Source organism: Salvelinus alpinus, chromosome 20 (assembly GCF_045679555.1).
Source record: "Salvelinus alpinus chromosome 20, SLU_Salpinus.1, whole genome shotgun sequence".
In the NCBI taxonomy this organism is placed as follows: domain Eukaryota; kingdom Metazoa; phylum Chordata; class Actinopteri; order Salmoniformes; family Salmonidae; genus Salvelinus; species Salvelinus alpinus.
Window position 1 is genome coordinate 28,239,534 of NC_092105.1, and position 251,061 is coordinate 28,490,594.

Here is a 251,061-nt window from a genome sequence, read left to right on the forward strand (position 1 = left end):
CTTTGCCATAGTGGAGTTTGGAGTGTGACTGTTTGAGGTTGTGGACAGGTGTCTTTTATACTGATAACAAGTTCAAACAGGTGCCATTAATACAGGTAACGAGTGGAGGACAGAGGAGCCTCTTAAAGAAGAAGTTACAGGTCTGTGAGAGCCAGAAATCTTGCTTGTTTGTAGGTGACCAAATACTTATTTTCCACCATAAATATGCAAATAAATTCATAAAAAATCCTACAATGTGATTTTCTGGATTGTTTTCTCTCATTTTGTCTGTCATAGCTGAAGTGTACCTATGATGAAAATTACAGGCCTCTCTCATCTTTTTAAGTGGGAGAACTTGCACAATTGGTGGCTGACTAAAAACTTTTTTGCCCCACTGTATATTGTGTTTGTTGTGTTTGTTTGTTTCTTCCTCCAGTTTACAGTACAAATATATATACGGTATCTCTCTCTCTCTCTCTCTCTCTCTCTCTCTCTCTCTCTAAAAGCTATGATCCCTTATTGATGTCACCTGTTAATTCCACTTCAATCAGTGTAGATGAAGGGGAGGAGCTAGATTAAAGAAGGATTTTTTCCCCCCTGAGACAATTGAGACATGGATTGTGTATGTGTGTCATTCAGAGGGTCAATGGGCAAGACAAAAGATTTAAGTGCCTTTGAACGGTGTATTTTATTAGGTTCCAGGCACACAGGTCAAAAACTGCAACGCTGCTGTTTTTTTTAACGCTCAACAGTTTCCTGTGCATATCAGGAATGGTCCACCACCCAAAGGACAACTTAACACAACTGTGGGAAGCATTGTCGTCAACATGGGTCAGCATGTGGAACTCTTTCGACACCTTATAGAGTCCATGCACCAATGAATTGAGCCTGTTCTGAGGGCAAAAGGAGGAGGGTGCATGCAACTCAATATTAGGAAGGTGTTCCTAATGTTTTGTACATACTGTATATCATTATCTTAGGAGAGTCAATGGCATACTTCTCTCTATTGGATCAAGTATCAAAGACACTCAGAAATTGGGCCTGCAGGAAGCTGAGGTCTGTTTGTGTTTCCCTGCTGTATCAGCATTTTCTCTCTGACTCTCTCTCTCTAACCACCTTGCTCAAGAGCAGAATGGCAGATTTTTCCACCTTGCCGGCTCTGAACCAGTGACCGTTCGGTTATTGGCCCAATGTGCTTAACCGCTAGGCTACCTGCTAAAAGGGGTTTCTAGTCAGCCAGCCAGGAGGGTGTGGACTTTTATCTCTCTTAGAAGATACTTAAACACTAGTGCAGCAGACAAGTGTTAAGTGTTCTTGGCTTTTGGCTGTAGAAAAACTTATTCACAGACCCAGAGGAGCAAGATAATAATCTGTCCAACTGTGTTGACTCACAGGGTATTTTCACTTCTTTTGCAAGATACAGTAGATAGGCCAATTGATATGATATTCCATGGATGGACTGGTGCTTTTGTGGGGTTTGTCTGTGTGGAATGGGAGGCAGGAAAAGATAAAGAGGGGCTTGGAGAGAGACAGGCAGGGAGAGGGGGCGGTTGTGAAAATAGACCAGAGTAGAGCGGAGCCAACGAACTAGGGGTGTGTCAAAATGGCTCCCAACACAGCACAGTGTGATATTTCTATTTTTAACACAGTTGCCTGCCGTGTTCTGCCCTGTCAACTTCTCTCTGCTCTGTGTCTCCTGCCTGTTGAGTGTCAGTCAGTCCATTGACGCTAGTGGCTCTGCTGTGGGACTGGAGTGAGTGGAACGGGGCCAGAACACCACTGATGAAACATACACCTTTCAACGGAACTGGATTTTATAACACCTGTTGGACTACTGTGGTTTTTGTTTGGTCACTCTACCTTCAAAGGAAATATTGAGGGACTGTTGCTGTTGAGTTGTGAAGTCCCCAGAGACTGAAGTGAGAGAATAGGAGACAGACAAGGATTTTCAGGATCCAGGAAGCAGAGAGGGGACAGTAGAGGCTGTAAATTTCTTACGTTTGGACAGGGGAGACAATGTCTAACAAAGGTGACACTGGAGGTCAACCTGCTGCCACAACAACAATCAGCACTATTGCCGTGCAAGCTGGCGACTCTCAGATTATTGTCACTGTGCTCAAGGTACCGACCTTCTAAAATATTATTTAGTTGTGTCTTTGGGTTGTCTTTAGCTGTCTTTAATTGCCTTTTTAAGAGTATTTTGGGTCCTTTAAAGCACTATCTAAAACCCATTTATTCTTCTCACGTTTGTAGATATCTCAGGTGAACAGAACTTGTTCTAAGAAATGTTTGGATGTATGCCTCTCAGAACTCTACTTTGGTCAGAAATGGTTGATCAGGCCATCTAAAAAATATGAAAAAAATGATGGATGGAGAAGATCAGTATTTACAAGCAGTTTTAACAGAAAGGTTGTCCAACATTACCATAGTGTTATGAAGATATAACAACAACAACTGGGTATAATTCAGTGTCAGGCTAGATTATTGATCTGTCTGAATCTGACAGACACTGACCTCACAGTGTTCAGCGATCTGCATCCATCGATCTTCTTTCCAAAGTGCTGCTGCTAATAGAGGGTGTGTTCCAAAAGGCACCCTATTCCCTTTATGGTGCCTCGGTCTGGTCTGTTCAAAAGTAGTGCACTAACCTATATAGGGAATAGCGTGCCATTTGGGATGCACCCAGAGAAAGGCATTTAATGTTGTCAGTGATGTCACAAGCTCACATAGTCCTCATTGTTCAGCTGGTGTCCTGAGGTGTCAATAGCTCTCTCTGTTTGTCCATTAAGCTTATAGGAAACATTTCCTAGCCAAACCAGAAGACTTATATCAATGCCTCACATACTAACACCATGTACATCTCAACATGTAGGCAGCCCTGCAGGGCTTTCCCACAGTAGTAATAAAACAATGGACATTAGATCTTAAGCATTTTTTAAAAAGTTTACCTTTCAATGTTTTTATTTTCCCACATACCTGTGTGAAATACATTCTAAATGTGTGGGAAAGATATTAGATATGGTAAAACAGAAACAGAGGAGATGGTTTTCAAATATGACAAATCTTTTTTTTGCCTATATTTTGTTTGAAAAGAGAGAGATGTTTGTTGTCCTCTGTTGTATCCTCTGCCATCAATTTTGTTGACCACTTTTGGTTGTGAAGGGGATGGCGTTCCCCTGCGTTCCGAGGCCCCTTTAAACTGACTGCCACAGCCACAGCTGCAATCTAAGGCATGCAATGTTTAAAGAGCAAAACATGCCTAGTAAGAAATAATCTCTACAGCTAGCACAGACATAGTTACATTGCCCATGCTCACTCTGTGGCTGTAACCACATAACCACCGTGGTTATTGACAAATCAATTATTGTGTAAGTGAAATGATTCCTTACATTTGAGACAACATAAACTACTCTAACGCTTGAGACACCCATACATCTTGTAATTTGGCTTAACAGCTGTTGGTGATCCTCGCAGTGCCCATGCGTACAATGTGGCTGTAACCACCACAGTCGTCATTGACAAATCAATTACTGTAATGTCTATTCAAATGTCCAATGTATGTCACACTGGAGACATTATAGGCATATAGTTTAGCGTAAACTACAGACACGATGTAGTAATACTGTCATATAGGCTGCAGCAACAGCTGTTGGTGCTTTTGACTTTCAGAGTGACACTTTAAAGAAAAGCTTAACTTTGAGATAATTTGGAGTTAATATGTCACCCAGAGAGGTATCAGTATCAGTAATTACAGCAAAGGAATTCCTAAGTCAGTTTAATGGTTTGATATTGTCGTCATCTGTCCTAGATGGCACAATATTCCCTATATAGTGCACTACTTTTGACCAGGGTCCATATCAATCAATCAAATGTATTTATAAAGCCCTTCTTACATCAGCCGATGTCACAAAGTACTGTACAGAAACTCAGCTTAAAACCCCAAACAGCAAGCAATGCAGGTGTAGAAGCATGGTGGCTAGGAAAAACTCCCTAGAAAGGCCAGAACCTAAGGAAGAAACCTAGAGAGGACCCAGGCTATGAGGGGTGGCCAGTCCTCTTCTGGCTGTGTCGGGTGGAGATTATAACAGAACATGGCCAAGATGTTCAAATGTTCATAGATGACCAGCAGGGTCAAATAATAATAATCACAGTGGTTGTCGAGGGTGCAACAGGTCAGCACCTCAGGAGTAAATGGCAGTTTGCTTTTCATAGTCGATCACTCAGAGTATCTCTACCGCTCCTGCTGTCTCTAGAGAGTTGAAAACAGCAGGTCTGGGACAGGTAGCACGTCCGGTGAACAGGTCAGGGCTTCATAGCCGCAGGCAGAACAGTTGAAACTGGAGCAGCAGCACGGCCAGGTGGACTGGGGACAGCAAGGAGTCATCAGGCCAGGTAGTCCTGAGGCATGGTCCTAGGGCTCAGGTCCTCCGAGAGAGAGAAAGAAAGAGAGAAAAAGAGAGAGAGCATACTTAAAAAAAGAGAGAGAGCATACTTAAAATCACACAGGACACTGGATAAGACAGGAGAAATACTCCAGGTATAACAGACTGACCCTAGCCCCCCGACACATAAACTACTGCAGCATAAATACTGGAGGCTGAGACAGGAGGGGTCGGGAGACACTATGGCCCCGTCCGACGATACCCCTGGACATGGCCAAACAGTCGGATATAACCCCACCCACATTTCCAAAGCACAGCCCCTACCACTAGAGGGATATCTTCAACCACCAACTTACCATCCTGAGACAAGGCTAAGTATAGCCCACAAAGATCTCTGCCACGGCACAACCCAAGGGGGGGCGCCAACCCGGACAGGAAGATCACGTCAGTGACTCAACCCACTCAAGTGACGAACCCCTCCTAGGGACGGCATGGAAGAGCACCAGTAAGCCAGTGACTCATCCCCTGTAATAGGGTTAGAGGCAGATAATCCCAGTGGAGAGAGGGGACCCGGCCAGGCAGAGACAGCAAGGGCAGTTCGTTGCTCCAGTGCCTTTCTGTTCACCTTCATACTCCAGGGCCAAACTACACTCAATCATAGGACCTACTGAAGAGATTAGTCTTCAATAAAGACTTTAAGGTTGAGACCAAGTCTGGGTCTCTCACATGGGTAGGCAGACCATTCCATAAAAATGGAGCTCTATAGAAGAAAGCCCTGCCTCCAGCTGGCTGCTTAGAAATTCTAGGGACAATAAGGAGGCCTGCGTCTTGTGACCGTAGCATACGTGTAGGTATGTACGGCAGGATCAAATTGGAAAGATAGGTAGGAGCAAGCCCATGTAATGCTTTGTAGGCTAGCAGTAAAACCTTGAAATCAGCCCTTGCCTAAACAGGAAGCCAGTGTAGACAGGCTAGCACTGGAGAAATATGATCAAATTTTTTGGTTCTAGTTCAAGATTAGATCCAACAGAAGATCTCTTTGTTTCTTGGGACCTGGAACAAGCATCTCTGTTTTGTCTGAGTTTAAAAGTAGAACATTTGCAGCCATCCACTTCCTTATGTCTGAAACACAGGCTTCCAGGGAGTGCAATTTTGGGGCTTCACCATGTTACATCAAAATGTACAGCTGTGTGTCATCCGCATAGTAGTGAAAGTTAACATTATGTTTCCGAATGACATCACCAAGAGGTAAAATATATAGTGAAAACAATAGTGGTCCTAAAACGGAGCCTTGAGGAACACCGAAATGTACAGTTGATTTGTCAGAGGACAAACCATCCACAGAGACAAACTGATATCTTTCCAACAGATAAGATCTAAACCAGGCCAGAACTTGTCCATGTAGACTAATTTGGGTTTCCAATCTCTCCAAAAGAATGTGGTGATCGATGGTATCAAAGGCAGAACTAAGGTCTAGGAGCACGAGGACAGATGCAGAGCCTCGGTCTGGCGCCATTAAAAGGTCATTTACCACCTTCACAAGTGCAGTCTCAGTGCTATGATGGGGTCTAAAACCAGACTGAAGCGTTTCGTATACATTGTTATTCTTCAGGAAGGCAGTGAGTTGCTGCGCAACAGCTTTTTAATTGTTTTTTGAGAGGAATGGGAGATTCCATATAGGCCGATAGTTTTGTATATTTTCTGGGTCAAGGCTTGGCTTTTTCAAGAGAGGCTTTATTACTGCCACTTTTAGTGAGTTTGGTACACATCCGGTGGATAGAGAGCTGTTTATTATGTTCAACATAGGAGGGCCAAGCACAGGAAGCAGCTCTTTCAGTAGTTTAGTTGGAATAGGGTCAAGTATGAAGCTTGAAGGTTTAGAGGCCATGATTATTTTCATCAATGTGTCAAGAGATATAGTACTAAAAAACTTGAGTGTCTCCCTAGGTCCTGGCAGAGTTGTGCAGACTCTGGACAACTGAGCTTTGGAGGAATACGCAGATTTAAAGAGGAGTCCATAATTTGCTTTCCTATGATCATGATCTTTTCCTCAAAGAAGTTCATGAATGTATCACTGCTGAAATGAAAGCCATCCTCTCTTGGGGAATGTTGCTTTTTAGTTAGCTTTGCGACAGTATCAAAAATTAATTTTGGATTGTTCATATTTTCCTCAATTAAGTTGGACAAATAGGATGATCGAGCAGCAGTGAGGGCGCTTCGATACTGCATGGTACAGTCTTTCCAAGCTAGTCAGACTTCCAGTTTGGTGTAGCGCCATTTGCATTCCAATTTTCTGGAAGCTTGCTTCAGAGCTCGGGTATTTTCTGTATAACAGGGAGCTAGTTTCTTATGACAAATGTTTTTTGTTTATAGGGGTGCGACTGCATCTAGGGTATTGCACAAGGTTAAACTGAGTTCCTCAGTTAGGTGGTTAACTGATTTGTGTACTCTGACGTCCTTGGGTAGGTGGAGGGAGTCTGGAAGGGCATCTATGAATCTTTGGGTTGTCCGAGAATTTATAGCATGACTTTTGATGCTCCTTGGTTGGGGTCTGAGCAGATTATTTGTTGCGGTTGCAATCATAATAAAATGGTGGTCCAATATTCCAGGATTATGAGGAAAAACATGAAGATCCACAACATTTATTCCACGGGACAAAACTAGGTCCAGAGTATGATTGTGGCAGTGAGTAGGTCCGGAGACATTTTGGACAAAACCCACTGAGTCTATGATGGCTCCTAAAGCTTTTTGGAGTGGGTCTGTGGACTTTTCCATGTGAATTTTTAGGTCCGATAGGAATTCAGGGAACTCAGTGAGGAACGCTGTATATGGCCCAGGAGGCCTGTAAACAGTAGCTATATAAAGTGATTGAGTAGGCTGCATAGATTAATGACTAGAAGCTCAAAAGACGAAAACATAGTATTTCTTTTTGAGAAATGGAAATTTGCTATCATAAATGTGAGCAACACATCAGCCTTTGCGGGATGCGCGGGGGATATAGTCACTAGTGTAACCAAGAGGTGAAGCCTCATTTAAACACAGTAAATTCATCAGGCTTAAGCCTTGTTTCAGTCAGGCCAATCACATCAAGATTATGATCAGTGATTAGTTCATTGACTATAACTGCCTTGGAAGTGAGGGATCTAACATTAAGTAGCCCTATTTTGAGATGTGAGGTATCACAATCTCTTTCAATAATGGCAGGAATGGAGGAGATCTTTATTCCAATGAGATTGCTAAGGTGAACACCGCCATGTTTAGTTTTGCCCAACCCAGGTCGAGGCACAGACACGGTCTCAATGGAGATAGCTGAGCTGACTACACTGACTGTGCTAGTGGCAGACTCCACTAAGCTGGCTAACAGCCTGCTGCCTGGCCTGCACTCTATTTCATTGTGGAGCTAGAGGAGTTAGAGCCCTGTCTATGTTGGTAGATAAGATGAGAGCACCCCTCCAGCTAGGATGGAGTCCGTCACTCCTCAACAGGCCGGGCTTGGTCCTGTTTGTGGGTGAGTCCCAGAAGAGGGCCACTTATCTACAAATTCTATCTTTTGGGAGGGGCAGAAAACAGTTTTCAACCAGCGATTTTTTTATTTTATTTTATTTAACCGTTATTTAACCAGGAAGTGTCACGGCCGATGCTGGAAGAAGACCAAGGTGCAGCGTGGTAAGCGCACATATTCATTTTTATTTGGATATCGCCAACAAAACAATAAACAATGCAAAAACGACCGTGAAGCTTAAGGGCTATAGTGCCACAAACAAAGACAACTACCCACACTGAAAAGAGGGAAAAAGGGCTACCTAAGTATGGTTGCCAATCAGAGACAACGATAGACAGCTGTCCCTGATTGAGAACCATACCTGGCCAAAACATAGAAATAAAGAAACATAGAAAACAAAACATAGAATGCCCACCCCAAATCACACCCTGACCAAACCAAATAGAGACATAAAAAGGCTCTCTAAGGTCAGGGCGTGACAGGAAGGGCTCATTGAGATTTAAAATCTATTTTTCAAGAGCGTCCTGACCAAGATAGGCAGCACCAAGTGATTACAAAAATTACAGACAAACAACATGAAAAACTACAAGTAATCTAGTAAAAACCATAGAATTCACAAGAGTATTACAAAATCAAAAACAGCAGATTAAAAACATTGACAGGTCAGGGAATCAGTCTCAAGATCATTCATCAGTGATTTAAAAATACCAATCGGGACAAGTTCTTCCAGTTTAAAAGTACGTTCCAAGACGATGGCGCAGAGTACATAAAAGCCCTTTTACCAAATTTAGTTCGGACATTTGGAACAGTTAGCAGGATAAAGTCCAGCGAACGAAGAGAGTACCCACCACATTTCTGAACAATAAAAATGCCCACATAAAAAGGTAGTAAACCCAAAATGGCTTTGTAAATAAAAGTATACCAGTGACTGAGCCTACGAGTGACTAGAGAAGGCCAGCCAACCCTGGTATACAAAGTGCAGTGGTGCGTAAGGGTTTTGCAGTTTAAAATAAATCTCAAAGTGCCATGGTCAAGGGTGTCAATTGATCTCAAACACTGAGCGGAAGCATTCATATATAAAATCCCAATTTCAGCTTCAATTTTTTTGTAAGTTGTTGAATATGCAATTTAAAAGAGAGGCCGTCATCAATTAAAATTCCAAGATATTTATATGAGGTTACAACCTCAATCTCCTTGCCCTGACAGGTAGTAATAGGTGAAAGGTTCAGAGGTCTATTTCTTGCTTTAGAAATCACCATTAGTTTAGTTTTGTCAGTATTGAAGATAAGCTTCAATTAACCCAAGGTATGTTGAACAGTATAAAAAGCAGTTTGCAAGTTCTGGAAAGCTTTTGTAAGAGACGAGGCACAACAGTAAATAACAGTATCATCAGCATAAAAATGAAGTTGCGCATTTTGGACATTTTTGTCTAAATTATTTATATAAATAGTGAATAAGAGAGGACCAAGTACAGAGCCTTGGGGCACACCATTAAAGACAGACAATTTAACAGACATAAGCCCATCAAATTGAGTGCACTGAGTTCTATCAGACAGATAGTTAGCAAACCATGCAACTGCATGCTCTGAAAGACCTACACTCGACAATCTCTGCCTTAGAATAGCATGATCAACTGTATCAAAAGCCTTAGAGAGATCAATAAAAAGTGAGACACAGTGCTGTTTTTTGTCAAGGGCTTCAGTGATATCATTTAAAACCTTCATGGCTGCTGTAATTGTGCTATGCTTCTTCCTGAAGCCCGATTGGTACATTGATAAAATAGAGTTAGTAAATAAAAACTCTTTTAGCTGTTCACTCACAAGGGTTTCAAGTATTTTCACCAGGGGTGACAGCTTTGAGATTGGCCTATAATTATTTAAAAGAGTTGGATCTCTCCCTTTTAAAAGTGGTAGGACAAATGCTGATTTCCTGATTTTCGGAATTTCATTACATTCCAGGGTTAGATTGAACAGATATGTAAGTGGTTCAGCTATGAAATCAGCTGCCAGATTTAAAAAGCAGAGATCCAAAAGATCAGGACCTGCTGGCTTTCTCTGATCTAAGGATTTCAGGGCTTTATGTACCACCTGCACTGAGAATGGCAAAAAGCTAAAAGTTTGACCAGCTCTCACTGGTTCATCCATACAGGGTTGTACAGAGACAGAGATCACTGAATCAAACAGCCTACCAGATGATACAAAGTGCTCATTGAAACAATTCAGTTTTGTCATATACAGCAACAGAGTCCTTCAAAACACATGCCGGTAATTCATTAACATTACTGTTACCAGACATAGACTTAATAGCCTTCCAAAACTTTCTAGGGTCATTCAGGTTATCAGTGGTAACAGACATAAAATATTCAGACTTGGCCTTCCTGAGAAGAAAATTACACTTGTTTCTTAACTGCCTAAAAATAAGCCAATCAGCATCAGAACAAGATTTCCTTGCTTTAGCCCAGGCTAGATTACGGTCGTGAATAATACAAGACAGCTCAGAAGAAAACCATGGATTATCCCGCCCTTTAACCCTGAACCTGCGGAATGGGGCATGTTTGTTTACTATTTGGAAAAAAACATCATGAAAGAATATCCAGGTAGTTTCCACATCAGGGATAAGCTAAATCCTGCTCCAGTTAAAATAAAACAAATCATGAAAGAAAGCCTGCTCATTAAAACACTTCAAATTTCTCTTACGAATAAAACGTGGGTTTGTCTTAGGAACCTTAGTATTTCTAACAGCAACAACAGCACAATGGTCACTTAAATCATTACAAAAAACACCAACCGCAGAATATTTATGTGGAATATTTGTAAATATCAAATCAATCAGGGTAGATTTATTTGGGCATTTAAGATTTGGGCGAGTGGGTGAGTTAATCAACTGGGTAAGATTCATAGAATTACAAAACATTTTTAAATCATCAGACACCGGCTTTAACCAACACCAGTTGAGATGACCAATCAAGATCATTTCACTGTAAAGAAGTTTAGACATAAGGTGCGTCAAAGAAGAAAATGCATCACTGAGAGCAGAGAGGGGTCTAACAGCCAATCACAGTTATAGAGAGACCCTTTGAAACCTCAATATTCAAAGCAAGAAATTCCAACTGTTTACAAATAGTTTCAGACTTTGCCACACTTACAGGGAATTTATTTTTTACATACAGTGGGGAGAACAAGTATTTGATACACTGCCGATTTTGCAGGTTTTCCTACTTACAAAGCATGTAGAGGTCTGTCATTTTTATCATAGGTACACTTCAACTGTGAGAGACGGAATCTAAAACAAAAATCCAGAAAATCACATTGTATGATTTTTAAGTAATTAATTTGCATTTTATTGCATGACATAAGTATTTGATCACCTACCAACCAGTAAGAATTCCGGCTCTCACAGACCTGTTAGTTTTTCTTTAAGAAGCCCTCCTGTTCTCCACTCATTACCTGTATTAACTGCACCTGTTTGAACTCGTTACCTGTATAAAAGACACCTGTCCACACACTCAATCAAACAGACTCCAACCTCTCCACAATGGCCAAGACCAGAGAGCTGTGTAAGGACATCAGGGATAAATTGTAGACCTGTACAAGGCTGGGATGGGCTACAGGACAATAGGCAAGCAGCTTGGTGAGAAGGCAACAACTGTTGGCACAATTATTAGAAAATGGAAGAAGTTCAAGATGACGGTCAATCACCCTCGGTCTGGGGCTCCATGCAAGATCTCACCTCGTGGGGCATCAATGATCATGAGGAATGTGAGGGATCAGCCCAGAACTACACGGCAGGACCTGGTCAATGACCTGAAGAGAGCTGGGACCACAGTCTCAAAGAAAACCATTAGTAACACACTACGCCGTCATGGATTAAAATCCTGCAGCGCAAGCAAGGTCCCCCTGCTCAAGCCAGCGCATGTCCAGGCCCGTCTGAAGTTTGCCAATGACCATCTGGATGATCCAGAGGAGGAATGGGAGAAGGTCATGTGGTCTGATGAGACAAAAATAGAGCTTTTTGGTCTAAACTCCACTCGCCGTGTTTGGAGGAAGAAGAAGGATGAGTACAACCCCAAGAACACCATCCCAACCGTGAAGCATGGAGGTGGAAACATCATTCTTTGGGGATGCTTTTCTGCAAAGGGGACAGGACGACTGCACCGTATTGAGGAGAGGATGGATGGGGCCATGTATCGCGAGATCTTGACCAACAACCTCCTTCCCTCAGTAAGAGCATTGAAGATGGGTCGTGGCTGGGTCTTCCAGCATGACAACGACCCGAAACACACAGCCAGGGCAACTAAGGAGTGGCTCCGTAAGAAGCATCTCAAGGTCCTGGAGTGGCCTAGCCAGTCTCCAGACCTGAACCCAATAGAAAATCTTTGGAGGGAGCCGAAAGTCCGTATTGCCCAGCGACAGCCCCGAAACCTGAAGGATCTGGAGAAGGTCTGTATGGAGGAGTGGGCCAAAATCCCTGCTGCAGTGTGTGCAAACCTGGTCAAGAACTACAGGAAACGTATGATCTCTGCAATTGCAAACTAAGGTTTCTGTACCAAATATTAAGTTCTGCTTTTCTGATGTATCAAATACTTATGTCATGCAATAAAATGCCAATTAATTACTTAAAAATCATACAATGTGATTTTCTGGATTTTTGTTTTAGATTCCTTCTCTCACAGTTGAAGTGTACCTATGATAAAAATTACAGACCTCTACATGCTTTGTAAGTAGGAAAACCTGCAAAATCGTCAGTGTATCAAATACTTGTTCTCCCCACTGTATATAGCCACACCCCCACCTTTCTTAACTCGATCAGTGTGATAAACATTGTAACCACTTATACAAATATCCTTATCAAAAACAGACTTGCTGAGCCAGGTTTCAAAAAACACAATTACATCAGCATCAGTTGATTTAGCCCAAATCCTAACGCCATCAATTTTTGACAACAGGCTGCGTACATTTAAATGAAAAATACCAAAACCAGATGTAGATTTAAAATCAGAAGGGGTTTGGAGACATTGCATATCAGGGCCAGAGTTCGGTTGCACGTTACCTGATATCAACAACAGAAGAATAACTAGGCACCTCTGTTTAATAACCTTGCACGGCTTCTCTTTTTTAAGAGACCTACTGCAAGCGAATTCTACAAGTAAGTTTCCAGACAATACAAAACAGTCATTTAAAACAATTAGACTTTGGTAGTGACACAAATTCGTACTGTTCACATCATGCCACAAATACATCGGCACTTGGACGAGTGGACCGAGTGAAAAAGAGCGAGTTCCTGCAGACAAAATGTCTAATGGAAGGGAGAGCACATTGTCAGATGTACTCACCCTGCGACAATGTTCGTTTTCTCCAGAGTTCAGTAAAGTCAGTGCACAAAGCAATACCACGAAAATTGTCATTTTCTCTGACAAATGTAAAAAATAGAGGCCAACGAAGGTAAGGGGAGAGAGGGACAGCGTATATGTATGAGTCTGAATGTGAGAATTTGCGCGTGTGAGTAGATTGGGTGTTGAGGTCGATTGAGAGAACGGGTTGGGGATTGTTGAGCTGCCACTGACAGCCAGGCGAAGAGCAAAAAGGAGCAGCTTGGACGAGACACTCCGCAGATGAAGAAGGAACTCAGGCCAGCCAGAGATAGGGTTACTTTGGTAAACTTCAAGTAATGAAGTGCTGAGTTGAGGGAGACCCGTAATCTTTACACCAGCAAAAACAAAATAGTTTGCACTACACAACAAGGAAGTAACTCAACCATAAATAAATAGGTTATTAGTAGGTTAAAATGTACTAGTCACAGACTAACGACTTGACATGCTGCCATCTTGGATTTTGAGTTATGAGACTCTGCTGTAGAGCTCATCACTCCCCCTAACTGGGAGGGGGCCAGAGACAATTACTCGATGCCGACACATCTTTCTAGCTGATTTACACGCTGAAGCTATGTTGCGCTTGGTGACCTCTGACTGTTTCATCCTAACATCGTTGGTGCCGACGTGGATAACAATATCCCTATACTCTCTACACTCGCCATAGGGATTTTGGTCAAAAGTAGTACACTATGTAATGAATAGGGTGTCATTTGGGACGCAGACTCTGAAGGTGTTCCCGGGACACGACAGTATAGTGGAAAAGGAGCCCCAGGTTGCGGAAGACAGACCTATTTCCAAGCGGTGTTTACACACTGTGAAATTCACAGGGAGACCATGTGGGTGTTCACAGGTATAATGTTACACCAACCTGCCCTGCTCACAGTCGGAACATAAACAACATGTAACATGTTCTTGGCAGGGCAACACAAACAGACCTCTCCATCCTGCTGGTCTAACTTGGATGAGTCTCTTTGATACATAGTAGTACATTCATTGATCCAATGGACGCAGACAGGCTATTTACTCCTACAATATGGGATGAAATATGTACTGAAAACATAAGGGAGAAAACAAACAACTCCTTCCGTAAAGTTGAGTGTGTGTTTTGTTGTTTGTGTGTCTGTGTTTTGTACTGTAGTGTGGGGAACTGGTGAAGCTGCAGTTGACTGAAGCCAATCCCAACCTGCTGGAGATCGGTAGCAACCAGGACGAAACAAAGAAACTGCTGGATGAACACCAGCAGCTCCTGATCAAACTCAAGGTAATAATCTCATTAGGAATACAGTAGAGCGACATACAACTAATGTGTCAGCTCAGGTGACATAAGTACACTATTCTGTTATTGATACTGTATGTCACTATTTGGACATATTCGAATGAGACCATGCTGGGCCACGAGGATGAGCTGCCCATTGGGCATATTACACTGAACAAAAATGTAAATGCAACATGCAACAATTTCAAAGATTTTACTGAGTTCATATAAGGAAATCAGTCAATTGAAATAAATAAATTATACCTATGGATTTCACATAATTGGGAATACAGATTTGCATCTGTTGGTCACTAAAGGTAGAGGCTTTTATCATAAAACCAATCAGTATCTGGTATGACCACCATTTGCCTCATGCAGCGCAACACATCTCCTTCGCATAGAGTTGATCAGGCTGTTGATTGTGGCCTGCGGAATGTTGTCCCTCTCCTCTTCAATGGCTGTGCGAAGTTGCTGGATATTGGCGGGAACTGGAACACGCTGTCGTACACGTCGATCCACAGCATCCCAAACATGCTCAATGGGTGACAAGTCTGGTGAGTATGCAGGCCATGGAAGAACTGGGACATTTTCAGCTTCCAGGAATTGTGTAGAGGTCTTTACGACATGGGTGATGGCGGCGGCTGAATGGCACGGCAATGGGCCTCTTGATCTCGTCACGGTATCTCTGTGCACTCAAATTGCCATCGATAAAATGCAATTGTGTTCATTGTCTGTAGCTTATGCCTGCCCATACCATAACCCCACTGCCACCAGGGAGCACTCTGTTCACAACGTTGACGACAGCAAACCGCTTGCCCACACAACGCCATACATGCTGTCTGCCATCTGCCCTGTACAGTTGAAACCGGGATTCATCTGTGAACAGCACACATCTCCAGCATGCCAGTGGCCATCAAGGGTGAGCATTTGCCCATTGAAGTCAGGTCAAGAACCTGGTGAGAACAACAAGCACGCAGATGAGGTTTCTGATAGTTTGTGCAAAAATTATTTGGCTGTGCAAACCCACAGTTTCATCAGCTGTCCAGGTGGCAGGTCTCAGACAATCCGGTGGATGTGGAGGTCCTGGGCTGGCGTGGTCACACATGGTCTGCGGTTGTGAGGCCGGTTGGACGTACTGCCAAATTCTCTAAAACTACATTGGAGGTGGCTTATGGTAGAGAAATTAACATTAAATTATCTGGCAACAGCTTTGGGGGACATTCCTGCAGTCACTATGCCAATTGCATGCTCCCTCAAAACTTGAGACATCTGTGGCATTGTGATGTGTGACAAATCGGCACATTTTAGAGTGGCCTTTTATTGTCCCCAGCACAAGGGACACCTGTGTAATGATCATGCTGTATAATCAGCTTCTTGATATGCCACACCTGTCAGGTGGATGCATTATCTTGGCAACAGAGAAATGATCACTAACAGGCATGTAGACAAATTTGAGCACAAGTAGAGAAATAAGCTTTGAGAGAAATAAGCTTTTTGTGCGTATGGAACATTTCTGGGATCTTTTATTTCAGCTCATGAAACATGGGACCAACACTTTACATGTTGCGTTTATATTTTTGTTGAGTGTAGTTACAGTTGAAGTCAGAAGTTTACATACACTTAGGTTGGAGTCATTAAAACTTGTTTTTCAACCACTCCACAAATGTCTTGTTAAACTATACATTTGGCAAGTCAGTTAGGACATCTACTTTGTGCATGACAGAAGTCATTTTTCCAACAATTGTTTACAGACAGATTATTTCACTTATAATTCACTGTATCACAATTCCAGTGGGTCAGATGTTTACATACACTAAGTTGACTGTGCCTTTAAACAGCTTGGAAAATTCCAGAAAATTATGTCATGGCTTTAGAACCTTCTGATAGGCTACTTGACATCATTTGAGTCAATTGGGGGTGTACCTGTGGATGTATTTCAAGGCCTACCTTCAAACTCAGTGCCTCTTTGCTTGACATCATGGGAAAATCAAAATAAATCAGCCAAAACAAATTGTAGACCTCCACAAGTCTGGTTCATCCTTGGGAGCAATTTCCAAGTGCCTGAAGGTAACACGTTCATCTGTACAAACAATAGTATGCAAGTATCAACATCATGGGACCACACAGCCGTCATACCCCTCAGGAAGGAGACGCGTTCTGTCTTCTGGAGATGAACGTACTTTGGTGCGAAAAGTACAAATCAATCCCAGAACAACAGCAAAGGACCTTGTGAAGATGCTGGAGGAAACAGGTACAAAATATCCATATCCACAGTAAAACGAGTCCTATATCGACATAACCTGAAAGGCCGCTCAGCAAGGAAGAAGCCACTGCTCCAAAACCGCCATAAGAAAGCCAGACTACGGTTTGCAACTGCACATGGGGACAAAGATCGTACTTTTTGGAGAAATGTCCTCTGGTCTGATGAAACTGTTTGGCCATAATGACCATCAATATGTTTGGAGGAAAAGGGGGAGCCTTGCAAGCCGAGGAACTCCATCCCAACTGTGAAGCACAGGGTTGGCAGCATCATGTTGTGGGGGTGCTTTGCTGCAGAAGGGACTGGTGCACTTCACAAAATAGATGGCATCATGAGAAGGAAAATGATGTGGATTTATTGAAGCAACATCTCAAGACATCAGTCAGGAAGTTAAAGCTTGGTCGCAAATGGGTCTTCAAAATGAACAATGACCCCAAGCATACTTCCAAAGTTGTGGCAAAATGGCTTAAGGTAGTCAAGGTAAAGTCAAGGTATTGGAGTGGCCATCACAAAGCCCTGACCTCAATCCTATAGAAAATTTGTGGGCAGAACTGAAAAAGTGTGTGCGAACAAGGAGGCCTTCAAACCTGAGTCAGTTACACCAGCTCTGTCAGGAGGATGGGCCAAAATTCACCCAATTTATTTTGGGAAGCTTGTGGAAGGCTACCCGAAACGTATGACCCAAGTTAAACAATTTAAAGGCAATGCTACCAAATACTAATTGAGTGTAACTTCTGACCCACTGGGAATGTCATGAAAGAAATAAAAGCTGAAATAAATCATTCTCTCAACTATTATTCTGACATTTCACATTCTTAAAATAAAGTGGTGATCCTAACTGACCCAAGACAGGGAATTTTTACAAGGATGAAATGTCAGGAATTGTGAAAAACTGAGTTTAAATGCATTTTAAGGTGTATGTGAACTTCCAACTGTATATGTCACTTGTGGTGACATTTAGACTGTGATTATAGCTTCTTCAGTCCCGGCCTTGTTTGACTATAACTCATTGAGACAACATGAATGCTTTTCTTCTCTCAGAGATACTTCAGAGAACTTTTTCAGTCACTTTCATTGCCACAGCCTGGGTGGAAAATGAAATGTTCACAGCAGCCCTCTCAATGTTGATTTATATTATTTCCAGTCAAAGCTTTTTTCCCCTGGCCTTGTTATAGACTCCTGCACAATGATTATTTTGATCCAGGCCATTCATTCCTAGTGCCAAGCACTCATTCACTTTTTCCACCTACTGTCAGGTGTTTGAGTTATGCCTGAGGGCTGAGCATGTTCAATCTTATTTTATACAAGTATGACAATATTGGCATAAGCATGTGAACAATTGATCTTCTGCATTTAAATCTTATGGTCAGATGGTTCCTACATATTTAGCTGTTGCTGCCCTTAGATATGCATTTGCAAATAATAGCTGCTATTCGGTGCCAGCTCTCACAAAAAGAGGGACTAGTTGTTCACATGGGAATACTATTAATTCACAATCAGATGTATGATTTTAGCCCTCATATTGTCCCAATGCCACAGAGAGACTTCGTTCAGTAATAAGAAGGAGATTCAGCTCCTTATTGTGATTATGCACAAGTGAAAATGTTATATTGATCTGAATGTACAGTTGCATGACTCAATGTCATTGATCATAAGGATTCCAAAATAGAAGGTTAGGAATTAGTTTAATTATCACCTATGTGTTCCAGTGTGGAGGCAGAATATCTCCAGTCATCTTCAGTAAGACATCAGAGTTACTACAGATTTAGACCTATGAACAACCCCTCTAATTAAAGAGGTTTTACCACAAAACAATCCAAAACAGATTTACATTTGGGATGGAATATGTTGTTGGTTCATCCACTGCTTTTAATTCAGCAAGGCTTTGAACTTCTACAAATATAATTTTAAATGTGTAGTTTACAGTAGTGCAATTGAACAAAATGTAAATTAATCGCTCCATTAACAATGTTGATTTACATGCAAGTATAAAAATGGTAATTTTATGTTTTTTTTTATTAATGCAGAGAAGATACTTCAATGAACCAGGTATATCTTATTGACTTCTGTCTTTTTTTGTATGATCCTTTCTCTCTTGACAGAAACATGAGGCAGGCGTGAGGGCTCTGCTGGAAGAGGCAGACAGGATGGCAGAGGAGAAGAAGGAGAACGAAGGGGAGGTGTACGAGGCCATGGCTAACTCGCTGAGCGATGCCTGGAGGACCCTGATCTTAATGCTAGAGAAGCGCAGGTCGCTGTTACACCTTGCCTCAGAGTTCTTCGACAGGGCCCTGGAGGTAGGAGGGCTAACAGAAAGGAGATGTTGTAGCTACATAGAGAATACATAGAGCTACATAAACCATACATATACCCAGATCTCACTTCTAGAGAAGTGCTGGTTTCTGCTACACCTGGCCTCAGAGTTCTTTGACAGGGCACTTGAGTTAGGAGCCAGGCAAACAGAAACAGAGCCATTAAAGGTATATTATAGCTACATAGAACACACATAGAGCATACATAGAGCTGACATAGACCATAACCCTAACAGATCAGAGCTGATTTGGAGTTAATGTACATGTATGCCTCAGGTGTTTTCACTGCACTAATAAGCATGTAACAAAGTGACCTTTCAACCAGTTCTGTGGTTCTGAAATGGAAAGTTCATTTTTAATTTTGTTTGTTGGAGGAAATGTAACATTTCATGATATACAGCATCCAGTGTTGTTTTCTTGTTATTACTGCTGTTCTAGAGTTAGTACATCTGTTTCCTCCTTTCCAGTTTGCTTTAAAACAATATTAAAGGAAACAGCACATTGTTTTATCAGTTTTGTTAGCATTACGTTATTGAAAAATATTTTCCTAAATAGCTGTGTAAATGACGAGGGGCTGTAATGTAATCCTGTTTTTACTGCAATATAAATACACAGGTCATAGATACTGTATCACGGAACCCTGTTCACAAATGTACTGTTAATATGGCACAATGGGGCAGTTTCCTTGTTATTAGTCCAATGACAGTGGCTCCAACCAAGAGCATTGAGTTGTGTGATACTGTACAACCACTGTAACTTACCCAGGCACTAAATGAGGGCCACCCTAAATGCTGCCGCACAAAGCACACACATTATTGTGATGATTATGAAACATGATGAGTGGTTGTGTGACAGATACAGGATTCAGGTGGTTCTGTAGATGCTCTGTAGATGTGACTGAAAAGTTAAAAAAAATAGCAGAACTGTTTGTACTGTTTGCCCTTTACATGTTTCATCCCTGACCAAACAGTGCTTCTTGTTTCCTTTGTTTACTTCTCTATCAAATCTACTGTGAGTGAATTAAGCCTTTTGAGATCCCCATGAATACATGTGCAAAGCCATGCGAGTATAAATGACTCTGTTGTTTAACTATACAGATAGATTTACTATATCTTCCTCCACCTCTTGCAGTTTGCTATCAGAATAGATGAGGCAGAAGAGTTCCAGAGCAGAGAACAGGAGCTGGCAGATGCTGAGTGTCTGAAAGAACTGCTCCTGAAACACAGCGTTATGAAGAGAGGTGAGTATATGCTGATACACCTACAGTAATGCCTCCCTTAGAAAAATTATGTGTTTATTCCCTTTGAGTAATGACATCCGGGTCACTGCTCCAGATGTCTGATACTTGATACACAACCTCAATCTGGTCCTGACAGTCATTCAGTCACCTCTGCCCTCCCTTGAGAGAATCATTCTCCTCTTAAAGTTCCTGAAATGTGATGATTTTACCCTGCCGTTCAGTCTCCAAGGCACTGAGAGCTAATGGAGAGATAGATATATGCTAGATGTGAGAATGAGTGGCGTTCATGTCATATCAACAGCACAGGGCTAGGACTGAGACGTGTCAGTAGAGTAAAAGCTAGTTGTCATTCACATGAGCTGGTTGAGGCTGCTGAGGGCCACAGGGGCCATTATGTCATGCCATTGTAACGGTAATATAAACAACAGGCACTCTTTCTCATGATAGTATTTGATGAGAGATTACACTTTAGTGTAAGGTACGTTATTTACTTTACAAATTGATCTATAACAGCTGTATTTACACAACCCAAAGCAGGATCAAACTTTTAATTTGGCTTGATACTCCAGCATTTTGAATTTTAGATCAAATATTTTATATGAGGCGGCAGTACAATGTCACCTTTTATTTGAGGGTATTTTCATATATATCTGTTTTACCGTTGAGAAATGAAAGCACTTTATGTATCTAATCCCCCCATTTGAAGGTGTCAAAAGTATTTGGACAAATTCATTACATTTGGTAAAAGGTTTTGTATTTGGTCCCATATTCCTAGGACACAATGACTACATTATGCTTGTGACTATACAAACTTGTTGGATGCATTTGCAGTTTGTTTTGGTTGTGTTTCGTATTATGAAGTGCCCAATAGAAATGAATGGTAAATAATGTATTGTTTCATTTTGAAGTCACTTTTATTGTAAATAAGAATAGAATATGTTTCTGAAACTTCTACATTAGTGTGGATGCTACCATGATTACAAGTAATCCTGAATGAAACGTGAATAATGATGAGTGAGAAAGATACAGAGGCATAAACATTATGCCCACCAAAAAGTATAACCTCCCCTGTTATTGGTAATGGTGAGATGTTAGCATGTTTTGTGGGCATGATCTTTGTGCATCTGTAAATTTCTCACTCATCAGTATTCAAGATTCATTCAGGTGTTTAGAAACATATTTTATTCTTATTTACAATAATAGTGACTCCAAAATGAAACAATACATTAATTAACATTCATTACTATTGCGCACAACATAATCTGAAACACAACCAAAACAAACTGCAAATGCATCCAACAAGTTTGTAGAGTCACAAGCATGATGTAGTCATTGCGTCCTAGGAATATGGAACCAAATCCAAACCTTTTGACTAAATTGAATGATACTTATACTTATACAAATACTTATGACACTTTCAAATAGGTGGATACATAAAGTGCATTCATTTCTAAACGGTAAAACAGATATGTATAAACATCATCAATCTGAGTGTTACGGCGCTCGTTGGTGGTAGAAAGAGTAGACCAAGGCGCAGCGTGGAAAGTGTTCATGATTTTAATTCAAAAAACACTCAAACAAAATAACAAAATCGAAAACGAAAACACACAGTTCTGTCAGGCAACAGTAACTAAACAGAAAACAAGATCCCACAACCTAATGGTGGGAAAAAGGGCTGCCTAAGTATGATCTCCAATCAGAGACAACGATAGACAGCTGCCTCTGATTGGGAACCACACTCGGCCAAAAACAAAGAAACAGAAAACATAGAATTTCCCACCCGAGTCACACCCTGACCTAACCAAACATAGAGAATAATAAGGATCTCTAAGGCCAGGGCGTGACACTGAGCAGCTAACCGATTGCTGCAGCTGTACATAGCACATCTGTAAATAACCCATCCAATCTAACTACCTCATCCCCAAATTGTTTTTATTTACTTTTCTGCTCTTTTGCACACCAGTATTTCTACTTGCACATCATCATCTGCGCATCTATCACTCCAGTGTTAATTTGCTGAATTGTAATTACTTCGCTACTATGGCCTACTTATTGCCTTACCTCCTCATGCCGTTTGCACACACTGTATATAGACTTTCTTTTTTTCTATTGTGTTATTGACTGTACGCTTGTTTATTCAATGTGTAACTCTGTGTTGTTGTTTGTGTCGCACTGCTTTGCTTTATCTTGGCCAGGTTGCAGTTGTAAATGAGAACTTGTTCTCAACTAGCCTACCTGGTTAAATTAAAAAATTTAAAAAATAAAAATGTATGAAAATACCCTAAAATAAAAGGTGACATTCTGTACTGTCGCCTCATATAAAATATTTGATCTTAAATCCAAAATGCTGGAGTATAGAGACAAATTAATTAATATTTTTAGCTTCACTATCCAAATAAATACGTAGAGGAGTATACATATTGTTACACATGTCCAGCATCTGCTCAAAGATGTTGTATGTGCAAATGAAATCATATTTTCCTATTCTGACCCATATCTGTCCCTCTGGTCTACTGGAGAAGTCAATGCTGGTTATAAACAAGAGTGTCTTTCTAATGAGAAAATTGTAAATGTTACAGTATCAAGTAATTCAGCTCTTTGCAGCTATTGGTACTATGAAATGCTTTCAAGTAATAGTAAATAAACCATTCTTCCCTCTCTCTCTCTCCTCCCCCCCCTCCACCTCAGGTCTCCTGGAGAAGTCCATGCTGGTTCTGAATAAGAGCCATGATCTTCTAGACTTCCTGAGAGAGTTCCAGACAGAGGAGGCTCTACAGAGGAGCGAAGCGTTGCAGGGGGCTCACAGCAGCTGTGGCAGGGTGGAGAGTCTTATGGAGATACTGCAGGACAGGAGGAGACAGGTGGACCAGCACATGAAGCAGCAGCTCCTTGACCTGGAAGTCATCCTCAGCATCTACCAATGGGATCGGCAGGAACAGGAAGTGAGTCACGAAATGTCAATATCCAAGATCAATCCATGTTAGAAATCTACTTTTTACTTAAAACCTTTACCTACCTTATATGCAAGTAGACATAAATGTTCTGTGGCATGACCTTTGGATAATAAGTATGGTATTAGAAAGTGCATATGATATTGAACTGAGAGAATACTTACCTAGGAAAATATGATACCATCAGTCTTGTTGACCCATACGGGGTCGTGTTAAGATGATGAAAGCACAGATGTCTCTGGCTGTGCTTCATAAAGGTTTGCTACTCTATCACGTGTGATTCAGTTGGTAGAGCATTTTATTTGATTTATTTAACCTTTATTTAACTAGGAAAGTCAGTTAAGAACAAATTCTTATTTACAATGATGGCCTACCCCGGCCAAACCCTAACCCGGACAGCGCTGGTTCAACTGTGCTCAGCCCTATGTGACTCCCAATCAAGGCCGGTTGTAATACAGCCTGGATTCAAACCAGGGTCTGTAGTGGTGCCTTTAGCACAGAGATGCTGTGCCTTAGAACACTGCGCCACTTGGGAGCATGCACCGCCAGGGTTGTGGTTTCAAACCCTGTATGCACTCACTATTGGCAGTAGCTCTGGCTAAGAGCGTCTGTAAACATGCATCCACTGCTTAGTGTCAGGGAGAGCAGTCATGAAGCATATAACTCTTCCTTTGAAGTAACATGTTACCTGATCTATTGCACCTTTACCCAAGTATAAGTTCATGAATAACTGATTGTAGTGATAATACATTGTATTCTTTTCAGGTAACCCACTGGTTCAAGAGCAATGCTGACTTGTACTTTGAAAGAGATCATTTGGGCTCAACTCTCACTGAAAATGAAGAGCTCCTTCAGGAATACAAGAAGTTTGAAGAGAAAGCCAAGGTATGATACTTTAAATATGAGTATATTATGGGGAACACATTTGCTAAGGGTTTGACTGTTATTTTCATTTGATTCGTTGTATCACACAATAGACATGGAAAATGTGTAGAATTGCAAGAAATGTCCTTTAAAGCGGCTAAATGTTCCTATCGCTCCATGGCACAATGTGTAGAATTGCAGGAAATGTGCTTTAAAACGGCAATTTATTTGATCTCTGCCAACAAGAGGGGTATGAAGAGTTTGAACAGTTTGGGTTTGCATGGGTTGAGAGGTGAGGGTTTGTTACTATGCCGATAAATGACAATATCCATACGGCCCTTTGCCACCTAGGGAATTTGTGTGACTGGACCTTAGTACTTCTGATATCAGTCATACTGTGCCCTTATAATAATGCATGTTGTGTGTCTGTCTGTGTGTGTGTGTGTGTGCGTGTGCCTGCATCCTGTCCTGCAGGACTGGAGTGAGTTGGTGGAGAAGTTGCTAGCCCAGGCCTCAGAGCTGCTAGCGGGGGAAGCAGAGGGCCGGGCTGAGGCTGAGACTGGACATGTCTCTGAGAGGAGTCTGGCTCTCAGAGCCCTGCACGAGCACTTTTGGAACCTGATGATGGGCCGCCTCGCACACTTACAGGAGAGCAATGCGTTCTTTAGCAGCGCCAACAAGGTACGGTAACCGAGAACCAAAAGGAAAAATTATAACCTCAAATAAAAAGTCCAGCCACTTGCGTGGGTTTGAAAGGTAAAAGCCTTTAAAGGGGCAATTTTTGAACTTATAAATTAATGATATGTACCCATTGATTCTTAAAGAATATAACTTATAAATGCCTCATTAGTTTAATTCAACTGTCGTACCCCATCAGAACTCAACATATACGCTTGTTATACTTCAATGTTTGTAAACAACATAAATGTAAACAAACACTATATATATCACCTACAGGAGAGCAACATCTTCTTTAACAGTGTCAACAAGGTACAGTAACTTCTGTCTTGTGGCGACAAATAAGCAGGGTCAAGATAGTAGTTACTAATTAGTGAACATAGAGATAGAACGGTTCTATATCTATACTAGTGTAACCTTCAGGAAAAACATGCCTTCCGTGCCAACAAGGTAGCTACTGAAACTGTACATATGACCTTCAGGAGAGCAATGCATTCTTTATTAGTGCCAACAAGATAGTGACAGTAACTGTACATATAATGTGCCACATAAACTGTGCCAAAAAGGTACTGTAGCTTTAACAAAAAAATTAAGGCTAAACTTGTAGGATATAGACCATCCAAATATATGAGGACACTCTTGCCAGATAGCTGTTTAAAAGTATTTATTTAGTTGGAATATCTATGTAGTAAGATCCATATCTTTCCTGCAGTTAAATGACCAAATTGCCCTCTAGTGGCCTCATGGGTGGAATGTTATCAATATTTTTCACTATTTCATAATTAGTCAACCTTATTTTAAAAAACCCGCTGAAAATCCAGTGTTTCTATGTCAAATGGTTTTGTTATATTTCAGTCTTCTGTGATGTACATAAAGTGGAGAATTGGGATGCAAACTCAAAATGTAATACATTTCAAAGTACAGGTGTCTTCTTAAGCCCATAACCATGTACAGTACCAGTCAAAAGTTTTTATTCCACACTGGCAAAAAAAAAAATTATTCTGCATTGTAGAAAAATAGTGAAGACATCAAAACTATGAAATAACACATATGGAATCATGTAGTAACACCCTTGGCATTCCCTTGGCATTCTCTCAGCCAGCTTCACCTGGAATGCTTTTCCAACCATCTTGAAGGAGTTCCCACATATGCTGAGCACTTGTTGGCTGCTTTCCCTTCACTCTGCGGTCCAACTCATCCTAAATCATCTCAATTGGGTTGAGGTCGGGTGATTGTGGAGGCCTGGTCATCTGATGCAGCACTCCATCACTCTCCTTGATCAAATAGCCCTTACACATCCTGGAGGTGTGTTTTGGGTCATTGTCCTGTCAAAAAACAAATTATAGTCCCACTAAGCTCAAACCAGAATAGAAGGTGTATCGCTGCAGTATGATGCTGTAGCCATGATGGTTAAGTATGCCTTGAATTCTAAAAAAATCACTGAGTGTCACAAGCAAAAAAAAACACACCATCACACCTCCTCCTCCATGCTTCACGGTGTGAACCACACATGCGGAGATCATCTGTTCACCTACTCTGCATCTCACAAAGACACGGCGGTTGGAACCAGAAATCTCAAATTTAGACTCATCAGACCAAAGGACAGATTTCCACTGGTCTAATGTCCATTGCTCGTGTTTCTTGGCCCAAGCAAGTCTCTTCTTCTTATTGGTGTCCTTTAGTAGTGGTTTCTTTGCAGCAATTCGACCATGAAGGCCTGATTCACACAGTCTCCTCTGAACAGTTGATGTTGAGATGTGTCTGTTATTTGAACTCTGTGAAGCATTTATTTGGGCTGAGAATTTCTGAGGCTGGTAACTCTAATGAACCTATCCTCTGCAGCAGAGGTAACTCTGGGTTTTCCTTTCCTGTGGCGGTCCTCATGAGAGGCAGTTTCAGCATGGCGCTTGATGGTTTTTGCGACTGCACTTGAAGGAACTTTCAAAGTTCTTGAAATGTTCTTCATTGACTGACCTTCATGTTTTAAAGTAACGATCGACTGTTGTTTCTCTTTGCTTATTTGAGCGGTTCTTGCCATAATATGGACTTATGGTCTTTTACCAAATAGGGCTATCTTCTGTATATCACTCCTACCTTGTCACAACACAGCTGAATGGCTCAAATGCATTAAGAAGGAAAGAAATTCCACAAATGAACTTTTAACAAGGCACACCTGTTAATTGAAATGCATTCCAGGTGACTACCTAATGAAGCTGTTTGAGAGAATGCCAAGACCGTGCAAAGCTGTCATCCTGGCAAAGGGTGGCTACTTTGAAGAATATTTAATATAAAGTATATTTGGATTTGTTTAACACTTTTTGCTTACTACATGATTCCATATGTGTTATTTCATAGTTTTGATGTCTTCACTATTATTCTACAATGTAGAAAATACTAAAAACAAAGAAAAACTCTTGAATGAGTAGGTGTGTCCAAACTTTTGCCTTGTACTGTATGTGAGGTGTATACTTTTGTTTCATAGTAGATTTGTTTAAGAACACCAAGAAACACTATTGATTTAACCCACTGCAGTAAAAGGTTAAAACACGGAAAACAGACTAGCTACTGACAATGCGTTACGCTCTCACACAACATGCTATACATATCATGTGCCGCCTTCTATAGCAGTACCAATGAGGTGGCTATGTAACCGTAGATATCACATTCAGGAAAGCAATGCGTTCTTTAGCAGTGCCAACAAGGTATTTACTGTACCAATCATGTGCCCTACAAATATGTGAAGAGTGTAATTATTATTGAAGCACTAAGTCTTTGAGGTCCTTACACAGCATAGTGAACTAGTGACTTGAATTTGATTTGAATATGCTGCCCTCAAGTGGACATTAAGGGCACATTTGTGCCATCTACTGCATCATACATTTTTATTTTTATTATAATGACAAATATTACATTTACTCAGGACTTCCGTTAAACTGTCTATCATGTTTACATGATTTCTTTTATGTACAATGTCCTATCCTCTAATTTCTGTTTATGTCAGGCTTTTGGGGTCCTGGGAACTGTTGAGAGTAAACTAAAGGGGTTGAAGAGCCAGACACTACGGTTGCCTAAGTTGGCCAAAAAGCACGAGGAGCTGCTGCGAAGCATTAAAGAGTCAGCCACCGACCCTCTTCAGAGAGGACAGCTCATACTGCAGAAGGTTGACCCACAGAGGTAAAGTACACGGCATCCATATTAGGACATCCTCAGTCCTCAGACTGAAAACCTTACTGCCACCCTAGTCAAGTTTAAAACCTGCAGTGGTCAAGTATCACCACAGCCTGCTTATTGCTGGTGTAGCAAAACTAAGATTTTAAATATGCTTGTTAAACTGTATGTGATGCAAAATAGGCCTTTATTTTGATAGACGGATGATCGATCAAGAATGCAGATATTATTATTACTACATGGAGCATTTGACAGCATACATGGCTCTTACTGTATTTCTAGTACCCAAGTGGAAGGGGTGAAAAGGATGCTGGGATATGTGAGAGACCGGGTTGATACTCTGAGCCGGGAATGCCACGCCCACCGAGCACTGGCAGCCAAGAGACAGCAGCTGGTGTCCACATGTGAAGACCTCATAGACAAGGTACACACAAGCCTTAGGCTGTGTCCCTAATGGCACAGCCTATTCCCTCTATAGTGCACTACCTTTGACCAGGACCCGTAGGGCTCTGGTCAAATGTAGTGCACAATATAGGGAATAGGGTGCCATTTGGGGCTAAACTTTAGCTATCTTTTTTATTGCACTCCTATTGATGTGTAAGCCCACTGCTAGTCTCATTGGGCCTGATTCAGAGTTGAAATAAGCATGTGCAAGTTAGACGATTGCATATCATTTACCGTCAATAGGAAAGGTACACAAAAATGTTGAGTTAAGAAGATCTAAAGTCAGATTGGTCATTTTCAGCCGTATTGTGAGGCTAGTTGACAGCCTACAGTCAACTGCCAATGCTTTTATATGTGTGTACATTTCCATCTATTTCAGTTGACTGCATTTGACTGAATTGTTTCGAATCCCACCGTACCTTCTCCGCTATGCAATCTGGTTTCCGAGCTGGTCATGGGTGCATCCCAGCAACGCTCAAGGTCCTAAACGACATCATAACCGCCATCGATAAAAGACAATACTGTGCAGCCGTATTCATCGACTTGGCCAAGGCTTTCGACTCTGTCAATCACAGCATTCTTATCGGCAGACACAACAGCCTTGGTTTCTCAAATGACTGCCTCGCCTGGTTCGCCAACTACTTCTCAGACAGAGTTCAGTGTGTCAAATCGAGGGCCTGTTGTCCGGACCTCTGGCAGTCTCTATGGGGGTGCCACAGGGTTCAATTCTCGGGCTGACTCTTTTCTCTGTATACATCAATGATGTCGCTCTTGCTGCTGGTGATTCTCTGATCCACCTCTACGCAGACGACACCATTTTGTATATATATATAGACCTTCTTTGGACACTGTGTAAACTAACCTCCAGACGAGCTTCAATGACATACAACACTCCTTCCGTGGCCTCCAACTGCTCTTAAATGCAAGTAAAACTAAATGCATACTCTTCAACCGATCGCTGCCAGCACCTGCCCGCCCGTCTAGCATCACTACTCTGGACGGTTCTGACTTAGAATATGTGGACAACTACAAATACCTAGGTGTCTGGTTAGACTGTAAACTCTCCTTCCAGACTCACAATAAGCATCTCCAATCCAAAATTAATCTAGAATCGGCTTCCTATTTCGCAACAAAGCATCCTTCACTCATGCTGCCAAACATACCCTCATAAAACTTACTATCCTACTGATCCTTGACTTCGGCGATGTCATTTACAAAATAGCCTCCAACACTCTACTCAGCAAATTGGATGCAGTCTATCACAGTGCCATCCGTTTTGTCACCAAAGCCCCATATACTACCCACCACTGCGACCTGTATGCTCTCGTTGGCTGGCCCTCGCTTCATATTTTATTTGCCAAACCCGCTGGCTCCAGGTCATCTATAAGTCTTTGCTAGGTAAAGCCTCGCCTTATCTCAGCTCAATGGTCACCATAGCAGCACTCACCCGTAGCACGCGATCCAGCAGGTATATTTCACTGGTCACCCCCAAAGCCAGTTCCTACTTTGGTCCGCCTTTCGTTACAGTTCTCTGCTGCCAATGACTGGAACGAACTACAAAAATCACTGAAGCTGGAGACTCATATCTCCCTCACTAACTATAAGCATCAGCTGTCAGAGCAGCTTACAGATCATTGCACCTGTACATAGCCCTTCTGTAAATAGCCCATCTGTAAAACTACCTCATCCCCATATTGTTATTTATTTTTCTGCTCCTTTGCACCCCAGTATCTCTACTTGCACATTCATCTTCTGCACATCTATCACTCCAGTGTTTAATTGCTAAATTGTAATTTATTTCACCACCTCGGCCTATTTATTGCCTTACCACCCTAAACTTACTTAATTTGCACACACTGTATATATACTTCTATTGTGTTACTGACTGTACGTTTGCTTATTCCATGTGTAACTCTGTGTTGTTGTTTGTGTCACACTGCTTTGCTTTATCTTGGCCAGGTCGCAGTTGTAAATGAGAGCTTGTTCTCAACTGGCCTATCTGGTTAAATAAAGGTGGAAAAAAATGTATGAAAATGCAAATTGTGGAACTAATAAAGTTAAGTAAAAGTCATGTTTTTCTGTCCCAGATCTCGGTGTGGCTAAAGAGCAGTAACTGTGTTCTCTCCAGCAACACTGAGCCAGGCTCCCTGCTCTCCCAGTCTGAAGACATGTTCAACAAACACCTGGAACTCTCCTCACAAACACAGGTAGTCAGGCATAGCACCTGTGCATATACTCAACCTAATTCAAATGTATGTCCCCTTTGTTCATTTACATATCTTGTACCAAGGTTGGGGTTAATTCCATTTAAATTCAGGAACTTCAGTTAACTTCCTGAATTGAATGAATTCAAATGGACCTAACTCTGTCTTGTACTGTACTGAAGTACTGTACTGAAGTACAGTACCAGTAAAAAGTTTGGACACACCTACTCATTCAAGGGTTTTTCTTTATTCTTTACTATTTTCTACATTGTAGAATAATAGTGAAGACATCAAAACTGTGAAATAACACATGGAATCATGTAGTAACCAAAAAAGTGTTAAACAAATCCAAATATATTTTATATTAAAGATTCTTCAAAGTAGCCACCCTTTGCCTTGATGACAGCTTTGCACAATCTTGGCATTCTCTCAACCAGCTTCATGAGGTAGTCACCTGGAATGCATTTCCATTAACAGGTGTGCCTTGTTAAAAGTTAATTTGTGGAATTTATTTCCTTCTTAATGAGTTTGAGCCAATCAGCTGTGTTGTGACAAGGTAGGGGTGATATACAGAAGATAGCCCATAAGTCCATATTATGGCAAGAACAGCTCAAATAAGCAAAGAGAAATGACAGTCCATCATTACTTTAAGACATGAAGGTCAGTCAATAAGGAACATTTCAAGAGCTTTGAAAATTTGTTAAGGTGCAGTCGCAAAAACCATCAAGTGCTATGATGAAACTGGATCTCATGAGGACCGCCACAATAAAGGAAGTCCCAGAGTTACCTCTGCTGCAGAGGATAAGTTCATTAGAGTTACCAGCCTCAGATTGCAGCCCAAATAAATGCTTCACAGAGTTCAAGTAACAGACACATCTCAACATCAACTGTTCAGAGGATTCAGGCCTTCATGGTCGAATTGCTGCAAAGAAACCACTACTAAAGGACACCAATAATAAGAAGAGACTTGCTTGGGCCAAGAAACACGAGCAATGGACATTAGATCAGTGGAAATCTGTCCTTTGGTCTGATGAGTTTAAATTTGAGATTTTTTGTTCCAACCGCCGTGTCTTTGTGAGATGCAGAGTAGGTGAACAGATGATCTCTGCATGTGTGGTTCCCACCGTGAAGCATAGAGGAGGAGGTGTGATGGTGTGGAGGTGCTTTGCTGGTGACACTGTCAGTGATTTATTTAGAATTCAAGGCTCACTTAACCATCATGTCTACCACAGCATTCTGCAGCGATACGCCATCCTGTCTGGTTTGCGCTTAGTGGGACTATCATTTGTTTTTCAACAGGACAATGACCCAACACACCTTCAGGCTGTGTAAGGGCTATTTGACCAAGATGGAGAGTGATGAAGTGCTGCATCAGATGATCTGGCCTCCACAATCACCCGACCTCAACCCAATTGAGATGGTTTGGGATGAGTTGGACCGCAGAGTGAAGGAAAAGCAGCCAGCAAGTGCTCAGCATATGTGGGAACTCCTTCAAGATGGTTGGAAAAGTATTCCAGGTGAAGCTGGTTGGGAGAATGCCAAGAGTGTGCGAAGCAGTCATCAAGGAAAAGGGTGGCTACTTTGAAGAATCTCAAATATAAAATATATTTAGATTTGTTTAACACTGTTTTGATAACTACATGATTCCATATGTGTTATTTTATTCTACAATGTTGAAAATAGTACAATTAACTTCTCTGGGATAGCGCGCCAAATTCAAATATATTACTATATAAATCAATCTTTCATGAAATCACACATGAAAGACACCAAATTAAAGCTACACATGTTGTGAATCCAGCCAACATGTCTGATTTCAAAAAGGATTTACGGGGAAAGCACACCAAACAATTATGTTAGCTCAGTACATAGCCACAGAAAAACACAGCCATTTTCCCAGCAAAAGATAGTAGTCACAAAAAGCAGAAATAGAGATAAAATTAATCACTAACCTTTGATGATCTTCATCAGATGACACTCATAGGACATCATGTTACACAATACATTTATGTTTTGTTCGATAATGTGCATATTTATATCCACAAATCTCGGTTTACATTGGCGCCATGTTCAGAAATGCCTCCAAAATATCCGGAGTAATTGCAGAGAGCCACGTCAAATAACAGAAATACTCATCATGAACTTTGATGAAAGATACATGTTTTACACAGAATTAAAGATACACTTGTTCAGATTTTAATTTTTTTTAACGTAAAAAGCACACCATGCAATAATCTGAGACGGCGCTCAGATTTAACCTTTCTCCGCCATGTTGGAGTCAACAGAAATACGAAATGACATCATAAATATTCTCTTACCTTTGATTATGTTCATCAGAATGCACTGCCAGGAATCCTAGTTCCACAATAAATCGTTGTTTTCGTTCGATAATGTCCATTACTTATGTCCAATTAGCTACTTTTGCTAGCATGTGTAGTACACGTGTCCAAACGCTCACGCAGATGCAGGCAAACGTCGGACGAAAACTTCAAAAAGTTATATTACAAGTCGAGTAAACTGGTCAAACTTAGTAGAGAATCAATCTTCAGGATGTTGTTATCATATATATCCAATAACGTTCCAACCGGGGCATTCCTTCATGTCTGTAGAAGTTATGGAACGCAAGGCGTGAGGAAAGCGAGTGACCAAGAACTGGCAATCTGCCAGACCAATGACTGAAACACCTCCCATCCGGCCCCACATCACACTAGAGGCTTCATTCAGCGTTCTACAGACTGTTGACATCTAGTGGAAGGCGTAGGAAGTGCAAACAGATCCATATATTACAGGGAATTGAATAGGCGATGACTTTAACATCGACCAGTCTCAGAATTCTCACTTCCTGTTTGGATTTCTTCTCAGGTTTTTGCCTGCCATATGAGTTCTGTTATACTCACAGACATCATTCAAACAGTTTGAGAAACTTCAGAGTGTTTTCTATCCAATAGTAATAATAATATGCATATATTAGCATCTGGGACAGAGTAGGAGGCAGTTCACTATGGGCATGCAATTCATCCAAAAATGAAAATGCTGCCCCCTATATCAAAGAAGATAAAGAAAAACCATTGAATGAGTAGGTGTGTCCAAACTTTTGACTGGTACTGTATATGTGTCTGATACTATAGAGCTTCTCAATCCTGGTCATTTGGTTGTCAGGAAACAGGCAGTGAGGCAGAGGCCATGGCAGAACAGATAACGGAACTGAAAACACTGGAGTGTCCTGAAGCCACTGAGTTCTCCAACAAAGCATCACTGCTAGAGGAGGAGCTGAAGACAGTCACCAGAAACATCACATCCCGCATCGACAATATCCGACCATACGTGGGCTTCTTGCGAATTGCTGAGGAGGTTATTTTGTCTTACATTATATTTTGTTGAAATGTAATTATGTTTTTTGTTCTGTGTATGTTAGTGTTTTACAGTGGTAGGTGACACAGTGGTCTCTTGACTGACTGAACATCCTTGTTCTGTATGTATTTGAAGTGAAATGTGAATAACAGAATAACAGTGACATTGTACTGAATAGAGTTGTAATTCCTATGCTGTTTCAGGTGGAGGAGCAGATGCAGAGTCTACATGAGAGCTATAACTGGAAGCCAGAGGAGGAGGACAACAAGGAGAGTGGTGTCACGTCGAAGGAGATCGCTGATGCTAAGTGGCAGTCCATGTTGGAACGCTTCCTTGCCATGCAGGACCTGGGAAACAACTACATCAATTCATCTAACATGGTTAGACATTATTACATGGTTAGAGAAATTGTTAGGACTCAGCTTCTTCAAATGCTATTATTCATGCAACAGTTTTGGCAGCCTGACATTTGCCAGTTTTAGAATAATTGATTATACTTATCTAGTAGAAGTTGGAAAACCCATTTATTGTTGCTGTATAATTATCTTTGGAATAAATTGTACTTAACAGGCCACTGTCTGCACGCATATAGAAAAACCTTAGAACCATTTATTACTGTAATTCAAACAAGAGGGAGAATGGTTAAACCAACATCCAGTGGTGCTTCGTATGTGAGGGCTGTAGGATACAGACAAGACCCAGTACCTGATAGCAATCGATTCTTTATGCTGGCATCGTCAGGTGAGTGAGGACCTGAACCTGAATGTGAGGGTAGCCATCAGTGTGGTGGAAAAGACCATGGAGGAGCTGAACAAGAAGAAGATGGACCTGTCGGACCTCTGGACCTCCTGGCAGCTCCACGACAATCAGGTGAAGTCCATCAAGAAACAGTGGAAGAAATACAAAGAACAATTGAAAAAGGTACAGTAAAAAGAAGTAGATAATGTATATCCATTACAAATTCCTGAATCCCAACCAATGTATTCTTAATGTATCATCAAGTGCAATATCATGAATTAGTAAGACCCCCCTGAATACAATGTCAGAAAATATGTTTTTTTTAAATTCCGTTTTTTTTATTATTCCGTTTTTTAAAATGTGTTTTTTACAGACTGTTCATGACCTGAAGAGTGTGGAGGAGGTTCTTGTCCCGACTTCTAAAGTAGATCTGGGAAGTGACCTTCAGACTGTGTCAAAGCTACTGGAGAACTTTAGCCTAGATAAGCCCCAGTTCCTGGTAAGAACTATAGCCCATTGACCTGTCATATAGGTAGAATAAATCACAACATTATTATGTATATATTGTATATATTTTTTACAGAACACCATGGTTTTATGAGTACCAATAGAATTATATAGTCTGTTTAAGTGTAAGTCAGAACACACAGTCAGTATACAGGCTCTAAGTAGCTTGACACCATGCCTGAATCTTTTTACATTTGTGTCATCTCCCTTCTCCCTTTGATCTGGCCCATTATGTGATATCCTATAAGTGAATATGCATAATTTTCCTCTATGTAATGTATGTCCCCTCTAGCAACTGAATGCGGAGGTAGAATACATGGTGAAGACATCAGAACTGTTGGCATTGAAAGGAATTCCTATCAAAGAGAAGAGTGAGAAGGTCACAGAGATGCTTCACCTTCATCAGAGAGTGAAAGATAACATCAAAGAGTACGAGTCTGTCCTCAAGATGGCTGTGAAGTTCCACCAGCTTTATGAAGAGGTAACAACACATAGTCTAAGGGTGCGGGATGCGTCCCAAATGGCACCCTATTCCCTACCGAATAGTGCACTACTTTTAACCAGGGCCCATAGAGTGCACTATATAAAGTAGTGCACAATATAGGGATTAGGGTGAAATTTGGGACGCTCCCATAGTCTACATACTGTAAATATCAGGGAGGATGTTATCTTTGCTGTAGTCTCTTCAGAGCCATTGTGTCTGGGTCTGGCAGGGAAACTATCTTTGCTGTGTGTTTGAGAGAACACATGGGATCAGTGTAGATCAAAGCTCTCTGCCCTTCATAGGCCTTTTCAGCTTTAAATGTCACATAAATACTGTAACTATCAGAGAGTTAGTTACCTATCTAGCTTTGCTGTATAAACCGAAGAACACAGGATATTAATTTAGAGATGCGCTGGAGATACAGTACCTCGCAGACCTTTTCAGCCTAAAATGTACCATAAGAGATTGATACTTTGCATGCTCCATCCACACTACACTACGCCTGTCAGTCAAATACTAACGATAGCTTTATGGTTGATACATTGACTCATATGAACGTGAAGGCGTGTTCTCAAAGCATATGCAGACCAGCTTTCACGTGTCTTCACGGAAATGTTCAATCTCTTCTTGTCCCAGTCTGTAATCCCAACATGTTTCAATTTGACCAGTATCGTCCCTGTTCCTCCCTAAATGACTATCGCCATGTGGCATTCACATCTGTAATTATTCAAAGGCTGTTCATGACACACATCAACACTATCATCCCAGACACCCTGGACCCACTCCAATCTGCACACCACCCAAAAGATCCACAGATGGCCTCTCCCACCTGGACAAGAGGGGAAATAACTATGTGAGAGGGCTGTTCATAGACCACTCCTCAGCATTTAACACCATAGTCCCTTCCATTCTCATTACCAAGCTGGGGACCCTGGGAGTGAACATCTCCCTCTGTAACTGGATCCTGCACTTCCTGACAGAACGGCCCCAGGTGGTGAGGGTAGGAAACAACACCTCCGCCATGCTGACCCTCGACATGGGGGATGCTCAAGGGTGTGTGCTTAGTCCCCTCTTGTACTCCTTGTTCACCCACAACTGTGTCCACCCACGACTCCAAGACCATTATCAGGTTTGCTAACGACACAACGGTGGTAGGCCTGATCACCGATGGCAATGTCACAGCCTACAGGGAGGAGGTCAGAGACTTGGCACTGTGGTGCCATGACAACAACTTCTCCCCCAACATCTGTAAGACCAAAGAGCTGATCGTGGACTACAGGAGAAAGAGGGGTGAGTACGCCCCCATCACATCGACAGGGCTGTAGTGGAGCAGGTCGGCACAACAGCGCCTCTTCCCCCTCAGAAGGCTGAAAAGATTTGGCATGGGCCTTCGGAACCTCAAAAAGTTTTATAGCTGCACCATCGAGAGCATCTTGACTGGCTGTATCACCACTTGGTATGGCAAATGCACCATGCTCGACAGTAAAGTGCTACAGGGGGTGGTGCGGACAGCCCAGTACATCACTGGGGCCGATCCAGGACCTCTATATCAGGTGGTGTCAGAGGAATGCCCAAAAAATTGCCAAAGACTCCAGCCACCTAAAACTATTCACTCAGCTACCTTCCAGCAAACAGTACCGGGGCATCAGCTCTCAGACCAACACGCTCCGAGACAGCTTCTACCCCCAAGCCATAAGTAGTTAATTAATGTTTATCCAGACTATCTGCACTGACTAACTGTCTTGCACTGACTTTATGCACACTCACAAGACTATATACTGTATACACACTATATACATACTCACACACACATTACACTGACACTCTCACACAAAACCCATACGCATTCACATACACTACATTAGCACATTGCACACACATGACAACACAAACACAAATACACACACACGCATACAGACACAACACACTCATATGCTGCTGCTACTCTGTTCTTTATTTTACTCATATTGTTATCTACCGTGATGCCTAGTCACTTTACCTTTCATGCACATATCTACCTCAAATACCTTGTACCTCTGCACATACTGTATCTCCCTGAATATAGCTCCATTCTTGTGTATTTTATTCCTCTTGTGTTACTATTTTTGGGAAGGGCTAATAAGCAAGCCTTCATTTCACGGTTAAGTCTACACCTGTTGTATTCGGCACGTGAAAAATCTATTTGATAGGAGAAATGAAGTTAAATAAACACCTATTTAATGAATAACGGCATCATTACACAAGATGAGTCTAGATATAATCCAAGAGAATAAATCAGCATTCTATGAGCTCAGGGGGTTTCCTAGACAAGATACCCCAGAACACACTAATAGAACACTAATTGAATATAAGGCTGCAATACTTGGTTATTCGAAATCGAATCTTGACCACCTGGTGATATGCAAACATCATCAAACATTCACATAGATACTGATCATAGCAACAAATAAACAGCCACCTAATTGGATAACCGTTCAGTAAACAGCATCCTAATTGGTTAATTGTTGTGTCCCCAGCTGGATAAGCTGTTAACGTCGGAGCCTGTGACAGGGTTCAGCGAGACGAGCCAGGCTAAGATCCAGCTGATCCAACACCAGGACAGACAGAGCCACATCAGACACCTGTACAAGCTGGCTATCTCTCTGGGAGGAGACATCAGCAACACTGTCCAGCAGTCGGTGAGACTGGAAGGCAACACCTCATCATTCACCACTGTTTGTTTGGTCGTCTTGACCCTGAGAGTTCTTTTTCATTGTGTTTGCACTCCCCTTGCTCCAAGTGCTGTATTACTTTACTTATTGTCTTTAAACTTTACAAATATTAGTATGCTTTTGAAGATCTAGTTACATTACATGGTCATTATCTAATGATACAGAACTTCTCTCTCCTTCCGTGCCAGCATGCCTCAGGGTTTACAGTGCAGCGTCTGCAGGAGCGTCTGGAGAGACTGGAGAGAGGTTGTGTGAACTGGAGCGCTGAGTCCAACAGGTGTGAAGAGAGCCTCACCAGCAACCTGCGCTACTGTGTCTTCAAGGAGGAGATCACTGAGGTGAAACCCTCTCTCAAGCACACGCGTACACACACACACACACTGCTTCAAGGAGGAGATCATTGTGGTCGGACGGTGAAACAACCCTTTGGCTTTATCTCAATAAGACTGTTAGTCTTGGTTATTCATCCCAATTTATATAACCCAGGCCCCAGATCAAGAGCCCAACTATTTATTTGTGTTGGGGCTTTAGGCTTTTGTAGTTGCTGGGGCTTTTTATTGTCTGACCTAGCAGCATAGCATAGCACAGCTGTCCCGGGTCTAAATTTAGCTCTGGGTCTGTGATCTTTGTCTCTAGAGGGCCTCTATTCAAAGTTACATTTTCCCCCTCCCTCCCTCCCTCCCTCTCTGCCATTTGTCTCATGTCACTCCAGTCAGGAGGGCAGATTCCTCTCGTATCAGCTGTGGAAGGGTAACCCAAATAAAAGAGTCCTCAATACCAGGGCCCTCAGTCAGTAAAGGGACCAGGAGGTCTCCCTTACTAATTAGAGATTACCTGGACGTAAGAATTATTATCTGAGTGCCATATGCAGGCCTAGAGGTATGGTTGGTACTAGTCTAAAGTTCACACACAAATCTAGATTTATTAGTGTTCTGTTCCAAATCTATTCATGCTACTCAATTTTTACTCAAACACACCCTTTATGCCCGAGACATGATTTGTTTGGCCTCTATGGTAATTTGAAACTTTCATAAAACGTGCTTTTATCAATATATAACTGTATTTAAGATGGTTCGGAAATGAAACTGTTGTTTCTATTTGTGTTTTCTGTAGGGTTTCTATCTTGCACTGCTGGGTTGTACATACCATAAATATCTCTGCTCTTAATACACATACTTGAGATACCAATACTTGAGAAGTGAGGTCTTTGTGGGGAATCCTACCTGATGTCAGCTCCTGAGTGGCGCAGCTGTCTAAGGCACTGCATCTCAGTACAAGAGGTGTCACTATAGTTGCTGGTTCAAATCCAGGCTGTATCACATCCAGCTGTGATTGGGAGGTGCGCAGTTGGCCCAACTTTGTCTGGGTTTGGCCGGTGTAGGCCGTCATTGTCAGTAAGAATTTGTTCTTAACTGACTTGCCTAGTAATAAAGGTTAAAAATATATAATGTTAACTGGGATGCATTTATTAGCCGGATTCCGTTGCAAAATGTTTCCATTTGAAACAGGAATCGTTTACTCTTGCTACCAAATGTAAGCAAACCAAGCAAACAGAACAAAACTTGTTTTCGTTGCAAAACGCTTTCTATTTGGAGTAAACGGAGTAAAACGTTTTGCAACAGACAAAAGGTTTTGCAACAGAATCCGAATAATGAATACACCCCTGATGTAAATTATAAAGTGTAGATTTGTCCCTTTATGATTAGGTTCCATTAAGTTGTGATTATATCTGGCCAGCAGGGCACTGTTGCCTTCTGAGAGATGAGAGCTCCCCTAAATATGTCTTGAATATACAGTATCACCTGGCTTGGACCATTACTTGGATTGCATGTGACAGTATTTCATACACTGCCAATTAGCTGATACAGGTTGACATACTTCTTTTTAGCAAGGGACACCATACAGTTGGCTGAGCATACCTACAGTAGACATATCTAGACATTCACCAAACAGTGATGCACGTGTGCACTCTTATTTCAGGGGTGGTGTCAATTCCATTTCAATTTTGTCAATTCAGGAAGTACAGTAAACTGAAATTCCAATTTCAATTGTCCTTATTAAATAGCATTGGAATTTTCAGTTTACTTAATGAATTGAAATGTAATTATCCCCAATCCTGTTTTATGTAATTTTACAGACCAATATACAATAATGGATATCTGCATGAATAAACAACGAGAAGATACATTCCGAAAAAATATGACTTTCAATTGAATTACATTTTAAGTAGATTATATAATCAATAAAATCTTAATAGTAACGACTAGCTAAGCATTTAATATTAATAATGACTTAAGTAAACATTAAGCCATTATGCGTTAAGTATTAAGTAGTAATATTTGTGATTAGAAATTGAGAGAAGGACTTTTTTCTCTCTTTGCTGTGTCATAGTGTCACCATGAAAAAAGACAGACCATGTGGCTGTTGGTGTCAGTGAACGGCAGCCATGGTTATCTAGCCAACACCCTTTCATAAGTATGTATGAGTAAACATGATGGCATTTTAGCAGCAGGGGCAGTTGCTGCTGCTCATCAGCTGGGATGAGACCATTTAAATCAGACCGTGCTCTCAGATCCTTATTCTACAGTAGCTAGCCCAAGCCTACTGCCATCAAGACCATTCTGCTTCTCTGAACTACAGCAATCTCTTCTATTTTAAAATACTTTAAACAATACTTTGAAAGTAATCACCGCTGCTACTCTCTGTTGTTATCATCTATGCATAATCACTTTAATATCTCTACCTACATGTGCATATTTCCTCAACTAACCGGTGCCCCCGCACATTGGCTCTGTACCGGTACCCCCCTGTATATAGTCTCGCTATTGTTATTTTACTGATGCTCTTTAATTACTTGTTACTTTTATTTCTTATTCTTATCCGTATTTTTTTTTAACTGCATTGTTGGTTAGGGGCTTGTAAGTAAGCATTTCCCTGTAAGGTCTACAGCTGTTGTATTCGGTGCATGTGACTAATAAAATGTGATTTGATTTGAATGACTGACTATTTTGAATGAGAAGAAAACCCAACATAAATGAGACAGTTTTTTTTTAAATGTTTTGAACTCGGATAATTGTAGTAATCTCAAAATAACACAATTGTGTGGTCTTAATGTCTTTAGCAAACCAATACAATTCTTCTTCTGTATCTATTTTTATAGTTCCCTAAAGGTTATTTACTCTGGTTCTTTTAAGTTATCACTGAGTCAGAAGTCAGTCATGTAGTTCTCAGCAGCAGCTGGCTCAGTAGCTATACAGTAACTGCTTTGGCAAGCCCAACTCCAGCTACTTGGGGCTCCCGAGTGGCGCAGCGGTCTAAGGGACTGCATCTCAGAGCTAGAGGCATCACTACAGAGCCTGGTTTGATTCCAGGCTGTATCACAACCGGCCGTGATTGGCCCAGCGTTGTCAGGTTAGGGTTTGGCCAGGGTAGGCCGTCATTGGAAATAAGAATTTGTTCTTAACTGACTTGCCTAGTTAAATAAAGGTTAAATAAAGGTGAGATAGTACAGTCCTGTTGGACAACAAACAGCCTTTCCTTAAGGTTTCCTTGAAACTCATGCTGTGTTTTTGGCCTTTTGTGATTTGCTGTGATTTGACTCCTCAAACCCTCTCTCTCTCTCTCTTTCTCTCTATCTCTTTCTCTCTCTGTCTCTCCCTTCCTCCCCTACCCCCTCTCTCTCTCTGGGCGGTAAAACTCACCATGTACCCAAACCCATTCCAGGTCGGGAAAAAGCCAGTAAGATAGTTAGAGTTATATGAGGCTCCCAAAATGGGTTGTGGAGGGCAGGGGGAGGTTGGTGAGGCTGCAGCTGTCCTGGTCTGACACATGAGCTGCCCATTCTACCATTGCAGAAGCCTGTCGACCAGGACAGAAATGGCCCTGCAGTATAAATCACGTCCCCAGACTTAGTCATTGAGATCACCAAAATAATCCCCCCAGTGACTGAATCTGATTCCAACCCTGCTCTGATGCACTGTTCTGTTTTCCTGGGATAGGATACCCAGCCCCCCTCCTCTCAAACCATCTCTCTGGTGGTGCTGTTAGATGGTACATGTTCAATGTTCTGTAACTGTATCAAGGGGAGTGAATTACAATTGATTTAGCTGCCAACACAGATAAGAAACACGGGATGATGGTATAGGATTTTAGGTCTTAACTGATTGAAATGTTTTGTATTCTGATTGAAAGCCTTTGTTATTAATATATATATTTTTTACATTTCAGCTGAGAGAGTCATTCAAGGATCTTAAGAAGAAATTCAACAACTTGAAGTTCAATTATATGAAGAGAAACGACAAGTCAAGGAACCTGAAAGCAGTTAAAAACCAAATCCAGCAGATAGAGATGTATAATGAAAAGTTACAGGTGAGACACATCCTGTTTGCTATGAGAATCCAGTAAAAAAACAAACACATTTCCCTCTTTCCCTGCTGTTCAATGGTTTGCATGCATATTTATTTTGCCTCTTTCTATGTTCATTCTTTATTAATTTCTTTCTCTCTTCAACCAGGTATTGAAGAAGAGAATGCAGGCTTTCACAGTGAAAGTGACATCCAGCACAGAGAAGCATCTGAAAGGCAGTAGCCCCAGAGAGATAGAGGATGCTGTCAATGAGTTACAGAGACAGCTGGGGGACTTTGACAAGACTGTGGAGGAGTACAGAGGAAACCTGGACATGAGCGTGAAACTGCAGCAAGCTATGGAGGAGGTGCATGGTTGGACAACACTTAAGAAGATACATCATTGACCCTATACTTGTCAATTATGGAAATTAACATCTTGTCAAAAATCCTCACAAATTTTAGGGAATTGGATATAGTATATTTTGTGTTATGATTGTTATGATTTTTCTGAATTAAGTGGATCAACACGCATTTTCTCCCCTTATCTCTGGCGCAAATGTCTCACAATTCTTCTGCTTTTGAATTTCAGTATCAGTTCTGGTGTGATGAAGCAAGTGCTACAATTGTGAGAGTAGGGAAGTACTCTTCCCAGTGTAAGACCAGGGAAGCAGTGTCTATTCTATACAAGCAGTTTGAGAAGTTTGTTTGGCCCACTGTGCCCCAGCAAGAGGAGAGGATCAGCCAAATCACAGAACTGGCTGTCCGTCTGCATGGTAAGGGGCCAGATCACACACAACAAACCACCATCTTGATTTTAGAAATAATTTTTCGGGTCTGGGTCATCTTTTTGGGGGGTAACGAAATGGATGCTTACGTAGCTTACTGTACATATAGCTGAACAAAAATGTTGTTTCAAAATGTAGGGGGGGATATGTCCCCCTGTCCTTGTGGAAGTTACGCCCATGACACTGGCATTGAGGACTGTATGAACTGTCTTTAATGTACAGGTGCTGAGGAGGGAAAGAAGTATATGGAGAAAACTCTCACCAAACACAATGAGATAGTGGAATCAATAAAGGAACTTTGTAATGGATTAATGGATTTGGAGGCTAAACTACAGGTACAATGAATTTGTTGGGGGGGCCTAGTAATTTTCTTCAGTAATTTTAATAGAAAAGGACCTAAAAATATGTGATTTTCCTCTGATTTCAGAATGAGGCTTTGAAGGAGGAGCCTGAAATAAAAAAAATGCATAATGTCATACAAGAGGAAAACAAACAAGAACAAAAATCAAACCAAGAAACAGAGAAAGCTGAGATGTACCCCCAGGAGTCTCTTGATGTGGTAAGTTTATTGAGATGGAAACAGGACACTACTTTGTCAGCTTCTGTGGGTTTGAATCCCACTTCTGACACCATCTGTAAACTGTAAAAAACAAACAAACAATAGTTTCAGTATCACAATTGTTTACTCATAGTATGTTAAATGAAATGTGGGTTCCCTGCATTTATTCAGTCTGAGCTGAAAGAAAGTGGACACACTCCTGAACTAACCATGGGAGGGAACGGGAAAGAGGTACCCATCAAAACATTAGAAAATACAAGAAGCAAGAAACCTCATATCCGCAAAACAAGGAGCCAGGACCTTCCAGACAAACACCACCCAGAACATCACAACAAAGTGTTATCAGAGAGCAGGTACATTCAACTGTGCATCTCCGCCACTATCCACACGTAGTTTAGTTTAGTTTATTTGCACAAATAGAAAGACAGTTTGTAACAGTAAAAAAACAAGAGTATGAGCAGAAAAAAGCCTAAAAGTGCTTGTCGAGTAACTTTGCGATCACACACACATTCCTCTCCCCTTACTCCCCTTTTTCTGTTTTGTTGATATTTTATTATATATATTTTTTTACTATTGTAAAGAGACTTTGATTTGATGAAAAGGGCTATATAAAACCCATGTATTATTATAATTATTATTATAGGTATCACACACAGAAGGCGTACTCAGAGATGAGCAGAGTGGAGACTATCACCAGCAGGTCAACGCAGGAGAGTAAAGAGCAGCTGAGCACCTCTTTCTGCTGCACACACACCTTCAACCTGTCCTGTTCACCGCTGGAGAGGGACAGGAAAGTCCATGTGCTCCAACAGGCAGGGATCAAGTCTCTGGTCACCTCTCCTACTGTTCCTCCTCCCCCAGTCTTCGCTTCGGCTCCCAGCTTCTCTGATATACAGAGAGAGTTCCAGAAGAAGGAGAGGCAGGGCCCTGCTCAGAGGAACTTCCCTGGGTTTCATACTTCTAATACTGATCAGATTGGTCTTCTTACAGTAAGTCCTCAGTAAGACTATTGGCTTTCCAATTATCATAACTTATTATCATACTTTTTTTCTGGCCCAAAATCCCATGAATAAGGGATGTGCATGTGACTATACATCAAATTTCAATCAATCAAATGTATTAAAAAGCCCTTTTTACATCAGCAGATGTCACAAAGTGCTATACAGAAACCCAGCCTAAAACCCCAAACAGCAAGCAATGCAGATGTAGAAGCATGTGGCTAGGATAATCTCCCTAGAAAGGAAGGAACCAAGGAAGTAACCTAGAGAGGAACCAGGCTCTGATGGGTGGCCAGTCCTCTTCTGGCTGTGCCGGATGGAGATTATAACAGAACATGGCCAAGATGTTCAAACGTTCATAGATGACCAGCAGGGTCAAATAATAATAATCACAGTAGTTGTAGAGGGTGTAACAGGTCAGCACCTCAGGAGTAAATGTCAGTTGGCTTTTCATAGCCGATCATTCAGAGTTAAAGACAGCAGGTGCTGTAGCGAGAGAGAGAGTTGAAAACAGCAGGTCCGGGACAAGGTAGCACATCAGGTTTGTGAACAGGTCAGAGTTCCATAGACACAGGCAGAACAGTTGAAACTGGAGCAGCAGCACGACCAGGTGGACTGGGGACAGCAAGGAGTCATCAGGCCAGGTAGTCCTGAGGCATGGTCCTAGGGCTCAGGTCCTCTGAGAGAAGAGAAAGAGAGAGAAAGAGAGAGAATTAGAGAGAATTAGAGGGAGCATACTTAAATTCACACAGGACATTGGATAAGGCAGGATAAATACTCCAGATATAAGAGACTGCCCCGGGGCGCCAACCCGGACAGGAAGATCATGTCAGTGACTCAACCCACTCAAGTGACGCACCCCTCCTAGGGATGGCATGGAAGAGCACCAGTAAGACAGTAACTCAGCCCCCGTAATAGGGTTAGAGGCAGAGAATCCCAGTGGAGAGAGGGGAACTGGCCAGGCAGAGACAGCAAAGGTGGTTCGTCGCTTTATCCGGGTAGCCGGAATGTAGAGCATTGCAGTAGTCTAATCTAGAAGTGATAAAAGCATGGATACATTTTTATGCATCATTTTTGGACAGAAGGTTTCTGATTTTTGCAATGTTATGTAGATGGAAAAAAGCTGTCTTGATAGGTTTGTCAAAAGAGAGATCAGGGTCCAGAGTCACGCCAAGGTCCTTTACAGTTTTATTTGAGACGACTGTACAACCATCAAGCTTAATTGTCAGATCCAACAGAATATCTCTTTGTTTCTTGGGAACTAGCATCTCTGTTTTGCCCGAGTTTGAAAGTAAAGCATTTGCCGCCATCCACTTCCTTATGTTTGAAACACAGGCTTTCAGGGAGGGCAATTTTGGGGCTTCACCATGTTTCATCGAAATGTACAGCTGTGTATCGTCCGCATATCAGTGAAAGCTAACATTATGTTTCCGAATGACATCACCCAGAGGTAAAATATATAGTGAAGACAATACATGCTATTATTGTGTATTTGTTTATTTTTTCCAATCCTTGCAGGGCGAGCCTTTCTCCCAAGATGCATCACCTCTGCTGCTGCCCGCAGGTGGTCTGACAGAGGGGAACCTTCAGCGGCATAACCTCATGACAGAAGAGTCCCTGTCCAATGACGAATATGAGTGCACTTCCCCCGACGACATCTCTCTGCCCCCGCTCTCCGAGACCCCGGAGTCCAACATCGTCCTATCAGAGAATGACCTGGACCTGGATAGTTTCTGTCTCAGCTCCCAGTCCCACACCATTCACATCAACCAGTACAGCCACCAGTCACGCTCCACACGTAATAATGAAAACAACAACAGCCAGAGCCAACAGAGGATCAGAGAGCAGACTGAAAGCTGCAACTCTCCTACAGTCGGCCTCAACACCAAGTTCAGAGAGGAGTCCTCTTCTTTCGTCCACAGCACCCTGACTGTCCCAGCACCGATCCTGGTCTCAAACACACTCTCCAGTATTCTGAAAAGCAAGGGAATCCCCAACCTCCCAAAGCCCAACCTCCCTAATCTCCCACCAGTCGGCCCCCTAGGCCTAAACGAGTGCCACCAGACCATGTATTCCGTGCATGAGAGCTCTGTCACAGAGACGCAGGAGTGTGTGCATGACCCAAGCAGCGTGATGGTCCGAGGAGCTGCCGCGCCCTCTGCGTTCCCTGCTGCTGCCACCACTCGTTCTCTTAACACGCATGCTACACCCTCCCCATTAACCACCACAGCAGTCACACCCACAGACCAGGGCCAAGACCCAGACCTGTGCAATCCAACAGCCATCAGAGAAGAGATCAGACTGCCTGGTACCAGCCGGTCCGTGGGGAGCACCCTAGCAGGCAATGGCCCTCCTCACTTCTCCAAACTACTGTCTAGTCCCACAGTTATGGAGGGGTCGCCTGTGACCCTGGAAGTGGAGGTCACTGGATTTCCAGAGCCTACTTTAACATGGTGGGTAGCTCATAGGCATTAGTTGTAGTATTAGACCAATATTTATCTAATAGTAGCGTAGTGGCTGCGTTTGAAATGGTATCCTATTCACTATAAAGTGCATTACTATAAAGTGCCCTGTTCAAAAGTAGTGGACTATATATGTAATAGGGTGCCATTTTGGAGACAGACAGAGTATTTGGTGCAAGTGATAAACAGTAGAATTTCATAATTTTAATCAAATATTTTTATTATTTTTTATTCTTCATTAGCATGACAAGTTTTTAGCATAAACGGCCACTGCTTATTCTACAAGCAAACTGTACACCAATGTGTTCGGAGTATTCTATAAATCAATTCCAAAAGGATCGTTCAGGTGGAGCGGAGAGGACACATTGAGAAATGATAAGATCGATTTATATACTGCATGAATAGTTACATCTGAAACTCAAGTCATTTTTGGTGGATAACATTTATTCCATTTCATTTAACTCAAATAATCTGTGAGTTTTTTTTACTAATCTTACGTTTTTTTTTTTTTACTTTTTAATAACATAACTTTTATATAACACAAGTTCGATCATTAGTCACTTTAGTAGAACATTGAATAATATAATTGCTTGGATTGATTGTGTTTCAGCTCACCCTCTGATAAATAGGAATGTGATTTGTGTCTTTCTTGAGTTGTGATTGTGTTTTGTGTTATAATTCACTTCTTGCTTCAGGTTCAAGAATGGAGAGAAACTGACCAATGATGAGCACATAGAACTGTCACAAAAAAAAAGCAAACATGCATTGTTCGTACAGAAGGTCATTGAGACCGACGCAGGCCTCTATGCGTGCCGGGCCGTCAACTCAAGCGGCACCCTGTCCTCTAGCGCCGCTCTTCAGGTGAAAGCACGTAACAACAGCTGTCCCGAAGCCGACTACGCTCTTCTCAAGCTGGACTGGCACACTTGTTTTGGTACTCTGTGTTTTCTCCTGTACCTCCTGTACTTATTGCTGTTATGAAGTAATACTAAATATTATATCAAGCTTTTCACTGCCAGACCCTTTTCCACTCTCACTGTAATGGAAAGTAGTGTTGATGTTGCACAGTAGTACACTGGATAACCCTAATTTTAACTGTGAAATCTGTAAGGCTGCCTGAGGTGTCACTTCTGAACGTGATCACAATAACCACTTACATACTACACCCAAACACCAACTGTGTGTATGAATGTGAGCTTAATTTATTTGTAGTTTAGACAATTGTTTAATTTGTGCATAAAACCAAATTATATCTCCACTTCAGTCAAAATATCCATAATATTATACTTATATTTTATCTGCTTTTTATCTAAGTTAGCGCATTTGATTCTGTGCCTCTATGACCAAATGTCCTACAATTAATGAGAGAATAAGGTATATTTAATAATAAATGCTAAAAACAGTAATTTAGCAATTTCTTCAGTTTCAATACTGTATTACAGTGCATTCGGAAACTATTTAAGACCCCTTGACTTTATTTCTCATTTCGTTTTTTTCATCATCAATGTACACACAATACCCCATAATGACAAAGCAAAAACAGGTTTTTAGACATTTTTGCACCCCCAAATTAAAAAAAAACTGAAATATCACATTTACATAAGTATTCAGACCCTTTACTCAGTACTTTGTTGAAGAACCTTTGGCAGCGATCAGAGACTGGAGTCTTCTTGGGTATGATGCTACAAGCTTGGCACATCTGTATTTGGAGAGTTTCTCCAATTCTTCTCTGCAGATCCTCTCAAGCTCTGTCAGGTTGGATGGGGAGCGTTGCTGCACAGCTATTTTCAGGTCTCTCCAGAGATGTTTGATCGGGTTCAAGTCCGGGCTCTGGCTGGGCCACTTAAGGACATTCAGGCACTTGTCCTGAAGCCACTTGTCACGACTTCCGCCAAAGTTGGCTCCCCTGCCTGTTCGGGCGGTGCTCGGCGGTCGTCGTCACCGTCCTACTAGCCGCCACCGATCCCTTTTTCGTTTGTCTGTTTGTTTTGTCTTATTAGTCTCACCTGTGTTTCTGTTGTTTGGTTTAACGAGCTTCCCTATTTTTAGTAGGTGGACCCGCCCTTGTTTTGTGCGGGATTGTCTTTATGTTACGTGTGTGCGTTTTAGGTAGAGGTGGATTTATTTTCTTAAACTTGGCACCCTGTGTTTTTTGGGTTGTCACGTTGTTGTCCGCGCCCTGTATTGTTGGGCTTATCATTTTGTGTGCCGAAGTAAAGAGCACTTTTGCACAGTGGAACTCTCTGCGTCTGATTCCTTCACCCACCTAGTCCCGCGTGACACCACTCTTGCATTGTCTTGTCTGTATGCTTAGGGTCGTTGTCCTGTTGGATGGTGGACCTTCGCCCCAGTCCTTGCAGCTGAAAAACACCCCTACAGAATAATGCTACCACGACCATTCTTCAACATAGGGATGGTGCCAGGTTTCCTCCAGACGTGATGCTTGGCATTCAGGCCAAAGAGTTCAATCTTGGTTTCATCAGACCAGAGAATCTTGTTTCTCATGGTCTGACAGTCCTTTAGGTACCTATTGGCAAACTCCAAGCTGTCATGTGCCTTTTAGTGAGGACTGGCTTCTGTCTGTCTACTCTACCATAAAGGCCTGATTGGTGCAGTGCTGCGCCAAACTTCTTCAATTTAAGAATGATTGAGGCCACTGTGTTCAATGCTGCAGAAATATTTTGGTACCCTTCCCCAAATCTGTGCCTCAAACTAAACTTGTCTCAGAGCTCTAAGGACAATTCCTTCAACCTCATAGCTTGGTTTTTGCTCTGACATTCACTGTCAACTGTGGGACCTTATGCAGTCAGGTGTGAGCCTTTCCAGATTATGTCCAATCAATTTAATTTACCACAGGTGGACTCCAATCAAGTTGGAGAAACATCTCAAGGATGATCAATGGAAACAGGATGCACCAGAGCTCAAATTCGAGTCTCATAGCAAAGGGTCTGAATACTTATGTAAATAAGGTATTTCTGTTTTTGAATGTTGTGTAAATGTGCAAAAATGTCTAAAAACCTGTTTTTGCTTAGTCATAATGGGGTATTGTGTGTAGATTGACGAGGGAAAAAATGTATTTAATCTATTTCAGAATAAGGCTGTAACGTAACAAATGTGGAAAATAGGAAAGGGTCTGAATACTTTCCGAAAGCACTGTATGCCCTTCCTATAAAAGTCTCAAAGTCTTTGAGATATGATGGTAAATTGTGTTAGCCAAGTCCCCTTAAATATCAATGTCTTTCAAATAAAGTAATGCTTCTGATATCTAAAAGTTGTATGTATTGTTTGTGCTTTCTCTGCCACTACATTGTCATAGCTGTTTTATGGTTCTAGCTACAGTTTAATGCACATTTATCAAACATTTCAGATTGAAAGATCTGTAGGAAGAGAACTGAGGTGTTCAGTTCTTGCATTTTACTAGTCTGAATTATTATTGGAAAACTGTCAACCTAACACATGATATCACTTTATATTTTTTTATTTAACTAGGAAAGTCAGTTAAGAACAAATTCTTATTTACAATGACGGCCTACCCCGGCCAAAATGGACAAAGCTGAGTTAATTGTGCGCTGCCCTATGGGACACCCAATCACGGCCGGATGTGATACAGCCTGGATTCAAACCAGGGACTGTAGTGACGCCTCTTGGACTGAGATGCAGTGCCTTAGACCGCTGCGCCACTTGGGAGCCCACACTAAAATCATATAACCACATGAAACTACTCTCACCTATAACACAATTAAATAACCAATGAAAATGATCCCATGGCATTTTGACAGACAAATAGCACCTGGTTTCAAAGATACAGTATATCTGTAGTGTTGAAGGAATACCACGCATGACATTACTTGATTTGTAGCTTTGCTTCATTAGTTCACGATTTGTTTTACAAAACAAAAATAAATTCAATGTTTTGGGTTATTAGATAAGGCAGTTGAAAAAAATATACTAATAACTGGAAATCTCAGACTGTGCCTTTAAGGTTGTCTGTTCTGCTGTTGTACTGTATGTTGTGGGGTAACAAAATCTCTCAGGTCAAGCTGTGGTTCCCTATTCTCAGGTTACACCTCTTCACTCCCATCCACCTCTCTCTCCATCTCCCCACTCCACTAACTACTACTTCACTCCGGAGATGATAAGGCTGGCTCCAATCCTGTGATAGAGGGCTGAGATAATGGCTTGAGATTGGCCTACCTGAACATTTATTTGCAACAGATAGAGGAGACAATGTGGCTATTCTTGATAAAATCACTAGTATTTGACATGCAAACACCCCATTTAATTCCTGCAGTTTGTTACAAGTGAGGTGAATTTATGTCTTTCTCTACTCAGCAGACATTGATGGTAATTAGACAATTTATTCTGAGACTTTATTTTGGTAAGCATTTTTGTCTACTGATTGACTTACCTTCACCTTGAACAAAGCACAAGCTCATCTAATTTGAAGAATATATCCTGCTGAACCTACTTGACCTAATCAAACAATGCATACATACAGTAAATAGTGGAACCTGGTCTCCCCAGCCTAACAATGCCATACATACAGTAAATAGTGGAACCTGGTCTCCCCAGCCTAACAATGCCATACATACAGTAAATAGTGGAACCTGGTCTCCCCAGCCTAACAATGCCATACATACAGTAAATAGTTGAACCTGGTCTCCCCAGCCTAACAATGCCATACATACAGTAAATAGTGGAACCTGGTCTCCCCAGCCTAACAATGCCATACATACAGTAAATAGTGGAACCTGGTCTCCCCAGCCTAACAATGCCATACATACAGTAAATAGTGGAACCTGGTCTCCCCAGCCTAACAATGCCATACATACAGTAAATAGTGGAACCTGGTCTCCCCAGCCTAACAATGCCATACATACAGTAAATAGTGGAACCTGGTCTCCCCAGCGTAACAATGTCATACATACAGTAAATAGTGGAACCTGGTCTCCCCAGCCTAACAATGTCATACATATAGTAAATAGTGGAACCTGGTCTCCCCAGCCTAACAATGTCATACATATAGTAAATAATGTAGCCTGGTCTCCCCAGCCTAACAATGCCATACATACAGTAAATAGTGTAACCTGGTCTCCCCAGCCTAACAATGCCATACATACAGTAAATAGTGGAACCTGGTCTCCCCAGCCTAACAATGCCATACATACAGTAAATAGTGGAACCTGGTCTCCCCAGCCTAACAATGCCATACATATAGTAAATAGTGGAACCTGGTCTCCCCAGCCTAACAATGCCATACATACAGTAAATAGTTGAACCTGGTCTCCCCAGCCTAACAATGCCATACATACAGTAAATAGTGGAACCTGGTCTCCCCAGCCTAACAATGCCATACATACAGTAAATAGTGGAACCTGGTCTCCCCAGCCTAACAATGCCATACATACAGTAAATAGTGGAACCTGGTCTCCCCAGCCTAACAATGCCATACATACAGTAAATAGTGGAACCTGGTCTCCCCAGCCTAACAATGTCATACATACAGTAAATAGTTGAACCTGGTCTCCCCAGCCTAACAATGCCATACATACAGTAAATAGTGGAACCTGGTCTCCCCAGCCTAACAATGCCATACATACAGTAAATAGTGGAACCTGGTCTCCCCAGCCTAACAATGTCATACATACAGTAAATAGTGGAACCTGGTCTCCCCAGCCTAACAATGTCATACATATAGTAAATAGTGGAACCTGGTCTCCCCAGCCTAACAATGTCATACATATAGTAAATAATGTAGCCTGGTCTCCCCAGCCTGACAATGTCATACATACAGTAAATAGTATAGCCTGGTCTCCCCAGCCTAACAATGCCATACATACAGTAAATAGTGTAACCTGGTCTCCCCAGCCTAACAATGTCATACATACAGTAAATAGTTGAACCTGGTCTCCCCAGCCTAACAATGCCATACATACAGTAAATAGTGGAACCTGCTCTCCCCTGTCTAACAATGCCATACATACAGTAAATAGTGCAAGCTGGTCTCCCCGGCCTAACAATGTCATACATACAGTAAATAGTGCAAGCTGGTCTCCCCGGCCTAACAATGTCATACATACAGTAAATAGTACAAGCTGGTCTCCCCAGCCTGACAATGTCATACATACAGTAAATAGTGGAACCTGGTCTCCCCAGCCTAACAATGTCATACATACAGTAAATAGTGGAACCTGGTCTCCCCAGCCTAACAATGTCATACATATAGTAAATAATGTAGCCTGGTCTCCCCAGCCTAACAATGCCATACATACAGTAAATAGTGGAACCTGGTCTCCCCAGCCTAACAATGCCATACATACAGTAAATATTGGAACCTGGTCTCCCCAGCCTAACAATGCCATACATACAGTAAATAGTGGAACCTGGTCTCCCCAGCCTAACAATGCCATACATATAGTAAATAGTGGAACCTGGTCTCCCCAGCCTAACAATGCCATACATACAGTAAATAGTGGAACCTGGTCTCCCCAGCCTAACAATGCCATACATACAGTAAATAGTGGAACCTGGTCTCCCCAGCCTAACAATGCCATACATACAGTAAATAGTGGAACCTGGTCTCCCCAGCCTAACAATGTCATACATATAGTAAATAATGTAGCCTGGTCTCCCCAGCCTAACAATGCCATACATACAGTAAATAGTGTAGCCTGGTCTCCCCAGCCTAACAATGTCATACATACAGTAAATAGTTGAACCTGGTCTCCCCAGCCTAACAATGCCATACATACAGTAAATAGTGGAACCTGCTCTCCTCAGTCTAACAATGCCATACATACAGTAAATAGTGCAAGTTGGTCTCCCCGGCCTAACAATGTCATACATACAGTAAATAGTGCAAGCTGGTCTCCCCAGCCTAACAATGTCATACATACAGTAAATAGTACAAGCTGGTCTCCCCAGCCTGACAATGTCATACATACAGTAAATAGTGGAACCTGGTCTCCCCAGCCTAACAATGTCATACATACAGTAAATAGTGGAACCTGGTCTCCCCAGCCTAACAATGTCATACATATAGTAAATAATGTAGCCTGGTCTCCCCAGCCTAACAATGCCATACATACAGTAAATAGTGGAACCTGGTCTCCCCAGCCTAACAATGCCATACATACAGTAAATAGTGGAACCTGGTCTCCCCAGCCTAACAATGCCATACATACAGTAAATAGTGGAACCTGGTCTCCCCAGCCTAACAATGCCATACATACAGTAAATAGTGGAACCTGGTCTCCCCAGCCTAACAATGCCATACATACAGTAAATAGTGGAACCTGGTCTCCCCAGCCTATCAATGTCATACATATAGTAAATAATGTAGCCTGGTCTCCCCAGCCTAACAATGTCATACATACAGTACATAGTGTAGCCTGGTCTTCCCAGCCTAACAATGCCATACATACAGTAAATAGTGTAGCCTGGTCTCCCCAGCCTAACAATGTCATACATACAGTAAATAGTGTAACCTGGTCTCCCCAGCCTAACAATGCCATACATACAGTAAATAGTGTAACCTGCTCTCCCCAGTCTAACAATGCCATACATACAGTAAATAGTGCAAGCTGGTCTCCCCAGCCTAACAATGTCATACATACAGTAAATAGTGCAAGCTGGTCTCCCCGGCCTAACAATGTCATACATACAGTAAATAGTGCAAGCTGGTCTCCCCAGCCTGACAATGTCATACATACAGTAAATAGTGCAAGCTGGTCTCCCCAGCCTGACAATGTCATACATACAGTAAATAGTGGAACCTGGTCTCCCCAGCCTAACAATGTCATACATACAGTAAATAGTGGAACCTGGTCTCCCCAGCCTGACAATGTCATACATACAGTAAATAGTGTAGCCTAGTCTTCCCAGCCTAACAATGCCATACATACAGTAAATAGTGTAGCCTGGTCTCCCCAGCCTAACAATGCCATACATACAGTAAATAGTGTAGCCTGGTCTCCCCAGCCTAACAATGCCATACATACAGTAAATAGTGTAACCTGGTCTCCCCAGCCTAACAATGCCATACATACAGTAAATAGTGGAACCTGGTCTCCCCAGCCTAACAATGTCATACATACAGTAAATAGTTGAACCTGGTCTCCCCAGCCTAACAATGCCATACATACAGTAAATAGTGGAACCTGCTCTCCCCAGTCTAACAATGCCATACATACAGTAAATAGTGCAAGCTGGTATTCCCAGCTTGTGGATCTACTCATCAGTTCCTATCAAAGCCAGAACATAAGGGTATCCTGGTGGGAAGAGATCTCTACCTGGAGTGTGTCATCTCGGAAAGCCTGCTCCCCGTGTCATGTGGTTAAAAGATAGTGTGGTTGTAGCTTGTGGCGAAGGCGGGCAGGTGAACAATTAAACTTGAAAACATTATACACAAACATACAACATACAGTACATACATCAGACAATGAATTACATTATTGAACTTTACATGACAGTTTTAAAGAATGTTATGTGAATACCAATTAACACAATTTTCCACACAAAAAAAGGTCAGGACATACAGGCACGTTTCAAAACAGAAGTCGACATTACACATAAAAGTCATTGCTCATATTACTGTTGGACCTGATAATATTTGAGTTGTAAAACACATAAGCACACAAGTCCAGGACTACGCTTAGTCTGTGTCTGGGAAACTCTCCCTACATGTTTGGAGGGTGTATTTAGCCTACCTACAGCTAATCCAAAGAGGATTTTCCTTGAACAGATGAAAATAACTTTATTACCCTACAATGTCCGATTTAAAGCCAAAGTAACACTCACGTTCTGCTAAAGAGGAGTGTTGTTGTGCCAGATTATGGGAAGTATGTGTGTGTTGCTAACAATGAAAGGTGAAGTCTGGTGTTCTGCAGTGGTAGTCGCAGGTAAACCGTTACATTTAAAAAAATCCTCTACGTGTTTGAAATAAGAAAAGTTACTTTTTTCTATAACCTGAGTACATAACTGTCCACAAATGTGAATTTACGTGTGATCTTAATGCTTCAAGAAATGTGACTTCTCAACTTCTGTTGTCTGTGTTCCCCTGGCAGGGCCGAGCCAAAGTGTCTCAAAGCCCTGGCAGTCGTCATGATCAACACACTGAAAAACCAGATGGGAAAACACTACATTCATCCTCAACAAGTTAACAAGATAAAAATTCAAGATGGTCAGGAGGGGAAATAGGGAGTCTGGGGACTTAAATAAAGACAATGTATTGATTGGAGTTTGAAAGACTGGCATGAAATACTTTTTTATTAATACTGTTCTAATGCATTGTCCAATACATATCTGAATGTGTTATTGGAGTGCTGTCTATTTCAGTCTTTATGTTTTGAAGAATAATCTGTGAGTGAACGTGTTTTTTGTGTCAGAGAATATATGACAATGAGAAATCATTAGATACAGACTGAGAAATATTTTATAGGTACAGACTATGATGCAGACTTTGTATATGAAGACAGGAAAACTTACACGTACTAACATAGCTGCCACAAGTATTTAGCAGCCATATGTAAACACTTCCCCTGTCCCTCTGATGGCATAATTTGTTCCAGTCAAGCTACTGATGTGTTGGGGGTAGCCCAGGACTTGAGTGACAGGCACAGCCTCACTTTCCATTTGGTCAATAAATTAATTTCAGTAAGTACTTTTACATTTTAGAACAGAAATTGACATAGTGGTAGCATTTGGGGATATGAAAGATTGTTCTTATTCAAAAGGAAAGTCATTCAAAGCAAAATTTTGTGTTAAAAGTAAGTCCGATGAACGCAAACAGTGACAACAGTGACTGGACAATGTAAAGTAAAGTGAGTGACAGGTTTGGGCTTGCATAAAATGGCTTCCAATCTCCCATCATCCCCTCTGGGTGGCAGACCAATGAGGAGAGCAGATGCACTGATGATGGTGATTTGCCCAGGGGTATAAAAAGTAACACAACCATATTGTCACTTCTGAGCAGTTGGAGCATTCCCAGCCTTGCCTCGGGTGTAGGGATTGCATAGGAAAAAGAGCAAAACTACACAGCTACACTGTGTGGTTTTGTTTTTTTGGGTTTCTTTGAGGCTAAACTGTTCTCACATTGGATTTTCTGACATTTCTGGATAAGGAGATTGTTTCTGAAGAAATACAACTTCTGGGCTTCGCCCCATTAAATCTAGGCACTCTTGTGGATACAAGTAAGTAACTTTAGTTAATTAAACTTTGACCTGTTCCAATGTCAATTAATATTGTGTTATTATCTGTATATAACAATTACCAAAGAATAACAGGTAACAACTGGTGATTTCCACCTAATTGGGGACAAGTGTCTCAAAATATATTATGGGAATCATTTCACATTAAGAACATTTCATTTTAAACATTTCAATAATTAAGAACTAATGCTTATCATTTTCAAGGTTATTTATATATGGTGCAATGATTAGAGAAGCTCCCAGAATAGCCCCTGATAGCATTAGAGTGGTGTCCCAGCTGCGGAGCAATGTCTTTTTAAGGGAATCAGCAGCAGGGCTATCAGTTGCACCTCCAGTTATGTGCCACATGGTGACTGTCAGTCAAGCCTGGTACAGATTATTTTTAGAGTCTGACATTTGTGTTACATGTCTCATCTGATGTTAACAGTTTTGGATAGTTTTCATACAATATGAAAACTATCGATGTGATGAAGGCTATAATTGATTGATAAGGCAATGTCTTAGTTAATTGTTGAGCCAATGTATACTTTCTGAACAGTATATACTGTGGCCATTGTTTAATGATTTGTCCTGCCATTGAGATTACTAAAAAGACTATGGAGATTTCTAGAGGTCAAGTTTTTCAAAATTGTACTTTCTGGAGTGATATATATTCAGATGCTTAAGAATAATTGTTTTCTGTTAGCTTCATATATGTTCCATTCAATGTAAGGTGTGATTTTGTGTTTCATTAAGGCCTAAGGAATCTACACTGAGTGTACAAAACATTACGAACACCTGCTCTTTCTATAACAAAAGCTATGAGCCCTTATTGATGTCACCTGTTAAATCCACTTCAATCAGTGTAGATGAAGGAGTTAAAGAAGGATTTTTAAGCCTTGAGACAATTGAGACATGGATTGTGTATGTGTGTCATTCAGAGGGTCAATGGGCAAGACAAAAGATTTAAGTGCCTTTGAACGGGGTATGATAGTAGGTGCCAGGCGCACCGGTTTGAGTGTTTCAAGAACTGCAATGCTGCTGAGTTTTTCACGCTCAACAGTTTCCCATGTGTATCAAGAATGGTCCAATGGCCCATGTGTATCAAGAATGTCCACCACCCAAAGGACATCCAACTTGACACAACTGTGGGAAGCATTGGAGTCTACATGGGCCATTGGAGTCTACATGAAGTCCACATGGACCTTTCGACACCTTGTAGAGTCCATGCCCCTTAGAATTGAGGCTGTTTTGAGGGCAAAAGAGCTGCAACTCAATATTAGGAAGGTGTTCCTAATGTAATTTACAGTCAGTGTATATTCAATGTGCGTATGTATCTAAGGATTTAAGGTAATGTGATACAATAGTGCTTAATGGCTCATATGTTTGGTTGAATAATGTATGTCAGTATAATTCTGGATTCTAGGCCTGTACTGGATTGAAAGTACAGGCCTACTGAGTTTAAGCTGTTCTATCTATAGGCCTAAACAAGTTCTACAAATGTAAAGCTTTAACCTTGCAGTGTTTTGAACAATGGAAATTGTTGGATAAGACACATCACCTTTATAAATGTATGACTGGTTTATTAATACTTGATTACAAAACCTCATGTTGATAGCTTATCCAGCTATTATTTAAAGATGAATGAATGGATTGTGTTGTATCTGTAACTGTAATGGCAACGGTAGACATTTTAGGACTTTAACGTCGGCCCATTCAAGGGATATGTTTTGTTTAGCAGCACTAGTGTAACTGTAGGCCTAATGGCTGACATTTTTAGACTTAAACATCAAGGGACGTCAATGGATATGTCCTGTTCAGTTGGAGTTATAAAGCATCTATTACACATGTATTAGTTACCTTTGGTAACATTTACCTTACCCTAAGTACAGTGTACTTACAGTGTAACATTGAGTAATTACAGTACTTGTTACACTGTACTTACAGGAATACTTATTTTATTTTTTAATTTTTTATTTAACCTTTATTTAACTAGGCAAGCCAGTTAAGAACAAATTCTTATTTACAATGACGGCCTACCCCAGTTGTTACTGTCTTGTCTGTGAGCTGTCACAGGGAGCTGTGGCCCTGGTGTTTGGCTTAACACCCAGACCCCATGGAGCCTCTGATAGCTCAAGTGACAGGACACAGTAAGCCAGGTGCTGGTGTCACGCCCTGACCTTAGAGATCCTTTTATTTCTCTATTTGGTTAGGTCAGGGTGTGACTAGGGTGGGCATTCTAGTTTTTCGTTTCTAGGTTGGCCTAGTATGGTTCCCAATCAGAGGCAGCTGTCTATCGTTGTCTCTGATTGGGGATCATATTTAGGCAGCCTTTTCCACCTATTGTGTGTGGGATCTTGTTTTTGTATTGTAGCCTTTTTGCACTACAAAGCGGCACGTTCGTTTTAGTTGCTCTTTATTGTTTTGTTGCTGGTTCACATTAATAAACATGATGAACGCCTTCCACGCTGCACCTTGGTCCAATCCTTCCAACAACGATCGTTACAGCTGGATATGACACAAGTCATTAGACTCTCACTGGCAAAAAATAGGCTCTGGGTTAATTTGATGTATGTATTTTTTCTGCAGATGTAAAATAAAAAAATCCTCTTCATTGGTTGGGTGATGTGACACAAGTGACAAGACTCTCAGAGGCTAAAAATATAAAAATAGAGTTCAAATGTAGAATATGCTTTGTTTGGAGATTGTGCCATAAAACTACTGTAAAAGATGTAAAAGAAAGGTAGATTTTTCTTAATTGGTTTGGTGATGTGACACAAGCAGTGTGAGTTTCCCAGACAGCAATTAAGCCTGGTCCTAGAATAAAAGGCCCATTCAATGGAGAATCTCCATTGGCAACACTTTTTAGTTCAGGAATAGGCATAGTCAGTGTCTGGGAAACCTGCCCTCGGTGGCTAAAAATAAACTCAGAGTTTAAATGTGTGGGTATGCTACGTTTAGGGATTTTACCATACAACTACTGTAAAAGATCAAATAAGATTTGTGGTGTATGAGTGGTTTGGTGATGTTCTGCTCTGTTGTGTCTCTTAGGGTGCCGTCCACAATGTCTACACAGGCGCCAACATTTACACAGCCGCTGCAAAGCGTTGTGGCACTAGAGGGTAGTGCTGCAACGTTTGAAGCACAAGTTAGTGGTAAGGAGATATTTTATGTTCCTTTTAAACTGTACCTCATAGATATAGCTGACTGTCCAAACATAGATATAAATATGTTGAATCATTGATGTAAAACCCCATACAGATATAAAGCCTTTGCACAGCAACATTTTATGAAGTGATTACACAAGTAATAAGTACCCAATTATGGGTTGGTTTCCCAGACACAGATTAAGCTTAGTCCTGGAGTAAAAAGCTTTTGTAATGGAGAATCTCCATTTGAAATGCTTTTTAGTTCTGGATCTAGGCTTAATCTGTCTGGGAAGCCTGCCCTATGTGATATTGTTGGCCTTTTCTCAACTTTGCTCTGAATTGTAACTGCTTGCTATGAGTTTAAAATCATCACCAAATTCATCACCATCATCAGCTCTGCTGTGCTGACTAGAATGTTGACTTGATCTAAAGGTTCTCCAGTTCCTGAGGTGAGCTGGTTCCGTGATGGCCAGGTTCTTTCCGCTGCCGCTCTGCCCGGCGCACAGATCTCGTTCAGCGATGGCCGCGCTGTTCTGATGATCCCTGCTGTGACAGCCGCACACAGTGGAAGATTTTCTGTCAGAGCCACCAATGGTGCTGGACAAGCCACTAGCACCGCTGAACTTCTTGTTACAGGTGAGAGAACCAGAGTTGATAAAACAGTGGTGTTTGCATTGTTTGAGGTTGTTCTAGCTAGCCAATGCTTTGGCTTGCAGTTTTAGATAGTGTCCTGCATCATACTAAAGAGTCATCATGGCTGCAAACATAGAGGGCAGCCAAAGATAACATAGTATTCATTAATAAAGTTCTAGAAGCAGCCTCTCCCATTGAAGTGACTGACCACAAGTACTCTAGGCCGAATGCCCCTTCATTAATAGCTACTTCTGTCTTTACTGACTTGTTCAATTAACAGCACTTCATTTCAGTGATGAGAGTGATAGCTGCAGTGGTGTTTACATTTTACACATCCAATAATAAGAACCAATATTGAATTAGGAAACTGCTGTTTGTACCTAAAATGGACAGGTTTTGGAGCTATGTTTCTAAATGGAGCTATGCTTGTTTGTGTGTGATTTTTTTCAGTTTACGGATTACATATAAAGTTGGATAAAGTTGTTCTTCAGATTTACCTGCTAGCGAGCGCAATCATGATCAATGTACTGTAACTATTCCTAGTGACTAAACTACGCCCTCAAGTCAACTTCTTGAGTTGTGCAATCAAAGTGGCACCCAATTTAAATAGATTTCTCCTCATCTTGCCCTCTAGAACCAACCTGGACTCAGGGGTAGATGTAACATAGTAAATGTGAATATGAGACACTCAAATTAGTATGATATGTTACATATGGTATGTATTAATTTGTGGATGTCCATCATCCATTTCGTATATGTTCCGAAATTACAATTTGTATGGTATGTTATGAATTTGCAATATGTATGATATGTTACGAATTCCAATTTGTTCTGGCTAACGTTAACTAGGCTAGGGGTTAAGGTTAGGGTTAGGGTTAAGCTTAGGGGTTAAGGGTTAGAGGAAGGGTTACCTAACATGCTAATTGTTGCTAAGTAGCTAAAAATGTGTAAGTATAGTTTAAAAGTTGCTAAAATTCTAAAGTTGTCCTTGATGCGATTTGGACACGCAACCCCTGGGTTGCTTGACGTCCGCGTTATACGCCCATCCGTCCTTTAGTTTTGGGTTTAAACAACTTCTGTCTTTTGAAACTATACCAAATGTAACAAATTGTACTAATATGAGAGTCACAGAACTACTTTTACTATGTTACGTCTAGTCTTTCAGACCAGGCTGCCAGAACTGCCATTCTTAGGATGCTAGAAAATAAAGGAGAGCCGCACACTCTAGGAGCTCAGATGCAAAAATATTTAATTTACCAACGTTTCGACAGGCAAGCTGTCTTCATCAGGGTACAATGAAGACAGCTTGCCTGTCGAAACGTTGGTAAATTAAATATTTTTGAATATAGAATAATGGGCCTAAATAGGTGTGCGTTTCTTTTTCTTCTAGATTATTTTTAGGATGCTAAACATGGATTGCGTTATAAAGAATTAGCCTATTAGCCACATAATATTTGACACAAAGCAAATGTATTTGTAAACACGTTTAAAGTAAAAATGTCTAGTGCTTCAATTGAACCCGGGCATAGGGGCAAATGTAACCATCGGACCATTTGGATTCAAATCTATATAACGATCCAAAGATCTTCTGTAAAAACGTATTCATGGTATATGAATAGATAGATGTAAGTTTAGATAGATTAAGTTTCATATTTAAAAAGGTCTCTGGGTAGACCGAATGAAAAAATACTTACGTTTTTCCCCGGTCTCCCCTAGCCAATGGATCTCGGTGCTGCTCAAGTTGAGTTCACTTCCACCGGTTTTCCTTTGATTTATTTTTTGCCATAAAACGTATTTTTCCATTTATTGTTACAGTGGAGACTGCGCCGCCCAACTTTATTCAGAGACTTCAGAGTTTAACCGTGAGACAAAGAAGCCAAGTGAGACTGGATGTTCGTGTGACAGGAATCCCTACACCTGTGGTAAAGTTCTACAGAGAGGGAGCCGAGATACAGAGCTCCGCTGACTTTCAGATTGTTCAAGAAGGAGACCTTTACAGTTTGTTGATTGCCGAAGCCTTCCCAGAGGATTCTGGAACTTACTCTGTAAATGCCTCAAACAGCAGCGGACGGGCTACCTCCACTGCTGAACTGCTGGTTCAAGGTGAGAAAGTTGATTTGTGATTAGGACTGTCCTTAGAATTGTGTTTTGGGCGTTTGGAATCCCACATTGCAACAGCCTTCTCACAATTAGGCTTTCATAAAAGTGAAGTTACAAGAATTCCTGTTTCAATTATTTATTGAGCATTTCCTTAATGTTTTGTGGACAGAAATGAGCATTTATCTAGCCTAGAGGCTAGACCTAGCCTTCAAGCCTTCAATGACCCAGTCTGTCAATGCATTTAAAACTGAATGGAAACTATTATAGGCCCAATGCATTCTATATTGACATGTTGCCTGAACTGAATTTGAACAACAGTTTTGAATTCACCACTTGTCATCATGTTCAATAATTTGGTGGGAAATGCATCTTTATATTTGTTTCTGTCCAGGTGAAGAAGCTGTGCCTGCCAAGAAGACTAAAACCGTCATTTCATCTTCCTCTCAGAGGTCCTCCTCTCAGAGTCGCCAGACCAGAGTTGAGACAAGGGTAAATATACATTAAATATGATCTAAAATGACTTGTGATAACCTAACCCTATAGGGCCACTAAGTAGCCTCGACTACAACACCTTCTGTTTAATGAGGGGAAGGACCACAACCTTAAAGCCTGGCCTAGAATGTTCCCTGCACAGCTCAACATATCACTAGATAAGGCAGTCTCAGAAAAAGCAAAAAGGCAATTTTATCACAGCATTTAAATAGTTTCACAAGGGTTAGGAAATGTATGACTTTGTTTAATATGCAAGATACTCAATCCTAACTAGCCGACCAGCTGACAGTCTCTGCACTGCATCCCCGGGGAGCTGGAGCCCGCTCCCAACACGTCGTCCCCGCCCCCACCACGGGCACCTGCAGGGAAGATGGGGATGTGGAAAAGAGGAGGAAGCATGCAAATTCTGAAAAAAAACACTACAAACCAAGAGTATTTAAACATTTGAATGCGCACAAAATCATATCACTACAAAAACACCTAGTGAAGAATTGACTCACCGAAATGGAAGCAGTGAACGGAGAGCTGGAACGTCACCCCAGCTTTCCCTCCCAAAACACAGTGCGTGCCGGACACGTTTGCGCAGAGGAGCGAGAGCTCCGATAGACAAAATCTAACAGTACTTTGTTGATGCTTTCGTAGCCAACAATCTGGGCAGCGCCGTTAATTTGAGCATAGAATATATATACAATTCAATCATACATCTAACAATGTTTCTCTATATGAATACTCTAAAGAAAAGGGTGGTTGGTAGGCGTTTTGCAAGTGCTGTACGTGCGCCTGTACTGGTTCCCTTTCCACCGTCCCTCTTATTGGACTTCCGTTACGAGACAAGTTAAGGCCTGGTCCCAGATCTGACGATTCCCTGGCATACCCTTAACTGTAGAGCTCCACACACAACACAGCGTTACCTCTCCAACCAAAGCAGAAATGCATTATCATCTATCTATCTATCTATCTATCTATCTATCTATCTATCTATCTATCTATCTATCTATCTATCTATCTATCTATCTATCTATCTATCTATCTATCTATCTATCTATCTATCTATCTATCTATCTATCTATCTATCTATCTATCTATCTATCTATCTATCTATCTATCTATCTATCTATCTATCTATCTATCTATCTATCTATCTATCTATCTATCTATCTATCTATCTATCTATCTATCTATCTATCTATCTATCTATCTATCTATCTATCTATCTATCTATCTATCTATCTATCTATCTATCTATCTGTAACTGCCAAAATAATGGAATCACTGGACTAAATGAGGGATACAAAGTATATTGAAAGCAAGTGCTTCCACACAGGTGTGGTTCCTGAGTTAATTAAGAAATTAACATCCCATCAGGATCATGTATAAAAATGCTGGGCAGGCCATTATTTTAGCTACCATGGCTATGCCCCCATAGGATGACAATGCCCCCATCCACAGAGTACGAGTGGTCACTGAATGGTTTGATAAGCATGAAAGCTTTGTAAAACATTTGCCATGACCATCTCAGTGACCAGATCTCAACCCAACTGAACACTTATGGGAGATTTTGGAGCTCCACCTGAGACAGCGTTTTCTACCACCATCAACAAAAGACCAAATGATGGAATTTCACATGGAAGAATGGAGTTGCATCCCTCCAATAGAGTTCCAGACACTTCTAGATTCTATGCCAAGGTGCATTGAAGCTGTTCTGGCTCGTCATGGCCCAGCGCCCTATTAAGACACTATGTTGGTGTTTCCTTTACTTTGGCAATTGGCAGTTGTATCTGTCTGTCTATTGAAGCTATCAGTCGGATAAATACACTTTTACTTCAATAAAACACTAACCTTTAATGTTGTTTTATTTTCAGAGTATGGAGGCTCATTTTGAATCCTCATCCATGCAAATGCATGTTGAAGGTGGTGTAGTGAGCCATCTAGCACACAAGACTCCACCACGTGTGCCCCCTAAGCCAACCTCAACCTCCAAGTCCCCAACACCATCATCTCTTGCAGCCAGAGTTGCAGGGGGACGTCATCAGTCACCATCACCTGTGAGACATGTCAAGGCACCCACTCCGGCCCCTGTTAGGTAAAAAACTTTATTTCAATCTTACATTAACATGGAAGTGTAGAGAGTTCAACAACATTCCACACATATAATACAGACAGATAGTTCACCTCAATCTCCATAGGGAATAAGACCATGTTATTTCATAATACAGAAATGACCAGGTATTTAGGCTCCCTAGAAGTGACCTGGTAACAGTAATTACATGATAAACATATTAATTACTTGTCTATTTACACTACAAAACACCATTTGGTACCAGGTAATATACGAATAACGATTTTTTTTGTTTAACGCAGGTCCGTATCCCCTACTTCAAGACTGTCTGTGTCCCCAATCAGACCAGTCAAATCCCCACTGACCACACGCAAACAGGTAGCCCATGGTCCTGATGTCCTCCCACCATGGAAGCAGGGAGACTTTGTTGAAGGGTCCAGCAGCTATTCCAGCAGCATGACTTCTAGTGCCACCCATGCCCAGGCTTCCATGTCTGCCACCCAGGTTCACATGGAGCAGCGCTGGGAGGGCTCTTATGGATTGCAAATGGCTGGGTCCGCTGTATCTGGTGTCGCTGTGAGAGAGGTAAGGAAATTCTTATTTCTTAGTGGCCACTCTCTCAACTCTCTCTGTGGCAGAGCCATCTTGTGGCTGATTACAGAATGTGCATGAGATGGTAAGGGTTTCAAGATTGTGAACTTATTTGATTAGCTGATTCGCTCTCTTTTTGAGGCCTAAATGAGTTTGAATATCCTGTCCAATGAACGTTTGACTACCTGGATGTATTTTGGGATCTAACATGGCTCATTAGGATAGGTTGCCTGAATTTAGAAAGGTATGAAAGCATTTAAGATTGCATCTCTTATCAATAATATGATAATGACGTTTGAAGCTATTATCAATAAAACTTCTGATTGGATTCTAAGTTAACGCTACTAATGTATGCTAGGAGGCGCAGCATGAGGTGGACGATAAAAGCATTGCTGTAGCTACTGTGGTAGCAGCTGTGGACCAGGCTCGCAGCCGCAAGTCTGCTGGTTTTACACCAGAGCCGGTGCCGGTGCCGGTGGTGACACCCAGTACAGAGATACAGAGCACCTCTAGCACCTCTACTACTGTGTTAATGTCCACAACAAGGGAACAGGTAGTTCATTATTTAATGAAGTACAAACCCTGTCGTCCTTCCCTTCACTTCCATTATTTATTTATTTCCCTTTTTTCTGTCATCACACCCCCACTCTAGTAGACCCCGCTCACGCTTAACAATATTATCCCTGATAAACATAGACCATTTTCCATTTTAAATTGTTGTCATTTCAGCGCACCCACATATTCGTCCTCACAACCATCTGTGATTTTGTCACATTCCCTGTGGTTTATTATTCACATTCCCACGGATGTTGTTGAGCTCCCCCATAGTGTCAATATGTGTTATTCATATTCTCATTATTTATTGACCCAATATATTCATCTCCTGCCCATGGCTATGTTTATCATATAGATCATGCCAGAGTCTATAGCTGTTGAACCAGCTATAGCGACACACACTGATGACACTGTGGTACAGAACAGAGAGATTGGAATCTCTACTGTTACATGTATGATGACAACCGAGGAGCAGGTAGCTTAAAGATGGCTTTTAATGTTTTGTTTACTACTCTGAGCACTTTCCCAAATCACTCACCTCACCTATACTGTATGTAAGCGCTATTTAAGTTGAAATCACTACACAGGTCCCATTTTCTATATGATATTATCACTATATTTAGGTGCCGATACGATACGGATTCTCACTATTCTAAATGTATGCGATTCGACACTTTGATTTCATTGCGATTTGATATTCCAAACATATTGCTCTCTATATGTCTGCTGCAGAGAGACGAGAAGCATGAGAAAATGACTTTTGATCAGTAATGGAAGTAAAAGTGCTGATAAACATATTGGCTCACTATTTAAAAAGAACATGGAGAACAAGCTATATGATGAAAACGTTTTGGCACAGGTACAGCCGACTAGCGCTAGCTAATGCTACCTAGCAAAAAATAATAATAATAATAATAAAAATGATATACATATATATATATATTTTTTACAAATCAAAAAATAATAATGTAATATGTAACTGCATTTACTTTTTTCTCCATCACTACGATTTAAGAGGAAAATGAGTTCCCAAGTCGATTGAGCAAAAATTCTTTGGTATTTCAATTAGTCAACTGCATGTACATTTTCACTATTGCACAACCAATTCAACTAAACTAACATGATTCCATGCATTAATGATGACATGTTATTACCAGGTAATGCACACAAACTTGTTTTGTATCCACGGGTATGATGTTTTTCCTGTTTGTCATCGTTATGTGAATCTGTTTGCTGTCATAGTGACTGCTGCCATGGATGCTATGTATGATATCTATGTGCTGTATGTATGACATTGATTGCTTGTTGTCTCAAAGGTTGAGGGTGGGAAAAAAGCGGAGGCAAAGGCTACAGTGGTTGCTGCTGTCGACCTAGCACGTGTTCGGAAGCCTTTGCATGCTGAGGGGGGTCATGCTGAAGAGGAAACCATACAATCTGATTTAAAACAGCAGATGATGATGGCTACCACTGAGCAACAAGTCACAGTGAAAACTGAGGCTGCAACTGTGCCAATGGTGCAAATACCAATAATACCACCACCATCAATTCAAACAACAGCTGATGAGCAGAGTATTCATGTCACCCAGGTTTGCTATCTTTTTAAATATAAAAAGATGCTGCATTTTCTCTGATAGGTTTCTCAGAGGTTCTGCATTGAGTTGACCTTTCCTTACTCTATCACACTTTGTTGGTTACTTTAGATACAAAGAAGTACAGAAACTACTACCGCCCACATGGAAACTGCCCTCGCACCATCCCCAATTCCACATTTCACAGTTTCAAAAGTTTCTGTTCCTAAACCTGACCATAGCTATGAGGTAAGCATAGGACATTTCAGGCAAGCAGCGGTACACATGTTTTAATGCCTCAGTTTAATTGATAAAGTAATAATCAAGTAATACATTGTTGGCCTCTCTGGTCAACTAAGCAATAGTTTCTTAAGCCTGCCTGACATAAAACTCTTTTGATCTCTGTTAGACGGTCATCTCTCAATATACAGTTTAGGTGTTTAACCACATTTTATCTTAACAGACCATCCAATCCTAACATACACAGTCTGCACTGCCGTATTATGTACTGTACACTGAATAAATATCCATTCTAAATAACTTAATTTTACCTCGCTTCTCAGGACATACCATAAAAATTTCACTCTTAGAAATCAACTATTTAGCTTAGCAAGTATTTCCTAAAAACTAATGCTCACTTAATCCGTATACATCGTCATCCATTCCATTATATTTTTGAGTCACAGCCTTAATATTTCTAAACAAAGCAGACAATATCATAATAGGTTGTTCTGATTCGTGATGATAATGCTATTTTCCTTGGGTTGGTCAGGTTTCGATAGCAGGTTCTGCTATTGCCACACTGCAGAAAGAGTTATCCTCTACCTCTGCACATGCTGCTCAAAAGATCATCAAGCCAGTCAAGCCTCCATCTCCTAGTCTCCACCGTAAGGTTGTGGACGTGATGCCAGCGCCAACCCAGTCTCCGTTTAAGGATCTCTCCGAGAGATATAAGACGCATTTCGACACTCAGTTACAGACTCAGATAGGCGCTACGTTTACAGGGGAAACGGAGCAAATGTATAAGGATTTGGAAACAAAGGTTTGTAGTCCAGAGTGTTGTGCCCTGTAAAATAACATTGTGTGGAGTCTCACCTCACTGAGTGGTATTAGTACACCTTCTCTTCACCATAACGCCGAAGCCTCGCCACGTTATCTTTGTTTCAGAATCCATCTGCATCACAAAGAAAGCCCACCTTGCTATCCTCTTCCTCTTTTCTTCTCCCCTTCTTCATATATCTGTTCCCAGCCTGTGTCACAACCCGTCTTTGTCTTTTCAGGATTCACTCTTATCTTGCTTCCATTTTATCCATCTTTCACTACTCCCAAAGTCAAGTTCAGAAACTGTACTGTATGTCACTTTTTGTGACCTATATGCATTTTCCATAGATCGTTGAGACTGCAGCAGTCCCATCCCCTGCAGAAGAGCCAGTTGTGCCACCTACTCTTGTAGCTGTAAGTATTTTTCTTGTGGATGTATGTCAGGTCATATAAGTTATTGTTGTCTATTCAGGCGTCCTTTCCATCCATGTTTTTCTAAATGTCAACATGTCAGTAAAACTATTGTATTTTGTTTTCAGGGCTTGAAGAACCTGACTGTGACTGAGGGTGAGTCTGTGACTCTGGAATGCCAGATCTCTGGTCACCCTGCCCCTGGCATCATATGGTTCAGGGAGGACTACAGAATCGAAAGCTCCATTGACTTCCAGATCACTTATGAGAGTAAATGTGCCCGTCTTGTCATCCGTGAGGCCTTCGCAGAAGACAGCGGTCGCTTCACTTGCACTGCTACTAGCAATGCTGGAACTATCAGCACATCCTGTTACCTGCTTGTCAAAGGTAAACAGGCAGTTTAGTTTTGAACATTTCTGTCTACAAAACTACGTACTGTTGAGGTGTAATACTGTACTGCCAAATGGTTTATTGGTTTATGAATGTGCTAATACTTGTATACATTTCTTCCTTCTAGTAACCGAGGAGATTGAGACCCGGGAAGAGATGACACAACAAGGCACTGTCACTGTATTTGACCTTACTACTCAAGAGAAACTGTGAGTGCTAACTATTTTATACCACTACATTTGGAAACTCTTGACATGTACAGTTATGAGTCGTGCTATTTATTGACAAGGGAAAACGGAATCATTCTATGATACTTATCAAACATTATGAAACCATTTGCCAGCAAGTCATGCTGAATCCTCCCTGATTGAGTTTTGCGGATGTGGATGAAAAAATTGGACTTGTTTGATATTACATTTGCCCTAATTTATGTATATTTCTAATGTCCTTCAAACAGTTTTACTACTGAAGCAAAGGAGGAGACCATGTCGGAGGTGAGCACTGCCATCGCCACCGCAGGTTCACCAGTGGATACTGCAGATGCCATCGCTCCCTTCTTTGTCAAGAAGCCAACTGTACAGAAGTTGGTGGAGGGCGGACGTGTTGTCTTTGAGTGCCAGATCGGAGGCAGCCCCAAACCACACATGTTCTGGAAGAAGAGTGGAGTGCCCCTTACTACAGGATACAGGTAGCCTACTTGTGATACATTTTCAATTCATCTCTATTTTGCATTTGTAAGACTGTGTTGATCATTGATTGTAGTGTTTAAAATGTAACTTATTCACCCATTAGATATAAAGTCCACTACAATAAGGAAAGTGGAGTGTGTAAATTGGAGATCTCCATGACATTTGCTGATGATGCTGGAGAGTACTCCGTCTTTGCCAGGAACCCGCTTGGAGAAGCCTCTGCCTCAGCTGGACTGCTGGAGGAAGGTCAGTTGCTTTAATCAAAATGTTGTTTAATCTCATGGACTACAAACTATGCTCAGTTAGCGTTGCTTTTAAATCCAGTAATAGTATGCATCCTAAATGGCACCTTATTCCCTAAATACAGTAGTGCATTATTTTTGTCCAGAGCCCTATGGCCTTTGGTTGAAAGTAGTGCACTATGTAGGGAATAGGGTGCCATTTGGGACAATCATTGGCTTTATTTGGGTCTGTGAAATCAGACCATAATGTTTTAACTTTTGTTTACACATTGTATATTTTGTTTACAGGGGAATATGAAGAATACATGAAGAAACATGAAATGACATATAAGAGTGAAGTAATTACAACGGTGCAGGTGGATGTACCCCCTGTTGTTGTGAGCGAATATGACGACGACCAGATGTATAGGCAGAGGAGCATGACACAGCAAGCACACGCACAAATGCAAAGCTTTGTTTCAACACAGGTATGTGGATGAAAAGAAACACATTACTTATACAATGCAGAACTTATTTAGCTGATACCTGTTTAATTGAGGAAAGTTTTATTGACTGTGATATGTGGTTGTTTAATTCACTCTGGATAAGAACATCTACTAAATGACTAAAATGTAAATGTAATTATTGTGATGTTATGACATTTGATTTGTTCACAGCCACCTGTTATGAAACAAGACAACAGCATGCTTTATTCCAATGTGTTTGTTACAGGAACTCCAGATTTCTTCCTTTGAGGAGAGGATTATCCACGAGATTGAGATCCGCATCTTGCAAATTACCTACCAACAGATTGTGACTGAGGATCGGGAAGAGATGGTGACTTGTGCAGATCGTGAGGCTTTACAGTCAGCCTTTGCCACTCCAGTTAAAAACTACAGGATCATAGAAGGAATGGGTGTTACTTTCCACTGCAAAATGGCAGGAACTCCACTGCCCAAGGTAGTAAAGAAACCATGCATTTATATTTTACATTGAGTTTAATATAACATGTAGTATATATTCATCAAACGTTTCTTGTCTTTCAAAAGATTGCGTGGTACAAAGATGGAAAGCGTATCCATCATGGTGGCCGTTACCAGATGGAGAGTCTTCATGATGGTAGAGCCAGCCTGCGTCTTCCTGTGGTGCTGCCAGAGGATGAGGGTGTTTACACAGCATTAGCTAGCAACATGAAGGGCAACTCTGTGAGCTCAGGGAAACTGTATGTGGAGCCCACTGCCGTTGCAGGAGCTCAGCGTTACACGCCAGAACCTCAGGCAATGCAGAGAATTAGGTGAGATTTTTATTACCAAATGTAACAGGGTTATTACCAGATTTTAATTTATATTTGTTTAACATAGCCATCAAAAAAACCTCCCAACTATCACTGAATTCGGTATTTATTTGCTCAGGTCCCAGTCCCCAAGATCTCTGAGCCGCTCTCCCGGACGCTCTACCAGTCGCTCTCCTGCACGCTCTCCTGGTCGCAGGCTTGATGACACTGATGAGAGTCAGCTGGAGAGACTGTACAAGCCTGTGTTTGTCTTGAAGCCACAGTCATTCAAGTGCGCTGAAGGGCAGACTGCCAGATTTGACCTGAAAGTAGTTGGTAGACCCATGCCTGACACTTTCTGGTTCCACAATGGTAAGTGATGTGAAAACATGTTCTCTTCTCTCAACTAGTTTTATGAAAATCATACATTTATTCCTCTATTTGTGTTCTTCTTTTCAGGGCAACAAGTTGTCAATGATTACACCCACAAGATAGTGGTGAAGGAAGATGGAACTCAGTCACTGATTGTGGTTCCAGCTATGCCCCATGACTCTGGAGAATGGACGGTAGTTGCTCAAAACAGAGCTGGAAAAAGCTCTGTGTCCATGACACTTACAGTTGATGGTAAGATCTTTGTCTTCTATATCATTCCTCATTTGAAGCTCAAATGAATTGTCACTTTGTATCGATACGTCATATACCATTATTGACTGATAGCATTGTCCTTGTATATGTTTCTCCATTTACAGCCAAAGAAAATTTGATCAGACCCCAGTTTATTGAGAAGCTGAAGAATGTCAGTGTCAAGAAAGGCACTCTGGTTGAGTTGGCGGTCAAAGCCATCGGAAACCCCCTGCCTGACATTGTTTGGCTGAAGAACAGCGACATCATCTCCCCACAGAAGCACCCAAATATAAAGTATGTGTTTTGCCCCACCTTTTATCTCAATGTGCACATGCCTATGATATACATCAAGTGCACGAAATACTCCTCCAGTCGTTAAGATATGTATATTTGTTACTATCTTTATTTTACATGGTTGTACTTAATGCTGATTTACTAACGAAGATGTCTGTTGTAGGATTGAGGGCATCAAGGGAGAAGCCAAATTCCATATCCCACAGTCGGTGAGCTCTGATAGTGCCTGGTACACAGCCACAGCCATTAACAAAGCTGGAAGAGATACCACTCGCTGCAGGGTCAACATTGAGGTAGATGCTGCTGAACCTGCGCCAGAGAGGAGACTCATTATCACCAAAGGAACCTACAAGGCCAAGGACATAGCAGCTCCAGAGTTGGAACCCTTGCATCTCCGTTATGGTCAAGAGCAGTGGGAGGAGGATGACCTATATGACAAGGACAAGCAGCAGAAACCACAGTTCAAGAAGAAGCTGACTTCTGTCAGGTTGAAGCGTTTTGGCCCAGTCCATTTTGAATGCAGACTGACCCCAATTGGTGATCCCACTATGGTGGTTGAGTGGTTGCATGATGGCAAACCCCTGGCAGCTGCTAACAGATTGCGCATGGTTAATGAATTTGGCTACTGTAGTCTTGACTTTGAAGTTGCCTATGCCAGAGATAGTGGTGTCATCACCTGCAGAGCCACTAACAAGTTTGGAGTTGATCAGACCTCAGCTACACTAATTGTAAAGGATGAGAAGAGCCTTGTTGAGGAGACACAGTTACCTGAGGGCAGGAGGGAAATACACAGAATTGATGAGATGGAGCGCATGGCTCACGAGGGAGGTCCTTCTGGAGTCACTGGGGATGAGTATTCAGAGAAGTCAAAGCCTGAAATTGTCCTTCTTCCTGAACCAGCAAGAGTGCTGGAAGGTGACATTGCAAGATTCCGTTGCAGAGTGATTGGCTATCCCACACCTAAGGTTAACTGGTACCTCAATGGACAGCTCATTCGCAAGAGCAAGAGAATGAGGCTTCGCTATGATGGCATTTACTATCTTGAGATTATAGATATCAAGTCATACGATGCAGGAGATGTCAAAGTGGTAGCAGAGAACCCAGAGGGCACAGCTGAGCATCTGGTGAAGCTCGAGATCACACAGAGAGAGGACTTCAGATCCATCCTCCGTCGCGTCCCTGAACCAAAGGCACATGACACTACTGAACATGGGAGAGTTAGCTTTGAAGTTGTGAAGGTTGACAGACCAGCTGATGCCCAGCCAAAGGAAGTTGTCAAACTGAGGAAGACTGAAAGAGTCATCCATGAGAAGTCCACAGAGGAGACAGATGAGTTGAAGAGCAAATTTAAGCGCAGGACAGAGGAAGGTTATTATGAAGCCATCACTGCTGTGGAGCTAAAGTCCAAAAGGAAGGATGAGTCCTATGAGGATATGCTTAGGAAGAGGAAGGAAGAACTGCTTCATCACATGAAAGAGTTGACTGAGGCTGAGAAGAAGAAAGAGATGGAGGAGGGTCAACTCACCATACCCACAATCAAACCAGAGAGAATACAGCTCTCTCCCAGCATGGAAGCTCCAAAGATCTTGGAACGCATTGCTAGCCAGACCGTGTCTCAGACCGAGGAAGTTCGCTTCAGAGTCAGAGTTGTCGGCAAACCAGAACCTGAGTGCCAGTGGTTCAAGAATGGAATTCTGCTGGAGAAGACCGATCGAATTTACTGGTACTGGCCTGAAGACCACGTGTGTGAATTAGTGGTCAGAGATGTCACAGCAGAAGACTCTGCTAGCATCATGGTCAAAGCCATGAACATTGCTGGAGAGACATCAAGCCATGCATTCCTGCTGGTGCAAGGTAAATGATCTATTTATGATCTATTTCAATGCTTGTATTCTACAAATAGTTAAAGGTCTAATGCAGCCGTTTTTATCTCAATATCAAATACTTTTTGGGTGACAATTAAGTACCTTACTGTGCTTTGTTTTCAATTAAAACAAGAACTTTGCTAAGACAGTCTTGGACTGTCTGAGTAGGGAGGGGAAAACTGAAAACAGAGGTTAATTGTTAATTGCAGAGGTTTCGAACTCTTATTGGTCTATTATCTCATTTATCGCCTGGTGATGTCACCAGGTGCCATCCCACCAAAACAGGCTGACATTTCAGGCTGTCTTTTCAAACAGCTCTTAAACTTAAAGGGCATTATCATTTTCACAATTTCACAGTATTATTCCAACCTCATATTGTGGAAATACAGTGCATTCGGGAAAGTATTCAGACACCTTGACCCTTTCCACATTTTGTTATATTACAGCCTTAGTCTAAAATTGATTAAATTGTTTGTTTTCCTCATCAATCTACAAACAATACCCCATAATGACAAAGCAAAAACAGGTTTATAGACATTTTTGCAAATGTATTAAAACAAAAAAACGGAAATATTACATGTACATAACTATTCAGACCCTTTACTCAGTACTTTGTTGAAGCACCTTTGGCAGCGATTACAGCCTCAAGTCTTCTTGGGTATGACGCTACAAGCTTGCCACACCTGTATTTGGGGAGTTTCTCCCATTCTTCTCTGCAGATTCTCTCAAGCTCTGTCAGGTTGGATGGGGAGCATCGCTGCACAGCTATTTTCAGGTCTCTCCAGAGATGTTTGATTGGGTTCAAGTCCGGGCTATGGTTGGGCCACTCAAGGACATTCAAAGACTTGTCCCGAAGCCACTCCTGCGTTGTCTTAGCCGTGTGCTTAGGGTCATTGCCCTGTTAGAAGGTGAACCTTCACCGCAGTCTGAGGTCCTGAGAGCTCTGGAGCAGGTTTTCATCAAGGATCTCTTTGTACTTTGCTCCATTCACCTTTCCCTTGATCATGGCTAGTCTCCCAGTCCCTGTCGCTGAAAAACATCCCCACAGCATGATGCTACCACCACCATGCTTCACCGTAGGGATGGTGCCAGGTTTCCTCCAGACGTGACACTTGGCATTCAGGCCAAAGAGTTCAATCTTGGTTTTATCAGACCCAGGAATCTAGTTTCTTGTGGTCTGAGTCCTTTAGGTGCCTTTTGGAAAACTCCAAGCGGTCTGTCATGTGCCTTTTTACTGCAGAGTGGCTTCCGTCTCTCCACTCTACCATAAAGGCCGGATTGGTGGAGTGCTGCAGAGATGGATGTCCTTCTGGAAGGTTCTACCATCTCCACAGAGGAACTCTGACAGAGCTCCAGAGATCCTCTGTGGAGATGGTAGAATCTTCCAGAAGGACAACAATCTCTGCAGCACTCCACCAATCAGGCCTTTATGGTAGAGTGGACAGACGGAAGCCACTCTACAGTAAAAAGGCACATGACAGACCGCTTGGAGTTTGCCAAAAGGCACCTAAAGGACTCAGAGCACAAGAAACCAGGAAGCCACTCTGCAGAAATCCAAGGCCCCTCTCCCCCGATTGCTCAGTTAGGCCGGGTGGCCAGCTCTAGAAAGAGTCTTGGTGGTTCCACACTTATTCCATTTAGGAATGATGGAGGCCACTGTGTACTTGGGGACCTTCAATGCTGTAAAAAAATTTTGGTAACCTTCCCCAGATCTGTGCCTCGACACAATCCTGTCTTGGAGCTCTACAGACAATTCATTCGACCTCATGGCTTGGTTTTTGCTCTGACATTCATTGTCAACTGTGGGACCTTTTATCGACAGGTGTCATGTCCAAATCATGTCCAATCAATTGAATTTACCACAGGTAAATCAAGTTGTAGAAACATCTCAAGGATGATCAATGGAAACAGGATGCACCTGAGTTCAATTTCGAGTCTCATATCAAAGGGTCTGAATACTTATGTAAATAAGTTATTTCTGTGTTTTATTTTTAATACATTTGCAAACATTTCTAAAAACCTTTTTTCACTTTGTTATTATGGAGTATTGTGTTTAGATTGATGAGGATTTAAAAATACATATATTTTAGAATAAAGCTGTAACGTAACAAAATGTCGAAAAAGTCAAGGGGTCAGAATACCTTCCGAATGCACTGCATATATAAAACAGGTGAAAATCAAGTTTTTGGCAGCACCGGGCCTTGTATGCAATTTTACATCAAGAACTATAGAGAACTGTTGTATGTCCACATTGAAAAAGCATAATAAATATGTGTATTTCCTTTGTTTCACTTTAGCCATTACAGTTAATAGCTTTACTCAACAACTAGAGGATGTGGAAGCTAAAGAGAAGGACACCATGGCGACCTTTGAGTGTGAAACAAATGAGCCGTTCGTTAAAGTCAAATGGCTGAAGAACAATTCAGAGATTTTCTCTGGAGACAAATACAGGATGCACTCAGACAGAAAGGTTCATTTCCTTTCTGTACTGATCATCAACATGAAGGACGATGCAGACTACAGTTGTGTTGTTGTTGAAGATGACCACATCAGGACCACTGCCAGACTCAATGTGGAAGGTTGGCAGTTTTTCTTACTATTTTACTATATCACTGACAATTATTTTCAACTGTGAAAATAGTGAAGTTGGAATAGAAAGAGTAACTCTGAAACAGTTATACTTAGCAATGTCTCATTGTGCAGGTGCTTCACTGTCAATTGTGAAGAGGCTGGAGAACATTGAAGTGCCTGAGACCTACTCTGGGGAGTTTGAGGTTGAATTATCTCGAGAGGATGCTGAAGGTACCTGGTATTTCAATGACAAGGAAATCACTCCCAGCAGCAAATATGTTACCTCCTCCCGTCGTGGACGCCATGCCTTGACTGTCAAAGACGTCAAGAAAGAAGATCAGGGAAAATATACATTCAAAATTGCTGATATGCAGACCAGTGCCTCGCTGAAGATGAAACGTGAGTTGTGACTGTTATTGGTGTTAGCTTGTTCTCTTCCAATCCATTTCAAGACAACTATTACTGTTGAAAAAGTGGGATGAACTGCGCAATAATATCAATGTCTTTTCCTTCAGTGCGCCCTGTGACACTGATGCAACCCCTCACTGACCTGACAATCTGCGAGGGTGACATCGCTCAATTAGAAGTGCGATTCTCTCAGGAAAACGTTGAGGGAACATGGATGAAGAATGGCCAAGCAATCTCCGCCACAGATCGCATCCACATCGTTATCGACAAACAGGTCCACAAGCTGCTTGTTGAAAACGTGAGCAGAGACGATGCTGCAACATACTCCTTCGTTGTCCCAGCTCAGGATATCTCCACCTCTGGGAAGTTGAACATTCAAAGTAAGTCACTTTTATCAGTCTGACTATATTCATATTGGTATAGTTCTATTGTGAATCATCAGGTATTTAAAAACAAAAAATGTCTCTGTGTTTTACAGCGATTGATATTTTGAGCCCACTCACTGATATTACCGCAGTTGAGGGCACCAAGGCTGTTATGGAGGCTAAAATCTCTGCTGCTGATGTTACCTCTGTGAAATGGTACCACAATGACAAACTTGTGATGCCCAGTGAGAGAATCCAGATGCTTGCGAAGGGATCCAAACAGCGCCTGGTATTCCACAGGACCTTTGCCTCTGATGAAGGAACCTACAAGCTATGTGTTGGCAAAGCTGACTCTAGCTGTAAACTGACTATTGAAAGTAAGTTGTTTTCACCGATTGTGTTAGATGTTGGTTCAAACTACATTGATACAGACCCTATTCAACATATTTTGTTATTTTACAGAAATTCACATCACCAAGCATATGGAGGATCAAGTTTGCACAGAGACCCAGAATATAACATTTAAAGTTGAGGTTTCCCACCCTGGCATTGCCGCTGTGTGGACCTTCAAGAAACTACCACTCAAAGCTAGTCCAAAGCATAAGATTGAGGCCAAGGGCAAAAATTACAGCCTGAGTGTCATTAATACCATGAAGGATGAAGAGGGAGAATACGCATTCGCTGCTGGTGAACAGACATCCAGCGCAAAGCTTACTGTGTCAGGTATGTTTAACATCTCCATGATTTCTGACATAAACTCCTTCAGAATTTTTTTTAGATTTCATGAATTGATAAACATTTTCACTACCCTGACTCGAAGGTGTTTGCTGAGTAAAATCGGATTGGTTCCTTATTGGTTCTTTATTGTCCTCATATACCATATTAAAGCTGTGTCTCCACCATCCACTACCCTTTTTACCAGTTATCTAAAGTTAACCATGTCTCCATGTTCCCAGGTGGTGCCATAAACAGACCACTCCAGGACGTGACTGTGGCTGAGTCTCAGACAGCTGAGCTGGAGTGTGAGGTGGCCAACCCAACTGCTGAGGGCAAGTGGCTTAAGGATGGACAACCCGTGAACTTCAGTGACAATGTCAACCATATGAACAATGGAGCTGTCAGACGTCTGGTCATTGCCATAACCAGACCCAATGACATCGGTGAATACACTTACCAGGTCGCAAACTCCAAGACAACAGCCAACCTGAGAGTTGAGGGTGGGTGTTAAATCCTGAGTGGAAATTGTTGTTTATTTTAAACTGGTGTTAGCATTAATAAATGCCTATTATATGATTGTTATATGACTGCTGTTTATGTAATGTTTATGTTTGATTTCATAGCTGTGAAAGTCAAGAAGACACTGAAGAATCAAACTGTTACTGAGACACAGGAGGCAGAGTTCAGTCTGGAGCTCACCCACAAGAATGTGAAGGGCTCACAATGGATTAAGAATGGTGTAGAGATCAACCCAAGTGAGAAATATGAAATCACAACTGATGGCATGGTCCACACCTTGAAGATCAAGAACTGCGACACACGCGATGAATCAGTTTATGGATTCAAACTTGGGAAACTATCTGCTAATGCTAGATTGAACGTTGAGAGTAAGTGCATATTTTAACTGTCACAAATTGATTTATGCAATCAAGTATACAAATGTATGTATACTTGAAATGTTTCTACTTACCCTTTGAGGTTTTTGACTCTCATCAATCTCTTTTTCAGCAATCAAGATTGTGAAGAAGCCTAAAGATGTGACATCACTATTGGATGCCACTGCCTCTTTTGAGCTGAGCCTGTCTCATGATGACATCCCTATCAAATGGATGTTCAATAACAAGGAGCTTAAACCAAGTGAAAATGTCAAAATACTGTCTGAGAGAAAAGCTCACAAGCTGACCATCCAGAATGTGAAGACTGACAACCATGGAGAGTACACAGCTGTAGTTGGAAACCTGCAATGCAGTGCATCTTTATATGTTGAAGGTCGGTATTGAGTTTGATGAATAGACTAGAGTACTGGATACATGATTGCTGAGTACTCAGTTGATACCTTTTACTTAAATTAAGATTTTATGTGATTCTTCCAGCTCTGCGTGTCACAAAACCCATCAAGAACATTGAAGTCCCAGAGACCCATGTGGCCACTTTTGAATGTGAAGTTTCACACTTCAATGTCCCGTCCACTTGGCTAAAAGATGGAGTGGAGATAGAAATGAGTGAAAAGTTCAGGATTGTGGTGCAGGGCAAACTTCACCAGCTCAAGATCATGAACACTAGCAGAGAAGATTCTGCAGAATACACATTTGTCTGTGGAAATGACAGAGTCTCTGCCACTTTGACCGTCAATGGTAAGTTTACTCTTCATTATCAATGAAGTAATCCCTAATCATATTATTATCAGAATGTATCGTAACATTTTCCTTTTTACCTTAGCCATTTTGATCACCAACATGCTGAAAGACCTCAATGCACAGGAGAAAGACACAATCACATTTGAAGTGAATGTCAACTATGAGGGCATCACCTACAAGTGGCTCAAGAATGGTGTTGAGATTCCCTCCACAGACAGATGCCAGAGCCGCACCAAACAGCTAACTCACTCGCTCACCATCCGAAATGTTCATTTTGGTGATAGTGCGGAGTACACATTTGTGGCTGGTTCTGCTGCGTCAGTAGCAAAGCTTTATGTTGATGGTATGTTCTTATTTTTCTTCCATTTTCAAAAAAAAGGTTTTCCTGTATATTTCACAATCTAAGGTCTTATTTCTGTGCATTGTGTTTTAGCTCGCGTTATTGAATTCACCAAGCATATCAAAGATATCAAGATTACAGAGAAGAAGAGGGCCACTTTTGAATGTGAGATCTCTGAGCCTAATGTTCAGGTGATGTGGATGAAAGATGGACAAGAGCTGGACATTTCCGAAAGGTACATCTTATTACCAGTAATATTAGACCTGGTGAAGATACTAATGGGTATCATAATAAACTAATCTTAACTATTCATCTGTATCTAACTGTTATTTCTAAATGCCTTGACAGATACACCGTATCCACCGAGAAATTTCTGCACCGTCTAATGATCCAGTCAGTCCGCATGTCTGATGCCGGAGAATATTCTGTTGTCGCTGGTGCAAGCGTGTCAAAGGCTTATCTCACCGTGGAGGGCAAAGATGTCCGCATTACAGAGCCTGCTGAGAAGAAAATGACGGTGAATATGAATTTGATACATTTTTATTTACAGAAAAAACACTTTTTAGTATCATTTTAAAGATGATTAATATCATGATTCATTTCTAGGTTGTTGAGAAACAAAGAACGACATTTGAGTTTGAAGTCAATGAGGATGACATTGAAGGTCGCTGGCTGAGGAACGGTGTTGAGCTCCAGTTTTCCGTTGAGCAGAGGTTTAGCTATGTTTGCATTAGAAAGCTCCATCGTCTGACAATCACTGAGACCTACAGAAGTGACGCAGGAGAATACACCTTCATCGCTGGCAGGAACAGGACCGTTGTGACACTTCATGTCAACAGTAAGTCAAACTTCATGGTATTGGTTTTATTGGAAAATATATTTAATTGCCCTACAGTATATCTGTGTAATAGTTACAGTAATAACTGCAGTTACATGTCCTTGCCTGTAGAGGGCATTGCAGTGCCCTCCTACTAGAGTAGCAGCGTAGTAGGTATGGACTATGCTGATAAGAGGATACAGTATGTCATTTTTTAACAGGAGGATTCAAAGTGATGACGACAATGGTTGTTCCTCAGTGTTGCATCTTTCTACATCACATTTCTTATTTCATTTTTTTTTCTTCATTTAGTCCCTGAGCCACCTCAGATCATTAACCACATGCAGCCCCTGTCTGTGGAGGCCGGCAAACCTGCTCGCTTCTCTGTGGAAGTGACTGGCGTCCCCCAGCCCCAGGTGTTCTGGTACAAGAACTCCCAGGCTCTCTCCCCAGGCTTCAAGTGCAAGTTTCTGCGTGATGGGAATGAGCACTGTCTGCTACTCATTGAAGTGTTCCCAGAGGATGCAGCGGTCTACAACTGTGAGGCCAAGAATGAAGGTGGTGTTGCCACCAGTTCAGCTGCACTGAATGTCGAAGGTAACCATTACATTTTTGTGTGATAATAATGCCAAGTCAACAGAAATTATGACATAACAGAAGAACAATTGTTGTCAAAAACTAGTTGTAAAAGTACACCATTCTTACAAATGTTATGCATTCCGTATATAATTATTTTATTGGACCAACCTTTTTATAGAGTGTTAAGATGACCATGATGTTTTTGTTTAGTCGCCGAAGATATTACCTCACAAATAAAGAACTGAAATGGTTTATTAATATAAGAAAGTTGCTAATTATTTTTTATTTCAGTTTCAGAAGTTGTTTCTCCTGACACTGGAGCTCCTCTGTCCCCACCTACCATCATCTCACCAATCAGCAACACCTCAACCACTGAGGGAGAGTCTGCCAGATTCCAGTGCAAAGTTACTGGAGAAGGTATTTTGCACATTACATTGTTGGGATGAGTTGGAATAAAAACATGTTTTTGTGGGTGTAATGGGTGTAATTGTGGAAGTATACCTTTTGTTATTTGTTGTCCTATTGCATTTGAAGGTGAGGCATGTGAACCTCTCCATAATAAAAAATGAATTGTATTATAAATCCTTGTTAAAAACATACTGTGATGTTTCAAGCAGCGACCTTCATCAGACAGAGCTAATTTGTCAGACATTTTTAAGAGTATAATTTAACTTTATTTTGTATGTACGTTTGCTGACAATTATTAATAATAAATAAAAAATTAAAATATTCTAAAACAATATATAGTTTTAAATCCAATCCTCCATTTGTAGCTCTGAAGATGTCCTGGTACCATGGTGAGAAGGAAATTAAGCAGTCAGACTTCTTCAGGATTTCTACATTTGATGACACCTGCCAACTGGAGCTCAGCAGAGTGTACTCTGAGGATGAGGGGGAATACACCTGTGTTGCCAGAAACGCAGGAGGAATGGTCACATGCTCTGCACGTTTGAAACTTGATGGTGAGTTTGCATACCTTTCTGTAACCAGATGGTTACCTATACCCGGAAAAGATTCCGACTCTACTCTTGCTTATAGCTACACTGGGGTAGGGCAGGCTTCCTGTTTAGATTAAGACACTGTGGAGCCGGCGTGAGATATGGCTCGGAAAACGTACCTGAATCCAGGGATGAGAAATTAGTTGTACTCCAAATTGTCCCATTATCTCAACTGTTAAACCGAGAAGGTTGAACGACTGCTATTTAAACGGCAGTCGTTCAATCTTCTCAGTGTAACAGTTGAGATAATGGGACAATTCTGAGAAGAACGCATTTCTGGATTGAGGTACGTTTTCCGAGTCATATCTAGAAATATTATAATTTGTAGCCAAAGATAACTAATTTAGCAGATAAATAACTTCAATATATAATATGATTATGCAGTATCCTCTTAAATATGTAATTTTTTCTCTATGCACATGACTTTCACTAGAAATATACACACATGGATATGTGTATCTGTGTCCATCCATAAAAATGCTAATACTCAATTAATTGAACGTACTTCCTTTCAGGGCAAAAACAAACTATGGATATTACATCTGATTCTCAAAGGCATGTCTCATCCAGTCTTTCATCAAGCTTCTCAAGTGTAAAGAAGGAGCAAATTGCCCAAAGGCCCACTTTTATTCACCCAATAGAAAGCTGTGTCGTTCAGCATGGTGAAGTGGCCAGGTTTCATGCTTGTGTGTCCAGCATGCCAAAGCCAGAGATTAGCTGGTATCATAACCACCAGCCAATTAAGCCTATCAAAGATATTGTCTTTCATTTCGATGAGATGACAAACACTGCCACATTAATTATAGTCGATGCTTACGCTGAGCATGCTGGACAATACACTTGCAAAGCAACCAATAACGCCGGAGAGGCGATGTGCACAGCAACCCTTGCAGTAACCAAAGAAGGTAACTCGTTTTTTACCTTGAATTAGCCTTTGATTTTACAACACCGTGTAATTAATCATCTATTAATTTTCACAAAATTCCTTTCTCCAACCGACACCTCTCATTAAACCAACCAAACGACTTTCTTCTTCTTCTTGGGGAAAACCTTTTTGCTTTCCCATGTTCTATATAGTTTACTAACCTCACAATTTAAAATAGAATATTCAAAATATGTTAGTCACTTTTTTAGTTCTAATTCCTAGATGGGTATATGCAGCTTGAGTAGAACACATTCTCTTCTTGTCATTCTTCTCTGTCACTCCTTGCTCTCCTTGCAGCTTGAGTAGGTAGTACATTCTCCTTTTGTCATTCATCTATCACACTCCTTGCTGTCCTTGGTTGTGACATCCCTCTCAGCGATAGCTCTGTGGACTGTGCATGTTGTAGCCTATACCCTCTCCCTATTTGGACTTGTGTCTGACTGTCAAACTTTGCTTTGTTTGTTTATACCCCTGTTTGTACCCCTGTTTTGTTCCCTTGTTTGTACCATCAAAGTGGAAACGTTCAAATTATTGTAATCAGTTAAAGGGTTTGAGTTAGAATTGTTAGCATAACCTCTGAAAAGCATTTTTGTCCAGCAGGATATAACTTCAAGGAAATTACATCTGGGCTAAGCATTAAGTCCAAAATTGTTTCTTGAAATGAGCAATCTCAAAATGATAGATGGATCAATTCAGTATCTCATTTGATTGGCACCCATTTCTCTGTAAGTTTGTAGAGCTCTCACATACAGAGAGGGTGAAATTAAGCCAAAATGGAAAGGAATTGGTACCAATCATCATCAAAGATTATCGTCTTAAATCACACCAACTCTTAATTTCCTTTACAGTAACCCATATGAAGGAAGAGATTGAAGCAACCATTGAGCAAGAAGTCAAAGGTAAGACTCATTTACACTCTTCATTACTGAAATGTACTTCATCAACCCCTTAGTTGTATGACATGCACCTGAGCATATGGATAAGTGATTTATGAATGTTCACACTGCATGCAAGCGGAAAATGTTTTTGATGCTAAATGTTCATCTTATGTATTCTTCAATATCGACATAATGTTATGTCCTTGTATTATGTGATTGGTTTTTGTACAGCAAGCACTGATTAAAACTGCTTGCTTTTAGAAGTTTTAGAAAAATGAGTTTTGGCATCTATCAATCTTATCCTTTACGCATGAAGGTTCTTAGTGGATTGTAATGGATTCCCAAAAAGGTGCAGGATGTGTATCTTTTAAAGTTTCCAGACCTCAGGAAATTATCCTTTAAAAGATATGGGAATAGCCACATCTTTTAATTGCTTCTTAAAGTGTATTGCATTTGGAACTCTCCTCCTGCAAATATTTCTTAGACTGGCTTGCAGATAGTGGTATGTGATTAATTGTTTGCTTTTAAAATAACATGATTATACCTGTAAACTATATTAGTTCGAATAAACGCCTTCTCATACAATTCTAGAGCTGCTTTTACAAGTTTTACTTATTTGTATCATTGGAGAGTCATGTTTCTCATGAAATATTTTTTTATAATTTACCCTCATTCAAAGGATTAGAAAGGGCGTTTATTCATCTTTCTGCAAGTCAGGTAAGGAATATTTAGCTTAAGAATACACTAAGTAAAGCAAAAGCAAGCTTATTTAAAAAAAGCAGAGCAGGTTATTTTGGAAATTATTATGCTTTTTAAGAAATTTATGTTTTGAAGAAATGTCCACAGAAGAAGGAACAAAACATCCAGCAATTTTCGTGTCAGAATCTTAAAAAAAGAATCAAGTCTTGCGTTTATTCGAACAAATATGGTGAGTGAAATTGTTTTTTTATGGCTATGTGACTTGCTGCATGTTCTTAATATTTTCATTAATATTCATTTTAAAAATTTGAATTTTATTATCTTTTTTTTTTACCCAGATGGAATTTTATTGAAAGGATTTTTTCTTTTTTTCAGAGTTGTTTTATAATAAAAGGACTGAATGCTGGGAGAACAGAGGACAGATGCGCAGAGCCGTTTCAGACACGGAGGACTTGGATCAAGCAAACAATTCATTCATTAAATGGAATGGGGCTGATAACATTAAGCCATTTTTTATAAAAAAGCTGAAATTCCAGAATGTTCTTGAGGGAGAACCTGCTGCATTAAGATGCAGATTGGTAGCTTTCCCGATCCCAACCATATTATGGTTTCATAACAATAGACCGATTCAGAAAGAACGTCGTCGTAGAATACGTACAGAGAGCACTATGCACATACACGCTACTAGTTTAATCACTGATAGTATCAAAGACAAAGACTCCGGCAGTTACAAAGTAATGGCTATTAACACAGAGGGGTCTGCAGAGTCCATAGCATCACTTCTGGTGTCAATGAGGGAAGAACAAGATGCCAATTATCTAAGCCATGTTAGACGGTCAACTAGACCTCATGGAAGCTTAGATTCGTTGGTTGATCAAAAAAAAGAGAAAAAGTTCAGGGTTGACCTGAGATGCGTTGGATCTCCATTTGATAAAAAGTCCAAACCGAGGGGCAGATCTAGATCTAAGGATGCTCCGGTTCGCACCTTGTACTTCAGAAGCTTATCACCAACAAGTGGGAATAATAAAGAAAGTAATCTGAATGAAACCGCATCTGAACGAGCCCGCTCTCCACCTTCTATGTTTGGTGGGGAAAGGGTTAGTAGGTCTGAAAGGTTTAACGACAGACACAGTGACATCTACTGTGACAGACACACTGGCAGATTCAGCGACAAATTCAGTGACAGGTGCAGTGATAGATACAGCGATAGATTTAGTGACACAGAAAGCCTACACGGAGAAGTAAAAGTAAAGCTTGGCCTGTTACAAAATGCAGTCAAACAAAAAAAGAGGCTCTCTATGTCCACAATGTCATCATCAGAGTTTGACTTGGAGTCAAACGCAAGTGAATCTAGCTATGCAGATTATGTTGATCGATTAAGGGTCAAGAAGCCTGCCTCCTTACCTGGAGATTTACAGCATGCTCGACCTTTTGAAAGATACAATAGAAATGATAAAGTTTCTGCAGAATTCTATGGTAGATATGACATAATTCCCACACATAGTGCTGCATCGACACAGCCCCATGTGAGGCATTCATTTGAACCTCAGTCTCGGTCTAGGGCCATTCAAATGTTGAAAAGTGAACTACCAGCGGCAGGAAAAGAAAATGACTTTGAAACACATATGGATGAAAAGGCCCTTACTCCAGGGGAACCTCAACATGAGGTCAGATTCGAACAAAAGATAGGTGAGGACTTAGAAAATCAAGGTGCACACTACATAGGAAATCAAGGTGAGGAATATTTAGGAAATCAAACTCAGTTTTCTGAAGACCTAAAGACAAAGATGGATGGGAGATCACCACACATTGCTGCACGGAGATCTCCAAACATTGCTGCATTGGATAACTTTTCCAGATCCAGCCCAATCAAACCACTGAAGGAAATACTTTCCAGTGAGACGATTATTACACAAGAGGATACTGTGAAGAGCACAGAACAATTTGAACATCCACCCAGCTCTGCGGAAAACCGCTATGAGAACATTGAAAGTGAATGTGAAGATAAACTTTTAGCCTTGAGGATTAGAAAATGGCAAAAGGGAATGCAGATGGACCAAGACGAACAGTTTGAAAATGAAACAGACCATTCGAAGGCAAGGGATTCGCCATACATGCGATCTGAAATGCATGTTTATGGTGAGGAGGTAGAGACAAAAACAGCAATAGAAACTGTCAGTGAGGAGAAGCATTGGGAAGAGCATCATATATCCCAGGAAAAGGTCCTCTTATCCCAGGAAAAATGTTATGGATTGAAGAGTGGAACTGAACAGAATCTGTCCCTTTCCCAAACCAAAGAGAAGAATGCCAGTGAGAAAAAACAAGAAGAACACAATGTATCCCGGGAAGATGCCCACTTAACAATGGAAGAGCTCCACGTACCCCAAGAAAATATTAATTCCCCAAAAGAGAGGCATGCCAATATTTATGGTGAGGAGCAAGGGAGAAAAACTGCAACAGAAACTGAGGCATTCGCTTCCCAGCATTTGCCCTGTTCTCCAAAAGAGAGTCATGCAGAGAGTAGTGCGGAAAAAACTTGGGAAGAGCACCATTTATCCCTGGAAAATGTTGTCCCTTTCCAGAATTTGCCCCTTTCCCAAACAAGGAGTGCCAGTGTTAACAAAACCGGAGAAGAGCACCTTTTATCTCAGGATAATATTTATGGATTGAAGAGTGACAGTGAACAGAATTTGTCCAGTTCCCAAACAACAGACAGACGTACCATTGAGAAAACCCGAGAAGAATACCTTTCATCCCGAGAAGAGCGCCACCACTTATCACGGGAAGAGCTCCGCTTATCCCGGGAAAATATTTCTGGATTGAAGAGTGAAAGTGAACAGAATTTGCCCCGTTCCCCAAGAGAGAGACGTGCCAGTGTGAATAAAAAAGGAGAAGAGCACCATTTATCCCAGGAGAATATTTATGGGTTGAAGAGTGACAGTGAACAGAATTTGCCCCGTTCCCCAAGAGAGAGGCGTGCCAGTGAAAAGAAAATACGAGAAGAGCACCATGTATCCCAGGAAGGACTTCACTTATCCTGTGAAGAGCTCCACTTATCCCGGGAAAATATTTATGAATTAAAGAGCGAAAGTGAAAAGTTTGGGAGTGAGGAAGAGGCTCTGGCACATCGAATCATGAAATGGCAGCAAGACGTTTTGACTGAGCAGGAGAAAGCTGTTGACTTGGATTCTGATTGGGTTGGTGCGGATTACTCACCCTATGTTGCTAGAAAAAGGTCTGAATCAAAAATGGCTGCTGAGGGCACTGCTCTTGGATCAACCGCTCACTCTGAGGCAGATTCAGCGAGAAGAAGAAAGCCTTCCCCGGAAAAGACAGACTATGAAAAATTCCTGACTGAGGATGTCCCTCATGATTTCAGAGATGAGAGAAGGTCCACACAAGAAAAGACAGGAAACAAACATGTCCTGACTGAGAAGGATATTGCTCCTGAATATAGATATGACAGCTCCTCACCAGAAAAGACGGCAGGTGAAACGTTCCTGACTGAGGATGCCCCTCATGAGTACAGAGATGTAAGAATAAAGACTTCTGCAGAAAATACAACAAAGGAAATGCTTCTCCGTGATGATACAGCCCATGAAGGCCCAAAAAGGCATTCTCCAGAAAAGATGACAAAGGAAAGGTTCCTGAGTGAACATGCCCCTCATGACTACAGATATGAAGGAAGATCTTCGCCAGAAAGGACAGCAAAGGAAAAGTCCCAGAGTAAGGATATCCATCATTTCAAAGATGAAAGTTTCCAGTGGCCCCCTCCTCCTCAAACTGTTATTGATGAAACAAGGCTGCAGACCGAAAGTGAGTATTTTGTGAGCGAAGAGGAAGCCTTGGCTCAGCGCATCTTAAAATGGCAAGAAGACGTTCTCACCGAACAAGAAGAAGCTGTTGAATTAGAGTCTAACTGGGCTTTGGCTGAACATTCACAACACCCAAATAAAACCGATGCCAGTGGACCCGATGAAGGTTACTCTAATGAACCTGTGAAAGAATGCTCACCTGTGAGAGAACCCTCCCCTATGAGACAACATCACATTGGTCAGCATGAAAGTTCCTCTTTTGAACCAGTCTCTTATCAGAATGAGAAGTCTCATACAATGTCATTTGGGTCCTCACCTGTGAGAGAATGCTTGCCTGTGAAAGAACGCTCTCCAATTAAAGAGCGCTCTCCTGTGAAAGAATCGTCACCTATGAGACAACATCGAATTGGTGAGGTTGTCTCTCAAGAGGATTGGGCTATGGCTGAACTTTCACAACACCATCGTCAGAGAACGTATGCCAGTGGGGATGATGCCAATGACGGTCCTTCTTATGAACCTGTTTCTCATCATATAGAGAAGTTTCATCAAATGTTACTTGGCTTTCACTCACCGGTGAGAGGGTCCTCACCAGTTAGAGGGTCCTCACCAGGGAGAGAAACCTCACCTGGTAGAGAGCCCTCCCCTGGCAGAGAACGCTCACTTGGCAGAGTTCGATCACCTGTGAAAGAAGCCTCACCTGGTAGAGAAGCCTCACCTAGGATAGGCCGTTCACCTTTGAGAGAACATCACATTGGTCAGCATGGCTCTCAAGCCGAAGTTGGTACAGAAGGGCCTTCCAATTGGGAATCCGACTTAAGACCTGATGAAAAAGAAAAAGTGTCTTTGAGGACCACAGAGAGGAAAGAAGAACACAGAGAAATGCTATCAAAAGATGACCTTCAGCAAATGGACATGCATCAGAGGACAAAGGAGTTTGATAATACTTCACCGAAAACATCCCTACCTATCTTTGTGAGAGAAATCTCACCCATGAAAGTAAAGAGGGGAGAGATGACAGACTTTAAATGTCGTTTCCGGGGAGACCCTCAACCAACTGTCACTTGGCTCAAAGATGACCAACCAATCAGTCAAAACCCAGACTTTGATGTTCTCATCAAATTGAATGAAACCACATTAACCATCTACTATCCGACTATATACCACGAGGGGACATTTAGTTGTGTTATAACTAATACATTTGGAAAGTCAACCTCCTCTGCCACACTCGAAGTTACTGAGAGTGAGCAATTAAGAAAATCACCATCACCGGTGGCCTCGCGTAAAGTGAAAGTGACAACAGATTATGAAATTAGTGAAGAAGATCTTGACCAAATGATTGACGAGGAACTTGAATCGTACATAGACGTTGAAACAGATGAGAAATCCTTTCTACAGGTGCCTCAGGCTGTCTTGTACAGACCTCGTGCTTCAGACTCACAATATTCTACTTCTAATGTCGAGATCAGGATCACTGCTCCAACACCAGTCCCATTCGAAATGATTGAAAAAGATGCAGAGATGTCTGAGGACGATGGCAGTTCCCATCCTATGAAACACAAATTCACATTCTCCTATGATCCGAGTGATGCCGCTAAGGTAGTCAGTAAATCTGAGAACATAAGCTCTTCAGAAGGCCAAACCAGTAAGGTTGAAAGCAGTTCTGATGTGTACTTCCAACCAGCTGTTGCTATTGCTGGATCTTCTGAGGTAGAAGCAGCCATGGCTGGTGAATGGGAACAATATATACTATCTGGAAATTCAGAAGATTTGAGGCAGTCCCCTCTGAGTGATACTGGTGATATTACTGACCAGGCATTGATGCTGACTTTGGACAGAACTTTAGGTTCCCACAGCCTTAAAATGACTGTTCCAAAAGTAACTAAACCAAAGCAAAGTGTTTCAAAAGAAGCACCTAGTATTACTGGGTGTGGTCGGCAATCATCTGCTGCAGTAGTCGAAATGTCACATATTAAGCAGGCCTTTGAGACACCTGTGTTGTCAGAGGCACCTGAATTGTCAGATACTACTGTTCATGAAGTGACAAAGTCCACAGAGTCATATTTCCCTGAGGATATCCCAGAAGTATCAATCCATCCTGAACAGGATGATATGTCATTGGTAACTAATGTTGTGGAAGGAACTCCACTGCAGGCCAAACAAGACACTATATTAGTAGAAGGTAGTTATACACAAATTTCGAGAGACAAGTCAATTTCCCCCAAAAGTGGACCAGAGGTTGTCTTACTAGAAGGTAGTAATACACAAATTTCGACCAAAGCGAAGACAGTCTCTCCAAAACGTGCCCCTGAGCATGGCCAGACCATGTCTACTACTCAGGAGGAAGACAAGGAAATCTGTATGATTTCAGGAGAAACTGTTGAGGAAGCTGGCGTAATTGACACCCATGGTGACTTAAAACACTTTGTTCCCCTCTCAAGTGTAGCAGAGGTGCAGGAGTCACCAAAACTTGTCAGACCTGAGGCAGTTAAAGCAGTAAAGACTAGCCATTCTCCAGAAAGTATAGGACCTGGTGTGATAGATGAAAGTATGAAAGAGGACAGTGGAAGTGCATTTGTCAGTACTGGCAGTAGCTTCATTCCTTGTGAGAAAGTCCCAGTGTCGGAGACCCCAGATGATGTTTCAATGTCAGCCGGTAATGAGGTTGTAAAGCCAAAAAGATTCTCTGGCTCATTTGCAGCTCCAGAAGTTCAGAGATTGGACACTGAGTCTTCTGTTCGCGAGGACATGACTCATATGAATGAAAATATGTCTATATTTGAACGCTCAAAGGGTAGCGCATTTGTCAGTGTTAGTGGGGCACGTAGTGAAATTGTTAGTGAAAAAACTGCAGAGGAAAATGAGGAACATGCTGATGCTGAGAGTGGTGAGCCTTCAGTGGTTTCAAAATCAGTGAGTATTAAGTTCAAAGAAGATGGTTTTACAGATGATCTTGATGCACAAGGTTCACAACAGCAAGCAGAGGCTAACTCAGACAGTGCTTATCTAAGTACAGCTGTCAGTCAAGGTGCTACAGGTTTGACCTCACTTGAAGAGGAGGCAGTGACCTTCAGTACTGTTTATGACTACTACAACCCACCAACTGAGTGGGGCAGACCTCTATCACCAGAGTCGGAGATGTCCATCGAGTGTGGTAGCACATTTAGTGAGGAATTGACAGAAATCGAGCGGTTCTATACGCCAGCTTCTTCAACTGAAATTTCGCAGCTCCCGAAATCTCCCGAATCTTTCCACACTCCTGAAACTGAAACTCCAGCAGGTTATATGACCCCTAATGAGTATGCCTTCTCTCCTCTTGAACATAAAAGAACATCTACTGACTTCAATGAGAGGTTATTTTCTCCTGCTAAGTTCTTGAGGTCACCCGATGATGAGGGCATTGAGACAACTCCCCCTGCATTTAGCTTAGAGGAAGGAATCTTCCTCTCAGAGCGTGCCCTTGGCCTTGGAGGACTACAGGAAAAAGTCCAGGGAATCCCCCCGGCTTTCCTCAAACCTCTCACCAAAAGGAGAGTTTTTGAACAAGATTCATTATCGTTTTACGCTGAGGTGTTTGGGTTGCCTTCACCTGAAGTTAAGTGGTTTAGAAACAAAACCCAGCTTGTTGTAGAAGAAAGGATCACAATGGATAGAGATGGCGACAATATCACACTTGTTATTCAAAACATTACGAAAGCTGATCAAGGTGAATATATTTGCGAAGCTGTTAACTATGTAGGAGAGGCAAAAAGCGTTGCACTAGTTGTAGTTATATCCAACGAGGCCAGATACATGCCCCCACCACCAGCAGTCACCCACCAGCATGTGATGGAGTTTGATGTTGAGGAAGATGATGACTCATCGAGGTCTTGCTCCCCTCAGGAGATTCTATTAGAGGTGGAGCTGGATGAAAATGAGGTTAAAGAGTTTGAGAGACAGGTGAAGATAATTACCGTCCCAGAATACACCGCTGACAATAAAAGTATGATAATATCACTCGATGTTCTCCCGAGTATGTACGAGGAGAGTGGAGTTGACTTTGTAACGCAAGAAAGGGATGATTTGAAAATAGCTTTTGAGGTTACAGAAATGCCACCGCGCTTCATCAACCCAATTTGTGATATGGAAACCCCTGAAAATACAACTGTAATGTTTGAGTGTTCTCTGATGGGAATTCCCTCTCCCATAGTATCATGGTTTAAAGGTAACAAAAAGATCCCTCACGATAACAAGAAATACTTGTACTCATCTGATGGAGACAATCATTTCCTAAAGATCAGGAAAGCCAGCACTCATGATAGTGGAATATACACCTGCAGGGCCATCAATGTGGTTGGGGAAACTCTTTGCAGGGCATCTCTTCTTGTGTTGAATCCCAAAAACTTTATAGGGAAAACAAGAGGAAGAGAATTGACAGCTGTGTCTCTTGGTAGTGCTAAAGTTCAGCCTCAAAAGTTTGACTTGGTTGTTGGGAATGAGTTTGATGGTGAGCAGGCATCAGAAATAGAGCTGGAATTTGAATTTGAGCAGGAAGCTGATGAATCACAAAAGGCTGTTAGACTCGTAGCCATAACAGACAATGAGATGAGCGAGCAGGGAGAGAAATATGTCAGTATAAATTTTGATGTTTTCGCAGAGCCCGCCAAAGATGATAAAATAGAATTCAAAGGAAAGTCATCGGAATCGTGTAGTTTCCAGTTTCAAATGACTGAAACTCCACCAAAATGCATTATTCCTTTGACAAACGTCACTGCAGCAGTAGGAACTCCAGTGGTCCTCCAGTGTTTAGTTAATGGTAAACCTCATCCCACTGCTGAATGGTACAAAGATGGCGATCCAGTGAAAGAAACTAGGTACATGATCCAAGAGAAAGCATCTGGACATTTTAATTTGATCATAACAAATGTCACTCAAAATGATGCGGGAGAGTACAAGTGTCTCATCCAAAATAAATCTGGATATACTGAAACAACTGCTTTGTTGAAAGTGTTCTAATCTCTTCATGTAATTTATTTTCATGTGGAAGTTGAACTCAATTAAGCAATTGTATGTTCGAAAAGTAGCTTTTGTTAATTATTCTGAGATACATGTGAAAGGTTTTCTGAAATTAGGTATAGATCTTATTTATTGTGTATAGTGTGTAATCACTTCACACATAAGAGTAATTATAAATGTTATATAATCATGTTTGGTATGTTTGAATGTTGAATGTTTGCTTATCAAAATAGTAAAACAAAAGTTAATGCTTATTGTTTTATTTAACGTGACAACGTGTATGAATACTTACCACCCATGTGTAATCAAAACATTGTTATCAAGACATTCGTGTTAGGCCCAAAATGTCCAATGGTTTAATATTTCAAATTAATCATATAATTGAATATATAGTCATACATAATATAACAAATACAAAAAACTCTGGGGCTTATCTAATTGTTCATTGGGGATTTCTCGGACCCAGATCAAGCGTACTCCTGAACGAAAAAGCATGCTCAATGGAGAACTGGGGATCCAATTCCCAGTGTGTAGTGTTGAAGTTGGAATTTACATTAGGGTAAACAGCATGACTGTCCGCCCCAGCACCTTTGTTATAGTTTTTATTTTGTGGCCGAAATGGAGGTGAGGTGCGTAAAGCAGTGTGGTAAAAATAATACTTACAGTACATATTCTGCTGTTCTATCGCGCGTGCAATGAAGTCGGGAAAAACGGTGGGTGTTGTTTTCAGTAACGTTGTTGTTGTAATATCCCAAACGGATGTGGCAGTTTCACCATTAAGGGTTCCAGCTTTAAGAAGTGCATGTCAAATTATCAATATGTATGCAACCATGATAATTCCATCTTAACATGATGCTGTACAATCAGTGATGTGCAGAATTTAAACATTTTCTTTGTGAATGAGTTTCTGATAATATTTTGTTTCTTTTGGTTAATGATTTAAAATATATATATATTGTACCCAAAAACAATTCAATATCTAACACAATTTGAATCTAATATTGAATGTACTATTGTAGAGTTTATTTTTTCATTAGGACTACAGTGGCAAAGTACATCCATTCAAAATAAAGCCTTGGGGTTGGCTGTAAAATTACATTTTTAAAAAGGATATGTTCATTATATACATTATATGTGCTGTAAATATGTGTTTCACTGTATGTTTGAGGCAATTGTATTCTTAATGAATACTGTATATTTGGGCTTATAAAAGACTTACCAATTTGACTGATCTCAATAAAGTATGACAGAGTATTCATTTGGAAATGGGAGTAATTGAAATTCATGATTTGTTTGTACAGAAATCACTTCACTTTGTCTCTAACAGAGTTTATTTATGTATAAATAAAATAGTTATATACTGATGTATTTATTGTATGTTTTTTTTAATGTAAAGTAATGTTGATGTCAACCTTTAAGTTTTTGCAGCGGACACACAGTTGACCAGCATAACCCTGTCTTTAATGGACATTTTATCTCAATCTTACAAATTATTTTTTACACAGAATATTCTAGGTCGACTGTGACCACAGTGGAAGAAGAACAAGAATCCTACACCACTGGCCTTCAGTTACCTCAAACATCCAAAACACTTGAACTCCAGCCAGAGTCTAAATACTATTCGAGTACTTTAGAGGATAAAAAAGAAAAGCCTATATTTTTGACCCAACTCTCACCAGCAGCTGTCAATGTTGGGGAGTCAGCTATATTTACTATCACAGTATCTGGTCTTCCAAAGCCTACTGTTCAGTGGTTTCATAATGGGAAAGTAATTACTTCTTCATCAATTTACAAATTGGTTCAAGAAAAAGATGAGTATACCTTAATAATATCTGAGGTAAAAACAGAGTATAAAGGCGAGTACACTTGTACAGCTAGCAATAGATTTGGCCAGACAACCTGTACTACTTACCTGGAGGTAAGTAAGAGAGCTTCAACTACAGCTGAGCAATGGGTGGAAAAAATGTTCAAAGCCACTGTCCAACCTCCAAATTTCACTAGCCAAATCAAACCTATAAAATGCCAAGAGGGAGGTGAGGCTTACTTTAAATATAAAGTAACTGGTGATCCAATACCAGATGTACAGTGGTATAAAAGTGCTCGTCAAATTCAGCCTGGTAAGTACTGCATTATAGTGAACAACCCAGATGGCTCTGGCTTCATCAACATGAAGGGCATTCAACAGCAGGACAGTGGTCTCTATACATGTAAGGCTTCCAACCCATCTGGGGAGGCCTCTTGTAGTGCTGACCTAATTGTGTTCAAAGAGCCTATCTCTGTATCTCAGCGTAAGGAACACATGGTTGTTCAAAAAGGTTATAAAGTATCCATGACTGCTGAACAAGCTACAGAGTCCCGCTTGTACGAGGTCAACCTTCCTGGAGAGACCAGAGCCAGAGATCAAGCAGGACATCAGATGGTGTACACCATTGGCACCGAGGACAGCCAGGTTGTTTCCAGTGAGCAAGTACAAACCCTTAGAGAGTTGGATATGTCTGCAGCTACTGTCCAAAAAGAGAGGGTCACCCACCAGGCTGCAGTTCTGCAGTCACATGAGGTACAAGAGAGAGTGTCTGTGGGTGTCACTCTTCCACCTGAAGTTTCAGTAGTTTCTACGAAACAACACCGTACGGCTCCCTTTCATACATCTGCTGTTCAGGATAGCCCACAGCTCACAGAGCAGCACTGTGACCGTATCCAAAGCCCAGTAGTCGTAGAGCTTCAGTCTTCAAAAGAGAAGCGCTCAAAATTAATGTCTGCCACTTCCGAGGAGATGACCACCTTGGCGAGTGTAAGCACAGAGATGTCAGGTGAAAGGAAGACAGATAAAGTAAAGCCAACCTCCGAGCCAAAACATCTTGTCAGTAGTCATCTTGTTGAATCCCAACTGTCAATTTTAAAAGAACGATCGCAAGACATTCCCAAGCCACAGGAGGAAAAAAGTTACAAAGTCAAAGAAGGCATTAAGATATTGTATTCCGCTATGTCAACTGAAAAACAGATGATTCCTGAGGGCCATACCACAGATGTGCCATCTTCTGACTCTGCTCTACAATCTTCAGTGACAAAAGAATCGTTCAAACCAATCCTAGCCTCAGTTTCTGAGACAAAACAAACCTTATCAAAAGAGACAAAATTTACCATGCAGAGGCCAGAGGCAGAAAAGGCTCTCCTTCGTAAAGATTACATTATGAAATCTGCACTGACAGCTGAGGAAAAGCAAATGTTACAAGCTGAACAAACAAAACAAGTGAAGAGTTTAGAAAGTGCTACCTCATTATTTTCTCAGGTAGAAGGTGAACAGGTACTGCATTTGCAGATAATTAGAGATCAGGATATCCTACCATCTGAGGAACCATTTACTTGTGAGAAACCAGCTGTAGAACAAGCAGGTGCCAGGAAAAGCCCTACTCTTTTACATACAGTAACCCACGATGAACGGACATCTGTCACTTGCGAAGATACGACTGAGTTTGAGGCCAAGAGAGACACAATGACCATTCAGCCCCAAAAACAAGCCCCTACCCCATTACATCTTCAGTCATTTCATCCAGGAGGTGCCTTAACCAAAGAGGGAATTATTACCATTGAAAAGCCAGCCCAACAGACAGCAACACAGAAGCAGGAGAAAGCCAGAAAACACGCAGCATCCTCAGAGGAAAAAATGGAGCTTAGCGCAGATTATTCCAAAGATCTTGATGTGTCTGTGACAGGAGTTCAGTCAAAGCTTAGAACAGAACCCAGACCACAGAACATTCTTCAGGTCACATCAAAGCCCATGCAGATATCCAAAGAAACACCATTTACTAGTGATGCCAAACAGCAGCGTGCATTAATCCAAAAAGAAGATCGTTGGAACATCATGCAAGTTACAAGTGTGGCAGATAGTCAAGCGTTAGAGGAGGGACATACTGAGAGTTTGACAGCTGTTGACAAATTTTCATGCAAATCCGAAATAGAGCCTAAAGTACCTGCTGAGCCGATACAAATAGAGGAGAAGGCGATCGCAACTGAGAGTAGTGTACTTCTAGAAGCAACAGAGCAAGATTTTGCCATCCAGATACAGGAAGGACAGTCTGTTAGACAGTCAATAATGATGGATGAAAAGCGTATATTGATTGGGGAAATGTCTCAGCAAATAACCAAATCAGAGTCAACAAAAGTTAGCCTTAAAACTCAGCACAAAATGGCTGTTTTCGTTTCAGAGTCTGGAGAAAGTCGAACTCTTCCAAAGGAGCTCACATTTGTTATTCAGATTCCAAAACCAACAAGTTTGGACATCAGACGTCAGTTGAAAGATGCACTTCAGTCTGCTGTGGCTCTTGATCAGCCACTTATACTAGCAGACGTTGTTGGAAGTTTAGAGGCTACTGAGGTACAGGAAGTGAAGGTACTCAAGGAACCTAGGCGTGCGATGTTCACTTATCTTATCACAACACCAGGTGCCCCTATGGAAATAACACTTGCTTTTGAAGGTCAGTACCCCAAGACTGCAGATCTAAGGACTGAACTCCAGGCAGCTTTCTACTCAATTATCTATCACGAGCAGCATGTTCTTACATCTGAGCAACCTGGCACACTGCAAATCGACAAGCCCCAAAGACTAAAGGTTAGCAGTGCATCCTCCAAAGAAATATTGTCATCTGTAGTTGAGACAGTAAAAGTAGCAGAAAGTGTAGTTGATTTCACAACACCTAAATCTCAGGCTGCTAAACGAAAGACAGAATCTCGGGCTACACATGAAACAGCAACAGCTGAGGAACGTATTGTGGTGCAAGAGTCCAAAGTAACTCAATCCAACTTGGGCGGTCAAGTAATGGAAGTTACTACAGAATCACATGCTGAGTTTGAACAGACAGTACAGGTGGCCAGACAGGAGGTTAGAACTATGACTGTAAAAGGTTATGAGAGAGATGTAGGTATGGTTGATATCACCACCGATATGCCCATGACATCCATTCCAACTGAACAGTCTGTAGATGTACTCATCCAAAAAGAACACAGGGAGGAATTTATTTCAGAAGAGGTCAAAAAATCTAAATCTCAAGGAAACGTAAAAGATTATCCCATTATTGAAACTTTCCTTGAGGACATTACCACAGAGGAGCATTGTAAGGTTACATACACTGTGACAGTAAAGTATGTTACAAAAGCTAATTGGCTTTTCAATGGACAAATAATTCAATCTGGCAAAGAGTTCAAGTGTTCCAAAGAACATGACACATACACACTTACAATCATGAAAATTATCAAGGAGAAGCACGAAGGAGAATATGTCTTTGAGGCTGTGAATGAAGCTGGAAAGACCACAACATCATCAAGACTCACAGTTGTCTCGAAAGGTTGGATAATGGGGATAGTTTTATTGTTACTCGTCACCATACACATAAACTAACTTTATCATTCATTACATTTTTATAACGTAATATAACATTTTAATTTCATATTGGCAGCAAACTCATACTTTATTTCATACATATTTATTTTTAGCAAATTAATTACTAAATAAAAACAAATATTGATAGAATTTTCAGCATGAATTTACTATACTTTCAATCCACTACTAATTCACCTTAGTATTTCTCTATATCATTCCCCACATGCTTATTTCTTCTATATCATTCCCAGGTATTTTTGTCACCCATGAACTATAACATTTCATTCTTGGTCATTCTCCACTGAGCACTGAAATCTTTTTGCATGCTTTCAGGGGCAAATATGTCATGGTTTCATTCTTCATGATGTTACTTTCCTCCTTCCTCTATCATGAAGTCACTTTCCTTCTTCCTCCTCTAACCATTTCACCATTTCTTCACAGTCACTCCTGGAATGCATCCCACCATCCCTGTTCCAGCTCTGTGTACCATTTGTCTATTTGTCATTTTTCGCATCATTATCTACCTGTGTACCAATTTACTTTTCTTTTTGTGCACATTATAGTGCCACCTGTTTTCAGATACAAAATTGTTCCCCTGGAGATCAATGTTGGCAGTGGAGCCAAGTTTGAATGTGAAATTGAAGAGGCACCAAATGTGAACTTCAAATGGTTCAAGTCTGGCACTTCGATCAAAGAGAGTGCAAATTGTCACATTCTCAGTCAGCAACTGACATCTTCATTGGAGCTCCTGAGCCCAACCAAAGCTGACAGTGGTGAATACACCTGCAAGGCTACAAACCAGCATGGCAGTGACACCTGTGCTGCCATACTGACAGTGACTGGTGAGTCCTCTGTTTCCTTTAACATTATTTATACAACTGTATGTATATTGCTGTTTTTTTAAGGTTGAATACAATACAACACATTTTAATGTGCACTTGTTGTCTCAACATTTGTATATTGTACCGGTTTGTAAAGTAAATGAAGTATTCATATCCTATTGCTTTTTTTTTTATCTTTATTTACTTTTTTTATAGAGATGTACCCGCCAGTATTTAGTACAAAGCCTGATCACATGACTTTATACGTGGGCAAACAAGCAACCTTCCAGTGTGTAGTTACTGGCTCTTCACCGGTGACTATTGTCTGGCACAAAGACAACATTGCTATCTCTCCGGGGGGAAGCTATCAAATATCATCTGACAAGACCAAATATTCCCTACAAATCAAAAATCTTCAGCTGAACGATCAGGGCACATACCTTTGCAAAGCATCGAACAGTGTTGGTACTGCTACATGCAGTTCAGAGTTGAGGGTTATCAACAAACCCAGTTTCATAAAGACCTTTGAGGCCTCGGTGTCTTCAGCCGTTGGTAACACACTGCGGCTCGAAGGTCAAGTGGATGAGGACACTGGAGTGACCATCACCTGGATGAAAGATGGCAAAAAGCTTCATCAAACAATGGATTGTAAACAATCCTTTGAAGACAAGGTTGTCGTTCTTGAAATTACAAAGGCAAAACTGAAAGATTCAGGGAAATATGTATGTACAGCTTCAAATGATGCTGGGAGTGCAACTTGTCCTACCACGTTGACGGTACAAGGTAAGGTCTTTAAGTAGATTTCTGTACTAACACAGTGTTTGTGCACTTACAGATCTGCTTACTAGGAACTAATTGTAAAAAACAGCTGTTGAGTCCTCTTTGAAACAGCCACTAACGCAATGCAGCTTCTGTATGTCTTCTTATTTTCTCTTTCTTGAACTCTTCTCTTTTGTATTGATTCTTGTTTGACAACACATTTGCTGTTTTGCAATCCAAAACTTATTTCAGAGCCCCCTACCTTTGTTAAGAAAATGGAACCAAAACTAATGTGGAAGCAGGGCATAGCTGCTCGGATGCAGTGCACAGTCAAAGGATCAGCTGAACTCAAAGCTTCCTGGTTTCTGAATGACAAGGAGCTCAGTGATGGAGATAAATATAAAATCAATTTCAAGGCTGGTCTTGCAACTTTGGAAATAATCGATGTAAACGTGTTAGACAGCGGAAACTACACTTGTGAGGTGTCAAACGAAGCTGGTAGTGAGAGCTGCAGCACTGAGTTATCTGTAAAAGGTTTGTCACCATTCTTTACTTACAATTATTTAAAAAATCTAACAGATAGTTGTATAATTGAATCTGATCTCTACTCTTAGAGCCCCCTTCCCTTCGAAAAGAATTGCAAATGGTTGAGACAGTGAAGGGAACTCCTGCCGTACTCGAATGTGAAATTAAAGGAACAGCTCCATTTGAAATCACCTGGTTGAAGAATAAGAAACCAGTCGTCACCACAGATAAAAAGTACAAGATCGTCTCTCAGGAGTCCATTGCTCGTTTGGAGTTCTGCTCATTTGAAAGTGCAGACATTGGGGATTACCAGTGCTGCATAGCTAATGATGTTGGTAAAATCACCACTAAGGCACTGGCCAAACTAAAAGGTTAGTATTGTTGATAAATTAAAATAACTCAAATTGATTTATCTAAATACGGTATGTTTTCTAAAGAACATGGTTCATTGATTTTATAATATGTTTTGTATAGAACCACCAACATTTGCAAAGAAGATTGAAACCATTACAGCAACATTGGGAGATTCTGTGAAACTGCAGGGCACATTGAAAGGCTCACCCCCCATTTCCGTCAAATGGATAAAGGACACTGAAATGTTGAGAGATGATGATCCAAATATCAAAATGACATTTGAGAACAACATTGCTATTTTGTCAATAACAACTGTTGCCATTAGCCATGGTGGCAAGTACACTTGCCAAGCAGAGAATGAGGCTGGACAAAACAAATGTGAAGCCACTCTAACAGTTCAAGGTTAGAGTTGAACATTTAAATGAAACATTTACATATATTTATGTATTACATAGAAACACATTATACTCTTGTGACACCTCAATCTAATTAATTTTACTTTAATATAGAACCTGCTAGAATCTTAGAGAAAGCAGAATCCATCAATGTGACTTCAGGGGAATCTGCAACCTTGGAATGCAAAATCGCTGGAAGCCCAGAACTTAAAGTGAAATGGTTCCAGGATGGAAAGGAGATGAAAGGGAGTCGAAAATATAAAATAACTCTGAAAGATAATATTGCCATCTTAAAGATTCTTGCGTCTGAAAAAGCAGACTCTTCCGAATACAAGATGGAAGTGTCCAACCGTGTTGGAAAGGACCAGTGCTCATGCTCTATTACTGTGCTGGGTTAGCTTTTCTTCTTTGCTACTTTTAAAAGTTAGTTTTCATTACATTTATTTTAACTTGCAATGTACAGTATGACTTAACTTTTTCTTTCCAAAACAGATCGTATCATACCACCCTCTTTCACAAGGTCTCTGAAAAGACTTGATGGAATTATGGGTAACGATATTTCAATGGATTGCAAAGTATCTGGATCCCAGCCTATGACTCTGTATTGGTTCAAAGACGATAAAGAAATTCAGTTCGGAGATAGATATTTACCTGAAATCAAAGACAACTCAGCTGCACTGAAAATTACTAAATTGGAAAAGGTTGATGCTGGAGTGTACACATGCCGGGCAACAAATTCTGCTGGATCTGAAGAAAGCAGTGGAACCTTATATGTCAAAGGTTTATAAAGTTTAAGTAATTCTTTAGCCCTATGTTTTTACTTCTAATTGAAGTAGGCCTATGGCGTTTTCTTGGGGTAATATGATGTATAATATGAAAATAAATATTTTGTCCTTTTAATTAATTTTAGAACCTCCAGTCTTCACATTGAAACCTGACAACCAAGATGTCATACCAGGTTCTACCATTGTCTTGAAGTGTGCTTTCACTGGAACAGCTCCTCTTATGATCAAGTGGTTCAGAGACGACAAGGAGATATCAAGTGGGGGCACATTTTTTATCAAGAAGGAGACCTCCTTAAGTTTTTTGGAACTTCACTCAGTAAAACCCACTGACTCAGCTAACTACACATGCCAAGTGGCCAATGACGCTGGAAAGATGGCATGCACTGCTGTCTTGTTTGTGAAAGGTGACCTTCTTACATATACCCGGCTCAATATGCATTTGTTGTTCTTCTGTTCTTGCATCAATGTTTGTTTACTTGACTGATAATCAATGTCAAACTCTTTTTTAGAACCTCCAATGTTTGTGGTGAAGCTTGAGTCTACGAAACTAGTAGTGAAAGGAAGTGCTGTAAAGCTGGAGTGTAAAGCAACTGGCACCCCTGAGATCAGTTTTAAGTGGTTAAAGAATGAGATTGAGATAACACAAAAGGAGAAATACAAAATGGCTGTCACCAATTCAGTTGCCTCATTGGAGTTTGTCAACTGCTCTGTTGATGATAGTGGAAATTATGTTTGTGTGGCATCAAGTGAGGCTGGTAGTGACCACAGCAGCAGCACAGTTACAGTTAAAGGTGTGTTGAGTATTCCGCTTACTGATTTTTTTTAGATTAATCCATTTAGATTTTTGTTGATTGTATTCTGACTTGATTGCCATCTTCTTTTAGAACCTCCAATATTTACAAGGACCTTTGAATCCAGAGAAGTTATCAAAGGATCTGATATTATGTTGGAAGGAAAGCTTGCAGGCTCTGCTCCATTCAACGTATCATTTTACAAAAACACAAAGGCGATCAGAAATGATAAAAGACACAAGATAGTCTTAAAGGATGACATAGTTACCCTCCAGATCCTGGCAATTGAAGCCGGAGATGCTGGAAAATATCAGTGTACAGTAGAAAATGAAGTTGGGAAGTCATCTTGTGATTGTGAGATGGCACTGAAAGGTTGGTGTGAAAACCTTCATTTTAAATATATGTATCTGTTAATTTCTGTAGTCTTTCAGTTAAAAGGTTGTATGCTTTTCCACCTTTAGAACCGCCGTCGTTTGTGAAAAAGATAGAGAATGTGAATTCCCTAGTTGGCAGTGAGATTTCTATGCAGTGTACTCTGAAAGGATCACTACCTATGACTGTGTCATGGCTGAAGGATGACCATGAGGTCAAAGATGGTGAGCATGCGCAGATGTCCTTTGAAGACAGGACAGCACTGCTGCGTATTTCAAATATTCAAACCAAACATGCTGGGAAATATACTTGTCAGGCCAAAAATGAAGCTGGCAATCAGAAATGCTCTGCGTTATTGGTAGTCAAAGGTTGGTTGATGTTTATGAGGACATTTTTCAAATTGCTATTGGTGTTTGGATTTTATATTCTGATGTTAAAAACTCATTGTTGAATGTTATGTTTATCACAGAACCAGCAAATATCACTGAACAGGCTAAATCTGTCAGTGTTACAATGGGGGATCCCGCTACACTTCAGTGCAGGTTCTCAGGAACCAAGGTGCTCAAAGTCAAATGGCTGAAGGATGGAAGAGAGCTGACATCAGGTCATAGATACAAAGTACAGAGCACAGATAAGAGCTCTGTACTAAACATTCTCCGTACAGAAAAAAGCGACAGTGGAGATTACAACTTTGAGGTTTCCAATGACGTTGGAAGCAGTACTTGTGAAGCTACAGTTTCTGTTCTAGGTCAGTTCATTTATACATATTTTAATAATCTTTTAAGCTTTTTTTTACAGGTATTCCTGTTTTGACAGCATTCTCATTACTTTATTTTTTATTTATGCTAGATCAAATCATAAAACCATCTTTCACAAGGAAACTGAAGAAAACAGAGAGTATCAAAGGATCATTTGCCCACTTGGAGTGTCTTTTGTCTGGCTCTCTGCCCATATCTGTACTCTGGTACAAAGATGAGAAAGAGATCAAGACTGATGATAAGCACAAATGCACATTCTTTGAAAACACAGCTTTTCTGGAAATAAGTCGTCTTGACAGTGCAGACAGTGGTAGCTATACCTGCATTGCTACTAATAAGGCAGGCAAGGACCAGTGTTCTGGGGCCTTACTTGTAAAAGGTTTGGATAACAAATTTTTTGTCTTCTATATTTCTGTATCTTTGGCTCTCTTTGGCTTCAGAACTTTTTAGACTTTTAACTTGAAACATGCATTCCCCATTTTATCAACAGAACCACCATCGGTTTTAGAAAGGCCAGAATCAATGGATGTTTTACCTGGATCAAAGGTTCAATTTAATGTCCTTTTGTCTGGCACGCCACCCTTGACCATTAAATGGTTTAAAGACAAGAAGGAGATCTTATCCGGCTCTGATTGCTCTGTGACTAAAGACAACACCTATACATCGCTGGAGCTTTTCTTTGCCAAAGCATTAGACTCTGGAGACTATATCTGCGAAATTAATAATGACGTGGGCTCTGATGCTTGCCAAGCAAAGCTCTTTGTCAAAGGTTCTTATTGTCTGTTATTCTTTACCTTCTTGACATTTGTTTTTGAATTCGACCTCTGCTATACTTATTATGTTTACTTTATTTTATATAGAGCCTCCAAAGTTCACACGAAAACCTGATGGTGTGTCAGTGGTGAAACCTGGGCAAAGTAAAACATTTGAATGCCAGGTGACTGGAACTCCAGAGATTGATATATACTGGTTCAGAGATGGGAATGAGATAAGTCCTAGTGACAAATACAAGATGTTCTTTGATAACAACATAGTAACCCTAGATATTTGTGGTGCTGATACTAAGGACAGTGGAATATATTATTGTGAAGCCCGTAATGAAGCTGGCAGTGAAAGCTGCAATATGGAATTGAAAGTGAAAGGTTGGTTTAGTCTTTTTAGGAATCATTTTATATTTTCAAACTTTTATATGATTCAGACTTCATTTAATTAATTGTCTGTTTTCTCTACCTCAGAGCCACCATCCTTTGTTAAACAGTTATCAACTGCGGATATTGTGAAGGGCTCAAATGCGTCTTTAGATTGTCAAGTCATTGGCACAGGTCCGTTTGAGGTCATGTGGCATAAGGATTTAAAGGAAATTAAATCCAGCACAAAGCACAGTTTCTCACAAGTACAGGACATTCTGAATCTTGAAATACAGAAATGTGATGGTGTAGATGTTGGTGAATACCAGTGTACCGTCTCAAATGAGGTTGGAAGTTGTTCTTGTAGAACTACGCTTCGTATAAAAGGTTAGTTACTTAAAACATATACTATTGTTATAGATTATGTAACTTCCATGATGACAACACATTCTTACTTTTAATAACTAATAATTGTTCCTTGGTTTGATGTTAGATCGACCATCATTTGTGAAGAAAATTGAAAATGTAGCCACTGTTTTGGGCAAATCGGCTGAATTTCAGTGTGTTGTCACTGGGTCACCATCTCTGTCTGTGCAATGGCAAAGAGATGAGAACTGGATCTTGGAAGATCCTAAAATTGAACGGACATTTGAGAATAATGTGGCAACTCTAAGGATTCCGGTCTGTGAGGCCCATCACAGCGGGAAATATACCTGCCAGGTGGCAAATGATGCTGGACAGGACAAGTGCTTTGCAACCCTCATGGTGCAAGGTTAGTCTTTTCATTTAGTATGCTAGCTAGATATTTGTTTTCATTTTGGTCAGGTCTGTCTTTGAAATGTATGGATTTTAACAGAAAATTGATATTTCTATGCATTTTAGAACCACCTCAGATTACAGAGAAACCAGAAGTGATGAAAGTAACTATTGGGGATCCAGTCAGTTTAGAGTGCAAAGTGGCAGGCAGTCCTGAGCTCAAAGTGAAGTGGACCAAAGATGGCAAAGAGCTCAAGTCAAGTCCTCAGCACAAACTTAGCTTCGAGAACAACCTTAGTAGCCTTAAAATTCAGACTACACAAAAGGAGGATGCAGGCAACTATCAATTTGAGGTCTCAAACCACATTGATACCTGCAGTTGCAAAGTCAAGTTGATTGTACTAGGTCAGTGCAAAATCTTGTATTGCAACAAATTAGTGTGGTAGTATACTGGTTATTACATGATATGTAATGCATATGGTTTTGACTGTTTTGTTGTTGCTCTTGTGAAAACAGAACAAACTCTTCCCCCAAGCTTCACCAAACCAATGAGTGAAATACAGGAAATATTGGGAACGTTTGTTCAAATTGGCTGCAAAATATCTGGATCCCTTCCCATTACTGTGGAATGGCAGAAAGATGGAAACAACATTTCCGTTGGTGGAAAATATAAACTTGTTCGTCAAGACAATTCTGTGTCTTTGGAAATCGAACAGTTAGAGAGAGTTGATGCTGGCACTTACTCTTGCAAACTGACAAATACAGCAGGAAGCGTTGAATGTAGTGGGGCACTAAGGGTGAAAGGTCAGAATTTATAACATTTATATCATATTCATATTTTTCTCTTATGAAAGGGTCATGCCAGCTGATTAACTTGGTTGCTATTGTTTCTTTTCAAATGCATCTTTAGAGCCGCCAAGCTTTGTGCTGCTGCCTGAGCCCCAGGCAGCCCTTCCTAACTCCAATGTGCGATTTAAGAGCACGTTTAAAGGCACACCTCCTTTCGCAGTGAAATGGTTCAAGGATGACACTGAATTGATCACTGGACCATCATGTTTTACCGGACTGGAAGGATTATCTTGCTTCTTAGATCTTTACTCAGTTGGAGTTTTGCAGAGTGGAGTTTACTCTTGTCAAGTTAGCAATGATGCCGGCACTGAAAGATGTAGTGCCAATTTAACAGTAAAAGGTTGGAACATGCTCTTATTTAAACTCTTGCATTTGTTTCCATCTTTCCTCGATTGGCTTCCATCGTTCCGTCTGTCCTCGAATGCTTTTATCTGTGCTCATTGTTTTGCACTTTCACAGCTCCTCCACCACCTCCTTTTCACAGTTCCTTCAGCAGTTCACAACACCTTCACCAACACCTCCATCACATCAACAACTGTTTGTCCACCATGTATCATGCTTCCCATTTCCCTTTTCAAATTCATCTTGGCTTTAATCCTTAACAGATCCATTAAGTCATCAAATCACCTCTTTTTGCAGTTCATTCCAAGCCTCATATTATTTCACTTTGTCAAGTTTCATGTGCTTCAATAACCTAATTTTGCTATATTTTGGCTTTGCAGAACCTCCTGAATTTGTGCTGAAATTGCCAGTCACAAAGTTTGTGAAGAAGTGCGAGCCACTCCGTCTTGAATGCAAAGTTATGGGTGCGCCCTCTCTGCGAATGCAATGGTACAAAAATGACACTAAGATCACAGAAGGGGACAACTATAGAACTTCATTTGTTGACTCAATGGCAGTCCTTGAGCTGCACACCACAAGATTTGAAGACAATGGAGTCTACACTTGTGAAGCAACCAATGAAGCTGGAAGCATAAGCTGCAGCACAACTCTTACAGTCAAAGGTTAGCCAGTGATCAATGACATTGGGTTTTGATATTTTCCATATTACATGATATATTCCATAATAATCTAGTATTAGTATAGTGTCTGTTGGTGGTATTACGTCAGTATGAATTTGAAGCTTTGCTGCATGTAACAAAGAGAGCTGCTTCTTAACGATTCTCAATGTTTTGTAGACCCACCATCTTTCCTCAAAGTACCTCAGCCAATTGAAGGAATGAAAGGAAAGGATGCTAGCCTACACTGTGAGATAATTGGCACAGAACCCTTTGAGATTACCTGGTCCAAAGACAAAACACCACTAAAAGAAAGTAGGAAATATAAGATGGTGAATGAGGGTACCTCTGCCACTCTTCATATGATTGGATTGGAAGCCTCAGATGTTGGAGAGTATGAGTGCAAGGCATCAAACAGTGTAGGATATGAAACATGCCATACTACAATTAAACTCAGAGGTTAGTAGAATTGCATCGTCTGTGGGTATTTTTTATTTTATTTTGATAATTGACGTTCCAGCTTTTAACCATGAACTACTCCCTCATGATGTTTTTTTTCTCCTCTCCGTGTTTGTCCTCTCTCAGAACCACCAACGTTTGTGAAGAAATTGTCGAATATGACATGCATATTGGGTGAAGAAGTCACCCTGACGGCCACTGTCAAAGGCTCTCAGCCAATGACCGCGTCTTGGGTACAGGATAAGGATCACATTCTCAGAGATGGTGACAACCGGAAAATTACCTTTGACAACAACCAGGTCACTCTTAAAGTCTTTAAAGCAGATTTACTGACAATGGGCAAATACACCTGCCAACTCAGAAATGATGCCGGAGTTGTGGAATGTTTTGCTAACTTGACTGTATTAGGTTTGTACATTTCAATGTTCTCTCTTAATTCAATTTTCTTTCTTAATTCGCTTAGTTTTCCCCCCAGTCATAGCTTTTTTTTATTATTCAGTTTCTGTAAGCACACCTCTTTTCATGTTCTTTATTTTCAGAACCAGCTAAAGTTGTGGAGAGACCAGAGTCTTTCAGTGTGACTGCAGGTGATATTGCAGCTCTAGAAGTCAAAGTGTCGGGGACACCAGAGCTGAAACCAAAATGGTTTAAGGATGGAGTCGAGCTCTCCTCTGGACAGAAGTACAAAATCTCATTCTCAAAGATGATCTCCAGCTTGAAAGTTTTGTCTGCAGAAAAAATTGACACAGGAGAATATACATTTGAGGTCAAAAATGAGGTTGGCAGTGATCTCACCAAATTAAACCTCACTGTACTAGGTTGGTGGCCACTTCCTATACACAGTATAATATGACATTTGCCTAATTGCCTAGTGTTTTTCCTAATGCACTGGTTACTAACCATGTCCTTCTATAACAGATAAAACTATACCTCCAACATTTACAAGGAAATTGAAGGATTATCAACCTATTGTTGGAAAAGCTGGTGAAATGGACTGCAAAGTCTCTGGTTCCGCACCTTTCACCATTACTTGGTACCATGATGGAGAGGAGATCAAAACTGGCCCAAACTATGAGATTACATTCAGTGACAACACCTGCACGCTCAAAGTGCCCACTCTTAAGTTGTCAGACTCTGGAGTGTATATATGCAAAGCTGTAAACAAGGCAGGAACCAATGAGACCAGTGCCTCTTTCATTGTGAAAGGTCAGTAAATCGGAGGTTTGAAACTACAGTACCCATTTGGGCTTCATAATGACTATTGCTTTGTGAAGTAACTGATTTAATGTCAGATGTCGGCAAGCTAAAAGTATGTCTTTTTTGTATTTAGAACCTCCTTCTTTCGTGATGCCACCTCAGCCATTGGAAGCAATGCCTGGCACAAATGTTTTGTTCTCAGCAATTGTCAAAGGAAGTGCCCCACTGAAACTGAAGTGGTTCAGAGGCACCAAGGAAATTTTGTCTGGAAAAGGCTATGAAATTGCTCTGCGGGACAGTACAGCTACTATGGAGCTATTCAAAATTGACAAATCCCACGCTGGAGAGTATACATGCCAGATTATTAATGATGCTGGAAAGGAAAGTTGCCCGGTTAACCTGTCTGTGAAAGGTTGGTCAATAATATAATTTTAAAATGTATTATTACAGATTTTTATTAACAGAATTAAAACAAAATGACAAAATTAATCAGTATGTGGACTAACAAACTTCTGTATGATTTAACTCAGAACCTGCGTGCTTTGTTAAGAAGCTGAAGGACCACTCTGTTGAAAAAGGGAAATCATTGGTACTTGAGTGCACATACTCTGGAACCCCAAAGATATTTGTCACCTGGTATAAGGACGGAAAACAGCTATATTCTTCTTATAAGCACAATGTCACTACCACTGAGACCTCCTGCATCCTGGAGTGTTTAAACACCGATGATAAGGAAGCAAGTGGGGAATACGCTTGTGAGGTTTCTAATGATGCTGGAAAGGATACCTGCAAAGCACAAGTGTCCATCTTAGGTTAGTTTACCTAAATTGATCTGGTAATGTATTGGGATTGTCCTATACTGTATATATCTGATGTGCATGTTTCTGATTTAACGGTTTATATCTGTCACTTTAGAACCACCTCATTTCATTGATCATTTGGAGCCAATGGAAGTGACTGCTGGTGATGCAGTTTGTTTGAAATGCCATGTGGGCGGAACCCCTGAAATAAAGGTGGCTTGGTTTAAGGCTGACGGAAAAGTGAGATCCAGCCCTACTTGCAAAATAGAATATTCCAAAGGAGTTGCTTGCTTGAAACTGAGCAAAGCAGCCAAGGCTGATATTGGTGAATACACATGCAAAGCAGAAAACAACATAGGATCAGCCTCATCCACTTGCCGCCTCTCTGTCCAAGGTGATGCCCGCCATCTTTTATTTAGGAATGTTCTCTTTTTAATCTGGAGATATTCCGTTTTGACTCTGCATCATTGTTTCTGAAATTAACGACTAGTATTATATTGTTTGTTTGAACTATCCTATTTTCAGAGGCAAAAACTCCACCTACCTTCCCCAAGAAAATAACCAGTCTTCAACAGACTGAGGGAATGGAAGTCAAATTTGAGTGCCGCGTGGCAGGCTCCTCGCCCATTGAGGTCTCTTGGCTTAAAGACGGTGAAACTCTGAAATCCACCGACTATACCATGAGTTATGATGATAACACTGCTGCCCTTAAAATAACCAGAGGTGAAATGAGACACTCTGGGGAATACACTTGTGTTGCTACCAACAGCGTTGGGACTGCATCCTGCAGAGCCAAACTCACTCTTCAAGGTCGGTCGGTTTTTCTTCAAAGAAGTCGTTTTTTGCTTGCTGACTGAGAGACAGTGCACGTTCTGTATTAGTACCATGTCATATTGTACAATGTCAATGCTTTCATTTCAAAGTATGCTGTATGTTCCACCTCTTTCCCATCATTTAACTTTCAGAGCCAAGATATCCCCCTGTCTTTGATAAAAAGCTGTCACCCATGGTGGACATTTCAGTGGGTGATAGTGTGGAATTGGAATGCCACACGACTGGATCTTTGCCAATAAAAGTCACTTGGTCAAAGGATCACAAAGATATTCGATCAGGGGGAAATTACAAGATGTCCTGCGTGGATAACACCCCACACCTTACTATATTGAAAGCAGCTAAAGCAGACTCTGGCCGCTACTTTTGCCATGCCACTAATGACATTGGAAAGGACTCTTGTTCCACTGAAATTACTGTCAAAGGTATTTGGCCCACTGGCACCCAATTTTAGTACTTGAGAGACATTTTAGTTTCTTGAGAGACATTTTTGGTATAGTACTTTGTTTGCTTACGTGACACCTAACATGACCACTGCAAACTTGTTTCAGAAACCATTCATGCTTTTGTATTTATTTTCAGAGCGCAAAATCCCACCTACCTTCACCAAAAAGCCCACAGAGACCCTTGAGGATACAGAGGGAAAGATGGTGAAAATTGAGGCACGTTTGTCTGGTTCTCAGCCCATGACCATCAATTGGTACAAAGATGACATTGAGAGGCACAGCTCTGATGACTATGACATGTCCTTCAAGAGCAATGTGGCTGTGTTGTGTATCAAGAGCTCCGAAGTCTCAGACTGTGGCAGGTATACCTGCAAAGCCACCAATGAAGCTGGCACTGCCTCTTGCGAAGTGACAGTTACCATAACTGGTAGGTCCATATTATTATTACTTGTTTATTTTGTTGTGTTTCTCCATAGAAAACGAGATGTACATAACTTGTGTATGCATTTCTACTGTGTGTCTGTTAGGGGAATTTTATAATTCCTTTATGTACTCATTAATTAAAATCAATCTGTCTATTTCTAAGAATTTGTAAGATACTTATTAACATAAAACAGGGTCCAGTCTTATTAAAATTAGATAATAGTATTTATTCTCGTGAGAGCGCTCCCATTTAACCACAAACAACAGTTTATATACAAAATATGACGTCATTGGTTACAGAATAAAGCTCCTCCTCTTGACCAAGATAAAACAGGTTCAAAAGTTCATTCCAACTCACCAGCGCACACACATGACACACAATATCACTAAGATTTCCAGAAGGTTCACTATAATTTATTACCACTTTAGCAGACAGCTCGAGATAATGGAAGACCTAAAAAGTTACTCACTGCCTTATCTAAACATCTCAGGGCTAAGTTGAGTCGGTTCAACCATAGTTTAACGATCCTTTTGGCTTACTTTATAACCCACACCACATACCTCTCCAACTAAGTTGGAATGGTGTTTATTATGTTTTAATTACTCCTTGTTCATGCTACATAATCCCTTCCTTATGAATTAACATTATTAATCAGATATAATAATAATACAGGGTCGAGTTCAATTAGTTATAGTTTTATCTAAATGTAAACATTGTTTAGTCATTATTCATAAAATTCCTAACAGTGTCCCATGTATGTTTTTCCATGACTCTTCCCTATTTTTCCAGAACACAAGAAGCCCCCTACATTTGACCCCGCTCTCAAACCTGTCACGCTGACCGAGGGAGAGAACCTGCATCTTAACTGTCATGTCCATGGATCCCCTCCTATGAAGATTCAGTGGATGAAGGACAGAAAAGACTTGAAAAACACTTCCAGCACTAAAATAATTTTTGCAGATGACGTTGCCTCTTTGGAGGTCATGCGCGTATCAAAGAATGATGCAGGGGACTATCTCTGCAAGGCAACCAATGAAGCTGGTAGTGAATTCTGCAAGGCCAAAGTGACTATCAAAGGTACATCTTCTGGACCATATTTTGATTCAAGTCATATTCAATAACTTGTGGAATCAGCTATCATGAATGAATGATTATGGTTTTTATAACAGACTTCTTGAATTCTGCTTTATTGCAGAGAAATCCAAAGCAGCACCTAAACCCGCTGAAGAGGAATCAACAGCAGCACCAGTAAAGAAACTGGACAACTTGTTCTTCATCGAGGAGCCCAAGCCTTGCCATGTAGCCGAGAGTAAGTGTGATGAAAAGAGATTTAGAAGCATATAATTATTATTCAATTGACAACCCACATTGTTTAATCATTGGATAATCTAAAATGTCCATAGTAAGTGATGTCTTCAATATGTTGCATTCCTTTACAGAGGGCACTGCAGCGTTCATCGCCAAGGTTGGAGGTGATCCCATTCCTAACGTGAAATGGATGAAGGGCAAGTGGAGGCAGATCACTCATGGTGGTCGCATCACTATTGAGCAGAAAGGCCCAGATGCCAAGTTAGAGATCAGAGAAATAACAAAGTCTGACTCCGGACAGTACAGATGTGTCGCAACTAACAAAGCTGGAGAAATAGAATGCAACACCGACATGCATGTTGAGGAAAGGAAAGAGGTGGTCGGAGTTGAGGGAGACTTCAGAGCTAAACTGAAGAAGTAAGTGAATCTCTCTTTGACAATTGTGTCTCTACCTTTCACATTCCACAAGAAACTGTACAAATAATATTTGCCATGCCTTCTATTTTTCTTCCTCCACAGAACTCCATCTAAGCAGAAGAGTCCCCAGGAAGAGAAAGACATTGACATTGTAGAGTTGCTCAGAAATGTGGACCCTAAGGAGTATGAGAAATACGCCCGCATGTATGGAATTACTGACTACCGTGGACTTCTTCAGGCCATTGAGCAGCTGAAGAGGGAGAAAGCAGAAGAAAGTGGAAGACCGGTAAATTAATTTAACATAAAGTTGTATTCATTTGAATTTAATGGCTTAGTCTTTATTTCAGAACACAACAGTTTAATTTACTTAATATTAGTCATACAATACAGAATTTTGTTGCTTTTTTAAAGAAATGATGGCCACACTATAACTAGTTCTGCTTTGTGTTTTGATGTGATTTAGGAACCGGAGAGAGAGAGAGAATCGGACGAGGATTTGGCTGCTCTTGTGGCTGATTTGCAAAAGAGAATGGAACGTACTGAGGTAGGTTCCTCATTAGCTACCACAATGAAATGTCTGCCAATGACAACAGCAGTAATTATCATGTATTATATGCATATTTATTTACATGAATGTCTAAGCACATGTCTTCTTTATTTGTTTGCAGCCTGTCACCGTGAATAAGGACATAACAGATCAATCTACAGTCACCAACAAGGTTGCCACCTTTGAGTGTGACATCAAGATCAACTTTCCAGAGATCACCCTGTCCTGGTACAAGGGAACTCAGAAGCTTGACAACAATGACAAATACGAAATCAACATTGTTGGTGACCGTCACATTCTGAAGATCAAGCAGTGTCAAACCAAAGACCAGGGCAACTACCGTGTTGTATGTGGCCCACATATCTCCAGTGCCAAATTGACTGTTATCGGTGGGTATCTATGGTTCTGCATTTGTTTATTCTGTACTTAGATGAATGTTATTGATTTTAGTCCTTTATACTGTATCTGTAAATACTGATCAACATGCATATTTGTTCTTTGTGTCTTTACAGAGCCTGAGGTTGAGAAACATCTGGAGGAAGTTGCGTGTAAGGAGGGGCAAACATGTACACTGTCTTGCCAGTTTTCTATCCCTAATGTCAAAACACAGTGGTTTAAGAATGGAAAGCTTTTAGAAATGAAGGGCAGATACTCGCATGAGGTGGTCAACAAGATTCAGAGGCTGTCGATTAAAGACCTCCGACCAGAAGACCACGGACGCTATACCTGCAGATATGACAACCTTGAATCAACTGCAGATCTATGGGTTGAAGGTTTGTATAGATTAAACCATATAATAATTGGTTGCTGTTGCATCTCCTATCATGTTGTAGAGTGGAGAAGATCACCCCAAACTAACCTCTTTTTTTCTTCATCACTCATTTTGTCACTAATCTTTATATCTATTTTTTCTCACTCTTTTTTGCACTTTTGATTTGACATACTCTTTTTCTTCCTGGAACTCTCTGATAACTTTTGTTCTACTTTCTTACACTTGTTGGTCTTGGAACTTTGCCACAAACCAACATTTCTCTGTCTTTCTTTCTTGTCTTTTGACTTTTTGTCTCTACTTTCATCCTATTGAATCATCCATCATGAGCTGTTGAACACTTCTAACTGCATATCTATTCTCCATTGTCCAATTTGACTTGAATTTGCACAATGAGTTTGAATTATGAGAATAGCCAGAAATATTCAAATTGAACTAAATTTATCACCACATGTTATCTGTTTTAGCTGAACAAATTCACTTCACCAAACGTATACAGAACATTGTGGTGGGCGAACGCCAAGCAGCCACCTTCGAATGCGAGGTGTCTTTCGACAATGCCATCGTTACATGGTACAAAGACACTTGGGAACTCAGAGAGTGCCCAAAGTATAACTTCAGAAGCGAAGGCAGAAGACATTTTATGATCATCTGCAATGTAACCAATGAAGATGAAGGTGTGTAGAGTTGCGTCAAACAAGCATTTTATGGATTTCTTTATTCTCGTTACCCAGATGAATATATCAGAATGGATTATTAAATCATCTTCATGACTAATCCTTTAGGCGTTTACTCTGTCATTGTGAGGTTGGAGCCCAGAGGGGAAGCTAAAAGCACAGCTGAGCTTTATCTTTCAGACAAAGGTCGGTATAGTTGTTAGCATTTGTTTTTGTTTTCCAGCTGTCTGTATCTCATAGTGGCCTTAATTCAGTTTTTAATATTTCATCTTCCTTTTTCACAGAAATTGAATTAGCAGGGGTACCCCATGGTAAGTATTTCATTTCTAGCCACACAACCTCTCTCAAATGTATCACAATTCCTAGTCAACTTATCTTAAATATATAACTTATTTTATATATACTGTATCTTTGATATTTAAACCAAATTCAACATCCTTTAGATGTCCCTGATTCATCAATACGAATCCCTGATATGCCATCTTCAGTTACTCTAAAAGGTAAGAATGGGACATAAGATTGGCATTAATTATATAAATCTAAACTAACCTAATTAATATGAGAACTCAACATCTATATGTTTTTTTAAAGAATCTTCTGAATACTATTATGAAGAAGAGATGGAGATGAGAGAGGTGGAAATGAGAGGTATATGGCCTTGCATTCTTTTTTATTAAGCGTCTTTCCATCACCATCAAATCCCTTATAATCATCATAAAATCATTCACTAACGTTTGATTATTGTGCAAGATTTACATCATATTAATAGTAACTATCACCATCATCAATTTAACTATCTCCATGTTTTCACGATTATTCACGCTTTTGCATAAACTCAGCAAAAAAATAAACGTCCTCTCACTGCCAACTGCGTTTATTTTCAACAAACTTAACATGTGTAAATATTTGTATGAACATAACAAGATTCAACAACTGAGACATAAACCGAACAAGTTCCACAGACATGTGACTAACAGAAATTGAATAATGTGTCCCTGAACAAAGGGGGCGGGGGGGGGGGGGTCAAAAGTAACAGTCAGTATCTGGTGTGGCCACCAGTACTGCAGTGCATCTCCTCCTCATGGACTGCACCAGAGTTGCCAGTTCTTGCTGTGAGATGTTACCCCACTCTTCCACCAAGGCACCTGCAAGTTCCTGGACATTTCTGGGGGGAATGGCCCTAGCCCTCACCCTCCGATCCAACAGGTACCAGACGTGCACAATGGGATCGAGATCCGGGCTCTTGGCTGGCCATGGCAGAACACTGACATTCCTGTCTTGCAGGAAATCATGCACAGAACTAGCAGTATGGCTGGTGGCATTGTCATGCTGGAGGGTCATGTCAGGATGAGCCTGCAGGAAGGGTACCACATGAGGGAGGAGGATGTCTTCCCTGTAACGCACAGCATTGAGATTGCCTGCAATGACAACAAGCTCAATCCGATGATGCTGTGACACACCGCCCCAGACCATGACGGACCCTCCACCTCCAAATCGATCCCTCTCCAGAGTACAGGCCTTGGTGTAACGCTCATTCCTTCGACGATAAACGCGAATCTGACCATCACCCCTGGTGAGACAAAACTGCAACTCGTCAGTGAAGATAACTTTTTGCCAGAGCACTGATGGAGGGATTGTGCGTTCCTGGTGTAACTCGGGCAGTTGTTGTTGCCATCCTGTACCTGTCCCGCAGGTGTGATGTTCGGCTGTACCGATCCGGTGCAGGTGTTGTTACACGTGGTCTGCCACTGCGAGGACGATCAGCTGTTCGTCCTGTCTCACTGTAGCGCTGTCTTAGGCGTCTCACAGTACAGACATTGCAATTTATTGCCCTGGCCACATCTGCAGTCCTCATGCCTCCTTGCAGCATGCCTAAGGCACGCTCACGCAGATGAGCAGGGACCCTGGGCATCTTTCTTTTAGTGTTTTTCAGAGTCAGTAGAAAGGCCTCTTTAGTGTCCTAAGTTTTCATAACTGTGACCTTAATTGCCTACCGTCTGTAAGCTGTTAGTGTCTTAACGACCGTTCCACAGGTGCATGTTCATTAATTGTTTATGGTTCATTGAACAAGCATGGGAAACAGCGTTTAACCCCTTTACAACGAAGATCTGGATTATTTGGATTTCCACGAATTATCTTTGAAAGACAGGGTCCTGAAAAAGGGACATTTCTTTTTTTGCTGAGTTTATTACCCAGGAAATGTGAAACTTGTAGTGTATTTGAGGTTTAAAAAGGCCTCTGAAATTTGTAATTTCCACTTTGTAATTTCAGACTTGATTTTTCCTTACGAAAATGTATCAACCCCAACAAAATTGTCCATGAATTATAATCCACATAATAATTCACATTTCCTGTTGCTGCACGATTATTTTCTGCCTGTAGCAAACTGGCTCAAATTAAGATCCTACATCTGTACGTGTTTGTACAACTTAGTTACATGACCTAACATTTCAGTCAATAATAACCACGATCAATTTAACCAATTTCATTTGAACATGTTTAGACAAGTTTGTACACCTAAAAAGATTATTCAGTATTGTAACACGACCTAACCAATATTCCAGCATTTCCCACTGCTCATCTAAACAACTTTTTTTTTCATTGTTACTCTTTATTAGAGTATGAAAGCTGGACAGAAGAGACAGTAGTACAGAAAATCTCTACAACCACAGGTATCCCTTAGAATAGATGTTACCATTGCAGTTTATGTCTGCTAGCAGCTAACTCAAGTGACCAAACAGTTCATCTTTAACGTTCCACCTTGAGCCACATTGGTATTAACATGTGTGGTGCATAAAAGCATCCTTGTCTGTCTTTGTATGTTTGAGCCACTCTTTGAAAATATCTTGAAACAGAATGTATGGGCTCCTACTCTTTGTAGTACCGTAGTGTGCTAGCGTGTGTTTGTGTGTGCGGAACACGGTCACAAATCACACGTCTTTCTCTCTCCTTTGTTGTCCCACAGAAGTTATTACATTTCTGTGTCGATATTTGTGTTATAACCGTAAACCTCTATCCTTAACTAATGTGCCTTGTTGAACAATTGTACTAATATATTCTCATTGTCTTATCAGCCCCGAGAGTACCTGTTGAGGAGGAGTCCGTCCAGAGTAAGAAGGTTGGAATGAGGGAGGAAATGCCACAAAAAGGTATTAAAATACCAACTTTTGTCTGTCTTGGCTTACAGCAATGTTATGGCAAAGTTGGAAACATGTTCATAGTCTTGTTCATGTGTCAATTGGTAAACTCTTTAACGGCTTCTTTTTTTATGTGATGTACATAGTCGGCAATGTTTTGGCAAAAGAAGTTCATGATCTTTGTTCATTAGTCATTTATGAAACTCTGTTTAAAGCTTGCTTTTCTTTTAACCGCGTCAAAGGTTTTCCCTGCCATGTCATGCTCAGTTTCTTTCCATGTCTTGCTTAGTTTAACTTGGTTTGTACTTTCAGTATTTATGATATTTGATTCTTTGCTCTTAAGTTGATCACGCATAGTGGCTTATGTGTTTGTCTGTATTGTCTTCCATAATATATGTGCTTCTTTGGCAAGTACCTTACATGCGAATGCATGGATGTCCACAGTAGATAGTGCTTTGCTACATTGGCTAACACAATGAGTGTCTTTAAAGTTTCTGAAGTGCACAAGAAACCCGAGGAGAAGGCTAAACCAGCTGAGGCAGCAGTACCACATAAAGGTATCTAAATATCTGCATTTCTAAATGATCTTTTGTGTTGATCTGGTTGATGTGTGTACATGTGTGTACATACTTACCCAAGTATGTCTCTCTTGTAAAAAAAATTAAAAAAATTGAAAAGAAGGGTATTTACTATATATATTCTACTTTTGCTTGACTGTTTTTCTGTGTAAAGTAACCAATGTCCACTACTGTAAATTACATTATAAGATTAATTATATTTGTCCCTGCACATTAACTCAGTGATAACTAGTACTTACTGTGATGATATTTCCAAGTACCTGAAGCCAAAAAGACAGTGGAGGAGAAGATAACTGCAGAGGTTGTCCCAGAGAAACTTCCCTCTCCAAAAGGTATAGTCTTAAATCAGAAATGATGTGCTTGTCTAACGATCTTGTCATATTTGTCATGTATTCTTAATTTTCTTTTAACTAAATCTGTGAATTTGTTTATTTTAATTGATTGTTTTGGTGGTTGTTGGACGTGAACCTTGTTTTCTTCAACTTAGTGTCCGTAATTATTTTGTGTTTATTTGCATATAGCCAATATTGTGCTCTTTTATTTTGGTGTATGTAATTGCTCACTTTCAATTTCTTAGAAGAACATGAAGAAGCAAAGGCACCTTTCCATAAGCCAGCTGAGAAACCTGAACAGGTTCCATTAAAGAAAGGTATACTGCATTTTCCCATGTGCTTCAGAAATGCTCCTACTGCTGCTGTTGTAGCTCTTATGATGTTGAGTCTCTGTCCTGAATATTTTCAGTTGTCTGTCTCTTAATACCATATCTTCTTGTTATCACGTTTTAAGGTATGACCCAGGTGCAGACAGTGTTGAAGAAAGTTTATTCTTTAAACAGGGGCAGGCAAATGACAGGTCAAGGCAAGCAGGGGTCAATAATCCAGAGAGGATGTAAGGCACCGGAACAACAGGCGGGCTCAGGGTCAGGTCAGGCAGAGGTCGGTAATCCAGAGTAGTGGGGCAAAGGTACAGGACGACAGGCAGGGTCAGGCCAGGCAGAACGTTCTGAACCGGGAAACTAGAAAACAGGAGCAAGGAACAGGCGGGAGCAGGGAAACAAAACGCTGGTAGGTTCTACGAACAAAACGAACTGGCAACAGACAAACTGAGAACACAGGTATAAATAAGATGGGCGACACCTGGAGAGGGGTGGAGACAAGCACAAAGACAGGTGAAACAGATCAGGGCGTGACACTTGTCAGTCTCTTGTCTGTCTATTTCAAAGTTTCTACATCATCTATGTAGCACTTTCTAACACTGCATGTTATTATCCCAAAGGATTCTGTGTGAATAAGCCTGTGTGACCAAGTTTGTTCACTTCTGTCACTTTGTGCATTGAGTTTAGAGGAGTTGTCTCAATCATACTCTTGTCCCATGCTTTTATGGCTTTCACTCTTGTACTCGGTTTTTCTTGATAGCCCATAGTTTCTAATGTTGATGTCTGTATTACCTGAAGATGTCCCTCAAGCTGCACCCCATGTTGCGGAGCCAAAAGCTGAGCCAAAACCAGAGCCTAAAGTTTCACCTGTGGCTAAGGTTGAACCTGAACCGAAGGGTGCACCTATAAAGAAACCAGAGTGTCCACCATCCAAAGGTATTTCCTGTCATGTCTTGTTTTGTGGAGTATTTATCCCCCTCTCTAATGTCACCTCTCCTTTGTGTAATTGTATGTATATTATATATGTATATTATATATTATTATGTTTATATAGCTTCTAACATAGAAGTACATTTTTACTTTGTGTCATATCTGTATGTAGTGTAATTATTACCTTGGTATGTGAATTCTAAATCAAAGTGCATGTTACTTTAAGTTCCTGAGAAAGCTAAGAAACCAGAGGCTTCAAAACCAGAATCAGAAATGCCAGCGGCAGTTAAAAGGCCAGAGACTGCATCTACTCCTTCTCCAAAGGAGCCAGAGCCTACTCCTGCTGCAAAGAAGGTCCCATCACCACAAGGTATCAGTATCTCTCAAAAGAGAGGCAGCTTTCTGAGTCTTTTAACAACTTGTATGCTCTTTATACTCTTCTGTTTGTCAGTCCATCTTTGTCTGTCTGTGTCATTACAAAGTTTAAGACTATGTAATGTCACGTATTTGGAATCCGTATTTGTTGTTTTCTTTGTCAATTTTATGTCTGTTTGTTGTGCTTTCATCACAGCACATTGTATATTACTGATAATGTGCATATTCTTTGAAGTGCCAGAAGCACAAAAAAGACAGGAGGTAACTCCGCAGAGACCAGCTACCATCCCTCAAAAAGTGGACAGAGAGGACATAGAGCCTCATTTGCAACCTGTGCCAGAACAAGGTACACACAATATAGGTTGTCAATGCTTCTCCCGTTAATGTTTAATGGCTTTCTTCTAACCAACCCCAGCTTTGAACATCTATGTCTTGTCTATGTTCACATTTGGTATCGTCTAGCTTCTACGTCACAGAGTTTGTCTTTTGAAATGTTTATGCACAACTGAAAAGTATTTTCACCAGTTGCTTAATTTTGTCTCGTCATAATCATCGTCATACAGTCTTACCACTCAATAGAGTGTGACTTGTGCAATGTCTGTGTTTGAAATGGCTTTCTTGAATATCTTCATTGTATATGCATGTTTTTAACAAACTTAAATGGTCTTTTAAGTTCCTGTGGAAGAAAGAAAACCAGAACCTCTTAAGGTTGCCAGAAAGCCTGAATCAGTTATTGTGACGCCAAAGGAAGATACACCGCAAAAAGGTAGGGATTTATGCACTAACTTATGTACTGTACCGTACATACTGTTTACTGTGATGTCTTAAGAGTCTTCTTGAACTATTCTTTGTCTTAAGTTTACCATATTCCGGCTCTCCTTTTTCCTCAGTTTTCCGTCTGTTTGACAATCTAGACACAAGGGTAGCACTTTAACTATCATCATGAAGCTGACTTAATGATGTTACAATATGACATGATATTAGACTTATAGTTTATCATAAGTTGTTAAGACTGTTTTAGATATGGGTCATGTTATGTTTGTGACTATGTTGACAATATGTTTGAAGTAAAGTGTTGCATGCGTCGCCACGTGACATTCTCTGTTTGTCAGATTTGTTGTGTTATGCAACAACCCTTTTGTCACTCTTCTGTGTTGCCAATGTCTTATGCGTGTCTTGTATGTGCTTCAAGTAATGGAGCCCAAACAAAAGCCTGTACCTGTTGAGAGGGTAGCTGAGAAAAAACCTACTGAAAAGGTACCTGTTGAGAGGGTACCTGAGAAAAAACCTACTGAAAAGGTACCTGTTACTAAACCTAAAAAGGAGATGGAAGAAGAAAAGAAAGTTCCAACTTCAGAAATAGAAGTTATACCACAAAGAAAAGGAACTCCGCCAGACACAGGTATTCTAAATGTGCTCTATGTTAGTGGTGTTCAATTTATTAAAATCTTATTTCACCTCCAAATGTAGATATCAGGTGCATAATGGCATGCCAGTACTACTTTCTTTTATCTGTGTTTTTTTTTAACCCAATGTTTGTCTTTATGTTGTGTTTTGTCGTTAATCTCTTGCGACCTCCATTTGGTGGGAACTCTTAAAAACATCTTTAGAACTTCAAGTGACTTCTAGTCTTCAGATGGCTGAGAAAAAGAGATCTTCGAAAACTCACGAGTTGTGGGAGGTTTCCGACACGATGGAGAGAGCTCCTCCAATAGAAGAAGTATTTCAGTATGAAGAAGTGGGGTATGAATATGAAGAGGTGTCATATGAGAACAAAGGTGATATATTGGACAATAGCACTACATCGACATTCCAACAGAAGATTTCAGTGACAACAAAAGATATCCTTCCAGAAAAAGTATCTGTCCAAAAAGATAAAAAGTCAGATATGAAACATGAACCATCTCTTAGTGAGGTTTCCAAGAGGAAAGATAGAGCTACTAAGGTTTTTACTACACCGAAACCAAAGGAAAGAAGTGCTGTTGAAATTAGGTCTGATCTAGAGGCAGATTTACCAGCCAAACAGGATCGATCTCTTCAGAGGGAGTCTCATGAATCGTCCACAGAAGGAGAAGAAACACTTCTCAGTGTTTACACTGCAAGTTTAGTGTCTAGAGAGGAAGAGGGTACAGGCATCAAAACTAAGGGAACTCCTTTTGTTGATGTAGTTGAGTTAAAGACAGAACAGGCTACAATTGAAGATATACCTATCCATCAAGTAGTTCAATCTACAGAAGAACATTTTGTCCAGAAAGCTGCCAAAGTTACTACAAAAGACAGTGTACCTATAAAGAAGGAGACTGTATCTTTGGAAGTATTAAATTATGAAAAAGTGGACACTGAACTCCAAAAATATGAAGAAGTTTCCATCATGAAGCAAGGAAGTGCTAGTATGAGGGAAGAAATATCTATGAAAAAGTCTCCTAATATGCAGCAGGTAGTTAAGGGTGAAAGCAAGGCTATAGACACAGATAAAAAAGTGGAAGAAAAGAAAACAGACATTGTAAAGAAAAAGGAAATGACCACCAGGGTATCAGACAAGAAGGAAGAGTCAGGCGGAAGACAGGAGATTCATGTTAAAACAGATTATAGTTCTCCAAGAAAATTATCTCCCCAGGAACATGAAGAATATGTTTCAAAACAAGAGGCATCTGTTATGGATGTTTCAGAGAATATAAATGCAGCCACAGATATTATTTCCCCCAAACCAACAGCAAGAAAGGAAACTGACATTCGATCTAACCAAGAAGGTATTGCTCAATCAGTAGAATGCAAAGAACCAGTAGAATCTTCTATCAGAGTAGAATCAGTAATTGAAGAAATATCAAATATACAAGTTAATACAAGAAAGGACAAAATACATTTGTCAGAAGGTATCTCTCCAATAAAATTGCTGTTGCCCAAAGAGAAAGGACAGGGATTAGTTGGTACTGAAGAGATACCTTGTACTGTTGAAAACTTCCAATCAAAGAAACAAGTAGTTGAGATAGGCAAACCTTCCAAAGTAATTAAATCCAAGGAGGAAACCTTTAAAAAGACCCTTACTATGAGCAAGGAACTCAGTGAAGAGATACCCCGTACAAATGAGGATATCCAGTCAAAGAAACAGGTTATAGAAAAGGGCAAACCTTCTAAAGTAATTCAATCCAAGCAGGAAACCTTTAAGAAGACCCTTACTATGAGCAAGGAACTCAGTGAAGAGATACCCCGTACAAATGAGGATATCCAGTCAAAGAAACAGGTTATAGAAAAGGGCAAACCTTCTCAAGTCATTCAATCCAAGCAGGAAACCTTTAAGAAGACTCTTACTACGGGAGAGAAAACCCCTGAAGAGATTAGAGTTGAGGTCATCCAAACTAAGAAACAGGTAGTTGAGAAAGACAAACCTGCCAAAGTAATTGAATCCAAGGAAAGGGCTGACAAGACACTTACTATGAGAGAGGAGCCCATCGAAGAGAGACCTTTTACAGTTGAGGACATCCAAACTAAGAAACGGGCGATTGAAAAAGGCAGACCTGTTAAAGTAATTCATTCTGAAGAGGAAACACTTGACTCACAAGAGGAGGAAAAGATTTCTTCAAAAGCCTCGCCTTCAAGAGGTATACTAAGTAAATCTAACATGTTTCATCCCATCATCTTGTCAGAAAAATCATCCATCAATTCCATTTCATGCTTAGTTTGAAATCAAACTTTTTTTGCCCAGTATTATTCATCAAGTTGCTTCATTCCAGTGTTTGCCATCCCATATCAACACATCCTCTTAGTGGTCAAAATCCACAACTCTTGTGTCATTCTTGCAATTTTCTCTGTTGTTTGTGTGTATGTTTTGTGTCTTTTTTGTATTGTGTTTTCTATTTGATCACATCTTTTTTGGTATTGTATTGGTGCTCCACTGCTTACCCCAATCTGTAGTATCTTGATCTTGACCATAGTATCATTTCATTTCAAGTACCAGCAGAGAAGACGGAATCACCTCCACAACCTGTTGAACCACTTACAAAGAAAGTGTCTCAGCTAGAGAAAACTGTTGTTGCTGAAGGGGTGAAAGAATCTGAGCCATTTGGAAAGAAAATGGCTAAACCAGAGTCTAAGCCAGAAATCAAGCCAAAGTCCAAGCCAGAGAAGATAGCTATTGCTGAAAAGCCTGCTGAGGCACTTGTAAAGAAAGTGTCTACGCCAGAGTCTAAGTCAGAACCTAGGTCAGAACCTAAGCCAGAACCTAAGCCAGAACCTAAGCCAGAGGCTAAGACAGAGGCTAAGACAGAGCCTAAACCTAAACCAGAGGATAAACCAGAGCCTAAGGTCAAACCAGACCCTAAACCAGAGTATAAACCAGAGGTTAAGCTAGAGGCTAAACCAGAGAAGAAGGATGTTACTGAAGTAGGGGTGAAAGAATCACCTCCACAGCCCACTGTGGTGTTGAAGACAGAGCCTAAGCCTAAACTAGAGGCCAAGCCAGAGCCTAAGGCTAAGCCAGAGCCTAAACAAGAGGCTGAGCCAGAGGCTAAAGTAGACACTAAGCCTAAATCAGAGCCTAAACTAGAGGCTAAGCCAGAGCCTAAACCTAAACCAGAGTCTAAACCAGAGGTTAAGCTTGAGGCTAAACCAGAGAAGAAGGATGTTACTGAAGTGGGGGTGAAAGAATCACCTCCACAGCCCGCTGTGGTGTTGAAGACAGAGCCTAAGCCTAAACTAGAGGCCAAGCCAGAGCCTAAGGCTAAGCCAGAGCCTAAGCAAGAGGCTGAGCCAGAGGCTAAAGTAGACACTAAGCATAAATCAGAGCCTAAATTAGAGGATAAAATAGAGTCTAAGCCAGAGCCTAAACCAGAGGTTATGCCAGAGCCTAAGCCTAAACCAGAATCTAAGCCTAAACCAGAGTCTAAGCTTGAATCTAAACCAGAGGCTGAGCCAGAGGCTAAAATAGAGCCTACACCTAAATCAGAGCCTAAGCTAGAGGCTAAAATAGAGGCTAAGCAAAAACCTAAACCAGATGTTAAGCTTAAACCTAAGCCAGAGGCTAAACCAGAGCCTAAATCTAAACCAGAGTCTAAGCTTGAACCAAAACCAGAGGCTGAGCCAGAGGCTAAAATAGAGACTAAGCCTAAATCAGAGCCTAAGCTAGAGGCTAAAATAGAGGCTAAGCCAAAGCCTAGACCAGATATTAAGCTTAAGCCTAAGTCAGAGGCTAAACCAGAGCCTATATCTAAACCAGAGTCTAAGCTTGAACCTAAACCTGAGGCTAAACCAGAGAAGACTGTTGTTACTGTAGGGGTGAAAGACTCACCTCCACAGCCCCCTGAGCCAATTGTAAAGAAAGTGACTACACCAGAGAAGACTGTAGTTGCTGAGGAGGTGGAAGAATCACCTCCAATGCCACTTGTAAGGAAAGTGGCTAAACCAGAGTCGAAGCCAGAGAAGAAGGCTATTACTGAAGATGTGTTTCTTTCAAGTGAAGAAGATGTTGCAACTCGAAAAGGTATAACAAGGGCAATCCTTGAAATACAAATCTTCACTCTTGCGTCACTCTTAAAATCTTGCTTTCTTTTGTTGTTTGTTTGTATGTTGTTTGTGTGTACATTTTGTGTAATTGTGTTTGGGATACTTCCTTATTTGTTTATCCTTATGTGTTTGCTGTTTGATCACATATTGCCTTTGTATTTTCTTGATGGTTCACTTCTGTAGTATGTTGTTCTTGACCATAGTATAACTTTATTTCAAGTACCAGCAAAGGAGAAGGAATCACCCCTACAACCTGTTCGACCACTTACAAAGAAAGTGCCTAAACCAGAGAAAACAGTTGTTGCTGAGGAGGTGAAAGAATCACCCCCAAAACCGGCTGAGCCACTTGTAAAGCGAGTGTCTTTAGCAGAGTCTAAGCCAGAGAAAACTATTGCTGAAGAGGTGAAAGAATCACCTCTTAAGCCGATTGAGCCACTGGCTAAGAAATTATCTAAACCAGAGTCTAAGCCAGAGACCAAGCCAGAGAAGGTGGCAAAGAAAACAGCTTTTGCTGAAGAGGTGAAGGAATCACCTCCAAAGCCCACTGAGCCACTTCCTAAAAAAGTGCCTAAGCCAGAGACTATGGTTATTGCTGAGGTAGAATCTCCACCAAAGCCTACTGAGCCACTTGCAAAGAAAGTCGCTAAGACAGAGACTACGCCAGAGAAGACAGCAAATGCTGAAGAAGATGTTCCCAAAAAAGGTATAACGAGAAAATCTTGAAATGGTATTCTTTAATCTTCCCTCACTCTTAAAATCTTTATATTTTGTGTGTTATGTTTGTGCTTATGTTATGTGTTTTTGATGTTTTTATCTGTCTTTGTGTGTGCTATGTTTACATTTGATATAGTCTTTCTCTGACACTTTCTCAGTGGTCCAATGCATACCGCAATCTGTAATATCTTGATTTGTCAGGTTGTTATTGTGAAGAGAATGTGTTCTCAATGACTTACCTGGTTAAATAAAGGTAAAATTAAATAAATCAAAATGTACTTTGACCATGGTATAATTTTATTTCAAGTTCCAGCAAAGGAATCACCTCCAAAGCCTGCTGAGCCTCTTGCAAAGAAAGTGCCTGCACCAGAGAAAACAGCTATTTCTGAACAGGTGGAGTCACCTCGAAAGCCTGCTGAGCCACTTCTTAAGAAAGTGTCTTTGCCAGAGTCTAAGCCTGAGCCTAAGTCTGAGCCTAAGCCAGAGAAGAAGGCTGTTGCTGAGCCTCCAAAGCCAGTGGAGCCACTTGTAAAGAAAGTCTCTAAACCAGAGAAGAAGGCTGTTGCTGAAGTGGTGTCAAGTGAAGATGTTGCTGCCCAAAAAGGTATAACAAGGACAATCCTTGAAACACAAATCTTAAATCTTAAAAATCTTGCTATCCTGTCTGTTATGTTTGTGTGTGTTATGTATTTTGGATATTACGTATTATCTGTTATGTGTCTATGTGTGTTGATGACATGTTTCTTCTCAGTGGTTTAATGCTTATCCCAACATGCACTGTCTTGATTTTGACCATTGTACAATTTTATTTTAAGTACCATTAAAGGAGAGCAAAACATCTCCAAAGCCCACTGAGCCACTTGCAATGAAAGTCAGTCCTCTTGAAGGTAAATGTCTGTTTAATGTTGCAACATGTATGTTCTTTAAATACATTCGTGAATGAATGTTTCTTGGGCAAATATAAATCTTAAACATTCTTTTGAAGCTCCTCAAGATAAGAAAAAGACTACACAGGAAACAAAGCCTGCCTTCCAAGTGCAAGAACAAGATGATACGGAGACAGGTATTCAACAACAAAAAATCACAAAAGTAAAATGACAAAATGACAAACTAATATCTCAAAAACCACACCATCCAAATACTACTAAGCATTCTATCTTAAGCCTCATTATAGTCCTAGAGGGTTGAGGCTAACATATTTTGCTTGTTTTTTTTTCAAGTCACCAAAACGTGTTTGCATTAATCTCATTCAACAAAGATGGTTGCCTCTTCGATCCACAAAAACATTCCTGTTCTTTGTCCAGTCTCGTTATAATGTTTTATGTGCATGTTATACTATTTAAATGAGGTAGGTGCGACCTCTAACCACCTTCCTAGCAATGCTGTGGTTCTGTATGTAATGTCATATCATGTTAAATGTCTTACTAAGTTCTCATCCTGAAATTCATTAGTGAATGTGAGCATGTCATAGTTTCCCTGTTATATCTTCACTTGATAATATTACTTCACTCGTCTTCATCTTTGATTGGTTACGGGAGGAAATTCCCTTGGAATTCCCGATTGGTTCCACAAGATAATGTCCAATACCATTCAAAGAGAAAAGTGAATCATTCTCCTTAAGTGATTGGGCTGGTTATACAACTCCCCTCAATCACGTCTCAATGTCCTGACCGTACTTGATACATTGAGGCTTGTATCCCATATATCTTCAAATGAATGTGAATCTTTGTACTAAACAGTGTTTACTTTTCCTTAATTTCCCTACTAGGTGAAGGCAAGCAGGCACCTGGACCTGCTAAGAAAGGTATGATGAATACTTTGTTTTTCACTTTAATTTCACTATTCCTTGCATATAAATAAATATCCAGCTCAATATTTTAAATATACAGTCGAATTTCTTACTTTATTGTTGTTTTCTGTGAGTTTTGTTTGTTTGTTGAATTTTGTTTGTTTGTTGGTTGTTCGAGTTGTCTGTGTGTTGTCTTGTTTGCTGTATAGCTAAATCTCAGTGTTTGATGTGATGTTTTCAATGTTGTTATCTTGTTAAGTGAGCTGTTATGTGTAATATGAAACCTTTACTGCAGTTCTCCGACAAAAAGCAAAAATTCATGTTGAGAAAGAAGAAACACTTGTACTGCCAACCTTGAAGAAAACAACCAGGATATCCAAAGATGTGGAGCAAGAACAGGAGATTATATCACTGAAGAAAGTGCCTTCAGTCCCCTTTGAAGATCAGCCAGCGCCACCAAAGAAACCTCCTCAGAAAATTACGAAGCATACAATCCATGACTTTGAAGAGAGAGTGTATGAAGAAGTTGAAGTAACAGTATATGAAAGATATGAGGCAGAGGAAATCGGCAAGACAGATAAAATCAGCCAGATACCTGATGGAGCTAAAGTAAAGACACCTAAAGAGGTTGAAACAAAAGACTCAACTGAGGACAAATGGTCTCGGAAGACCATCCCCAAAGCTGAAAAAGAAGAGGACGAAATGACTTTGAAGAAAACTCCCAAGGGTGTGAAAGAAGAGGCACCAACAGACCCCAGTTTAGCCCTAAAGAAAGTGTCCAGATTACCATCAGATGAAAAAGGAGAAGAAACTGTGAAGTTAAAACCGTTCCAAAAATCTCCTAAAGCAGGAACCGTTGAGCCAGAGAAGGACAAGTACAAAGATAAGGAATCTGGGGCTTTCAAAAGAGGTGAGAGACCATCAAGAGATGAAGACATCAAAGAACCTGTTGATCATAAGAAAGCTGATAGAGTTCCTAGTGCTAAAGAAGAGTCACAGGCAGTCGAATTAAAACCAGTGACCAAAGTTCCTGAAGATGAACAAGTCCAGGATTCGGACAAACCACTGACAAAGGTGAAAAGGATTCCAACACAGGAGCAAGAGAAGGAAGATGTTAAATTGAAGCCATTTTCAAAGTCACCTAAAGCTGACACTGAAGCTGTGAAGCCTGAGAAGGAGCCTGAGAAGAAGAAAGATGCTCAAAAAATCCTTCAACAAAAGCCAAGTCCTCCAAAGACAGCACCCGTAAAGAAAATGGAAAAGAGTCCTAAAGAGGAAGAGCCAGTACAGTTAAAAAAGGTTGAGCAGGTGCCAAAGGAACAAGAGGACAAAGAAAAAGATAAACCCTCAAAGCATGAAGAGACACTTAAGAAAATGGTAGAACTGAAAAAGACTCCTTCACCTAAGGTTGAAAAACCAAAGCCAAAAGAAATAGAAAAAATTACTATGGAGAGGAAGCCCAGTGCAGAAAGGACCAAAAAGCTACCCAAAGAAGTTTCACCAAAAGATTCATTTGAAGGTGTTACCCTCAAAAAAGTTCCAAAGAAATCACCACAAGAGGAAACTGATGGAGCACCACTGAAGAAGGTGCTGGCAATGAAAGAGCTTTCCCCTAAAGCTGTACAGTTACGAAAGATCTCGACTCAACTGGAGGAGGAAGTATTTGAGGAGGAGCCAGATGTTGAGGAGGAATCTGACAGTGAAGGTTGGGGATGGGAACTTGCCCCTCGTGATAGTCCTGGATCCACAGAAGATTTGGGAGAGGAAGGTGATGCACTTGGAATGCCAAGACGAGGTGAGATGAAGGCTGGAGCGAATCACCGTTGAAGAAAAAGTCCTTAACCCCAAATAATCTCCACCCATTTTCATCTGAATGTTTTCATTTTCTACATGTTAATGTTTTTCATAATTTCGTATTGTTTCTTCATGTCGATCATTTTCGTCAGAAAAAGTATTTCATCCTAAATAATCTTCATCCATTTCCGTCTTAATGTTTTTATGTTCTATGTGTTGTTTGTCATCATTTTGTGTTGTTTCTCCATGTGAGTCTCCATGTTTCTATTAATTGTCTGTCAATCCATGTAAAAAGCACATGTTTGGCATGCTGTTATTCCACATGGTGTTTGACATTGTGTATTATATACCCATCTCCCATCATCCATTGTTAATTTGTTCCCATCATCACCCTTCATCTTTATTTATCTCTCCATATTGTATGTACAATTCTGAGTAAAATATTTATAAGGGATTTGAATGTTATCTGTCTTTACGGTATAGTCATTTTAAATATCTTAAACAGATGGAAAGCCAGCAGAAGAAGCAGGCACAGGCAGAGGTAGAGGTAGAGGCCTCAAAGGTAAGACTGGTTACATCCATGTGAAAATATTTTTTGTTTTAGAGTGCAGCGTCAGCACACTCTACTCTCAATGTTCTCACTAACTTATTTTGAATAGTTATATAATAACCAACAATAAGCACTGTTCGAACTTTAAAACGGGCAGGATGATTCAACTTAAATTGCTTGTCAACAGCTTTTTAATATAATTTATACTTTTTAAACTATTAACCTTTTAGTCCTCCCCAAAGCCTCCATCCACTTCAATGGGATGTCTTCAACATTAAAAACTTCCCATAATTCAGCAATGACATCCAACATTCTATCCACTGTCAACACTTGCTTTTGATACAAATCAGCTACTTTGACCACTTTCCTAACAAGTTAGACAAAACTTAGTCTATAACCAGGTTTCCGCCCAACCTTTTTATGCGAGTGAAGTACATGTCGGATAAAAAATGTTACAACAGGCCTGATGAAAAAGCAAATTTGTCGCTACTTTCCAAATGTTGACAAAACAAAATACATTAGGCAATGTGGGATCTTTGGGAAAATTAATTATGTGAGAATTGGCGGTGGAACTATTTTATGCGCAAATATTGATTATAATAACCATCGTATTGTCACACGATGACATGTTGTGTGGTCCTCCAACTATGACTGGGGAAATCATGCAGTCTATTAGGCTACAGATGAAATAAGTTATCATTAACTTCAAAGGGTGGTGAATGTGCAAGATGATGAGCTTAATGCTCCTTTCCAGTAAATATCCAGGGTCTTATTCTGGTGACATGATGATCGATGCTTGGCTGCTGATTGACAAATACAAATTATCTCACTCTTTTTTCCATAATAATCTCATCATGTAATCAAATCAAATCAAATGTATTTGTCACATACACATGGTTAGCAGATGTTAATGCGAGTGTAGCGGAATGCTTGTGCTTCTAGTTCAGACAATGCAGTAATAACCAACAAGTAATCTAACCTAACAATTCCACAACTACTACCTTATACACACAAGTGTAAAGGGATAAAGAATATGTACATAAATATATATGAATGAATGATGGTACAGAACGGCATAGGCAAGATGCAGTAGATGGTATAGTGTACAGTCTATACATATGAGATGAGTAATGTAGGGTATGTAAACATAAAGTGGCATAGTTTAAAGTGGCTAGTGATACATGTATTACATAAAGATGGCAAGATGCAGTGGATGATATACAGTACAGTATATACATATACATATGAGATGAGTAATGTAGGGTATGTAAACATTATATTAAGTGGCATTGTTTAAAGTGGCTAGTGATACATTTTTACATAATTTCCATCAATTCCCATTATTAAATTGGCTGGAGTTGAGTCAGTATGTTGGCAGCGGCCACTAAATGTTAGTGGTGGCTGTTTAACAGTCTGATGGCCTTGAGATAGAAGCTGTTTTTCAGTCTCTCGGTCCCTGCTTTGATGCACCTGTACTGACCTCGCCTTCTGGATGATAGCGGGGTGAACAGGTAGTGGCTCGGGTGGTTGTTGTCCTTGATGATCTTTATGGCCTTCCTGTGACATCGGGTGGTGTAGGTGTCCTGGAGGGCAGGTAGTTTGCCCCCGGTGATGCATTGTGCAGACCTCACTACCCTCTGGAGAGCCTTACGGTTGTGGGCGGAGCAGTTGCCGTACCAGGCGGTGATACAGCCCGACAGGATGCTCTCGATTGTGCATCTGTAGAAGTTTGTGAGTGCTTTTGGTGACAAGCCGAATTTCTTCAGCCTCCTGAGGTTGAAGAGGCGCTGCTGCGCCTTCTTCACAACGCTGTCTGTGTGGGTGGACCAATTCAGTTTGTCAGTGATGTGTACACCGAGGAACTTAAAACTTTCCACCTTCTCCACTACTGTCCCGTCGATGTGGATAGGGGGGTGCTCCCTCTGCTGTTTCCTGAAGTCCACAATCATCTCCTTTGTTTTGTTGACGTTGAGTGTGAGGTTATTTTCCTGACACCACACTCCGAGGGCCCTCACCTCCTCCCTGTAGGCCGTCTCGTCGTTGTTGGTAATCAAGCCTACCACTGTAGTGTCGTCCGCAAACTTGATGATTGAGTTGGAGGCGTGCATGGCCACGCAGTCGTGGGTGACCAGGGAGTACAGGAGAGGGCTCAGAACGCACCCTTGTGGGGCCCCAGTGTTGAGGATCAGCGGGGTGGAGATGTTGTTACCTACCCTCACCACATGGGGGCGGCCCGTCAGGAAGTCCAGGACCCAGTTGCACAGGGCGGGGTCGAGACCCAGGGTCTCGAGCTTGATGACGAGTTCGGAGGGTACTATGGTGTTAAATGCTGAGCTGTAGTCGATGAACAGCATTCTCACATAGGTATTCCTCTTGTCCAGATGGGTTAGGGCAGTGTGCAGTGTGGTTGCGATTGCGTCGTCTGTGGACCTATTGGGTCGGTAAGCAAATTGGAGTGGGTCTAGGGTGTCAGGTAGGGTGGAGGTGATATGGTCCTTGACTAGTCTCTCAAAGCACTTCATGATGACGGAAGTGAGTGCTACGGGGCGGTAGTCGTTTAGCTCAGTTACCTTAGCTTTCTTGGGAACAGGAACAATGGTGGCCCTCTTGAAGCATGTGGGAACAGCAGACTGGGATAAGGATTGATTGAATATGTCCTTAAACACACCAGCCAGCTGGTCTGCGCATGCTCTGAGGACGCGGCTGGGAATGCCGTCTGGGCCTGCAGCCTTGCGAGGGTTAACACGTTTAAATGTTTTACTCACTAGAGGACTGTAATCTTCCTGCCCTGAACCAGGAAGATTCTAACTTCCTGAATAAGGAAATATCTCTTGAAGAAATTCGAGAAACAATTAAATCTCTAAAGAGTGGCAAGACCCCGGGCCCAGATGGATACCCTAGTGAATTCTATAAAACATTCAGCAACATGCTCTCTCCCTACCTGCACAAAATGTTGGTTCAGGCCAAGAAGGATGGAGCTCTCCCATCTACTTTGGATGAAGCATTCATTACAGTTATACATAAGAAGGGTAAAGATCCGGAAGAGGTAGGGTCATACAGACCAATATCCCTCCTTAATACAGACCAAAAGATTTTAGCAAAAACCCTGGCTCACAGGCTTAGCACTTTAATTGGCAAATTGGTCCATTCGGACCAGACCGGCTTTATCCCGAACAGAAACTCATTCTTCAATCTCAGGCGCCTCTTCAACATTATGTATTCTCAGAGGTTACCAAACGTGGACCTTGCCGTTATATCTCTTGACGCCGAGAAGGCTTTTGACCAAGTTGAGTGGTCCTATCTATTCAAAGTCCTACAGAAATGTAATATTGGAGATGGGTTCATAAATTGGATCCAGCTTTTATATAGGAACCCCTGTGCGAGAATACTCACTAACCAATCATTGTCGCCCCGATTTAACCTTTACAGAGGGACAAGGCAGGGTTGTGCGCTGTCGCCTATGCTCTTCGCCCTAATCATTGAACCTCTCGCTCAGGCGATTAGATCTGATGCAGCAATACACGGCTATAATACTAAAGATACTCTAAATAAGATTTCCCTATACGCAGATGACATTCTCCTCTATGTAACAGAACCCCAAGCTAGTATTCCAGCTATTCTTGATGTGATTAATTTGTTTGGTACCTTCTCGGGATACAGAATAAATTGGAACAAGAGTGAATTAATGCCCATACGGTTACAAAACACCTCCTGGCTAGAACATCTTCCAGTTAAGTTATCTTCAGAAAAATGTACCTATCTAGGAATTGTAGTTACCAAACAATACTCCTTACTATTTAAAGAGAATTTCCCCTCTCTGATGCAAAAACTCAAGACAAACATACAATTTTGGAGAACTCTCCCAATTTCTCTGCTCGGAAGAATTAATGCCATTAAAATGGTCTTCCTCCCACAACTGCTCTACCTATACCAGAACATCCCAGTATTCATACCTAAATCCTTTCATAAACAACTGGACTCAATTATCAATCCTTTCATCTGGGATTATAAAACACACAGGATAGGTAAAAAACACCTCTGCAAATCCAAAATGGAAGGAGGATTGTCTCTCCCAAATTTTATATTTTATTACTGGGCTGCTAACCTCCGCGCTGTTACGTTTTTGACGCGCGTCCGTCACCCAGCTGGCTTAGTATGGAGCGGGAGGAGTGTCACCCCTTCTCTATTGGTGCTGTGATTTTGTCGCCTGTCAATCTGGAGAGGTCACTTTATCGTAACAATCCTATTATACATAGCACAGTCCGAATCTGGAAGCAAATTAAAACCCACTTTGAGCTTAGACCAATGTCATTCATGCTCCCTGTTGCCAGGAACCCCTCCTTTGCCCCCTCTAACCTTGATAACACCTTTGAGCAATGGGGAGAATTGGGGATAAGTACCATAGGGGATTTATATATAGAAGGGACCTTTGCTTCCTTTGAGTTGCTGAGGGAAACTTATAAACTTCCCAGAAGTAACTTTTTCAGATACCTACAAATCAGAGACTATGTTAGAAAACACCTCCCAACATTTGGGAACGCTAAGCCTTCCATGTTTGACGGATGCATAAAAACATCCCCCACCTCAGACAAACTGATATCTCGTTTATATGATGCTTTTCAATCTGTTAGCACACCTTCTACAGATGCCATTAAGGCAAAATGGGAGGAAGAACTAGGGACTGACATTTCGGTGGCAGACTGGGAAGATAGCTTGGAGTATATCCACACCTGCTCCATTAACTCCAGACATCGTCTCATACAATTCAAGGTATTACACAGATTACACTATTCCAAAACCAAACTGCATAGGATATTTCCTGATACATCCCCTATGTGTGATAAATGTCAGGCTGCACAGGGTACACTACTCCACTGCTTTGCCCTATGCTCTAGCTTGTATGGTTACTGGTGTGGAATTTTTAGGATCCTCTCTGAAGTTCTGGAGACTTCAATTGACCCAGACCCGCTTCTGATAATCCTGGGAGTGTCTGATTCCCTAAACGGATTAACCAACCCTCAAAAACAACTCATCTCTTACAGTCTCATTTCGGCAAAAAAAACTAATCTTGTTGTTTTGGAAAAAGAGGGAAGCGCCCACTACCAAATTATGGCTCAGCGAATTGGCAAACACTGTACACTTAGAAAGAATTAGATATATTCTGAACAATAAACCATCAACATTTGATCAAATCTGGCAGCCTTTCCTCTCTTACTTGGACCATTCGGCGCTGTGAATTGGTACTTTTTAACGCACTCTCAATTGTAATATTTTAATCCACCTTTGGGCAGCATGTGCTGGCACCGCCACCCGAGCAGTCGGGAGGGGAACAAGGGGAAGGGATAAAGGGGGGGAAGAAGTGGGGGAGGGATAAAGGGGGGGAATAAGTGGGGGGTGACACCTACCCTCTTTCTTTCTACCTGTCCTTGTTCTGTATGTCTTGTTTTGTAATATTTATTTTGTACCCAGAACTCTGGGTCTTTTTGTTTCTGTCTGCTCTTTTATGTTTAGATAAGAATTGTATACCTGTCTTTTATACCTATACACCATTCTTGTGTGTGTTCAATAAAAAATATTTGAAAAAATAAAAAAAATAAAAAAAAATAATGTTTTACTCATCTCGGCTGCAGTGAAGGAGAGCCCGCAGGTTTTGGTAGCGGGCCGTGTCAGTGGCACTGTATTGTCCTCAAAGCGAGCAAAAAAGTTATTTAGTCTGTCTGGGAGCAAGACATCCTGGTCCGCGACGGGGCTGGTTTTCTTTTTGTAATCCGTGATTGACTGTAGACCCTGCCACATACCTCTTGTGTCTGAGCTGTTGAATTGCGAATCTACTTTGTCTCTATACTGGGACTTAGCTTGTTTGATTGCCTTGCGGAGGGAACAGCTACACTGTTTGTATTCGGTCATGTTTCCGGTCACCTTGCCCTGGTTAAAAGCAGTGGTTCGCGCTTTCAGTTTCACGCGAATGGTGCCATCAATCCACGGTTTCTGGTTTGGGAATGTTTTAATCGTTGCTGTGGGTACGACATCGTCAATGCACTTTCTAATGAACTCGCTCACCGAATCAGCGTATTCGTCAATGTTGTTGTTGGACGCAATGCGGAACATATCCCAATCCACGTGATCGAAGCAGTCTTGAAGCGTGGAATCAGATTGGTCGGACCAGCGTTGAACAGACCTGAGCGCGGGAGCTTGCTGTTTTAGTTTCTGTTTGTAGGATGGAAGCAACAAAATGGAGTCGTGGTCAGCTTTTCCTAAAGGAGGGCGGGGGAGGGCCTTATATGCGTCGCGGAAGTTAGTATAACAATGATCCAAGGTTTTACCAGCCCTGGTAGCACAATCAATATGCTGATAGAATTTAGGGAGTTTTGTTTTCAGATTAGCCTTGTTAAAATCCCCAGCTACGATGAATGCAGCCTCAGGGTGTGTGGTTTCCAGTTTACAAAGAGTCAGATAAAGTTCGTTCAGGGCCATCGATGTGTCTGCTTGGGGGGGAATATATACGGCTGTGATTATAATCGAAGAGAATTCCCTTGGTAGATAATGCGGTCGACATTTGATTGTGAGTAATTCTAAATCTGGTGAACAGAATGACTTGAGTTCCTGTATGTTGTTATGATCACACCACGTCTCGTTGATCATAAGGCATACACCCCCGCCCCTCTTCTTACCAGAAAGATGTTTGTTTCTGTCGGCGCGATGCGTGAAGAAACCAGCTGGCTGCACCGACTCCGTTAGCGTCTCTCGAGTGAGCCATGTTTCCATGAAGCAAAGAACGTTACAATCCCTGATGTCTCTCTGGAATGTTACCCGTGCTCGGATTTCATCAACCTTATTGTCAAGAGACTGGACATTGGCGAGTAGTATGCTAGGGAGTGGAGCGCGATGTGCCCGTCTCCGAAGCCTGACCAGGAGACCGCTTCGTTTGCCCCTTTTACGGCGTCGTTGTTTAGGGTCACCGGCTGGGATCAGATCCATTGTATTGGGTGGAAGGCAAAACACAGGATCCGCTTCGGGAGAGTCATATTCCTGGTTGTAACGATGGTGAGTTGACGTTGCTCTTATATTCAGTAGTTCCTCCCGACTGTATGTAATGAAACCTAAGATTACCTGGGGTACCAATGTAAGGAATAACACATAAAAAAAACAAAATACTGCATAGTTTCCTAGGAACGCGAAGCGAGGCGGCCATCTCGGTCGGCGCCGGAAGTAGGTGTAGGCTATACCCGCACTGTATACTGTATCTTCTACCAATCCAGAGATAAAGCTGTTTTACTAACCTTGTCAACTACTTTTTCTCTTAACTTTTAAAATCTGATATTTTGACCTCTTTCCCAACAAGTTAGACAAAAACTAGGAGTGTATGAAATCTTTTGTCTCTTTCTCTGCTTTTCAAATAATATAATGGAAATGTATTCTACCAGTCCAGAAATACATCTATTTAAGTAACTAAACTTTCTTTGGTTGCTACAGTCTTAGAAAAAAAGGTGCAATCTAGAACTTAAAAGGGTTCTTCGGCTGTCCCCATAGGAGAACCTTTTGAAGAACCCTTTTTGGTTCCAGGTAGAACCCTTTTGAGTTCAATGTAGAACCCTTTACACAGATGGTTCTACCTGGAACCCAAAAGGGTTCCACCTGGAACCAAAACGTTTTCTCCTATAGGGACAGCCAAAGAATCCTTCTGGAACCCTTTTTTCTAAGATTTTAGTTATGCAGGCTGGCTAACATTCCCTTGCTAGCTAGCCAACTAATTTCATTATTCATAATGAGGAAGCTGTCTTACTGCAGTTAATACAGTAACTATCTAACATTTGCTGCATGTAGCAGCATGTTGAATTAAGTAATGAGAGACTGCTGGTCGAGTCCATGTCCAAGTCACTAATGGTCGAATCCGAGTCACTGGGGGGCAGTGGATTTTTTTATTATTTGTATTATTATTTATATATAAAATTAATAACCTTTATTTAACTAGGCAAATTATTATTTACAATGACGGCCAAACCCTAACCCGGATGACACCGGGCCAATTGTGCGCTGCACTATGGGACTCCCAAACACACCTGGTTGTGTTACAGCATGGAATCAAACCAGGGTCTGTAATGACACCTCTAGCACTGAGATGCAGTTTCTTAGACCGTTGCGCGACTCGGGAGCCCCCCAAGTGCAGTGATAATTCAAATGGGACTGTTAACAGGCATTTATCATGTATTATCTTGAATAACAAGCACCTATCAACCAAACAGCATTCAGGATACAAACTCCCTGTTTTATAAAGGGTACTATCTCACTACTATTTCTCTGATAGTCACTAGCCTAATTCTACTTCACTAGCATACATTTTTCAACACAAGCCAGTAGCATCTAAAAATGTAAACTTCTAAACTTCTTCCACTACCATAAAAATGCTGTACCTTTGCACTCACATTTTCTATTAGGAAAAGTATTTTTCTAGTTTAACACTGTAAGTGTTAACATTGTAAGTGTTACAAATGTATTAGTTTGAACATTTGAACACTTTTAAAGTTGCACTATGCAGAAATCGCTCCTCCATTTCTTGATTGCTAAAACTCTAATAGTTCGCCTAATGTCAGTTTATGTGACAAAATAAGATAGTATAGTGTAGAGAATCATTGTACCATCTAAACCACCATGAAATGTAGTTTCCATAACCAAAAATATTGTTGTTTCAGCTGTTTGAAGCTGGTGTACAAAACCAAAAGTAAAAGACGCAAAAACAAAACTTAGGAAGGGAAGCATAGAAATAGTGCACATAGAACAGATCTACAGCTTCTTAGACTTGCTTTCAAGTAGAATGATAGATCTATAACTCACATTTCTATGTGAATTTGGTAAGTTTGCCCAAAACATTACATATCGACACTTTAACTAATGTAAACAGGCTAAACATCTAATCTGTGTAATTGTGTCTGAATTGTAGCAGGCAAAACCCCATCCCCTGGTGAAGGCAGGGGTAGAGGACTGAAACCCGGTGGTGGAGGAGACAAACCACCCGATGCTAATCCTTTCGGATTCCAGCTTAAAGCAGTTCCACTGAAGTTCACGAAACCGCTCAAAGACATAGTGTTACAAGAAGGTGACGCTGTTGGTGCTTCTGCTACGTTTGAGTGTGAGGTTTCACCTTCTACTGCTGTAACTACATGGATGAAAGATGACAGCAACCTAAGAGAGAGTCCAAAACACAAATTCACCTCTGATGGCAAAGATCGCAGACTAGCCATTATTGACGTCCAACTTTCTGACACTGGAGAATATACCTGTGTGGCCAAGCTGGGCAACAAGGAAAAGACAACGACTGCTAAACTCATTGTTGAAGGTATTTCAGATTATTATGAATTTATGTATTTATAAGAATCTTATTTTTTTAACAAAATCATGTAAACCACTGAAAAGCTGATCACAATTCATTTACAGGTAATGTAGCTTAAATAAAAATGTTTTACTTAATGTTTTGTTTTATATTGTTTTATAAAAATGTATACCGTATAACTACACAACTTTATGGAAAGTACTCCCTTTTTTGATAAAGTATTCCTTAATCTATGTAGCTTCTATGTCAGATTTAAGTTGCACTGATTATTACATGTATGTATTATTGATATGGGTTGATGCATTTTACCTTTACATTTTGATGCAAATAACTTGTATGTAAATAACGACCTAATACTAACCCAATACTTACGCATTCAGAACTGCCCGTGAAGTGGGTGAAGGAGCTGGATGAGGAGACGTCAGTCCTGAAGGGGCAGCCTATGTACCTGACCTGTGAGTTGAACAAGGAGAGAGAAGTGACCTGGATGAAGAGTGGTAAGGTCCTCAAAGTAATCCCTGGAAAGGTGGCCATCAACGTCATTGGAATGCAACACGCCGTTACGATCCAGAACACGGGCGATGACGACGCTGGAATCTACGCATGCGAGTGTGAACTCATCAGGACCAAAACAACTGTCAAAATCATTGGTTTGTAGATAATTTCCTAAATAAATTGTTGACACCTACCAACAATATAAATATACTCAATCTGTTCATCTACGTACGAAAACTGATTACATCTTAATTTTACAGAAATTATCAGAGACTGGTTGGTGAAACCATTGAGAGATCAGCATGTGAAACCCAAGGCCAATGCCACTTTCAAGTGTGAGCTCTTCAAAGAAACACCCAACTGGAAGTTTTTCAAAGGCAACGATGAGATTACTAATGATCCTACTGACAAGACTGAGGTCAAGAAAGAAGGAAAAGTCTTGACTCTCACAATAAAGAATGCACAGCCCGACGATATCGGAGAATATGCCATGGAAGTTGAAGGTCACAGATACACAGCTAAACTGACTCTTGGAGGTTGGTTGCACAATCACACATATCTTGTATGTTGTTGAATCAAGGAAGGCTACCTACATGAAGTGAATGCTTATTATATACTTTTGATATTTTTACAGAACGTGAAGCTCAGATCTTGAAGCCTCTCTCCAGTTGTGAGGTGGTCGAGAAAGAGGATGTTACATTTGAAACGGAGATATCTGAAGAGGATGTGCCTGGAGAATGGAAACATAGAGGGCAGGTCTTAACAAGATCACCGGTAAGACTTGTATTTGACTGAAATATCTCCCCAGACAGTAACCGTAACCTAAACTTTCAGAAAAACTGTTTTAAATGTTGACCAGTCTTCGATATCTGTTTAACTTTTTTTACATTTATTTTTTAGACATGTGAGATCAAAATGGAGGGCAAGAAACGTTTCCTAACTCTGAAAAGTGTTCCACTGGACGCGTCTGGTGAAGTGTCTTACACAGCTCTGAATGCTGTCACTAGTGCTGTGCTCACAGTCAAGGGTAAGCAGTAGTTCCAAGAACAAATTATGTATGTATGTATCGATGATGTTATGCATGTATTGATAAAGAGATCATTATTTGTATCTCCCAGAACTGGAAATGGACTTCACAGTCCCCTTGAAGGACGTGTCTGTACCTGAAAAGAAACAGGCTATGTTTGAGTGTACTATCACAAAGGATGTGCCTAAAGTCATGTGGTTTAAGGGTTCTGACACCATTGGTACATCAGACAAAAAATATGAAATTATCAATGATGGAAAAAAACACATGTTGGTCATTAACAATTGTGAGTTTGATGATGAGGGAATTTACAGTATTGAAGCCTCGGGCAAAAAGTCAACTGCTACACTCACTGTGGAGGGTAAGTGTGGAACCATTGTTATTAGATTTGATGTCCTTTGAGTGGTTTTCGTTTGCTATCATCAAAAGTTGTTCCCTGTGATTCATTAATTAATTTCCTAGTTGGAATTTCTTGTAACTAAGTCCAATATGCACTCATCTAACATATAGGTATGAGGCTCAAATTTGAATTGCCACTTCAGGACCAAATTGAGAAGGAAGGTAACACTGCTCGGTTTGAGCTTGAGCTCTCTCATGAGAATGTACCTGTGACATGGTACAAAAATGAAACCAAACTCCATGTGAGCCGAACCGTGCTCATCTATAGTCGTGGAAAGAAACATACACTAGAAATCAAGGAGTTGACTCTAGATGATATCTGCCAGATTAAGGCAGAGGCTAAAGGAATTCCCTCAATGGCAAACCTGACGGTGATAGGTAACCCCTGCTTTGTTCCTTTATTTATTGTTTGTTTCTTTGTTGTGATTGAAATCCTTGAACTCATTTACGGATTTGCACCATGCTACATTACATAAATGCAGAATATAAAACACATATCCTCCTGATGACTTTTCCATGTTCCAGAGGGTGATGCATACTTCGTAGTGAAGTTGCAGGATTATACTGCAGTCGAGAAAGACGAAGTAACTCTGGACTGTGAACTCAGCAAAGATGTCCCAGTCATGTGGTACCATAATGAGACTGAAATTAAGGCCTCTAAGATGGTAACCATAAGTGCTGAAGCGAATCGAAGAGTGTTGTCCATTAAGAAAGTGGATGACAGAGATAAGGGACAATACATATGTGATTGTGGAACGGACAAAACCCTGGCAAATATTAACATCGAGGGTAAGCAATTACAAATGTTTGTCATAGAACAAACATTTATTTTGAGAACATTCGTGCGTTTTTTCTTGTAATTGTAATGTTCTCAATCCTGAATTGCAGCTCGAGATATAAAGATAACTCGCCCAATGTATGGCGTTGAGGTCTTTGATGGTGAGACCGCTCGTTTTGAGGTAGAAATCTCTGAAGATGATGTCCATGGCCAGTGGAAACTGAACGGAGAAGTCCTTACTCAATCCCCTGTATGTTAAATAGACCAAATAATTCTCACTGTTGTTTTACCATTCTACAACTCATATCAATTCCGTGATCATTCATTCACATCCATTACGTTATCTTGAAATATTATAATGAAACAGCCTATAGCATTCTCCTCCTCCTTCCTCCCTTTCCTCTTCGTCTTCATCTAATCTGGACAATTTTCCACATTAATTTTACCACTACTTACAGGACATTGAAATCATAGAGGACGGTGCAAAGCACACGCTGATATTGTACAATCTCAAGGCCCCCTTGTCAGGGGAGATTGGATTTACAGCTGCCAATGCTAAATGTGTTGCTAATCTGAAAGTGAAAGGTGAGATTAAAAATAAACATTTGGTTGGTGATCTAATCTGATAATGTAAATGTAAATACTTTCAGTGGTGGTATTCTACGCATTGCCACGATGCCACATTGTCTCTGTTTCCTTCTGAATTACAGAGAGTCCTATTACATTTGTCACACCTTTGAGTGATGTGCAAGTGTATGAAAAGGATGAGGCCAGATTTGAGTGTGAGGTGTCAAGAGAACCCAAGAGCTTCCGTTGGTTCAAGGGATCTCATGAGTTGACAGCTGATGATAAGTTTGATATTACCCATGAGGGAAAAAGACACACTCTGGTGGTCAAATCTGCCGCATATGAGGATGAAGCTAAGTACATATTTGAGGCAGAGGACAAGAGAACCACTGGCAAACTAGTTATCCAAGGTAATCTGAAGATATATTTTGTGCTTCCTGTTTAAATCCTGATTCAATTCATTACAAGTGATTGAAATTGATCTTCTCACGATGACGATGATTTAATTTCTTATGAATTGAATGTCTTATCAGGAATTCGCCTTGAGTTTGTCAAGCCCATTAAGGATGTCACTGTCAAGGAGCGTGAGACGGCAGAGTTCAGTATTGAACTCTCACATGACAACATCCAGGTCACCTGGTACAAGAACGGTGTGCGTTTGCATCCCAGCAAAGTTGTGCACATGTCAGACGATGGCACGATGCACAAATTGACCTTCAAGGAGGTGTCCATTGATGACACATCAATGATCAAAGTAGAAGCCATGGGCAAAAGCTCAGAGGCCATGCTCACAGTCCTCGGTTAGTATACCGTTAAAATCCTTGAAACGTTGTTGGCGAAACAGGTGAGTTACCGTTGTCGAAAGTGAAATATCACACACACAACTCATCATGGTTTCTTTTTCATCAACAGAGGGAAAGCCTTACTTCACGACAAAACTGCACGACTACTCAGTCACTGAGAAGGATGAACTGACAATGGTTTGTGAACTGAGCAAGCCCAATGCAGAGGTGAAATGGTTCAAAGGTGGCCAGCAAATCACTCCCTCCAAGAATGTGGCCATCAAAGCCGATGGAAAGAGGCGTATGCTGATCATTAAGAAGACAGAGAAAGCCGACATTGGAGAATACACCTGTGATTGTGATTCGGATAAAACTACGGCCAAGCTCAACATTGAAGGTATCCTTTAGTGTTTTTAGCTCAGCATTTGAGGGATGCAGTGTCTTTTCTTTCATTCATACAAACACTTGTCTTTGTGTTTGTTCTACAGAGCGTGACATTAAGTTTGTCAGGCCCCTGTACAGCGTGGAAGTCACAGAAACTGAAATTGCCAAGTTTGAGACTGAGATCTCTGAGGAGGAAGTACATGGTCACTGGAAACTCAAGGGAGAGGCCCTTCATCAGTCTGCTGTAAGAAAATATCCATATTATTATTACTGCATTATTGGACGTTCCTTACTACTTTTCATAGTGGCTGAGAAAAAAAATCGCTTGATGATGATCACTTAGTGACTGTTTGTGTATTATCTTTCAAGGACTGTGAGATTAAGGAGGAGGGTACAAGGCATGTGCTGATCCTGTACAACGTTCGCATGGATCAGGCCGGAGAAGTTGACTTCCAGGCTGCCAATGCTAAATCCAATGCTCAGCTTAGAGTTAAAGGTGAGAATGATTTAATACACTCACACATTTATCTGACAATTAGATAAACACTGATTTGTTAAAGCCACACTTTGTAAGATATGCATACCATCAAGTGGGCCACCAACAAAAACATTTAAGTGTCCAATAACGTTTGTTTAAATTGCCCTTAGGAGTACATTTAATCAGTAAAAATGTGTTTATGGTGGGTTTGAATGATACATTGTCCCAACTGTTAGTTGAATAAGGAAACCCCAGAGCTTTCAGATGAGGATGTAGTCAGGCATTTACAGCCCCTTTTAAGTAGGTGTCAAAAGTTTGTTTTACAAGGGAGGACTAAGGGAGAATTCCAACAGGTTGATTGACAGGGACAGATTGCCTAGTCGATGGTTTGGCAGGGCGTGGGCTAATGGCCAATCAGGTGTTGTGGCTATTTTAGAAGCCACATGCCTTATCTAGAGTGGGCGGTTAGTGATTGGCAGAGCTAATGTACAACCTGCCTTACTTCAAAGTTTTCTGCTGACCATATAGATCTCAAGGAAACTGGGTATGCAAATGAGAAAGGCCCCCCCAATGACAAGTCCCTCTGCGTTAGTCCTAGCAGTTTTCCTGGTGGTTTACAGGGCTCCAGAGCAGTGGCCGGCCATCAGGGGATCCGCAAAAATGAGGATTAGCAGTTAAGGATTTACCGGTTTCTCTTGGGATTTTGGAATGACTAACGATGTTTTCTCCTCAATCTAAAGCGCGAGTGATCGGCCTGCTGCGGCCTCTCAAGGATGTAACTGTTACTGCCGGGGAGACCGCCACTTTCGACTGTGAACTGTCATATGAAGGAATTGCTGTGGAATGGTTCCTAGGGGGTGCAAAGTTGGAGCCAAGTGACAGAGTAAGTGTTTATACCATCTTAAACACTGACAACACCTCAAGTAATTGATATGGAAACATGCCAAGACTTTGAACTGTACTTATAAACAACAGTTTTTCTATATGACTGACAAATATATGTTAAACAAAGGAAAAAGCTGCACACTGCTCCGGCGTTTTCCTTTCTGTTTTCCATGAGTTTGCCTACAACTCCAGCACCTGTGGAAAGTACCTGGATGTGCGAATGTTCTTCAGCTTTTGACAAATACATGTTGTCACGGAATTTACTACCTGGATTATCACCTATTCTCATACCCCAAATAATTTAAGTGTTTTAACATGATCTCAACTATCTCCTATGTTTACCTTAATTTTATTCCAAATGTTTGTTTAATTTAAATGGATTGTCCTGTTGCATTATTTACTTTTATACATTATTTACTTTTATACATTTTGTTTTAATTTTCTTGCATGTGCAACCTACATGCTTTCTGCATATATGGACCTGTGAGGAGCAGGATTCCAGTTGGGGATTTGATCTGGGTTTTGAGATAACGCAGGAGGGCTTTTCTGCCCTGTAAGCGTTCTTCTAGTTATTTTTAACCTCTTCAAGTGTGTGCGTCCAATGGCAGGTGGCTTGAAGAGCTATTTCACAGTTATCATTTTAAAATCTGAAATGTGTTGCGTTAGACCTGTACATATCTAATTATTTAATTCATTCCTGTGGATTTGAAGTGTGAAACATTATATGATAGGTTGATTTACGATGTTGTGTAGCCTGGTTTTCTCTTCAGTTACAATTAGTTAGATAAACGCAGCAAAAAATGAAAAGTCCCTTTTTCAGGCCTCTGTCTTTCAAGGTAATTCGTAGAAATCCAAATAACACAGATCTTCATTGTAAAGGGTTTCCTGTGCTTGTTCAATGAACCATAAACGGACAGCTGATCGTACTCGCAGTGGCAGACCACGTGTAACAACACCTGCACAGGATCGGTACACACGGACATTACACCTGCGGGACATGTACAGGATGGCAACAACCAGGAACACACAATCCCTCCATCAGTGCTCAGACTGTCCGCAATAGGCTGAGAGAGGCTGGACTGAGGGCTTGTAGGCCTGTTGTAAGGCAGGTCCTCACCAGACATCACCGGCAACAATGTCGTCTATGGGCACAAACCCACCGTTGCTGGACCAGACATGACTGACAAAAAGTGTTCGTCACTGATGAGTCGCAGTTTTGTCTCATAAGGGGTAATGGTCGGATTTGCATTTATCGTCGAGGGAATGAGCGTTACACCGAGGCCTGTACTCTGGAGTGGGATTGATTTGGAGGTGGAGGGTCCGTCATGGTCTGGGGCGGTGTGTCACAGCATCATCGGACTGAGCTTGTTGTCATTGCAGGCAATCTCAACGCTGTGCGTTATAGGGAAGACATCCTCCTCCCTCATGTGGTACCCTTCCTGCAGGGTTGTTGTTTTAAAGTGGCTGTTTAAAGTTGTTTGAAATCTCTTGTGTGCAAAAGAATATACAGTCTATCTTGCAATAGATACAGCTAAATAACTGCTCGATAATCATTTGCCAAAGGCCTGTGAATGAACTGCTATGATCCTCATGTTTTCACATATGTCATTAGGCATGTCATGACTATTTGTAATAGGGGAAAAACTATAGAACGTATGACTGTGATTGCTGTACCACTGTACCATAAGCGGTAGTTCTATATTGTTTACAGTCAAGAGGAAAGTGATGACTTTATGGAACACCTACTACAAAGGACTGGGAAAGTTTTGTCTTAGTTAACCACCTCACCCAAGCTTTGGGAAAGTGGAGGAGTCAGATGGCAACAGGAGTTAAAATTGAGCCTAGGGCCCCTTCAGTCCCTTGTCACCAGCTGCTGATGTTCATTCAGGGGAAGAAGTAAATAGCTTGACCACCCATAGCTGTCATCGTCCACCTGATTAATCAAACTGCTTGATTTGCACAGGTGGTCACCCGAGCAGAAGGCAAAACTCACACTCTGACTCTCAGAGATGTCAAGATTTCAGAGGATGGGGAAGTTAAACTCACTGCAAAGGATTTCCAGATTGAGGCCAGACTACATGTGAATGGTAGGTTGCGGTTTGTGGTATTTAGTTGTGGTTGTTATAGAGATTCTTGCCCCAACTGCTCTCTTAACCAACATGGAGACCTGTTTTTTTGTGAATTCGATAAGGTTAAACAACAATATAGTCACAATATTTACTCTATAAAGCATACTGGACAGATAAATATGGTGCTATATAGACCAGGTTCATAGTAACGCAATGATTCCACTTTACATTAAATGGCCAGTATTTACCTTGCATTTACATAGGTAGACAGAGTATAAGTACTGTGTGAGTACACATTGTGACATAGATTCAGATTTCTTTAGACAATATTTGTCTCCTTGATGCAAAGCACAGACAAAAATATAATGTAGGTGGGTCAGGTGTGAATGGTGTGGGAGCATGATCTACCCAACCAGTCTGAATTAAATGAGATGCCCATCAGCAAGTAATGATGTGTTAAGTATGAAATGAGAGCCTGTGAGACAGTCATGTATGCTTTTATAACAGAGTGAGGAGAGGTGTACCCACAATGTTAAATTTGAATACAAATGTATTAAAAGAATGAATATGTACAGTAATTGCCAAACAACAAACAGGTTGAAGGAATTACGTAACGGAATGTGTAGCTTACACTGTAACTGTACCTGCCTTTGTAACTACCAAGTCAAAAAAATATATGTTTTAGGCCACTTAATCTAAAGAGGGACCATAACAATAATAATAGTTCGTGGTACTAATAGAATTTGGTCAAATGAGTTTGTTGGTTTCCTAAGCTGTTATGATATGTAAAGTCATCATGTGTAATTCATGTGTGAACTCACAGAGCCACCAATTGAGTTCAGCAAGCCTCTGGAGGACCAGACAGTTGAGGAAGAGGCTACTGCTACTTTGGAGTGTGAAGTCTCCAGAGAAAATGCTGAGGTCACGTGGTTCCAGGACGGACAGGAGATACGCAAAACTAAGAAATATGACATTGTTGCCGATGGCCGCAAGAGAAGACTAATCATTCATGGCTGCACTCTTGATGATTCAAAAACATATACCTGCGACGCCTCAGAATTCAAAACCTCTTGCTTCCTTAACGTTGAACGTAAGTAAAGTATAGATAATTATATTGTTTGTTTGTTAAAGTATAAATTAAAAACCTTTTGATATTGTTTGTTTGTTTGTTGTTAAGACTACACTTTTGTGTATTTGGCATACGGGTGTATTAATACTATGACCGTGTCCTTACAGCTCCACATGTTGAGTTCTCTACGCCACTCCATGATGTTGAGGTCAAAGAAAAGGACTCTGCCAGATTTGAATGTGAAGTATCTCGCGAAAATGTCAAGGTATTGATTCCTGACCCTTCACCCCCTACCTCCCGGACCCTACCACTCTCCCAACCCCCACACAACACATGCACACACCTCTTGTTTTCAAATGCACATTAAATACACCTTCTTATGTGTATAACAATATAATATAGTTGCATGTGGAGTTACAAAACATAATATTAAGACTGAGACTTGGTTGTGTTTCCTGTCTTCCACTGTTTTTCAACCTTTTACGCTGCTGTTACATTTTTCTCCCTTAATTGTCAGTACATCAGTACATCTTAACATTATTGTACCGTCATTGTAATGTCCTTGTTTTATGGCTGTTTCTGGAAACAGGTCCGTTGGTTGAAGGACAGCAGTGAAATCAGAAAGGGAAAGAAATATGAAATAATTGCCGAAGGTCGCCAACACATTCTCATCATCCACAAATCAGTGTTCGATGATGAAGCAGAATATGAATGTGATGCAAAGGTCTCCAAATCCTCCGGCATGCTTACAGTCATTGGTGAGTCTGGCACACTTTCTCTGCTTCAAAGGGTGAATCCCAAATGGCACCCTATTCTCTATATAGTGTACTACTTTTGACCAGGGCCCACATAGGGATCTGGTCAAAAGTATGGCACTATATAAGGATTAGGGTGCCATTTGGGACACAGGCAAATTAATTCATTTTAATGTTATATACTATAATCGACTTATCATAATGTATTGACTTAATGGTTATATTGTATTTCCTTTGCAGAGGAAGAGGCTAGGTTCACCAGGAACCTGTCTAACGTGGAGGGAACAGAAACAGACAGCGTGAAGATGATTTGTGAAGTGTCAAAGGCCGATGCTGATGTCATGTGGTATAAAGGAGACCAGGAACTGCCAGAGGGAGGAAGATACGATCAGATCGTAGATGGCAGGAAGAGGATACTCATCATTCAGGATCTCAAAACAGATGATGCTGGAGAGTACCATTGCAAATTGTCCAGCTCACAGACAACTGGAAACCTGAAAATAAATGGTAATGAAATCAGACATGAGCTCTGTTTAATTTAGTCAGTTAAAGACCTTTGTCCGGTGGAGAAAGTTAAATATCCTGGGTAGTGGCTCCACACTGGCAGTACTATTATGAAAACCAAATCAAGGGATGCAGGTAAAAGTATTTGTGGAAAATGAGAGCATATACACTAATCTGTTTTTGTTCTTCCAGAACTGGCTGCTGAGTTTATCTCCAAGCCTCAGAGTCAGGAGGTGGTTGAGGGAGAAAAGGCTGAGTTTGTCTGCTCAGTCTCTAAAGACACATTCATTGTCAAATGGATGAAGGATGATCAGGAGCTAGAAAAAGGGGACAAGTACGACATTGTCTGTGATGGCAAGAGAAGAATACTTGTTATCAAGAACTCTGAACCCAAGGATGAGGGAGCCTATGTTGCCCTCATTGGTACCACCAGAGCTACAGCTGACCTGTTTGTTCTTGGTATGTCATCAATATGTTTATTTTCTATTCCAACCTCTCCAATCTGTATGTGTACAGTATATGTGTCTTTCGGAGTGGTTGCAATAAAGTACATTTTCCGTTAGACCTGTACAATTGGACAATAAAGTAATATTCTTCTAAGATTTTCTTAGAGGCAGCCTTGGGGAAATAATTAATTAGATCTACTAACTTGTGTTTCTTTCACTTTGATTTCCACAGAAAAACTCAGGATCATTACACCAATCAAAGACACAGAAGCTAAAGAGGGACAAGAGATGGTCTTCAACTGTGAGGTGAACACTGAGGGAGCTAAAGCTAAGTGGCTGAAGAACGATGAGACCATGTTTGAGAGCAGCAAGTTCGTCATGATCCAGAAAGACAACGTGTTCTCTCTGAGGATCAAGGATGCTGAGAAGTCAGATGAAGGGAACTATACTATTACATTGACAAACCACCGTGGTGAACATGCCAAGAGCTCTGGCAAACTTACCGTAAAAGGTGAACACATTTTTGTTATCAATTTGACCAATTGCTAATTTCATGTAGTAGTATGTCTTATTTTTGTTTGAATTGAGCTACATGACTAACTGACTTCTTTGTTTTGTCAACAGAGGAGAGTCTGAAGATCATTGTACCTCTTGAGGACTGCGACACACAGGAAAAGAAGACTGTTAGCTTCTCTTGCAAGGTCAACAGGCTGAAGGTTACTCTGAAATGGATGAAGGCTGGTCAGGAGATCACACTCAGCAAACGCATCCTCTACAGGGTGGACCAATACAAGCACACACTGACCATCAAGGACTGTACTCTTGCTGATGAGGGTGAATACACCGTCATGGCTGGTGATGACAAGTCTACAGCTGAGATGATCATCAGCGAAGCCCCCACTGACTTCTCCGCACAACTCAAAGACCAGACCATCACTGAGTTTGAGGATGCTGAGTTCACCTGCAAACTCACCAAGGAGAAGGCTGAGGTGAAATGGTACAGGAATGGACGTGAGATCAGAGAGGGACCAAGGTAGGAAAACCTTTAGACTGCTATGAGGCACGGTCACTGTCGCTTTATTGACACTGAAACTAAATCTTAAAAGCTCATTTGCCCCTACGGGCCACCCCAGGATTTTCATTAAATACAGAAAAGCGTATTGTAACATTATCCATTTGTTTTTTGCAAGGTACATCTTTGAAAAAGAGGGCAAGACCTGCAGGCTGCGTATCAAGGAGTGCAGACCAGATGATGAGTGTGAATATTCTTGTGGCGTCGATGAAAGGAGATCACATGCCCAACTCTTTGTTGAAGGCAAGCCTCTTGAATTCATTCTATGATTCTGTTTGTGTGAGTCCATTTTTCTAACCGTTCTGTATGAATTCATGTTTCACAAATTCAATTTCTTGTGTAATCTTTATTCCAGAGACCGCAGTTGAGATTGTCAGACCACCTCAGGATGTGTTTGAGCCTCCAGGCTCTGATATTGTGTTTGAGGTGGAGCTCAACAAAGACAGAGTTGAGGTCAAATGGTTGAGGAACAACATGACCATTGTCCAGGGTGACAAGTACCAGATGATGAGCGAGGGCAAGATCCACAGACTCCAGGTGTGTGAGATCAGGCCTCGTGACCAGGGAGAGTACAGAATCATCGCCAAAGACAAGGATGCCAGAGCCAAGCTGGAACTGGCAGGTATGTCATCATAGGCTTCATATCCTCTCCGATTCCACAATAAATCAATCCTTTTATTATTTGATCTTATAATTGTTTATTCCTCTACAGCTAAGCCAAATATCAAGACTATGGATCAGAGCTTAGTAACAGACGCTGGAAAGCCCATCGTCATGTTCGTGCCCTACAGCGCGTATCCTAAAGCTGAGGCTGAGTGGTTCTATGATAACGTCAGCCTGCCCAAGGACAACATCCACACCGTTGGGGACAGCACAGAATACAGGCTGAAGGACCCTAAGAAGTCCGATCAGGGACAATACAAGGTTATCATCAAGAACAAACACGGACAGGGAGAGGCATTCATTACTCTGGATGTCATTGGTAAGTTGCCTTTCAATCCACTCTTGTATTTGAATGGATAACGGGAAAGGATATTTTTCATGGAAGGAACATTTTTCTTGGAAATTATATTTTTCTTGGAAGGGATCTTTTTCTTGGAATTTGTTGTTGTTCATATGGATTCCATTTATTCATGTATTTTTGCCTCCCACAGATGTCCCTGGACCCGTGAAGAGCCTTCACGTGGTTGACACCGCCGATGGTGAGGTCAGCCTGGTCTGGGAAGAGCCAGAGAGCGATGGTGGCAGCAAGATCATTACATACTTGGTGGAGAGGCGTGATGTCAAGCGCAAGACATGGACTCTTGCAACTGACCGCTCCGACGCTCCAGAATACACTGTCACCGGACTCCAGAGGGAATCCATGTACCTATTCCGTGTTTGTGCTCGCAACAGAGTGGGCAGTGGACCAAATGTTGAGACAGAGAAACCTGGTGTTTATGCCAAGAACAAGTTTGGTAAGCAAACTATTTGATATTGTAATAATCACCTCATGCAGTATCATTATTCAAACGTAACTGGTTCCAACAATGAACTGTCGACCAGAAAAGTGAATTACAACCTGGCGTTATATTTCAGATGTTCCTGATGCTCCTCAGGATGTGAGTGTTGGAAACGTGAGTAAGTTTGGTGCCACAGTCTCCTGGGAAAAACCAGTGTCTGACGGAGGGTCTGAGATCACATCCTACATCATTGAGTCCCGTGACAGGACCTCTGTGAAGTGGGCTGTGGCTATGATCACTAAAGCAACAGATCGCAGCGCGATCATCAACGATGTCATTGAGAACAAGGAATACATATTTCGTGTCATGGCTGAAAACAAGGCTGGCATTGGCAAACCAAGTGCTGCTACCAATCCAGTTAAGATCATGGACCCCATTGGTAAGTTATTTCAGTTCTGAAAGTTGCTGAAATGTTTTTACTGAAATACATGCACTGTTTTAACATACAAACATGTTTGTTTTTGTTATTCCAGAGAGGCCAAGCCCACCACAGAACCTGGTACCCTCAGAGCAGAACAAGAACTCAGTCCAGCTGACATGGGAGATCCCATTGAAGAATGGAGGCAGCATGATCACTGGCTACATCATTGAGAGATGTCAGGACGAAACAGACCATTGGCTCAGATGCAACGCCAGGCTCTGCCAGGATCTCACATACAAGGTATTTATCCTATAAGATGAAAAGCTCCTAAATGGTTTCTTGGAGATTTCATATAATATTTGTAGTATAATTATCATACGTTTTGTGTTGTATTCTGACTTGAATGCAAGTCTCCCATTGACATCAATTTACTAAATTGTCTAAATTGCTTAAATTGCTTACACTTATCTCAACTCTGAATACTGCTCTTCCATATTTTCCTCAGATATCTGGCCTGAAATATGGTAAAAAATACAACTACAGGGTGATGGCTGAGAATGCAGCTGGAGTGTCTGACCCATCCAACACACTGGGACCCATGCTGGCTGATGATACACATGGTACATTTGGTTCTCTTTTCACTAACCTTGAAGACGTTCATCATTTTAAATGTTGTGCATTTGTCATAACAATGGTAATTATTTTCTATCTTCAGTTGGCCCCACAATGGACCTGAGTGGATTCAAGGATGGCCTGGAGGTCATTGTTCCTTATCCCCTTACTATCCGTGTCCCTATCTCTGGATATCCCACACCAAACGCAAAGTGGAGCTTCGCTGATAAGGAACTCACTGCTGGTGAACGTGTGTCCATGATTACAAAGAGTACCTACGTAGAACTGACCATCACTCCAAGTGTGCGTCCAGACAGAGGTGTATACACTCTTACTCTGGAGAATGATATTACCAGTTGCTCCGGAGAGATTGAAGTCAACGTTATCGGTAAGTGACTTGATGAGCTTTGTGGTGAAACACAACATACTGTATCTTGATATTGTCAACTGCAATTGTTTCTTTTCCCTTCATATCCATCTTTTTTTTTTTTAGCATCCCCAAGTGCACCCAAAGACTTCAAGGTTGCCGAGGTGACCAGACAACATGTGCACCTGATGTGGGAGGCGCCAGAGCATGATGGAGGAAGCCCTCTGACTGGCTACCAGATTGAGAAACGTGACGTATCCCGCAAGACCTGGGTCAAGGTATGGATGAACATAAATCTTTAAACCACACAGCAATATACATGTGAAATAACTTAGTTACTTTGTCCTCTTTTCCGGTTGGGACATAAGGCTGGAACAATCTTCGGTAGTCTATCTTTGGCCACAGCTTATACCCTGTTATACATGAAATAAGATTATTATAAATGTAATAACACATGTCACTGACTGTCTTTCCCCAGGTGATCACTGGTGTTCAAGACCAGGAGTTCACTGTCACTGATGTCGTTGAGGGTAAAGAGTATCTGTTCAGGGTTACTGCCTGCAACAAGTGTGGCCCAGGAGAGCCTGCCTATATTGACGAGCCAGTCAATGTGTCCTCCCCTGCCAGTAAGTAGTACAGTAACAAGGACAATGCCTATGCTGTGCACTCAAGTGAAGGGAACTTGATCCATTGTTTTGACGTCTCAATAATTGACATACCTGTCATTTCAATTCGAACTTTTCTCAGTTATTGACATACCTGTAATTTGAGTTCTAGCTGTTCACTATCATTGACATGCCTGTCATTTGAATTAGAACTGTTCTGAATCATTGACATGCCTGTCTTTTGAATTAGAACTGTTCTGAATCATTGACATGCCTGTCATTTGAATTAGAACTGTTCTGAATCATTGACATGCCTGTCTTTTGAATTAGAACTGTTCTGAATCATTGACATGCCTGTCATTTGAATTAGAACTGTTCTGAATCATTGACATGCCTGTCATTTGAATTAGAACTGTTGTGAATCATTGACATGCCTGTCATTTGAATTAGAACTGTTCTGAATCATTGACATGCCTGTCATTTGAATTAGAACTGTTCTGAATCATTGACATGCCTGTCTTTTGAATTAGAACTGTTCTGTTCTGAATCATTGACATGCCTGTCTTTTGAATTAGAACTGTTCTGAATCATTGACATGCCTGTCTTTTGAATTAGAACTGTTCTGAATCATTGACATGCCTGTCATTTGAATTAGAACTGTTCTGAATCATTGACATGCCTGTCTTTTGAATTCAAGCCGTGCCAGACCCACCTGAGAACCTGAAATGGAGGGACAAGTCAGCTTCTGGCATCTTCCTGACCTGGGAACCACCCAAGTGGGACGGCGGTACTGGAATCAAGGGCTACAACATAGAAAGGTGCCAGCGTGGCACAGACAAGTGGGAGTCCTGCGGAGATCAGGTCCCTGAGTTGAAGTAAGTAGAACCAGAGAAAAAAGATCTAAGACATTTTTTGTTTTGTTTTGAAAGGCTAACTTACTTTCTCTTAGATTGCAAGTGACTGGTCTCATTGAGGGACAGTGGTACGCCTACCGTGTGAAGGCCTTGAACAGACTGGGTGCCAGCAAACCCTGCAAGGCTACAGATGAGATTTTGGCTGTTGATCCTAAAGGTATGTTTTGCGTAAATGCTCCATGTCTGTATATGTAACATGAATAATCTTGCATAGTGGCTGAAATGTGTTTCTGTATCATCAGTATAACACATTTTCTGTATAATCTCACAGACCCCCCAGAGATTCTTCTGGATGTTAAATGTCTTGCTGGACTCACCGCCAAAGCTGGCTCTAAGATTGAGCTTCCAGCTGATGTTCTTGGAAAGCCCATACCTAAAGTAAAATGGACCAAGGGTGACATGGTTCTGAAGGGTGACGATAGAGTTTCTATTGACGACAAGCCTGGTCACTCCGTTGTTACTATCAGCAAGACAACAAGAGAGGACACAGCTACCTACATCATTGAAGCACACAACAGCTGTGGCCGTGCTACTGCAACCGTTGACGTCAACATTCTAGGTATCATATTTTGTCACCTTTATTTGTGAGGAAACACTTGTTTAAAAGTGTGTTCTTTAATGTTCTGACATTGTTTTCTATTTGTCTTGAACAGATAAGCCTGGTCCTCCAGCTGCGTTTGATATCTCTGAGATCACCAACAAGTCCTGTTTCCTGGCCTGGAACCCTCCCAGAGATGACGGAGGTGCAAAGGTCACTAACTACATAGTGGAGAGGAGAGCCGCAGAAAGCGAGATCTGGCACAAGCTCTCCTCCACTGTCAAAGAGACCAACTTCAAGGCCCTCGACCTGACGGCTTTCAAGGAATACATCTTCAGAGTGTTTGCTGAGAACCAGTTTGGTATTGGTGTGCCAGCGGAACATGTGCCAATCATTGCCAGATATGCCTTTGGTATGTTAAGTTTATGTTTGTATTTAGTCAAAGCAATATAATTGTATTTCCTTTAGAGTATTATTTTCTTTTCTGGGTTGTTGCTAAATTGTCTGTAACTGTTGTTTTCAGATTCTCCTGGTGCGCCAACCAAGCTGGAGCCTTCTGATATTGTTAAAGATGGCCTGACTCTGAATTGGTATGAGCCTGAAGAGGATGGTGGCAGTCCTATCACTGGGTACTGGGTTGAGAGGTTTGAACCAGACCAGAACAGATGGATCAGATGCAACAAGATCCCAATCAGAGACACAACATTCAGGTAAGACGTTAGAATACATTTAGTTAATTAACATCGTAATGCTTACATTTTAGTCATTGAAGGCAGTAATGACAGTGTTGATTTAATTTCTGGTTGTAGCTATTCATTTGATCGTGGTGTTGATTATGTGATTGTTCCTGATTTGCAGAGTCAAAGGACTACCCACAAGGAAGAAGTATAAGTTCAGAGTCTTGGCTGAGAATCTCGCCGGACCTGGAAAACCAAGCAAGGAAACTGACCAGATCTTGGTCAAGGATCCTATTGGTAATACATCCAACAATCACTATATTACCAAAAGTATGTGGACACATCTCATTCCAAAATCATGGGCATTAATATGGAGTTGGCCCCACCTTTGCTGCTTAAACAGCCTCCACTCTTCTGGGAAGGCTAGATGTTGGAACACTGCTGCGGGAACTTGCTTCCATTCAGCCACAAGAGCATTAGTGAGGTCGGGCACCAATATTAGGCGATTAGGCCTGGCTCGCAGTCGGCCTTCCAATTCATCCCAAAGGTGTTTGATGTGGTTGAGGTCAGGGCTCTGTGCACGCCAGTCAAGTTCTTCCACACCGATCTCAACAAACCATTTCTGTATGGACCTTTCTTTGTGCACGGGGTCATTGTCATGCTGAAACAGGAAAGGGCCTTCCCCAAACTGTTTCCAAAAAGTTGACTTCCCTTCACTGGAACTAAGAGGCTTAGCCCGAACCATGAAAAACAGACCATTATTACTCAGCCACCAATGCACTATGCATTGGGGTAGGTAGCGTTCTCCTGGCATCCGCCAAACCCAGATTTGTCCGTCGGACTGCCAAATGGTGAAGCATGATTCATTACTCCAGAGAACGCATTTCCACTGCTCCAGAGTCCAATGGCGGCAAGCTTTACACCACTCCAGCCAACGCAGGGCATTGCGCATGATGATGTTAGGCTTGCGTGTGGCTGCTCGACCATGGAAACCCATTTCACAAAGCTCCCAACGAACAGTTCTTGTGCTAATGTTGCTTCCAGAGGCAGTGTGGACCTCGGAAGTGAGTTTTACAACCAAGGACAGACAATTTTTACGCACTACGCGCTTCAGCACTCGGTGGTCCTGTTCTGTGAGCTTGTCTGACCTACCACTTCGCGGCTGAGCTGCTCCTTGACGCTTCCACTTCACAATAACTGCACTTTAGGGCTCAGGTTTCATAAATTCACAAATAGCGATTAAATATTCACTTACTTTTTGAAAATCTTCCTCTGATTTGTCATCCAAAGGGTCCCAGCTATAACATGTAGTGTCGTTTTGTTAGGTAAAATCCTTCTTTATATCCCAAAAAGTCTGATTAGTTGGTGCCATCGATTTGAGTAATCCACTCGTTCAACATGCAGAGAAAGGAATTCGAAAATCTACCCCTAAACTTTGTTTCAACAAGTCAACATACATTTCTATATACTCCTCAGTTACCCTAAAATGTAATCAAACTATAATATTTTTTACGGAAAGAAGTATGTTCAATAGGAAACCAATTTTAGCAGGTGTGTCCTCTCTTCATAGTATTTCCAAGACTGTGTCCCTGTACTAAAACTGATATTTCTTATTCGTTTTGGAAGTTACAAGCCTGAAACCTTGAACATAGACTGCTGACACCCCGTGGAAGCCATAGGAATTGCATCCTGGGAGCTAATTTCCAGTATGCTCTTATACTTGCCATTGTAAGAGCATGGTCTCTCAAAAAAAAAGAAAATCCGGTTGGCTTTTCTTTGGATTCTCTCCTACCATATCTATTGTGTTATATTCTCCTACATTATGTTAACATTTCTAAAAACGTCAAAGTGTTTTCTTTCCAATGGTACCAATTATATGCATATGCTGGCTTCAGGGCCTGAGCTACAGGCAGTTTACTTTGGGCACATCATTCAGGTGGAAATTGAGAGAAAAAGGCCTAGCCCTAAGAAGTTTTTAACCGGGGCAGCTCTAGCAGGGCAGCAATTTTACGAACTGACTTGTTGGAAAGGTGGCATCCTATGACGGTGCCACATTGAAAGTCACTGAGCTCTTCAGTAAGGCCATTCTACTTCTAATGTTGTCTATGGAGATTGCATGGCTGAAATAGCCAAATCCACTAATTGGAAGGGGTGTCCACATACTTTTATATATATATTGTATTTAATCAACAGACCATTAATCGTTTATGAAATGTGATGTTGTTAACCAAAACAACATGTCTTCTTTTCCTACAGATCCTCCATGGGCTCCTGGTAAGCCAACTGTCAAAGACGTGGCCAAGACCTCTGCCTTCCTACAGTGGACCAAGCCTGAGCATGACGGTGGTGCCAAGATCGAGGGCTACATCATTGAGCTCCTGAAGAGTGGAACTGAGCAGTGGGTCCGGGTTTCAGAAGGAATCAATATCCTGGAGCACTTCCTGAGAGGCCTGATGGACAGACAGGAGTACTCCTTCAGGGTCATTGCAGTCAACATCGCTGGGGAGAGTGATCCCAGCGAGCCTAGCGATCCAGTTCTGTGCAAGGAGAGACTCAGTAAGTAGCTGACTGCGTTCCAAATGGCACCCTATTCCCTTTAACGTTATGGTCACAAGTAGTGTACTATATAGGGAATAGAGTGTCATTTGTGACACACCGACTGAGATCATTTCCATCTGAAGCGGTTCAGTGTGTCATGGTTGGTTGACTGAGTTGATGGTTGATGATGATGCATTCATTTTCCAGATCCTCCTACACCCCCACGCTGGCTGGATGTCATCAACATTTCCAGTAACAGTGCTGAGCTGAAGTGGACAGTACCAGAGAAGGATGGTGGTTCACCCATCACCAACTACATTGTTGAGAAGAGGGACGTCAGGCGTAAGGGCTGGCAGGCAGTGGACACTACTGTGAAGGAGCTGAAGTATACGGTCACTCCACTGAATGAAGGCTCCCTCTATGTGTTCCGTGTGGCTGCTGAGAATGCTGTTGGACCCAGTGAATTCTGTGAACTGGAAGACTCCATTATGGCTAAAGATACTTTCAGTAAGATCATAGTTAATGTTTATAGTGTTACTGTATGTAACTAGTGTTCACTAGTCCATTTCTAAGTACTGTTTCCTATTTTCAGCTACCCCTGGACCACCATATAATCTCTCTGTCCATGGAGTGTCAAAGAGACATGTTGACTTGCAGTGGGACGCCCCCAAGAATGATGGTGGCAAACCAGTTCTGAGGTAAACTTTGGTCAACTCTAGTGTTATAGGAGTGTCATAGAGTGTACTTTTGTCGTATAAGCATGTTTATAACATTTGGCAATATTTTATTCTATTAGATACTCAATTGAAAAGAAGGAGAAACTGGGCACCCGCTGGGTGAAGTGTGGTAAGACCTCAGGAGCTGACTGCAAGTACAGAGTGACAGACGTCATTGAAGGAACCGAGGTTCAGTTCCTGGTTCGTGCTGAGAATGAGGCCGGTGTTGGACACCCTAGTGAACCAACAGAAATCATTGCTATTGAAGATCCAACAGGTGGGTTTTTATCCGTTTTTAAAGTAAAAACACTGTGTTTTATGGCTACATTTGTTTGACTTGCATGAGTAATTTATAATTGATAGTCTATTTACCAACGAAGAAACCCACATCTGCAATATTATAATTCTTGTCTTTGTATTGTTTTTTATAGGTGTACCCTCTCCTCCAATTGAGCTTCACATCACTGAAGCCAGCAGAGACCATTTGTGTATTGCTTGGAGACCACCAGAGAGAACTGGCGGCAGCCCTGTAACTGGCTACCATATCGAGCTCTGTGAGGCTGGTACTGAGAAGTGGATGAGAATCAACTCTCGCCCAATCAAGGAGCTCAAATACAAAACAGAGGAGGGCATCATCCCAGAGAAACAATACGTCCTGAGAGTCCGTGCCATAAACTCTGTTGGAGTTAGTGAGCCATCTGATATCTCTGAGAAGGTCTATGCCAAGGACTCTGACTGTAAGTAAACCTTCCATAATGTATATTTCCGTTTCCAGAGATATATTATATACTGATATCTGATTATACTATATTTTTCCCTCCTGAAGGCATCCCAATCCTTGAGTTCCAGACTAAGGACATTGTGATTGTTGAGGGAGAGAAGTGGTATCTCCCCATCCCATTCAGAGCAGTGCCCAAACCCAAGATCACCTGGCACAAAGACGGAAAGGAGCTGAAGGACGATGAGAGAATGACCTTCAGACAGGAGTACCTCTCCTGCCATCTGGAGATCGAGAGCTGTCTGCATGCAGACGCCGGCCAGTACAAGGTCACACTGGAGAACTCCTTGGGAACTAGCAGCGGAACAATCAATGTTAAAGTTGTTGGTACGTTTGTGTCAAAATAAAATATATTATTACTTCCATATTCCATGGTGTCCCTAATAGTGTAATCATTACATTTGACATAAATACTCTATTTGGTTGAAAATATTAGAAATATGATTTACTAGCACCAGCATACTACAACTATCAAGATCAAATCTTCATATCCATGTTTGTTTTGACAGGCCTGCCCGGTCCCTGCAAAGACATTGTTGCCAGTGAAATCACCAAGAGCTCTTGCAAGATTTCCTGGGATCCTCCCAACTATGATGGTGGCAGCCCTGTTCTCCACTATGTGCTACAGCGCAGAGAGGCAGGCCGGAGGACCTATGTCAACATGATGTCTGGAGAGAACAAAGTCAGCTGGCCCGTCAAGGATCTGATCCCCAATGGAGAGTACTACTTCCGGGTCAAAGCTGTCAACAAGATTGGTGGTGGGGAGTACCTTGAGCTCCGCAACCCCGTGATCGCAGAGGATCAGAAACGTGAGTGAAATATTTATTTTGTGTCCAAGAAACGCCTTAAATGAATAACAGGTGCGAACCTTGCTCACAAGTCAAAGTTGATGATTTTATTTTCCAAGAAAGACTAAATTTCTAAAGAGTTGTATTGGATTTATTAAGTGTTCCTTGTTCAATATTTCAGAGCGCCCTGACCCTCCATTAGATGTTGAGACCCACAACCCTACTTCTAAGACTATCACCCTCACATGGAAACCACCTATGTATGATGGGGGCTGCAAGATTATGGGCTACGTTCTGGAGATGATGATGAAGGGTGATGAGAACTTCACAAGATGCAACGACTTCCTTGTGCCTGTGCTGTCCTACACAGTGAGGAATCTCAGGGAGGGAAAACAATACCAGTTCCGTGTACGAGCTGAGAACGCTGCCGGAGTCAGCGACCCATCACGCAGCACACCAATAGTGAAGGCTTCTGATGCTGTTGGTAAGGAAGGATACATCTTATTCAAACCGTCACAATTCAAAACAATGATACGATTTTTCAGCCAGGTCATTTGTCATTCCTAAATGTGGTTGTTTTCTTTTCTTTTCAGAAACACCCAAGGTGTTCCTCAGTGGAAGCCTGCAGTCCGGTATGAGCATTAAGAGAGGTGCTGAGATCAGACTGGACGCCAACATCTCTGGATCCCCATACCCTCAAATCACATGGTATAGGAACGACGTGGTCATCAGACCTGAAGCCATGAAGAAGAGACCAGAGAAACCCTTTGTTAAGAAGAAGGAGGTGAAGAAGGAGGAAAAGAAGGAAGTGAAGGAAGGAGAAAAGAAGGATGTCAAGGAGGGAGAGGTTGAGACTCCAGCTGCAGAGGCCCCAGCTGCAGAGCCTGCCCATGAAGAGCCTGAGGAGGAACTCCCTGACTACCCAACCCTCCAGGAACGTCTCACCATCCATGACAAGAAGAGGGGAGAATCCTCTTGCATCGTCAGGGACACCATCAGGGGTGACCATGGCGTGTACACTATCAAGGTCGAGAACGACCATGGTATTGCCTCTGCAACTTGTGAAGTCAATGTGCTAGGTGAGATATAATATTTTATTCATATTTTTTTTAAATTAATTTAGTGGTGTTGTTGAAGCTCATAGTTATTTTCCAACCACATTTTGAAAACGTAATATAAAACCTCTTATTTTACTTTTTACAGATGCACCTGGTCCTGCAATCAACTTCAGGTTTGAGGAGATCAGGAAGACCTCTGTCATCTGCAAGTGGGATCCTCCCATGGATGATGGTGGCAGTGAGATACTGAACTACACATTGGAAAGGAAGGACAACTCCAAGGTGGAGATCGGATGGATCACCGTAACCTCAACGCTCAGAGGATGTAGATACCCAGTGACCAAACTGATAGAGAAGAAGGAGTACATCTTCCGTGTCACTGCTGAGAACAAGTTTGGTCCTGGACCACCATGTATCTCTAAGCCAATTATTGCCAAGGATCCATTTGGTAAATAATATATTTTAAAGAGTTTTATCATGTCTATAACATTCAAAATCAGGTTGAAATAATGATGTCAGTTCAACCAGTTTTGCACATCTGGGTTAGTCGTGATTGTACTTTGTTCTTACAACTGTGATGTTCACTTCTTATTCTAGACCCACCAGAGGCTCCAGAGAAGCCTGAGATTGACGGCATCACAGCCAACTCCATGCTGGTTACCTGGGAGGCGCCAAATGACATGGGCAGCCCCATCGTTGGTTACTGGGTGGAGCGTCGTGAGATCAACAGCACCCATTGGACCAGAGTCAACCGGGTAATTTTGGAGGATACAGAAATGAATGTGGAAGGCCTACTGGAGGGTCTGACATATATCTTCAGGGTGGCTGCTGAGAACCAAGCTGGGCCTGGGAAGTTCAGCGTCCCGTCTGATCCCATGACATGCCAGGATCCAATCTGTAAGTCAACAAGATTATGATACGATACCTTTTATTGTCCATTTGCATGGAAATTCATTTTGTGAGTTTAAGCATACAAAATGCACAACATCAATAAAATATAATACAACACAATGATTCATTGTGATTAAGTTTCATTGTTGAACAATGATCAAATACAATATGTTATTGTTGATGTGTTTGTCCCATAGTGCCACCTGGACCACCGTTCCCAAGAATCCTTGACACCACTGAGTCTTCCATTGATGTGGAATGGGATCCTCCTGCCTCCAATGGAGGTGGAGACATCCTGGGATACCATGTTGACAAGACCCTAGCAGGCACCAATGACTGGTCCCGCTCCACAGAGAGACCCTGGAAGACCCGGGCCTTCACTGTGTATGGAGTCAGAGAAGGAGCCAAGTACCTGGTCCGTGTGATCGCAGTCAATGGAGCTGGTGAAGGAACTCCTGGCTTGACTGAATCAGTCTTTGTCAGAGATCCTAAAGGTACAGTAACCAATGATCAAAAAGCTTATTCAAAACAATGACAACAAACGTATGCTTAATACATTAACAACAGTGGCCTCCATTGGTGTCACATTGAATCGGAGGACAGGCTCATTGTAATCGCTGGAACGAAATGAATGGAATAATATCAAATACCACTGTTCCTTCCATTCCATTTCAGCCATTACTATTGTCGTTCTCCCTTCATTAACCTCCATGGATATTCAAGTGACTTTGGGTCTTTGAAAGCACTATATAAGTCCTGTGTATTATTATTATTATTAAAAGATAGCTAACGTCACTGAATATTGATTGTGTCTACAGAGGCTCCAGTGGTAGAGTTGGATCTCACTGTGAGGAATGGCGTAATGATCAGAGCTGGGGAGCCACTGATTCTGCCTGCCCTGGTCACTGGTAAACCTCCTCCAGACATCAAATGGACCAAAGATGACGGTCCACCTGAAAAAGACCATGTCCAGATAGAAAATGTTGGAAAGGAAAGCACTCTCAGTATCAAGGCCGCCACGAGAAAGGATCCTGGCAAATACCAGATCAGTGCAAGAAATAGCAGCGGAATCAAGTCTACATGGACAAGGGTTGATGTCATGGGTAAGTGTTTTGATGAATTCTCTATTAGCTATGATTTCACAGTATGCCATTTTGGGCATATTTCACATTTGGTTGTACTTTGATGATGTAAAGCTAGGATTAGGGTTAATGAATAGTCTGTTTGTTAATAGTTAATAGAACATCTATAAAAACATCTATTGTGGATTATCCAAAGAGTAATAATGTCGCCTTAAATGTTGTTGGCCTGCGATAGACTAGTACCCTTTCCAGGGGATGTACTTCAAGCTGCCTCACGCTACAGATACAGGAGATAGGCTCCTAACCTATTGTCCATTCTGGCTCGGACAAAGCTACCTACTTACTTACTCACATATTGTACTTGGATGTAACACTTTGACCTGTCCTCTGTCAGATGTTCCCGGGCCTGTGCTGGACCTGAAACCTGTGGTGGTAACCAGGAAACTGATGATTCTGAACTGGTCCGATCCTGATGACGACGGTGGCAGTGATCTGACCGGCTTCATCATTGAGAGAAGAGATCCCAAGATGCACACGTGGAGACAGCCCATCGAGACACCCTCATCTAAGTGTGAGATTGTGGGTATTGTTGAAGGACAGGAGTACATCTTCCGGGTTGTGGCGAAGAACAAGTTTGGCTGTGGCCCTCCTGTTGATCTGGGCCCTATTGCTGCAGTGGATCCTAAAGGTAATGTCTACATTTTGTTGATTCATGCAAATGTTTTTCTGTGCAGGTCAGATCATTAATAGAGGTTAATCACTCTATATTTTAATTGAAGCTCCACCAACTTCGCCTGAGAGGTTCCACTACACTGAGAGGACAAAGTCTTCCATCAGCCTTGCATGGAGACCTCCCCGCAACGATGGAGGCAGTCCAATCGTGGGCTACTTTGTTGAGAAGAAGAAGCACGATGCCCCAGCATTTGAGCCTTGTAACACAGAGATGTGCAAGGACCTCTTCATGACCGTCGATAACCTTGAGGAGCTGTTTATGTATGAGTTCCGTGTCAAGGCTGTCAATTTGATTGGACCAAGTGAACCTGGAATTCCACTCACCATTGTCATTCAAGATGATGAAGGTTAGTCCTCCGAGTTCTATGGTCTTGGTATTTGTCCTATATGCTAAAATGGTAAACATGTTGAATTTAATTGGACTTGATTGATTTTAATTGGACTGAATTGAATTGGACTGAATTTAATTGAATAAACTTGTCACTGAGTTGCTCCTTCTATTTCAGTTCCTCCTACTGTGAGGATGTTGAAGACCTTCAAGGGAGATGCCATCACCGTCAAGAAGGGAGAGCCTATTGAAATCCCTGCTGAGGTGACTGGTCTTCCAATGCCCAAGGTTGAATGGTTGAAGGATGAAGTCATTATTGCAGAGCCCACTGAGACTCTGTTGTTGGACACCAAGGAGATCAACAGAATCCAGTCCAACACCAAACTTAGTATCCCTGCAGCAGCCAGATTGGACAAAGGCATCTTTACAGTGACTGCCTCCAACCGTCTTGGGTCAGCTAGTCACACCATCAAGGTTAATGTGTTAGGTAAGTGGTCTGATATTATGTATGTTGTTTGCTTTTCTTCATTTTCTGGACACCGGGAGTATGAATCAGTAAAGTCAAAGCCATTAGCTCACTTTTCTGCAAGAAAATATCCATACAAATTAGCAAAAATAAGATATTTTAGTCTGTCTACTGTAGTCTGACTTTTTTTCATTGAACTGTTGCGTTGTCATTATAAGGGTAACAATATTAATCCTCTCTCTTGTTTACAGACCGTCCTCTGCCACCAAGGAATGTGAATATTGGTAACATCAAGGCTGAGTCCTGCAAGCTGACCTGGGACGCCCCAGAGGACGACGGGGGAAGTGAGCTCACTAACTACATCGTTGAGAAGCTGGACATTCTTCCTGAGGTGGAACCTGAAGAAGAATATGAGGATTCTGAGGATGAGGAGCCTAAGCCTAAATCTGAGCCTAGACCCATTCCTGTATGGACGGTGATCACCAACAGCATCATTGAGAAACGACTCGGGGTCAGTATAAAACAGATTGAATATATTATGTTTGGTAACACTTGAGTTAAAACCCGCCGGTATAATGCTTCATAGCAGGTCATGAGCATGTATGGTAGAGGTCTTCACTGGTCCACCTGTTCCCGAATACCTGAAACCAGCAGTTTCTCTTTCCCTCGCGCATTAACAGCTCTGGTTGATAACGTAGCTAAAACAATTATTTTCTGCTGCTTCCCTCACTTGGATCTGACCGGACCCGACAGGGTCTATACGGGGATGGGTCTGATTGTCTTTGGGTTAGTTCGGACCAGGTCTATATCTTGAAAAAAATATTTATTCAGGTAGGGTACGGGTAGGTATGCCCCTGTCTTTTTTCAACTTTTTGGTGCTTGTGAAGAATTCTAATGTATGGGCCTTAATAATGAGACATATAATATGCTATGTCTCTCTATATATCAAAAGAAACAACAAAGATTGTAATATGTTAAGACAGTTGCATGAATGCTTATAGTGGACTTAATTGAATCGTTTAATCATTTACTCAATGTTCCCAAATGTCTTCTCAAAGGTTTGGAATCTGGAAACCGGTAGCCAGTACCAGTTCAGAGTGAGAGCAGAGAACAAGTATGGACAGAGTGACGCCTGCGAAACAGAGGCCACCGTCATCAAGGATCTGTACGGACTCCCTGGTCCTCCAGAGAAACCAAAGATCGCAGAGCACACCAGGTCCTCCATGCTTGTGACATGGGACCCTCCACGAGACAACGGTGGATCCACTATCTCTGGCTACTGGCTGGAGAAGAGGGAGAAAGGTTCGTCTTATTGGGCCCGGGTAAATAAAGCCCCAGTGACCAAGCGAGGCCCTAAGGGCTGGGAGTTCCTGGTCGTTCGTATGATTGAGGGGTCCGCATATGAGTTCCGTGTCATGGCTGTCAATGTTGCCGGTATTGGACCCCCCAGTGGACCTTCCGATCCTGCAAATGCAGTGGACCCTCTTAGTAAGTATCATTTCCCCTTTTTCTACAGGTTATAATATGTATATTTATAGAAATAAAAATAACATTAGTATTCATTTAGCTGCTTTGGAAATTGTATTAAAAGAATATGTAAGTATGTGCCCTATTGAGAGACTCAGGAATACCTTGTAATGACCAGAGATGGTGACCTTGATGTTTTCCCTCTGTGCCCCACAGTGAAACCCGGCATGCCAGCACCACCAGAGGTCGCAGACAAAACCAAGCACAGTGTCAGCCTCACATGGTCTCCACCTGAAAAAGACGGGGGAAGCCCCATCAAGGGTTACATCGTTGAGATCCAGGATGAAGGCAGCTCTTTCTGGAACAGGATCACAGATCTAGATACTCTGCATGAGACCACAGAGCTCACTGTCCCAAGTCTCAAAGAGCTGAAACACTACAAGTTCAGAGTCACAGCTGTCAATGACATCGGCGAGTCTGACCCAAGTCCCAAGACTGAAGTACTAATTGAGGACATACATGGTAATTAGACCTACTTATTTATCTATTTTAATTTGAAAAGGTATGTTTTTATGCGTGTTAGCAGTCAAGTTTTCAAGATAAAGCACTTTCAGTAGAGCAAAAACCTTCCTTGACGCATCATATGATGCAAAACGCATGCAAACAAAATTGGGAATTGTTAATTGATGGCGAAAATACTAAAATATAGTTTTTGAGTGAAGTATTCCTTTAACCAGTAGTCACAAGTTTATTGTTGTTCTTTGTTTTGATGATGCCTTTTTATGTCACAGTGGGGCCGAAGATCCTTATTGATTGCATTGTGGAAGATTTGCTCTGCGTCAGAGCTGGTCATGCCTTCAGAATCCCTGCCACCATCAAAGGGCGTCCCGTTCCTAAGGTGACCTGGGAATACACTGGTCCAGCAAAGACCCACAAGAAGAATCGCCTTCATGTCCTTCCAGTTGATTCAGAGGTAAGGCATTTATATTTGTATTTATTATGGAGGCAGCAGCTACTCTTCCTGGGGTCCAGCAAAATTAAGGAAGTTATACAATTTTTTAAACATTACAATACATTCACAACAGATTTTACAACACATTAAGTGTGTGCCCTCAGGCCACTACTCTACTACCACATATCTACAACACTAAATCCATGTTATCGTGTGTGTGTATGCACGTGTCTGTTGCTGTGTTTGTGTCTCTTCACAGTCCCCGCTGTTCCAAAAGGTGTATTTTTATCTGTTTTTTAAATCTATTTTTACTGCTTGCATCAGTTACTTGATGTGGAATAAAGTTCCATGTAGTCATGGCTCTATGTAGTACTGTGTGCACCTCCCATAGTCTGTTCTGGACTTGGGGACTGTGAAGAGACCTCTGGTGGCATGTCTTGTCGGGTATGCATGGGTGTCCGAGCTGTGTGCCAGTAGTTCAAACAGACAGTTCGGTGCATTCAACATGTCAATACCTCTCACAAATACAAGTAGTGATGAAGTCAATCTCTCCTCCACTTTGAGCCAGACTAGATTGACATGCATAGTACAGATTTATTTATTTATCTGATGTATTTTTATTTAACCTTTATTTAACTAGGCAAGTGAGTTAAGAACAAATTCTTATTTACAATGATGGCGTACCAAAAGGCAAAGACCTCCAGGGACGGAGGATGGGATGATGATTTAAATTTTTAAAAATAAAAAACATATAAATATAAGACAAAACACACATCACATAAATAGAGACCAAAGACAACAGCATGGTAGCAACACAACATGACAACAGCATGGTAGCAACACAACATGACAACAGCATGGTAGCAAAACAACATGGTAGCAGCACAAAGGACAAGAAGTTAGAGACAACAATACATCACGCAAAGCAGCCAAAACTGTCAATAAGAGTGTCCATGATTGAGTCTTTGAATGAAGAAATTGAGATAAAACTGTCCAGATACAGCTACCATGCATCAATGTGAAAGGACGTAACACATAACCCTTGTTATAAGGCATTGTACAGCTACCATGCATCAAGGTGAAAGGACGTAACACATAACCCTTGTTATAAGGCATTGTACAGCTACCATGCATCAAGGTGAAAGGACGTAACACATAACACTTGTTATGAGGCATTGTACAGCTACCATGCATCAATGTGAAAGGACGTAACACATAACCCTTGTTATAAGGCATTGTACAGCTACCATGCATCAAGGTGAAAGGACGTAACACATAACCCTTGTTATAAGGCATTGTACAGCTACCATACATCAAGGTGAAAGGACGTAACACATAACCCTTGTTATAAGGCATTGTACAGCTACCATGCATCAAGGTGAAAGGACGTAACACATAACCCTTGTTATAAGGCATTGTACAGCTACCATGCATCAAGGTGAAAGGATGTAACACATAACCCTTGTTATAAGGCATTGTACAGCTACCATGCATCAAGGTGAAAGGACGTAACACATAACCCTTGTTATAAGGCATTGTACAGCTACCATGCATCAAGGTGAAAGGATGTAACACATAACCCTTGTTATAATGCATTGTACTGCTACCATGCATCAAGGTGAAAGGATGTAACACATAACCCTTGTTATAAGGCATTGTACAGCTACCATGCATCAAGGTGAAAGGATGTAACACATAACCCTTGTTATAAGGCATTGTACTGCTACCATGCATCAAGGTGAAAGGACATAACACATAACCCTTGTTATAAGTAGTAAAATAATCACATTGTCTGACCAAGATGTATAAATGTCCTGATTTGATCTTTCTCACCAGGACTAATGACTTAATTTCCTTTGTTTAGATTGAATCTACTGATACTACCTCAAACATCACTGTACCTGTGTGCTTGAGGACCCACTCTGGAAGATACACCATCACAGCCAAGAACAAGGCTGGACAGAAACATGTCAACGTCAGAGTCAATGTTCTCGGTAAGTGCAGTATAAAAGCAATTAATGAAGGAAAGGATGGGTACGTGCAAAGCCAGGAAAAATACGAAAGGAGGCTCATATCAAAAAGTATATTGTTGTTTAGGACATGAAACATTTATGAGAAACCCAACACATATTAACGTCTGTTTGACATCTGTTTTCAGACGTGCCTGGTGCTCCTCGAGAGCTCAAAGTGACTGACATCACCAGAGCTACCATGAGGCTGATCTGGAAACTGCCTGCTAACGACGGTGGCGAGAGGATCAAGAGTTACTTCATTGAGAAGAAGAATGTGACAGGAAAGGCCTGGACCATAGTAAACCAGTGCTGTTTCAGCCAGGCCTACGTTGTGGAGGGACTGCTGGAGGGACAGGAGTATGTGTTCCGTGTGCGGGCAGAGAACCGTCTGGGAATGGGACCTTTCACTGAGACCACTGAGCCTGCAAGGGCAAGAGACCCCATCTGTAAGTCACAAATTAATTACTAACAAATAAATATGTACTCATATTTATATGTACGAAATATGTACTTACTCATGTAAGTCACTTTGGAATAAAAGTATTTGCTAAATGGCATATTTTTATTTATTTAACTAGGCAAGTCAGTTGAGAACAAATTCTTATTTACAATGATGGGCTACCGGGGAACAGTGGGTTAACTGCCTTGTTCAGAGGCCGAACGACAGATTTTTACCTTGTCAGCTCGGAGATTCGATCCAGCAACCTTTCGGTTATTGGCCCAACGCTCTAACCACTAGGCTACCTGCCGCAACAAATTTGTCTGCTCCCTGACCGGGAATTGATCCCGGGCAGCGGCGGTGAGAGCGCCAAATCCTAATCACTATATATACAGTAGTAGTGATAATACCCACATGAACAAATACTACAGTTTGCTATAGAATACTACAGTACTTACTATAGAATTATATAGTAAACTGCAGTAAAATGTATAATGTATAACACTGTAGTATCTCTCTATCATGTGTAGTACTTACTATAGAATGTTGTATTATACTGTAGGCTTTAAACAAACAGAGTTAAAACTCAAACGGATGACTAGGAAAAGCTCAAACCAAGTTTATTCCCCCAATGTGTCAAACAGCTGCAAAGACAAAGACATATTTACACAAGCAGATATATTTATACCCTCCTACTAGGAGGAGTCAACTCCTTGCACATCTAGATAGCCAATACATCTCTGTTGCTAGTCAGGAACATAATTGGTCCCTCTCACTGATGTAGTCATGGCCCCACCTCCCGCTAGAACCTTCATGGGCGTGGAAATATATGTGTGTGGGATAGGACTGTTCCTTCTCACTTCAATCGACCAGACATCGGGCCGAATTCCTCGCTCCTCCCGAATCCGCGACTGTCCTACCTTATCAGTAACTGAAACCATACTGTTGCCCATTTCCTCGCTCCTTAGGAGCCATTAGATTTAACAATACCACTTTCTGCACTTCCCCTTCCTCATTCAGCAACTTTCTATACACCTAGTTCTTATCCACCCTCCATTGACCCCAACATATACATTCATTATACATGTAAACTAATCAATAAGCTATAGTATGGTAACATGAATAAGTATATTTCAAGCTAGAATCCAACAATACTATAGTAAATACTACAGATTATCCTCAAAAAAACACTGTAGTAAATACTACAGTAATGTCTGCAATGACATTACAGTCCGCAAAAACACTACACATTTTAAACTATAGTAAATACTACAGTATTTAATCTGCCTTTTCTGTAGGTTTTGCTATTAAAATGCTATTTTAGTATTTTCTTCAGGTTTCCTCAAGGAGAAAGCCTCTACTTCTATGTCGAAGATAATAAAACAAAAACACTATAGTAAATACTACAGAAATGTCTGCAAAAACACTACAATAAATACTATGGTACACTGCAGTCCGCAAAAACACTACAGTAAATACTACGGTATACTACAGTCCGCAAAAACACAACATTAATTACTATAGTATATACTACAGTTTTACTACAGTTTTACTACAGTTTTATTTTACTACAGTATTTATACTATAGTTAACTGTAAATACAGCAGTATACTACAGTTCCAGTTCCATTTTTGCAAAACCCCTACAGTGAATACTACACTAAAGTCTACAAAAACACTACAGTGAATACTATAGTTGTCTACTATAGTATTTTTTATGTGGGTATGTACACATAACATTTTGTGAAATGTAGGTTACAAAGTGTACACCTTACTAATAAGTTCCCATTCTTTATTCCCATTATCAGACATACCTGATCCCCCAACCCATGTCAAGATCAATCTGGTAACCAAGGATACAGTGACCCTGACATGGGTGCCACCTAAGAACAATGGTGGTTCTCCTGTGACGCACTACATCATTGAGCGCCTGAGCTGGGACACCAGCGGCCCGGAGAAAGAGACGTGGAAGCAGTGTAACAAGCGTAATGTTGAGGAAACCATCTTCATCATTGAAGATCTTAAAAATGGAGGAGAGTATGAGTTCCGTGTCAAGGCTGTGAACGAGGCCGGCCCAAGCAGACCATCTGCTACCGCTGGACCAATCATTATCAAGGACCAGACATGTGAGTGAAAAGTACAGTTAAGAAAAAGTATGAAAGTTAAATAAAGAAAGAATAAAATATGCTCAGATTGAATGGGCATAAAACACCAACATTTCGGGGGAAAGTGCGTTCTTCAGGGGGACAGCACATGTATGCTATTGTAAATGCTTCTAAATGAGAGAAGAAAAAACACTTTGATTGACTTGTACTGACTCAATCCTCCATTGTTTAGGTGCTCCAACCATTGAACTGAAGGAACAGATGGAAGGTGAAGAGGGACTAGACGTCCATATTGTGGCTAGGATCCATGGCTGTCCATTCCCCTCCCTCGTATGGCAGAAGGCTCCCATTGCCAAGCCTGAAGACAAAGGTGTAGTGCAATATGATCAGCATGTCAACAAGCTGGTCGTTGATAACAAATGTACGCTGCTGATCCAGCAGTCCAAGAGAGACGACAGCTCCCTGTACACTATCACTGCTAGCAACAGTCTGGGCAAAGCATCTAAGGAAATCAAACTCACTGTTCTAGGTGAGGAATCTCTCTCTGAATTTCTTTATTTCTTTCTGTTTGTTTAGTCTGCTTGATTGTGTTATAATATGACACCATTGGCTCCTTTTCTTCCTCAACTCAGGACGACCTGGCGTACCTGTCGGGCCAATCGAATTCAAAGAGGTGTTTGCCGAGAGGATAACACTTGCATGGAAACCACCTAGAGATGACGGTGGCTCCAAGGTTACAAACTACGTCGTTGAGAAGCGTGAGGAAAACAGAAAGTCATGGGTGCACGTTTCCGACGACCCCAAAGAAGGCCTGTATACAGTTCAGAGGCTGACTGAGGGCCATGAGTATGAGTTCCGTGTCATGGCTCAGAACAAATATGGAGTTGGACCACCGCTGTACAGCGAACCTGAGAAAGCAAGGAATCTGTTCAGTAAGTTGAATGTACAATTGTATTATCAGCATTTCTAAGTCAATGTCACTGTGGATATATTTCTTATAACCAATTTTTTTATTGTTCCTCTCAACAGCTGTCCCTGGCCAAGTTGAGAAGCCGATAGTGGAAGACGTGACTCTTGAGTCAATGGTGATCATCTGGGACGAGCCAAAATACGATGGTGGATCTCCAGTTAGTGGTTACTGGCTGGAGCGTAAAGAGACGACGGCTAAGCGCTGGACCAAAGTGAACCGCGCCCCCATCAGGGTCATGCCCCTGGGTCAGGAGTATGAGATCACTGGTCTGCAGGAGGGAGCAATCTACCAGTTCCGTGTGACCGCAATCAACGCAGCTGGCATGGGACTTCCTAGTGTCCCATCGGATCCTGTTCTTTCAAGAGACCCTATTAGTAAGTTAACATATATACTGTGCGTTCCAAATGGCACCCTATTTCTGGCCTATTTAGTGCACTATAGGGGCCTGGTCAAAAGTAGTGGACTATATAGGGAATATGGTGACATTTGAGATGCATAAATACAGTTTTTCTTACATGGGGAGGGTTCTTTTTCTATTTTCTATTTGTTACATAGCTATGTTGTTTCTATTTGTTTGGCCTTCTGACATTGTAAATGTCATCTTGTTTGTGTGTAGCTCTTCCCGGTCCCCCAACCCCCAAAGTAACAGACTGGACCAAGTCAACAGTGGATCTGGAGTGGATCCCACCTTTGATTGATGGTGGATCTAAGGTCACTGGTTACTTTGTTGAATACATAAACGAGGAAAAAGAAGCAGAAATTGAAAAACAGAAGGCAGCGGAAGCAGACAAAGTAGTAGTAAAAGCGAAAAAGGTTAAGAAAATCATATTCGACGAAGATGGAAATGAAATATCAGAATCAGAAGAAGAAGAAAAGGTAGTAGTGATAAAAGACGGATGGGAAAAGGTAATTACATTTACTCAAATCATTTCTCAAAAGTATTCTTTCTCAAACACTTTTGATCTTAATGAGACAACCTGGTAAATTAATTTAAATAACATCAAATTAAGAGTATCTGAATGTTTGTGATACTTTTGTTTTCCCTACTTCAGGCTAAAGACAAGGAGATTAGAGGCACTAAGTTTGTTGTGTCTGGACTGAAAGAGCTGGGAAGGTACAAGTTCAGAGTGAGGGCAGTGAATGCTGCTGGCGTCGGTGAGCCCGGTCAAGTGGCCGAAGTGATTGAATGCAAGGACAGAACAAGTAAGAGACAAGACAACTATGATATACAGTATGATTTTCAATTTCTCCATTTGTTACGTCCATGATAGAGGCTTCGTCCCAAATGGCACCCTATTCCCTATATAGTGCACTACATAGGGAATAGGGTGCCAATTGGGATGCAGATAGAGTGCTTGCTATCGTAAACTAACACACACGTGTTGTTTTAGTTGCCCCTGAAGTGGACTTGGATGCCACATTGAAGGAAAAGATTGTAGTCCATGCCGGTGGTACCATCCGCCTCCTGGCCTACGTGTCAGGCAAGCCTGCACCAGAGATCACATGGAACAGAGATGACCAGCCTCTACCAGCAGAGGCTAAGGTTGAAATCACGTCAATCAGCTCTGCTCTGGTTATCAAAAACTGCAGACGCCATCACCAGGGTATATACACCCTTATTGCAAAGAATGAAGGAGGGGAAAGGAAGAAGGCTGTCATTGTGGAGGTGTTGGGTAAGAAGAAACTGTACTTATTCTTGTCATTGGTAATGTTGAGTATATCTCAGGTGATATCAGGAGCAGTATCAAGCGTCTCGGAGTAGGAGTGCTGATCTAGGATGAGTTTGGCCTTTTAGGTCATAATGAATAAGAGGGAGGAGGGCCTGATCCTAGATCAGGCACAGGTGTTGAATGGTATTGAAAACTTGCTTCACATGTGGTTCTTAGATGTTCCCGGCCCAGTTGGTCAGCCCTTCTCTGGTGTGAACCTCACCACGGACTCCTGCAAGTTAACCTGGTGCTCCCCCGAAGACGATGGTGGCTCTGCCATCACCAACTACCTAATAGAGAAGAGAGAGTCTGACCGCATGGGCTGGACAGCAGTCTCTTACACGGTCACCAGGCACAATGCTGTGGTCCAGGGTCTCATTGACGGAAAGGGATATTTCTTTAGAATCGCAGCTGAGAATATCATCGGAATGGGTCCGTTTATTGAATCACAACGACCAGTTCTCATCAAAGATCCTATTTGTGAGTTCCTGCCTATATCAATACCAGAACTACAACTTTCTTATTGCTGTTACAAAACATACACATATCCAGCTATTATTTATATTATTCCATTGGGCCTGATGTTTGTGTCTTTTTTCCATGCTAGCTGTTCCTGAGCGTCCTGAGGATCTAGAGGTCACAGCAATCACCAAAGACTCCATCAGTTTGACCTGGAGACCACCTAAGTATGATGGGGGTTCTGAAGTTACAAGTTATGTGCTTGAAACTCGTCTGATCGGAAAGGATACCTTCACTAAGATCGAGACTGATGACACGCTAATGGATAGGAAGTTCACAAAGGGAGGTCTCAAAGAGAATTCCACCTATGAATTCCGTGTCAGTGCTGTCAACGTGATTGGTCAGGGCAAGCACTCTTTCTGCACCAAGCCAATCAAGGTCAAAGAAGAACTTGGTAAGTGTTGAATAAGATAGCCATTCTAAATATCTTGGGGAATGTTGATTTATATATAAAAATATATATATATTTGAAAACATCACTTCTTTGTTCTTCCATCCTCAGAACCCCCAACGATCGACTTGGACTTCCGTGACAGACTGGTTGTGCGTGTGGGAGACGCGTGCACCCTCCAGGGCCGCTTTACTGGAAAGCCAGCACCTACAATAACATGGACAAAGAATGAGGAAGAGCTGAAAGCAGATGAGGAGGTCACAATGACCAACACTAGTAAAACACTGTGCTTGGCTATGCCCAAGGCTAAACGCGAACACAGCGGCAGATACCAGGTGGTTGTGGAGAACATTGTCGGCTTACGTAAAGGAATCTGCAGTCTCACTGTTGTTGGTAAGTTGGTGAGGGTGTTCTTTGTTGTTCTTAGTTGACAGACCTAATGTCACTCTTCATTAACCCTTATAATCAAAATATGTTTGATTATTGACTGATCCATATCTAATAGATTATTAATTATTAAATGCTATTATTTTCCCTCAGATCGCCCCCAGCCTCCAGAGGGCCCAGTGGTCTTCAATGAGGTCTACAGGAACCACATGGTGATTTCCTGGAACCCTCCTCTGGACGATGGTGGATGTGCCATCTCCAACTACACCATTGAAAAGAGAGACACAAACAGAGACCTCTGGATGCCAGTGACAACAGCTTGCACCAGGACAACATGCAAAGTTCCTAAGCTGATTGAGGGCAGAGAGTACATCATCAGAATTTGTGCTGTGAACATCCACGGTGTCAGCAACCCACTGCTGTCTGCCGAGACCAAGGCTAAGGATGTCTTCAGTAAGATACATACTGGGAAAATATAAGTTACATCCATAATGCCACCCTATTCCCTATATGGTGCACCCATAGGGCTCTGGTCAAAAGAAGTGCACTATGTAAGGAATTGGGTGCAATTTAAGATGCAACCATACTATCTTTTGTCATGAATGCATTTTGCTACAACTGATCAGATCAATTCGTTCTCCCATTACAGAGGTGCCAGATGCACCCAAACAGCCCATTGTGAAGGAGATCTATAAGGATCAAGCCCTCCTCACTTGGGAACCACCTGCGGATGGTGGCAAGCCCATCACTGGCTACGTCATTGAGAGGAAGGAGACCATGGCTAACAGATGGACTCGCGCATCCGGAAAAGACCGCATCTTCCCCAAAGTAGAGTACTTTGTTCCAGACCTCCTCAAGGGCTGTGAATATGAGTTCCGTGTCATGGCTGAGAACGTTGTGGGTCTGGGTGACCCCAGCCCTCCATCAAAGCCCATCTTCGCCAAAGATCCAATTGGTAAGTGACTTTGCGCAAAGTTAATTCATTCTTTACAAGATTTCACAGCTTTAAAAATGTGATCTAATTTATTCAACTGTTTCTTCCCTCAGTGCTTCCAAGCCCCCCCGTTCTGCCAGAAGCTGTGGATTGGACAAAGGAGTCTGTCTCACTATCTTGGCAGCCACCAAAAGACTGTGGCAGGGGAAAGATCTTTGGCTATCTCGTTGAGTTCAGTAAAGCTGGAGAGGAGTGGCAAAAAGTGAATCAGACTCCTGATTCCTGCCAAGAAACCAAGTTCAAGGTCATTAACCTGGAAGAGGGAGAATATTACAAATTCAGAGTTACTGCTGTGAACTTCGCTGGTGAATCTGAACCCGCATACACCACAGATCCAGTGAAGGCAGAAGACAGATTTGGTAAAATGATATTACATTTGTTTTCATAATTTGGGTAATTTATTATCATTGAAATAAACAAATGAATTATAACACCTATTGTTTTTCTATCCCCAAAAGAACCTCCTGAGTTGGATGTTGAACTGGGTATGCCTCGTGAGTTGAAAGCCATGGCTGGAACCCATATCAATCTGGTTGCTGGAATCAAGGGAATTCCATTCCCAAAAGTCACATGGAAGAAGAACGATAAAGACGTCCCCACAAGAGCTGAAATTGAGGTCAATCCATTAGGATCTAAATTGGAGATGCGCTACTGTGCCCGTTCTGACTGTGGCGACTACACTCTGAACATAGAAAACTCATCTGGATCAAGGACTGCCACATGCACAGTCCTTGTCCTTGGTAAGGAATTTTTCGTTCATAATTTCTGTCAGAAATTAAGGAAGACAGATGTATAGTGCTTAGCATGCTGGGTTGCTATAATTATGTTATTCTTTACTCTATTAGACAAACCTGGTCCAATCCAGCACCTGAGGGTTTCAGAGGTGAGAAGCGATTCAGCCTATCTCTCCTGGAAAGACCCTGAGGACAATGGAGGAGCACGTATTACCAACTTTGTTGTGGAGAAGAAAGATGTGGCATCCGCACAGTGGGTGCCAGTCTGCTCTTCGTCTAAGAAACGCAGCATGATGGCCAAGCACTTGATGGAAGGAACATCGTATTTGTTCCGCGTTGCTGCTGAGAATCAGTTTGGCAGAAGTGAATACATTGAAACAACCAAAGCTGTCAAAGCCATGAATCCTCTGTGTGAGTATCAATCAACCCAAATACAGTAAGACCTACTGGTGTATTGTAATGTACCTGGTATCTTGATCACTAACTTGACGTATGTAATCTAATCTCATCTAATCTAATGTATGGTCTATTTTCAGTCCCACCTGGTCCACCAAAGGACTTGCACCATGTAGATGTGGACAAGACAGAGGTCTGGCTTGTGTGGAACTGGCCTGACCGCAACGGAGGTAGTGACATCACAGGTTTCCTGGTTGAGTACCAAGAGGAAGGAGAAAGAGAGTGGGATGAATGGAACACAGTCAGCATCCCTGAGAGCCACATCACTGGCCTCGAGGAAGGAAAGACTTACAGATTCCGTGTAAGAGCCGAGAACGCTATCGGACTGAGTAGACCAGACACCACTGTGCCCGTTCTCTGCCAGGAGAAGCTTGGTGAGGTTTACTATATATTTACTTAATGGTTTGGTTTCTCTGTCATAAATTAATCCTGGTCCTAGGCTAAAAAGCAAGTTCAATAAAGATTCTCCATTGAAAGTTATTCTTAGTCCAGGATTAGTCTTCATCTGTGTCCAGGAAACCACCCCTATATGTATTGATTTGTAGACAACATAATTGCCATCATCAAACAAATTATATAAATTAACCTATATTTTCACAGTGGCTCCAATTGTTGAAGTTGATGCCAAGCTGATCGAAGGGATCATCGTGAAATGTGGAAGCACAATCAGACTCCCTGCTATCATGAGAGGCATTCCTGCGCCTACTGCTAAATGGTCCATTGACGGAGCAGAAATTGTTTCCGAAGGCACAGTTAAGATTGAGAGTGACAACTATTCAACAGTTCTCAGCATCAATGATTGTTTGAGAAGTGACAGTGGAACCTATATCCTCACAGTGTCCAACCCTGCAGGAACCAAGACTCTGGCTTTGAATGTGACTGTTCTTGATGTGCCTGCAGCTCCCATTGGACCAGTCAATATCATTGAAGTTACTCCTGAGTACATGCTTATTGACTGGCGTGCTCCAAAGGATGATGGTGGAAGCCCTGTAACAGGTTATGTTGTTGAGAAGAGAGAGGCTAAGAAAGAAACCTGGGGAGGTGTGAGCTCTGGTAGCACAGCCACAAAGCATAAGATCTCTCGTTTGCAGAGCGGCATTGAATATGTTGTGCGTATTCGCGCAGAGAACAAAATGGGTATCGGCGCTCCTCTTGAAAGTGCACCAACCGTTGCCCAACACACGTTTGAAGCCCCTGGCCATCCAGGCAAACCAAACACATCAGACATTGCAGAAGATGCTCTCACTGTTGGGTGGACCATGCCATTATTTGATGGAGGCAGTCAAATCACTGGATATATCGTTGAGCGTAGACATAAGGGCGGAAAATGGATCCGTGTCAACACGACACCCTGTAAGGATCTCAGAATCAGAGTACTTGGTCTCTTTGAGGGAAATGAGTATGAGTTTAGAGTTTTCGCTGAAAACATTGCTGGTTTCAGTGGACCTTCTGCCATATCAGACCCAGCAAAACCCTGTCGTCAAATCACAGCTCCTGGACCTCCAGTTAACCCCAGAATCAAGGACTACAGTAAAGAAAATGCAGACCTAGTCTGGATTAAACCCAACAAAGATGGAGGCAGTCCAATCATGGGCTACATTATTGAAATGCAAAAAGCTGGCGGAGAATGGGTGATCATCAACAAGGATGGTCACATTAAGCAGTGTGCTTACAGAGTTAAAGGCCTTGAAGAACACTCAGAGTACAGGTTCCGCGTTAGTGCTGTAAATATGATTGGAGTTGGAGAGCCTAGAGAATGCCCTAAATCGGTGGTTGCCAAAGACATCATGATACCTCCAGAGATTGAGATGGATGCTACAAGCCGTGAGCGTTTGACTGTCCGTGTTGGACATAACATCAACATCATCGGTTACGTGAAAGCCAGACCTGACCCAGAGATTATCTGGAAAAAGGGTGATGACGTTTTGGAGACTGCCAAGCGCACAACACTAACTCAGAACTTGCCTGTTGTTCAACTGAGAATCAAAGAGGCAACCAGAGCAGACCATGGAAAGTATGTTTTGAAGGCTAACAACTACAGTGGTGAAGCCAAAGCTACGATAACTGTGAATGTGTTGGATAGACCTGGACACTGTCAGAATCTGAAGGCCACCTATGTGACCAGAGACTCCTGTATGGTGTCCTGGGAGAACCCTGTGGACAACGGAGGCTCTGAGATTACAAACTACATTGTTGAGTGCCGTGAACCCAGTGTGAGGCTTTGGTCAATGATCTCATCTGACTGCACTAACCGCATGGTTAAAGCCAAACTCATGGAGGGCCACGAGTATCTCTTCCGTGTTTGTGCTGTGAACAAATGCGGCCCTGGGCCCACAGTTGAGACAAAACAACCAACGCTTGCCATCGATCCCATTAACAAGCCTGGTGAGCCAGAGAACTTCCGGGTAACTGACGTCGGTAAGAACTTCGTCTTCTTGAAATGGAGGAGGCCAGACTATGACGGTGGAAGCCCCAACATTGGCTACGCTTTGGAGAGCAAATTGGGAGCGGAAGAATGGGTGCCATTACATGAGGATCTGATTACGAATACATTCTTCATGGCTGACAAGTGTGTGGAAAAACAAACCTATCAGTTCAGAGTGCAGACATGCAATGAAGGTGGAGAAAGTGACTGGGTGAAGACTGGTGATGTTCTTGTCAGAGAGGAGATCCAGAAACCAGTGCTTGATATAAAGTTAGCTGGAGCCCTTGTGGTTAAAGCTGGAGAGTCTATCAGAATTGAGGCTGGACTCAGAGGAAAGCCTCAACCAGAGGTGAAGTGGGTGAAGGACAAGGCCACAGGAGATAACCCTAGAGTTAGTGTTGAAACGGGCACAGATTATTCTAAATTTCTTATGACCAAATCTAAACGCACAGACACCGGAAAATATGTCATCACCGCCACAAACTCTGCTGGAACCTTCACTGGATACGCAATTGTCAATGTCTTGGATGTCCCAGGGCCTGTGAGAGACGTGAAGGTGTCTGGAATCGGAGTAGACAAATGTAGAGTTGCATGGGATCTCCCAGAAGATGAAGGTGGATGTGAAGTTGATAGCTATATCATTGAGAAATGTGAGACAAGAAGAATGGTCTGGTCCACATACTCTGCTTCACTTGTCACCAACTATTGCAATGTCACCCGACTAGTAGAAGGAAATGAGTACATCTTCCGCATCAGAGCAGAAAACAAGATGGGGACAGGTCCTGCAGTGGAGAGCAAACCCGTCACAGCTAGGACTCAGTTCAACAGACCTGGACCACCAGAATCACCAGAGATCACCAAGATTGGCAAAGAGGAGATGACAGTCGTATGGGCCCCACCAGAGAATGATGGTGGAAAGTCTATCACTGGTTATATCCTGGAAAGGAAAGAAAAGCGCGCTGTCAAATGGGTGCCATGCACAAAGAGTACCATCTCTGAGAGACGCATGAAAGTCAGCAACTTGATTCCCAACCACGAGTATCAGTTCCGTGTCAAGGCTGAAAATGAAGTCGGACTGGGAGAGCCAAGCAAACCATGCAGACCAGTAGCAGCCAAAGATCCAATTGGTACATAATTTATGCATTTTTGTGATATTGTATTATTATTATTATTGGTTATGATTTTTCTCTGTTGGTTGTACTAACATGCAGACATTTTGTTTTCCTTGATTCCAGAGGCTCCTGGTCCTCCAGGCAGTTTCAAGGTGATTGACAGCACCAAGACGTCCATTACTCTTGGGTGGGCCAAGCCTATCTATGATGGAGGTGCTCCTATCATTGGTTACATGGTTGAAATGAGAGACAAACCTGAGCCTAAACCTGAAGTGGTTGAAGCTGAAGCTGTTCCTGAAGCTGTGCCTAAAGCTAAACCTGCAGAGGAAGCTAAGCCTGTAGGTGAAGCCGAGCCTGAAGGTGAAGCTGAAGCTAAGCCTGAAGCAGCAGTAACAGGAGAAGGTGAGAAACAATATGAAGAGGACTCTGAGGATGAAGCTGCTGCAGTTGCAGCTAAAGCTAAAGCTGAAGCTAAACGTAAGAAGAAAGAAGAGGGCTGGAAGAAGTGCAACACCGGTGCTGGTGTGCTGGTGCACACAGAATTCACCATTCCAAACTTGAATGAGAAGCAGATGTATGAATTCAGAGTCTCTGCACAGAACCAGGTCGGCTGGGGCCGTCCCGCTACACTCAAAGAGGCCGTCAACCCCAAGGAGGTCCTCGGTAAGTAAATACTTATTTTAATAAAATGGGTGGTTCGAACCCTGAATGCTGATTGGCTGATAGCCGAGGTATACCAGACCGTTTCCCCCTGGTATGACAAAATGTTTATTTTCACTGCTCTAATTACGTTGGTAACCAGTTTATAATAGCAATAAGGCACCTCGGGGGTTTGTGGTATATGGCCAATATACCACAGCTAAGGGCTTTATCCAGGCATTCCATATTGCACAATGCGTAAGAGCAGCCCTTAGCCGTGTTATATTGGCCATATACCACATCCCCTCGGGCCTTATTGCTTAAATATAGGCCTAGACGAGAACACATCCAGTTGATATAGAACTGTAGCTAATAGCTAATATTTTATAATGATCTCTCAATGTCTGATGTATGTTCTCCCCGTTATCTTACCCACTTACAGAGGCACCAGAGATCGACTTGGATGCAAGTCTCAGGAAGGGCTTCACTGTTAGAGCAGGCTGCCCCATCAGGCTCTTCGCTACTATCAGAGGAAGACCATCCCCCAAAGTCACCTGGAAGAAGCTTGGTGTTGATAATGTAGTCAGGAGAGGGCACGTGGATCAGATTGATACTATGTCCTTCCTTGTGATCCCTGAGAGCACTCGGGAAGACTCCGGCAAATACTCTCTGACACTCTCCAACTCCGCTGGGGAGAAAGCTATATTTGTGCGCGTTAAAGTATTGGGTAAGTCACTGAGGTGTATCTTTTCACTTTTTATGGCAGTCCGCAATATGACAGAGCACTATTCACTGTGAAAGACTTTAAACAAGAAAACATTCTTAACAATGTCAAATTAATGTTGTTACAGTAGCATTGTTTGTACTGTTATATGGACTGTATCTAATATTGATGTTACATTTGTTGAACAGATACTCCTGGACCTGTTGGAGGATTTGAGGTCTGTGATGTGACAAGCATCGGTTGTCAGCTGTCTTGGCTCCCTCCGGATAACGATGGTGGCTGCCAAATCGAGAACTACATCGTTGAGAAACGTGAACTCGACAAGAAGACTTGGTCAAATTGTATCAACGATTTGAAGAAAACAAGCTTCAAAGTCACCGGCCTCACACCTGGCTGTGACTACTACTTTAGAGTTATGGCAGTCAATAAATATGGCATTGGTGTTCCTAAAGACTCTCCAAAAGCTTATCTGACATCTGATCCTATAAGTAAGTGCACTTTTACAGTATACCTAATATTGTAATTAAATAGTGGATAGTTGTTAGGAGAATTTTGACCAATTCATTAACCAACCAAAACAATTCAATTAAAATACTCTGTCTGTTACTAAGAATTTGTAAGGTTCTTAGTAAAACGAAACAGACAAAGGCCAGTCTACTTAGTCAGCAGGTTTATTTACGAGAGCTCTGCTTATCATTTCCTGTACATTGGTCTATATACCTCACATTTCGTCATAAATGTCCCTCCTCTCAGAAACAATGACAATATAGTTCACAAGTCTCCTTCTCATACATTGTCTGCCACCTGTTATTCAATCTACTACAAGCCCAAGGTCTCTCCCCTCCCTGGGTGGGGACAGAATGTCCTGACAGGAACACAGTAGTAAAGCTTGTCTGTCGATAGCTCCTCTTATCTCATACATTGTCTCACACGTGCACCCTGCTTACATACTAAAAAGGAACAAAAAGGCCTTGTCCTAATTCTGACTAAAACTACACACATCAGATTTATAGATGTAGGATTCTAATAAATGTCATACAATCATACAATGACAGGGTAGAATTCTGTTAGTTATAGTTCTATATTAAATGTATACCTCATTTAGTCATTATTCATAAAATTCATAACAATAGTGTTAGTGGATTTTATTGTTTTGTATTTTGATTCACATAAATGTCAAACGTTTCTTAAAACAGGTGAACCTGATCCACCCAAGAAAATGGAAGTCTTGGAAGTGACAAAGAACAGTGCCACTCTGGGATGGCTGAAACCTTTGAGGGATGGTGGAGCTAAGATCAATGGCTACATGGTTGATTACAAAAAAGACGGTGAACCTGAAGACAAATGGACACCATATTCCGTTGTTAAAGACTTAACCATTGTAGTTGTTGGACTTAAAGAGGGCACAAAGTACAAGTTCAGAGTTGCAGCAAGAAACGTGGCTGGAACCAGTCTGGCAAGAGAAGCTGAGGGAGTATTTGAGGTCAAGGAGCAGCTGAGTAAGTCGCAAACCTTAAAAAATTCCCAGAATTACCTTGTCTGGATTGAGTTTTGTGTAAAAGAAAAAGTGTTCATGTTACACACCACTTTTTAAGTCTTCATTTTAAAAAGTGTTTTCTGATCTTTTTTAGTGGCACCGAAGATCATCATGCCTGATATTGTCACAGTAAAAGCAGGAGAGAAAATGAGAGTTGAAGCTATTGTGGCTGGAAAACCTGCACCATTCTGCAAATGGAGGCAAGGAGCCGAGGATCTGTTGACATCTAATCGTCGCATGGTGCAAAAGTCTCCAAATTACATTACGCTCATCATGAAAGACGTCTCAAGAAAGGATAGTGGTTACTACAGTCTTTCCGCTGAGAACAGCACCGGCAAAATCAGCCAGATTCTTAGGGTCGTAGTACAGGGTAAGTTTTATTGAGGAAATGTAAAATAATTGACGAATACACTACGAGAATGCATAGTCTACATGGATGCTGATGGGTACATGTCTTAATCTCACAGATAAACCAGGGCCTCCTGACGCTCCCCTGGAGATCGTTGAGGTTGATATTGATGCCTGCACACTTCAGTGGAACCAACCCAGTGAGGACGGTGGAAGCAACATCACCAACTACGTCATTGAGAAGTGTGATGTGAGCAGAGGAGACTGGGTCATAGCTTCTGGCTCATGCACCACGACCAGCTACAAAGTTGGAAAGCTTACCCCTGGAATGGAGTATGGCTTCCGTGTCCGAGCTGAGAACCGATTTGGTATCTCAGAGCCAATCTATTCAGAGAAAATGATTGCTAGATATCCCTTCGGTGAGTTAAGCATGGCAAAGTATAAGCATGGTAAAAATGTAAAATGGCTATTGTACAATGAATTATGATTGTCTAAGTAATATAGTGTTGTGTACATTATGTACAATAAATTTGTTTTAGAAAATGTATGTTCATCTTGCTAACTCCGTATTGTAATTCCAGATGTCCCAGGCGAGCCCAGAAATCTGTGTATCACAAAAGTCAAGAGTGAAGCAGTGTCTCTGTCCTACGAGACCCCATCAACTGACGGTGGCAGTCCTCTTACCGGATATTGCATTGAGCGCAAAGAGAGGAACAGCCTTCTCTGGGTGAAAGCAAATGAGTCCGTTGTCCGTGGACTTGAATACAACTGCACAGGCTTAATGGAAGGTCTGGAATATGCATTCAGGGTGTCTGCCCTCAACAAGGCTGGCCAGGGTAAACCAAGCAAACAGACTGACTGGGTCACAGCAAGAACACCCATCGGTAAGTCATTGGGCATGTGATGTATGGCTTACCGTGTCCCTCACTGGCTTTGAAATCTGTAATCTGTCAATTGAAACTCATGGATGTTGTCATTTTTTAAATTCTAGATCCACCTGGTAAACCTGAGGTAATGGATGTGACAAAAAGCACTGTTTCACTTGTTTGGACTCGTCCCCAAAATGATGGAGGTAGCAAGCTCATCGGATACTATGTGGAGTACATGAAAATTGGTCAAGAAGTAGAGAAATGGGTTCGCTGCAATGCCAACTGCCAGAACGTCAAGACAGAAGACTATGTTGTAACTGGCCTGGAGGAGGGAGCCCAGTATCGCTTCAGAGTTTTCGCCAAGTCAGCGATCAACATCAGCTTGCCTTCTGAGATCTCAGATGCCATCCCAGTGTTTGCAGAGAATGGTAGGCCACTGTTTCTTCAGAACATTAACAAAACTACGTTTTTTTGTTTAGATTTTAGATTTTAGTGTGTAATGACTAAATGCAATTTTAAAATCACCAATTTATTAAAGATAATTGTGGATTGCATGGCCAACACAAACCTTTTACTTGATGTAATGTATCTCTTGTTTCTCCAGTTCCCCCCAGGGTCGAGCTGGGAGTGGACATGAAGAACATGATCATAGTGAAGGCTGGAGAAAATGTCTCCTTTGATGCTGTAGTGTTTGGAAAACCACTGCCCAAGGTTACATGGAAGAGAGATGGTGTTCCATTGAAACTGGCTGAGGGGATGAAGATGACACAGAAGAGACACACACACATTCTGGAATTGTTCTCTGTCGCAAGGAAGGAGTCTGGAGAGTACACTATTCTAGCTGAAAATCCCAATGGCGCTAAATACGCCAATATTAAGCTCAAGGTTCTAGGTATGCAAAATTACAATTTGTCTTATTATTGTGCACAAATTCAAAACTGATGTTATAGCTTCATGATAATTATTTTATTTTTGTATTTTTAAATACTAAAACTCTTTATAACAGCTTGAGATATGTAAGTGTAATGTATATGAATGTGTTTGTGAGGGTCTGCAAGAGAGTACAGAATACAATATGAATATATTCCAAATCAATTGTCGATGTGTAAAATAATCTATGTGTTCTCTTTAGACAAACCAGGCCCGCCAGCTGGAGTGAAAATCACCAAGGTGTTTGCGGACCGTATTAAGATGAGGTGGGAGCCACCTGTTGCAGACGGAGGCTCTGAAATCACTAACTACATCATTGACAAACGTGAAACCAGCAGAGCGAACTGGGCTCTGGTCACCTCCAATATCCATGGTCAACTGACTGATTGCACAGTAGAGAAACTGATGCAGGACCATGAATACCAGTTCAGGGTCAGTGCTGAGAACCAGTATGGTATTGGGGACCCCATCCTCACCGACCCTGTCATGGTCAAGAATCCATATGGTAATATTTCAAGCTTGTACATAATTTTTTATATATATGTCATATTTTAGCTTGAATATAAATCGCTTACACATGTTCACTTCGCTTGAGTTGGAAACACTGTGGAACTTCTGCTTGTACAATATTTAAGTGATTTCTCCTTCTTTCTCTCTTGATCTCTTTCTCATTTGCAGATGTTCCTGGTCCTAGCGAGCCACCAGTTATTACCAACATTACAGCCAATTCTATGACTGTCAGCTGGAAGGCGCCAGCTGATGATGGTAAAGCTACTATTCTGGGTTACATGGTTGAGAAACGTGAAGCATCAGAGCTCAACTGGGCTAAAGTCAACCGTAAACCAGTGATTGACAGGAGCATCAAAGCTGTCCAGCTCTCAGAGGGATCTGAGTATGAGTTCAGAGTGATTGCCATGAACAAAGCTGGATTTGGCAAACCAAGTGATGCATCCAATGCTGCCCTTGCCGTGGATCCTGTGTGTAAGTATTACAGCCACTTTGCTCACTTAAATCATAAAGGATTACGTGTTCCCACACTTCTCGGTAACATTGTCTTATATTCTTCCTTCAGATCCACCCGCACCTCCTGCCTTCCCTAAAGTTGTTGACTCAACACACAGCACCATTAGCTTGTCTTGGACCAAGCCTGCTTACGATGGTGGTTGTGAGATCTTCGGCTACCTTGTCGAGTGCAAGAGAGCTGATGCAGAACACTGGACGAAGTGCAATGTGCCCAAGAAGCTGCAAGAAACCAAGTTCCTGGTTACTGGTCTCATTGATAAAACAGAATATGTGTTCCGTGTCTTTGCCGTGAACAAGATCGGATACAGCGAGCCAAGTGAAATTCCTGGGAAACACGAGGCCAAAGACATCCTGAGTATGTCAACATTATCAGAATACACTCAAGTCTGTGCAGAACAATTACTAATCTTAGTAATCCACCAATTTGGAAATAAACATGTAATACAGTACTATCTATTCAAGTAAAATACATCCATACCTCTATCTTGTCTGACTCTATAACTTTCTATTTTGATTTGCAGTTGCCGCTGATGCTGAGCTGGATGCAGACCTTCGCAAGGTACTGGTCCTGAGAGCCGGAGTCACAATGAGACTCTATGTGCCACTGATAGGACGTCCCCCACCCAAGGTGGTGTGGACCAAGGTCAATGCCAACCTCAAAGAACGAGCAGGAATCATGATCAAAACGTCTGAATGGGATACCCTTATGTACATTGAGGATATCAACAGATATGATGCTGGCAAATACATTTTGTCGATTGAAAACGACAGTGGAAAGAAGTCTTACACTATCGTCGTGAAGGTCCTAGGTAGGCTATGATTCTTGTCTTAAGAGAATTTTTTTTTTAAATTACAAAATTTTACCTAATGTGGTTTTATCTACTACAGTTATACAAACCATTATGTCATGAAGTAACATAACAAATCATACATTTTTTCTATAGATACTCCTGGTCCACCACTGAATCTGATTGTGAAGGAAACATCTCTGAACCATGCATCCATCGGCTGGGATCCTCCTCTGATTGATGGAGGAAGCCCAGTGAAGAGCTACATTGTTGAGAAGCGTCTTGCAGAGAGAAAGGCATGGTCCTGTGTTATAACCGAATGCCCCAAAACTACTTTCAGGATTCCTAACTTGGAAGCTGGACAGGCCTACTGTTTCAGAGTCTTGGCTGAAAATAACTATGGTATCGGAGAAGGTTGTGAGACTGCCGGAGTTGTAAGAGCTTCAGGTATGTTTTGTTGGCTGTGATCATGTGTTTTTTATACTATTAGATGTTAAATGTAGTTTATAACCTTGTTACCTGATTTCAGAACTACCTGGAGCAGTTATGGATTTCAAGGCACTGTCGATCACTAAAGATTCCATTCATATTGGCTGGAAGAAACCAATCAGTGATGGTGGAAGTCACATCAGTGCCTATCTTCTGGAGCTTCAGGAAGGTGAAGAGAAGTATAAGGAGCTAGTGAAAGGAAAGGTCATGTCGCACATGATGGTTGAACTTGAAGAAGGAAAGGAGTACTCTTACAGAGTGAAAGCAATCAATGAGTCTGGAGAGGGTCCACCTTCTGAGCTCACTGTGATCGCTAAAGATCAAATTGGTAAGTACAATAGTCCAGTGTTAATTAGCTAGGCTATCAAACCACTCAGAATATACTCCGGAGACTAAATGCATGGCCATTTTAGATACGTACATCTATTGGCAATCTTAAAGTTTTCTTCAAATGTTTCTAATTGTCCTAGGATAAATGTGTTCTATTTTAGCGTTACATTTACTGAATTTGTCTGCACTTGTATGAATAATATTATCTGTTTCATAGATTCATAAATATTGTGTTCCTACCTTGTAGTTGCACCTGACTGTGACCTGAGTGGCATCCCAGATCTGTGCTATGTTGCCAAGGAGGGAAGCACAGTCCGTATCAAAGTCCCTATTGTTGGCAAACCAGCTCCTTCAGCCATCTGGAAGAAGGGACATGTTTCTCTGGGAGACAGTGGAAGAATGTCCGTTGAATCTACGCCAACTTTGACAACTTTGCTCATCCGTGATTGCCAGAGAGGTGATGCAGAAAATTACACAATCCTGCTAAGAAACGCAGCAGGAGTCAAAGAAGCAAAGATGCAGATTAGGGTGGTTGGAAAACCAGGAATCCCAACAGGACCATTCAAGTTTGATGAAATTACTGCCGATGGAATCACTCTGGAGTGGGGTCCACCAAAAGATGATGGTGGGACTGAAATATCCAACTACATTCTGGAGAAGCGGCAATCAACAGCCAACAAGTGGGCTACTGTGGCCTCCGCTATCCAGAAGAATACCATGAGAGTTACCAGGCTCCATGATGGTACTGAATACATCTTCAGAGTGTTTGCAGAAAACAAATATGGAGTTGGAGAATGCCTCAAATCTGACCCAGTGGTGGCCCAGCATCCATTCAGTGAGTTCTTGTCATATTGAAAATATAAAATAAAATGTTTGAAATAAATAGTTTTTAGGACAGAAATCTGTATTCTGCCAATAGTTTGATGATTGATTGACAGATGTACTATATGGCAATAATTCCACAAAACTCAAAACATTCTTGTTTCACCAGATGTGCCTGACGCACCTGCACCACCAGAGATCGTGAGCATTCGCCATGAGTCTGCCATTTTGAATTGGACTGATCCTAAAGAAAATGGAGGCTCACCAATCACTGGTAATTAGGAAAACACTATTTTTAGTCATCCATAGACTAAAAGGGAAATGGACATGGAAAATGACCTATTCCTGAGATTACTGCGGAAAGCATTTGCTGAATGGTAAATAATAATGTATTGTTATTATTATTATCTCTGCAGGCTATCATGTTGAATACAAAGAGAGGAACAGCTTGATGTGGAAGAGAGCCACTAAGACCCCTATTAGAGTGAAGGACTGCAGAGTGACTGGACTGATTGAAGGCCTGGAGTATGAATTTAGAGTTATGGCAATGAATGCGGCCGGTTTAGGAAGGCCAAGCAGGGCAACAGAACCAGTCATCGCCCTTGATCCAATTGGTAGGTTTTGTTTCATTCTCTTTCTGTCCTATTGATATCATAAGAATTCTGTCAACATGTACTCTAATCTTGATAACTTACTCGCTTTTTTGTTTCTCCACAGATCCTCCTGGTAAGCCTGATGTCATCAATGTAACCAGAAGCACTGTAACACTTATGTGGACTGCACCCAAGTACGACGGTGGACACAAACTGACTGGTTACCTGGTTGAGAAACTGGAACTGCCAGGAAAGACCTGGATGAAAGCAAATCATATCAATGTCCAAGGCCTTGCATTTACCGTGCCAGACCTTACAGAAGGCAGCAGCATGGAATTCAGAATCAGAGCTAAGAATGCAGCTGGCGCAATCAGTGTTCCTTCAGAGCAAACTGATACCCTTATCTGCAAAGATGAGTATGGTAGGTACAAAAAAAAAGTTTTTACTTCAAGACAAAGTCGATAGAATACATACTAAACTAGGACATGGACAGTAGCCTAATTTCTCTTGCTCATTTGTTCACAGAACCACCAAGCATCACTATCGATCCAGACATGAAGGAAGGTGTCTCTGTCAGAGCTGGAGACACCATTGTAGTATCTGCTTCCAAGATCCTTGGCAAACCTCCACCTACAGCTGTGTGGTCCAAGGCAGGAAGAGAATTCAAGACCTCAGATATTGTCCAGATCACAAGCACTCCAACTACTTCAACGTTGTCTATTAAATATGCAAGCAGGAAGAACACTGGAGAGTACACAATTACAGCCAGTAACCCTTTCGGTATCAGAGAAGAACATGTTAAGGTCAAGGTGCTTGATATCCCTGGACCTCCAGGCCCCATTGAAGCCAGCAGTGTGTCAGCTGAGAAGTGCACATTGACATGGTTGCCACCAGAAGAGGATGGAGGCTGCGCAATCAAATCCTACACACTGGAAAAGAGAGAAACAAGCCGTCTTCTCTGGACCAAACTTGCTGAAAATATATTTGATTGCAGATTTGTTGCAAGCAAGCTGATCAAGGGCAATGAGTACATCTTCCGTGTGTCTGCAGTGAACCAGTATGGCACTGGTGATGGGACCCAATCTGGCCCTGTCAAAATGGTTGACAGCTTTGGTAAGTTGCTTGAATATTCAGAATATTCTATTTGATAGTACTGTAGTATTTTCCACATCATTGTTCATGTATTTTGCTCCTCTTTTTCTCCAGGCCCACCAGGCCCACCTGGAATCCCAGAGATTGACAATGTCAGCAGAAACGCTGTTACCATTTTCTGGAAGAGACCAGTTAAAGATGGTGGAAGTGATATTAGAGGCTATCAGGTTGAGAGGAAAGAGAGAAGAGGAATGAGATGGGTGAGAGCATCGAAGAAAACGGTCTCTGACCTACGTTACAAAGTACAAGGACTGACGGAAGGTGTTCAGTATGAATTCAGAGTAACAGCAGAGAACAAAGCTGGCTTTGGGGAACCCAGTGAACCATCTGCCCATGTGATGACAAAGGATATTGTATGTAAGTAAACACAAAGGGTATTTTTCAAAACAAATCATTTATTCAATGCCATCATTGTAAATAATAAATTGTTCTTAATTGACCATAATAAATACAATTCAAATATATTTATGAAAGTTATTATGAAGTGTAAACCAGTAGATCTAATAATACCAAATCTAAATTTGATTTGATTTGATTTACCAGGTGATAAGTCTTGATATATGTCTTCTCTTCTTTTTAGATCCACCAGGACCTCCCTCCAACCCAAGAATTACTGACACCACCAAGACAACAGCCACATTCAACTGGGGTAGACCCCACTATGATGGCGGCCTGGATGTAGCAGGATACATTGTTGAGCACAAGAAGGAAGGACATGACGATTGGGTCACAGACGTCACAAGATTGAGAATTACAGAATACGTTGTGTCAGACCTGAAGGCTGGTGGGAACTACTATTTCAGAGTCAGAGCCATGAATACAGAGGGAGTTGGTGAACCAGCAGAGGTTGAAGAAATTGTTGAACTTAAGGACCGTGAGACACTTCCCGACTATGAGCTTGATGCTGAGTATAGAAGAACCCTTGTTGTCAGGGTCCGTGGATCCATTCGTATCTTCGTGCCAATTAAAGGACGTCCAGTTCCTGAAGTAACCTGGATGAAAGATGATGCCATTCTTGGTAAAGGTGGCCGTGAACACATTGATACTACGGAGTCGTATACTCTCCTGGTTATCCCTGACTGCACAAGATATGATGCTGGAAAATACATGCTGTCATTAGAGAATGTTGCTGGTAAGAGAGATGGATTTGTTAACGTCAGAGTACTGGATTCACCAGGACCACCTGTGAACCTGATACCACGTGAAATCACCAAAACAAGTATCACTATGCAGTGGGAAATCCCCATTATTGATGGTGGATCAAAGATCATTAACTACGTCATTGAGAAGCGAGAGGCCACAAGAAAGGCTTACACAGTAATCACTACAACCTGGCAGAAATGCTCCTTCAAGTTTGACAACTTGGATGAAGGCTCTGAATATTACTTCAGAGTATCTGCTGAAAATGATCTGGGCGTTGGCGAGCCAGCAGAGACACCTGAGACAATCAGAGCATCCCAAGCACCTACTGCCCCTGAAAATCTGTACGTCACTGACGTGTCAGCGGACACCGCAAGCCTTGCATGGACGAAGCCAAAACATGATGGTGGCAGTAGGATTACTGGATACGTTATTGAAGCACAGAAGAAGGACACAGAGACATGGACCCATGTAACAACTGTAAAAGCTCTTGACTACACAGCCACAGATCTCATTGAAAATATGGAGTATGTGTTCCGCATCATGGCAGTGAACAGCTCTGGCAGAAGTGATCCACGTGAAAGCAGACCTGCTACCATTAGAGAGCAAACAACAGCGCCTGCATTTGACCTACGTGCAGTCTACCAGTCTTTGGTCATTGCTAAGGCTGGTGATAATGTGAAGGTTGAAATTCCGGTTCTGGGTCGCCCCAGACCAGCAGTTTCATGGAAGAGAGGTGAGGACACACTTAAACAGACGCAGAGAATCAATACGGATACCACTGCAACCTCCACTACTCTCCACATCAATGAGATCAAAAGGAGTGATGGTGGTCAATATTCGATGACTGGCAAGAATATACTTGGAACAACGACAGAGACAATTACTGTTGAAGTCCACGATATTCCAGGACCTCCTACTGGACCAATTAAGCTTGAAGAAGTTTCTTGTGACTACATTCTCTTATCATGGGAAGGTCCAGAGAATGATGGCGGTGTACCCATTAACAATTACATTGTTGAGGCTAGAGAAACCACAGGCACATCATGGGTTGAATTAGCAGCAACGGTTATCCGTACAACATTCAAGGCTGCTCGTCTCACAACAGGAATCATGTATCAGTTCCGTGTTAAAGCCCAGAACAGGTACGGCATTGGACCCTGTATAGTCTCAGAACAAGTGGTTGCTGCTTATCCATTTGATGTGCCAGGTCAACCAGGCATTCCTGAAATTGTCCACTTCAACAAGGATTCTATGACTATTAGCTGGGATGAACCAGCTTCCGATGGTGGAAGCCCCATTTTGGGATATCACATTGAAAGGAAAGAGAAGAACAGTATCCTGTGGCAGAAGATCAGCAAAGCACTTGTAGTAGGGAACATGTTCAAATCAACAGGCTTGGTGGATGGAATCGCCTATGAGTACCGCGTTATTGCTGAAAACATGGCTGGTTTGAGCAGGGCAAGCAAGCATTCTGAGACTACCTTTGCTCTGGATCCAGTGGACCCACCTGGCCAACCAATAGCATTGAATGTAACCAGACATGAGGTGACTCTTCAGTGGACAAGACCTGAAGGTGATGGAGGATTCTCAATAACTGGGTACCAAGTAGAAAAGAGAGAACTCCCAGACGGACGCTGGCTCAAGGCCAACTATAGCAACGTCCTTGAGACAACATTCACTGTTAGCGGTCTCACAGAGGATGCTACTTATGAGTTCCATGTTTTGGCAAGAAACTCAGCTGGCGGTCTCAGTAAGCCATCTCTACCATCAGAGGAAATCACTTGCAGAGATGATGTTGAGGCTCCCAAACTTGAAGTTGATACAATCTATAATAGTACTGTGGTTGTGAAAGCGGGAGATGTCTTCAAACTTGCTGCCAGCGTAACAGGCAGACCAATACCAACACTGGTATGGACCAAAGACGGAAAGGAACTTGAAGATACAGCCAAGTTGGAAATCAAACTCTATGACTTTTCTACAACCTTAGTCAACAAAGATTCTCTAAGAAGGTGTGGTGGCACATTCATTTTAACTGCCAGCAATCCTGGTGGTTTTGCAAAGCATACCTTCAATGTTAAGATTCTTGACAGACCTGGACCTCCAGATGGTCCACTTGCTGTTACAGATGTCACTGCTGAGAAATGTATCCTATCATGGCTGCCACCATCACATGATGGAGGTGCAAAGATTCTGCACTACATCATTGAGAAACGTGAAACAAGTAGACTTGCTTGGACAAATGTAGCAACAGACTTACAAGTTAACCGGTTTAAGGTGACCAAGTTGTTGAAGGGTAATGAGTATATCTTCAGAGTTATGGCTGTCAACATGTATGGAACTGGAGAGCCCCTTGAATCCGACCCAATGGTTTCTACAAATCCATATGTGCCAGCTGATGCGCCATCAACACCTGAGGTGACGACCATCACAAAGAACACCATGGTTGTTTGCTGGGAACGCCCTGATCACGACGGTGGAAGCGACATCTTCAACTATGTTGTTGAAAGGAGAGACAAAACCGGTCTTCGCTGGGTTAAATGCAACAAGAGGACTGTAACTGACCTGAGGTTCAAAGTATCGGGGCTCACACCAGGGCATGAATATGAATTCAGAATCATAGCAGAAAACAATGCTGGTTTAGGTACACCAAGTCCTTCCAGTGAATTCTACAAGGCAGTAGACACAATCTTCCAACCTGGACCACCTGGAAATCAAAGAGTCTTGGACACAACCAAGTCATCCATTACAGTTGCCTGGAACAAACCTGTATATGATGGTGGTTCTGATATCATTGGATACGTTGTAGAGACCTGTCTACCTGAGGAAGATGAATGGACAATTCGGACCCCTAAGAAGGGATTAGTTGGGACATCATTTACCATCACTAACCTGGTAGAAAACCAAGATTATAAAATCAACATTTGCGCAATTAACTGTGAAGGGGTTGGAGAGCCAGCACAAGTGCCTGGCACACCATTTGCAGAGGACAGGCTGCTTCCTCCTGAAATTGACCTTGGTGCAGAGCTTCGTAAGGTTGTCTGCATTAGAGCTTGCGGCACATTAAGACTCTTTGTACCTATTAAAGGAAGACCAACTCCTGATGTCAAGTGGTCCAGAGAAAATGGAGAGCCTGTTACGAGAGCAACTATTGACACCACATCATCATTTACTGCTCTTATGGTTGAAAATGTTGACAGATTTGACAGTGGAAAGTACATGTTGACAGTGGAAAATGCCTCAGGAAGCAAAACTGCATATGTGAATGTCAGAGTGCTGGACACACCTGGAGCACCACAAAGCCTCATAATCAGGGAGGTCACCAGAGACTCAGTATCACTCATGTGGGATGCACCCCTTATTGATGGTGGCTCCAGAATTAGAAACTACGTTGTGGAGAAACGTGAATCAACACGAAAAGCTTACTCCACAGTTTGTGCTCAATGCGTTAAATCTAGCTGGAAGATTGGTGGCCTGGAGGAAGGAAACACATATTTCTTCAGAATTCTGGCTGAGAATGAATTTGGCATTGGACTTCCAATAGAGACTCCTGAGGCAGTCAGAGTATCAGAGAAACCACTTCCACCAGGCAAAGTAACCCTTGTTGATGTTACAGGCACCAGTGTCTCTCTGTCTTGGGAAAAACCAGATCACGATGGAGGTAGCAGAATCTCAGGATATATTGTTGAGATGCATGGCAAAGACAGTGAAACTTGGACCCAGTGTGCCGTTGCAAAAATCACACAGGCTGTTGTTCTTGGACTGACACAAGGTGAAGAATATATGTTCCGTGTGTCAGCACATAACGAAAAAGGAACCAGTGATCCTCGTCTACTTAGTGTACCTGTGGTAGCCAAAGATCTTGTTATTGCTCCAGTATTCAAGCTGCTGTTCACCACATTCAGCGTATTGGCAGGAGATGATCTCAAGATGGATTTGCCATATGCTGCTCGCCCCAAAGCAGTTGTGACCTGGCTCAAGGATGGTGTCGCACTAAAAGAAACAACCAGAGTCAATGCTGATGCCACTGATACACATTTGCATCTTGTGGTCAAGGAAGCCAGCAGGGAGGATGTGGGAAAGTACACCATCAAACTTGTAAACACAGCTGGTGAATCAACAGTGGACATTGCAGTTGTTGTTCTTGATAAGCCTGGCCCTCCAACTGGCCCAATCACTGTTGATGAAGTCACTTCTGACAGTGTGGTACTGTCCTGGAACCCACCTACATATGTGGGTGGTTGTGCCATTAACAACTACATAGTAGAAAAGAGGGAAACGTCCACCACAAACTGGCAGATTGTGTCTGCAACAGTTGCAAGAACCACCATTAAAGCAGCTCGGTTGAAGACTGGGTGTGAATATCAGTTCAGGATTGCTGCTGAAAACAGATATGGAAAGAGTCCAGTACTTATATCAGAAAATATTGTTGCTCAATATCCATTTGATCTCCCAAGTGCACCAGGGACCCCAATTGTACAATCATCTACAAAGGACAGCATGGTTATCGTATGGGAGAAGCCTGGTAGTGATGGCGGGAGCAAGATTTTGGGATATCACCTTGAGAGTAAGGAGAGAAATAGCCTCCTCTGGGTTAAACAAAACAAACAACTGATCCCAGACTTGAGGTTCAAGCTCAGTGGTCTTGATGAAGGTATTGAATATGAGTACAGAGTTTATGCTGAAAATATCGTTGGCGTTGGCAAAGCAAGCAAATTGTCAGAAATCCGTGTTGCAAGAGACCCCTGTGACAGTCCAGGCAAGCCTGAAGCTGTCATTGTCACAAGAGGAGCTGTCACTCTCCAATGGACTAAGCCAGAGTTAGATGGAGGTAGCAAAATCACTGGCTACATTGTGGAGAAGAAAGAGCTGCCTGAAGGGCGCTGGATGAAGGCCAGTTTCGCCAATGTCATTGAGACACAATTTATTGTTACTGGCTTAGTTGAAGACCAGTGCTATGAGTTCCGTGTCATTGCAAGAAATGCAGCAGGTGTTTACAGTCTTCCATCTGAGAGCACTGGGTCTATAACAGCAAAGGATGAAGTTGATCCTCCCAAAATAGAGATGGACTCAAAGTACTCTTCAACAATTGTTCTGATGGCAGGTGAATCGTTCAACCTTTGTGCAGATATTTTCGGCAAACCTGTACCCTCAGTCCATTGGATGAAAAACGACATAGAAATAAAGGAGGCTGCACGTCTTGAGATAAAGAACACTGCTTTTAAAGCATCATTGAGTGTTAAGGAGGCAATCCGTGTTGATGGAGGCCAATATATCCTACTTTTGAAAAATGTAGGTGGAGAGAAGTCAGTGCACATCAATGTCAAAGTGTTAGACAGACCTGGTCCACCTGGAGGCCCAATTTCTATCTATGGAGTCACAAGTGAAAAGGCTTGTATTGCCTGGAGACCACCAGCACAAGATGGAGGTAGTGATGTTTCTCATTACATCGTTGAGAAGAGAGAGACTAGCAGATTGGTTTGGACTCTGGTTGAACCTAAAGTGCAGACTCTAAATCTGAAGATCATAAAACTTGTTCCTGGAAATGAGTATGTCTTCCGAGTGATTCCTGTGAACAAATACGGAATTGGTGAACCTCTTGAATCTGAGCCAATGATTTCCAGAAATCAATTTGTGACACCTGATCCACCAACAGATGTGGAAGTCTCTACCATCACAAAAGATTCAATGGTGGTAACCTGGGAAAGACCTGAAAACGATGGTGGAAATGCCATTTCTGGATTTGTAATTGAGAAGCGTGATAAAGAAGGTGTGCGCTGGACCAGATGCAATAAACGTACAGTGAGTGAGCTGCGCTTCAGAGTAGCAGGTCTTCTTGAGAACCGCAGCTATGAGTTCCAAGTTTCATCTGAGAATGCTGCTGGAGTTGGTAAACCAAGTGAACCAACTATTTACTACAAGGCATTGGATGCTATCTTCACATCAGGTCCACCAAATAATCCCAAAGTGACTGACACAACAAGAACATCTGTGTCCTTGTCATGGGGCAAACCTATCTATGATGGTGGCTGTGAGATTCAAGGATACTTAGTGGAGGCCTGTGAAGGAGCATCTGATGAATGGACAATGTGCACTCCACCTGCCGGAATCACACACACTACATTTACAGTTAGAAAACTACTCGAGAAGCATGAGTATAAATTCAGAGTCTGTGCCATAAACAAGGTTGGTGTTGGTGAGCATGCAGATGTCCCTGGATCAGTTCTTCTAGAGGAGAAATTGGAAGCACCAGATCTTGAGCTTGACGCTGACATGAGGAAGATGATTAATGTCAGAGCTGGAAGCGCTCTTAGGTTGTTCATTCCTGTTAGGGGACGGCCGGCTCCTGAACTGAAATGGGGAAAGGCTGATGGAGAACTCAAGGAGACGGCACAGATTGACAATACAAGCAGTTATGCCTCACTCCTGATTGAAAATGTTGACAGATTTGACACTGGCAAGTACACTGTTACTGCAGAGAATTCCAGTGGAGTTAAATCTGTCTTCATCAGTGTCAGAGTACTTGATTCACCTAGTATGCCTGCAAATTTCGCTATCAAGGAGATAACAAAAAATTCAGTCACCCTTACTTGGGAGCCACCTATTTTGGATGGTGGGTCTAAAATTAAGCAATATCATGTTGAGAAACGAGAAAGCACTAGGAAAGTGTATTCCCCTGTCACAACCTGTCATAAGATGTCATGGAAGATTGAACCACTTGTGGAGGGAAGTATCTATTTCTTCAGAGTTCTTGCTGAAAACGAGTGGGGCATTGGCTTACCTGCAGAGACCCCTGAACCCGTAAAGATTTCAGAGGTACCTCAACCTCCCGGTAAAGTTACAGTTCTGGACGTGACACGGAACAGTGTCTCTCTTAAATGGGAGAAACCAGATCATGATGGAGGCAGTAGAATAAGCCATTATGAGATTGAAATGCAAGCCAAAAATAGTGACAAATGGACACTATGTGCTCAATGTAAATACCTTGAAACTACTGTCACTAGCTTAGCCCAAGGAGAGGAGTATCAATTCAGAGTAATTGCTGTTAATAGCAAAGGAAAGAGTGACTCTAGACTTCTGGCCAGTCCAGTAGTTGCAAAGGACCTTGTCATTGAACCTGACATAAGACCTAAATTAACACAGTACAGCGTACAGGTTGGCTATGATCTGAAGATTGAAGTTCCCATTGCTGGACATCCTAAACCAGTCATTACATGGACAAAGGATGGTGCTGCCCTGAAACAAACCACAAGAGTTAATGTTGTCGACAGTGCACGCAATACACATCTAACCATCAAAGAAGCAACAAAAGACGATGGTGGATTGTATAGTATTAATATTACCAATATCCTTGGCTCCAAAGATGCCACCATTGAAGTAATCACACTAGATAAACCTGGCCCACCAACAGGCCCAATCAAGATGGATGACATCAGTGCTGAAAGTATCACACTTACCTGGGAACCACCTGCATACACTGGTGGCTGCCCAATTTCAAATTACGTTGTCCAGAAAAGAGATACAACCACAACTAACTGGGTTGTAGTCTCTGCCACTGTGGCAAGAAATACCCTGAAAGTGACAAATCTAAAAACAGGTGCAGAATACCAATTTAGGATCTTTGCTGAAAACAGATATGGCAAAAGTTATGCTATTGATTCTGAACCTGTCCTTGCCCAGTATCCCTTCAAGGAGCCAGGACCACCAGGAACACCTTATGTATCTTCATATACTAAGGATTACATGGTTGTGGAATGGCACAAACCCATTTCAGATGGAGGCAGTGCCATTTTCGGCTATCACATTGAGAGAAAGGAAAAGAACAGTATCCTTTGGACAAAGGTCAATAAATCCCTCATCCAAGACTGTAGATTTAAATCTACTCCTTTGGAGGAAGGTATTGAATATGAGTTTAGAGTGTCTGCTGAGAATATCGTTGGCATTGGTGCGTGCAGCAAACTCTCTGAGGGATATGTGGCGCGTGACCCATGTGATCCTCCTGGCACCCCAGAGGCTATCATTGTAACCAGGCACTCTGTGAAACTGAAGTGGACAAGACCACAGTATGATGGTGGCAGTCTGATCACAGGCTATGTGGTGGAGAAACGCGATCTCCCAGAGGGAAGATGGATGAAGGCAAGTTTCACAAATGTCATCGAAACTGTATTCACAGTTCTGGGTCTAACTGAGGATTGCAAATATGACTTCAGAGTCATAGCAAGGAATGCCGCTGGATCTATCAGCAAGCCCTCTCAGAGCACCGGATCCATCACAGCAAAGGATGAAGTTGATCTACCAAAATGTGAAGTTGACTCAGTGTACAGCCAGGTTGTTATCATCAATGCTGGGGAAACATTTACACTTGAGGCCGCTGTACAAGGAAAGCCAATTCCAACAGCTCAATGGTTCAAGAGTGATGTATTAGTGGAGAACTCAGCAAGGGCTGAGATTATGAACTCAGATTTCCAAGCAAAGCTTGTTGTCAAAGATGCTATCAGAGTGGATGGAGGACAATATACGTTGCTTCTAACTAATGTTGCTGGAGATAAAACTGTAACGTTCAATGTGAGAGTACTGGACAGACCTGGGCCCTCTCAGGGACCCCTCACGGTTAGTAATGTCACATGTGAGAAATGTTCACTGTCCTGGCTTCCTCCAAGAGCTGATGGTGGAAGCAGTATTTCCCACTACGTCATTCAAAAGAGAGAAACTAGCCGTCTTGCATGGACTGTGGTTGCTAGTGATTGTGGAGCTACAATGTTCAAAGTCACAAAGCTTCTGAAGGGAAATGAGTACATCTTCCGTGTTATGGCTGTCAACAAATTTGGTACTGGTGAACCTCTTGAATCAGCCCCAGTTATAATGAGAAATCAATTTGTTACTCCTGGACCACCTCAAGAATTGGAAATAGCCAATATTGCAAGGGATTCCATGACTGTGTGCTGGACTCGCCCAGAGGTTGATGGTGGAAGTGAGATTGCTGGTTACATTGTTGAGAAGAGAGATAGAGCTGGAATCAGATGGACAAAATGCAACAAACGCAGAGTCACAGACCTTCGCTTTAGAGTGACAGGCCTGACAGAGGATCATGAATATGAATTCAGATTATCTGCTGAGAATGCTGCAGGAGTCGGCCAACCAACTGAACCAACTCCTTACACCAAAGCCTGTGATCCAACCTTTGAACCTGGCACTCCCACTAATGCACATGTGGTTGATACTACCAAGAACTCCATTACACTCGCATGGAGTAGACCCATTTACGACGGTGGTGTCAATATCCAGGGATATGCTGTGGAGATCTGCAAAGCCGATGAGGAGGAATGGACTCTGTGCACTCCACCAACAGGAGTGAATGCCACTACCTTCAAAATCACCAAACTTATCGAGCATCAAGAATATAAGGTGCAGGTATGTGCCATCAATAAATTGGGTGTTGGTGAACCTGCTGAGATTTTAGGAACTGTAAAACCAGTGGATGCAATGTTCGCCCCAGAGATTGAGCTGAATTCAGAGCTAAGGAAAGGAATCGTTGTGCGTGCTGGAGGATCCATGAGGATCAATATTCCATTCAAAGGACGTCCTACTCCAGAAATAAGCTGGTCCAAGGATGAGGGTGATTTCACCAACAAAGTTCAAATTGAGAAAGGCGCCGATTTTACTCAACTGTCAGTAGACATCTGTGACAGAAATGATGCTGGAAAGTACACTCTGACCCTGGAAAACAGCAGTGGTTCCAAGTCTGCATTTGTTTCCGTCAAAGTACTTGATACACCAGGAGCACCCGTAAACTTCACAGTGAAAGATATTAAGAAAAACTCTGTCAATCTTGTTTGGGAGCCCCCACTCATTGACGGAGGTGCGAGGGTCAAGCATTACTTTGTTGAGAAGCGTGAATCCACTAGGAAAGCTTATTCCAACATTTCAAACAAGTGTACAAGGAACAGTTTCCATGTGGGAGATCTCATTGAGGGGGTTATTTATTACTTCAGAGTTATGGCTGAGAATGAATATGGTGTAGGCCTGGCAGCAGAAACTGCAGAGCCCGTGAAGACATCAGAAGTCCCTCTGCCTGTAGGAAAGATCACATTGACTGAAGTGACTAAGACAACCGCCTCAATGGCATGGGAAAAACCAGACCATGACGGTGGAAGTAGAATAATGGGATACTACATAGAAATGCTGCCTGCAGGATCAGAGGAATGGATCCTATCCACAACCACAAAAACATGTGAGGGAACTGTAGAAGGCCTAACCGCAGGTCAAGAATACCAGTTCAGAGTTTCAGCCTTTAACGACAAAGGAAAGAGTGACACAAGGGTATTAGCTGCCCCTGTCACAGCTAAAGATCTAACTATTGAACCTAGTTTCGTAATGGCATTCAACACCTTTAGTGTCCAACATGGTGAAGATCTGAAGATAGAAATACCAGTGAGAGGACGCCCAGCACCAAAAGTGGTATGGGCAAAGGATGGACAGGCAATTAAAGAGACAACCAGGTTGAATGTTTCAAGAACAGCATCATCAACAATCCTTGCTATAAAAGAGGCAACCAGAGCGGATTCTGGCAAGTATAAAATCACAGCTACCAACAGTATAGGAGAAAAAGTTGCAGAAATCGGAGTGATCATCCTTGATAAACCTGGCCCAGTCACAGGGCCTATAAAGATTGAGGAAGTGAGTTCCAATTATGTCAACCTCGCATGGGAACCACCTGCGTACACAGGAGGTTGTCAAATAAACAATTACATTGTGGAAAAGCGTGACACAACAACCGTAGCATGGCAGTGTGTGTCTGCAACCATTGCAAGAACAACTATCAAAGTTACCAAGCTGAAAACCGGTACTGAATACCAGTTTAGGGTGTTTGCAGAAAACAGATATGGAAAGAGTCCGTCATTGGACTCAGCAGCTGTTGTTGTGCAATATCCTTTCAGTGAACCTTTTGCACCTGGTACTCCATTTGTGTCATTAGTGACAAAGGACCACATGGTTGTTGAATGGAAAGTACCAACCAGTAATGGAGGTAGTCCAATCCTTGGTTACCACCTCGAACGCAAAGAGAAGAACAGCATTCTCTGGACGAAGTTGAACAAACTGCTCATTCCTGACTGTCGATTCAAAACAAATGAACTTGAAGAGGGCATTGAGTATGAATTCAAGGTCTTCGCTGAGAACATTGCTGGCTTGAGTCCACCTAGTAAGATTTCTGATGTTTGTGTCGCCAGAGACCCATGTGATCCACCTGGTACCCCTGAGGCTATTGATATTACCAGGAACCACGTTACACTGTCATGGAAAAAGCCCCAGTATGATGGTGGTAGCCTGATCACAGGCTATGTTGTTGAAAGGAAGAAGCTTCCTGAAGGCCGTTGGATGAAGGCTAGCTTCACAAATGTAATTGAGACTCAATTCACAATCTCAGGTCTGACTGAAGAGTGTGAGTATGAGTTTAGAGTAATTGCAAGGAATGCATCTGGTATTTTCAGTGCTCCCTCTGAAAGCACTGGAGCAATTACTGCTAAAGATGAAATTGAAGCACCAACAGCATCAATGGATCCCAAATTCAAGGACTGTATTGTCATCCGTGCTGGTGAAACATTTGTTATTGATGCTGATATTTTGGGAAAACCACTCCCTGAAATCACATGGTTGAAAGATGGAAAAGAAATCGACCAAACTACCCCAAGAATGGAGATTAAAACCACCATTCAACGTACTATTCTAACAGTCAAGGAATGTATCAGAGTAGATGGTGGACACTTTGTCCTGAGTCTTAGCAACGTTGGTGGAACAAAATCTATTCCCGTCAACGTGAAAGTTCTTGATAGACCTGGTCCACCCGAAGGTCCAATGAAGATAACTGGCGTGACTTCAGAGAAAGCCTATCTTCACTGGAGTCATCCATTACATGATGGCGGTGCCAGCTGTTCTCATTATATAATTGAAAAGAGGGAAACCAGCAGATTGTCATGGACTGTAGTCGAACCCAGAATCCAAGCTGTCAGCTACAAAGTGACTAAACTCTTGCCTGGCAATGAGTACATCTTCAGAGTTACAGCAGTAAATAAGTTTGGCATTGGTGAACCTCTTGAATCAGACCCAGTTATTGCACGTAATCCTTTTGTGACACCCAGCGCTCCCTCAACACCTGAAGCAAGTGCTATTACAAGGGACTCAATGGTCCTTACATGGGAACGTCCAGCAGATAATGGTGGCTCAGATATTGATGGCTATGTCCTGGAGAAACGAGATAAAGAGGGCATTAGATGGACAAAATGTAACAAGAAAAGACTTAATGACATCAGGTTCAGATGTACCGGACTCACCGAGGGACATTCCTATGAGTTCAGAGTGTCTGCTGAAAATGCTGCTGGTGTGGGAGTGCCAAGTGCACCAACAGAATACATCAAAGCCTGTGATGCCACATATCCACCTGGTCCTCCTAACAACCCTAAGGTGACAGACCACTCAAGCACAACTGTGTCACTCTCATGGACAAGGCCCATCTATGATGGTGGAGCAGCCATCAAAGGATATGTTGTTGAGATGAGAGAAGAAGGAGATGAAGAATGGATAACATGTACACCGCCAACTGGTGTACAAGCAACACACTTTACTGTGAAAAAACTGAGGGAAAATGCTGAATACTATTTCCGCATCTGTGCAATTAACATTGAAGGAGTTGGTGAGCATGTTGATGTTCCAGGGTCTGTAGTTGCATCTGAAAGACTTGAGGCCCCTGAGATTGAACTTGATTCAGACCTTAGGAAAATGGTCCAAGTACGGGCAAGTGCAACACTGCGTTTGTTTGTGACAATCAAAGGAAAACCTGAACCTGAAGTAAAGTGGTCCAAGATGGATGGCCCTCTTACTGAGCGTGCACAAATTGAGGTCACAAGCTCCTACACAATGCTTGTCATCGACAATGTCAATAGATTTGACACTGGCAAGTATGTGTTGACTCTCGAGAACCTTAGTGGACAAAAATCAGCATTCATTAATGTCAGGGTGTTGGACTCACCAAGTGCCCCTGAGAACTTTGAAGTCAAGGATATTAAGAGAGATTCTGTATCACTATCCTGGGAGCCTCCTATGATTGACGGTGGAGCTAAGGTCACCCATTACATTGTGGAAAAGAGAGATAATACAAGACTGGCATTTACAAGTGTTTCAAATAACTGTGTAAGAAATTCCATGAAGATTGATGAACTTAAAGAGGGCGGAATTTACTATTTCCGCGTCAAAGCTGTCAATGAGCTTGGTGTGGGTTTGCCAGCAGAAACAACAGAACCAATCAAGGTATCCCAAGCCCCCTTGCCTCCTGGCAAAGTTACGGTTGTAGATGTTACTCGCGACAGTGTGAGTCTCGCATGGGAAAAGCCTGATCATGATGGTGGTAGCAAAATCACAAGCTATACAGTAGAAATGAAAACCATGGGCGATGAGAAATGGACTGTATGCACTGAGATTAAAGCATTGGAAGCAACTATTGGTGGACTCACAACTGGAGAGGAATATTCATTTAGGATTACTGCTGTCAATGACAAAGGCAAGAGTGAACCTAAGCCACTGGCAGACCCTGTCGTAGTAAAGGACATTACAATCGAACCTATCATCGATCTGATGTTCAACACATACAGTGTCAAGGCAGGAGATGATCTGAAGATTGATGTTCCGTTCAGAGGCAGACCTGAACCTGAGGTGGCATGGAAAAAAGATGGAGCTGTATTGAAGCAGACAACCAGGGTGAATGTTCTGACAGCAATAAATTCATCGAAAATTACTATCAAAGACGCAACCAGGGAGGACTTTGGGAAGTATGAGATCAATTTAACCAACACCGTTGGCAAGAAATCAGCAACAATAGCTGTTATCATCTTGGATAAACCTGGCCCACCAGGTGCAATCAAGGTAGATGAAGTGAGTGCTGACAATATTTCACTGTCTTGGGATGCCCCACTCTACGATGGAGGATGTCAAATCAACAACTATGTCGTGGAGAAGAGAGATACTACCACTACAACATGGCAGATTGTTTCAGCCACAGTTGCCAGAACATCAATTAAAGTTCCCCGCTTGACACAAGGCACTGAATATCAGTTCCGTATTGCAGCTGAAAATCGCTACGGCAAGAGCCATGCTGTGGACTCCGCTCCAATTGTTGCACAGTACCCCTTCGAGACACCTGGCATTCCCACTTCCCTCCATGTTGCCCATGCTACAAAGTCTGGCATTTTGGTTGCATGGGGTAAACCAGCCAGTGACGGCGGAAGTCCAATCATTGGTTATCACCTGGAAATGAAAGACCATAGCAGTATTCTCTGGACAAAGATCAACAGAGGTATCATTGCTGAAACAGAATACAAAGTGATTGGGATTGAGGAAGGCTTGCTGTATGAGTTCCGTGTTTATGCTCAGAATATTGCTGGAATTGGACCTTGCACCAAAGCCTCTGAACCTGTAGCTGCAAGAGATCCTTGTGATCCACCTGTTAACCTTGAGGTCATTGACATCACAAGAACTTCAGTTTCCATTACTTGGCAGGCGCCAGAGAATGACGGTGGAGCCAAGGTGACTGGCTACATTGTTGAACGCAGGGAGCTTCCAGATGGCCGTTGGCTGAAGTGCAATTTCGCCAGTCTTCTGGACACATACTTTGACATTACAGGCCTTACAGAGGACGTACAATATGACTTCCGTGTTATTGCAAAGAATGCAGCTGGATTACTCAGTGAGCCATCACTGAGCACAGGTGCCATCACAGTCAAGGATGAGGTGGATTCACCTCGCATTGAGTTGGAAGACAGGTTTAGACAATTAGTAGTTGTCAAAGCTGGAGATATTTTGAGAATCGATGCAGATATTTCTGGGCGCCCACGTCCAGTCATTGCATGGACAAAGGATGGTAAAGAAATTGATGCCAAGGCAAGAGTGGAGATTACTTCAACACACAGCACCACCACATTAATAGTCAGAGACACTATCAGGAGAGACACTGGACAGTACATTGTAACTCTACAGAACGTTGCTGGCACAAGGTCCTTGGCTGTAAACTGTAAGGTCCTTGACCGCCCTGGACCATCCTCTGGACCATTGGTGGTCACTGGTCTGACAGCAGAGAAGTGCACTTTGACCTGGGGACCACCTCAAGAAAATGGTGGTGCAGAAATCATGCACTACATTGTTGAGAAACGTGAAACCAGCCGTCTCGCCTGGACTTTAGTATATGGCGATATGAAAGCTACAACATGCAAAGTCACCAAACTGCTTAAAGGAAATGAATACATCTTCAGAGTAAGGGGAGTGAACAAATATGGAGACGGTGAAGCCCTGGAGAGTGAGCCCACCAGAGCCAAGAATGCATACACTGTCCCTGCAGCACCAACAGATGTTCAAATCACGAGTATCACAAGTGATGCAATGACAATCTGCTGGGAAAGACCAGAATCCGATGGAGGAAGCAGCATTTATGGCTATGTTATTGAGAAACGAGAGAAAATTGGATTGCGCTGGGTACGAGTGAACAAAAAGCCTGTGTATGACCTCAGGGTCAAGGCATCCAATCTCCGTGAGGGAGCTGAATATGAGTACAGAGTCTATGCAGAAAACGCTGCAGGCTTGAGCCTCCCAAGTATACCTACCGAACTAACAAAGGCGGAGGATCCCCAATTCCTGCCATCTCCACCATCTAAACCTAAAGTTATTGACTCCTCCAAGACAACTGTTTCTCTTTCATGGAACAAGCCGTTGTTTGATGGTGGTGCTCCTGTGACAGGATACTGTGTTGAATATAGGAGAACAGATGAATACGATGATGACTGGTGTGTCGGTGTTTCAAACACAAAGAACACTGAATTCACCGTCGTTGGATTAACTTCTGGAGCAGAATATATATTTGTTGTCAAATCAATCAACAAGATTGGTCTCAGTGAGCCAAGCCCCCCTACGGATCCACAGGTGGCAAAGGAGAGAGAAGAGGAACCAGTATTTGATATCAGCAATGAGATGCGAAAGACACTCATTGTAAAGGACGGTAGTTCATTCACCCTAACTGTGCCATTCAGGGGAAAGCCCGTTCCTAATGTTATGTGGACCAAGGCTGCTGTTGACCTGAGAGTGAGGGCCAGTATTGATACCACTGATACCTTCACATCTATCACAGTGGAACAAGCAACAAGAGATGACTCTGGAAAATATACTGTGACTCTCCAAAACATAGCTGGAAAAGTTGCATGTACATTAAATGTAAGGGTTCTGGACTCTCCTGGTCCACCATCTCATGTTGGGTTCAAGGATGTTACAAAGAGCTCTGCAACAGTTACATGGGATACCCCAGATAATGAAGGTGGCGCTGCTGTAAAGAACTACCTTGTTGATATTCGTGAGGCAAGCAAAAAGGGATGGACCAGACTCACAGATACCTGCCATCGTCTGACCTACAAAGTAACAGACCTGGTGGAGGGAGGAGTATACTACTTTAGAGTCACGGGTGAAAATGAATATGGAGTTGGTGTATCAGCTGAGACCAAAGATGGAGCAAAGATTACAGGTATACTAGAATTGAAAATAGAAAAAAACATTTAAGTTTAAGATGTTTTTTATTATATGATGTTATAAAAATGTCCATGTTTCTTCTTGATTTCAGAAAAACCCAGCCCACCAGCATCACTTGGAGTCACCGATATCACCAAGGAAAGTGTTTCACTTGCATGGGGCAAGCCCGAGCAAGACGGAGGTAGCAGAATCACCAGTTACCAAATCGATGCTCTTGAGAAGGGTCAGGATAAATGGGTGAAAGTTGGTGTCACCAAGTTCACCCACATTGTGGTCTATGGTCTGACGCAAAATGCTGAATACTTCTTCAGAGTTCGTGCTGAAAACCACGCTGGATTCAGTGATGCTAAAGACATGATTCTGCCTGTAACAGTTAAAGACCAGCATGGTGAGTTTTTCCCCAGTCCTACATTTTATTTTCACAAACTAGTGAGGGTACAAAATTGCTGAGCATAATCCAAGATAGTACTACATTATGTGTGTAAAGCTGGTTAAAAACATATTCTTACATGTAGACTGTTTCATTTTGATTTGATATCTTCAAATAGATAATAATTATTAATTTTCCTTAATAATCCTCCATATTCTTTCAACAGAACCTCCTGAGATCAACATGAAGAAGTTCCCCCACAATACAGTCTATGTCCGAGCAGGATCAAACCTGAAATGTGAGATCCCACTTACTGGCAGACCTATGCCAAAGGTTTCTCTTTCAAAGGACAATGTTGCACTGAAGTCAACTATGAGATTCAACTCTGAAGTAACTCCTGAATACCTCATCATTACTCTTCGTGAGAGCATTGCTATTGATTCAGGAAGGTATGACATCTGTGCCTCCAACACAAGTGGAACCACCAAGTCTTTTGTTAACATTGTGGTCCTAGATAGACCAAGCGCCCCCGTTGGTCCTGTGGAAATGACTGACGTGACAGAGGACAGTGTGAGTCTGAAGTGGTGTCCTCCTCGTTATGATGGTGGAAGCACCATTTCAAATTACATCATCCTCAAACGTGAAACAACCAACGCCAACTGGACTGAGGTCTCGTCGGCCGTCGCAAGATGCACCATGAAAATCATGAAGCTTACAACAGGACTGGAGTACCAGTTCAGAATCAGGGCTGAGAATCGCTACGGTGTCAGTGAGCACATTGACTCTCCAACCGTCAGAGTAGATCTGCCCTACAGTGAGTTTTATACCACTCTATTAATTCATGTGTTCTGTTTGTACTGTATATATACATCTGCATATAAAAAAAATACGGAATATACAAAATATTACTTTCTTTCATTTTAGCCGTCCCTGTAGCTCCATCAGCTCCTATGGTTACATCTGTAACCAGAGAAAGCATCACTGTAGCCTGGAAGGAGCCAGCCTCCAATGGAGGAAGCCATGTCTTTGGATACCACCTTGAAATAAAGGATAGAAACAGCATCTGTTGGCAGAAGGTTAACAAGACTGTTATCCGTGCCACACACTACAAGGTGCCAGACATTGCTGCCGGCCTTATCTATGAGTTCAGGGTTACAGCAGAAAATGCAGCTGGATGCAGTCCGCTCAGCAAAATCTCAGACGCAGTACTTGCAATTGATGCGTGCGGTAAGTCGACTTGGTTACTGTCATTTTCGTGATTGAATACTACTGTGTGTCCTCTAAACTTTACAAATCATCTACGGTATCTGAACCTCCACATCTGTTTTTTGCAGAGCCTCCAACCAATGTCAGGATCACTGACATCACGAAGACTTCCATCAGCATCGCATGGCAGAAGCCCAATTATGATGGCGGTAGCAAGATCACAGGATACCTGATTGAGAAGAAAGAGGGCCAGAAGGACAGATGGACGAAGGCTAACTTGACCAATGTTTCTGACACACATTATACTGTGACAGGACTTACTCAGGATGAGACCTATGAATTCAGAGTCATGGCAAAGAATGCAGTTGGATCAATTAGCAATCCATCCATCATTGCAGGCCCTGCAACTTGCGTTGATACATATGGTGGGTTATGTTCCAAATATGATAAAAGTAGGAATTGAACATTTCATTGAACATTCCATTGAACTATTAGTTAATGTAATGCATCTTATGTGTTATCTCATAGGTGCCCCTGAGATTGAAATTCCTGATGAATATCGCGAGGTTGTGAAACACAAAGCTGGAACCACTGTCGAGCTTAGATTTGGAATCATTGCCAAACCAGCACCGACAATTGAGTGGTACAAGGACAGAAAGGAACTTGAGTCCGGTGCCCAGGCTCAGCTGGTACAGAAGAACGCTGCTGATAGTTCCACTCTTATCATCAGAGATACCACACGTCTCAACTCTGGAACATATGAGATGAGGCTCAAAAACTCTTTGGGCTCAGCATATGCCTACGTCAGAGTACAAATTCTTGGTACGTATTGCTCCTTATAATTTATATTGTGGTACCTATATGTCTACATTGTTGGCACAGTATCAAAAATCATATGGAAAATTACTCAATACAAACGTATCTCTAATTAGCAAATAACCAAAACAATTAATGTGCAAAGTGACATAGTATTCTTCAAATGTTTTGTCATTATTAGATAAACCAGGACCACCACCTGGCGAGATTCAGCTCAAGAAGGTCACTGCTAACAGTATCACCATAATGTGGGATCCTCCTGAGGACGAGGGTGGCGCAATGGTAACCCACTACATTGTGGAGAAACGGGAGGCCAGCAGAATTCAATGGTCCATTATCTCAGAGAATTGGGCGGAATGTATTGTGAATGTCCCAAGACTGATCAAAGGCAATGAGTACATCTTCAGAGTCCGAGGAGTGAACAAATATGGAGTTGGAGACCCACTGGAATCTGAACCCGTAGAAGCAAAGAATGCATTTGGTAAGGATAAAACAAGCAACATCTGTCCAGCTACCTGAACATAGCTGGACAGATGTATTTTGGTCCCAACGTGATCTAACATGCATATATTTTTTTGCAGTTCCTCCAAGTCAACCTTCCAAGCCTCAAGTCACCATGATCACACACTCCTCAATGACGGTGGTATGGGAAAGACCTGGAATTGATGGCGGAAGTGACATTGATGGATATTACCTGGAAAAACGAGAGAAGACAAGCTTGCGTTGGTTCAAGGTTATCAAAAACACCATTCGTGATACAAGACAGAAAGTCAGCAACCTGCTCACAGGAAAGGACTATCAATATCGTGTATGTGCTGTCAATAAGGCTGGAGCTGGTCCATACTCCGAAGAGTCTGACCTCTTCAAAGCTGCTGATGCAGTTGGTATGTTATTCTCCTCATTGCCATCCTGGAACATAACATTTACATTTGGGATATTTGGCAGACACTCTTATCCACAACAACTTACAGTCAGAACATAGCATGTTTCATGTTTCTTCTACTACTTGTTCATTACATTTCTCTTACATTTGACAATGTATTTTTTCTTAATTTTAGACCCACCAGGTGAACCAACCAAACTCAGAGTGGTCGACTCCACCAAAACATCCATCACCCTGGGCTGGGTGGCGCCAGTGTATGATGGTGGCAGCGAGATCACCAGCTACATCGTTGAGCAGATGACCTCTGAAGAAAGGGAATGGGCTGTCATCAGCCACAATGGAGAAGTGAGGACAACAGAGTATGTTGTGAATCACCTGAAACCAGGAACCTATTACTTCTTCCGTGTATCTGCTGTCAACTGTCTGGGACCCAGTCAACCAATCGAGATGTACCAGCCTGTTCAATCCAAGGATATTCTTGGTTCGTATTCAAATATTCACAACATTCTATTAATATGTTAACATTGTACTTATTGCACTAGTATCAAATCTCTTACCTATTTTTCTATCTCTCCTATCTGTCTAACAGAGGAGGCCGATCTTGATTTGGATGTTCCCATGACGACTCAATACACCGCCAAGGCTGGAAGGGATATTGAGGTGTTTATTCCTCTGAAGGGCAGACCTGCACCAAACTGCACATGGAGAAGACATGACAAGAATATGGCCAGCGATGCAAGATACACTATCACCAGCACAGAACGTACAACAGTTCTTGTCATTCCAAAGGTCACCCGCGACGACTGCGGCAAATACTACCTGGAGATTGAGAACGGTGTTGGCGAGTCCAAGTTCATCACTGTGTCTGTCAAGGTTCTTGACACCCCATCCACTTGCCAAAAACTGATCATCAAGAATGTCACCAGAGGCAAGTTGACCCTGAGCTGGGAAGCTCCTCTGATCGATGGTGGTTCCCCAATCACCAACTACATTGTGGAGAAGAAAGACGCTAACAACAGAGCGTATACAGTCGTGTCATCAGAGTGCCCCAACACATCATACAAGATTGACGGTCTGTCAGATGAAATCGCCTACTTCTTCAGAGTGTCTGCTGAGAATGAGCATGGTACTGGTGATACATGTGAGACTGCAGAGCCAGTCAGGGCCACTGAGACCCCCGGACCAGTCAAAGAGCTGGTCATGACAGACGCTACTAAGACATCAGTGACTCTTCACTGGACCAAGCCTGACCATGATGGAGGTAGCCACATTTCAGACTATGTCATTGAGACGAAAACTAAAGAAGAAGAAACCTGGACTGTTGCTACAACATGCAAGCGTTGCACATGTGAAGTTACAAACCAGAAGGAAAATTCTGTTGTGAACTTTAGAGTGTTTTCTAAGAATGAGAAGGGCATCAGTGACTTCTCTCAGATTGGGCCCATAACAGTAAAGGAGTTCATTATTCCACCTGAGGCCAACATGATAGATTATCCAAATGGCGAACTCTTTGTTCGTGTCGGTCAAAACATCCATATTGAGATGCCATTTAAGGGTAAACCAAAGCCATCTGTTGGATGGATGAAGGAAAACATTCCTTTGAAAGAAAGTGAACAGATTCGCTTCCGTGAAACAGACAACAGAGTGTCTATAACAGTCAGAAGCGCAAAGAAAGAGAATGCAGGCCTATACACATTGGTTCTGAACAACAAGCTTATCAAGAACTTCTTTGACATCAATGTGATCACTCTCGGACCCCCCTCTGTGCCAGTTGGACCGGTCCGATTTGATGAGGTCAAAGCACAGGGCATCATTATATCTTGGGATGAACCACAGGACAATGGAGGTGGAGACATCACTTGCTACAGTGTGGAGAAACGAGAGATGGCCCAGGCTAACTGGAAGATGGTTTGCTCCAGTGTGGTGAGGACAACGTTCAAGATACCCAACCTGGTCAAGGGCACAGAGTACCAGTTTAGAGTACGTGCAGAGAACAAATACGGAGTGAGCGATCCTTTAAATTCACCAGACGTGATCGCCCAACACCAGTACATGCCACCAGGTGCACCAGGAAAACCAGTCACATACAACGTTACCAGTGACGGCATGACTATTCAATGGGAAGCACCCAGCTTTGATGGCGGCTCACCAATCACTGGCTACCATGTTGAGAAGAAGGACAGAAACAGCCTGCTGTGGACTAAAGTAAATTCCAGCATCATCTCTGCCCGTGACTACAGAATCATTCAGTTGATTGAAGGACTGGAGTATTCCTTCAGAGTCTATGCAGAGAATAATGCTGGCCTGAGTCCCGTCAGTGAACAGAGCAAACATGCCCTCGCAATCTCCCCAGTTGGTGAGTACAAAATATTTATGACTGTCTATGACAGATGTTATAATGTCTTGTGTAGCTGTTATAACGGCTTTATGAATGCATACATAACGGGGACTACAATAAAGTGTTACCTTGTCGTTTTTTCCTCAATGAACAGTCTGCTATCATGAACATACATACTTTGTGAACATACACTACTTCAGCAACCTGACCTTTCCTTTCCCCCCTAGATCCACCTGGTACGCCTAACGTCATTGATGTCACAAGAGATACTGTCACTCTCAAATGGGATATACCCAAGAAAGATGGAGGATTTAAGATTGTGGCATACAGTGTGGAGAGACGTCAAGGTAGAGGCAAATGGTTGAGATGCAACTTCACCGACATAAATGATTTGCAATTCACCATCACCGGACTTTCTGCTGGTGATCGCTATGAATTCAGAGTGATTGCCAGAAATGCTGTCGGTACAGTCAGTCCACCCTCACAGTCATCGGGCTATGTCATGACCAAAGATGAAAGTGGTAATTATACATTATATTAAATATACATTATACTGTACGTTATACAACCTGTTTATTTTGTCTGGCTATCTAAGTTTGTCTCTATGTGATTACATTTATCATTAATGTCATGTTTTTGTGTCTCTCTCTGTTTAGTTTCTCCCGACATTGAGTTCAGAGCCGACACTGCGCTTGTGTACAAGGCTGGTGAAAACATCAAACTAAACTGTAGTATCACGGGTCGACCAGTGCCTCAGGTCATATGGTACAAGGACGGTAAAGAGATTGACAAGATGATGTTGATTGATATTACCACTAACATCGGCTCCAGCCACCTGTTCATCAGAGATGCTGATCGCGACCATCGCGGAGTGTACATGGTGGAAGCCAAGAACAGCTCTGGAACAAAGACAGAGAGTGTCAACATCAGAGTCTCAGGTTGGTTTATAGATAAATAGAGTTACATCATTTATTTTCTCTCAAATTGTGATGCAGATGATTTAACAACAAGTGGGTGGATTCATGCTTACCATTAACAATGTATGCTTTCTTTAGATACCTCTGGAGCACCTGAGGGACCAGTGCGTTTCACTGGTATCACTGCAGAAAAGGCAACTGTCTGGTGGAACCCCCCAGAGAACGATGGATGTGCTGCAATCCTCTGTTATACAGTGGAAAAGAGAGAAACATCTAGGATCTCCTGGGCAATGATGACAAGCAAGTGTGAAGCTTGTTCATTCAACGCCACCAAGCTGATCAAGGGCAACGAGTACCAGTTCCGTATCTCTGCTGTCAATAAGTTCGGAGTTGGACGTCCTCTCGACTCTGATCCATTCATTGCACAGATGCAATTCAGTAAGTTCCATCAAACAACAAGATCTAAAGAGATGACTGACACATAGAATTATTTGTTATTAACTTCAATTATTATGTTTAACTAAAACAAACAAATGTTTTGTTTCACAGCCGTTCCAGAAGCCCCAGGAACACCAGACGCCACAAATGTGACTGGAGACACCATCACAATAGGCTGGACAAGACCCAGATCAGATGGTGGAAATGAGATCAAACACTACATCCTGGAGAGACGTGAGAAGAAGAGCTTGCAATGGGTGAAGGTTTCATCCAAGAGGCCAATCACTGAGCTCAGACACAGAGTGACACACCTGAACGAAGGTAATGAGTATGAATTCCGTGTCATGGCTGAAAACGGTGCCGGAATCGGACCAGCAAGCAGCACATCAAGACTCTTCAAGTGCAGAGAGCCTACAAGCGCTCCAAGTGCTCCTTCTCTGGTGAAGGTCACCGACTCCACAAAGTCGTCTGTCACCCTGGAATGGATCAAGCCTGTGTTTGACGGTGGTATGGAGATCATTGGCTACGTCATTGAGATGTGCAAGGCAAGCCTTAATGAATGGCACCAAGTCAATAGAGCAACTTGCATCAACACAACATACACCGCTAAAGGTTTAACGGCTGGTGAGGAATATAGGTTCCGTGTGCGTGCAGTGAATGGGTCTGGAAAAGGAGAAGCATGTGTAGTTCCTAATCCAGTGCAAGCTGTTGATAGACTGACATCACCAGAAATCACACTTGATGCAGACTTCAAACAGACACACGTTGTGAAGAACGGGGCCACCGTCACTCTTCATATTGCCTTCTGTGGTAAACCAGCTCCGCTGGCTACATGGACCAAGGCAGGTGGAGAACTTGGTGTTATGGCAGATGTCAACACAACTGACACATACAGTACCTTGACCATTGAGAGCTGTACCAGATTTGACTCTGGAAAATACACCTTGTTGCTTGAGAACAACGGTGGCCGCAAATCTATCACATTGACCGTAAAGGTGCTTGATACACCTGGACCTCCAGGAGCTATCAGCTTCAAGGATGTGACCAGGGGAGCTCTGACAATGCTGTGGGACGCTCCAGCCAACGACGGCGGAGCCCGTATTCAGCACTACATCGTAGAAAAGCGTGAGGCTAGTCGTCTCAGCTGGAAGTCAGTCAGCGAAAAATCCTCACGCCAAATGATCAGAATGACCAACCTAGAAATAGGTGTACCTTACCTGTTCAGAGTCATCGCTGAAAATATGTATGGCAGAGGAGAACCCTGTGAGATGACTGAACCGATTACTGCAACTGAGGTCCCTGCTCCACCCAAGAGTCTTGACGTCATTGACACTACTAATTCTACTGCTATCTTGGCCTGGCTGAAACCTGAACACGACGGTGGCAGCCGCATCACAGGTTACATTGCTGAGGCCAAAGCAAAGGGCTCTGATCGCTGGATTGTTGGCGGTCAAACCAAACACCTAAAGTTAGTCATTGACGGCTTGATTGAGAACACAGAATATGACTTCCGTGTCAAGGCTATCAATGAGGCTGGTATCAGTGTCCCAAGAGATGCCTTAGCATCCGTTGTCATCAAGGAGCCCAAGATTGAGCCCACAGCAGATCTCAGTGGCATAAATAACCAGCTCATCACATGCAAGACTCACAATGCATTCACCATTGATATCCCCATCAGTGGCAGACCAGCTCCAAAGGCCACCTGGAAACTGGAGGAGATGAAGCTAAAAGAGACGGATAGAGTGATCATCAAGACTACTACAGAAAGGACCACCCTGGTGGTAAAAGACAGCAAGAGAGGAGACAGTGGAAAATATTACCTCACTCTGGACAATGCCGCCGGACTGAAGACATTTGCTGTTACTGTCAACGTTGTTGGAAGACCCACTCCACCAGTAGGACCCATTGAAATCTCTGAAGTGTCATCAGAGGGCTGCTCATTGGCTTGGACAGCACCAGAGGATGACGGTGGAACAGATATCGACAACTACATTGTTGAGAAACGTGAATCTGGATCTACATCCTGGCAAGTGGTGAACTCAAGTTGTAAACGCACCACGATCAAAGTAAGCCATCTGACCAAATACATGGAGTACACCTTCCGTGTCTCTGCTGAGAGCAAGTATGGCGTGAGCAAGTCCATTGAGTCTTCAGCTGTTGTCATTGAGCATCCATTTGGTAAGTTCATGTGTAAAATCAATTTACATTTGCTTTAATGGTTTGAAAATGTGAAGACACTAATAATGAATTGTTTTGTCTTATTCTCAATATCAGTTCCACCAAGTCCACCAACTCGCCCAGATGTGGTGTCAGTATCTGCTACGGCTATTGGCATCAAGTGGGATCTGCCATACGCTGATGGCGGCAGTAAGGTGACTGGATACTGGATAGAGAAGAAGGAGAGAAACACCATTCTTTGGGTCAGGGAGAACAAGCTTCCATGCCTGGATACCCAATACAAAGTCTCTAGTCTCATTGAAGGCCTGGAGTACCAGTTCAGAGTTTATGCTATGAATATTTCTGGTCTCAGCAAAGCCAGTGAGGCCTCAAGATCAGTAGTGGCTTTGAACCCAGTCGGTAAGTGCAACATTGAAAAGGACATTTTTCTAAATATTTGGACTCTCTGGAATGTTCCATGTTGACCTTTGTACTGATTGTACATTCTCATTTTGTCTCCATGTAGATCCTCCTGGTAAACCTGAGGTGACTGATGTCACAAGGTCCTCAGTAACTATTGCATGGGGTATACCATTCAATGATGGTGGCAGCAAGATTGTCGGATACATCGTTGAGCGCAAGCCATGGAGTGATGATGAGTGGGATAATGCCCGCTGGTTGAAATGTAACTACACCACCATCACAGAGACTCACTTCACAGTTGGAGGACTGGGTGAAGCAGAAATCTTTGAATTCCGTGTCATTGCCAAAAATGGAGCCGGAGTTCACAGTGCACCATCTGAAACAACAGGACCGATCACCTGCAAGGACGAATACAGTAAGATACTACTGTTAGATACTGTTACATTACTGTCAAGTTTATGCATATGTATATATATATATATACACATATTTATATATTAATATATATATATGTATTATTTTATAATTTATATTTTATTTTTGTCTTATAGCTCCTCCCAAGGCTGAACTTGACAGCTCTCTTGTTGGAGAGCATGTCACTATCCGGGCTGGATCAGACCTGGTCCTTGATGGTGTAATTGGTGGTAAACCCGAACCCATAGTATGGTGGGCCAAAGGTGACAAGGTGCTGGAGCTGGGAGAGAAATACTCCCTGACATACACCAGTTCAAGAGCCATGGCCATCATCAAGTCCTGCAACAGAAACGACACAGGAAGATACGTTCTGACCGTGAAGAACGCCAGTGGAACCAAGACAGCGTCTGTCAATGTTAAAGTACTCGGTAAGAACATAAAGTAGATACAAAGACATATACATTTGCAATGACATGGAAACAAAATAGTTTTCAACTAAATGTATTTTCACACTGACTATTACTATAATACAGTGGTGGTTGGTGCCGTTTAAGATGAGGGAGGACAATGATTTTTTTTAGATGAGCATGGTCTTACTGTATTTCTATTACAGCATGTTGGATGACTCTCATTCATATTCCATTCACCCAGCTCATTTTCCCTATACCCATCATGAGATTGCTACAACGTAGCCTATGAATGGAAGTTTACAACGTAGGTGCACAGGTTGAGAGAAATTTGAGTAATCAAGGTGACAGACAGTGACACATTCAATACTGCCTTGAACACTCTTCCCTGCGTCTAGCTGATCTAGGGTGTAATCATTAGTCCAATAGTTGCAAACGAGAGTTCAGGTATGTTTATCCCCGTTTTGTTCTGTTTGCTTCCATTTAAGAATCGGCTGAATGACTACACCCCTGATCACACGCAAACACAGTTAACTTTCATAGCAGCCACATACATGATCACTTTGATAGTTGTAGCTATAATTCCTTCTTGCATCTACACGCTCTGGCACCGGTTACTTGAGGTAATATGTACATGTAGGTAGAGTTATTAAAGTGACTATGCATAGATAACAACAGAGAGTAGCAGTGGTGTAAAGTGGGGGTGGGGGGAGCAATGCAAATAAACTGGGTAACCATTTGATTAGATACTCAGGAGTCTTTTGGCTTGGGTTAGAAGCTGTTTAGAAGCCTCTTGGACCTAGACTTGGCACTCCGGTACCGCTTGCCGTGCGGTAGCAGAGAGAACAGTCGCATAGCTAAGTAAATGAAAGTGAAAAAATAAATATATATATACATAGCTCTCTCTCTTTTTTTTGTATTCTTTTTTTACCCCTTTTTCTCCACAATTTTGTGGTATCCAATTGGTAGTTACAGTCTTGTCTCATCGCTGCAACCCCCGTACGGACTCGGGAGAGGCGAAGGTCGAGAGCCGTGCGTCCTCCGAAACACAACCCAACCAAGCCGCACTGCTTCTTGACCCAATGCCCACTTAACCCGGAAACCAGCCGCACCAATGTGTCGGAGGAAATACCGTACACCTTGCGACTGTATCAGCGTGCACTGCGCCCGGTCCGCCACAGGTGTCACTAGTACGCGATGGGACAAGGACATCACTGCCGGCCAAACCTTCCCCTAAACAGGACAACTCTGGGCCAATTGTGCGCCGCCCCATGAGTCTCCCGGTCGCGACCGGCTGCGACAGAGCCTGGACTCGAACGCAGAATCTCTAGTGGCACAGCTAGCTCTCTCTCTTTCTCTCTCTCTTGCTTCTCCTTCATTTTTGAAGAAATTGTTGTGTTCAAAACTGTTCAACTATTGTCTTTCTCTCTCTTTGAGTCAACTACTCACCACATGTTATGCATTGCATTGCTAGCTAGCTGTAGCTTATGCTTTCAGTACTAGATTCATTCTCTGATCCTTTGATTGGATGAATCACATGTCAGTTCTTGCTGCAAGAGCTCTGATAGGTTCTCCGGAAGTTGTCATAATTACTGTGTAAGTCTACAGAAGGGGGTGACAACCATGAGCCTCCTAGGTTTTGTATTGAAGTCAATGTACCCAGAGGAAGACGGAAACTAGCTGTCCTACAGAGTGCTGTTGAGGCTACTGTAGACCTTCATTGCAAAACAGTGTGTTTTAATCAATTATTTGGTGACGTGAATATATTTAGTATAGTATAGCTTTCTCTAAAAAGGATAACTTTTTATAATGTTTCACAATTAAATTTTTATGAAATTCACTGTGGAGGATGGTCCTCCCCTTCCTCCTCTGAAGAGCCTCCACTGTTATAATAACACCATTTAATGTTTCACTCTGTAATTCCAGATACACCAGGGCCTCCTGAGGAAAAGGTCACAATCACCAGGGTGACAGATGAGAAGTGCACTGTGTCTTGGAAGATCCCTCTGGAGGATGGTGGAGATCTTGTCACTCATTACATTGTTGATAGACGTGAGACCAGCAGACTCAACTGGGTGATCATGGAGACCGAGTGCAAGACTCTGTCCTGTGTCAGCTCCAAACTGATCAAGAACAACGAGTACGTCTTCCGTGTCAGAGGAGTAAACAAGTTCGGACCTGGTGTGCCCTTGGAGTCCGAGCCTGTCATCGCCAGAAACGCATACAGTAAGCATGCATTCAGTGGCCATGTCATTTTAATAGATGCAATACAATTTTTGTCTTATTCAAAGCCCAAACCTTATTAAACATGTTTTATTTTCCTTTATCATTGCAGCTGTCCCATCACAACCTGGAGCACCAGAAGTCACGGCTGTAGGAAAGGAGCACGTCATCATTGAATGGATGAAACCTGAAAGTGATGGTGGAAGTGAGATCAAGAATTACCTGGTGGACAAACGTGAGAAGAGCAGTTCCAGATGGACCAGGGTCAATAAGACCTTTACCATCTATGACATCCGCCTGAAGATCTCTGGTTTGCTGGAAGGCAGTGACTACCAGTTCCGTGTTACAGCTGTGAATACAGCTGGAAACAGCCAGCCAAGTGAAGCCTCTCAGTATGCCTACTGTAGAGAGCCAACATGTACGTGATCAAAAAGTCATAGTCTAGATTTTAGTAACCATATGAGTTCTATCTTTATAATCTTACCGTTGACTTATGGTTGACTTTTGAAACACTGAAACACTGCTGCTGTTGAATGACTCATACTATATTTTGTGTTTTCCAGACACTCCAGCCCCTCCTTCAATTCCACGTGTGGTAGATTCCACCAAGCATAGCATTAGCTTGCAATGGACCAGACCCATGTATGATGGTGGCGCTGATGTTGTTGGCTACGTGGTGGAGGTGCTTGAGGAAGGGACCGAGCAGTGGTACAGGGCCACTCAGAAGACTTTGAAGACCAATTCGTTTGTTGCCACTGGACTTCAAAGCAACAAGAAGTACAGTTTCCGTGTCGCAGGAGTCAATAGCAATGGCACTGGGGAATTCAGCGAACCTAGTGTGGAAATTGAGCCTGTTGAGAAACTCTGTACGTTTGTTCTTATGCTTTTACTGTCAATAATTCACAATGGCAGCATTTTTGTATGTAAAGGGTTAACCTGGTATAACTGCAGTTTATACCAATGTCTACATTGAATCAAATACCCTCTTTTTAGACTTATAGTTTGTATATGTGCTGTTATTATGTTGTAAACGTGCTGTAATTCTTTGTCACAACAGCAATCCCTGATCTTGAGCTTCCTGATGATCTGAAGAAGATTGTGTGTCTGAGAGCTGGTAACACTCTTAGGCTGTTCGTCAATGTGGCTGGAAGACCGGCTCCTGTACTGACCTGGAGGAAACCTGGCATTGACCTGCAGAGCCGTGGGTTCATTGATACAACTGATAGTTACACTCAACTGATCGTTGAGAAGGTCCATCGTTACGATGCCGGCAAATACACCATTGAGGCTGAAAATCCATCTGGCAAGAAGTCAGCAACCATTCTCGTCAAAGTTTATGGTATGTTAGCGGTTACGTTGACATACTTAAGATGGTTAAATGATTAAGAACTATCTGTGAACCATATAATTACATATAGAATAGTGAATCATCATGTGCTGTGAACAGTCAGTTAATCCTTTCTGTATTTTCCAGATACTCCTGGACCACCTGGTTCAGTTAGAGTCAAAGACTACACAAAGGAGTCTGTCGTCATCACATGGGACGTACCAACTATTGACGGCGGAGCCCCTGTGAACAACTACATTATTGAGAAACGTGAAGCTTCAATGAAATCCTACAAAACAGTTACAACAGAATGCAGGAAGACCTTGTTCAGAATTACTGGCCTGGAGGAATCAGTACACTACTTCTTCAGAGTGTTACCAGAGAACATATACGGTGTAGGAGAACCATGTGAAACCCCTGAATCAGTGTTGGTCTGTGAAGTACCCAGCCTCCCGCAGGATCTGCACATTGTGGATATTGGAAAGTCCTCCGCCTTACTTAACTGGGAGAAACCTCTTCATGATGGTGGAAGCAGACTGACGGGCTACGTCATTGAAGCTAACATCGTTGGATCAGACAGATGGAGTGCAGTGGCCACCGTTAAACAGTCCATGTCCCGGCACACCGTCACTGGTCTGACAGAGAAGGAGACGTATCTCTTCAGAATCAGAGCTACCAACACCAGAGGAGTTAGCGAGCCTAGGGAGATTACAGGACCTGTGGTCATTCAGGAACAACTACGTATGTTATATTCTGATTCTTATGCTACACACATGGCAGTTAATCTATTTAATATATGAAAGGTTTGATACATCTTCAGATGGTCTAATTTTCCCTCAAAATATTTCCTTTTACAGTGGCGCCCTATATTGATCTGGCCGGCATTCCACAGAAGGTTGTCCATGTGCCAGCCGGCAAACCAATCGACCTCAATATTCCTATAAAGGCCAGACCTGCTCCAGTTTGCACCTGGTCCTTCAATGGTGCTAAAATGAAGGATAGTCTTGACCGGGTTAAGATTGAGTCTAATGGAAAATACACCAAACTGACTGTCCGTGAGACAACCATTGATGACACTGGTAGCTACACTCTTCAAGTAAAGAATTCTGTAGGAACTGCGACAGAGATACTTAAAATTATCATTCTTGGTAAGTGTGTGTGTTCTTGGTAAGCGTCCATACTTGTGTTTGTGTGTTCTTATGTTTTTGTATTGGAATATTCTAAATACAACCGTCTGCTTATTTCTGTCTAGATAAACCTGGAATACCTATTGGACCGATCACAGTTGATGCCGTTGATGCCACATCTGTAACGGTCAGCTGGGAGCCACCAGAGAAGGATGGCGGTGCCAACGTTAGTGGCTATGTTGTTGAGCAGCGTGACGCTCACCGCCCCGGATGGCTACCAGTGTCCGAATCTGTCACAAGACCCACATTCAAGTTCACCAGATTGTCTGAGGGAACTGAATACGTGTTCCGTGTGGCTGCAACAAACCGCTTCGGCATTGGGGGATTCTTGCAGTCTGAAGTTGTTGAATGCAAGAGTCTCAAGAGTAAGTCATCATAAATCCTAAAACACAGTACATTTCACCTTTTGACAAAATGTATTATACACTATAATTAAAACACCAAAACAATGTACTTCATTTTGAGGAAGTTAAAGGAAAGGGATGATGGTGGCTATAACCGATCTCATGTGAAATCTCGAATCTCTCCACAGCCGTACCCAGTGCACCAAACCGACCTGATGTACTGGATGTGACTCATGAGGGAATGACCATCACATGGCAGCCACCAGAAGAAGATGGAGGCTCCCAGGTGTCTGGATATATAATTGAGCGTAAGGAGGTCAGATCTGAAAGGTGGATGAGCATCGTTAAGAACCCAGTCACCATGACCAGATACAGATCATCAGGTCTGTGCGAAGGCAATGAGTATGAGTTCCGCGTGATCGCCCTCAACTCCAGAGGCTCGAGCAAACCCAGTATGGCATCTAAACCAGCTATCGCCATGGATCCCATCGGTATGCATATGTAATCCTGTCGTTAGTTGTTGTGTCCCATATTAGAAACATTGAAATAAGCAGTAAATTATGTAATTACTATGTTTAACTTTTTTGTAATGTGTTATTCAACGCAATGATTTATGGGTCAAAATGTCCTTGCAACTTAGTTTCTACCATTTTCAAACTTGTGTGTATGACCAAAACTATTATATTTGTCTTTATCTAAACAGAGCCTCCTAGTGCACCACAGTTCCCCATGGTCACAGACACAACCAGAACGTCTGTGTCTCTAGCCTGGAGTCCTCCAGAGGAAGAGGGTGGTTCTGTCATCACTGGTTATCTGATTGAGATGCAGAAGGTGGACCAGGTGGAATGGACCATGTGCAACACGACACCCATAAAGATCTGTGAATACACTCTGACGCACATGCCTCAGGGAGCTGAGTACAAGTTCCGTGTGATGGCCTGCAACGCTGGTGGACCCGGAGAGCCAGTCGAGATCCCAGGAATCGTCAAGGTTACAGAAATGCTTGGTAAGGGATAAAAATATGTGTATAGCGTGCCAGGAAGAGCTGAATTTTGTATTTTGCTTTTGAAGCTTGTGTCAAATGTGAACTAACTTAATGTCTGTTTGCTTCATTTCAGACTATCCCGATTATGAACTGGACCTCAAATATGAAGAAGGCTATGTGGTCAGACAGGGAGGAGTCATCAGGCTGTCTGTGCCCATCAAGGGTAAACCAGTCCCTATTTGCAAGTGGACAAAGGAAGGCCGAGATATCTCTCACAGAGCTATGATTGCCACCAATGATGATATCACTGAACTTGTGATCAAAGAAGCCCACAGAGATGATACTGGCACATATGACCTGGTCCTGGAGAACAAATGTGGCAGGAAGGCTGTCTACATCAATGTTAAAGTGATTGGACGTCCAGACGCACCGGAAGGTCCTCTTGAGTTTGATGATATCCAGGCTCGCTCTGTAAGAGTCAGCTGGAGACCTCCCTCTGAAGACGGTGGCTCTGATATCCTGGGTTACATCGTTGAAAGGCGAGAGGTATCAAAGGTAGCATGGTACACTGTGGACTCAAGAGTGGTGGACACAGCTCTGGTGGTCAAGGGGCTGAAGGAGAATGTTGAATACCATTTCAAGATCACTGCTGAAAACCAGTTTGGTGTGAGCAGATCTCTCAAATCAGATGAATGTGTCACTCCAAAGACACCGCTGTGTAAGTATTTTTGAATGTTCATAATTCTTGTCCTGCAACCATAAAATGTGTTTTCTTGTGTTATCACTCCTCAGTTCTTCTATTTACAATTATGCAATTCTCATTTCTATACAACAGCTCCACCAGAACCTCCAATCAACCCACCAGAAGTTATGGATGTCACAAAGAGCACTGTTGCTCTATCTTGGGGCAGACCAAAGGATGATGGTGGCGCCCGCATTACAGGATACTACGTTGAGAGGAGAGAGGTGTCCACAGAGAAGTGGGTGCGTCACAACAAGACACACATCACCACTACAATGTACACTCTCACTGGACTCATCCCTGATGCTGAATATCTGTTCCGTGTCGTGGCACAAAACGACATCGGTCAGAGTGAACCTGGACCAGTATCTGAAAATGTTATATGCAAAGATCCATTCGGTATGTATTTAATAGGCCTTTCGATTATACATTTAAAGCTGCAATATGTAACTTTTTGGGTGACCCGACAAAATGAAAATAGAAATTATAGTTATAGATCTGTCAATCTCATTGAAAGAAAGTGTAAGAAGTGTTCTATGTGTGCTAATGATATGCTTCCTGTTCTTAAGTTTTGTTTTTGCGTCTTTTACGCTCAGTTTCAAACAGCTGAAATTACAATATTTCTGGTTATGGAACAGATATTTCACAGCGGTTTAGATGGTACAATGATTTTCTACACAATGACGTCTTGTTTTGTCAAAAACTGAAATTAGGCGAACTATTAGAATTTTAGCAAACAGGAAATGGCGATTTCTGCATATTGCACCTTTAATAATACATATAAATATTATAAATAATAAAATACTTGAATAAGATGAATTTTTGTAATTGCATGGTTACTTCTCTCTCTTTGAATAGACAAACCCAGTCAACCAGGTGAGATTGATATAATCTCCGTTGCCAAAGACTGCATCACTATTCACTGGCTGCGCCCAGAATGCGATGGTGGCAAAGAGATCCTGGGTTACTGGATTGAGTTCAGACAGTCAGGTGAAAGTGCCTGGAAGAAATGCAACAAGGAGCGTTCCAAGGACAGACAGTTCACCATGGGTGGTCTGATGGAGGCAACAGAGTATGAGTTCAGAATCCTTGCAGAAAATGAAACAGGAATGAGTAGACCTCGCAGGACCGCCATGGGCATCAAGACTAAACTGAGCTGTAAGTTGGCATAATATTTTCATAAAATACTCTAAGCGCCTTAGATTACAAAAATCATTGATTACAAATTATCATTGCCATTCATTAGAAATAATGTTCATGCTCTGTTTATGTTTCAACAGTGGGAGAGGCTCCTAGTCTCAAGGAAGACATGGCAGATGTCATCACAAAACTTGGTGAATCAGGAACTCTGACATGCCAGATTATTGGACGTCCCCTTCCTGACATCAGATGGTACAGATATGGCAAGGAGCTGATCCAGAGCCGCAAGTACAAGATGAGTTCTGATGGTCGCAACCATTCACTGACAGTGGCCACAGATGAACAGGAAGATGAGGGCATATACACTTGCAGGGCCGCCAATGAAGCCGGTGAAACAGAGTCCAGCGGCAAGCTGCGCTTGCAGGCCGCACCTGCTTTCCACCCTGGATTCCCATTGAAGGAGAAATACACTGCAGGGTGTGGAACAAGTCTTCGTCTCCATGTTGTCTACATTGGCCGTCCAATTCCTCAAATCATGTGGTTCTATGCAAAGAAGCCGCTCAACGCGTCTGAAAACGTGATAATTGAAAACACTGAGAGTTACACTCATCTGGTTGTAAGGAATGTACAGCGCAAAACAAATGCTGGAAGATACAAGGTGCAATTGACCAACAAATTTGGAACTGTTGAAACCACACTCAAGGTTGAAATTCAAGGTAACAATAATTTTTTTACTATTATTGAAATAATATAATTGCTTATTTTATAAACATAACCAATTTTTTGCATGACCAACAGAGAATTTGTTATCTAAATGTTGATTTTTACCATTTTTTTCAGATAAACCTACCAAACCCGAGGGACCTATTGTTGTTGATGCTGTGTTGAAGAGCGCAGTGATCATCAGCTGGAAACCACCGAAGGATGACGGTGGATCAATGATCACCAACTACATTGTGGAGAAACGAGAAGCAAAGGAAGGCGAGCAGTGGCATCTGGTGTCATCATCAGTCTCAGGAAACACTTGCAGGATTCCAAATCTGATTGAAAGTGCTGGATACTACTTCCGTGTTTCTGCTCAGAACCAATATGGAGTCAGTGAGGCACTTGAAGTTCCTGGTGTTCTCATTATCAAAAGTCCATTCGGTAAGTATGCTTGTTGACAATGATAAATATATCACATAGATCATGTTTACTGTAACGGTTAAGAGAATAATGCACTTCTATGACATCGCTCTCATTGTCTGTTCCTCAGAAAAACCTGGAATTCCCATGCAGCCTGTTGTCACAGAAGTGACCAACGATTCTTGTCTTGTGTTCTGGAAACCACCAAAAGACGATGGAGGTGCAAAGATAAAGAACTATTTCCTTGAAAAACGAGAGAAGAAACAGAACAAATGGATCACTTGTACATCCAATAAAATCCATGAGACACATTTCGCTGTAAAAGGCCTTCTTGAGGGCTTTGAGTATGAGTTCCGTGTGAAATGTGAAAACATGGGTGGTGAGAGTGATTGGAGTGAGGTGTCAGAGGCCATCATTCCCAAATCAGGTCTCACAATGAAACCTCCTGTCTTCAGAGAAGAAATGAGACCAGAGATGATTGTGAAGTTTAGATCCAATGCTACATTTGTCACCAAAATTGTTGGACATCCCATCCCCGCCGTGAAATGGTATAAGAATGGCAAAGAAATTGTTGCAGATGGTACCAAACTCAAATTGCAAGAATTCAAGGGAGGTTATTACCAACTTGTTATTGCTAATGCCGAGGACAGCGACGCAGGTGTCTATCAAGTCAGGGCAACAAACCAGGGAGGATCCATCTCTACAACAGTGAATCTGACTGTTGAAGGTAAACATTTTTGATAGGCTGTTGAAAAGTGTTTTAAGAGGACATTTTGTGTTACACATACATCTTTTGATAATAAAACAAGTTTGAATCCCCTTACATTTGATAAAAAATGTAGGTCATTTAGAATTGTATATATATATAAGTATTGATATACTCAATTAATTTATATTCTTTCTTTTCTCCTCCAGTTCCTGCCAAGATCCACCTACCTCAAGAACTGCAAGGCATGGGAGCAGTTCATGCTGTAAAGGGTGAAGTGGTTACCATTAAGATTCCAATCAGTGGCAAGCCCGACCCTCAAATCCAATGGCAAAAGGGACCAGAGATCATGGGATCATCTGCTCACACTCAAGTGATTGTCACAAGATCATTTACTTCACTCGTCTTCCCCAAAGGAGTTCAGAAGAAGGATACAGGTTACTATGTAATCACTGCCAAGAACAGATTCGGAGTTGACAAACAGACCATTGAAGTTGCCGTGGCAGATGTACCAGATCCTCCTAAGGGCATTAAAGTCAGTGAAATCACTAGAGATTCCATCACTCTAACCTGGAGTCCTCCAGAAAAAGATGGCGGAAGCCCTATCATTAACTACATTATTCAGAAGTGCCCCACATCAGGTGACAGGTGGATCCGCGCAGGCCAAACCAACGAGCCTAAATACACAATGATCGCTCTGTTTGGCAAGACGAAATACCAGTTCCGTGTCATTGCGGAGAACCAGTTTGGTCTGAGCGATCATTCTGAACCAACTGAGCCTGTTACAACAATAGAAGATAAATCCGTTATCAGAAACTATGATGAAGAAGTTGATGAAGCTAGAGAAATCACCAAAGAGGAGGCACCACATTCATCAAAGATCAAGATGGTGGCTGCCCAGTACACAATTTCTGAAGAGCTGGCACGTGCCGGAACATTTGGCGTTGTTCATCGCTGTGTTGAAAACAAGTCCAAGAAGACATTCATGGCCAAGTTTATCAAGATCAAAGGTACTGATCAGGAGCTGGTTGCTAGGGAAATTGAGACACTCAATCTCTCTAAACACAAGAACTTCATGTACCTACATGAGTCTTTTGACAGTTTGGAAGAAATGGTCTTGATTTATGAATTCATCTCAGGCGTGGACATCTTTGAACGACTTGGCACAGGCAACTTTGAGCTCTCAGAACTGGAGATTGTTAGGTACCTGAGACAGGTGTGCTCAGCTCTGAAGTTCTTGCACAAACTCAACTATGCTCATTTTGAAATCAAACCTGACAACATTGTCTACACCACAAGAAAGAGCACAAATATCAAAATTATTGAAATGGGCCAGGCTAGATTACTGACTCCTGGAGAAAATATCAGAATCAATTTCACTGCACCAGAGTATTGTGCACCTGAAGTCCACCGTCATGGACTTGTCAGCACTGCAACTGACATGTGGTCAGTTGGTGTACTAACGTATGTGCTCCTCAGTGGACTTAACCCCTTTGCAGCAGAATCAACCACAAAAATGATTGAGAATATCTCAAATGCAGAGTACACCTTCGACAGTGAGGCTTTCAAAGAGACCAGCCTCGAAGGCATGGACTTCTGTGACAGACTTCTTTGTAAAGACCTGAAGAAACGTATGACTGCTCATGAAGCTCTGGAACATCCTTGGCTTAGATTGAAGCTGGAGCACCTCAGCAAAAAAACTATCAAGACATTGAGACACAGAAGATACTACCAGACGTTGGTGAAGAAAGAGAGAGAGACAATTGTCTCATCAGCTCGTGTTGCTTTCGGTGGTGGCTTCAGAAGTTACAGAGGTTATGCAGTTGGCAAAGTCAAGATTGCGCACCCTACAGAAGGTCTGAGAGCCGGTCCAGTCATGCATGGATCTTCAGAGGAGGGTGGACATGTCAGATTTGTTTGCAACATTGAACATTATGATGAAACCACAAAAGCAATGTGGTACTTTGGCACCCGCCAGTTAACAGCCAGTCACAAATATGAAATCAGCTACATCAATGGAATTGCTAGCATCTACGTCAAGGAAATTGAAACATCTGACGATGGTGTCTACAGATGCAAAGTCATCAGTCAGGACGGTGAAGATAATGCCTATGGAGAACTCTTTGTTGAAACTGTGAGATGCTACCGTGAACACTTCATTGGACGCTCACTCACAAAGAAGAGAAAGCTTGATAAGCAAAGACTTATGCAGAGACCACCAGACTTCACTCTGCCTCTGTACAACCGCGCTGCTTACATCGGTGAAGATGTTCGTTTCGGTGTAACCATAACAGTGCACCCAGAGCCAACAGTAACATGGCTGAAGGCTGGTCAGAAAATCAAACGAGATGATAAAAAGTACACTTTCATTAGTGACAAGGGTCTTTATCAATTGATGATCCACAATCTTGACCTTGATGACGATGCTGAATATACTGTTATGGCCCACAACAAGTTTGGTGAAGACAGTTGCACAGCACGTCTTACAGTGACACCTCACCCTGTTAGTGAAGACACCATGAGGCCAATGTTCAAACGGCTGTTGGCTAACGTGGAGTGTGTAGAGGGCCATAGTGTCCGCTTTGACTTGAGAGTCTCGGGAACACCTGCACCAATCTTGAAGTGGGAGAAGGATGGCAGGCCACTGGAATTCAACCAACAAATCACAGTTGTTCAAGAGGATGTAGACTATCACGTTCTGCATGTCAGAGAAACTCTTGTTGAGGATTCAGGTCTTTACAAAGTTACTGCAACAAACTGTGTTGGATCAGTGAGTTGCCAGGCTACACTGAAGGTGGACCGCATTACATACAAGAGGAGAGAATATAAGAGTGAGGCGGAACAACAGAAATATGTTCAACAACAAATTGACAAGACACTGAAAATGGCACAACGCCTTTCCACCACTGAAGTTACTGGACTCAACCCAGCGGCTCAAGAGGCTTTGAAACATGCTGCAGACATATACAAGCCGGCAGTGAGTACCAAACACTGTGAGGGCGAATTTGATATCACAGAAGAAAAACCATTTGTACATATCGAGGAAAGGAAACTTCGCATGCCATATGAAATTCCTGAGTCACGTGTCCATGATGCAAGTGCTCTGGATGAAGACCTGTTGATTAAACACTTTGTACCTTTGTCTGACATGAAGTGGTACAAGAAACTCCGAGATCAGTATGAAATGCCTGAGCGGATGGAGAAGATCGTACAGAAGAGACAGAAACGAATTCGTCTCTCCAGGTGGGAGCAATTCTATGTCATGCCCCTTCCTAGAATTACTGACCAGTACAGGCCAAGATGGCGTATCCCGAAGCTCACGCAAGATGACTTGGAAACAGTAAGACCAGCAAGACGGTCACCTTCTCTTGGATCCGAGGACTCCTTCAGGTCAAGAAGACGCTCCCTAGGTGATATGAGTGATGAAGAGCTTCTGCAGCCCATTGATGATTACCTGTCAATGAAGAAAACTGAACAAGAAAGGCTCCAACTTGAGGAGGAGCTTGAACTTGGCTTCTCTGCCTCCCCACAAGGCAGCCCTGTCCGGTTCGAGTTGTCTGCTCTGCGTCATGAAGAAAATAAACATTTTGCAAGAAGAGAAGTATCACAAGTAACCGAGCACAAGATCAAGAGAACAAAAGTTTCACAGTTCTTGAGGAGGAGAAGATCACTGTCTCCTACATACATTGAGCTGATGCGCCCTGTTTCTGAGCTTATAAGAACTCCTCGCCCACGTCCTCTGGAGCCAGAGGAGATCATCGAAAGGAGATCCCCCACCCCTGAGAGGACGCGTCCACGCTCCCCCAGCCCCCCAGCTTCAGCTGAGAGATCCTCCCGCTCATCCTCAAGATTTGAGAGGTCAGCCAGATTTGACATCATGTCCAGATACGAGTCAAGAAAGGCTGCACTGAAATCTGAGCGCAAGTACCAGACGGTGACCCAAACACCCTTCAGCCTCGACCACGCCCCACGTGTGACTGTGAGAATGCGTTCCCATCGTGTCCCATGTGGTCAGAATACGAAGTTCACTCTGAATGTCCAAGCGAAGCCTGTGGCTGAGATCCAGTGGTTTCATAACGGACAACTGATTCAAGAAAGTGAGAAGTTACGCTTCACAAACATGAGTGGAGTGCTGTCTATACAGATCCGTGATTGTCAGGCAGAGGACAGTGGCACGTATCGTGCTGTTTGTTCAAACTCAAAGGGAGAAGCGTCCGACTATGGTATCCTTGATGTTTCTGGAGGTGAATTCTCCACATATACATCACGTCGTAAAGATGAGGATGCTCCACAACCATTTGTTCCTGATATCACAAAGACAGACCATTACCACATATCATCCTTCAAGGCAGCTTCCTCCTCAGCAACACATATGGAGGTGAAAGAAAGTAAATCAAAGTTAACTGAATCACGTGAAACATATGACAGATATGATTCATCTGAACGATTTATATCTGCATCTGAAAAATATGCTGCATCCGCGAAGTATGCATCAACTGAATACTTATCATCTGCAGCATCCTTATCATCAGCATCATCTGATAAGTTTCGATTGACTGAAAGATACGTGTCGGGTGAAAGACATGCATCGTCTGAAAGATCTGAAACATATTCTTCAACTGAAACAAAAATGAGGGCTATGGAGGCGTCAGAAGTTGAGCAAGTGACTGTTCATAAAGTTAAGTCAACTCTGGCAGCCAGAATACTGACTAAACCACAGTCTGCAACAGTCAATGAAGGAGAGACTGCTCGATTCACTTGCGACATTGATGGCGAACCAGCACCAAGTGTTACATGGTTGCATGAGGGACAAGTAATTGTATCCTCTCATCGTCTTATGGTATCTACCACGCAGTACAAGTCTACATTTGAAATTTCCTCTGTACAATCGTCTGATGAAGGCAGCTACACACTGCTGGTTGAGAATGCTGAGGGCAGACAAGAGACTCAGTTTAGTCTGACCATTTTCCGAGCAATTGTCGAAGAGGAGGTTTTTGTCTCAATAAAGTCACCAGAGCCTGGATTCAAGTCTCCTGAACGAGTAGCTTCACCTACCAGTGTTCCCCAAACCCCAACCCCATTAATCAAGTCTCCTGAACCAATCACCTCACCTCCTAGGGTGAAGTCCCCTCCGCCAGTCAAGTCTCCTGAACCAATCACCTCGCCTCCAAAGGTGAAGTCCCCTCCTCCTGTCAAGTCACCTGAACCAATCACCTCGCCTCCAAGGGTGAAGTCCCCTCCCCCAGTCAAGTCTCCTGAGCCAATCACCTCACCTCCAAGAGTGAAGTCCCCTCCTCCTGTCAAGTCTCCTGAACCAATCTCCTCCCCTCCAAGGGTGAAGTCCCCTCCTCCAGTCAAGTCTCCTGAGCCAATCATGTTGCCTAAGGGAGTGAAATCACCTCCCAGAGTCAAGTCTCCTGAACCAGTTGTCTCGCCTCCAAGGGTGAAATCCCCTCCCCCAGCCAAGTCTCCTGAACCAATCGCTTCGCCAAAGGTAGTGAAACCACCTCCCCAAGTCAAGTCTCCCGAACCAAAGGTTGTGAAATCACCTCCTCAAGTAAAATCTCCTGAACCAAAAGGAGTGAAGTCACCTCCTCAAGTCAAATCTCCTGAACCAAAAGGAGTGAAGTCACCTCCCCAAGTCAAATCTCCTGAACCAAAAGGAGTGAAGTCACCTCCCCAAGTCAAGTCTCCTGAACCAAAAGGAGTGAAGTCACCTCCCCAAGTCACCTCACCTAAGAGAGTAAAATCTCCACTAACAGTGAAATCCCCAACTCCTAAAGCTCCAAATATTATCCACCAACTCACAGCCAAAGCCTCAGAAGACACAGTGAGAATGTCCTGTGTATCTGAAAGCAGCGTGAGAGAAGTTGTGTGGTACAGGAATGGAATGAAACTGACACAGAGCAGCCACTATGAGTTCCATATGTCTGTGGATGGACATTGTTCTCTCATTATCCATGACCTCTCTGAGAACGACCAGGGAGAATACTCTTGTGAGCTCATTGCAGAAGGAGGAGTCTCTACTAAATCTTCATTCTCATTTGTTGGCCAAGTGTTCCAATCCATCTACACTAAAGTCACAGCTTATGTGCAGCAGCAGATGGCCATGAAAGGTACGTTTTGCTGTAAAAAGCAAACCTCTTGATAAAACTAAATTCTGTACGAATTCTGTACAAGTCTGTATATTCACATTTCTAATGGTTCTTTGTCTCTTTTCTTCTATTTAAGTGAAAACCGAACAGGTATCAATGAGTCAAAAAGAAGCATCTATGGCTTTAGCCTCCCATACAAGTTCAGAACAGGTTGTTAAGAAAGAAATCCATGGAGGAGCTCAGATGATGATGATGGGGGAGAGTGCTGCTCTTAGCAGCATGCAGGAAAGCTTCTCTTCCCAATCAGTCCACATGGCTTCTTCATCTTCTATGCATCAGGAGACCTCTTTCAGCAGTTCCAGTATGGCCAGTATGTCTAGCATGGCTGCCATGGCTGCTGAAATGCAGATGGAAACCATGTCTCTATCTAGCATGTCTTCCATGACATCTTCCCATGCCATGAGCTCCAGCAGTATGGCTGAAATGATGAGTCACTCCCACCTAGAGGGGTCCTCCATGAGATCTATTGCACAGGGTATGCTAGGTAAGTATCTCATATATGCTTATGACATACAAGTCTTACAATGCAATATAGCTACATCATAATGCATTAAACCTTCAGGCTTTAAGTAAAATGTTACCCATATTTGTAGTAGTGCAGTTGCTAAACATTTTTTTATTTGTGTTCTAACAGGTGCGACAGGGGCACCAAGAATCGAAGCTCTCCCAGAGGACATCACCATTGAACTTGGAAAGGTTCTCACCGTGGCCTGTGCTTTCTCCGGAGAGCCCACCCCTAACATCGAATGGTCTCGCGGTGGAAGAACGCTGCCCGGTGAGGAGCATGGCGGTAGGTTCCACATCGAGACCTCAGAGGACCTCACTACACTCATCATCACCAGTGTGAAAAAAGAGGATGCTGGAGCATACACACTCAAACTGTACAACGACTTTGGATCTGACACTGCAACAGTAACTATAAGCATTCGATCATAAAAAAACAGTTAATATAATTTATGTCCTCCCCCTTCCCTACTTTAATGCCTTTTTATGTATTAATTGAACAAAAAGAATCTTACTTGATAAAGACCTGGATTTCTGTTATTGTAAATATGAACTATTTTTATACCAAACTTGACATTAATTTATGCCAAACTAGACTAAAGTCTAAAGTTGTTATAAAATGTGCCATATTGGATAATTATGACTTAGGATTTTTCATCCATTTTTTCTGTGACATGTACATAATGTATATAGCCGAATTTAACGGTTATGGAAAATGTATGAATTGTTATTTATGACAATATTAACTGAAACAAATGAAACTGAAATGTTTAAAAGGAGAAAGTTTCGCATGAAACGAATACCCTGTTAAACCTGAAACTAAACTCTGTGCCTCAACAAAAAGTTGATGTCTTAAGATTGCCTCAACAGGTAGAGAGGCTCCCTGTTGAAGTTGACTAAATCAGAGAGATGAGATGTTAGACACTGTATGTTATTACCTGCAGTGTTATTATCATACTCCTATGAATTGTAACAGGATCATAAGACCCTGAGTGCTGTTTGCATAAACCCTCATGTAAGCAGCACAACTAGGCCTTGTGTTCTGGACTGACTATGTCATAACCACCATTTAAATGACATGTTCAACGTGCGAGCGGCCTGCACTTGAGCTGAAATAATTTTTTGGTGCTCTGTTTCTGGCAAATGACTGCTTAATTGATTTTCCGAACAACATCAACCTGGCCATAAAAAATTGAAAGTCCATCCTGCACTTTTTTGCAGAAGCAGAGCCATCTCTTGGAGGTTTGCTTGTGTGCCTTATTTTTGTGTGTTAGCTTTAGAATTTCACCAGTTCAGATGTCAGGCAAACATCAAGCAAGTGTACCACAGTGACACCACCTGCTGTGTTAAAAGAAAACAAAATGTATTAGCTGTTCTGCCCTGCACTTTTGTTTGATTTAAATTAGAATTATATAATTATATGCAACCTCCCTGAGTTTAGTATTGATTTAATAAAGCATGATATCAGCACTAAAATGTCTCAGGTGTTTTCTGATTGTGTTCTTCATTTGCATGTACTGTATGTATGTATCATATATATATATATATATATATATATACAGTACCAGTCAAAAGTTTGGAAGCACCTACTCATTCAAGGGTTCATCTTTATTTGTACTATTTTCTACATTGTTGAATAATAGTGAGGACATCAAAACTATGAAATAACACATATGGAATCATGAAGTAGCCAAAAAGTGTTAAACAAAAACAAGATTCTTCAAAGTTGCCCCCTTTGCGTTGATGACAGCTTTGCACACGCTTGGCATTCTTTCAACCAGCATCATGAGGTAGTCACCTGGAATGCATTTCAATTACCAGGTGTGCCTTGTTAAAAGTTAATTTGTGGAAGTTCTTAATTTGTTTGAGTCAATCAGTTGTGTTGTGACAAAGTATTTTGGTATTTTATTAGGATCCCCATTAGCTGTTGCAAAAGCAGCAGCTACTCTTCCTGGGGTCCACACAAAACATAATACAGACTGACATAATACAGAACATCATTAGACAAGAACAGCTCAAGGACAGAACTACATACAGTGGGGAGAACAAGTATTTGATACACTGCCGATTTTGCAGGTTTTCCTACTTACAAAGCATGTAGAGGTCTGTAATTTTTATCATAGGTACACTTCAACTGTGAGAGACGGAATCTAAAACAAAAATCCTGAATATCACATTGTATGATTTTTAAGTAATTAATTAGCATTTTATTGCATGACATAAGTATTTGATCACCTACCAACCAGTAAGAATTCCGGCTCACACAGACCTGTTAGTTTTTCTTTAAGAAGCCCTCCTGTTCTCCACTCATTACCTGTATTAACTGCACCTGTTTGAACTTGTTACCTGTATAAAAGACACCTGTCCACACACTCAATCAAACAGACTCCAACCTCTCCACAATGGCCAAGACCAGAGAGCTGTGTAAGGACATCAGGGATACAATTGTAGACCTGCACAAGGCTGGGATGGGCTACAGGACAATAAGCAAGCAGCTTGGTGAGAAGGCAACAACTGTTGGCGCAATTATTAGAAAATGGAAGAAGTTCAAGATGACGGTCAATCACCCTCGGTCTGGGGCTCCATGCAAGATCTCACCTCGTGGGGCATCAATGATCATGAGGAAGGTGAGGGATCAGCCCAGAACTACATGGCAGGACCTGGTCAATGACCTGAAGAGAGCTGGGACCACAGTCTCAAAGAAAACCATTAGTAACACACTACGCCGTCATGGATTAAAATCCTGCAGCGCACACAAGGTCCCCCTGCTCAAGCCAGCGCATGTCCAGGCCCGTCTGAAGTTTGCCAATGACCATCTGGATGATCCAGAGGAGGAATGGGAGAAGGTCATGTGGTCTGATGAGACAAAAATAGAGCTTTTTGGTCTAAACTCCACTCGCCGTGTATGGATGAAGAAGAAGGATGAGTACAACCCCAAGAACACCATCCCAACCGTGAAGCACGGAGGTGGAAACATCATTCTTTGGGGATGCTTTTCTGCAAAGGGGACAGGACGACTGCACCGTATTGAGGGGAGGATGGATGGGGCCATGTATCGTGAGATCTTGGCCAACAACCTCCTTCCCTCAGTAAGAGCATTGAAGATGGGTCGTGGCTGGGTCTTCCAGCATGACAACGACCCGAAACACACAGCCATGGCAACTAAGGAGTGGCTCCGTAAGAAGCATCTCAAGGTCCTGGAGTGGCCTAGCCAGTCTCCAGACCTGAACCAAATAGAACATTTTTGGAGGGAGCTGAAAGTCCGTATTGCCCAGCGACAGCCCCGAAACGTGAAGGATCTGGAGAAGGTATGTATGGAGGAGTGGGCCAAAATCCCTGCTGCAGTGCGTGCAAACCTGGTCAAGAACTACAGGAAATGTATGATCTCTGTAATTGCAAACAAAAGTTTCTGTACTAAATATTAAGTTCTGCTTTTCTGATGTATCAAATACTTATGTCATGCAATAAAATGCTAATTAATTACTTAAAAATCATACAATGTGATTTTCAGGATTTTTGTTTTAGATTCCGTCTCTCACAGTTGAAGTGTACCTATGATAAAAATTACAGACCTCTACATGCTTTGTAAGTAGGAAAACCTGCAAAATCGGCAGTGTATCAAATACTTGTTCTCCCCACTGTACATGTTTTTTTAAAGACACACGTAGCCTACATATCAATGCACACACACAAACTATCTAGGTCAAATAGGGGAGAGGCCGTGTGCCGCGAGGTGTTGCTTTATCTGTTTTTTGAAACCAGGTTTACTGTTTATTTGAGCAATATGAGATGGAAGGAAGTTCCATGCAATAAGAACTCTATATAATAATCTATGCTTTCTTGTATGCTTTTGTTCTGGATTTGGGGACTGTGAAAAGACCCGTGGTGGCATGTCTGGTGGGATAATTGTGTGTATCAGAGCTGTGTGTAAATTGACTATGCAAACAATTTGGGATTTTCAACACAAATGTTTCTTATAAAAAGAAGAAGTGATGCAGTCAGTCTCTCCTCAACTCTTAGCCAAGAGAGACTGGCATGCATAGTATTTATATCAGCTCTCTGATTACAATGAAGAGCAAACCGTGCCGCTCTGTTCTGGGCCAGCTGCAGCTTAACTAGGTATTTCCTTGCAGCACTGAACCACACAACTGGACAATAATCAAGATTAGACAAAACTAGAGCCAGCAGAACTTGCTTTTTGGAGTGTGGTGTCAAAAAAGCAGAGCATCTCGGCCAGACCTCTCCCCATCTTTACAACCATTGAATCTACAGTCGAAGTCGGAAGTTTACATACACTTAGGTTGGTGTCATTAAAACTAGTTTTTCAACCACTCCACAAATTTCTTGTTAACAAACTATAGTTTTAGCAAGTTGGTTAGGACATCTACTTTGTGCATGACACAAGTAATGTTTCCAACAATTGTTTACAGACAGTTTATTTCACTTATAATTCACTGTATCACAATTCCAGTGGGTCAGAAGTTTACATACACTAAGTTGACTGTGCCTTTAAACAGCTTTGGCAAATTCCAGAAAATGATGTCATGGCTTAAGAAGCTTCTGATAGGCTAATTGCCATCATTTGAGTCAATTGGAGGTGTAGCTGTGGATGTATTTCAAGGGCTACCTTGAAATTTGACAAACTACAGAGAAGATACATCATTATTTGCATACTAAATTCATCAAACACTGCAAAAAATATTAAAAAAGACAACTCATTATTACTGCATCCCAGCTTTCACCCTTTTTCATGTTCAAGAAGTGAAGTGGGTGTTCATACTTGCAGAATCCCAATTCCCCCCAACACGCTTGTCTCGTCCAATTTTGTTGTTTTGGGTTTGGACCTGATGGCGTTGCCCGCTTAAAATCCTTGGCAACCCAACATTTTTTTTTTATATGAAGTACAGTACAGGTGCAGATCACACACAGTTGTGCCAGGTTCAGTGCCTAAATGGATGTTGCATGAGACAACCAATAATATTACATTCAACATATACAATACCAACATACCATTTCCAAGCTTAAGACCAATGAGTCAAACAGATGAAGGGGAAGGACAACTGCATCATTTAAATATGAATTAGTGGCAAGGTTTGATATTATGAGTTCAAATAATTAAAGACTTGTGCATAAGATAATAGAGTTATCGTTAAAATGCACAGTATATTACATTCAGGGATAATGTTATCACTTTACCCGTTGGTGGTATGGGCTTACAAACAAATCGATCCACATCAGCTTGGCTTGCAAAGTACCTTTCCTTATGTTTTGGTTGCTCATAACTTGATCCTGACAACTTTTTCCTAGGCAAACCAAAAAGCCCATCTACTGCTGCCACCACTGTTCCATTGTCCTGTAAAGAGATGTCTAATATACTTGGATACAACTTAATCGTTTTTGGACCACGGGAACAGATCATGGGGATCCCAATAAACTAAGTCTGTTAGTCTGTACAATTGTTTGATAAAAATGTAACAGAGATGTTTCTAATAGATACATTTTGTTTATAAAAGAGAGACACATCATAATTGACATCTTATGCTTTGATGTGTTTTTGGGGAGTAATTAAAAATTAAATAGGCCAACAAAAAAAAAATACAACAAACCTTGGGACAGAATGGGCACTGGGTTCCATCTGCAGTTTCTGGGGCCAGACGGTGCATGTCACGTGTGCTCTCTCTCCGGTCTCTAGGTCACCAGGCTGCTCGTTATGGCACACACCTGTCACCATCGTTACACGCACCTGCGTGACATCAGACTCACCTGGACTCCATCACCCTCTTGATTACCTGCCCTATATATGTCACTCCCTTTGGTTCGTTCCCCAGGTGTCATTGTTTCTGTTTCATGTCTGTGCGTTGTTCGTGATTTCTTGTTTTGCTGGCTTGACGGGTTTCCGTATCTCAGCTGGATCGATAAGCTCCCATGCCTCAGCTGGCTCAACAGGCTCCGATGCCTCAGCGGGATCGATAGGCTCCCATGCCTCAGCTGACTCGACAGGCTCCGATGCCTCAGCTGACTCGACAGGCTCCGATGCCTCAGCTGGCTCAACAGGCTCCGATACCTCAGCTGGCTCAACAGGCTCCGATGCCTCAGCTGGCTCAACAGGCTCCGATGCCTCAGCTGGCTCAACAGGCTCCGATGCCTTAGCTGGGTGAACAGGTTCCCGTGCTTCGACCGAGGCAACCGGGGAGGTCTCAGTCGGCTCATCAGGCTCTCACGCCTCAGCCAGTTCGTCATGTTTCTGCGCCTCAGCGGAGGTGACTGGTCCGCTCCTGGTCCCCGGGATCGTCCCTTTGGTTGGTGTCCTGCGGCTGGAGCCGAACGCACCAGGGAGGGGGGTACCGTCATGTATGCTCTCTCTCCGGCACTCTAGGTCACCAGGCTGCTCGTTATGGCGCACACCTGACACCATCGTTACGCACACAGGCGCGTCATTAGACTCACCTAGACTCCATCACCTCCCTGATTACCTTCCCTGTATATGTCACTCCTGTTGGTTCCTTCCCCAGGCGTCATTGTTTCTGTTTCTGTGTCTTGTCTGTGCGTTGTTCGTGACTTCTTGTTTTGCATTATGCTACGTTTATTTATTAAAACACTCACTCCCTGAACTTGCTTCCCGACTCTCAGCGTACTCGTTGCAGTGCAACATATCAAGTTCCGACATACAGTAGCATGTTGGAACTCCACATAGGCCTCATTTGTCAGGGCAGCATACAAGTCTCTTACCTGAAATGAATGAACAGTCACTTAAAGGCACTCTGATTCATTACTGCATTCCATCAGAGTAGGCCATCAACACGTACAGCAAATGCATCTTCACATACAAGTAGGATGTGGTTTCTATGACAGATCTGTTTATCAAAACAGGAATTTGGTTATGAACTTTTGCAGACAAAGACACATTATAGAATCAGAATATAAAATGATTACTTACTGTCCTATGAGGATAATTGAATGACAGGTAGGTACATGGCCCTCAGTGAAACACCACTCTCAAGCTGCAGGCTGGTTATCTGCTTGAGTAATGAGCAGACCACTGTAGTCTGAGGCTGGCGGGGTGTGCAAGACCAGAGCATGTACCTGACCAATGACACTGCTTACGGGTCATACTGGCACATCATGCACTCGGCCTGAAAGAAGAAAAGAGTTAGTCATAAAAAGTTCCATTAAAAATACACAATTAATCTGTTAACAGAATGGAGCAAAAGCTACACATTTTCCAATGCAAATATAAATTGTTTTCTTTGACATATCTGTGATGCGTATCGCAGTGCCTTACCCTGAATTCATTGGCTGCCAAGAAAGAGATGCATTGGGTCCCGCTTTTTAAAGTCTTTGGTATGACTAAACTGGGGATCGAACCAAACCTTCCAATCTCAGGGCCGACAGTAACCCCAAGGCCACTGAGTTGATGGGTGCATTGTGCATTAAATAAACAACTTCCACTGCGGTTTTGTCAGCTGCTGTAACTCAAAACTGAGGATTTAGGTTTTCTTCTTGATATCACCTTGAAACGAGTTGTTTGAGGGCAATCGCTTACTGAAACTGTCTTTTTCACTTTTAATATCTGTAAAACCATGCCTTCCGAGTTGTAAAAGGGTGGCCAGCCACATCATTTGTTTTAACAGTCTCCCATGACAACATAAACTATCCCAAAGACTATATCCAGTAATAGTTTATTATTGTTCTAGTTATGATATCATAACACACTTACATTACTACAATTAAGGCATAAGCCATAATCAAGGGGTATACACTGAGTATACCAGACATTAGGAGCATCTTCCAAATATTGAGTTGAACCCCCCACCTTCTGTCCTCAGAACAGCCTCAAGTCGTTGGGGCAATGACTCTACAAGGTGTCAAAAGCGTTCCACAGGGATGCTGGCCCATTTTGACTCCAATTCTTCTCACAAATGGATGTCCTTTGTGTGGTGGACCATCCTTGATACCGGTGCGTCTGGCACCTACTACCAAAGGCACTTACATTTTTTGTCTTGCCCATTCACCCTCTGAATGGCACACATACACAATTCATGTCTCAATTGTCTCAAGGCTTAAAAATCCTTTAACCTGTCTCCTTCCCTTCATTTACACTGATTGAAGTGGATTTATCAATAAGGGATCAGAGATTTCACATTGATTCACCTGGTCAGTCAATTTAAAAAATATGTCACGCCCTGACCTTAGAGAGCCGTTTTATTTATCTATTTGGTTAGGTCAGGGTGTGATGTGTTGTGGGCATTCTATGTTTTGTGGTTCTATGTTTTGGCCGGGTATGGTTCTCAATCAGGGACAGCTGTCTATCGATGTCTCTGATTGGGAATCATACTTAGGCAGCCTGTTTTGCCACCTTAGGTTGTGGGATGTTGTTTTTTGTTAGCTCTGTGAAGCCTACGTAACGTGACGTTCGTTATCCTTTTGTTGTTTTGTTTGGTGTTCTGAGAAATAAAGAATCATGAACACGTACCACGCTGCACCTTGGTCTACTTCATACAACCAGCGTTACAAAATATATATATTTAACCTTTATTTAACTAGGCAAGTCAGTTAAGAATACATTCTTTTTTTAAATGACGGCCTACCCCAGCCAAACCCGGACGACTATGTCATGGAAAAGACAGTTGTTCTTAATGTTTTGTAAGTAGGTTAAGAACAAATTCTTATTACAATGACGGACTACCAAAAGGCAAAAGGCCTCCTGCGGGGATGGAGGCTGGGATTTTTTTACCCCTCCAAAAATAATAATTTGAAAATACTAACAAAATTGCCTTGAACTTGTTCTGTAATAACAACATTTTGAAAAACACGAAAAAAATTATGTAGAGATCAAGTTGAGAGGTTTATGTTTACTGTAAGATATTACTAACAAATGCTTTATTACTTACCAAAGTCATCAAAAACCCTCAGAAGTCTACTGTGGAGTGAGCACTTTTGGCTATTTCTCCGCCTCCAGTGCCATTCAAAACCAAAGGGAAGGGTCCTTTTAAATAGACCATCCTAAAGAGGAAGAGTATTGGTTAAGAGTTTGGGCTTGGTTTCAATGATTTAGCCATGGCTAAAAAGCATGACCTGGTGAAAATAAGTAGGTTGTGGGTGGAAATATGTATCAGAGAGAAACAGAGAGAGTGCAACTGAAAATAGTACAAACACTTGGTTTTAAGGTGATGACAGTGATCCTTCTTAGGATAAACTTCCGTGAAGGCCTTCGACACTAACAATTTAATTAAACTTATGCTTGAGAAATACAGTTTATTTGTCAATTGGGCACATGATCAAACTTTGTAACTGATAACTACCTGCCACATCTCCAGGTAGTGGACAATGTTTTTGTCTTTATGGGTGGTAACCACACAGTCAGAGCAAAATATTGTCTCAGCCTCACAGTCAGTGCACAGCCATATTATCTCTGACTCGATCCCACACGGAGCAGATGGATTCTCCACAAGGATGTTGTGCAGCTGCTCCCTCATCTCCCTCCATGCAGCCACTGCTTCCTCTTTCCTCCTCTGAGCACTGGTAGTCTGGGTATCACTTGCAGCTGGACTATGGTCATCCCTTTGGGCCTGAGAAGGTTCAGAGCCGGAGGTGCAGCACTGAGTGACAATGTGCCTCTTTCGCCTTGCCCAAAAATCTTTTGAAATTCCATTG

The 251,061-nt window shown here is 41.9% G+C and overlaps 2 protein-coding genes across 2 annotated transcripts; both read left to right on the plus strand.

Moving 5' to 3' along the window:
* The first annotated feature begins 1,660 nt into the window (after positions 1 to 1,660).
* On the plus strand, positions 1,661 to 50,822 carry LOC139546624 (coiled-coil domain-containing protein 141-like). The gene is made up of 26 exons (XM_071355220.1): positions 1,661 to 2,100; positions 14,373 to 14,495; positions 18,852 to 19,046; positions 20,193 to 20,301; positions 22,990 to 23,243; positions 24,018 to 24,137; positions 24,591 to 24,797; positions 27,796 to 27,968; positions 28,245 to 28,386; positions 30,494 to 30,613; positions 33,770 to 33,961; positions 34,165 to 34,341; positions 34,703 to 34,882; positions 35,073 to 35,198; positions 35,499 to 35,687; positions 38,207 to 38,368; positions 38,590 to 38,739; positions 42,629 to 42,769; positions 42,915 to 43,112; positions 43,337 to 43,520; positions 43,755 to 43,867; positions 43,960 to 44,091; positions 44,263 to 44,444; positions 44,735 to 45,080; positions 46,608 to 47,542; positions 48,247 to 50,822. Exons 1-26 carry the CDS (start codon positions 1,996 to 1,998, stop codon positions 48,530 to 48,532), a joined length of 5,241 nt encoding a protein of 1,746 aa, XP_071211321.1. The 5' UTR covers positions 1,661 to 1,995; the 3' UTR covers positions 48,533 to 50,822.
* Positions 50,823 to 57,518: 6,696 nt separating this feature from the next.
* LOC139546639 (titin-like) lies at positions 57,519 to 242,883 on the plus strand. The gene is made up of 240 exons (XM_071355254.1): positions 57,519 to 57,741; positions 60,790 to 60,893; positions 61,320 to 61,523; positions 63,336 to 63,623; positions 64,012 to 64,109; positions 65,975 to 66,195; positions 66,474 to 66,756; positions 67,121 to 67,315; positions 68,634 to 68,903; positions 69,018 to 69,134; positions 69,658 to 69,927; positions 70,275 to 70,340; positions 70,466 to 70,724; positions 70,855 to 70,936; positions 71,185 to 71,415; positions 71,520 to 71,662; positions 71,947 to 72,125; positions 72,370 to 72,597; positions 72,687 to 72,931; positions 73,050 to 73,282; positions 73,370 to 73,534; positions 73,660 to 73,828; positions 73,992 to 75,682; positions 77,991 to 78,272; positions 78,397 to 78,663; positions 78,780 to 79,052; positions 79,151 to 79,414; positions 79,500 to 79,760; positions 79,994 to 80,254; positions 80,378 to 80,641; positions 80,763 to 81,023; positions 81,128 to 81,388; positions 81,474 to 81,734; positions 81,825 to 81,966; positions 82,080 to 82,248; positions 82,338 to 82,569; positions 82,861 to 83,145; positions 83,419 to 83,544; positions 83,901 to 84,089; positions 85,899 to 85,949; positions 101,375 to 101,653; positions 101,849 to 102,415; positions 102,644 to 102,925; positions 103,006 to 103,287; positions 103,391 to 103,672; positions 103,780 to 104,059; positions 104,150 to 104,445; positions 104,576 to 104,854; positions 104,960 to 105,241; positions 105,335 to 105,613; positions 105,703 to 105,981; positions 106,083 to 106,361; positions 106,463 to 106,750; positions 106,862 to 107,140; positions 107,232 to 107,513; positions 107,607 to 107,885; positions 107,992 to 108,270; positions 108,381 to 108,659; positions 108,771 to 109,058; positions 109,165 to 109,443; positions 109,826 to 110,107; positions 110,282 to 110,560; positions 110,687 to 110,968; positions 111,100 to 111,378; positions 111,479 to 111,766; positions 111,891 to 112,169; positions 112,288 to 112,569; positions 112,673 to 112,951; positions 113,083 to 113,367; positions 113,523 to 113,813; positions 113,971 to 114,261; positions 115,048 to 115,335; positions 115,454 to 115,567; positions 115,698 to 115,983; positions 116,086 to 116,269; positions 116,447 to 116,527; positions 116,652 to 116,919; positions 117,043 to 117,303; positions 117,767 to 117,976; positions 118,085 to 118,162; positions 118,261 to 118,287; positions 118,420 to 118,476; positions 118,568 to 118,624; positions 120,595 to 120,648; positions 121,051 to 121,125; positions 121,605 to 121,670; positions 121,949 to 122,023; positions 122,269 to 122,340; positions 123,145 to 123,282; positions 123,503 to 123,646; positions 123,887 to 123,997; positions 124,325 to 124,417; positions 124,844 to 125,053; positions 127,601 to 127,656; positions 127,744 to 127,953; positions 128,536 to 128,733; positions 128,824 to 129,127; positions 129,377 to 129,639; positions 129,766 to 129,853; positions 130,172 to 130,468; positions 130,680 to 130,751; positions 130,859 to 130,927; positions 131,633 to 131,668; positions 131,949 to 133,448; positions 133,953 to 134,009; positions 142,936 to 143,331; positions 143,706 to 143,975; positions 144,081 to 144,356; positions 144,455 to 144,594; positions 144,721 to 144,847; positions 144,939 to 145,208; positions 145,358 to 145,624; positions 145,772 to 146,035; positions 146,135 to 146,274; positions 146,483 to 146,609; positions 146,735 to 147,001; positions 147,125 to 147,391; positions 147,504 to 147,770; positions 147,862 to 148,001; positions 148,127 to 148,253; positions 148,976 to 149,118; positions 151,084 to 151,207; positions 152,013 to 152,279; positions 152,426 to 152,523; positions 152,848 to 153,016; positions 153,254 to 153,520; positions 153,710 to 153,976; positions 154,196 to 154,474; positions 154,588 to 154,996; positions 155,154 to 155,278; positions 155,391 to 155,657; positions 155,748 to 156,017; positions 156,190 to 156,492; positions 156,614 to 156,916; positions 157,011 to 157,198; positions 157,404 to 157,518; positions 157,614 to 157,898; positions 158,004 to 158,155; positions 158,356 to 158,503; positions 159,180 to 159,357; positions 159,432 to 159,553; positions 159,668 to 159,955; positions 160,050 to 160,346; positions 160,458 to 160,644; positions 160,793 to 160,908; positions 162,868 to 163,167; positions 163,357 to 163,656; positions 163,742 to 163,847; positions 163,946 to 164,142; positions 164,297 to 164,602; positions 164,692 to 164,970; positions 165,153 to 165,452; positions 165,613 to 165,915; positions 166,025 to 166,510; positions 166,635 to 166,937; positions 167,087 to 167,386; positions 167,578 to 167,874; positions 168,199 to 168,483; positions 168,857 to 169,150; positions 169,242 to 169,541; positions 169,701 to 170,009; positions 170,240 to 170,499; positions 171,047 to 171,476; positions 171,672 to 171,977; positions 172,247 to 172,428; positions 174,272 to 174,401; positions 174,566 to 174,865; positions 176,666 to 176,983; positions 177,195 to 177,491; positions 177,595 to 177,894; positions 177,992 to 178,306; positions 178,549 to 178,838; positions 178,985 to 179,135; positions 179,324 to 179,605; positions 179,819 to 180,121; positions 180,249 to 180,554; positions 180,663 to 180,944; positions 181,092 to 181,391; positions 181,588 to 181,893; positions 181,986 to 182,291; positions 182,391 to 182,672; positions 182,778 to 183,077; positions 183,203 to 183,496; positions 183,723 to 186,674; positions 186,783 to 187,322; positions 187,741 to 188,025; positions 188,211 to 188,510; positions 189,219 to 189,521; positions 189,654 to 189,929; positions 190,027 to 190,326; positions 190,489 to 190,791; positions 190,899 to 191,204; positions 191,381 to 191,668; positions 191,909 to 192,211; positions 192,385 to 192,687; positions 192,779 to 193,084; positions 193,251 to 193,538; positions 193,674 to 193,964; positions 194,047 to 194,334; positions 194,584 to 195,171; positions 195,328 to 195,432; positions 195,575 to 195,772; positions 195,876 to 196,172; positions 196,277 to 196,864; positions 196,958 to 197,260; positions 197,484 to 214,595; positions 214,692 to 214,988; positions 215,197 to 215,784; positions 215,895 to 216,197; positions 216,305 to 216,601; positions 216,705 to 216,998; positions 217,174 to 217,473; positions 217,574 to 217,876; positions 218,051 to 218,356; positions 218,465 to 220,231; positions 220,441 to 220,734; positions 220,870 to 221,151; positions 221,269 to 221,568; positions 221,680 to 223,746; positions 223,843 to 224,145; positions 224,252 to 224,563; positions 224,700 to 224,990; positions 226,896 to 227,195; positions 227,305 to 227,610; positions 227,756 to 228,058; positions 228,250 to 228,531; positions 228,667 to 229,260; positions 229,377 to 229,667; positions 229,772 to 230,071; positions 230,239 to 230,541; positions 230,754 to 231,056; positions 231,169 to 231,753; positions 231,871 to 232,176; positions 232,636 to 232,935; positions 233,058 to 233,633; positions 233,758 to 234,063; positions 234,173 to 234,769; positions 234,958 to 240,864; positions 240,980 to 241,387; positions 241,538 to 242,883. Exons 2-240 carry the CDS (start codon positions 60,803 to 60,805, stop codon positions 241,837 to 241,839), a joined length of 91,725 nt encoding a protein of 30,574 aa, XP_071211355.1. The 5' UTR covers positions 57,519 to 57,741; positions 60,790 to 60,802; the 3' UTR covers positions 241,840 to 242,883.
* The last annotated feature ends 8,178 nt before the right edge of the window (positions 242,884 to 251,061 follow it).

What these genes read in the sequence shown, in the direction of transcription:
- LOC139546624 (XM_071355220.1), top strand. Translation starts at nt 1,996, where the DNA reads ATGTCTAACAAAGGTGACACTGGAGGTCAACCTGCTGCCACAACAACA. An exon ending in TTATTGTCACTGTGCTCAAG is followed by an intron (nt 2,101 to 14,372) that starts GTACCGACCTTC and finishes TTTGTACTGTAG; the next exon opens with TGTGGGGAACTGGTGAAGCT. An exon ending in TCTTCGACAGGGCCCTGGAG is followed by an intron (nt 19,047 to 20,192) that starts GTAGGAGGGCTA and finishes CACCTCTTGCAG; the next exon opens with TTTGCTATCAGAATAGATGA.
- LOC139546639 (XM_071355254.1), top strand. Translation starts at nt 60,803, where the DNA reads ATGTCTACACAGGCGCCAACATTTACACAGCCGCTGCAAAGCGTTGTG. An exon ending in TGCCAAATTGACTGTTATCG is followed by an intron (nt 116,920 to 117,042) that starts GTGGGTATCTAT and finishes GTGTCTTTACAG; the next exon opens with AGCCTGAGGTTGAGAAACAT. An exon ending in TATTAAGCTCAAGGTTCTAG is followed by an intron (nt 191,669 to 191,908) that starts GTATGCAAAATT and finishes TGTTCTCTTTAG; the next exon opens with ACAAACCAGGCCCGCCAGCT.